Genomic DNA, 276,763 nt, shown 5'->3' with positions numbered 1-276,763 from the left:
GTTTAAGTCAGAAATTAGGTACAGTAAGAGACTAACAACAATAATGAAATGTTACAATGATACCGATAGGCTGTAATAAAAGGTATGTGAGAGCCATTATGGCTGTTATTAAGTAAAATAAGTGGGACTTGAACACAATTCGACTGAGTCCCTCTGACAACCAAGATGGCTGCTAAGTGACTGGGGTGGAGGGTGTGCAGAACAATGTGATGATTCACCTGGAGGGGATGGTGGGGATGGGACAGGCGGCGAGAAAATTCACCCTGCTACTTAAACGGCGCACAATTTAAAACTTATGTATTGTTTATTTCTGGAATTTTCTATGTAATATTTTCAGACTGTAGTTGTCCTTGGGTAACAAACTACTCACAAGGGGGGGACTCTTGTACATTCGTGTCAGGTGTACAATGTAATGATTTAATACATGTATGTATTTTCTGTCACTTCTTGACATATTTTAATCTTGTGCTAACAAAGGGCCCAGCGTGGAAGTGTTACGTCAGGTGGAAAACGAAAATTGGTGAGTGGGGGTTCAGGGTTTAGGGACTTTCAGCTCCTAATGTGGCCCCAGGGCTGCACTGTGGGGGTGAGTGGGAAGGGAAGGAGCTGTATCCCAGAGCCTGAACCCTGAGGCCTTTGTCTGCCCACCCATCTGACTCCTGGGGTGTCAAACCCACCTCTTGTTTTCTGAATTTCTTGTGTTAAACCTGGATGCTGTAAAGGGGACTGTCATCCTCACCTAAAGCTCCCGTAGGGCTTTGGCTGCTGATTGGATTATAGTCGGTGTTAACAAGGTCGAGGCTTGGTCAAGGTTTCCAGTGTGGTCCCCTTATGAGGTACTGGAATGGATTGAAGTTAGGTATTTGAATGGACTGAAACACGGGGAGAGTCTCAGTTCAGAGGCTATTTTGATGTTACATTTCAATCATTTTAGAAAATACAGATTCAGTTCTGGTTCAGGCTGGCTCACTAGGTGTGCATGAATGAGTAGGTTTTAATCTTTGATTCAGTTCATGGTTCAATAACAGATTTATACATTTTTCACCCACCATCAAATTAACAAAGAGGAGAGGAATAATCACACCTGGCCCTAGCACAGGGTTAGGCGGGCCTTTGTAACACAGGGCAGCTTGGAAATGTGACTTGGTAACTTTCTGAAAAGCAACTTATCTGTCAAATGCCTTGAAAATGTTTCAGACCCTCCAGCCTTGCCATTTCTACTTCCAGTGATTTATCATAAGGACACAGACAAACGTGCCCCAAAATGTGTGGGCAGCAGGTTTTCTGCACATGATTTGTGTAAAAAATCAGAAGTCACCTGAACATCCAACAATAGAGGTGTGGTTAGGGCTCACTCTTCTTCCCTTGGGTGTGGGTAGAACCTGTGATGTGATGGGGGTTGCACCCCTGATTATATGATACTAGAGGCCTGGTGCACGAATTTGTGCACCTGTGGGGTCTCTCAGCCTGGCCTGAGGGGATTGGGCCGAAACTGGCTCTCCAACATTACCTAAGGGGTCCCAGATTGTGAGTGGGCGCAGGCCAGGCCAAGGGACCCTACGGGTGCATGATTGGTGCCAGGGAGGGACCAGGGGAGGGCTCCAGGGCGTGTCTGGCCCATCTTGCCCAGTCCCGATCGGTTGGAACCAGCAGCAAGCTAACCTACTGGTTGGAGCGTCTGCCCCCTGGTGGTCAGTGCGCATCATAGCAACTAGTTGAATGGTTGGACATTTAGCATATTAAGCTTTTATTATATAGGATTATATGGCAAAGGCAAAGGGACTTTCCGGATGAAATTAAAGTCCCTAATGAATTGACCTTTAGTTAATCAAAAGTAGGCCTGGCCTAGTCAGGGAAACCTTCAGAAGAGAGACGGGGGTCCTCCTAAGGTCACAGAAGCTCTCCTGTGGGCCACAGAGAAGCAGGATTCCATGGGTCATGCAGCTGCCAGGAAGGGAATTCCGCCAACAACCTGTGAGCTTGGGAGAGGCCCTAGCCTACTCTCAGAGGAGACACAGCCACGCCTACACATGGATTGCCACCCTGGAGACCACGAACAGAGGCCCCAGCCCCACAGTAGGAAACAAATATTAGGGAGAGCCTTCGTCCACCCTGGTGAGATTACCAGTTCCCTCTCCTGCTTTCCTGAGTTTTCATTTTGTGCTCCATGGCCACGCTCAAGTTTTCACTCTTCCATGCACCCCTCCTTCTGAGCCCATGGCCAGACTGTACCTAAATTATGGTGGCCACTGGAGCTGTTCCTGTCTGTTTGGTTCTCTCTCCTGGGAGGTGGGAGTATATGGTGAATTTACTTCCACTTGCCTGGGCCAAAATGCTGTGGCCAGCATGCATATTCTTTTGTTATGATCCTGATGGGTAGGGTGTTTAATCACTGCAGCTTTGCCTCAGAAAGTAGGGTTAATTTCATTGTAATGTAATTGTGTGTTTATACACTTGTCTTTCCCCAAATGCTGACCTCACACTGATGAGAGATGGTGTATCATTCACGATCCTATATAATAAAAGGCTGATATGCAAATAGACCGAACAGCGAAACAACTGAACAACCGGTCGCTATGACATGCATGATCACCATGGGGCATGTGCAGAACATGGTGGGCGTTGGATGCGGCAGGATGGTGGAGTAGGTGAGCGGGAGTGCCGGACCAAGGCGAGGCGCCGGTTGCTGTCATCGGGGCAAGCCTCTGGTGGTTACTGAAAATTCTTTGCTCCCACACGCTGCGGTCCCACCCAGTACTCGCACCGGCTGCTGGTGCCGGCCCCACTCGCACCCACAGCCGGTGCCAGAGCCGCCACTCACACCTGCTGCTGGTGCCTGGCGCCAGTTCCAATCACTCGGTGCCATCAGCGGGTGCAAGTGGCAGCTGCCAGCCCCGATTGCCCCTGAGGGCTTCTCCACCTCCCCCTGCTACTGAGGGGTGATCGGGGCAGCAGCTGCCGCTCGCACCCACTGCTGGCGCCTGCCCCAATCGCCTTGTGCCATCAACAGGTGTGAGCGGGGCTGACACCATCAGCATGTGGGAGTGGCAGTGGCAGGAGTGGGGCTGCTGGCAGACGGGACCAGGGGCCGCAGCCGGAGGGGCTGGGCAGGGGGTGCAGAGGATGGGCCGAGACCTGCCGCTGTGCCTACTGCAGCCTCTCGGCCCACAGTTCCTTTCAAGATGCACGAATTCATGCACTGGGCCCCTAGTTGTATAATAAAAAGCTGGGAAACATTACTTTGACCAGCTGTCACCACAACTCATTTTAGAGACTCATTATAAAACTTGTTTGGGAAAATACCTTAATTACTATGAGGGAACAGTAAGGGAGGCCCTGATGACAGGTAACTGCTGTTCGGGAAGAGAGGGAGAGACACTGTGAGACATGGGAGCCATGGAGATCAAGAGACAGACAGACAACCCAGGGGGTAAAGTGGGCGTCCGGGGTGAACGACATCCCATTCAGGACCTCTGCACCATGAAGCAGACTCGGCCACATCCTCTCTGATCTGGACACACTCAGCCAAAGCAGAGAACAAGCCTCCACAGCCCGGAGCCTGCCAGCCAGGGGGAGCCAGGCACCCAGGGGCCCAGCCAGCACCCAATGTATGGGCAGTGTCAGCCAAAAGGGATGAAAACTAATATGATTATCAGAAAATGCCTGCAATTCACAAGAAACCCAAGGAGAACCAAGCTGCTAATTAAAACAAAACCCCATGCCGTAACCGGTTTGGCTCAGTGGATAGAGCGTCGGCCTGCGGACTGAAAGGTCCCAGGTTCGATTCCGGTTGAGGGCATGTACCTGGGTTGCAGGCACATCCCCAGTGGGGCCTATGCAGGAGGCGGCTGGTCGATGTTTCTGACTCTCTATCCCTCTCCCTTGCTCTCTGTAAAAAATCAATAAAATATATATTAAAAATAAAACAAAACCCCAACATGCTCAGGTCACCAAGAAACCAAGGCTGTAGACCTGGCCCAGTCACTCCAACTTTGTGCTGACATTGGCGGACAGTGGGTGTGGGGCTGTCCTGGAGGAGGGGTTAGGCAGGATTCTGTCGTGTTCCTTAGTTTCCTTTGGTTATCTGGGATCTGTATGACTTCTGTGTGTTTTTTCAAGACCAAAAACGTTAAATTTAAAACCATCTACAGAATGTTAACCCTTCTCTGATCTGGGACTGCCTCCCTCTGGTCTCGAGGGATCATCTAGTGCCACCAAACTAACTACACTTCGCCACACAGTATGACCCCTACCCACACAGCTGCCTGACCACCAGCTGTCTCAGGAGCCTGTGGGAAGCTGCCCATTGTCTTCAATAGCAGAGAGGTGTGGACAAGGAGCCTGGAATGCTGGTGAACCTTGAGCCCTGGCAAAGGTCAAAGCTATGTGCTGACTGTTTAGTCCAGACAATGGTACTGAAGCAATTTCCCCACCAGATAGTCATGTAAATCCTTACTGATAAGATAGTCTGTCTGTTACTGGGAATTGCCTGCCTAAGGGCTACAGGTGTATCCCAAACTGAATAAAAGGATGGCAAGGCCTGAGCACAAGTGGAGTCTTTCTTCTTGCGTTGGGCAAGAAATAATAATTTGGCTCCCCAATTTCCAAATTATTATTTCTTGTCTTGTGTCAGTCATTTGCGCACAGCCCTTCTCCAGAGCTGAACCCTGAACCACGCGGTACATGGGTCATCACAGGAGCCCAGGCTCCTAGTGTGGCCTTCAGGGCTCACCGATGGCTCTGATGATGGCTGTGAAGGCACCTCCTTCTCTGCACTGACCCTCTCATGTCACTGACCTGCTTTAACGCCTCAGAGCAGGGTCTGTCCCCCTCAGCACTGGGGCCATAGAGAACTTGTATGGAGAGGTACAAGTGGAACTTGGAAGCATAATGTTGATTTTTCTGTTCTGCAAGAACCTTTGACAGGCACTAAAGTTGGAGTCTTGTCAAAAACAGAGAAGTTTTCAACAATATGTGTGAATGTGTGTGTGTGTGTGTGTGTGTGTGTGTGTGTGTGTGTCCCAGAAACTGAGGAAAAGAGTAAAAGAGTAAAACCGGTAAAGAGATACATTTCTTAAAAACAGATGTTGGGGGGATAAGGACACATTTGTAATACCTTAACTAATAAAGAATTAAAAAGAACAACAACAGCAACAAAAAAACACAGATGTTGGCTGCTCTTTTTTTCTACCAGACACTTAAAACTAAGTTTATTGAAATTTGTTAAATAGGCTTATCCTATATAATAAAAGCCTAATATACAAATTGTCCCCTCAGGCAGTCATTCGACCAGGAGTTCCACCAGGAGACCGGGAGTTCCACTGCCCGTTATGACGTGTGCTGGCCATCAGGGGGCGGCGCAGAACATGGCAGGTGTCAGCGACACAGTGCTGGCAGTGCCTCCACTGCCACCCTGATGGGTCCCGATGAGAGCAGGACCGTGGCGGGGTGGTGGAGCAGGTGAGTGGGTGGCACCAGGCCAAGGCGGGTGCGAGCAGGGGCCCGGCTCTGACTGATCGCCCCACAGGCGGGATGGTGGAGCAGGTGAGGAGGCAGTGGCAGGCCAAGGCTGGGTGCCAAGCAGGGATGTGGGGCTTCGAGGCTGGGGGCATAAGCTGGGACCTGATCTCTGCAGGTCACCCTGAGGGACCCCACCCATGCACGAATTCATGCACCGGTCCTCTAGTGTTGTTATAATTTACATACCATACAATTCACCCATTTAAAGTGTGCGATTCACTGGCTTCCAGTATGTTCACAAAGTTACAACTATCATTATAACCTTCTCTAGGACATTACCATCATCCAAAATAAAACCCCGTCTCCATCAGCTGTCACCCTCCTCAGACCCTGACAACCACTAATCCACTTCCTGTTTCTGTGGGTTTGCCTGGTCTGAACATTTCACATAAATGGACTTACACACTGTGTGGCCTTTTGTGTCTGGCTTCTCTCACTGAGTGTCATGTGTTCAAGGTCCATCCATGTTGTACCACAGTGGTTCTCAACCTTCTGGCCCTTTAAATACAGTTCCCCATGTTGTGACCCAACCATAAAATTATTTTCATTGCTACTTCATAACTGTAATGTTGCTACTGTTACGAATCGTCATGTAAATATCTGATATGCAGGAGGGTCTTAGGCGACCCCTGTGAAAGGGTCGTTTGACTGCCGAAGGGGTTGGACCCACAGGTTGAGAACCACTGTATAGGGAGTGTCAATGCTTCACCCCTTTCCATGGCTGAGTAATGTTTCACTGTGTGGTGTGGGAGGCTAAATACGGGCCCGAATATATATCCACATCCCAATCTCTGCACCTGTGAGTGTTTTCTTGTTTGGGGGGAAAAAAAGTAATTGCATATGTGATTAAGTTAAGGATCTTGAGATGAAAGATGACCCTGGATTGTCTGCCACAAGTGTCCTTATAAGAGGGAGGTGGGGAGATTAGACACTTAGAGAAGAGGAAAAGCCACGTGAAGACAGAGGCAGGGACTGGGGTAATGTGGCCACAAGCCCAAGAACGCTGGGAGAACCTGAAGCGGAAAGAGGCGGGAAGGACCCCTCCCGGAGCCTCCAGTGGGAGGGGGGCCCTGCAACACATTGATCTCAGTCATCTGGTCCCAGAAGTGAAAAAGAACAAATTAGGTTGTTTTAATCACCCAGTTTGTGGTAATTTGTTTCAGGAACTGCTACAGGCTGACTTGTGTCTCCTCAAAAATCCATATGGCCCAGCCAGCGTGGCTCAGTGGTTACGCATTGACCTATGAACCAGGAGGTCACGATTCAATTCCCGGTCAGGGCACAGGCCCAGGTTGTGGGCTTGAGCCCCGGTAGGGAGTGTGCAGGAGACAGTCGATCAATGCTTCTATCTCATCATTGATGTTTCTATTTCTTTCTCCTTCTCCCTTCCTCTCTGGAATCAATAAAAATATATTTTTCAAAAATCCATATGTTGGAGTCCTAACCCCCAGGACCTGGAAATGTCTGGTATTTGAAAGGTGTCTTTAAAGGGGTGATTAGGTTAAGATGAGGTCACTAGGGTGGGCTCTCATTCAAGGAGATTGGTATCCTTATAAGAAGAGAAGAACACGACACAAAAACACACAGGACCAGCAGGTGAGGACACAGGAGAAGGCGGCTGTCTACACGCCCAGGAGAGAGGCCTCAGGGGCAGCCAGCCCCACCAACACTTGTCTTATAATTCTCGCCTCCAGCTCTGGGAACCATAAATTGTAGTTTAAGTTGCCCTGTCAGTGGTGTTTCCTATGGCAGCCAGAGCAGACCAACACAGGAACCCTAGGTAACGAATACCAGGATGTTTCTGTTGCCCCTGCTGCCACCAGACCTCTCTGTGCCCAGAGTCCTCATTGCCAGGCTGTTCCCAGTGAGCTCTCCAGACAACATGCCCCTGATCTTTAGAGGACGCTATATGCACGTGCCAGTGCTGGAGTCCACCCTCTGTTGGACTCGGCTGGGGGCTGACCGGCAGGCGCAGAGGTAAAATAGGACAACGGCTGTGAAAAACAGTGTGGTGGTTCTCCAAAAAGGAACCACAGAATTACCATATTGTAGGGAGCGGCTATAGGGTCAAGCCTTGGACTGACCTTTGGCAGAGCTACATGCAAGTCCCAGCTTGGAGGGCAGAGCCCTCCTAGCACAATTAAGCTTGACCTTATAGTCCTCCCTTGTTCCTAGGTAGCTAATGGGCTGTGGGAGGTGCAGCAAGTGCTGACAAAACAAGGCTTGAGTAGCAAAACAGATTTGAAACTCTCAAGAACATTGTAAACATCTTGCCCTTGTTTTGCTTTGTGTGCTCTGACTATACAATAAGGCTTCCGCTTACAGGCTGTGTCACTGTTTCCTCATCCAGGCACAGTGATCCACCTGGTCCCAACTGTATTCTCTTGTCTGTCTTCTTTAATCCTTCACCACCCCTCCTTCACTGCTGGACACGGTTCACCATATGACCCAGAAATTCCACTGCTGGGTCCATACCCAGAGCATAAAAGCAAGACACCCATACATGCACACCCATGTTCACAGCAGCACAATTTATAACCTCCCAAAGGTGGAAACAACCCAAGTGTCCATCAACAAATGAACAAATTAAACATGGTCCCATCGACATAAAGGAAAATCATTCAGCCGTGAAAAGGAAGGTCATTCTGACACCTGCTACAACATGGACGAACCTGGAGGACATTATGCTCAGTGAAATAAGCTAGACACAGAAGGACATATACTGTGTGATCCCACTCACAGGAGGTCCCTAGAGGAGTCAGATTCATAGAGATAGAAAGTAGCTGATGGGAACCAGGGACTGAGGGAGGGAAAGGGGGGGATTCATGTTTAATGAGGATGGAGTTTTAGTTTGGGAAGATGAGAAAGTTCTGGAGATGGGTGGTGGTGACAGCTGCATAACAACGTGAATGTGCTTAATTCCACTGAACTGTACGCTTCAAAATGGTAACAAATGGTTAAAATTTTATGTTGTACTGATTTTGACACATTAAAAAATTGTTTTACACCCCATTCATACAAGCAAACATTTCCCACACCATGTGGGATGTTTCCCAAGGTGTTCACTGTTCAGATCAGAGAGTAACAGGCAGCCTGCCAGGAATGTGACCCCACCAGGAACACCCCCTCATGGACCCCCCCTTCCTAAATTGCTTTCCTATCTCTGTGTCCTCCCCAACCAGAAAAGGGCAAGCGCTGCAGTGTCTCTTCAACAGAGTCAAGGATTAGGCCCACTGAGTTTCCATCCTGTCTGCCTTTGATTTTTTAAAGCAAGCCTTTCATTGTAACTATTAGGCATTTCAGGGCAAGCTACACACAACGTCATCTGCATTTCAAAAAAGCGCCTCACAAGGATTTATTTTCTTCCTTTTTTCCTTTCCTTTCTTCTCCCAGACTGAGGGTAATCTACAACCATCTTTTATTTGTTTTCTTCAAGGTCCTCTCTCATATTACCTCACATTGTTCCCAGGCGTACATTTCCTCTTTGTCTGAAACTTTTACACATGGACACAGCTGACAACCCCCACACAACCACCCCTCCCAGTCCCCCACCAGCATTCAAACCAGCACCCCCCTCACCCCACCTGCCATCAAGAACTCGAATTTCTCAGGGTCACTGTAACCCTGTTCCGGTTCCACCTAAAACGCCCTGAATGGAAGTAAGGATTCTGCGTTGTTAAGCCCCCCAGAACCTGGGCACCCACGCCAGAGCACTGAGGGTGTACGCACACAGTCCAGCTTTTCCCTGCAGGCTGCACCCCAGCCAGGACAAATCACCTGGACCTTCATCATATTGACTGTCACCTTCATCCCACCCGGGAAAGACGTGCCTCAGCTCAGCAGTTTCGATTTGAAATGGATTCCAAAGAACCTTGTTTATTCCTATCTCATTCTTACAGAGGGGCAGTTTTAAAAATTGTGGTAAAAGACACATATTATAAAACTAACCATTTTAACTATTTCTTTTGATCATCACCAGAGGATATGTTTTTATTTATTTTTATTTGTTTTTGGGGTTTTCTTCTGTTTTTATTTATTTTTAGACAGAGAAAGGGAAAGAGAGAGAAACATTGATATGAGAGGGAAGCATTGGTTGCCTCCTAGACACCTGTATACCCACTGGGAATCGAATCAACCATTTGGTGTACGGGACTCCAATCAACTGAGCCAGCTGGCCAGGGCCCATCTTAACCATTTTTAATATATATACATATATATATAATTTTTTTTTTTTTTTTTTTTACTGATTTCAGAAAGGAAGGGAGAGAGAGATAAAAACATCAGTGATGAAAGAGAATCATTGATCAGCTGCCTCCTGCACGTCTCCCCACTGGGGATCGAGCCCAAAACTTGGGCATATGCTCCAACCCAGAATCAAACTGGTGACTGCTTGGTTCATGGGTCAACGCTCAATCACTGAACCACACCAGCAGGGCCATGTTAACCATTTTTAAAGACACAGTTCAGTGTTCTTAAGTATATTCACGTTGTTGTGCAACCATCATCTCTAGGACTTCCTCATCATCCCAAACTGAAACTCTGACCACATGAAACACTAACTCCCCTTCCCTCCCCCAGACACGGGACAGTTTTGAAAGCTGAGTTATACTTTCTGTGTTCTCCCATATCTGTCATATGGACAGAGCAGTCCCATCACAGACTAAGAAATTTCTCTTATTTGTTTATCTATCTATCTATCTATCTATCTATCTATCTATCTATCTATTTATTTAATTGACTTGAGAGAGAAGGAAATATTGATTTGTTATTCCACTTATTTATGCATTCATTGGTTGCTTCTTGTATGTGCCCCCAACTGAGAATCGAAACCGCAACCCTAGCGTCTTGGGATGATACTCTAACCCACTAAGCTACCTGGCCAGGGCCCCACAGGCATTTCTTTGAGTTGACTCGTATTTTATATTTGCTGCAGTTCCAGGACCAGCTCATGATATGAACCATGGTGTCTTGGGGTTTTTTTTCATTCTTTTCATGAGGGCCAGATGAATTCACTTTACCATCTCACTAAAACGAAGTGCAACATGACACCAGGAGGTGTCGGTGCCATGAACATCTTTCTCTGCATGTGAAACTGATGGATAAAAAAATGTCTAAAACCCACAAGCCTGTGTCAGCGAGATAAAAGCTGGAGACACAGAAGGTTTCCAAGATGATGATGAGGATGTCAAGACGAGAAACCCGCTGTTTCCCACTGTGCGTCTCCCCGTGTGCAATGGGGCTCACTCAGTGGTGCTGGGGGTCTGTTTGTAGAACACCGCTCCCATCATGAGGGCCCCTCCCCCTCCTTAGGGAGTTCAGCACATCAAACACCTGTTAGGCTCTGCCTGGCTGCTGGAGCCCCAAGTGTCACCGCTTGCCATCATCCTTTCTTGGGTGCAACATAGCTGTAAACACACGTGTTAACACCGGTTAGGGCCCCTTCAGTAACTTGACTGCACGAGCAGTGACTGGTATCTGAGTATGTGATCGGATAGCATGGAAACAGATAAATGCACACGTGTAAGATTGGCATGATATCAATAGGCTCGGTGCTGTGGCTTTGGAACTCTAATACCTAAATACTCCAATTCCTAGGTGCTCTGGTATCCAGATACTCTAGTGTCTAGGAACTCTGGTATCTGGTATCTAGGCAGTCTAGAATCCCGGCACTCTGGTAGCTTGATACTCAGGTTTCTAGGCTCTTTAGAATGCAGGCATTCTAGAATCCAGGCACTCAAGTGTTCAGGCACTCCGGTGCCTAGACACGCTAGAATCCAGGCACCCTGGTATCCAGGCACCCTGGTATCCAGGTACTCTAGTATCCAGGCACTGTAGCTGGTACCCAGGTACTCTGGCATCGTGGTACTCTAGTTAAGATGTTACCACTGGAGGAGGCTGGGTGAAAGGTACACTGGACCTCCCTTTATTTTTTTGCACTTTTCAGCGACTCTAATTGAAAAATAAAGTGTGTAAAAGTACATTTAAAAACACAAAAAAGGAAGTGCTCTAGAAACATGTTCTCTCCCCAAGCTGGTGGGGCTGCACGGTGGATAGAGACAAGTGGTGCCTATCTGACCTCACACCATGTAGAAGACCAAGCCCTGAGCCCCCTCAGGGGACAGGGAGTGGAGTGAGGCTATGGGGATGCAGGCAGGTCCTTCCCACTTGGAGAGCTGCCCTGTTTCCGGATTCTGTGTCCTGCCACACACACCCCATTCGATGAGGACGAATTCCCATCTGTCCAGCAGACTCGCTGACCTCACCATTCCCAGGCACAGGAGTGACGAGCTCAGGGGGATGAGGACTGTGTGTGTTCACTGATGGCCCCAGCTCAGCAGGGACAGAAGCCTTGCAATGTATTTAAAAACCCCACAGTACACTGTGTTTCTGCAAACTCGTCACCTGCGTGAGAGACAGACAGCCTGTGTCTTTGTTAGAATGAAGGAGGGTGTTAATATTCCACGGCATAAGCAAAAGTTTCAGAAGGATTGGGAAAACATGGACAGAATAGAACACACAGGATCCCCAGGCTAGAGTGAGGCTACTGCTGTGCTCTGGGGGGCAGGGAGGCGGGGGCGGGGGAGAAAAGGGGGTGGTACAGTGGCTTAAAATAAAGTTCCCAATAACTTGCAGCAACCCAGGAGCCCTAGGGCCCCATGGCTGTCACATACCCCTGCTCATTTGGGGTGGGGTGGGGGGGCCTGGGAACTGCAGAGCAGTGGGGCTATGGTGGCTCCCTAAAAGAGACTGTTGCATCCGATGACACTGTCTCCCTAAACCAGGAAACAGGCAGCCACTCCAGGCTGCTCCCCCAAGGATGAAAGGCCCACTGGTCCCCAGGCCAGGGCAGGACGGTACTCGTAACTCAAAAATCCTTCCCAGCTTGGAAAACAGTGCCAGTCCCCAGGATGGAGAGGATGAGTTGAAAGGACGCTTTTAAGCAATGTGCCTGCCTCCTGAAGCAAATGGTCCCAACACAAAGACTCACGGGAGGATAGGACTAGAATTCAAATGACCTTGACAAGTTATCAGTTAAAACTCCTTTGCATAAAGAGAAGGCGGGCCCAGGGCTTGAATTGTGACCTCCAATTCACATGTTGGAGTCCTAGCCCCCAGGACCTTAGAATGTGACCTGATTTGGAAACAGTGTTATTTACTCAGATAAGGTCATATTGGAGCAGGGTGGCCCCTAATCCAATGAGACAGTGTCCTTATTTAAATTTTTAAAAAAAGCCCTAGCTGGTTCGGCTCAGTGGATAGAGTGTCAGCCTTTGACTGAAGGGTCCCAGGTTCAATTCCGGTCAAGGGCATATGGGTTGCAGCTTGATCCCCAGTGGGGGGTGTGCAGGAGACAGCCAATCAATGATTCTCCCTTATCATTGATTTTTCTATCTTTCTCTCCCTCTCACTTTCTCTCTGAAATCAATAAAATTGTTGTTGTTTTTTTTAAAAAAAAAATGGGAGCAATCATACTTCCTACCTTATTTTTAAAAAGAAAGAAAGAAATTTGAACACAGACACACATACAAGGGAATGCTCAGTGTAGGGCAGGATGCCCCTCGGATGCTGGGGTCACGGGGTGGAGTATCTCTGTGGGGCCATCCTGGGAACCAGGGGGTGTTAAGCAGCATCCCTGGCCCCCACCCACTTGATGCCAGCAGTCCTGACAACCACAAGTAACAACCACAGAAGTCCCCAGACATGGCCCAGTGTCCCCTGGGGACAGAATAACCCCAGTAGAGAGTCCCTGCTGTGTGTAAATCTCTATGCCTTTTTGGGGTAAAAGAACACAGAATTTTTTAAAATTGATTTTTAGAGAGAAACATCAGTCAATCGGCTGGCTCCTACACGCCCCGCATTGGGGATCAAGCCCGAAACCCAGGCTTGTGCCCTGAACGGGAATTGAACTTGCAACCTTTTGGTTTACTGGATGATGCTCAACCAACTGAGCCACACTGGCCAGGGCAAGAACAATTTTAAAAAATGGTCCTAGAAAGAAGCCATCCGCTATTAAAAGAATTACTTCCTGCCCAGCCAGAGCATTGACATGTGAATCAGGAGGAGGCCGTGGGTTGATTCCTGGTCAAGTTGCGGGCTCGATCCCCAGTGTGGGACATGCAGGAGGCAGCTGATCGATGATTCTCTCTCATCATTGATGTTTCTATCTCTCTCTCTCCCTCTCCCTTCCTCTCTGAAATCAATAAAAAATCTTATTTTTTAACAAAGAATTATTTCCTTCTGAAATCCAGAAAAGGGCATACATTTTTTTTAATGCAAACAGCCAAAACAGTTGAGTATTTAAAAAAACACACACACAAAACTGTTACTTTTGGTTTTAGATTCTGGGAGCTGAGTTTGTTCTTTTTCCAGAGTAGGATTCCTTTACTTAAAGTTTAAAAGCAAGATGAAGTAGACATTACAGAACATGTAGTATTAATTTAATTTTTAAAGGTCATAAAACGAGCAAAACACACAAAACTCCAAAACGAAATAATTTTAGAAAATGGAACAGCCCAGTTTTCTGTGATGGGGAATATGGAGGAGGTGCTGGGGGTCCTGAGATCGCCCCCCAGGACCTGAGTCCAAAAGAGCAGGATGAGTGACCCCACATGTTCACGAAAGAACCCCCAGAAATGGCGTGGACTGGGGCTCCTCCCCGAAATCCCCACCCCCGTCCGACCATGACAGCACATGTGGCTCTGCGGGGGTGGTCCTGAGCCCCTCTCCCACCTGGGCACCTAGCAGGCCAAGTGGCTGCTCGCCTCCCACCCCTCCGCCCCTCTCTCGCTGGGTTATGCCTGCACTGTCCTCAGTCACCTGGCATTGAGGGGCACCCCGTGTCCCCCAAGGAGTCAGACACCAGCCACAGTGAGAATGCCCCTGGTCAGGAGGAGGCTGGTCGCGGGGAGCCTGCCATGGGAGGAGCGGGTGTGAGCAGGGGACGCGGGCCCTGTTCCTCAGGTGCCCAGATGGATTAGGGTCTGACCGTGATGCCGTCAGCCGAAAGCCATCGCCCGCCTTGTCCAGAGGGTAGAGAGGAAAGTACCCCCTATTGTCTCCCCAAAGGGACCACAAAATAGCGACAAAGACAGCCTTTCTGGAAGGGCTCCCAGCCCCCAGTTTCCACAGTGGCCCTGGGACGGCAGAAAACGCAGATGACAGGAGCATTGTGTGCTCGAAGCCTTGCCCCACAAGAGGCCTCAGCTCTCTGCAGCCGTGACCACGGGCTCCCAGGAGAGCGTTCAGCTGGCCTGTGCAGCCCCTGCCTCCCCCACCAGGACCCCTGGGCACAGCTGGGACAGGGCCAGAGATGGGAAGGCATGTTGGGGTGCAGAGAGTGACCCCACAGTGAGTGCCCGGGATCCAGTGTGAAGGCCGCGGCCTTCCCCATGTGTCACACCACCGGCTTCCGTGGGTCCCCCCAGCAGGTCATTCCGCCCCACCCTCCAGGCCTCAGCCCCCTGTCTCCCCTCCAGGGACTCCCTCCGAGCAGCACCCGGTTGGGAAAGGCTCTGTCTGCTTCCTGTGGGTTAATGTGTGGACACCAGCAGGCCCTCCTAGAGGGGCAATTAGGCCACATCTGTCCAGGGCCTGCCCCAGAGGGGTCTGCCCCCTGGGAGAAGCCACAGCGAATGACAACCACGGCCCCGCCTGGAAGCACAGTGCAAGCACCACAGACTCTGTCCCGGAAGAAGAATCTGCACAGGAAGAGGGCCATGTAGTGATACACTGTCCAGTGATAACAGGTCACAAACCAACAAGCAAAGCAACAACAGATCGGCGCACACATGTGCCAGAACACACACATGTGCCTGAGGCTTGGAGAGGCACCTCTCGGCGCCAGAGTGGATTCAGGGTGAGGATTTGGGGGTTTGGTTTGGGTGTTTTTCTGTGTTTTGCACATTTTCTGTGATGCCATGTCCTGTTTCATAGCCAGCAAGAAGGTATTCGTCTCCAAGACCAGAAAAAAGGCATTTGCTCTCAGGTGAATTCTCTGCTTTTTGGTGCTGATTGTCACTTCCACGTGTCGGTTACATTTCTTCCCCGACAACTGCATTTTTACCGACTTTGCCCATTTTTCTCCTGGGTTGTTGGTCTTTGTTGGTTAATGGCAAATGTTTTTATATTAAGGATATTAATTATCCCAACTTTTACACAATGTAATTTTCAAAAACTTTTCAGAGCTCCCATCTGTGCAGGTTTTCTCCCTTAGTTTCTGGATTTGATAGTGTGTTTAGAAAGGGTTTCCTCACCTCAAGACTTAAAAAAATTTTACCTAGAATTTCTTCTAGGACTTTATGGTTCTATGAATGACCCTAAAACATATGTATGTCTGTTTGTGGGGTTTTTTTGTTTTGTTTTTAATATATTTTATTGATTTTTTTTTACAGAGAGGAAGGGAGAGGGATAGAGAGTTAGAAACATCGACGAGAGAGAAACATCGACCAGCTGCCTCCTGCACATCTCCTACTGGGGATGTGCCCGCAACCCAGGTACATGCCCTTGACCCAAATCGAACCTGAGACCCTTCAGTCCGTAGGCCGATGCTCTATCCACTGAGCCAAACCGGTCAGGGCAACATATGCATGTTTTTTAATCCTCACCCGAGGATATGTTTACTGATTTTATCCGGGGTAAATTTCATTTCAATGACAAAGTTACCTTCCTAACGTCCTTCTTTATATTGCAAAAGTCAGGCATGGTCACTGTTAACTAAAGCAATAAAAGACAGTAGCCTGCAGTGAGGAATGCACTGTTCAAAGTCTCCTTCAGGGAGCGAGGCCGTGGGGACAGCGCTGTTTTTATGCGACTACTGAGGGAAGCAGTGACAGCCAACAAGGATGGTCACCGAAGCTGAGGCCAGCTCATGTCCAACCCCTGGCCAGCTGTGAAGGTCCTCAGATGCTGCAGAATAGGAAGTGGCCACCCAGTCCCGTCCCTCCCAGGCCTTCTCCTTGGGGATCAAGGCTCTTTGGTTTGCAAATCTGAGCTTCAGGTTCAGGTCCAGAGGGGCTTCTGGTCCCTGCGTGGGCTCAGGGGAGGGGCATGGAACCCCGCATCCCCCAGGCCCCAGCTCTTCCTCCTGGGCTCTGCCCACAGATGCCATGGTTGGCAGAATGCTGGGACACTGACCCAAGAATTTTAATCCTGTGCCTCAACCTCTCTTAAACTTGAGGAGGTAACAGTGTCAGGAGAGGGTGTCAGACAGCCATATTGGGGGGAAGGGCCTGGGAATCAGCAAACGTGACTCAGTCGGCTAACATCAGCGCCCCAACCTCAGTTTCCCCATTTGGAAGGTGGGATGCTGCAAAGACCTAATGGGAAGAAGTGGCCAGCTGACCAGGCTGGGGCCATGACAGGCAGTTCCCCAGACCAGAGTTATAGGCATACTATGGCATGGGACCTGCTTGTCCCACTGTAGAAACCACACTATACTGTCCCACCCAGGGACAGGAAGGAGTAATTGGGGGGCCCTAAAGGACATGCCTCCCATGGCTGGACACCTGTCCAGGTCAGAGGTCATCACTGGGCCTGAGTGGTCTCTCGGGGTCAGATAAGGAATGCCAGGCAGGATGACGGTGCTGGCTCAGTTGGGCACAGCTCCATTGAGAGGTAGATTTGGGGCACCTGGACCCTGGACATCTGGGCACGGAATCCACTGTCCAAGTCCTTCCTGCCAATTCCTCAACCAGAGGCAGAAACAAAGGAAAAGAGGACAAGAGAAGGAATTTCCCTTCAAGTTCTCTTTGGCGGGGTTTCCACCCTGAGCCCCTTCCTTAACTCCAGGCAGGCCTGGTCCTCCTGATAGGTACATGCCTCCATCACATCCCTCCCCTGCTATAAACCTTGCTGTGGCTCCCCAGTACCTTTGGGCTGAACCACACTTCTCCCCCGACTCACCCCTGCTCCAGCCATGCCAGCCGCCCAGAGGCTGCGTCCCACTCCAGGGCCTTTGCACTTGCTGTTTCTTCTGCCTGGATGCTCGACTTCACCAAGAGTGTGGCTTCTTCTCTCCCTGGGGTCTCAGCTCAAATGACCTCTCTCCCTCTCTGTCTCCCACCTGCTGCATGACCTTTGGCCTCCCTGTGTCCTCTCTGGACCCATGTCCTTTCCGTCCAATGCTGCCTCTGCTCCGTCTCATAGAACTTCTTCAGGAAAGAAGGGGATGGAACCATTTCGGGGTGAGCAAAGGCCAGGACCTACACATCCCCCTACTCACTGAGGAATGGAGGGGACATGGGTCATTAGGGCCCTGGGAGGGTCAGGCCTCCCCAGACCTCCCCGGGCAGAGCAGGGCAGCTTCCAAGGAGCAACCCTGTACCTGCCACCTCCCTCCACCCACCCTGGTGCCCCAGATGGATTGGAGGGGGACCTGCCCTTTGCTTTGGGCTTCAGTGGGCGTTCAACTTGTGTGAGGGTTTAATGCCCAACAGGAGGTCCAATGAAAGGGTTTCTTCTAGAATCATTCCCTTCGTAAACACCAAAAGAGGGGAAACAACCAATTGCCCATCCCTGGAGGAATGGACACACACAATGTCCACCCACACAGTAGAATATGACTCAGCCAGGAAAAGGCGTGAAGCTCTGACACTTGCTCCATCATGGATGGTACTTGAACACATGACAGTCAGTGAGAGAAGCCGGGCACAGAAGGCCACACAGGGCGGGGTTCCATTTATGTGAAATGCCCAGAACAGGCACATCCACACACTCAGTAAGTGGGTTCATGGTCGCCGGGGCTGGGAAAGGCGAGGTATGACATTTGTTGGGGACAGAGTTTCTTTTGAGGAGGCTGAAAAATATTCTAGAATCGAGTGTATTGATGGACACATAACTCTGTGAATATACTAAAGCAAATGAATTGTACGCTTTAAATGAATAAACTGTAAGGTATGTGAACAGCTCAATCAAGCTGTTTAAAAACATGACAGTCCCTCCCACCTAGGTCAGCTTTCCTCCTTGACTTTTGAAGTCCACTCCCAGGTAAGCTATAATTTCCCATTCATCTGGGGCCACACACAAGGAAGCCTGGTCTGGAAGCCTTGCAAGATAGTGAGCTTCCTGCCCTAACTGGTTTGGCTCACTGGATAGAGCGTCGGCCTGCGGACTGAAAGATCCCAGGTTCGATTCCAGTCAAGGGCATGTACCTTGGTTGTGGGCACATCCCCAGTAGGAGATGTGTAGGAGGCAGCTGATGGATGTTTCTCTCTCATCGATGTTTCTAACTCTATCTCTTTCCCTTCCTCTCTGTAAAAAATCAATAAAATATATTAAAAAAAAAAAAAAAGATAGTGAGCTTCCCATCTCCGGAGACATGTAAGCAGAGAGCTCCAAGCCATGTCTGGGGCTCCCTGACATGTGTGAGAACCGGCTTCTGATTCTCAGACCCAGTGCTGAAAATCCAGAAACTTTTTAAAAATTGAAACACTGGTTTGTTGTTCCACTTGTGTGTGCATTCATTGGCTGATTCTTGTGTGTGCCCTGACAGAGGGCCGGACCCGCTTGGTGTATTGGGATGACACTCTAACCGGCTGAGCTACCCAGCCAGGGCCAGAAACTTTTTTTGCTGATAAAACATTCTGGCATCTCAGACTCTCCTGCCTGAGATGGCACCTTGTGGCTGGAGCCTCAGGGACCCGTGGGGCCTCAGCCTCAGCCAGAGCCCTGCATACACACGCATGTTCACACGCAACGATATCCCTGTTTGGGGATCCCCCGCCCCTCCGCCTCCTTTTCTTCAAGTAAAGGGGCCTGTCATGGTCTTGGGGCACTGGTGACACTGCTGATTTCATGGTACTTTCATCACCGCCAGCTAGGCCCACAAAGGCCCCTCTGAGCCCTTTGCACTGTACTCTCTGTTGGAAGCCTCTTCATTTCCTATTAACTTCAAAAGTCCCAATCCTATTACAGCAGAGACAGAAGCAGTGGCGAGGAAGAGGTGGCCTTTAGTCCCAACCCAGGCTGGGCAGGGGCCCTGGGGACCCTCATTGGGCTGGTGTGGTTCCCGCAGGTCTCAGGGTCTCTGGCAACGACCCTCCCCAACTCACGGCCAGCCCAGAAGCAACAGTCGAGTCCCTGAGCCACCAGAAAGGGCCTCTGGGCAGGAATGCCAGGCAGCTGTGGCATCACTTCACGTGGCTGAGAACAGGACTCACTGCAGCCCCAACCTACATCTCATCTCCAGAGCCGCAGTTTCCTTACCCAGAAAATGGGGACAATCCCACTGCCCACTTCCCCAGCCCTCGTGGCTCCTACCCCTGGGAGAAGGAGCACCCCCTTTCTTCAACCTTCTGAGAATCTTCCAGCCTCACCATGTAGCCCACAGAGAGGTCTGGCCATGCCCAGGAATTCACACTAACCTTCAGGGTGACGGGGAGCCATAGCGGGTTTAGGCAGGGGCGGGCCCTGGTCTGGTTTTGGTTTTGAAATTTTCCACTGCTTGCTCCAGGAAGGAGGGAGCATGGAGCAGTGAGCAAGGCCTGGCCCGGAGCAGAGGCTGGGGTGAGGGGAGCGGCAGATGCCATGTGTGTTGTGCAGGGTGGGGACAGATGGGGAATCAGGGAGAAGGTGGATCCCATATGGGAAAAGTGGCCAGAGGCATGGTTCAAGGGCAGAGCTGGCCCAGAGGGAAGAAGAGGCAAATCCAGCTGTCTACAGACAATGTTCACACATGTCTCCTCAGGACCCTGATGTTGGCCCTGACCAATATGGAGAAAAGAACAGGAAAGAAACAAACAGTGGAAATATCCACATAGCAGAATATTTCTCGGCCACACAAAGGAGCGAAGCACCGACACCCACTAGAGCATGAATGAACCCTGAACACAGGACGCTCAGTGAGAGAAGCCAGACACACGGTGTGTGATTCCATGTAGGTGAAATGTCCAGAGCAGGCACATCCACAGACAGACAGTAGATTCGTGGCTGACATGGGGTTAGGGCGGAGGATAGGGAGTGGCTGCTGGTGGAGATGGGATTTCTTTTGGGGTAATGGAATGTTCTAGAGTTAGATAGTAGTTGCATGACTCTGTGAAGGTACTAAAAACCACGGAACTATACACTTTAAATGGGTGAACTTCATGGTACTTGAATTATATCTGAAAAATAAAATAAAAAACCCACTGCTCTCTGGGTAAGAACTGACTTATTCTATTAGTGTAGACTCCACCTTTTTAGAGCATTTGCCTCCTGTGCTCAGTTGTGACTTTCCGGAGGGAAGGGACGGTGCCTCCTTCACCCAAGGTGCACAATACCTGACCCGTTTGTGATAAACATTGTTGAACTGAAAATAAAAGCCTGTATCAGCAGGCGGGGGTGGTGTGCGTGATCACAGGTGGGCAGCGGGTAGGCGGTGCTGCTCTTTGCCTGGCCGATCAAGGGAGAAGAAAATGGTCTGCGCACAGGCCCTGTGGCAAGAACAGGATTGGTTTGTTTCCAAGAACAAGGTGACTGGGTTGTAGGGAGCAAGGGGGAGATGCAGGGCCAGATTCACGACTCTTGGTGCCTTGAACCCGAATGGGGAAAGACTTCCAAACTCTTTTGATAAGCCTCGCATTATCCTAATTCCAAAACCAGACAAAGACACTACGAAGAAAGAAACTTACAGGCCAATATCCCTGATGAACACAGGTGCTAAAATCCTCAACAAAATATTAGCAGATCAGATCCAGCAATACATTAAAAAGATCATACACCATGACCAAGTGGAATTTATTTTGGGGCTGCAAGGCTGGTACAATATTCACAAATCAATAAACATGATACAACACATAAGTAAGATGAAGAATAAAAAAATCACATAATCATGTCAATAGACTCAGAAAAAGCATTCAACAAAATCTAGCCCCCATTTATGATAAAAACTCTCAGCAAAGTGGGAATAGAGGAATCATATCTCAATATAATAAAGACCATATGTGACAAACCTATAGCCAACATCATACTCAATGGGCAAAAACTAAAAGCTTTTCCTTTAAGATCAGAAACAAGACAAGGATGTCCACTTTCACCATTCTTATTCAACACAGTACTGGAAGTCCTAGCCACAGTGATCAGAGAAGAAGAAAAAATCAAAGGCATCCATTGAAAAGGAGGAAATAAAACTGTTATTATTCACAGATCATATGATATTGTACATAGAAAACCCTAAAGACAGAAAACTGCTAGATTTAATAAATGAATTTGGCAAAGTAGTAGGATACAAAATTAACATCCAGAAATCAATGACATTTTTTAAAATTATACTTTATAGGTGATAGGAATTTTTTTTAAAAAAATCCTCTCCTGAGGATATTTTTCCATTGATTTTCAGAGAGAGTGGAAAAAAGAGGGAAAGACAGATGTGATGTGAGAGAAACACATCAATTGGTTGCCTCCTGCATGAGCCCTGACCAGAGGCCAGGCTGGGGAGGAGCCTGCAACCAAGGTACATGGCCTTGACCAGAATCAAACCTGGGACCCTTCGGTCCACAGGCTGATGCTCTATACACTGAGACAAACTGGCCAGGGCTCAATGGCATTTTTATACACCAATAATGAACTCTTAGCCGAAACCGGTTTGGCTCAGTGGATAGAGCGTCGGCTTGAGGACTGAAAGGTCCTGGGTTCGATTCCGGTCAAGGGCATGTACCTGGGTTGCGGGCACATCCCCAGTGGGGGATGTGCAGAAGGCAGCTGATCGATGTTTCTCTCTCATCGATGTTTCTAACTCTCTATCTCTCTCCCTTCCTCTCTGTAAAAAATCAATAAAATATATTTAAAAAAAAAAATAATGAACTCTTAGAAAGAGAAACTTTAAAAAAAAAATCCCATTTACCATTGCAACAACAACAACAAAGCTACCTAGGAATAAACTTATCCAAGGAGGTAAAAAAAACACAAAACACCTGTACTCGGAAAACTATAGGACATAGAAAAAAGAAATAGAGGAAGACACAAAACAAGTGCAAGCATATACCATGTTCATGGATTGGAGGAATTAACATCATTAAAACGTCCATACTACTTAAAACAATATACAGATTCAAAGCAATCCCTGTTAAAATACCAACGGTATATTTCAAGATCTAGAACAAATATTCCAAAATTTATATGGAACCAAAAAAAGACAAATATCCTCAACAATCTTGAGAAAGAAGAACAAAGTTGGAGGCATCACAATACCAGATATCAAACTATTTGTAATATACCGGATATTACAAAGCCATTGTAATCAAAATAGCCTGGTATTGACACAAGAACTGGCATATAGACCAATAGAACAGAACAAAGACCCCAGAAATCAACCCATGTCATTCTGGTCAATTAATATTTGACAAAGGAGACAAGAGCATACAATGGAGTAAAGACAGTCTCTTCAAAAAATGGTATTGGAGAGTTTGTTCTAGGTCTGTGAAATATTCTGTTGGTATCTTAATGGGGATTGCATTGAATCTATAGATTGCTTTGGGTAGTTTGGACATTTTAATGATGTTGATTCTACCAATCCATGAACATGGTATATTCTTCCATTTGTTTATGTCTTCCTCTATCACTTTTTTCAAAGTCCTGTAATTTTCTGAATACATTTTACCTCCTTAGTTAAGTTTATTCCTAGGTATCTTAATTTTTTTGGTGCAATAGTAAATGGGATTGTTTTTTTTAGTTTCTCTTTGAGTTCATTATTGGTGTATAATAAAGCCATAGATTTCTGGGTGTTAATTTTGTATCCTGCTACATTACTGAATTCATTTATTAAGTCTAGTAGTTTGTTTTTATGGAGATTTAAATGGTGTTGGGAAAATTGGACAGGTACATGCAAAAAAAAAAAAAAAAAAGAAAAGAAACTAGACCAATAACTTACACCATTTACAAGAATAAACTCAAAATTGGTAAAACCATAAAAATTCTAGAAGCAAACGTAAGCAGTAAAATCTCAGACATCTCACATAGTGGTATTTTTGCCAATACATCTCCTATGGCAAAAGAAACAAAGGAAAATATAAATAAATGGGACTACATCAAACTAAAGAGCTTCTGCACAGCAACACACACACACACACACACACACAAAACCATCAACAAAATGAAAAGAGAACCCACTCTATGGGACAACATATTCACCAATGATACATGTGATAAGGGGTTAATTTCCAAAAAATATAAGGAATGCATACAATTCAACACCGGGAAGACAAATGATCCAATAAAAAAAAAAATGGGCAAAGGACTTGAGTAGACACTTGTCCAAAGAGGACATACAAGTGGCCAATAGACATATGACAAAATGTTCAAGGTCACCAATCGTCAGAGAGATGTAAATTAAAACTACAATGAGATATCGTCTCACATCTATCAGAATGGCTGTCATCAATAAATCAACAAACAACAGCTTTGGCTGGTGTGGCTCAGTTGGTTGGTCACTGTGCCTTGCACCCGAAGGTGGACATTTTGTTTTGTTTTGTTTTTTTAAAATACATTTTTATTGATTTCAGAGAGGAAAAGAGAGGGAGAGAGAGACAGAAACATCAATGATGAGAGAGAATCACCAATTGGCTGCCTCCTGCACGCTCCCAACTGGGGATCGAGCCCACAACCCAGGTATGTGCCCTTGACCAGAATCGAACCTGGGACCCTTCAATCCACAGGCCGACGCTCTATCCACTGAGCCAAACCAGCCAGTAGGGTGGCCATTTTGATTCCCAGTCAGAGCACGTGCCCAGGTTGCAGTTTCAGTCCCTGGTTGGGATGTGTATGGGAGGCAACTGATCGATGTTTCTCTCTCACATCAATGCTTCTCTCTCTCTCTCCCTCTTCATTCCTCTTTCTCTAAAAAATCAATAAAAAACAACAAGTGCTGGCGAGGATGTGGAGAAAAAGGAACCCTCGTGCACTGCTGGTGGGAATGCAGACTGGTGCAGCCACTGTGGAGAACAGTATGGAGTTTCCTCAAAAAACTAAAAATGGAATTCAGTGATCCCACTTCTGGGAATATATCCTAAAAATTCTGAAACACAAATCAGAAAAAATAGATGCATCCCTATGCTCATAGCAGCATTATTTACTGTAGCTAAGATCTGGAAACAGCCCAGGTGCCCATCAGTAGATGAGTGGATAGAAAAGCTGTGGTACATTCACACAATGGAATACTATGCAGCTATAAAAAGAAGGATCTCTTACCCTTTGTGACAGCACAGATGGACCTAGAGATTATTATGCTAAGCAAAATAAGCCAGTCAGAGAAAGACAAATATCACATGACCTCACTTACATGTGGAACCTAATGAACAAAATAAACTGTGGAACAAAATAGGTCCAGAGGCATGGAAGCATGGAACAGACGGACAGATCTCTTGGGGGAGGAGGTGGGTGGGGCTCGAGGAGATTACCCAAAGAACATGTTTGCATAGCACAAGGACACAGACAATACTGCGGGGAAGGCCTGGGTGGGGGTGGCTGGGTGGAGGGGGGCAAGTGGGGGATTGTGGAAAATGGGGGACATCTGTAATACTATCAACAAGAGATTTTTTTAAAAAAACAAAAAAACAAGAATGGTTTGCAAGGCATGTGGTCTTTCTGTGGCCCAGGGCACATTGTTAATTATACAGAAACAGAGGTAGAAATGCTAACTACACAGAAGTAGCCCCCAGATGTGCTAATTACATAGACATAGAAGATGTGCTAATTACACGGGGGGGGGGGAGGGGGGGCGCTGATGTGCTAATTACTCAGAAGGGGCCCCAGATGTACTAGACCAGGGGTCCTCAAACTTTTTAAACGGGGCCAGTTCACTGTCCCTCAGACTGTTGGAGGGCCAAACTATAGTTTTAAAAAAAACTATGAACAGCCAAAACCGGTTTGGCTCAGTGGATAGAGCGTCGGCCTGTGGACTGAAGGGTCCCGGGTTCGATTCCCGTCAGGTGCATGTACCTGGGTTGCGGGCACATCCCAAGTGGGAGATGTGCAGGAGGCAGCTGATCGATGTTTCTCTCTCATCGATGTTTCTGACTCTCTGTCTCTCTCCCTTCCTCTCTGTAAAAAATCAATAAAATACAAAAAAAAATAAAAATAAAAATAAAAAAAACTATGAACAAATTCCTATGCACACTGCACATATCTTATTTTGAAGTAAAAAAACAAAACGGGAACAAATACAATATTTGTATTTGCATGTGGCCCGTGGGCCGTAGTTTGAGGACCCCTGTGCTAGACTGACCTTCATTTTCTTTTCTGGAAATGGAGTAACCCAAGAAAATTAAGCCAGAATCCATTCATCAGGCAGCTGATGAGAAGCTGGCAGACACAGGAGGAGACTCTGGGGGGCTGGGGGACAGCCTGGGACTGATGGGCCCAGCCTGAGGGCTTGCCTGGCGCCTGAGCCCACTCAGGTCACCCCCATCTCTGAGCTTCCTGCTCTCCTCCTGAACCAGGGCCCCAGCCACTTCCTACACAGACCTCACCTGGACCCCCACCCAGCCTACTCTCTGGTCCTCCCCAGCCTCCATGACTGCCCCGGAGCCCGTCCCAGGCAGCTTCAGGGAGCTGTGGAACAAAGTAATTTAGGTTATGTCACTCTCCTGCTCTCACTCACCTTGGCTCCCCAGCACCCTCTGCAAAAAGCTCAAGTTTCCCCAATTGGCCTGTAAAGGCCTGGGAGTGGGAGCTGGCCCGGACCCACCTTTACCTGGTCGCCATTTCCCAAAACATGCTGGACCCTACCTTGGGGCCACAGCAAACCGTCCCCTAGTGCTCACCCCTGCCCGATACTTCTCATACTTCAGATTTAAGCTGGACCATCACCCCCTCAGAGAAGCCTTCCTCAGACTCAGAACTCTCGCTTAGCCTCAACCGCGCCCTGACTCAAGGGGTGCTCAGAGCTCACACCCCCTGGCCAGGCATCCAGCCTCAGTTTCCCCAGCTGCCCATATGCCCGGCTGCCAGACTAAGGATAGGCATCAGGAGGTGGAGATTCTGAACTCCACATGGGCATCTCGGGTGCAGCAGCAGGGTCAGAGGTTGGGGGTCAAGGTCACAGTTGTGCTCAGTTCAGGTGCTTTGGACACCAGCCCTTGGGCATCTGGTTCACATCTGTCTGGCCACAACTGGTGCTTCCCTGCAAGGGCCACTGTCCGTCAGGCAGGAGGCTTGAGCTTGCCGGCGTCTGAGGCATCCACCCAGCAGCGGCCAGGAGACTCAGAGCGGGACTCTGCTTGTGCTGGGTCTCCACTGGCCTCCGCACTCCACCTAGTGGCGGCTGGAGCTGAGTGTGTGGGGGTGGGGGGGGGGAGAGCATGGGACCCACTAAACGCACAGTGGGATTGAGGCCCAGAGAGGGCTTGGGGTGTAGGGGCACACAGAGGGGATGGGGCACAGAGCGGGTGCAGGGCACAGGGAGTACACAGTGGGGATCAGGACCCAGAAAGGTCACGGGAACGCACTGCTGGGTTGGGCCCAAGGAGGAGGCAAAGGGCCACAGGGAGCACAGCAGATCCCCCCCGCTTCCCCGCCCCCCCCCCCTGCCAGCATAGTGAGAGTTGGGGCCTGAATAGGGCTATGGGGGTACACAGCAGGGTTGGGCCCAGAGAGGGTGTGAGGCACAGGGAGCTCCCAGCCATTACAGGTGAGGCCTCATCCCTGCCCCTGCTCACCTTGTCTGAGAGAGAAGTGTCGCCCACAGGCCCCTGTTACAGGCTAGGAGTCTGAGGCCAGAGGGACAGGCCTGCCCCCAAGGTCACAGAGAAGGGCAGGTGGGTTCAAACCAAACTCCAGGCATCAGAACCCATAGATGTCCTTCCTCTTCCCCCCACGAAAGTGGAGCAGGGCCTGAGTCCTGGAGTGAAGTTGGGGGATGACGGGGGGGATGGGTGGTAAGGGCAGTGGCTGAGGGTCTACTGCTGAGGAAGGGACCATCCATACCACTGTCACGCTGGAACCCCGGACCAAACCCCAGCTCTGCTGCCCACCTGCTCAGTAACCTTGACCAGCGACCTCCCCTCCATGTTTCCTTGTCTGTCAGGTGACTATACTTCTAGGGCAGTCGTAAGGTTCCAGGAAGGTGAGGCAGGTAAAACCCATAGGTCGCGGTTCGGTACAGAGTGGGCACTAATAGGCATTGAGAGTTAACACTGAGCAATATTGTTACCAAGGCTCAGCCACCCTCCACCCTGGTCCTGTCTCCGTTTCTGCTCCCACCACGCAGGGCTCCTGCGTTCCTCCACAGCATGACGCTCCCTGCTGCCTCAGGGCCTTTGCATTGCTCTCCCCCTGCCAGGAACGCCCTGCCCTTCCCCTGCCCCTGAGTAACTTGAGCTCAGGTTTGTCTGCTTTGGTTCCCACTGCGTCCCGGGCATCCAACATAGGACTAGGCATCCAGCTGGCTCAAGAAAAGTTAAGAGGTTGGATGAAAACAGGGTTGGCCCCAGACTTCCCTTCCTTCCCTCCTCACCCCGTCCCTGAGGAAACTGAGGACCAGAAAGGGGGAGCAACATCAGGCCCCTCTTGTTACCAGAGGCAGGTCTCAGGACATGGTGGGGTCAGCTGTGAAAGCCACTGCCTCCCCCTCCCAAACCCGGCCTCCAGGGAGGGTCACACTGCAGAGGCAAAGAGCAGGCCAAATTGAAACGGATCATGGGGAACGGCTCAGCAGGGTGGAACAGACACAGGGCCTCCAGGGAACCCAGGGGTACCCAAGCATGAGAACACATCCCAGCCATTGAGGGAGTACACTTTAATCTTCAGTGGAAGCTTCTAGCAGCAGCCTCCAAGGAGCTGGAAGGCAAGAGGCTGTCACCACAGCTCGCAGAAGTGAGAACACCTCCTCCCTCCCTTCATTCATTCATTCATTCATTCATTCACTCACCGCTTTCTTCCTGGAGCATTTCTCGGGCAATATCACCATGTGCGAACCCTGATATTAACTGTCTTAGCAGCTCCTCAGCTAGCCCTGCTGGGTCGGTGGCAGCAGGTCTTGTTCCTGGCGGCCCAAGGTTAGGGCCAGAACCAGGCTGAAGTCCAGCACCACCCTGAGTTGCATGTGTTGAGAGCCTGCTATAGGCCCGGCCCTGGGCTCAACCTGATGAATGGGGTCCCTCATTTTATATTTGAAACAGCCCTGGTGTTAATATCCTCCTTGTCCACTGGGAAAGGCCCCAGAGGAAAGACGGCTCCCCCAAGGGAGGGGGCGCTGAGATTTGAATTCAGGTCATGAAGCTCCGTGGTCAGAACTGCTACCACCAGCGCTGTGGCCCTTGTCCAGGTCAGAAACACTGCCTCAAAGACCTGGGAGCTATGGAGGAGTCTATAGCAGGGGAGGCGGTCAGGTCAGAAAGCTGTCCCCACAGTGCAGGCGAGGGGACCCCTGGGCCATGTATCCCCTTAGACATCCCCCAACCCAGAGGAGTGCACTGAGGCCCAAGGCCAGTTAGAAGCAGAGACCCCGCATGGCTGTGGGCTGACTTCCACGTCAGGCCAGACCTCCTGTGAACTTCCTGTTCTGAGGCTCAGAGAGGGTGGCGGCTGGCCCTAGTCACCCAGCCTAGAGCTGGCAGGGCCTAATTCTACCCTAGGCTTGGGGGCTTCTGAGGGCGCTGCCTGTGGGCCTCTTCAGGGCGGTGATAGACACGTGGCCGGTGGGGCAGCTGTGCTCCCCCAAGCCCCTGCAACCCCGACCTGGAAGCCCCCCCTCAGAGCCTGGGGCAGGGGCCACACAACAGCCATCTCGCAGGGCCCCTTCCCAGTGAGGGTCTTAACTGGGATTAGGGGGCCGAGGTCAGGGGTCAACAGCATTTGCCTCTGCTCGTTTCATGCCATGAGCAGATCCGTTCTCCCTGCCACATCGAATTTCCTGGACAAAGGCTCAGCAGAGGGAACGGGCAGAGGACCAGCCAAGCACCCCTGGGAAAGTCCTGGGAGTTTCTCTGCCCACCCTCCCACCTCTGCTCACACAGCTCCCATTCAATCCTCAAAGGACCAGCAGGCAGCCACTACAGGCATGCCCATGCTACAGATGGGGAAAGTGAGGCAGGGCACGGGGGCATCTCTGCTGAGGGTCCAATGGCTTTTTGTGCCGGTCTCGGCCAGGCAGGGTCCATAGCTGCATGGCCAGGATGGAGGCTGTACAATATAGCACTGGAGGTGGTGTCCATGAGGGCAAGTGGGTGGGGGCCCCAGCGGTGGCCCAAGGTGAGCAGGCTGGGCCGGTGGGGGCATCCCACTGGTCAGCGTCAGTTCCACTTGAGTCCATCCTGGACAGGCCAGAATGATGCCCCCTGCTACAGCTGCTGGGCTGTGACGACTTGAAGGGGCCCGGCAGGCCTGACTGGTAGACAGGCGGGGGGGGGGGGGTCACCTGGAGCCCCCATCCCTCCCCTCCATGCTGGGAACAGCACCGACCCATCGTTGAGAATGATGATGAGCGAGTTCAGTCGCTTGAAGGTACACACACCCTGAAGGTACCTACACAGCGAGGCCTGGCAGCCTACAAAGGCCCCGATCCCCGCCCCGGCCGCACAACCCCACCTGTGACCAGAAGGAATTTGGAGGCTGGGCCTGGCCGAGTCATGGGAATCACCCGCCTGATCATTTCTCAGCATCCGGGTGTGCTCAGCAGGTACACGTAGGTGCTGGACCAAGACCGTGCCAGGGGCCCAGGAAAGGCCCCACCAGCTATGCCTGAGTCCGTAGAAGCGGCTAGCTGCCCGGTGCCTCAGTCTTTCTGCTGTCAGGGCCACCGCAGGGCAGCCCTGAGCTCCGCTAGTGGGGGGTGCAGGGCATGTCTTCTCCCTCCTCCCCAGGCACCTAACTGGAGCCAATGGAAGGATTTCCACAGGGGATGGGGGTGGGGGCATGACCTCCCAGAAGGAGGGAACAGCTTAAGCAGGACCCGGTGGCAGGGTGTGAAGCAGGGTGGGGGCCGAGCTGGGGAACTAAGCTCCAGAGGAAGGTGATCTTAGGGTCACCGTTCCCTCCATGCGTCCTGGGAGGGAAGCCAGGGCCACTCCGGCTAAAAGCTCACCCGGAGCCCCTGCTGCTCTCAGAAGAAAATAAAATCCCCTCTGCTAGCCCCTCCCACCCCAGCCTCAGCCTTCTCCCTCTGACCACCAAGCCTTGGCTCAGGCGGTGCCTCTGCCTGGCATGTCTGCTGGGTGAAGGGTGCGGGCCTCTCCATGGTGACTTCGACTGGGACCCTGAAATCATAGCCCTGGGCCCTACGCCTCCCCAGAGGGACTCCTCCTCACTGCTGGGACCTGGGCTCACTAGCGCCTTTGTCAGGACAAAGACCCCCGGTCTTTGACCTCCAATCTTTCAGACCCACTGAAGCCATGGGAAAATCCACCACCATATGTGAGGGAAGGAGTGGCAGTGAACAGCACCCCTGTCCACCTTTGGATGGGGGTCTGAGGGTACCCTGGAAGGGACCCCTTTATTCTGGGTCTAGCCCCAGTTTTCCCAACTATAAAAGGGGTGCTGGTTGCCCTAGCCGGTTTGGCTCAGTGGATAAAGTGTCGGCCTGCGGACGGAAGGGTCCCAGGTTCGATGCTGGTCAAGGGCACGTGCCTGGGTTGCGGGCTTGGTCCCACGTGCAGGAGGCAGCCAATCAGTGATTTCCTCTCATCATTGGTGTTTCTATCTCTCCCTTCCTCTCTGAAATCAATAAAAGTATTTTTAAAATAAAAATGACAAATAAAATAAAATGGGTGCTGGCCTCTACTGAGGAAGGCCTCTCTTCTTCTGCCCCAAGCCCTGTGGGCCACTTCCCCGACCCTCCAGGGGCCCCAGTTCTACAGATCTACCAGCCAGCCCGCATCGCGGTTTCCCCTCCCCAAGGCCTAATCCCCAGATTGTCTGAGGCCGGTTTTACATACATTTAGCGGCTTTTCATAATAGATTTACTGGACCCCAGAAAGGTCCTCGCCAGGCGATTAGCTGCTCCTTAGTTGAAAGCTCCCTTCCCAATCCCTTCCCCCCTCTCCACTGGGGCTCTGGTGGAGGGAAGGGGCCAGGGAGGACTCCACAGCTGTGCATGCGCCATGGGGGCCTTCCCATGTGCTGGAATGGGGTCTCCCTGGCGTCCAACAAGACAGGGACTGCCAGAGCCTCACCAGAAAGATCCACTGCTAACCCCAGCCAGCGAGGAGCCGGGGTGGGCCAGGACTCCAGCCTGCTCTGCGCCATGCCCAGTGCCCAGTGCTACCACTGCCCTGAGGAGCAGCATGGTCTCCTCGTTCAGGTGGGGGGCACTTGACTCTCAGGGGCACCTCGCTAAAAAGCTGCACTTGCTCTTTTCTTATTGTTGTTAATCTTCACCCAAGGATATTTATCCATTGGTTTTTAGAGAGAGTGGAAGGGAGGGGGACAGACAGAGAGAGAAACACTAATGTTAGGGAGACACATCACTTGGTTGCCTCCTATACACCCCTGGGCCAGGGATTGAGCCTGCAACCAAGGTCTGTGCCCTTGACTGGAATCAAACCTGGGACCCTTCAGTTCTCGGGCCGATGTTCTATCCACTGAGTCAGACTGGCCAGGGCTGGATTTGCTCTTAAACTCAGGGCCTTGGGACCCTGGGCCTCACAATTCAGGCCTGGGATCCCAGACCTCACTCTCTGACCGCCTATACTCCTTCCCACACCCTCACCAGGCTGCAGGGGTGCTGAACAGTCATGGATAGAATGAGGGGGGCTATGGGGAGCTGAGAGCCAATGATACATCTCCACCCCATACCCCTCATTGCCAGTCCCCATCCAAGGGACTTAATTCTACCTGTCGCCAGGATGTGCGTCGCATTTATTTATCTGGAATATATATGTATTTTAATTTAAAGACCTGCCAGCCAGCACACTGACTCGTGGGGTGCCCCACCAACCCCCACAGCCCAGCCTTGCTTGAGGAGGGAGCGCTGGAGAATGAGGCCAGTGTCTCCAGCCTTACCTAGCTGGTGACAGAGAGCACTTGATATGGAGTCCATGTCCAAAACGTACTTCAGTCATTCGTCACCCACTGAAGGCGGGTGCTGAAACTCAGCCAAGAGCTTAAGGAACCTCCCTGTGCCTCATTTTCCCACCCAGGCCACAGGGCGTCCAGAGCTGAAGCCTGGGCTGTGCACTATGAATGATGCTAATAATGGCCCCGGGAGGTGCTGGGTCATTAACAGACGGCTGGGATATTGCAAACCGTAACAATGGAGCGCCTGGCCGCCTGGCTGGGCGAGGCAAGGGACGGAGGGGCTGGCTGGGCATTGCTGAGTGGGTTTGTGGAGGGCCCATGCAGGGGCGCCCGCCAATGTCAGGGTAATAACAAGCTCTAATTTTCACCTTTTAAGAAGGACCCACAAGCTTGGTCCAGCAGCCCCACCTGCCTGCTCAGGTGCCCCTGCCATTCCTTCCAACTCCTCCCAGCCCACTTCAGATGGTTGTGGCCAAGAATAAATATACTGAACCTGAGTGGCTTACTGCACGGCTGAGGAGGGAGGGCCAACTTGTCCCCACCCACCCCCAGCGTAGGGGCAGCTCAGACGCCCACCTCAGGGTGCCAGCTGTGGGGCCTGCGGCTGACCTGCCCATCTTCCAGCCTCAGCTTTCTCATCTGTACAGTGGGTTTCAAGTACTGCTGAAGGGTAGACTGAGGCCCAGAAAGGAAAACGCTTGCCCTGCCTGTGGGACCCACTGGAGAAAGAGGCTGAGCTGGGAACGGAACTTTGCACAGTTGAGGAAATGGGGTCCTGGAGGGGGGAGGTAGCTGGGCCAAAGCCCGCGCCCTCAGTTTGTAAATGGGGAGACTGAGGCTCCGTGCACAGAGCTGGGACCTGAAGGGTGAGATGTTCTTTTAAGGAACAGAGAGCAGAGAACAGTCTCTGGTGGGAGGAACAGCCCAGGGAAAGGCGCGGGGGTAGGCCCAGCCTGGAGGCTGCTGAGGGAGGAACCAACCCAGCGAGTTGTGGGGAGGGCGGGACCTCGCAGCAGAAGCGGGCCTTTGCTTTGAGGGCTCAGAGGCGTTACCACAGGGCTTTGAGCAGGGGGAAAGGCTGGGGGACAGAGACATCCTCAGGGGTCCCTGCCCATCTCAAATCCTTGGTTGGGGTGCCCCTACCCTCAGCCCAGGCTGCCCTGCGCCCCCTCTCGCCCCTGCCAGCCTCAGTAGCCACAAGAGGATTTTGAGCACTTGGAGCCCACAGATGGGTGCCAGGTGAGCAGCCAGTTCCCCAGCCTGCCCCACCCTGAGGCCAGAACAACTGCCTCTCACCTTCTCTTACTCCCCCAGGACCCCTCTGTGCTGGGACCACCTGTCTGCCTCCTGCCTCAGTCTCCCTCTTGTTCAATGGGGAGCTCCTCGGTACAGTCAGAAATGAATCATGAAAATACGCATGGAAGCAGGCACTGGGTGAGGCTTGGAGGTTGAGGGGGCTCACATAGGCGCCATCGATGACACCCCCTTACCTTCCTCCACCTCTCTGCCCCCCATCAGTGCGCCCCTGGGAGCTGAGCTCCAGAGGGAGCTGGCAGGAGGGCGGGGAAATGACTTTCCTGGAAGCTTCTTCCACTCCAGGAGTCAGACGCTGTGGCCCCAGGCCCAGAGAGGTAGTCATGCAGCCAGCAGTGGGAGTCCTGGGCTTGAACCTGCGGCAGCTTCTACACCCCCAAACCCATCCATGAGTTGAGCCAGAGCTCCCAAGAGAGGGCAGCCCGGGGTCCCCACACAGCCTGGCGGGCTGAACAAACGAATGTTTCCTAAAAGAGGCGGCATACAGGCTGGCTCCCTCCACCCAGACCTGCTAGTGGTTGTGGGGAGGCCTGGTCTCATGCCCCGGGGCTGTCTGGGGCCCCGCTCAGCCTCAACTCCTAACCCCATGAGGCCTAGACTCACCCTGGACTCACCCCTTGACCCGTGTGCGGATGGGGCCTTAGATTTCTCACCTGCACAGGAGAAAGGGTCTCCTGACCACTCTGCCCCCCCATTAGGGCCCAGTGATAACCTCCGGACATCTCAGCCCCCATTTCTGGATCAATAGGTGGGGGTGTCAGGGGCTGTAGGGTAGGTGGCCCTTAGGGGTCTCTCCCTCTCTCTGGCCTCAACCATAGAGCAGGGGAAAGGCAAAGCCAACCGATTCTGCTCCATCATCTCCCCACAGTGCAGAGGCACAGAGGGTCCAGTGCCCGCCTGGGTGACAACTCCTGCTGGGGGCAGCCCCAGTCCTCAGGCTCGGCCAGCCTCCACCTGCAATCCACTCCTCCTCCTTGGCCTCCAGTCCTGCCCCAAAGCCTCTTGTGCCCCGCAGCACGTCCCCCCCTCCCCCCCTACCCCCCCACACCCGCCTCCTTTGCTTGGCTTTCCAGGCCTCCCCTCCCTCCCAGCCTCCGAAAAGGTGGAGGGAAGACAAACCTGAATTGCCCTTCAGTCTGTTCTCTGTGCCTCTGCCGATCCTACCACTTGGATTGCCCAGCATTCCTCGCCCGTGGTCCACGCCCAGCCCTAATGATCATCACCTGTATGGTTCTAATAATGGCATGGCCAGTCCAGCAGCTGTGAGGAGAGATGGTGTGTGTGTGTGTGTGTGTGTGTGTGTGTGTGTGTGTGTGTGTGTGTGTAGGAGGGGCTCCTGCCCCCCCACCATGGCCTCTGCCCCATCAGCCACACCAGCCCAGCTGGGGCCACTTAATTTCTGGCTTGTGAGTCATTTCATGGTGATTTATGGCTCCTCAGGGGCCCCAGGCCAAAAACTCACATTTTATTTGTTCATTAATGGCCATCCAACCACCTGCAACCTGGACAAGGGTCACCAACACTGTGGTCTCTTCCCATGGCCCATAAGCCACCCAAATATGGTGCTCAGAGGCCACTGGAGCAGGCCTCACCATCCTCCCCCTGATGCCACAGACTGAGGGAGGGCCCAGCACTGACTGCACACAGTAGGCACTCAGTAGATGCTTGCTGAGGTTGCTGACATTGACATAGGAAATGCAATTCTCTTTTCTGATCATGCAGCTTCCACATAAATATATACAACATTCATGCATTTAAGCATTTAGTGAGCGACTACTGTGTACCAGACATGCTCTAGGAACTGGGGACATAGCAGTGACAAAGACAGACAAAATCCTTGCCCTCAGGGACTGCCTGGCTAAAGGAGGCGACCATAAGAAACTGAGATAAAGAAAGAAAATATGGGGCATGCCTGAGGGCTGATGAATAAATGCCAGAGAAGAAAACCATGGAGGAGGCAAGAGGGTCTTAGGGGCATGTGAGGAAAGCCGAAAGGAGGTGAGGGGTCCAGGCAGGGGCACCGCTGGAGCAAAGGCCGGGAGTTGGGAGGTGGGAGCCTCCCAGAGAGTAGGAAGATGTTGGGAGGAACAGGTGGGAGGCCTGGAGCTGCTGGGACTGTGGCCTTTCCTCCGAGTTGGGGGAGGGGGGAGGAGGGCCTCCAGTTCTGTGGCTATGGTCAAGGGGCCTGTTCCCAGCCCTAAAAGCCAGTCCTGGGAATGAGGGGTGAACCCCTTCCTTCCTGGTCACAGTGGGGGGATCCAAGCACAGGGCCCAGGGGTATAGACAGGACACTGGGGGCCCAGAGACGGAGCTGGAGAAGGGGCTGTGGGGCGCCTGTCCTGTGATGGAGGGGCTGTCCCGCCCCCCCACTAACACGGCCATGAACTGAGGGGGCCCAGGAGAGAGGCATGGCTCCACAAGCACAGCCAGAAGGGCAGGACGAGCTCAGACTCCCCGCCCCGCCTCCTGGATTTCCTGCCCAAGATGGGGCACCGGGAGAGGGAAGTAACTTTCCTCTGGAACCTCCAGGGTGGACGAGCTCCGCACAGAGACCACATACCGACAGCCCCAAACCGATGGTCACCCGGGCCTTCAACTGCCTCGTGTGGCTGGGGCCCCAGCTCTGCACAATGCAGCCTGGGAGTGAGTACCACTCTGCACACTGATGGTGCCCCTGAGGCCATGATCAGCGGCCACTGAGGGACGGGAGTGGTTTTAGAGAAACCTGGGCTCCAAATGTGTCTGGCGTCTGGGGTTGTGCAACACAAGTATATGTATGCATGTCTGCACGTGTGGCAAATGACAAGTCTGAGCGGAGACTGTGGCCAGGCACTGGGTCCCAGTGATGCCCCAACAGACCAGGTCTCTACCCTCAGGGAGCTCCCAGCCGGTGGGGGAGATGAACAAGAATCAGAGATTTGACAGCCAGGGGTGTGGGGTGAGTGGCCACTCGGCCAGGGAGGTCAAGAGGTGACCTCTGACCTGATCTGAAGGAGCTGAGAGGCGGCAGTGATGTGCCAGGCAGGGAGCACAGCAAGTGCCAAGGCCCTGAGCCAGGACCACAGCTATTTCTGTATGTAGCCTCCAAGGAAATTTTTTGTGCTAAAACTGTCTCAAAAATAATAAGTGGTTGTCTTATTGCAATTTATAAATGTGTAATATTGCCCTGGCCAGTGTGTACAGTGGTTAGAGTGTCGGCCCACACACCATAGGGTTGCAGGTTCGAACCTCAGGGTGTATTTTGGAGACAACCAATTGATGTGTCTCTCTCACATCGATGTTTCTCTCTCTCTCTCTTTCTTCTCTCTCTCTCTCTACTCCCTCACTCCCACCTTCCCTCCCACTCTCTCTAAAAAAAAAAAAAAAAAAAAATCAATGGAAAAAAGATCCTCAGGTGAGGATTAACACACACAATAAAAAACGAATAATTTAAAAATCCATGGGCCCTAACCGGTTTGGCTCAGTGGATAGAGCATCGCCCTGCGAACTGAAGGGTCACAGGTTCGATTCCGGTCAAGGGCATGTACCTGGGTTGCAGGCACATACCCAGTGGGGGGTGTGCAGGAGGCAGCTGATCGATGTTTCTCTCTCATCGATGTTTCTAACTCTCTATCCCTCTCGCTTCCTCTCTGTAAAAAATCAATAAAATATATTTAAAAAAAAAAATCCTTGGAACCACTAAAAGGTGGAAGCAACCTAAAAGCCTTCAGCAAATGAGCAGATAAACAAAAGCGGCCCATCGGCACACTGGAATACTCCTCAGCCATGAAAAGGAGCCAAGCGCTGACACTCACTACAGCGTAAATGGACCTTGAACACATGACGCTCAGTGAGGGAAGTCAGACACAAAAGGCCACACGGTGTGGGATTCCAGTCACGTGACATGTTCGGGACAGGCAAATCCAGAGACAGAAAGTGGCTTCATGGTTGTCAGTGGCTGAGAGTGACTGCTGATGGGGACAGGTTTCTTTTAGGGGTGATGGAAGGTTCTGGAATTACATAGGGGTACTCTTTTCACAACCCTGTGAATATATTAAAAGTTATGAAGTTGTACTTTAAATGAATGGATGGTGTGATATGTAAATTATATCTAACTAGGGGCCCAGTGCACGAATTCGTGCACCTTGAAAGGAACTGTGGGCTGTGAGGCTGCGGTGGGCACAGGGGTGGGTCTTGGCCCATCCTCCGCGCCCCTGCCCGGCCCCTCCCACCACGGCCCCCTGGTCCCCTCTTTGCCAGCAGCCCTGCTCCCACCGCCACCGCTCCCACACACTGACATCGCTGGCCCCACTCGCACCCGCTGACAGCAGAGCGATTGGGGCCCGCACCATCGGCAGGTGAGAGCGGCGGCCGCTGCCCTGATTGCCCCTCAGAGGCAGGGGGAGGTGGAGAAGCCCTCAGGGGTGATTGGGGCTGGCAGCCACTGCTCACATCTCCTGATGGCACCAAGTGATTGGGGCCAGCGCTGGGGGTGCCTGGGGCGGGACCGCGGCACACAGGAGCAAAGAACTATCATTAACCAACAGAGGCTCACCCCGATGATAGCGACCAGCACCCCGCCTTGGTCTGGCACCCCCACTTACCTGCTCCACCATCCCACCACAGCCAATGCTCACCATGTTCTGCACGCAACACCTGGTGGTCAGCGCACGTCATAGCGACTGATTGTTCTGCAGTTCAGTCTATTTGCATATTAGGGTTTCATATATATATATATATATTTTTTAATAACAAAATCAAAATCAACTGCTAAGATTCAGCCCCATGATTCCTGCATTTAATTCTCTCCCTCGAGGTCCCTCTGACTCTGTGGCTGGGTTGGAGCCTCGAGGTCCTCACTGTGTGGTGGGGGACCCTGGGTTCCCCCTCATGGTACTCGCACACTCCATCCGCTGCCACTGTGCGGGGGGCAGGCAGGGAACACACAGGGGTCTTTGTGCTGTTTGTTGGCCTCATTAAGAGGCAGCCCCTGTCACCGAGCTCAGCACGGCCAAATTCATTAGCTGAGAGCCTTCCCTCTCGGCAAACTAAACCCAAGACACTGCAGTCCCAGGAACAGCACCAGGGCATGAGCAGCCTCAAAGACCACAGACTCTCAGCCCTGCTGGGTAGCCCCCCGCCATGTGCCTCCGTCCAGGCCTAAACTGGGGAGAAGGCCCCTGGGATTCCACAACCCACTGACCATGCCTTTTGCAAAACCAGAAAGAGATTTAGAGAAGCCAAACTCCCCTGCCCTGGCCTGGGGCAGTTAGTGAAACTAAGTCACACACCAACAGAGCTTGGTAATGGAGATGTCACAGAATCTGGTTTCTTTTTGTGTGTGTTTTTTGTTAATCCTCAACTGAGGATATTTTTCCGTTGATTTTTAGAGAGTGGAAGGGAGAGGGAGAGGCAGAGAGAGAAGAGAAACATCAATGTGAGAGAGACACATCAATTGGTTGCCTCCCGCATGCGGCCTGACCGGGAATGGAGCCTGCAACCGAGGTACGAGCCCTTGACTGGAATCAAACCTGGGAACCTTTAATCCTCGGGCTGATGCTCTATCCACTGAGCCAAAATGGCCAGGGGTAGAATTTGGTTTCTAAGAAACCCATCATGTGCTCCAAGGGACACTTAATAAGCCCCTGCTGCATACTCAGACCCCGCCTGTCCTCCCTCCATCCTCCCAGGGATCCCTGGGGGATTAGGGGGCTTGTTCCCATTTCTCAAAAGGAGGAAGCCAAGGCCCATGGGTGGCAAGGAAGGATATAATGCCCCACAAAATGCTTGTTCTAGGGCCAGCCTAGAAGATGCACAGAACAAAAGAACCAATCACGATCCTCCCCAGATGTCCTTTCAGGACACCCCTCCCTAGCAAGGACCTGACTCCCAAATTACTCGCTCAAAGCACTCCTCTGAGGGTCACCGGCCTAACATAGATGCACACGCTAGAGGTTTACGCTTATTTTATTATTAAAAAATACAGAATCCAAAGTTGATTGTGACGGGAGGGGGGAGGCCCTGTCGCCAGCTCCAGGCGAGGCAACACCACCACCCACGCCAACCCTTACAAAAGGCCCCCCCAGCTGGCACGCCTGGTGGTCTCCCAGCAGCTGTGCACCATATATATTTATATATAATATATATAAAACACAGATCAGGAAAGGTGGGTAGAAATATGAAATCTGTATAAATGTGCTGTTTGCTTCATTAAAGTGTCTTTGGGAGGGGGTTTCTTTTTGGCAGGTCCACCCCCATCTTGTAGTGTCCTGTTTTCTTTTTTCTTATAAACATTATTAGTCACGGAGTAGAGGAAGAGGGCTCTGACAGACGAACAAGCTTATTGCAAAGTGTGGCTTCTACTCTAAAAAGTCCACCCACCCTCCCACCAAAATAAAAGATCCCCCTGAAGATGTGAGAAAAAAAGGAACTGTCCAGTTCGTCCTCAGGAATACAGTAAAAATAAACCACAGTATATACTTCCTGGCTCTATTTACAGAAATGTAAGGTCTTCTTGGGCTCAGGGGTGATGGTGAGAGGCTGTGGAACACAGTGGGGAGCTGTGGTTCGGAGTGGCCGGAACTCCGGGGGCCTCTGGTGAAACAGCATGGGTTTCCACTCTGGGCGACAATCACCAGGCATGAGGAGAGTGGGGCTGAGGGGACGAGAATCTGAGGTGGGTTCAGAGTCCTGGGCCAGAATCTAGGGGTCTCACCCTTACCCTTCTGCCTCATACTGGCCTGTCCTGGGGCATCTGGGGGGTCTGCAGTGGCCTCCAGCCAGGACCCAACAAATGGAGCAACCAGACTAGGGGTTACCCATCCCCATCCCCCAAGGGGCCAAGGACCACCACCCCCACCCCCACAAACTAATGTGTTTCCTTTCAAAGTCACTGGCGACAGCAAGGAATAAATTAAATTAAAAATTCAAGCCTTTCTGATCCAACCATGAAAAATAAACAAACAAAAAAAACCAACATCGCTGATAGTTTCTCAGGTTCTCCAGTGCCCCTGAGGAGATGGTCTGGCCAGGGGCTGAACTGACACCCTGCCCCTCAGCCATCAGGGGCTGTTGGCTGTCCCCCGTCATTGGGGCTGGTTCTGGAGCAGGCAGAAACCCCCTGGAGGTGGGGGCAGCACCAGTTGAGGGAGAGCCAGGCGTCTCTATTTGGTCTTGGATTCGGTCGTCCAGGTGGGGCCGGCATCGTGTGGGCCAGAACTAGGAGCCCAGAAGGGTCCAGAGTACTGGGACAGTGCTGAGGAAGAGCTGACAGCTGCCCAGGCTGCTGCACGAATTATTGCTGGTGAAGATGGGCTCAGGGGCCTCATACAGGGTCTCGTCTGGGGGAGAAGGAGACAGAACAGTCAGCAGCAGCCCAGTCCCCTCCCTAAGTGGCCACCCCTCCATCTGCTCCCTAGGGCTTATCCAGACCTGATCATTGAATGTCTCAACCCTGGCACTCGGGTGAGAGCTGCAGGAGTCCCCTTGTCTCTGGGTGTGGCTATGGTGTTTCAAGAGCTCAGAACACAGGCCCTTTGGTCCATCTCAGGAAACTTCCCTGACGCCCACACCCGGGGGTGATGGCCTCAGTGAGGTGCTTAGCAATGGGCTTCAACCTTCACTCCTGAAGGTCTGAAATGTCCTGATTTGCAGATGGGGAAACTGAGGCTCAAGGGCGAGCCTGCCCTTGCTGAGGTTGTGGGACTTCGTAGGCTGTGCTGTGATCATCCCCTGACTCTACTGGCCACTCGGTGGATTCTCAATGAGGACACAAGGGTGTCCTGGGCCCTGCCCGACTCCCTGAGTACTTACTGGTTGGCCGCACATAAACCTTTAGCCGAAGGCAGGGCCGGTCAACAGCATTGGGTGGTGTGGCAGCTAGAAGAAATGGGTTGTGAGTTAGTGGGGCAGAGGGGTCTGGGTGGCCAAGACCTCCTAGCACTGTAACCCCTTTCCCCAGGCTGGTACCCTTTCCTTGACCCCAGGTGGGGATCCACCCATAAAACTCCTAATCATACATCAAAGCCCCAGACACAGTGCCCCCCTTATTTCCCAGAAGTCCTCCTGCACATGTCCCCTGACCTTCTCTGCTAAACTCTAGCCTCAAAACTGGAGGTGTCTGTGTTTAGCTCCATCATGTACAGAGCAAGGTTCAAAGGTGATAGATAAAAATGTTTGTTTTCAATTGACCACCCAAAACTCAGTATAACCAAATGATTAACATGGGAGCAAATCCCTGCTCTCTGGGTTACTGTTGACAAATCACCCCCTATCTGGGCTTCAGCTGGCACACAGGAGATACTGTGAAAATGATTATTTCCATCTGGGAGACAACAGAAGCCAGTTACCCTGGAAGGGGAGCTGATTCCACTTCTCCTGGAGCCCCCACTACAGAGGTCATATGCACGTGGAAATACATGGGGTCTCACACGTAAAAAGTCACCATTATTGATCCCTGCTTCCTGGCCAACATGACATGGGCCCTGGAGGGGGGAAGGGATGGTGCCACAGCTCAGCCACGAATCAGAAGGGAGGGGGCTGGCAGGGAGCACACATGTAAACAGCTGTGGGCACCCAGAGCGAGAGCCAGGCTTGTCCCCACCTGTCCTCTCAGACTGTCCTCTTGTCTTCGGCTGCCACCTTTGCCCCAACCCCCAGAAGCCCCTTACTCTGGGAGATGAAGATAAAGAGCAGATAATAAAAATAACATCTGTCACAGAGACAGGACAAATAATTACAATGATCGTCTTTATGAAACTCCTATCTCAGAAAGAAAATGTAATTTTTCTTATATTACAGGACTGAATATAAACACTTTCTTCCCCCTGCCTCCATCCCTTTCTCCCCTGAATTAAAAAGAAGTCCAAACAGAGCAGAAAAGGAGGAGGGGGGCCTTGTGAGGTTTAATTTGACACAACAGGGGCCGGAATATTGAGGAGCTGGGTCCCTTCCCCGCAGCAGGGGTTGGATGGTGTGGCAGGGGTAGGGCCAGGGGGATCCCTGCCCAAAGCAGGATGTACGGGGCAGAACAAGGGCTCTGCTCTCTCCCCTGGCTTTGACCAAGCTCCACTCTCCCACTAGACTCAGTATGCCTCAGTTTACCCCCTCAGTGCTTTGGGGGGTGGGCAGCGTTGGTCTCAGTGTGGGACAGACTGATGGTTGGGTCATCGGCTCCCCCAGAACAGAGGTCCAGTGCTGATCTTGAGGCTGAGGTTATGTATCTATGTTCCCCGCCGCACTCTGAGCCTCAGTTTCCCAATCTGCAAAATGGGGACTCTGACAGTGGGCCTCCAGGGCTTGCTGGGAGGATAACGAGCCCACCCAAGAGGCTGACCCCCACCCCAGGACAGAGGTCAGTGCGGGACAAGGAGCGGGGCCGAAACCACGCCCTGGCCCCCCACCCCAGGCCCTCGCCCCCTCCTGGCTTTCGCCCCCCCCCAACCCCCCCCCCCCCCGCCTCTCCGGTTTCCCGGCCCCGCCCGCCCACTCACAGATGTAGTAATACTCGTGGCCCGGGCGGAACTCGAAGCCCAGCGAGAAGGGCGTGAAGAGCTGGAACTTCTCGGAGAACTTGAGCGGCCCCCCGGGCGCTGCGGGCCGGTTGCACTCCCAGCGCTTGAAGCCGCGCTGCCGGTGGTCGCAGGAGGCGTGGCCCTCGCCGTTGACCATGTACAGCACGTAGTGCTCCATGCGCTCCGCCGGAGGCAGCGGCGCCCCGTAGTGCGGGCAGTAGATGTCCAGGTAGTCGTTGATGCTCACCTCCACCGTGTAGCCCCCGCGGTCGTCCGCCGCACCCGCGTGGAACCTGGATGGGGGGCCGGCGGTGAGCTTGGGCGGGGCCGGATAGCAGACCGTGGTCCGGGATGAGTTGAGGGGACTGCCAAAGCGGGGGGCGGGGGCGGAGGGATGGAAACGCGAGGGGCGTGGTCTGCGCGGGGGTGTGACCAGCACGGGGCTGGGGCGATCTTAGGAGACCGCTAGGCGGAAGCTGAGAAAGGTTCGAGGGTGCGAGCCCACGGTCCCCGGTCTGGCACCCACGCCCCACCCTGCAAGTCCCTGGCCCAGCAGACCGGTCAGTTGGCAGGCGCCTGAGCCCGTGGCCTCAACGTGGTTGGAGCTGAGGGAGAGGGACCGCATTCAGGGCAACATGCAAACGAGCAAGTACCAAGTGATTCGGAATCGTCTATACACACACACACACACACACACACCACCCCCAACCCCACCCCGCAGGCCCAACATCTGGGCCCCTCTTGGCAAACAGGCTCCACACAAGCTGCTCCCCCACCAGGAAGTCCTTCTCCAGAAACGTTATTACGGCTTGACTTCGACACCCCCTCCTCCAGATAACCCCCCATCCTGCCCATCAGTTGCAGCTTCCTTGGCTCTCCTCCTGCAGATCCGCCGGCCAGGAAGGCCCAAGGTGGCGTGGGGACACAGGCCCGGAGTTCTGGCCTCCTCTGGGCAAGCTCTGCCTCAGTGTCCCCGCAGGTGGTGGGGCGGAGTGAAGCCCAGCCCTACCCCTTCCGTCCCGTGTGACCCCAGATCAGAGCCTCAGGGTCAGGCAGCTGCCCCCCAAGCTCCTGGTCACTACGCCCGGTTCCCCGACCCATGACACCTCCGCCTCCCAGCCCGGACTCCCGGCCTTGCCAGGGAGGTCCCTTTAGACTGGCCGCTGAAGGCCCTCTTGACCCAGCCTTGTCTTGGGAGGATGGAGGTCAGCTGAACCAGAGACGGGCAGCTCCCCTTCCATCACCACCTCGGGTTACAGCACCAGAAGCTCTTAGATCTTCCAGACATGGTCCCCAGGGTCCCTGTCATGTAAATGCAGAAGGAGACAACAGGGGGGCCTCCCAAGAGGGGCTTATTGCCGGGAGCCGGTCCATCCTTGCTGTTTCAAGGGACCTGGCATATATAGCATACTGTTCTTAATATGTTTGCTCCCCTTAGCGCTGTGTGTTTTAACCAAGGTCACCTCTCCGAGAAAGGTTGTTTCCCCAGGTAGGAATTTTTCCCTGAAGTCAGGGAGGGGATGCCTCTCCTAGAAAGGTTGTTTCCCCAGGTAGGAATTTTTCCCTGAAGTTAGGGAGGGAATAAAACCCCTCAACTAAGTGCCAGGCGGGTAATTAATCACTTTAACTATGAACAATCATGCTTAAGCCACATAATCTTTACTCCCTGGAATGGAGATAAGAAACGCCCTAACCTTTGTAATAGAGATTGATAGGATTGAATCAACTGGTATAAATACAGATGTAATAAGACAGCAGAAGACAGAACTTAGGAGACAGAGAGGAGAGACAGAAATTGGCACAGAACCTACACAGAACATTCTCTAGAGACAGAAGAACTTCGCTGGAGAGAACATGCCAAAAGATCCTGGACTGAACCTGACTACAGAAATTGGCAAGAGAACCTGACTAGAACCTGGTGACTGAACCTGGCTGGAGAACCTGGACAGAACCTGGCTGGAGAACCTAGCGAGGGAACATGGCTACAGAACCTGGCTGGAGAACCTGGAGAACCTGGCTGGAGAACCTTGCAAGAGACCATGGACACAGAACCTGGCTGGAGATCCTAAGCAGAACCTCTCTGGAGATCGAGACCAGAACTTGGCTGGAGATCCTGGCTAGGCTGCTGATCAACTGAACACTGTCTCCTTGTCATTCCTTCTTCGCCGACTCCGTCCACACCTTTGGGGACCCCTGGACCCGCTGGGGCTGAACCCCGGCAGCTTATTAGCACATTAAAAGCCTAAGCACCGTGCTTAGAGTGTAGGCTCCCCCAGGCAGCCATCTTCTTCCTCCCTGTATAGGCAAGGAAAAAGGGTGGGCAGCAGGGAGGGTGCAAGCTGCTGGGATTCCAGCCCGCCACTCTCTGGGCTCACCCTGCTAGCAGCCCCAGCCCGTGGGAGGGAGCTCTATGTGACCCCCATGCCAGTAGCACTAATTGGCACAGCTGGCACCTGAGGGGGCAACAGAATTATCAGATGGTAGGGGCTGGCCCCCTGAGATGTTGCACCAGGCAGGGCAGGACCCCCCCCCGCCCCAGAAGTGGGAATGAGGCAGGCAGAAGACCCTGCTCACTTGTGCCTCAGCTTCCCCATCCATCACTACAGCAGTGATTTCAAGTCTGTCACTAAGATCCAGGCTCCCAGAATTTCAGTTCTGGGAACAGGAAGGAGCAGATTCTCCCCAGCCTCTTCCCCATTCTATTGGGTTTGTCCAGGGATTGGGAATTCATTCCACCTCCAGAGAGGTGGGAAGGCTTTTGTAGAATAAATGTGTCTGGCAGCTAGCCTCAGGAAGGGGGACCAGGTTGGGACCAGGGTCAGGCTGAGACAGGGTCAGCCTTGAACTCTGCCCATCCCGCAGGCTGCCCCAAGGCTATCCAGGCCTTGTCTGTCCTTCAGCCCTTTGGGCTTGATTGATGCAGAAGCTGCTCCAGGCTTTTTGAAGAGTCATTTTCACTCCTTCCTGGCCCCACTGAAAGCCCCATTGATCAGCCAATCGATGGCAGCGGCAGGCAGCCAAGCACCCACTTGGGGACTGGCTAGTACCTATGCAGGGCCCTGTAGGGGAGTAAGGAGGGGGTGCCAGGCTGGAAGGGCTGCCATCCTGGCCCCCAACACCTCTGGGCCTCAGTTCCCCTTCCTGTCCCTGGCACAATGCCCAGGGATGCACACATAGCCTGAGAGAGAGCCTGGCTTTCTGCTGCGCTTTCTTGAGACCAGAATGGACTTGGGAAAGTGGGGCCACAGCGTGACCCTTTCTTCCCCCTCCACCTCTGCCTGTGTCCCCCGTTACGTTTGACCCCCTCCCTCCCACTGCACCAGATGCTACCATCATTCTCTCTTCACCTTCTGAAAAGCATTAGAGACCAAGGCTGCTTTCTTTGCTGGCTCAGAAGCCAGACATCTGTACCCCACCAGGTCAGCCCGTCTCCTTGTTTCCCAAAACCCAGGGCTCTTTTCTGAATGTCAGTCGGACTCTGTGATCCAATGGCTCAAAACTCTCTCCACTGCTCAGAATCAAACTGCTCTCCCAGGCCCACCAGGCCCGTGTGGCCCTGACACACGCCCCCTTATCACCCTCTGCCTGCCTTCCAGCCACACCAGCCTCTTGGCTGTTCCTGTTCCCAACCCAGGCTGTTGCACACACTCGTCTCTCTGCCTGGAATGCTTTCCCCTGCCTCCCCAACCTTATCATGTATCTCATTACGATATCATCATAGTTTTACCTCTACATAGTCCACTGTCTGCCCTCCTGGACAATGAGGGTTGGCCTCCTTTTCCGCTCCTTCCTGGTGACCCACACAGGCCTTATACATATTTGGTGCTTAATACATATTTGTTGAGCAAACAAAGGCCAAGGATTCAAGGTGTTAGAGTCTTGGAGAGCAAAAAGTGGCCCCCACATGGGGAAAAGAGGCGAGTCCCAGGAGAAGCCCCACCCCCAGCCCCCTTAAATGGGCCATTTTTCCCTTTCCTGGATTTAAAATAGTGACAGCCCTAGCTGGTTTGGCTCTATAGAGCTATGGTCCTTGGACTAAAGGATGGTGGGTTTGATTCCGGTCAAGGGCACATACCTCAGTTGCAGGCTCCTTCTCTGGCACCGGTTGGGGCATGGGTGGGGCAAGTATAGGAGGCAACCAATCGATTTGAATCACATCAATGCTTCTCTCTAATTCTCCCCCTCCCGTCCACGCTCTCTAAAAATCAATGGGAAAAGATATCCTCAGGTAAGGATTCACACACACACACACACACACACACACACACACACACAATTCCCAGTTCCAAGTTGGGTAGCAAGCCAAGGGCAGGCGCCTCACCCCTGTTTAGGTGTTAGAGAGGCCCAGCCCCAAAATTGAGCCTGGGGCCCAGTTCCTGGTGCATGCAATACAAAGCCTTCATTTCCTCCACTGGGGCCTTGGCTTGATACGAAAACACTCTGTGGCTGCAGCAGACAGAGCAGAAATTCTCACCAAGGAGTTAGTGACTGAGTTGGGATCTTTCCTAGGTAGAGGGTTCCCCAGGCTTTCAGACCTCCTGCTCCCATCCCCACCCCCGCCCCCACCCCCACCAGCCACACCTTTGCCCCCATCTAGATCACCCTGCCAAAGTCTGCTCCTCTAGGCAGCCCTCCCAGCCCTGGGTGATCCCTCACTGACCAGGGCTCCCTGTCCTGCCCTTCATGGCCACCCCAACCTTGCCAACTGCTCCCTCTCTGCAACCACCTGGCAAGCTGCTAATTAGCTCCAATTGGGCAACTGTCAAGTCATTAGGAGCTAATAGCAAAGCAACTAATTAAGGATCTCACCCAAAATGGTGGGGGCACTTCCCAGACTGGAAGCTGAGGCTCTGGTGAGGTGGGTAGCACACCCAGGCCCTGGGTGCCCATCTGGCACCCTAGTGGGGCAGAGCCCACTTGTCCCTGCCTGCTGCTCCCAGTGAGGTCCCTAAGGCCTCAGTGCCCACCCCTAGGCTTCCCATGGGCCAAGAAGACATTTCTCCATCTGAGGCCTGGCCACCAGGGCTGGGCGGCTGGGTGGGACCTCAGGGGAAATCAGGGCCCCAAGTAATGCAGGGTTGGACACAACATGTATGGCCTTTTGGGTGCAGGGGATTCACTGAGTACAGGGTGGGCACAATAGGTGTGGAGGGGACACAGAATCAGCTCTAGCCCTGGGCCTCAGTCTCAGTAAGACATGGCCCAGATGCATAGGCCTGTCTTCCCCAGAATGCACGCAGTGTCTCTGACACTCCTTGGCCAGCCCCAGACCCGGATGCCTCTTGGAGAGGGGTGATGCCCAATTGAGCCCGGCTTCCCCCTGCCCTTGGATGACTCACTTAATCTGGGTCTGTGAAATGGAGGCACAGGGTGGGTGGGTTAGGGGGCTGCATGGCTGGGGTGTGGGCTGGGCGAGGGGGCAACTTGACCTGTGCAGTGAATTAAGCCCTTTGAAGCCAACATTCCTTGGGTTGACAGGGAGACTGAGGCATGGGAGACCAAGTGCCTACAATAGCCAGGTGGGTGCAGGGACAGGCGTGTGCACCTGTAGCGGGGTCTGGCTGGCCGCCAAGTTCAGTCTGATTTGTGCTCACACATCAATCTAGGATGGGAGCAGCATGGTGGGGACAGCAGTGCGAGAGGGCTGAATGGAGCAGTTTTGAGTCACTCCCACCTGGTGGGGGCCTGGGCTCCCTCCCAGGTGAGGCATGGCTGGCCATGTCACCTATTCCTGGAACATCACTACCATTGTGGATTTGGGGGCCTGCGGGCCCCTCCTCTTGCCCACAGGGACTGCCTCGGTTTCTCCTCTCTGTGCCCCTTAGGACTCCTACTACATGCCCTAGCTGGTTTGGCTCAGTTGACAGAGCGTCGGACTGCGGACTGAAGGGTCCCGGGTTCGATTCCGGTCAAGGGCACATGCCTGGGTTGTAGGCTCAATCCCCAGTAGGGGCCGTGCAGAAGGCAGCTGATCAATGATTCTCTCTCATCACTGATGTTTCTATCTCTCTCTCCCTCTCCCTTCCTCTCTGAATCAATACAAATATATTTTTTTAAAAAGACTCCTACTGCCATCTGCTGAGGGGCATAGCCTGCCAGCCCCGACTTCATGGAGGAGACACAGGTTCAGAGCAGCCAAGCTGCCCCTGAGATCACACCTAGGGTTCTAGGAGCCATAAATCCAAGTCCAGACCCTCCCACGCCTACTGGCCCCCACCTTCTGGCCCCAGGCCCCCAGACCCATCGACCTTGCTCTCCAAGCCCCGCAAGCCTCAGAGGGTGTTTCTTTCAAACAAAACAAAAGAGCCTCATGCGGCAAAATACAGCATTGCCCCTTCAGAGCCACCTCCCCCAGAGGCCCAGGCAAGGCCAGCAGGGATGGGATTGGGATAGAGGCCCCACACCTACACCACAGGAGCACCCTCCCCAAACCCACATTTCCCACCAGGCCATTTGAGAGGAAATGTGGGTAATCTGGAGGGTCAGGGGAGGGTGGCAAAAGCCCAAGATGCCTGGTAGGGGTAGGGACTAAGCCCAGAGCCCCCACCCAGGTTGGCAAGGCTGGGTCCAGTCTGGCTGAGGTGTTCCAGTCAAGTGGGGAGTATGAGGGTTGGCAGGTACCCTGCATGGTACCCGCTGTCAACCTCAATGGAACCCTCTACACCAGCGGCCGCCAACCTGTGGTCTGCAGACCACTGGTGGTCCGTGAGGTCCGAAAGGTTGGTGACCGCTGCTCTACACCACAGGCAGCATGGGACCCGAGGGATCAGCAGGGACCCACCTGGCCCAAAGAGGAGGTGAAGGGTGGGCAGGGAAGCATACTGTGCCACCATCAGTGAGGCCCTGGGACAGCCAGAGCCAGACTGTACATGCAGACACACATGTGCTCTCCACAAACAGACACACTAAAGACACACATGTGCACACCACACACAAACACATACATTCTCTCCATGCACAAATATGCACATGCAGATAGGCATATGTACCCCCAGACACCGCACACATTCCACACACAGACACACTCCTGCAAATGTGCGATACACCCTCCACACGTGTGTACTCTGGGCATAATCACATAGACACATGTGCAAACAAGCCAGGGCCGCCATACATAGGTAGGCACATGTATCACCCTGCCACACAGACATGCACCTCCCGGGGTCCCTAGGACCCCCTGTATGTCAGGAACAAGAACACACCTCAACACATACAAACACATCCTGCAGCCCCTGCACCCACCATGTGCACAAATGCGCACGTAGGCCCACATTCGGCCAATGGCCAGGCCAGGTGAGGGCAGCTGGCCCAGGACCCTGGCCCAGTGCAACCCAGCTGGGGACAGGCTCAGAGACACCAGCAATGGACAGCAGCTGGTGGGGGTGCCAGGGGAGGGTGGCTGGACTGGCGACAGGACCCCACCCTACGACAGCAGTAGAGGTAGGTGCGACGCTCCCTCTTCTGCGAAGTCCGCAGGCCAAAGGAAATATCTGCACAGCAGGAGAACGTAACTTGGGAAAAAGCTACACACTTACTACCTCAGTGCAGGTACCAGGCCCAGCCATGCGAGGGCAGCTGGCCTCACCGCAATGCCACCAGTGCCTGTCTATCTCCACCTGAGCACAGCCGCCGCTCATGCTCTGCTCTTCTGCCTGCCTGTCCCCGCCTCGAGCTGCCCAGCCCTAGCTCTGTCCCCTTCCTCACAGTGCCTTTTGTGTGTGCTTCTTTCAGGCTCAGTGACCCCACCCCCTCTTCTCGCTTCTGTCTCCTCAGCCTGCCACAGCCACCAATCTCTCTGATTTGACCCCATCCTTGGCTCTTCCAACCAGGCCTGTCTCTCACCTCTGTTCCTGGGACTACCTCACTCTTCAGGCCTGCTCTCCAACCCTGTGCCCCTCCCCAGGCTGTGGTCCCTGGACTGGGTGCCCTTGGGAAAGTTGCATTCCTGGGTGCCCTCAGACCCGGTGGCCCAGCACCACCCTTCCTTCTGAGATACCCCATTACTGGGCACAGGTTCCAGTCCAGCCACCCCTGGGCACTAAACCTCCCAAGGGGTTCCCAGGCACCAAGGTCCCCTTTGGAAGAGCTCCCAACTTCAGCAATGAATGGAGTCCCGATCTGGTCCCATCCAACCCCCACCCCCATCACAAGCTGTCAGGGGGGGTCACCTCCCACCTGGGACACCCCAGGCAGGAGGACGAGAGGGAGGTGAGAAAGGTATGCCGGCCAGGGTCTGCACCAGACAAGCAAGGCCAACCCCTTAGGCGGCTCCTCAGAGCGGGTCTGTTGGGTCAGCAACAGTGGCGACCAAGTTGCAGCAGAGCCAGGACTGGGCACCTCCTTTCCCTGGCAGGATCCTGCCAGCAGCACAGCCCTGTGGCAGAATGGGCAGAGGGCTGCCCCAATGACCCCCATCTGTCCCAGTTCACCCTGGTTCATCCTGGTTTGTTTGCAGCTCCTCATGTGTTTGGCATTTGCTAGAACAAAGGACAGGCCATGACAGGGACGGGGATTTTGGAGCCGTAACCAAAAACTTGGGCCGGGAAGCACTGCCTGCTGGGCTCCCTGCTCAGCCAGCTTCAGGGAATAACCATAATCAAACCCACATGTGACCAGCGGGGCCAGTGATAAGGGGAAGGGGTCCAAGGTGGCCTGGCCAGCCCTCCTTGGCATGGGGTCTCTATCCTGTGCTCCAGGGTCCGACCCTGCAGCTGGGCAACTGAGGGGAGTGTCTGGGCATACTCCCTGCCCCCACGGCGGACACTGGCCACCCTTGTCCCACAGCCTGCCTCAAAGACTGCCCTTTATGCAACTTTCGGCCCAAAGACTTGAGGACAGCAGGGAACAGTGGGGGGACGGCAGGCTTAGAAAGGCACACAGCAGGAATTGGAAATGAGAAAGTGATCAGTGGCAGAGGGGCAGGGAGCTGGGAGGCTGGCCACCTAAGACCCCCATGTACAGCCCTGCCGCCATGGGAAAGCGACCATGAGTGCTGAAGCTGGTAATAAAGCCATGGGACCTTGGAGCCCTATCTCCATGGGACCCCTAGACTACTCCAGCCTTCAAGACTCAGGGCCAGCCCAGAGAGAGGCTTCTGCTATGTCCAGGATGTGGTCAGTCACCAGCAAACTTTTCTCATGTTCTCACTTTGCTGCCCCCCAGATTCTACTCAGCACCCAGCACTGAGGAGGTTGTGCAGGCAGGCAGGCAGGCGTTGGCACCTCGGCAGGCGTTGGCACCTCGGCAGGCGTTGGCACCTTGGCAGGCTAGGAAAGAGCCCACCTGGGTCCCTGCCCCAGCTCTGCTCCCTTGCCTGACCTTGAGCCAGCTGCTCATCCCCTTTGCCCCTCAGTTTCTCCCATCAAACACTAGGATTGGCAAGGGTATTACCGGTCAAGACTCCTGGGACTGACCCCCAGCTCCCTAGGTACCTCAGTCTCCCCTGACCTACAAAGTTTGGACCTGAAACCCTAAAGTGCAGGTGGACCTGGGTCAGTAGGAAAGTACATTCCAACTTCCTCAAGTTATACTGGGGACCTGCTGGCAGGATGTACCTGTGGACCCAGGGGGCCAAGATCCCCCATCTCCAGGTGCAGCTCAGTGCCAAGGTCCCGAGGGAGCCCCACCAACTCTGAAAGGGGGTTACCTTCCCTGGAAAGCCTCAAGGGATGGAGTCCCCCAAGTCTGGAAAGGAACTTAGGAAGCTGCACAGCTTCTGAGGATGCCAGAGGGGATCCCCAAACTCCTGGGGATGGCGGCGCTCTGGGACATGCAGGCGCAAGTCCCCAAGACTGCATGGCAGTGGGGCACCCTGGAAGGGGAATGCATGAGTAGCACGAGTACCCCAAACTCCGGGGGTGCCGGGACTCCCTGGGGGCTCTCCGGGGACCGGGCACCCTCCACTCCAGAAACAGCGAGTTTGGGGGACGGGACACCCAAGCTCAGGGTGGGGAGGCCGGGCCCGGGGGGAGGGCATCTGGGGTCCCCCAGCGCCCCGTTCCCACCCGTGCTCACCTGGGGTTGCTGCGGTTCCAGTAGACTGCGTAGCGGTCCGAGTTGGCTCGGGAGGCGTCCTCAGCGCGCGCTAAGGGCAGCGGCGGCGGCGGCGGCAGGAGCAGCAGAAGTAGCACAGGCAGCAGCGGGCGCTGCGCGGGCGCCATGGCCCGGGTCCGGCCGCCGCTCTCGCCTGGCCGCCGCCTGCCAGCCGTCTCCGCCTCCTCTGCTGCCGCCGCCGCCGCGGAGCAGGCGGGCGGGAGGAGGGCGCGCCGGCGCTTCGAGATCCCCGGCCACCCCAGCCTGGGCGCGCACGACCTCGGGCGCCGAGAAGTCAGGCGGCGGCGGGCGGGGCGCCGGGGTCGCCCCGGGCGCCGGCCCGGCCGCGCGGACTCTCGGAGCACGGGCCGCCGTCGCCGCCACCGCACCCGCCGAGGAGGGGCCGGGGCTCCAGCCTTTGTCCCTCCCGAGCGCCGGGAGGGCCGCGGGCGCCCCCTCCTGCCGTGCCCAGGCCACGCGGGGGTGGGCGGGGGTTCCTGCCTCAACCGCGCCCCCAGCCCCGGCCAAAGCTTCCCAGACACCTCCCCCGTCCATGTCCTTGGTCTGGTTGCTTGGACCCCCAGGGTCCTGCTCCAGAGATCCCATCATCACCATGTAGCCATGATCGAGGTTTCCCGAGTTCCTCTCTGTCACCTCCATTCAGGCCACCAAGCCCATCTGCAGAGCCTGGCAGTTCAAAGAGCAGGAGGAACAGAGATGGCTCACCCCCATCTTTCAAACCCAAATCCTAAACCAGGCTGAGCCCACTCCACCTCTCCAGTCACCTGGTGGAGGCTTTTTAAAAATATTTTTTTTTATTGATTTCAGAGAGGAAGGGAGATATATTTTTTATTGATTTCAGAGAGAGAGAAACATCGATGAGAATCATTGATTGGCTACCTCCTGCACGCCCCGCTACTGGGGATTGAGCCTGCAACTCAGTACCCAGGCATGTGCCCTTGACCAGAATCGAACCTGGGACCCTTCAGTCCGCAGGCCAACGCTCTATCCACTGAGCCAAACCAGCCAGGGCACCTGGTGGAGACTTTTGCATTCGGGCTAACCAAAGTCCACTGCTGCCCCCCTGGGAGCCCACAGGACAGTCACACCTCTTTGGACCCCCGTTTTTTCATCCAGAAAATGGAACAGGAGTCCATACCTTGGCATCTTCAGCAGATAAGTCGACAAGCAGGAGACGTCTGACAAGGGAAGAATGGGAAAGGCTGGCGATGGAGCCTGCAACTGATATTTGTGCCCTTGACTAGAATCGAACCCGTGACCCATCAGTCCACAGGGCGACGCTCTATCTACTGAGCAAAACTGTAGGGAATAGTTCTGTCTTTATGCATGCCACGGCTTCACCAGACTGAGCTTGTGGAGTTATGCTGTCACCAAGTGCTGAATGTTAAATACCAGTGGTGCTCAGCCAGGTTTTGCTTCTCTGGTTTGTTTCCCTCACCCAGGCCTGCTGCAGGGTCCAGAGCCAAGAGCTCTTGAGCTGGAAGGTCCCCATCTAGATGGCTGAAGGTCCTCCCAGGGACCATAAGAGGCAAGAGGTGGGCAAACTAACCTTCGAATAAGACCCATCCCAGCCACACACCTCCACTGTGTTGTCCCCTAAGCTTTTCTCTGCCAGGCCACACTTCCCAGCCTTTGCTTGGCTGCACCTGGAGTATCTATCCTTCTCTCATTGAAATTCTGTTCTTCCTTCAAAGCTCGTCTGACCCTGGGCCTCCACCTCCCACAGGATAAGATTTTCAGCCCTCTGTCCTCTAGGGGAACTCAGCTCATTCTGTTCTGTCTTGTGGGTCCTGTCCTCTGACCTGACTGCAGATGTCCACCCCAGGGCTGGCCCAATGACTCTGAGGAGGAAAGAACCTGCCTATTAGTGGTGGTTGGGGCAAGCCCAGGAGGCCCAGAACCTGTCTACCAGTGGTGCCCTGGGCCTTCAGACAAACTCTCTGGACATCCCTGGAGCAAGGGCTCACCCCAACTGGCTGGCTGGCTGGTTCTTTGGGAAACAGAGGGGCAGCCACTTCCTAAGCAGAGACCTAGTATCCTAAGCAGAGACCTAGTAGCTGGCCCAAGCAGAAAGTGCTGCATGTACCCAGAGTGCCAGCATGCCTGGCCCAGCCCAGCGTCCTGTCTGGCAGAGGGGTCCTTTCCAGAAGTCTCCTCGGCCGTTGGAGAATCCTCCTACTTTATAGGACCTCACAGATGGGGTGGGGCTGTCAAACCCAGCAGCACTGGACCTGCACAGGGGATCGGGCAGGACACCACTGGCAGAGGGGACCTACTCCAAAAAGGCCAGCGTTGGGTCAGCTCATTTGCACGCAGGGGCCACTTCTGTGAAAGCCACCTCTGCGAGAGCCACCACTGCCTCCTCAGAGCAGATCTGAGTTGAAGCTTTGTTTTCCTTCTGTTCTTGTCTCTCTCAAGGTCAGAGCTGGAGCACAGATAGGAACAAAGACATGTGTCCCCCATTCAATCTCTCTGCACCTGGAGGGGCCCAGGGAGGGGAGGGCTGGGCAGCTCTGAGGCCTGGCCCCAGGCAAGGCAAGGGTGGAGGTACAGGAACAGCCCCCGGATCAGCTGGAACCAGCTATGGGCACCCAAGAGGCCCTGTCCCCTCCCAGGGTTGGGGGCTGTCCCAGTCTCCATCCTCAACAGCCAAGGAGATCAGCTGGGATCAGGGGTCATTCTGCTGTAAGCTTCCTCTGAAGTCAAGAGTTGGACTTCAGGCTCAGTGTAGGGACAAAGTTTAAGTTTTGGGTTTAATGCTCAGTCAGGGTCAAGGTCATCCAGGGTTCTCTGTCAGCCCCAGAACAGGGTCTTCGATGAGGGTCTATCCTCATCCAACTGAGTCTGCATTCTTGGGCTCCAGGGTATGGCTCAGACTCAGAAAGGATCTTGTCCCAGCCAGATCAGACCTGGCACCTAGCCTGCTCAGCACCCACTGCTCATTGACCCCTTACCCATCACTCACCACCCACTTACCCCAGTCCAGCACCCACTGAGCCTTCACCCACCACCCAGTACCTATTACCCATCATCTGCCATCTGGTCCACTGGACAAGTCCCCAGGGTGGGGATCAGTGTCCAGCATCCCTCAGCCTTCAAAGGCCACAGCACTATGAAGAAGGCTAAAAATACACAGAAAAATTCTCATTATAGAATAAATTAGACCAAATCTGCAGCCTGCTCTGGCTCCAGTGGTTTTCAGATGCCCCAGCTCAATCAGGTAGATTTCTGGCAGAGAAGAATGGTGGCTTCAGAAGGCAGGAAGCTCCACTGACCCTGGTGAGAGCAGGGCAAGGGCTTCTGCACCAGCCTAGCCCACCCTTGGGATGAAGAATTCCCCCAGGCTGTGGGGGTGTGGCTTCTGTCATTGAAAATAAAAATGTATCCAATTCTTTTGCTGATAAATTAGACTTCCCACCCTCGTGTCCAGCCAGGCCCTTGAAATCTCAGCCAGGACCTAAGATTCGGGCAACTGCCAAGGCCAGCGACTGAACAGGCCCCACACCCCTGCTAGTTCCCTCCTTCCTTCCCACCCTCCCAGCCCTAGGCCTGAACAGAGACACATCCTCCATGGTGATAACCCGCCAGTCTGGGGCTAGACTTTTCTTGAGGGTAGAAACGTTCCAGATCTTCACTGTCCCCCAGCTCCCCATGGCTACTGGGCACATGGAATGTGGCCAGTATGGCGAGGAACGGGGCTTTTAATTTCTTTGACTGTAAACAGCCACATATGGCTACTGTGCTAAGTAGCACAGGTCTGGGTGCACCTGCACAGCCACACCTGCCCAGAACTAGGACATCATGGGGTGGAGGGAAGCTCATACTCCTCCAGGGAGTGTGAGGGGCACTGAGCCACCAGAGAGGATGGGGAATCAGAACTGGGATGCTGGGAACCCCAGGAGGGCACAGCTACCTCACCTGATGACCCTAGGTGAGAGCAATGCGGCCCTGATGGATGCTGGGGCCATGTCCCAGGGAACCCACATTAGAGCCAGCAGAAGAACCACCATCTCCTGCGCTGGCCGATGTGGCTCAGTTGGTTGGGTGTCGTCCCATGTACGATTGCTGGTTTAATTCCCAGCCAGGGCTCAGGTTTTACGTTCTGACCTGGCATACTGAAGGCAACTGATAGTTGTTTCTCTCTCTCCCCCTTCCTCTCTAAAAACCAATAAAAACATATATATACACACACATAAAGAACCCCCAGTTCCTGGAAGACAACATGACTACCACCCACCACTGGTCTGAGGCAGCCAGCCACAAGCTGCTGCTTTAATGAGCCAGAGGCTTCCAGCGTCCAGCTCCCACCTGTCCCCATTCCCAAGATAGAGAAGCCACACAGTGGTCACCTAAGAGTAGGAAACCCTAACCTGCCCACAGCAGAGGGGACAGATTTTCTGCATGTCCAGTGGGCATGTGGAGGGGGATAGAAGTGGTGGGAGGGCCACAAGGGTGCTGGGCTATGGGTTGTGCACACTGATCTGGCACAGGCCCTGGCTCTGTTGCAGGCAGTATGTGTGCATGTGTGTCCTGTGTCTATCCCTTATGTGTGATAGTCTGTGTCATGTGCTGTATGTGTCCTGTGTCTGTGAGAGGTGTGTGCTGGAAGCCCCTCCCGTCCTCATGTGCATACACAGGGGCCCTCAAAGTGCCAGGATCCAGGCCTTTCATCTTGTGCTGACAGGCCCCTCTCCCGGCTTTTAGCCACTGAGAACTTCCTGCTAATATTGCATTAACCTTGGAGGGGGCTGCCAATTACTCCACACTAATGCAGGGGGATGCAGTGAGGCTGACAGGCGCTGACAGGCACAGGGGCCTGGAAGCAAGGGGCACCCTTCCCCGCCTCACTGGGTGGGCAGGAGGCAGCCGGGCTGGAGGGTGTGCAGTGTGTTCTTGGCTCCAGATGGCAGATGCAGGGTCTCTCCTGACCTCATTAGAGTAATTAATGTGCCTTTTGAAGCTCAAGAATCGCTCAGAGCTGTGGGAGAGGGACACAGATCAGAGGGTGGGGGGACCCGCACAGTGTCTGTGCACCTGTTAAAAGCATGTCCCAGTGGGTCAGACAGGGAGAGAGATAGAGAGCAGAGAGATAGAAGGAAACAGAGGGAGACCAAGTGAAAGGCTGTGTAGATGAAGAGACACAAATAAGGAGGCAGGCAGGGGTTCAGAGGTGGAGAAGGCAGAGATGCAGAGACCACTGACAGACATGTGTGGAGAGGGGTGGAGGCAGATAGGGAGGGAACAGCCAGAGCCCGAGAGGCAGAGGGTGTGATGTCTGGGTCCTCCAGGGGACTCTGGCCTCACTTCCTCAAACTTCCCTGGAGGATCTGCTGGTGCCTCAGTGCAGGACCCTCCCAAAGAATGGTGGGGAAGTAGGGCAGGGAGCAGTCCAGGAGGGAAGACTTCCTGGAGGTGGCAACTGACACTGGAGGGGGAAGTGGAAGTGTGAGCAGAGTAAGGGACAGACCCAGGGGGCAGGCTTGGCCCATCCCACAGTGAACTCAGGAAGAGGCGTGAGAAACAGGGCCCCCAACTGGACCTATTTCCCAATCTGTACAACTGGCTGAGCCCAGGCCACACCTGGGCCAAGCAGGCAGCAGGGCAGAGGCTGGGCAGCACAAGGCTACCACCTAGTGGCTGCTCCTCCTAATGACGTGGCCATGGTAGCTCTGGCCAGGGGTCTGGGGTGAGACCTCAGGTAGTGGGGCTGCCACAGGCCAGCCCCTCCCCTCGGAATCTCCAAAATCAAATTTACAGGGGAAAAGGGTGACAGAACTGGACCCTACCCAGACATAGTGCCTTGAAGAGAAAAAAAAGCCCAAAAAAGAACCCATCAAACCCCTCACAGGGAATGAGGTCAGGTGCTAGGGTAGGTTCATCAATGATTCCACAGGAGGCTGACAGGGGAGGGGCATGATGGGCACAGGAAACTCCAGCCCCAACGGTTCTAGTGGTGTGAATGGGGTGAGGTGAGGGTCCCAGAAAATATGGCCTTAAGGGGTCCCAGGCTGAAGGCAGCACAGAAGAGGAAGGCCCTATACAAGGCCTTTGATGGATGATTAAGAGCTCTAGGCCCCGAGGCAATGACTGGCAGGTCCTCCCATTTTTCTTGTCTACCTCATGGAATACCTCCCTGGGCCCTCTGGACAGCTGGGGACAGGTCATAGAAGCTCAGCATAATCACAGATAAGAAAAACCAGGCCTGGATGAAGCCCTGTTCTGCCATCCACCCTGCCTGTGAGCCAGGATGCCAGGTCTGGCCCAATGTGGAGTTGGGTGCCAGCTACAGAACCACTGCTGCCTTTATTGTCCCCAGCCCAGTGGGGAAGGCACTCCCACACAGGACCCTCAGCCCACCTGCCTGCCAGGCCTCAGCTGTGTTCCCACAGGGAGGGTCAGCAGCACAAGTCACAGTCCAACCAGAGGGTCTCAGAATCCTAGATGGGGATGCCGGGGGCCCCTCTGGTTTGCACCTGGCATCCTGGGTGGTCCTGTGGCAGTTGAGGGCTGAGGTGGCTTCAGGCAGGCTAGGCAGGTCCCACTCGAGCTCTCAGGCCAGCAGGAGAATCGGAGGGTATGTAGGCACTGGGAGTGGACCAAGTCTCTTGTCCTTCCCCCAGGGCTGTTGGGAACACCGCCTTCCTGACCTGAACATCTGAAAGATGAGGGGGAGGAGTGAGAGGTGTGAAGCGATGGGCCTATCCTGATCCACTTCCCCCAACTGTGCCTGAAGCTCACCCTCCAAGTGACTGGGAGCCCTCTCACCTGTCCAGCCCCTGCCCCCAGGACCATTGGGGTCCATCTGCCCAGCTTGCCAGGCCCTGCTCAACTTCGCACCTTGGGGGAAGGAGGAAGGGAGAAGAGATCCCCTAGCTAGGGGAGGTGGAGGAGACCAGAGGGGCTACCACATCATAGCAATGCGTTACCTGGCAGGCTTAGAAAGCTACAACCGCCCCTTAGACTCTTGGACTCTGTACCTATGCCCCCAACAAGCGAGGCTGAACAGCCATCACTCCCTGCTGAGGCCCAATCCCAGTTCTGCGCCCAGAAGCGCGGTTCGGTTTGATCCGGCCCTGGGTCCTTAGTCCTGCCCTCCTTCCTTCCTACCATTCCCTTTGCCTGCTATGATCTTCCTGGGGCTGGAGGCATGGAGAGACCACCCAACCCATCCCCTCTGCAGCACCCTGCAGTTAATTCTCTATCTCTGACATTGATCTTGATCTTCAGGGTTGGGCCCAGAGCACTGACCCAAGACTGCAGCCCCTTCCCATCAGCAAGAAATGGGAAACTGAGGCTGGGAGGGGCGCATGTCTTGCCCAAGGCTACACAGCCTGGTGGCATATGGATGACCTCAAGAATCAGTGGTCTTGCCAATTCTCCAGCCCTGCTCTACCCGCCCACCCAGAGCTTCTGGAGATGGGGGAAGGACTTCAATACCATCTCAGATTCCTGGTCTCAAAGACGGTTTCCTCATCACTGTCCAGCGAGGCCATGTCAGCGGGGTCCTCAGTGTTAGCCAGGAGGCCATAGCTCCTCCGCTGTGGTTTCTTCAACCTGCAAGCAGTTCCAGGCAGATCAGTGGTTGTCTCAGGTCACCTCCAGTGGCAGCTGATACCCCATCCTGCTTCCTGTCTTCCCCATTATCCTTTGTTGTCTCTGCTCTCCGCCTCCTCTGCCCGACCCTCAAAGCTTTGCTGTGAAGCTTCCTGGTCTAATTGTGTTTCTTTGGCCTCATAACAGTCATGGTGGTTAGTTGCTCTTATGTCAATAATGGCAAGTGGATATCTCCTTTGGCAGACTCCCTCCCCGGCTGTGCTGTTATCCTCCTCTACTGATGAGAAAACCGAGTCTCGCCGAAACCGGTTTGGCTCAGTGGATAGAGCGTCGGCCTGCGGACTGAAAGGTCCCAGGTTCGATTCCGGTCAAGGGCATGTACCTGGGTTGCGGGCACATCCCCAGTAGGGGATGTGCAGGAGGCAGCTGATCGATGTTTCTCTCTCATCGATGTTTCTAACTCTCTATCCCTCTCCCTTCTTCTCTGTAAAAAATCAATAAAATATATTAAAAAAAAAAAAAGAAAGAAAACCGAGTCTCAGAGGGGTGAGGGAGTACCAGAGACACTGAACTGAGGGCTATCTGTCTCAGGCCAAAGACCCGGCTCACGACCACTACCAGGGCACCAGGGAAATGAAGGGAGTCTTCTGAAGCGGATGCAAGATCAAGTACGTAGAGAGAACAAGAGCACTGTGCACCCACAGGAGTGCCGGTAGGGGACAAAAAGGGCCCCTTTAAAGCGTCTGAACATGTTCAGCTCTGTGTGACAAAAGCCCTCTGGAGGTCAACCACAGACAGGAAGTAAACAGGGAAGCCAGGGGATTGAACCAGAACTTCGCAGGGCATGTGAACCATGGGAAGGAAGAGGAGTCCTCAACTCTCTAGGAAGAACATCAGTGGAACCAAAAAACTGATCGCAGCCAGCCCCAAATGCTGAAAGAGTCGGAGAAGGAAGGCGCGGTTCGGTTCGGTTCAGTCAGGCCCTGCCTGGCAGGTCCTCCTCTCCATTTCTAGGGTGGGGCACGTCGTGGATCACAGACCCAAGTTGGGCTGGGGAGTGTCGCCTGGCACGGGCTACAGAGCAGAAGCATAAACCGGGAGCATGCCCTCCCCGACCCGCACTGTCCAGCCTGGGTTGCTGTGTTCGAGAAACCCGCTCCTGCGCCCCTGCATTACCAAGCACCACGGTATCACTTGACTGCCTATCACCCTCGATCCGGAAGATGCGCTGTTCACGCCCACTCCGGAGGGGCGGGGCGCTCGCCCTTGACACGTGAGGCACAAGGCGCGAGCTCATTGGCACGCCAGGGGCCGGCATGCGCCTGACATACCTACAGGCCCGGATGAGGAAGTAGAGCACTGCCAGGCTGAGGAAGCCAGAAAGCACGTAGAAGGAGCGCAGCAGCACCGGGCCTGACGAGTCCAGTGGCCGGTGACGCGTGCTGTTGTGATGTGCGCCTGGCTGGCTCCCGTTCGTCACGGCCTGCGGTGGCGAGAGCGTAGTCTGTGTGAGGCGTGGCGACGAGGAAGCGGCCCCCTGGGTTCCGAAGAACAGCACTGACAGCAGCAACGTAGGCAGGAGCGACCGCGGCGGCAGCACGTACAGCCCCATGGTCCTGCGGAAGTGGTGGCTGCACCCCGCCCCTGCAAGCCCTCGTCACTCACCGGGCAAGGGGCGGTGCCAACCAATGGCCCGCAGGGGCGGAGCTCGGCGCTGGCGGAGCGCCCCGCCCCTTAGGCGCTAACCCCGCCTCCTCTAGCTGTCCCAGTGCTCTCCACCGGCCGGCTGTTCACTCACCTAGAGCTTGGCTGGCACCCTTTGCCTGAGACTCAGTTCCTTCTGGCCCAGAGCACAATGGCTACAACCAACCGGAATGCCCAGTTCAGGGGACAAGTCAGAAAAGCTGGGTGACCAGAGTGGGCTACAGGCCACAAGGGAGCCAACACCCTCACAAGAAGGTTCCCAATTGCATAGCGGAGTCAGACTAGGGCAAGGCCATGCCAACTTCAGCACAGTACCCTTGGGGCTCTGGGGGCTCTTGCTGTTCTGGTCCCCAGCCCGGCTCTCCAACTTCAGGATAGGCCCTCCTGAAGGGTAGGACTGCCTGCTCTAGTCTGGGCATCCTGTCCTCAATGAAGGGCATCTCAGCCATCCTGACCACACTGAATTGACCCCCAATGCTGCCACCACCCTCCCCACCCTGTTATGAGTTCAGCGCACAAACCCAAGGCCTCAGAATCAGGGCCCAACCCCAACTCTCTGCACCCCAAGACCAGAGCAGGAAGCAAGCCTGGCCCGACGGGCAAGCACAGATGAAGATGTTTAAGTTCATTCTGTGCCACTACCTTTGCCAGGACCCTGGCTAAGTAGCTCAGTTGGTTAGAGCATTGTCCCTATACACCAAGGTTTTGGGTTCAATCCCGGGTCAGGGCACATACAATGAATGCCTAAGTAAGTGGAACAACAAATCAATGTGTCACCTCCCACCCACCCCCAGTATCAATAAAAAGCTGTACTTTTAAAAAACAAAAAACCTTTGCCAGGGTCCTGAAACAGGTGCATATCTCAGATGAGGGAGCACAGGGACCACCACCTCCTCCACTTAGGCTGAGTGTGCCTCCAGACCAACCAAGACGACAATGAAGTGACTGGTTGGTCTGTTTGGTTTGAGTACAGCTAGTGCCCTGAACCAAAGCCAGAAGAGGCTTTCTCTGGAGGAGCCCCACTTCCCACCCAGCCTCCACCTGAGGCTCAGGGACCCACCCTCCTCGGTCGCACCCCAAACCAGACTCAGATTTCTAGGTAGACACACCAGTCCTTTATTAAAATCTGACTTCCACATTCTGTCACACTGCTGCAGGTGAGGACTGGCCACGTGCAGGCTGCCAAACACCGTCCTCCTGAGTGACTTGAAACCCTGCACTCCAACCTTGCCAATACAACACCTGCTGGAAAAATGAAGAAGGAGTGAAGGGAGAACTAAAGCTGGCTCTAGCAGCAGGCACACACAGAAAACTGCCCCCACCCATGCTGTAGGTGGGACAGGAAACCAGAGAGAACCCACAAGGACCAGGCATTGTCAAGGCCAAAGAACCACGTGTCACCCCCCAGAAAAGCACTTACAGATGACAAGCTGAGAGAGCAGGGGGCTGGGCATCTGGTTCCTGCTCCGAGGTGAAGTCCCTCATGGGACAGGACCCCAGGTCATCACTGTTCTTGGGCCACCTTTCCAAGTTGCACTGGCTTCCCTTCAACCTGCCAAAGCAAAGGAGTGTTACCCCTAGGGTTTTGGACATGCTCATAGCTGCTTCCCACCTCCCCCTAAACCATCCACAGCTCCTAGGAGGGTCTCAAGCTAGTCATTGGGCCATCCTGGCAGAGGCCCTGTCACGGGCTGGTGTGACCAGGGCAAGCCTAAGCCTTGGCCAGGCAGCATTCCATCCCTAAGCAGAGCCAGCTACCCACTTGGGATGGAGCTGCTTAGAGAATGGTGTGGGCTCTAGGAAAAAAAAAAACTCATGGAGGCAACAGACATCAGAGAGCTATAGTTAGGAATATGAGTTAAGGAGGTCTGGAAAAGACTGTCAACTGATGAACAAAAAATCCAAAGGCAGGATGTTCAGTGCTCTCTAATCCTGCTTACAAATTGAACCTACTCGTGAGGTGAAACTTCCTGGGATGCTCGCCTGGCTGCAGGCAGGGAAGGGCTAAACAGCCGGGGTCTGACTTTAATTCTAGCTTGACTTTTTTTAAAAAAAGAAAGAAAATGGGAAAATAACAACAAAAAAACAGTCATAAAAACATTCCCAGGCACATAATTTTACTTTCAAATGAGCTCTTGACAAGAGGAGGGATGTGGACACGAGCAAAAGGAGTTACCTCGAATTACAGGGCTATTTCCACATATGAGCTAGCCAAGGGAGCAGCTTGCGTCTCAGAGGTTTCTGTTGGGCGCACAACACTTCTGTCCTCCGAGGGGCTGCAGCTTCCATAGGCTAGCGGAGAACTCTCAGAACTTGTGAAGCAACAGCAGAGCTAGCTAATGAGCAGTCAGTCTGCGGTCGCCCAGGGACACTGCCTGCCGTCTGCTCTCTGGCCTGCTTCTAGGCTAAGGCAGTCGGGTCAACGTCAGGTGCCCGCGTGGGTCCAGTCATTGCTGCACTGCCCGCCCCATTGAGCCCTCCGGCTGCCACTGCCAGAAGCCTCCCAGGGGCTGCCTCGACGTCCAACCTACCCATTCCCGTCAGCCACCTGCTCACCTAACCAGGACTGGTGGCAGTCGGCTGTCACCAGGGGCCCGCCAGTGTCAGTTTACTCTGCCTTCCTGGTCTAGCTCTCCATGGGCCTCAGGCAGGACTGGCAGACCTGCTTCTCAAATTGCCCTCTCTGCTGAGTTCTGAGTGCCAAGAGCTCGCAGCAGGAGTGTGTTGAGCAATGAAAGGGAAATTGTCAGAGCGAGGTTCATTTCAGATGGTTTTTTAATCTGCTTCGTAAAGCCAAAAAAAAAACTGTGTACAAGAATTCCTTAACCACTTCAAATACAACATCAATGGGATATGCATACGTCTTCCAGTAAAAAAGGACAATATAAATAAACATTTTCAAGAACCTCTTGGGGACATCTCCAAGTCTACTGTAAGTCATACAGAGCAGATGGGCCGTACAGGCCAGGCCCAAGTGGCAAGGCACCTCTGCTGCCACCTGGGACTTGGGACAGGTCCTACCATGCTACACTCAGAAACTGTACATTAAGTTGGAAAAAAGCCACAGCTCCCTCAGCTTCCAACAGAGAGCAGACTCAGAGTCCGTCCAATCTCAAAGAGGTTTGAATCGGAGGACCCAACTTCACCAGGCCAACCCCACTATAAAGGGAAGTAAAAAAGACAACACAACCAAAAACAAAAAAAACCCACACAACCCCCGATGATTTTCTAAAAAACTCATGGCTCATGGTAAAAAGAAAAAAGTAAAATCTGAAGTGCTTTTCAAAACGTTTTTAAAACCCTTAAAAACGGACAGTGTTTCCTTGAAAAGTAAAGTCTAGTATTGAAGCCATCTCGGGGGTCAGAAGCAGTCAGGCTGTGTTTGACAAGATCAGAACTGATTAGACTACAAAAGTGGGTACAAGGAGGTGTGTTCACTACACATTAACGATTCAGCGAAGCTCCCAAAATCTTTAAATATACAGCCATTGGAAGGACGATCTTGAGCAGGAAGGATTTTTACTCGTTGTGTGTAGCTGAGAACAAGAAGCAGGTACAGTGTAAAAGCACTGAAGCACGCAACAAGAGGCAGCATTCCACTCCCGGGTCCAGATCTGGAGGGCTCGGCCCTGCAGCCTCGGGAGCAACCAACCCCCCCCACAGCCAAGGGCGGCGGGGCCGGGTGGCCGCACATGCAGTTATGCTGCCTGCTTGGCAGGCCCCTCGTCTCCCTTTCCTTCTTGGTCAGTCTGATCTAGCTTTTATGTTTTTTTGTAGAAATGGCTGCTGGCATGGAGACCTGAGAGGGCAATCTCATCCCTTATGGGCAAGCACAGTGACAAGGTCTGAGTGTCGCTCATAGAGGGTGCTGAGGCTTGCTGAGCTCCCACCACTGGCCCTCAGAGCGTGACTTACCATAACTGTCGTAGCTGTCTCTATAGGACCCTCCAGAGCTCCGGTCACCATAGCCACCACCCTGACTCCGGCTGAAGGAAGGACACACGTGGGTGCTGGAAGGCAGCTTAGTGTACTCACCCCAACCCTGTGCCAGCGTCCCAACACAAGCCTCCCACACGCCCAGGCAGAACTAAGCCCTCACCTGCTGTAATAGTCTCTGGAGCCTCCATAGCCCCCACTTCTGGACTCGAACCGGCTCCCCCCATAGCCTCGGTCCCCTCCTCCTACAGAGACAGGAAAGACAAGTGAGTGCCAGCTCCTTCCAGCAGTGCTCCCATCATGTCCTCAAGGGCCTCAGGCCCCAAGAGTGGCACTCACCTCTGGAGAAACCACGGCCCCGGCCTCGGCCCCCACGGAAGAAGCCCCGGCCCCCAGCAGAGCCACCTCGGTACCCACGGGATCGGTTATCAGATGACTTGCCAGCCTGATCAACTCGAATCTGTCGCCCGTCCACAGACTGTGAAGACCAAGAGGTTGGCTCAGGTCAACCTCTGAGCCTCCCTGTCCCGCAAGCCTGAACCCTTTCACCCCCAGACAGCTGCCCCTCACCTTCCCATTCATGGCCATCATTGCATCTTTGGCATCGTCGATGTTCTCAAAGGTGACAAACCCAAAGCCCCGTGACCGCTGGGTCTCCCTGTCTTTCACGACCACCACTGTGGAGGGAGAAGTCTGCAGTCAGCACTTAACCTCCCCAAAAGCAGCCCTGATCAGCCGCTGCCAGTCCAGCACCGCCTCACCTTCAGAAATCTGTCCATATTTTGAGAAGACCTGCTCCAGCGACTGCTCATTGGTGTCAAAACTCAACCCTCCAACGAAAAGCTTGCCTTCATCTGATGCCATGGTGGCCTGTGGCAAATCGTTGAAATCCTCACTGAGATCCTCCAGGGCTTCATCGCTCACCCCCCCTCCGATTTTACTTTATACAAATGACATATGCTTGTTGGGGACACATTGAAAAATTGTCTTTCTGCCATTTATCACCCCAAGCCCACACCCAGAACTTAATTTTAAAAAGTTGTTAATTCCTTTATCACCCAGGGCCCCGTCCCTACTCAGGTCTCCCTGAGAGCGGGCCGGTTTTGCGTACTCCTCAGTGAAGCACTGTGGACCCCAGGTGATGCCCTCAGGAGATATTTAGGGCTGGGCACTAAAGGCATGCAGGTATCTGCCTCCCTCGTCACCCATCGAGTGCACCGTGGTTCTCCCCTTTACAAACAGACGCCTAACTCCTAACAGGACCACTGGGGTGCGGGATGGCAAAGTGCTTGGTCCACCACAGGGCGCCTGTGGGGTGGCCGGGTACTGGACCTCTGTAGGGAGCTGGGCAGAGTCCCGACGCGGGGGGCGCCAACGTGAAGGGGGCAAGTGGGCCGGTGTTGACTTGGACCGACCCTTGGACCGACCCTTCCCAGACTGGGGAAACCTCTGCCACATGTCTCTAGAACCACACGACTCGAAGCCCAACTTGGGGTGCCGAAAGGAGAGTGGGACACGGGGACGAAGGCTGTACTCCCCTAGTGCAAATCCAATGGGAAACCGGGGAAGCGGGAGCCTGGACCGCCCCCAGGTCCGCCCCGGCCGCACGCATGCGCCCTGCGCGCGCCCTGCGCCACTCCATCCGGGCACTTGGCGCTCCCGCCATTTCGCGGGGCTCAGCCTCGCGCTCGCAGCCGCCATTTTGCGGTGGCGCCCCGCTTTGGGCGAGCCTAGGCCTCTAAGGGGACGCCCTCAAGCTGCGGCTCGGCCCGGTCTACGGCTGCCCCTCGCCGCCGGCGGGGCGGACTCCACCCTGGGCCCGCCCAGGCACCACCCCTGCCCAGGGGCGTGCCACCGCCGCCCTGCCTCATCCGGCCGGCCCCAGGCCGCCCGCCGCCCGGGGCCCTCGGAGCCGGTGCCGCCAGGACCCTCACCACTGAGTAGGGCAGGTCCCTGACGCAGGCAGGAAGACGACGGTGCGAAACGACCAGAGCCTCCTAACGTGCGAGTGAGGGGGGTGACCGGGCGCCTGGCCTTATGTACGCCGCCTCCTGGCTCCGCCCCCGGGTGCCACCCCCTGCTCCGCGTTGGCCAATCCCAAGCCCCATAGGCAGAGACCGTGCCTCATATTCATGAGCTGTGGGCCGGGCTCGTCTAGGCCACGCCCCCTTCCGCGCGCTAGCGACAGGCAACGTGATTGGTGGGGACGCATGCATCCGCGTCCCCCGCCACCTGCGAACGGGGGGCGGGGCCAGCGGGCAGCGGGGCGGGGTCGACCCACTTCCGGGAGCCGGCTCCGGGTCTAGAACAAAGGGCCCTCGCCAGAGGCTGGAGCCCCAGAGAACGCTGATGGTTGCGTGAATCGCGGACATACCGACCTCACTCAGGTTCCTATAGACACCGAAGCCCAGTTCTTTTTTTTAAAAAATATATTTTATTGATTTTTTTACAGAGAGGAAGGGAAAGAGATAGAGTTAGAAACATCAATGGGAGAGAAACATCGATCAGCTGCCTCCTGCACACCTCCTACTGGGGATGTGCCCGCAACCAAGGTACATGCCCTTGACTGGAATTGAACCTGGGACCTTTCAGTCCACAGGCGGATGCTCTATCCACTGAGCCAAACCAGTTAGGGCCCGAGGGCCAGTTCTGACACCCAATTTCATCTGAACCCCGACACCAGTCCACATAACCAACACCCACGCAGTTCCAGGGCTCAAAGCTCCTGAATACACCAGTTCAGGTGATATGCCGCAAACCCCACCAAAACCCCACTACTGAGACAAGCTCATTTATATGGGCCCCCATATTCACCACCATTCCAATTCTTCCTACTTCCCAACTTTGGGGCACCCCAACTTTACCCAACCAAGTTTGTCTACAAAGCCCGACCCCTACCCACACCTAACTCCCATCCAATCCTGGCTTCACCTCATCCACACCCCAATACTCACCTGGGCATATACTTTTGTGCATCCCAGCTCTCGACCACAGGCTGACCCCCACCTTGCCTCTCAAGCCCACAACTGGGCCATCCTGGAGTCTTCACTGTAGACCTATGTTCAGCTCAGCCCTGACTTCCCCTCCACCAGGTGCTCCAGCACCCCTGCCTCAGCAAACCCAGAACCCACTCACTACCCATGGGGGCGCCGGTGCCACTCTGCTCCTCCTCCTGTGTCGTTTTTCCTGTCTTTTAAAGGTGTCCCAAGATCTCTGCTATCAGGAGAACCATCTTTACAGAGATCCTTACACCTTGGAAAGCCCCTCAGGGCAGAGGAAGTTAGTGCAGAACCTTGCCTGCCAGACCAAAGACCCTAGCGAGAGTCTCCAGAGAAGACACCCCAGAGAAATTCCAGTCTCGCTCCAGAACTCTCAGGTGGGTCTCGCTGATGCAGCAGGGACCTGCCTGGGAACAGACACTGTCTCCTGTGATACACAGTCTTGGGAACCTCTCTCCCAGGTACCAATTCATGACTCATCGTGGTCCCCTCTACAGCTTGTCCCCCCACGCCACAGCCCCTCTACATTACTCCCAGTCAGCAGCAGCCTACTGCTGTGTCAGCCACTTATGCAAGGTGGTTATTAAAAGGAGCAAAGACGCCGAAGCCGGTTTGGCTCAGTGGATAGAGCGTCGGCCTGCGGACTGAAAGGTCCCGGGTTCGATTCCGGTCAAGGGCATGTGCCTGGGTTGCGGGCATATCCCCAGTGGGAGATGTGCGGGAGGCAGCTGATCGATGTTTCTCTCTCATCGATGTTTCTAACTCTCTGTCTCTCTCCCTTCCTCTCTGTAAAAAGTCAATAAAATATATTAAAAAAAATAAAATAAAATAAAAAAATAAAAGGAGCAAAGAAAGATAACAGCACTCAGCTCCCTTTCCTGCTGGCCGCCTGTGGGGAATCTGAGGCCAGGGTTCCCTAGCCCGGGAGCAATTCCTGCTCACCCTTTCTGATCTGCTTCCCCAGAAAAGTCAGGTTGGGCGTTTCCTTGTCCCGGCTCAGACCAGGGGTTCCCAGGACCACTGCGCCCTGATCACTCTCTGCTCCTCCCACTTCCGCTTTGCACCACTTTCTGTGGTTCAGAGTTGCCCTGGTTTCTTGACGTGTCCTGTTCATTCATTCATTCCACCAGCACACAATTATTAAGCGTTTACTACAATCCCGTTGCTGGGTACGGGCTGCACACCTGCGGATACCGGTCACTAGATGCACCGGGCATTGTGTGGGAATTGTGTACTTGCGTCACAGGTGTGTAACCTGTCTCCGTACCTGTTTCTGTGGTAACCTGTGTCTGCTTGTTCCTGTGACTCGGTGCGTAATCAGAACAGTGTGTCTTTCGTGGGGTGCTCTCAGGGGGCTGCAGCCGCTGCGTCACGCTCACGCCGCGGACACTAGGGGGCGCTGCGGCCTAGCTGTCACCTTGACCCGGGTCCCGCCATGCAGTCTGGCTGCCCGCCTCGTGTTTCAGCGTGGGAGAGGGTCCCGTCTCGCCCCACGCCTCAGCCCGAGCCAGGAAGGGTGTGTGGCCGGGGAGGAGGTGGCTCAAAATAGCCGCGGGCGGGGGCGAGGCTGCTATTTGTGGCCGGGAACGCGCGGTGCTCGCCGCCTGCCTGGCGGGGATGGAGGATTAGGCCGGGAGGACCCGGTCGGCTCATTCACAAATAGCCCCTCCCCAGAGGGCCGCCGTGGAGGGGGCGCCGGCCTCCTGAATCACCCAACTTTGGTCCCGGGGCTGGGTTCTCCACTCTCCGCCCCGGCGTCGCCAAGGAGACGGGGGTGTGGCCGCCGAGCTCTCGCACCGCCCCCTCCGCCCTCTCCACAGTGCCCCACCCGCGGGTTGCCGGATCCTACCCCCACCCAAGCTAATGAACAGGCGGAAGGCTCTATTGAGGGTCTGGGGCCAGGACCGGAGTGGCTGGGATGAAAGCGGGTACCGCGTAATAACCGCCCCCTCCCAGCCTGCCAGGCGGGGGCCGGTCGGTGCACCTGGCGGCTGCCGAGCGGGGGCGCAGAAGCGGGATGGTCCTGGCCCAAATCCGTGGGGTCCAGAGCCAGGGTGGCGGAAGCGAGGACTGAATGTGTGCGGGAGTTGCCAGGTGTGGTGCACATGTGTGCCCGTGGGCAGTGGACTCGTGGGTACAGAAACAGAGAAACAAGTATTCCTGGGGACGCTTGCGTGGACACGAAAATGGGGCTTTGTGCGTGTGCACACGGGATGGCTGTGTGTGCATGGAACTCGTGTGCAAACACGTGGAGGTGTGTGTGATCACATATAAAAACATGCTTGCATGGCACACCACATGTGAAAGATCACGGGGGAGGGGGGTTGTGTGCAATACGGATGTGAATGTGGGAAAGTCAGAGACAGGGCTGACTATACATGACTCTCATGGGCTGGGGCTCACAAAGCATATGTGTCCATAGCTGGTAGCATGAGTTATGTCCCTGGGATGGGCACACAAGCTGTGCATCAGCAGTGGCCAGGGTCTCTTTGGGCAGAGGAGAGACACAGGAGGCCAGAGCCAGGAGGAGGAAGGGTTAAACTGCTCTCCACCCAGTTCAGACCTGCAGGAGGAGGTGGGGGCTTCTGATCCTAGCAGGCTCTAGGTGGCTGCCAACTGTGAACACAAGAGATTTAGCTGTCTCCGGCTGGGCTCAGTTTCTCTCCTGTTTTCTAGGAGGGGGTGTTCCACGTGGAGGGAGATGCACAGGGCAGGGGGACACCTGGTAGAGCTGCCTGTGACTCACCGCCCAGGACTGCGGAGGCTGGTTCTTCTGCACCTGCGCAGGCCCCCATCCCAGAGTGTAAATGCCAGGCCGTGACCCCAGTCCCCATTAACTGCATGCACCATGTGATGGGCTGCAGAATGGGACCCTAAGGGATTCAAGGAGACACAGATCTTGTATATTTGCCCCCACCTGCTCCTGGGTAGAAGGCCTGTGGGAGCCACAAGCCTGACTCTTCTGTCACACACACGTTTGCTCTTTCCCCATTTCATGATGCTCCAGAGACCTGGATGGCGGTCCCTTCTGCTGAGGGAAACTGAGGCACAAGCAGGATGGTAAAGGCAGTGATGAGCAAGCACACACCAAAAACATGCATTCAGGCATAGGACCTGTATCAGAAGGAGCTAATCCCGAGGGATGCCCTGTCCACTTGACCTTGGCCCCACACACAAGATGTCATTACCCACACACAGGCTCCATGCAGGCACAAGGGGCTTATGGCATCTCCATGGCAGCACTGGAGTGACACAAAGGTAGAGTGCCCCCTCCCCTGACAGCTGCAGGGATTCAGGGAAGAGCTGTGCGGCAACCAGCCCACACATGTGCCCACACCCCCCTGCACCTGTCCCCACCAGAATCACCTGGCGAGGCTCCAGTTGGGCCTGTGTGGGTGCGTCTGTAGCTGAGTGCTGGGTGTGTCTGGGGAGGACACTGCCTTGGGTGAGCAACTCTTCCAGGACCTGGGTGCCAGCTGCCAGTGTAACTTCCAATTTTGTACTTTTCTTAAGGGAGATCTTGTCTAAGCTAAGAGTTGAGGTGCAGTTTGATTTGAGGGTCACTCAGTTGACTGAGGTTGTGGTGGGACCAAAGTGTGGGTTGGAGCTGGTTTGGGGGGGTGTGTGGGGGGTGTTGTGTATTAGGGTTGCTACGTTGCAGAGCAGGGTGCTGATGAACTGTGAAGAAGGGTGCTACATGTGAGTGTCCAGCAAGAAGGTGGATTAGTCTATCTGGGGCTGTGAGGGGCCCTGTGTGGGAGTCTGAGGTGGTGTTGTTTCTCCAGGAGGCCTGTGGGGAGCATCTGGGGAGTGTGTGTGTGGGAATGCAGTTGGGGCCAGCCTGTGGGGGCTGCCTTTCCCTGCCACTTCCTGGGACTGGCCCTGCCCACATTCCAGAAGGGTTAGGGGATACCCTCCCCACCCCTATCTGCTCCCAGACCTGTAACCTTGGTCCAAACCCCACTCCCTTGGTCCTGGGCACCTAAGGCAGCAGTAGCTGGCTCCAGGGAGGGGCACTGAGGTGGGGGTGGAGGCCAGAATGTGCCAAGCATGAGGAGGGGGCTTCCAGAGATGGGGCGGAAGTAGTGGAGGGGCTGGTGGGACAGAGACGAGACGAAAATAGAAGGAGACCCATACAAGAACAAAGACAGGCTGAGAGGCTGAGCAGGGCAAAAAGAAAGGGGCTGAAGACAGAGAAAGAGAACTGGGCAGAAGGAGGAGAGGCAGGCAGAGAAGGATAGAGACCAGGGGCAGACATGAGGCAGTTGGCCAAGGACACAGGATCAGGGTAGGGCAGTTGGGAAGCAGGGCCCCAGGTGACAGGGGCCCTGCCCCCACCCACAGGCGGGCTGCTCACCTGGTTAGAATTACACCAGAGGCCACTGGTCCTCTGCCTTCCCAGGGTTGGGCAGCCGTGGGTGGGACTGGAGTCAAGACTCCTGGGTTGGGCCGCAGCACCCTTGGCTTGGTAACTGCCATTCCCAATGAGCCTGCAGAGAAGGGCAGATTCCACGAGGTCTGCTGGGGGTGGCTGTGTCCCGGGGCGCTTGCCCAGTGCTTGGGGTGCAGCTGTCCCTGGTGGCATACCACTCACTCCCATCTCACCAGAAGGCTCCTGGCCAGGGGCCTGGCTCCCTAATGTCTTCCCCAAGCGACCCAGGACTGACTCTGGCCTTTGGCATTTCAACACCACCATGCAGCTAGCCACCGTGACCCATCTGGCCACCCACAGAGGACTCTGGCCTCAAGTAGAAAGCCATGACCCCAGTGACCTTCTCCTGACCACCCACAGTGGCCTCATCACCCCAGGAGCACGGCCAACCTGTGAGCCACCACCTGCATTCAGGTCCACACCTTGGTGTCCACACCAGCCAGTCAACACCACCATCCTTGACCCTCATCCCAGCCTTAAGCCCTTTGCCTTGGACCAATGGTTTGGCTCACGTCCTCCCCAGCTGGCAAAGCCTACCCTGTTCACACTGACTGTTGACTTCTCTGAGTGACTTCTGGTCACAGAACTAATCTGAGCCACACCCAGGCAGCGACATGAACTTCCTGCCACCCTAACCTCTCCCTCTCGGGTCCTCAGCAATCTCTGCCTGGAGGCTGGCCAGGTGCCAGGAGCTCATAGGGGCACCTTCCTCCAGTCTCCCAGCTCCCTGCAGCCCTTTTGCCAGTCATCTCTCTGAACAAGAGGCCCCTTCAGAGGAGGCTCCAGCCCCATTTGTCCCTTCTCAGGCCTCTCCCCTAAGTCCAGGCCCAGCGTCCAGCCACTGTCCATCCTGGATGTTCTGGCTTCTGCTCCCTTCACCTGATTCCTGCTTTTATGTCTCCTGGTCTTTGCACACGCCTGGGGCCCCCGTTGCCTCTTCCTCTATTTGTCAAACTCCTATTCCACGGGCAAAGCCTCATTCCAAGTGTCCTCTTCCCATTGGGTCTCCTGGGCTTCCCAGCTTGGGGACTGCAGCACTCCTCCAGCCTGGGGTCACGCACACGGGGACGTTGGGGAGGGGCCAGCAGTCAATACCTGGGCGTAGAAGAAGGGGCGCACTCGAGCGCGCCGATGCAGGAGGGGGCGGGGGGCGGGGGGCGGGGGGCGGGCGGCGCCCCCGGACCCGCCTCCTCTTCCGTCAGAAGCTATCCGCCGGCGTCAAAACTGCGGCCAGAGGGGCCTAACGCCTCCGCGCCACACGGGCGCCCTCGGCCCGGCCGGGGCTCGGTCCCGCCTCGGGAAGGCAGCCCCGCCCCCTGTTGGCGTGTGCGAGGCCCAGCGCGCACCCACCGAGGAGGCGTCACCGGCGGCAGGCGGGGCCTGGGCCGCCGACGCGCGGTAGGGGGCGGGCGGGGCGCCCGCTGTACGGTGACGTAAGAGCCGTGCCAAGGCGCGTTGCCCTGGAAACCACGTTTCCATCCCTGTGGTTTCCGGGGCCGCCTCTTCCCATTCATCTTTTTCGTTAATGGGGGAGGGGGCGGTTCAGGGCCAACCCCAACACTTGCGGCCCCAGTAGTCCCTGCTCTCCCTGGGCCTCAGTTTACCTTTCCGTGCCTCCTACTCCTGCATGGTCTGACCTCCCGCCGCTGCAACACCTCGGGTGGGCACCCCACCCGCACTTCCTGTAGGTGTCTGCACTGCGGCCCTCAGCCCCAGGCGGGGTGGAGTCTTCTTAGGACCCCCGGGCAGGGCCGTGACTCTTGATTCCGGGGCTGCGCCCAGAGGGAGTAAGTTCCGGGGCATCAGGGCAAGTGTTCCCCGCCCTGCATTGTGCATACTCAGCCCCGTGATTCAGCGTGTTCCTGAGTGGACACCCTCCCTCTGCACCCCCCACCCAGCTATGCGGTGGTCACAGCGCTAGGCCCTGACCCTCCCCCTCCCTCCAGCCGGATTGCGTAGGCGGGGGTTCCACCTGAACTGCCCCACCCACGCTTCCACCACCGGCGGGGGCGTTTGCTCCGTTGACACAGGTCTGAAGTGATCAGCCTGACCTGGGCACCCTGATTCCTTTTTGCTGTGAGCGGGCAAAGATGATTTGGGGGTGAACGGATGGTGGGAGGGGCCCCAGTGCCTCCACAAGATGCCCCCAGGGTATTTCTGGGAGGGAACCTTTCCCTTCCTTCTGGGGTCCCAGGGAGCTGGGCCTTGGGAGGGCAGGAGCTTGGGCCATCAGAAACCAGCCAGGGAGGCCTGGCCAGATACCTGTGAGAACATCTTTTCATATACCAAGATTTCGGGTTAGATTCCTGGTTAGGGCACAAACAAGAATCAGTGAATGCATAAAATAATTTGAGCAAATTGATGTTTCTTTCTCCCTTCCTCTCTCTAAAATCAATAAATAGAAATTAAAAGAATCAACCAATGAGTGCATAAATAACTGGAACAACAAATCAATCTCCAATTTAAAAAATCGGCCAGGGGTGGTAGTCACCCTCTGGACCAGTGTTTTCTCCTCTATGAAATGGGAGGTGTAATTATCTTAGGAAGCAGTACTTGCGAAATGAGGGAATCCATGTAAAGTAAGTGATTGTCCTGTGACTGTCCAACCCCAAGTAGATGAAGGTGAGATCCCAGAGAAGTGGGAGACAAACTGAGAAACTTCCCAGGCGAGAGGGTTGTTCCTGGAGGCTGGATGCATGAAGGTCAGGGTCCGGGAGTGCTGGAATGCAAGGCCAGGGAGAGTTCACACTGGGCCTGGTGGCCTTGCACAACAGCCCCAGGCCCTGGGAATGATGGATTCCTTACTAGAGAGGGGGTGGGGGCTCAAGTCTGGGCCAACCAGAGCAGGGAACTGAGAGGGTAAGGCCCCACACATCCCCTACCCATACCCTGGACTTCGGGCCTTGGGCACTGGTGGCGGCCTACCTGCCACTCCTCTGCAGGGGCAGCTTCCTGCTCACTCTCACCCTCAATCAGGGAGGGGGCCTGGGATGTTATGGGATCCACTCACACCCAAGATGGTGGGAGACCCAGCATGCCACCTCATAAAGGCACCCCTCCCAGGCATGTAAGACCACTAGTTATCAAGCTCTGGAACAGCCCTCCCTCGCCCCAGCGGAGCAGGAGGGACTTTCACTTGCGTCTTTTTATTACTTGAAATCATGGTGTTGGTGTTTGTGTAGGCCTTTTTTCATACAGGAAACTCACGAAAAGTGCAGGCACACCCCACAGCCCGACCCCAACCCCCAGGACTGGTAATGCTTTCTTCAGGGGCTGGGCATGGTGAGGGAGGGGGGCCGGGCAAGGGTGGTTCCTGCCTGGGCGTATAGACATTACTTAAAAATTGTTCAAAATAAAAGAGAACACACATTTAAATAGGTATCCAAGACAGTTTTTCAAAAACAAATCTGCCCCTCTTCTCTCCTTTTAGAAAAACAAATCTCTGACCCCTAACTTTCTGACCCCTCCTCCCCGCCCACCCCGCCCACAAAAAAAATTTACAGAGCTACAGTTAACACATGATGTTCACATCTGAAACCATTAACTTGAAACACATATGGGGAAGGAGTGAGGACCTGGGGGAGTTCAACTACAAGTAGGACAAAAGGAGGGAGACAGGCAGGGGGTGGGGTATCCTGCAGGACAGACAGGTGTGTGTGTGGGGGGAAAGGCCCAGACATCTCCATTTATCAGTAAAAAAAAGTGAATGAAAAATAAACTCCACCCACATTGAAATGGCCCCAATTAAGGGGAGGTTCCTGTCCCTCTGCTCTGGGGCTGAAGACCCCTGGGGCATGGGCATGAGTGGGGAGGTTCCAAATTAGACCAGCAGCAACCCTCCCAAGGGGTTAATGCTACAGTGTAGCCCCTAACCATGAGATTCACAGCTCAGCACCCCCTCCCCTCCAGGTTGCAGGAGAGTCACCCCGACACAGTCCACAGGCCCAGATCACTCAGGTTGGGCTGAGAAGTAGGGCTGGGGGCATCTCCCCGACCCCACAGCAATTTCTCTCCTGATTTTTCAAGAGATTCCCAACTACTATTGGCTCAGTCAGAAAATTAACAGTCTATAAATACCCAGAGCTCAGGAAAAAAAAAAAGATGTGGGGTTGGAGAGTGGCATCAGAAGAGCGTCACACAGTGCGTGGCCAGCAAAGGCAGGCAGCAAGTCTGTTCCCCTCCGTCCCTTCTCTGCCAGGAAAGGGTACTGACTACACCCAGACCCGCACTCCAAGGCAGGTTCTGGCCAGCCTCCCCTGAAACAGCTTTTCTTTTCCAGGAAAAAGAAACTAAGAAGAGAAAGTAGTACAGACGTGGAAGAGACAGCCCCTGGTTGGTGCAGCTGTGGGTCCTGTGAGGTGTTTGGAGCCCCGCGGGGCCCTGCTGGGTAGGCGGAGACCAGAATTGGCAGTGGGGGTTCTCTTCTCTGTGGCCCCCTCCTGTCTGTAAAGTGCAAATGAGGCATCTACATTTTAGACTTAAACCTGAAGGGGGGGTGGGGTGGAGCATCAGAGCTGGCGGAAGGGGGGGGGGGGGCTTCTTCCTCATTTCTGCTCTGAACCATCTGGACAGACTGCTACATATTTGGAGCTTGGGAAGGTGGGCAGGGAAGGACCCTGCGTGGCTGAGGGAGGGTGGGGGTACAGAGGAAGAGGTGGGGAGATGTGAGGCTGAACCGAGGAGGCAGGAACCCAAGGCCACGGAGGGTTTGGAAAACCATGGTAAGAATTGAAAATTTTAAAAAACCAGGACGCTGGCTGAAGAGGGAGGGGCCTCCTGCAGTGCCCACTGCCTGCCCTCCTGAGCTGGGCGATGCTCCCAGCCACCCTGGGCAGGGGTGAGGGACAAGGTTTCTAGGCCACCACGAACTCTGACTTGATGTCGGGGTTAACTTCTGGCTTCCAGACAGATTCCTCGAAGTCAAGGCCCAAGCCCGAAGCCTCACTGGGGCTGCCACCGCTGCCTCCGGGGCTGCTGTCGCTGCGGCCGGCCTTGCGGCTGGGTGGCCAGTGGTAGGGGCCTCGGGCATCCCTCCGAGCCTTTCTGCGGAGCCGTTTCTGCTGGAGCAGCAGCTGCAGGCGCTCCACCTTGCAGCGGGTGGCTCGGTTCTCCGTCTGCCGCAGCCGGTCCCCTGTAAAGGAAGCAATGACCATGACCCCCGGGGAGAGGCTGGACCCCCAGCAAATGCCCCCCAGCATTAGGCACAGTCCAGGGCCTCCTGGACACTAGTTCCATTGAGGGAGTTGATCAAGAGTATCCAGGGAATGAATCTCCAGCAGACTCCTGGGAGCTGTGGGTTTATTAAAACTTGTCTGAAAGTCCAGCACACCAGCTGTGAGCCCTGTGAGGGCAGGGCCGTGTCCAAGACAAGCACTCAAGACACAGTCACCGCATGAATTAACTGCAGCTCGAGCCCTTCCAGCTGCTTCTGTGACAGAGGAACTCGAGCTCTGGCCATGGTTTCCCCTTCGTGGCTTGGGCTGGGGGCCCACTGGACAGAGTGGCATCACCAGTCTGCGAGACTCCGGATTCATAGGGAAAAAACAAGTGGGGGAACACGGGGCCATCGAGGAGGGGAAGCCAGCCCCCCTCCCTTCGCATGGCTGGGCCATTCAGAGGCTCCACCTGCCATCTGGAGAAAGTGCCCGAGGAGGAGGTGAGGGGGAGCCCCGCTCCCCTCGGGAGGCACAAGGACACTTTGTGTGCCCAACACACACTCCCTTCTCTCCGGGCTCTTTCGGGGCAGGCCGACCGGCAGCTGGTGCCTCCCCAGCCTGAGGGGGGTCAGCTGCTCCGAGCTCTACACAGAGGGGCCTTGAGCGGTGAGAATGGGTGGGGCGCCTTGGACACTCACCCGTGGGCTTGCCCAGGCGGGCCTGGCTCAGGGCGGCCGGGGCCGAGGCCACCAGCTTCTCACAGGAGGTAGTTTTTGGGGTGAGGTCTGAGGCGGGAGAGGCAGGTGCACACTGGGCGTGGCAACGCAGTTGGGTCAGTGATGGGGGCATGCCCTGGTAGTGCCGCGTGGCACTCAGGAGGTCGTTGAGGATCTGCAGGATGGTGCCGATGTCCCGCCGCGGCCGCCCACTGCTGTCCTGGCAATTGGGGTGCAGCGTGCCTACAGGGGGCAGAGCGTCTTGGTGAATGCCCAAGGGATGGGACCCTGGGGCAAGAGTGACACAAAGACTCCCACCCACACATGGGTACACACAAAGCCTGCTGTGGGGTCACGATCTGAGGGTGGGATGGCGAGTGTCCCACCCCTGAGGTGTGTGCATGTGACCACTGCTGGGACAACACAGAAGCCATGATACCTACCAGAGAAGGTCCCTGAGAAGACCCCTGGGGCGTGGTTCACGAAGCTCTCGATAATGGCACCAGGTTTTCGGGAACGGGAGGTGGGGCTGCCCCCAGGGGTGGATGTGGGGCTGGCCCGGGCACTGGCAGCAGGGGAACAGTCCATCTGCTGATGGAATAGGGGGACATAGCTTAGGGTATAAGAAAAGGCCTTGGGGTTCAGGGTCCGGGACCACCCACCGGCCCAGGATCCAGCGATGGCCTTTGAAACATGCAGTAGGGGCTCTGAGTCCCTTCTCCACCCCCTCCAAACAGCCCACCCTTGGGTTTGAAGGATAAGCCCTTCCCAGACTCACCTCGGGGCAGGTGGTGGGGGCTGAGTGGGAACGGAAGGAGCCGGCTGTTACAGGTGAGGGGGATGCAGGTGCAGGGCTGGTGGGCACTGGGGGGACACGGACAGTACTGGACACTGGCCGGCAGGGAGAGGACACAGGAGTGGTCATGCTGGGGTCCCCACGGGTGGCAGCGGTTGCAGCTGCCAGCACATGGCGGTGTTGTAGTGGGGCGTGCTGGGCTGCAAGTTGAAGCTGGACGAACATCATGTGGTCACCCACTCGAAGAGCCAAGGTCAGCGGTGAGCGGCCTGACAAGAAGTCACTGACCTGCAGAGAGTGGCCCGTCAACCCCAGGGTCCCAGCCCTAGGCGCCCAGCCCGTCCCGGCCCAGCCCCCCCACGCTGTGTGACCTGGGGCCTCTCGCCGCCCCTCTCTGGGCTCTGGGGTCCCTGTCGGTGCCACGGATGCTTAAATAAAATGAATCGGTATTTCCGGAAGCCGCCTCCGCCAGCCCGGCCCGGCCCGGGCGCCGCTGGGGGCTGTGGGGGACAGAGGCAGGTCAGACAGGGGGGCCTGGCCCTCCTTGGCCAGCTTGGTTCTTTTAAGGGGAAACTGAGGCCAGAGGGGGCGGGGCCTAGCCAGAGGTCACTGCCCTCAAATAACCCTCACCTTGTGCCTTCCCCCACCCTCTCAAACCCCCAGATCCTCTCTGCCTATGATTATGAGAGACCTATCTCAGGCCCCCTCCCAGTTAAGCCACAGGGGTGGGCAGCAAGTGGGTGGAATTGCCGGACAAATTCTTCATCCTAACCTTTGCTTTCTCAAGATAAATATTTATCTGTCCTGGGCGGGGCGGAGGCTGAGAGAGAGGCGTCACTGTGGGAAGGGGCCCTGACTGGTTCCCTGGAGCCAGGGTCCCGCAGGGCCTGAACACAGCCCATGCAAACATGAACCTTCCAATTGGGGTCCCCCTTCACCGAGGGTGTGAGGTGCCTCTGACCCGTCTGCAGTGGGGCCTGGCTAGCACAGAACTGTCCCCAGGGGCCGGGCTGGGGTGGGTGCGGGGGGGAGGTTTCTGAGAAGTGACAGAGGCTGGATGACTCAGAACAACCGCCTCCCAGCTCTCCCCTGGCAGCGGCTGGCGTAACCTTCTCTGCTTGGGGGCCTTGGGGAGGAGGCGAGGGAGGCAGGCAGTGAGAAGCCCCCATCTCCCAGCCCAGTCTGCATGACCCTCCCCCACTCCCAGAAATGCCCCTTGCAGAAAGGGCCTGGGGTAGCTCCCAAGAGCAGCTGGGTCACCCCCCCCCACACCCACTCCCTCCCGCAACTTCCTCCCTGGGGAGGGCAACCGGGCAGGCATGATGTGGTGCCAGGCAGGGAGCAGCCCTGGGAGCCCAGTCAATCCACCCAGCCCCCCTCCCTATCTCCCTCGCAGGCACCCCGGGGCGGATGTGAACCAAACACAGAGGGCCCCCCTGGCAACCACATCACCCCCCCAAGAGTAGGGAGCTCAGTTCACATCTGCCCCAGGAAATTAGGAGACACCCTGGGGCTCCCAGGACTCCTGTTCTTCCCCACCTGGCTACCCCTCCTGATGGCAGACCACCCAGCTACTGCTCTCCCCCCTCTTCCACACTAGCCGGCTGGTGAGGGCAGGATGCTACATGTCGGGGAGGGGGCGAGGGCCTCAGGCAGGAGGAAGGGAAGCGGCTGAGCAGGTTTCCTGCGGCTGGCCAGCCCAGACAGGGAGGCCTAGAACCTGCCCACCCCCTCTAGGGGAGGGCAGCAGCCTGCTTCCCCCACCCTGGCAGCAGGCGGATAGCTGAGGCCTGTGTCACCCTCCTGGGAGGAGGCCCTGCCGCCAGAAAAATGAGAAAAGGAGGGGGGAAAGGCTGCAACAAAACCGGGAACCTGGGTGTGGGCCAGCCCAGGCCTCCCTCCTCATCTTCCTCCAGGCTGCTTACTAAATATTTTCCTAACATCCTGTGTTGGCCTCGCTGGGTGCCTGGTTGCCCCCACCCCGCCCCTCCCCTCCCCTCCCCTCCCCTTTTGGGGCAGAGAACAAAGGCCAGAAAGAGGAGGGGGAGGGGTGACTACCCACCCCTCACAATGGGGTCACGAAAGGCGGAAGGAGTGTCACCCAGGCCAGCCCCTCCCTCTCCCCACTAGCAGAAATTTTATAAAGGTCGCTCTGGGGAAACTTCAGTGGCCCTGGAGGGGGGGCACTCAGGGACACAGGCCCCGGGGGTGGGAGCCTGGGCTAAGGTCACCCGCAGGCAGGCTTGTGAAAGCTGGGCCCCCATCCCCCATGGCAGCCACCGTGGGAGAGAAGGCCCTCAAGGTCAGGTGGTGAGTGCTTGGGGGGAGGAGGAAGAGGAAGCTGGGTGACCAGGCCAAGCTGGCAAGAAGGCGGAGCAGCTCCAGTCCCCTCCCCACAGGCCTCCTCCGAACAGAAACAACCCCAGGCTCTCCAGAGGGGTTGGGCTCGGGGCCTGCTAGCCCCTGGGCAAGGAGGGGCGGGCGGTACTTAGTCTCACCTGGGTCTCTGTTAAGCTCTCCAGAGCCTGCATCACAGACTGTTCTGGCCTTGAGGCCTGAGACTACAAAGAGAAGGAGGGGAAGAGACCCTGAGTATGCATTCTAGGTCGGGCACCTGGGCACAGGGGCTGGGAGGGCCCTGCTAGGTGGGGGGGAACCCAGACAGGTGTGAGGGGGACCATGCTGGCATGAAAGGGCGCTGCCCTCCCATGTTGGGGCCTCCTCAGCCATTTACCATGAGGCCCGCCTCCACGGTGGGCACGAGAGTCAGCTTGCTGCCATCCCCCACGCCGAACTCCTGCAGCTTCCCCGAACTGAGCCGGCTGGTGGGGTGGGGTGGGGAGGGGGAGGAAGGAAGAGGGTGAGGCTACAGCAGAGACCAGGCAGGGACGCGGAAGCAGACGCCGAGGGAGTGCTTGCTAGGGAGACAGAAGTCCTCCCACCCCCATCTCTGCCTGGCCGCTAGACCCTGGGCCCTGAAAGTGGGGGCGAGGCTCACTATCTGGTCCTGGGACCCCATGCTAGTGGTTCAGACCCCTTCTCTCAAGGAACCCCAACTCTGGAGTGGGGCACCCCCTTTGCACCTCAGCAAGACACTTTTTTTCCTTACCCGGGCCCCACTTTGCCCTGTGACACCCTCCCAGCCACCCCAGGGCCAGCCCTGCCGGTAATTCACGAACTCCAGCCCTGGGCTCCTCTTTGTGGGGCCACAGGACGTAGCCTTCAGGGGCTTTGCCCGGCAGGGCTCCCCCTCCTCCCTCCTTCACTGGCGTAGGCAGCCGCCGTTCAGACAAAGGAGACCCTCCCCCTCTTGCCCCTCCCCCACCGAGGCCCCTCCGCTGGGGATGGACACAGCGAGTCCCCGGAGGCCAGCGGGAGGAGGGCTTCCCAGCCTGGAGGCGATTTAAATACCATGGGGGAGGGGGAGGGGAAGGCTGAGGGGAGCGCTCGTGGCGAGAACAAAGGGGGGCAGAGAGACGCAAGTGGAAGGAGACAGCCAGACGCACAGAGGCCTGCCGAGCAGATGCGGAAGCCGGCGGAGAAGCAGGCAGGGGAAGCGACAGCAGCGGCCCCCCTACCCCCGCAGATGGGAGCACCGCGCCGTCCCAGGGCTCCCATCGTCCCTCGAGGGGTGTCGCCTGAGCCCAGCGGGAGGCACCGTCGCAGCAGCCTTTGTGCAGCGACCCCAGGCGGGGGAGGGGGCCGAAGCAAGCAAGGCCGAGCAGAGGGCGCCCGAGAGCGCGCCAGTCCCCCCACCCCCGGTCTGGCCGCCCCCTTCCTTTCCCGAGCTGCGAGCTCTTTGTTCCCGTCCGGGGGCCGGGGCCACAGGGATCAGCAGGCCAGGGGTGCGCTGCGGCAAGGGCGGCGCTCGGTACCTACGTGTCTTTGTGGAGCAGCGCCAGGCGCTCCTTGGGCACTTTGAGGCGCTGGGACAGCCGCTTGCGCAGCCCCTCCACCGTCTCGTCGGGGGACACCGACAACTCGTAGCGAGTGCCCGTTGTGCTGTGGATGGCCAGGCTCATGGACGCTGCATCCGCCGCGGAGCCCAGCTCGCAGGCGCCGCCAGGGGCCCCGCGCCGGCAGCTCCGGGCGCCGCCAGGCTGCGGCTCCATCCCCGGCCCGCGCTGGGGAACTGGGGTCCGCGGGGCAACGCCAATCCTCGCCGCGCCTCCGGACAGGGCCGGGGCTCCCCGAACCAGGGTTCTCGGGGTCACCGGGTATGAGGGGCAGCGCGTGTCCCCTTCGAGAAGGTCCCAGGAACAAATGGCGAATCAAGAATCTCAGTGGCGCTCCGGGGTCGAGTCGGCTCGTTGGGGCGCCTTCCGGGGGTGGGGACTGTACTTGCGGCTTCTTTCAAGGGCGGCGGGAGTCGACCGAGACTAGGCGGGCGCGGGGGGAGGGTCCCGGAGGAGTGGGCGCCGCTGGCTGACCGCGCTTACTGCCGTCTGCCGGTCGGGCCGCGTTTCTCGGCGCGTCACCTCCCTTAGCAACAGTCGCCGCCGCCGCTCCGAAGATCTGGGGGTGAAAGTAACAAGAAAAAAAAGTTATAATGTAGCAACGTTCCAAGGGGCGGGGCCTCCGCCCCCTCCCATTCACTACTTACTCTGCCGGCCCGCGCCGGCCAATCGACGCGCGCCGAAGGCCTAGTGGGCTGCGCTTACCGGCCAATGGCTGTAGCCGCGGCGCTGCCCCACGTGGCCGCAGGGCCCGCCCCTGGCCCCGCCCCTGCCCCGGTGGCCAAGGGGAGCGCGGCGGGGGCGGAGCTGGAGCCGCAGAAGCCGGCCCCCACGCCCCCGCCCGCGCCGGGGGCCATTCATAAGGCCTGGTGCCCACAACAAAGGGCGAGCGGCCCGGGAGGACTCGGGACCTCTTCCCGGAGCTGTGTGGCGTGAGGGCCGGCTTTGTCCCCGCGCCAGGATGGGCAGGATGTCGCGTGACCTCTCCCGCGTCCGTCCGGGAAGCTACCGCGAGCGGAAGCGAGGGGCAATACCCGCGCCTCGTGGCTGGGCCATGTTCGGCGGCTCGCGGGAAGGTTCGACTTTGGGGCGTGAGGTCTCCACGAGCTGATGGCGAGTCCTGCATCCCGTGACGTGGCCGGTGTCGGGGGGACCCTGGTGCTACCTCGCGTCCCACCCCAGTCTCGCGGGCTGGACCTGCTTCTTGAGTCGCACCCGCCGGAGCTATGACGTGACGCGGCGTCCCTGGTGGGGCCCGCGCGCACGGCTCTGCTCGGGGCTGCGGTGAGTCAGCAGCGCTGGCGCGCCCTCTGCCGGCCCCCGTCCGGGAGCGCTGCTGAGAGTCCTGGGGAGGGGGCGCGAGAATGTCCCGGGCAGGGCAAAGCCGACCGACTTCGGGCGTGGGGAGAGACTCGCTAGTGTGAATCCTCTAAATCACTGAGGCCGTACACACCGGAAAGCAGGCTGGAACAGCAACTAGCTCAAGGTCACTCCGGGAAGGGGGAGTGACGGGGGGGGGGGCAGGGGCCCAGGTCCTGTGAAGGGGGTGCTGGCTGCGCCTCGCTCCACCCATTCCACGTCCCGTGGGGGAAGGGGTGCTTCCCAGGACTGGAGGTATCCCAAACCCTGCCTGTCCCAAGAACAAAGAAAAGTGGGGCACCTTAAAAGCCTAGAGCGGGGAACCCCTCCTTGGCCCGCGAGATCCCGCCCACAACTCACCGGGCGCGGCCAGTCGGAGGTCACCACAGTCCTTTAATGTACCTGGGTCGAGAACCAGTGCGCCGTGGTGGGGTAGGTATGGGGCCGCACCGGCGGCCCTGAACCTTTATCCGCGCCGCCTTCCCTGGGTGGAGTTTGGGCGGGCAGGGGTGGTGGGAGGGAGCCGGGCGGGCAGTGACGCAGGCCATCGCCGCCCCTCCCAGTGGGCCAGAGCCCAGGAGTGCCGCCCGGCCCGGGCCACTTGGCCGTCAATGACTGCGCTCATGGAATGCCACCGAACCCGAGGTCACGGTTGTCCTAGTCGACGACTCGGTCGCACCCCTACTTGGGCCACGGGTATTGGGTTTCTGGGTGCACAGCCGGACTCCCTGACATTTTTCTGCCGCTCCAAGCCCTGTGCTTCCGCCTGGGGGTGCCTGCAAGGCGGAAGGCGGGGCGTGGGAAGGGGAGCCTGAGTCAGCAGCACAGTCCAGGAAAACAGGCCCAAGTCACCTGCCTGGAGTGGGGGTGCCGGGGCCGCGCATCCCTTAACAGTGACCTCAGAGGGCATTTATGGAGCGATTAACCAGCACCAGGACTGCCTTGTGCAGCCAGTCATCACACGTCCTGTGACCTCGGGAGGGTTTTGGCCCCTGGAGCCTATTTCCTAGGTGGCCATGGGGTGGAATGAATATCCTGCAGGACTCGCCCTGGGGCCCGAGGTATGGGTCCCTCACTCAGACCCAGTGATGTTGTCATCATTCAATAATGCAAGTTCACAGGCTGCTGCCCATCCTTTGGGCTGGGCATAACCCCCCTACCCATTTCACATACTAGGAAATAGACCACACAGGCAGGAGCATGGCATGTCATTTTGGTGGCTTTCTGAGGATGACCCTGATTGGTGGTGGGGCCCTATTGGTCCTCCTGACCCTTCTGCCTAGAAAGGGACCCCAAGTTCTACTCCCCCAACCCCTATCCACTTTTCTGGCTTCTTCATCTGGGATGACCATCCCCACCTCTACCCTCAGCATCCCTACCAGGGCTGTTCCTTCCGACTCTCACCCAATGCTCCTATGGCCTCTGCCCCACTCCCACTCCCAGGCACTCCTAACCCCACAAGGTCAGTCAGGACTTGGCTGGAAGGAAGGAGTTACTGGGGCTGGTGTGGAGGGATGGATAGCGGTTTGCCACAAACACAGCATGGTTCTCCAGGAAATGGAAACAGCTACTGCAAAGGTCTGGAGACTTAAGTGGCTACAGGTTGTGGACACAGGCAGAGGGGCCCAGTGTAGGGGCTCTGCTTCCAGCTTGGAGTTGGCAGAAGAAACAGAACAGCCTAGCTGGGACCTCCAAGGGGTGGGGATGTTGCTACTGGGGTAGGCAGAACTTTTCGATCTCGAAACCACACTGGAGGATGAAGGTTTGCTCCTGATGGGGGGCGGTGTGTGTGTGTGGAGGCCCTGACCTTGCTCTGCAGGTCTAACTTAATAAACATGCTAATCAACTGGCTTCTGATTCCTTCCCATTTACAGCATCCCTATACTTCAGCAATTGTCCCAGGATATAAGCACAGTTGTACCAGGAGACCCCTTTCCTGCCCCCCTCAGGTCCCAAGCCTGCCCTGTGGATGAGGTCTGGACCCCTGGTTCCTGTCCCTGTGACCTGCCCCACCCTGAAACCCTTCTGCCCCAGGTCTTGACCCTGCCAGCACCAGCTGTTCCCTCGGGGCCCATGTCAGGCAGGGTGTGTCCCCAAGTCTCATGTCTCCCATGGGGAATGTACTATAGTGTCCCAGTTGCATTCTGCTGTCCCCCAGCTGGAGGCTGAAGTCTCTCAGGACATAAGCAGAGAGGGGGTGCTGGCAGCATCTTGGTGGTGGTCTCCCTCGTTAACCTCCCTCCTTTGGTTTTATTTATGGTGCCCAACCTGGCCATGAACTCTGTAGACCTTGCCTCTGAGCTGGAGACAAGGAAGAGTGGTGCTGCACCCGCTATCACAGCCTTCTCTACGCTGGGAGTTCCCGGGAAGTAGGGGACTGCTGCTTGGGCCTCACTGGCCTGAGAGAAAGGAGACCCAAGCGTGTGGGGGCGCGCACGCACATACGCACACACACACAGCACAGATCACCTGGAGGCCCCCACACATGGGTCTCTCACCATGTCAAGCCTTGAACACAGCCATGTGACAGTCACTTGCACAGGACTGTGACACATTAGTGCACAGCCCATCCGTACTGATGACATGCCCCAGGGTGGCCTCCCTGTGACACAGAGGGAGGCCCAGGCTCTTCCGAACACTCACCATCCTGGAATACCCTGCAAGCCCAGCTTGGGCTCAGGGCTGACGGGGGTGGGGCGAGAAGACCCCCCTGCCTTGAAGTCCTCTGCCTACCACCTGGAACCCAAGTCTGGGTCATCCCCAGGGTTACAAAACGGAGGAGATGGAACAGCTCTGTGAAGCTGTGTGCTGCCAGGGCTGCTCCTGTCGAGACACCCCACCCCATCTGGGGCTGTCCCAGGGCCTGGGGTGCCACAGAGATGCCAACACCAACAGAAGTCAGGCAGTCATCCAGCCAGGGCCACCCACAGGCTGGTCCAGTACAAGGCGGGGCCTCCCTGGGAGTAGGGCCAGGAAGCCCAGAGTGGAAATCACAACCTGGAACCTGACTGGACCCTAGGTGTCTCGACGAGCAGCCCAGTCCTGACCAAAGAACCACAGCCACCCCTCCACCCATGCTGTCCCCAGGACCCTGCCCGTCACCTAGCCTGGTGTCACTAGCTGTGTTCTCCCCCACTCCTCAGAGGCTCCCAAGGACCTTTTAGGCCACAATCCCCAAATCCTTGAAGCTGAGGCCCTCCCTAACAGAGGTATGGTATCCCAAGCCCATTGCCCTAGGCAGGAGACAAAATCAGCACACACAACTGGGGTCCCTGGTCTTTAATGGGGCACACACTGGGGACAAGCGGTCCAGAGAAGGCAGTAGGAAGAAGAGGTCTCTACAGCATGAGGGTGGAGGGCAGCAGGTCAGGTTGGTGGGGTCTTTGGAGGTGGGAGGCAAATCCCCTAGGTGACAGTCCCCCCAAGAGCAGAGCAGGGTCTCTGAGCTCACCCCTGCCACCAGGCCTGGGCCCAGGGGGTATGCACTGGGAGAAGCTAGCAATTTGCTGCCCCCTGGTGGCCTCACTGGCAAGGATGGCTACCTCCCAGAGGGGTTGCCCCCACCCTCATACTGGAACCATGAGAGCTGGTTCCAACCCCTGTCCCACTCTGGGCCTTGGTTTCCCCGCTGACACTGGCGAGGAGCACGCACCGCCTACTCCAGAGCCTTCACCAGGGCTTCGTTGGCCTCGATTCGGATTTGGATCTCAGCCCTCATGGCCTCGTCGGATGCCCCTGACAGCTCCGATTGTGCCTTCTCCAAGTTTGCCTTGGCCGCCTACAGTAGGTGGTGGTTAGTGAGGTCCAAACAGGGTCCCTTCCACCCCCAAAGCCAGAAACCCTTAGCTCGTGCCTCAGTTTCTGCTGGGACACTTACCCCCAAATCCAGCATGTCCAGCGACACAGCCTCTTCAGCCAGTAACTGAACTGATGAGTCAGCGTTCACTGTGACCGAGCCGCTGCTAACTGCAGGAGGAGAGGAGGTGAGACCGCCACATCCAGGCTTAGGGGAAACCACCAGCCCCAGGACAGTGGCCCCACAAGAACCCTGGGATCCAGAGCAGGGAATGGGCACCTGGAGAGAACACATGAGACCAGGGGGCCAACAGGGGCATCTGCTGGTGGCTGGTCATGGGGACAGACCCTTCCCTTCACCCACGAGCTCATTAGCGGAGCGGGGTCAGGTGAACAGAGGGCTGTGTTTGAATCCTGGATGGCTGTAGCTTTGGAGACTAATGCTGGTGAAGGTCTTAGAGCTGGTTTCTTTCTGCACAAATTTCGTACTCTTAAGTCAGGCCCCCTTGCCAGCACGTTTTTTTATTTTTAGAGAACATTCATTAAAGCTGGGAACAATGAAACAAGGAAGGGCCTAGGATAGAAGAAACCAACAGGAGAGGGACTAGGAGGGGAAATGAGGCTAGGCTGGGCTGCTTCGGCTCACAGCGAAAAAAGGGGCCTTGGGGACAGGGACAGAGGGTTAGCCCAGGACAAGCTGCCACTGCCCATTGCTCCCTGGTGGCAAGTCTCTGTGGGGTCTCTTAGCATTTAGGAGAGGCCTGTGGAGGAAGAAGAGAGGGAAGGGCAAGATGGGGGCTGCTTCGGGAAAGGAGAGCACACCTAGCCAGCACCATTTTACTTCTCTTCCCAGATCTGTCACCCTCCTCCAACCCACTACAAGCTTCTTAACCACAGCCAGTAAGAAGCTGGAAGCTGCAAAAAAGCTTCTGGCTTTCTTCCTATTGTGTCCTCCGAGTGCCCACAGCACTTTTTCTTACCATACCAACTGAAATGGGGACTGGCTTGCTGCAACGTGCAGCTCTGCTCAGCCCAGTCCTCTGTCCTCCTGCTGGACTCACCGAAGTATTTGGAGGTGGTGCCATCCTCAGCATGGACAACAACCAATCCTGGCCGCAGGACCTGCAGGGTGGGCACGTGGGCTGCCAGGATACCGAAGGCCCCTGTCTGCGTGGGCACATCCACCTGCCGGACGTTGGCGCCATTGAAGAAGACCTGGAGAAGACAGATGAGGAATACTAGGTCCCTGCAGGCCAGGCCCACTCCACCGGGATTCAGTCTCCCAAGTAGTGAAATGGGCTGGGCAGAGCTGAGTGCCAATGGGAGGCACAGAAGCAGCCGGCGCTGGGGTCGACTTGGGCTCTGTTCTTTGGGCAGGACCTCAGTGCCATCATCTGTGAGAACGAAATCTAGCACCCAAGCCCTTCGGCAGAGATGCTGTAAGGATATGAGGAGGTGCCTGCCAGGGAAAGGCACATAGGAGGTGCTGCTCTCGGGAGGGGTGCTTGCAGCAAGGGGCAATCCCGGCTTAAAGGGCATGTCCGGCCCTTGGGTGTCGAATTCCAGGTGGAAGGTCCGGGAGTTTGGGAGGTTGGAGGTGGCAGGACCCCAGACCACACAGTTAAGGGGCACGAGTCCGAGGTACGGAATAGGGGTCGGCGACCTGGGGGTTGGGGGTCTCGGACTGTGGGTACCGAATGGGGATCGGCGACCTGGGGATTGGAGAAATCGGGTTCGGAATGGAGGTTAGGAAGTTCCTGCCCGGGCCCGGGGTCCGGAATGGCGTCCGCACCTGTGTGGGAGAGGCGAAGGTGAAAGACATTTGTCCCGGGCCCGCGGCGGGGGCTGGGGCGGCCGCAGCCTCGGCGTAGGCGCGAGCCTGGCGCACGAGGCGACCCAGGCCGGGGCGGCGGAGCAGCGCGGCTGGCAGCATAGCAGCGGCAGTAGGTAGAGGACGGTGGTCAGACTCCGGCGGAACGCGGGCAGCCTGGAGGGCGAGGAGGACGACGCGGTGACGTCTGGGAGGATTAGTAGCCAGGGCGCACGCGCGAATTACGATTTCCGGCCGCCGCGCGCGACGTTAACGACGACGCGCCGCTGGGTGCGCAGCATGCTGGGGGTTGTAGTTTCGTTTCGGTCCCAGCTCTCAGACTGCTTGAGAGGGTGTGTGTGTGTGGCGGGGGGCGGGGGGGGGTGCATGTGCTGTGTGCGTGTGTGTCGCGGGGGTGGAGACGACGGTTACAAGGTTCTGCATGCGGAGGATCAAAAGCCTACGCGGAGGAGACACTTAAGTTGAATTCAAGATTTAGGGAGCACTAATTGAATGCCAGGAGCTGAGACATTAGAGAAATACCACGATTCTACCTCTGGTGTGGGGGTCGGGGGCGTTTTACAGACGTTCAACGTTAGAAGAAAACAAATAATTTTTTTAAAGGAGCAAAAGACTGTGTGGGGCGGTGATGAGTCAGGCTGAAATTGAGGCAGAAATCCCGGAAACAGCATCCTCAGGCTGAGAGTCCAGTGCAAGCCAGCGCCAGGGATGCGAGCACGGCTTGGCTGCAATCCCTGCGAGCGCCACGAGACGGCGCCCCCGTGTCCGGAGATGCTGTCGTCGCGGCCCCGCCCGACTGTCGCCCCCGCAAGCCGCTGACGCACTGGCGCGTGTGCGGTAGGCCGGGGGCTCCGCTGACGTCACCGCGGCCTGCGCAGCCTCGCTTGCGGCGCTGACGTCACCGCTCCGCCCCCGCGATCATGCAGGCAGGTCGGGGAACAGGGCCGAGCCTCCCACCCCCCACCTTGGGCTCTGGGAAAACGTGGAGTCAGGGCTGAGCTCTAAGGGTCTTTGCTGTGGAGCTGAGGGATGCAAGACACAGGGGTGTCACACCTGGGCCAGAGGCACCTGCTGCAGAGGCTCCCCGGTCTCAGGGGTTGCATGAGTCCTAGCGTCCAGCAGTGTTCGGGCTGGCGCTGTGGCTGCGCCCCTGCCTCCCAGCATCCAGGCCGAAAACCCCCTCCGGGTTTTGGGGGGGGGGGACGGGGTACGTGTGCTTTGGGAAGCCCTACTCACATGTCTAGGGGTGCGGTGCGTCATGTGTGTAGCCCTACCTCTCCTGGACACCCAGGCCCCATAGGGAGGCTTCGTCTACCTAATGCGCTGCTCCTACCCATGCACTGGAAGACTTTTCAATCCCTATTCCAGCGTGGCCCATGGGGAAAGGCACCCCTGTAACTCAGGTCCCACACCTGGGGTTATCCTGGAATACCCTAATAGACCCATTGACAAGGCCCGTCCGCTCAGCTTGGCTCCCGTGGCCACCGTCATTCGTTTGGATGGTCCCAGCCTCCTTCCCTAGCCTCACCACTGAGCCCTTCTCCACACACACAGCCAGAGGGACCATGTTATTCCCCTACTAGGAACCACGAGATGGTTTCCCCTGCTTCCTCAAACATACGGATCTTCTGCAAACACACTTTTCCACCTCAGGGCCTTTGCACATGCCATCCCTCCTCACCTGGAGCCAGCTTTCCTTGGTATTGATCTACGTGGCTGCCCCTTGCTCTCCTGTAGTGGTATCACCCTTTCATCCAGTTAGTAAGCTGTTCCCTCCTGGGTACCAGCCCTGGGGACTCAGCCCTGAGTGAGCTCCTGCTCTTGGAGCTCATCTGTAGTGGGGGCAGGGTTGAGCAGGGACACAACACACCGGCGCTAGTAAGGTAGAGGTCCACAGCGAGAACAACCAGCAGCAAGCAGGGCACAGGAGTGTAAAGTGGTGGTTGCTATGTTAGCAGACAGCCAAGAGGAGAGGCATGGAGGCTTTGCTGTTGGGAAGTGTTGAAGGGGTGAGGAAGGCTTCTTGCGGCTGAGCTGGGGAGGGGGGTCTTGCCTCGCACCTGTGAGTGCAAATGCCTGGAGCCTGAACTTGGGCATCACCGAGCAGTGTGGGCTTTCTATGGAGACGGGGTGTCGTGATGGGGTGTGGCTGGGATGGAGCCAGGACAGGGAGGATGACAGAATGGTGGCCTGAGCATCTAGAAGGCATGATTGTTCGGAAAGAGAAAAGGGGGAGCAGCTTTCGGGTTTGCCAGGTGTGGGGGTTCTGCAGGGTAGTTCTGATGTCACCGGCGCTGGGCAGGCCCTGGTGGCACTCAGGACAGGCTGTGTTCTATGATCTTTGTTGGTCCCGACAAGGCAGGGCGCACGGAGACCCCTGACAGTGCTGCCCTCACACGGAAACAAAGGGAGGACAGCGAAACCTCCGGGCTGTGTCCCTTGGGGGACCCCCGACTCGGGGAAGGTAAGGAGGGGGAGTCTAGGCACCCCAGTATCCCGGGTTGTGGGGAGTCGTGCATCTCAGCACGCCCCCACCCCGCCTTTCAGGACTCAGGGAGGGGTCGAGAAGTCGTGCTGCAGGGCGTGGGGGCGGAGATCAGCGGCCGCGGGAGAGGGCGGCTCCGCCTGGGGAGGGGGCAACCGGGAGCGCAAGCTCCGCCCCCCGCCCGCGCCGGAAGGGAAGGGGAGGCGGTGGCCAGTGCGGACCGAGCTAAACGCAGCGGCGAGCGCGGTGGGGGCTGCCGGCCACGACCCGGCGGCACCCAGCGGGTGGGAGCGGGCTCCTGGCCAACGCGGTCACGTGAGCGGTCCCTCCTCTCTCGCCTGCCTCCCCCGCGCACCGGGCTCTCCATTCATAAATTCTCCTCCTTCTCCGCGGCCACCGGGCGCCGGAGCCCGCCGGGAGCGCCGGGAAGCCGCCCGCCCGCCGCCCATGGGCCGTGCGCCCCGAGACTGAGGTAGGCGCGGCGGGCCCGGGGCTGCACCGGGCGGGCGGGAGGCGGGCCGTGACCGCGGAGCCCAGGATCGCGCCGGCTCCTGGGCCCGCCCTGGCTCAGGACCACTGTCTATTCCCCGCGAGGCCCGAGGGAGGGAGCGGAGGATCGGGGCGGGCGTGGGAGCCGACCCGCGGAGCTCGGCACCGCGCCTTGGGCGGCCTGAAGAGGGACCCTCTCCCGCGCCCTCCCCCGGCCTCAGTTTCCCCCTGGGAGATCCGGCGAGGGCGAGGGCGCTTCCGCCTCCTGGCTCAGCCCGAGGTTGATGTACCTGGAGCCTCGCTCTGCCTGTCCTCCCTCGACATCCCCGCCGCCGGGGCCGGATGTGAGCGCGGGGTTAGGCGCAGAGGCCAGCGAATTGGGGGAGCCGAGGCCCGCCTGGACCTCACGGTCTGGCCTGTGGGGAACCTCCACCCGCCGCGCCTGTTCCCGCCTACCCCCGAGAATCCACCGCTCTTCTTCCTCCGCCTCCTGCCATCTTCCCTCGTCTTGTCATGTCCATGCGTCTCTGTCCCCTCCCCCTCCCGCCTGAACTCATTTCTCAACCTACATTTATGCGCGCCTTACCCCCAAGTCGCCCGGGGAGCCGCGGCCAGACTCTGACCCGAGCGCCGAGGACACCTGGCTTTCGTCAGCACCCTCCCCTTCCCTGGGCCTCAGTTTCTCGCGCTGTCTCGTGGGATCAAACCCCGAAAGTGTTGGGGACGCTGGAGCCTGTGCACAGGCATTCCCATTCCCCTGGGGAGGGACCGCGCGGGCGCCTAGCCGACTGCTGCTGGCCCTCCGGCCCCGAACTCTGTTCCCTGGGATTCCAGAGCGCGTCCCCGTCCTCCCGCAAGGAGGAGGACCAGGTGCAGTGTCTGGACAGCCCCGTTCCCGAGGGCCGGGCCCCGCCCCGGCCTCAGTTTCCCCAAGCGTAAAGCTGGCGTGGAGACTCGCCAGCCTGCGCTGGGAGAGGCTGCCGGCGGAAGAGCCTGACCTCGGGCTGGGCACCGGCGCGCGAGGAGGCGCACAGCAGCCATTTTGCTGCCCAGGGCCCGCAGGAGTCGCCCCTGCAGGAGGCCTCCCTCTCACGCCCCGCCTCTCCCCTCCCCAGTGCTCCCTGGCAAACCCGGCCCCCCCACTCTCCCCCCCCAGCTCAGCCTGCTCGCTCAGTCGCCATGGGAACCAAATTCTTCAGGGCTGGGAACAGATGCGCCTTTGGCCTTTTCACTCCCACTAGTGCTCCGTGGAAGGGGGCCTTTACCTCCCGAGTCAGGACCCTGGAGACCCGTGCTCAGCTCCTCCTTCCCGCTCCCCATGGTGGACTCCTTGTCCCTCCAGCCCGGGGCCAGCCTTCGGAAGCTGCAGTCTCCTGACGGGGCAGGCAGGGCCCTATAGTCTCTATGGGCGGCGGACAAGGAGGTGGAGCTGACAGTCTCGGCGTCTCCATTCTCCCAGGATGCTTGCCCTTTCCTGGACAGGACTCCTAGGCAGTGCTACCTTGCCAGTCCGGCCCCACCAGCTGGGAAGGCGTTTGACCTCATCTTAAAGATTGGGAGATGGAGGTCCCTGCTGGGCACTGATCTGAGGGGGCGGGAGTTGTGTGGGGTTCCCCCACCTCCCTGTGAGTCACTGCCCTATGTGGGCTGCTGCTTTGACTCCCTGGGATGAGTGAGGGGGCAGGTACTGGGAGCTGGAGCTGAGCAGCGCCCCTCCCCTAGGGTCCTTCTCACCTCAAAATGCAGCCCACTGCCACCATGGCCATGACTGCCACCACCGCCACCACGGCCACCCTGACCACGACGTGGGACAATACCACAGGCCGCCCCACTGTGAGTGAGGGGGTGGGGAAGGAGAGATGGACAGGCCTGGCCCACCAGAGTCCAGGTAGGACCTGACCCCTGCTCCCCCACAGGCGGAGCCTGACCCCGTCTTGGACAACTATATGCTGGTGGTGGTGGTGATGTCGCTCTTTGTCGGGGGAACCCTCGTGGTGCTGTCTGGTGTGTTGCTCCTGTGCAGGCGCTGCTGGGAAGTCCACCAGCGCTTCAACAGGTTTGTGCCAATCAACCTGCTCCTTTCTGGGAGGCCTGGGGGTCCTGGGGCCAGGCAAGTGCCTCTGACAGCTGGCTAGTGGGGAGCAGGTGCACCATACCTGTGCAGGGACCCTGGCCACCTTGCTCTCCTGTTGTCTTGCCCCAGAGCCACGGAGGAGGCAGAGAAGACAACCACCACCTACCTGGACACCAGCTCCCACCCAGTCCAAGGTGAGGTGCTGCCCAGGCCCCACCCATGCCCAGGCCCCGCCCCTTGTCCACTCCTCGGCCTTCCCTCTCAGGCCTCCTGACCTTCTGTGTCTGTCTGTCTCCCCCACCAGACTGGGCGAAGCTCGATTCCGACTCATCTCTGTTTCCTTAAAGCCCACGCGTAGGTGCTCACAGGCGCGTGCTGAGTGAGTGAGTGTGTGAGCGGATGAGCGAGTGCCCGCCCACCTCCCTGTCCATCCCTGGTGGTCAGTTGGGCCCCCTCGCTCCCTCCCCCTCCGCCTACAGTCTGCCGGCACGAGGTGCGGCCCACCCGGGGCCCACCCTCTCTTGGCTCTCCTCGCAGACCCTGAATTGAGGGGGGAGGACCTCGAGGGCCAGGATGCAGAGACCGAGCGCTTCCTGTCCACCAGCTCTACCGGCCGCCGCGTGTCCTTCAATGAGGCAGCCCTGTTTGAGCAGAGCCGGAAGGCGCAGGACAAGGGCCGAAGGTGAGGGGATCAGCACCCTCAGGGCTGGAGCATAGCCTCAGTACTGAGCTGGGTGGTCATTCATGCTGTGCTCTCCGCAGACCCAGCAGGGTGGACGATGGGGCTGGGGAACAGCAGATTGTGGGCTGGGGATACCTGGCCTGCGTGGGGTGGGGCTGAGCACGGGGATGGGCTGCTCTGTGATGGGTGGATATGCTTGGCACAGGTATACCCTGACAGAAGGGGACTTCCACCACCTGAAGAACGCTCGCCTCACCCACCTGCACCTGCCGCCCCTCAAGATTGTCACCATCCATGAGTGTGACTCCAGCGAAGCCAGTGCAACCGCCATGCCTCACCCCTCAGTGCCTCCCAAGGCCAGCCTTGCCATATTCCAGGTGAGTACGGAGGGGTTGGTAACCGGACTTGGACTTGGTGGGAGGGATCCCTACCCTCACCTGGCAGGTGGCACCCTTCCCACTCTCTGGGCCGACCCCCTTATCTCAGGATGGGGAGTGGGGCTGGCTGGATGCATAGAGGGTGGCTGGGCCCAGCACACCCCCTCACCCACCAGTGCTCTTTGACCTGTCACTGCTTCCTCCTCCACCCGGCTCTGTCCCACAGCCCCCGGGGAAGGCCCTCACTGGCCGCTCCGTGGGCCCCAGCTCCGCCTTGCCAGGTGACCCCTACAACCCTTCCACGGGCCCTGCTGACTTCGAGATCAGCTCCTCCTCATCCAGTGACTCCGGGGAAGGCACCTCGGTGAGGGCTCCCATGTGTCCCTTGTCTCTCCCTGTCCTGTTTCAAGACAGGCCTGCCTGTGGCCTCCCACCTCCACAGCTCTCCTTGCCCCAGCCTGGTCCCTGAATGGGCCACAGCACACAAGTGGGCTCCTGTGAACTGGGGGAGCTGCCCATGGGCATGAGCCCTGCGGGGTGGGTCGTACCCAGGACATGCACAGCCATTTCGAACCTGAGTATGCTCACACATGCACCAGGCACTCAGGCAGCTGGGCAGGGTGTGGTCAGGACCCAGTTCAAGCCCCAGGGTAAGCACTCCCAGGCATTTACTCGGACCCCTCTGTCCAGGGCTGGGAAGGACAGAGCTGACCAACACCTGGCTGAGCCCCTGGGAAACCTTTGGGCAGCATCAGGTGGGAGGAGAGAGCTCCCTGCCCCCTCCCTCCCCCTTGGTACTTAGCCTGGGCTGAGTAGCAGGTGGGGAACAGTGGGGAAGGGGCCGCCTGAGAGCATCCCTCTTCCCTTCCAGCTGGATGCTGCTGCCAGGAGCACCAAGCCTGGTGGGCTGGGGGCCTCCGCGGGGCCCCGGGAGGCAGGCCCAGGCTCTGGGGCAGGCCCAGTCCTGCAGTTCTTCACCCGCCTGAGGCGCCATGCCAGTTTGGATGGGGCCAGCCCCTACTTCAAGGTCAAGAAATGGAAGCTGGAGCCCAGCCAGCGGGCATCAAGTCTGGACACAAGAGGTGAGCTGTGGCCCCTGGTGGGGAGTAAGGGCCACGGGCCCTGCCCCAGGCAGCCATAGAGTGGGAGGCTCAGAACCCAGGGTGGGATCTCTGCTCCTGAGAGGGGTCTCCATTTCCTGCCCCATGCTGGCCAATAGATGCTCTGTCCAAGGTCTCAGAGTTGGTCAGGAGGGGCCATGCACTGAGCTTCTCTGGGGCCCCAGGTGGTAGCGTTTTTGGTTTTGCAGTCAGTCTGTCTACAGTGGTGGTGGGCAAGCAGCAGTAAATGGCATGGAAACAAGTGTGGCTGTGTGCCAATAAAACTTATGTACAGCCCTGGCTGGTGTTTCTCAGTGGTTAGAGCGTCAGCCTGAGACCGAAGGGTTGTGGGTTCGATTCCCTGTCAAGGGCATGCACCTGGGTTGAAGGTTTGTTCCCTGGCCCTGGTTGGGGCGCTTGCAGGAGGCAACCAAATCGATGTGTCTTTCTCACATTGATGTGTGTGTGTGTGTCTACCCCTCCCTCCCTCCCTTTCTCTAAAATATCAATGGAAAATATATCCTCAGGTGAGGATTAACAAAAAAACCCCAAAACTTATTTACAACAGGTGGGGGCCCAATTGGCCACCCCTTTAATCCTGCAGACCCAGAGGCATGTGGGGTCCTAGATATAGGGCTTCTTTACCTTCAGTCCAAGGCAGGGCTGTACGGGCATGGGAAGGTGGGCACTGACAGCGGTAACCAGCCCTGCACAGAGGAACTTAGTGGGCCGGGCCAGGCCATGCATGTGCTTGCCGCCCGGGGGAGGAGGTGGGAGAGGGGACAAACAGTGTCAGAGAGAGAGAGAGAAGGTACGAGGCTAGTGACAGTGCCAGCCTCCTTGTTGGGGCCTGGCTCCAGCCAACATCAGAGAGGGGAGGGTGAGTCGTGGCCTAGGTGCTCCTGGCCAGGGCGGGAGGGCCTATCTTGCACCCTGTTGGGAGCCCAGAGGCATTCTGTGATTCCTGAGGGTGACTATAGTCAAATTCAGGTGCAGAACCATCCAGAACCTACCTGTTTGCTAGGTGACTGTCCTCCCCACCCCTGTGACTTTACCGCTGAAGCTTCTCCCAGGCCTCTACGGGAGGGTGGCCCATGGGCAGGGGTGAGGCTGGCAGGAGAGGGCTTCACCTCTTCCCTCATCCCCCCAACCTGTGCTTTACAATCCGCTCCTTCCCACATCTGTGTCTTAGCCCAGCTGTGCCTGCCACTAGGAGACCAGTTAAAATCCCCGCTGTGGCCACACCTGTCTTCCCTGGATGCTCAGGGAACTGCTGCTGCCTTGACAAAACTCACACCTGCACAGCACGGTGCATGCTTACCTGGTCCAGGCTCCTGCCTTCAGGCCTGGGGATGGGGGTGGGGTGCCATGCTGGGAGGGGCCCAGGCAGGCTGATGTGCCTCCCTCTGCACAGGCTCCCCCAAGCGGCATCACTTCCAGCGACAGCGAGCAGCCAGCGAGAGCATGGAGCAGGAGGAGGGGGACACCCCTCACACGGACTTCATCCAGTACATTGCCAGCACAGGCGCTGCTATGACCTTCCCGCCCCCCTGCCCCTTTCTGGCCAGCCCCACCAGCCCGTCCCCCGCTCTCGGCAGGTATTTTTCAGTAGATAAAGGTGCTAGGGGTGCGCCTGTGGGCCCCTGCCCTACCCAGTCACCCATAGGTAGCCAAGGGAGTGCATTCCCCACCCTGTCTGCAGGGCAGACGGGCAGTCAGTTCCCTGTGGTGCCACTGCTCCTCCTGGAGGCTGCCCCACTAGGGCCCCCTCTCCAGCAGGGACTGTGGGCTGGAGGAGGGGAGCAGGGGGAGACTGGGTAAGGGCCCAGGGGAGGGTCCCCAGGACTAAATGCCTACTCAGGCAGGGCTTCTGGGAGTCCCCGGTGGAGTTCTCGGTCTGAGGGGCCCCCTCCCACCTGCTCAGGTTCCTTCTCAAAAACTGTCCTGACCACATCTTCCAGCAGGACCCCACCTCCACACACAGCCCACGGGCAGCTATTCCGGAGCTCTGGGCCCATGTCAGTGACATGTGGAGATCCAGGGACGGTAGGGTTCCTATACTTCCTAGCGATCCCTTCTGATTGTGTATCGTCCTCCATTTCTTATCAATCCAAGATTGTGGGAGGGTGCTAAGTGGCATATTCAGTCACCTGGAGGTAGGGGACCTCCACCTGCTTAGTCCCGCCCCACTACCCCAGAATTACGATGTTAGGAAGAAGGTGGCTTGTAGGAAAGCATCACTCTGGGTGAGGAGCCAACCACCTGCAGTGCCCACAGATGTTTAGGTCACATTGTATAAGACACCCTGCTTGAAAAGCAGGCTCCAGGAGAGCTCAGGGTTTATCAAAAAGGCATCCCCGTGCAAAGGAGACAGCATTTTAAAAAACTCACCTTCTACAGAGCCTGGCCAAGGTGGAGAGGCCCCATCCGTGCCCACCCTCCCTGACCGAACAGGGTGGCCGGGGAGGGCATGGGGGAGCCCTCTGACTGTTGCGCCTGGCTTGCAGGCTAGAGGTGGAGGAGGAGGCAGGCGCCGCGGGAGGAGTGAACCCCGAGCCCCCCTGGGAGCGCAGCATAGGTGGTGCGGGGCCTGACCAGCAGCAGGAGTCAGACAGTGAGCGGGATGCGGGGCTGGAGCACACCCAGACCATCTACCGCGACATCTGGAGCCTCCGTGCCTCGCTTGAGCTGCACGCGGCCACCGCCTCAGACCACAGCAGCAATGACCGCGACTCGGTGCGCAGCGGCGACAGCTCTGGCTCAGGGGGCACAGCGCCCTCCTTCCCACCGCCCTCACCGCCACCCACGCTGCGGCCTTCGGACAGTGAGGTGGGAGGGCCGCGCAAGCTGCTGCAGATGGACAGTGGCTATGCCAGCATCGAGGGGCGCAGCACGGGCGACGATGGGCCTCCCAGTGGGCCCGAGAAGCACTCCTCCTTCTCTAGCGTGGGCCATCCAACTACCGTGGGGGGCAGCTTTGATGGGACACCAGCAGAGGAGTTCCCCTGGCCTCGCAGCCCGCGCGCCTGGCCCCGCCGCACACCACGACGGGACTACAGTGTGGATGAGAAGACTGACGCGCTCTTCCATGAGTTCCTGCGCCACGACCCACACTTTGACGACGCCCCGCCCAGCACTGCACGCCATCGAGCTCGTGCGCACCCACACACCCACATGCGCAAGCAGTGGCAGCAGCGCGGCCGGCAGCACAGTGACCCGGGCGAGCGCACTGCGCTGTCTGCACCGCCTGGGCCGGAACCCCGCCCCGCGCGCGCGCCTCTGCGCCGTGGGGACAGTGTCGACTGCCCAACCGACAGCCGTACAGGCGAAGACCCAGCCGGCCCTCCAGCGCCCACCATCCCTGCCATCGAAGAGGAGCCTGGCGGTGGGTGCCCAGGATCAGGCCTGTGTGCCCGACCCTCAGGGGCACTGCTGGACAAGCTGGCAACTGGCCTCGAGGACAGACTCTTATTGCCACACCTCACCCAGCCCATTGCCGCAGCCCCCACGCTGGCCACTGCCACCGCAGCACCCACGTCCCCGGACCACAGTCCAGCCTAAGCCCCTTGACCCATTCTCCATTTCCTATTGCGTGCACAAGGCCTCTACAGCCGTTCCTACCAGTGGCGTGAGGACCTGATGCGTGTGCGCTGAGACCACGGGTTCTAAGGCACAAGCGCACTGCCCCTGGCTCCACGCTGCCGCAGTGCGCCTGTGCACAGCTCCCTCCAGTCACTAAGCTGGTTCCCGCGTCATTCCAAGGCACAAGCACCCTGGCTTATCTGGAGGGAGCCAGGCGTATTCTAATCTGTGCTCCTGAGGAACAGTCACACGTCCTTACCCCAGTATAGCCTCTGGATGGCGGTAGGGCTTTCGTTGGAAGGATAGGTCTTAACTGCATCCAAGAGGGACAGTGCAGCTGGACTGTGTTAGGCGCATGTGCAGAGCGCCCCTCCCAGGGCCAACTGAGCTTCTAGGCATATTTGGTGTGCAGTTGCAGAGTCCATGCCTGGGCGCATGCGTCAAGCCCGCTGGAACATGGACTTCAGGTTGCTGAGGACGGGTGAAGAGTGCACTGGCATGGCTGCCAATTCCCCAAAGCCGTTACCTCACTGGGGCGTGTGTTCCCTGAGTTCACTGCAGTCCAAGCCTCCTCCAAGCAATAACCACGCCCACCGCTGCTGCTGCCCCAGCCCTGGAAGACTCCTCCCCCTGCCCTCCGGGGGTCTGCAACTGCCCTCCCCATGTGAGTGGCCTGCCAGCCCCACAGCCACACATCCAAAGAGCCCCAAGACTCATTAGTGTTTTGAGACTTACACAAAACCCAATCGGCCAAGGTTTCAAGTTTCCCAAGCTTTATTTATTGCCAAAAGATGGGGCAGCTGAGCCACCCCGCCCCATCCCTCAAAGCTTCCTGCAGTCTGTGTACCATACAGTGATGGAGTTTCTTGTTGTTTTCATGGTTGATTATAAATATTTACTGCATACTCTTGCTTGCTCTGGGTTTTCTCTGGGAATCTAGGTTCAGAGGTGTTGGGGGTCACACTTGGCCCCGGCACTGTGCAGGCCCAGGAGCTAAGCCAAAGGGTATGCTGGGCTTTGGAGAGCATATAGGGCCAGTGTGGCCAAAGGCAGGCCCCCAGTCTGTCAGCAAGACCTGAAGACAGAGCCAGCCCATGCACTCTAGGGTCCATAGGGCCCCAGGTACAGACTCAGATAACCCACCTGATGGCACGTCCTGCCGCCCGCCAATTCCCAAACACCCCTCACAACCACAGCTCAAATTGACCTGTTTTATTTTTTCTTAAAAAAAAAAAAAAGGAACCAACCAAACAACCAAAAGGCAGCCACCTGGCTCCCACGGGCACTGGGCATGCGTCTCGGTGGGCAGGCCCGTTCACCCCTGATGGGCTGCAGTTTGTTTGAACACATTACTATATATGGGAGGTGCTAACATGTAGCAAAGTAAAGAAAAGTCGGTGAGAACCAGTAGTCTAAACGTAAAGTGCACGGCGAGGTCTGTGCAGGGCCCATGGCCTGGCCTCACCCTCCCTTGGCCAGGAAAGGGGCCTAGCACAGGATTGCAAAGTTAACAGGAGGTTGTATCCACTGCCCAAGATGGGGGAGGGGGAACAGACCCCAGTCTCTGCTGTCCCCAGCAACAGCCCTTCAGAACTCCCCCCCACCAGCTTCCTGAGGGGCAGTCAGTACGAAGGGTGTGGCGGTGGCCTTCCTGTGTGGTCAGCGGTGAGCCAGCAGTCGTTGGGAAGACTGAAGAGGACCTGGGCCATGGCACTTGGCCAGGGCTCTCCGAGACGGGCTGCAGATGGATGGAAGGTGTATCAATCCCAGGTCAGCAAATGTGCTCTGCATCCCCAGGGGCATCCCCACCCCGAGGCACACTGGTAGGGCAGGAAAACTGAAGCCCAGTCCCACAGGGCTGTCAGACATCTGGAGGCTAGGAAAAGCTTTGCTGACTCGAGGGGTCACCCTCTGAGTCACTCATTGCTCACTGGGGTTCAGCAGGGCCCTTAGAGGCCCTGTGGCTGGGCAGGGGCAGCTGCTGCCTCAGGCCCATACACCACTGCCCACATCCTGAGCAGGTGACAGGGTCTCTACCACCTCCGGGGCCTAATTCCCACTTCCTGGACTAGGGCAGCCAGAGATACGAGGAGGGAGCAGAGACTAGGATTATAGTCTCAGCTAGACCCCAGCCACTCCCAGCACCACTATCCTAGGAACAGCCTGGGCCACGGGGCAGGGCAAGCTCCCCACCCGACCCCCAGCTTCCCTCCTACACAGGGGCTCCACCTCTTGAGTGACCTCTGCCCCCGACCCTGGTGGCAGTGATCACAGACTGACAGGATTTTGAAGGGCAGAACTGGCCGTGGTCAGCAATGTCCATGAGGATGATTTGGCTAAGTTTGGGCAATGCTCACTTCCGCCCACTCCCGCCATCCCTGCTGTGGCCCACCTATGGCCGACCGCCCTCACTGCTGCTTGCAGGCTGACAGCCGACGGATCTTGCCGCTAGCAGAACAGGCCTTGCGGGCAGGGTTGGAGGCAGCACTGGCCCGGCGCTCTGCCCTCGATCTGGTGCTCAGCTGCACTGAATCGGTGCCATTCATGCACATGTTCTTGGGCAGGCCCCGACTCTGTCCGTTCTGACTGGCCTCCTCTTCTGGGACTTGTCCTAGGAGGGAGAGGGCAAGTGTGGGCTGATGGGGACCCAAGACACACACCCCTCCCCATCCCGTCCACAACTGGGGACGCCCTGTATCCTGTCCCCCTACCCCACTGTCCTGCCTGCAGGGGCTTCTCACCCAGGTAGAGGGAAAGCTGGCTAGCCGGCCACGGCAAGACTCAGTGAAGGACCTCAGTGAAGGACCAAGGTGCTGGTACCTGTACAGATGAGGGCCTCAGCCCTCTCACCTGTTTGTAGGCCACACCTTGCTGGGCTGCCCTGTGGGACTTGGAAGGGGCAGGGCTCAGGCTGGGTATGTCTCTCCCAGAACAGGCCACTGGGATGAAGGGATCAGTGCCAGGGACCTACCCCACCCTCACCCTCAGAGCATCCTGGCGGCCATCACTGGCCTAGGGCTTCATGCCCACTTGCACTCCTGTGCTCATTGAGGCAGAGGAGAGCATGCACAGGGGGGCCCAGGAAGCTCAGTCAGTGCACACCAAAACCTGGCTTGCTGCCTGAGGCCTGCCCTCCTGCGACATCGGTGGGAAACTGCCCTCAGCTGCCTGGAGCCCCCATCTCCTCTCCAACACAGAGCCCCCTCTCTGCCCAGGGTGTCCAGGGCCCGACTCACGGCTTCAGGAACTTGCCACACCCACTCGTGTGTGCCCAGGTCAGAGCTCATCCCTGCTCACAGGATCCTACTAGACAGAGTACGTAGGGGGTCTCAGCCATCAGCACAGCATCTGAGACCTGCCCCACTCACCCTCGAGGCACTGTGCCGGCAGCAACTGACCAGACCCAAGGCCCAGCTCTCAGGGTGGACAGCAGGACCCCCATGGTGGGGACAGATGAGAGCCTCTGAGGTTGACCAACCGATTAGGACCAGAGTGGGAGGGGTCTCCACAAGCAAGTCAGGGAGAAGTGGATGCTCAACTTCGGAAATGGACTGTTCCACTTCTGGCATGGAGGACATTCCCAGGCTGGGGATCCCCACCGGGAAAGGCCACTCTGGCCTCTCACACTGGCCCAAAGGGTACCTGGGAGCCGGCTCTGGGGACCTGTCCGGATCCTCACTCAACCTTGCTAGGACAATAGGCTGCCTGTTGGTGAGGGTGACACCTGGGTACTTGTCACCTGTCATGGGCCCCAGTGTCCCTGAGATGCAGGACAGCTTGCTCCTGTTTTGTGAAGGGGACAGAGGCTCCAGGAGGCCTCAGATCCAGGACTGGGATGTAGCCAGGTCTCCCAGGACAAGGTCCCTACAGGGAAATGGCTAAGCCAAAGCCACAGTGACTCGGGGCCCCATGGGTACCAGCCCCAAGCTGACCCTGTAGCCACAGACCCCAGGACAGCAGGACTCCTGGACCCTGCCCAGCTCTGCCAAGGACACAGCTCCTGAGGCCCCGTCCACCTCACAGGCTACTGCTGCATAATGGTTCTCTCTCCAATAAAAACCTACCACACAGCTGACGAGGCAGGGAGGGAGACAAGCATCACCCACACATAAGCGCTGGGCAAACCTTTATGATGGGGCCTACAAAACCAGCCCCGAAACAGAACAGAACTATGAATGCTGTGAGGGGACACATCTGGCAATAGGGACAGCTGCCCAGGCTTCCTGACACCCGGACAGGGTCAGTGAGGGCTCGTGGAGGGCGCACAGCCTGGCCCCTACAGCCCAGGTAGGCAGGGTGGCTATGCTAAAGCATGGAGCTCCTCCTCGAGCTCCTGTGTGCCCCCGGCCTCAGCTTCCTCTGCAGAAAGGTCTGTGTACTGGCTCTGCTGGGTGCCTCGCTCCTCTCTAAGCCCTGCCTCAGACGCCTCCTCGCCACCTGGGGAAGCAAGGCCACTGGTCAGGTTGGTGTCACGGCCAGGAGGGCCGCTAGACCCTCAGGGCTGTCAGAGGCCGCCCCCATTGCTCGGCAGGGCACGGGGTGCAGTCTGTGGAACTGATGCAGAGAGAGCCCGGACAGCCTCTTCCCTCTGGATCCCCACCTGCCTCCATGGCTGTCTGTGAGCCCCAGCAGGCCCTTGGGGTCTGCACTGGTGTAGATGGACCTGCCCTGAGGGTTTGGGGACATTGGGGGACATCCAGGTTGGGCTGAGAGCCACTGCAACTGCCAGACTCACCAGGCACCGTGAAGTCCTGAGTATAGATGATGTCGTCCTCGATGTCAAAGAGGTCCTCCTCCCCCTCATCATCAGCGCAGCCGTGAAGGTCCTCCAGGTAGGGCACCACAGTCATGCCACGCCACCGGTCCTTGCAATCCGAGCTTGGTGGGATGGGCACCAGCTCCTCAGCCAGCGGGTGCTTCTTCCGGAACCAGCTATGGAAGCAAGCACATCAGGACAGCCTGGAGCACCCAGATCCCCATGAGGGCCCCGCCCAGCCAGACACCTGAGGACACTCACCTGTGCTGCCTGATCTGTTGTATGGAAAACCTCTTGGCTGGCTCATATTCCAGCATCCCTGAGGAGGGGACCACGGGGGAGTCAGCATGGGCCCCTGCCCAGCTCTACCCCGCCCACCTGGTGCTCTCTAGTAGTGCTGAGCCTGTAACTGCGGGGACATGGCACTCGAAAGTCCAGGGCCCTGTCCTATGAGGACACAAAGAGCAATCCCGGCACCAAGGCCCCATGTAGCCGCCTGTGGAAAACCGCAATACATAAGCAGCGTGGCTGGAAAGACAAGGATGGGAAACTGCTTTCCAAAACAAGACCAGAGCAGGCCGGATAGGCTGTGGTCCCAGTCCACAGGTGTTGGACCTGTTGTCCACACACTTGGGAATGAGGAAGCAATGGAAGCCCCCCGTCAGCAGCCAGCCATCAAAAGCCATCAAATCCGGTGACCCACAATTCCAGCCAGGAGCCCATGAGCCCTGAGAGGGCAGCAAGGACAACACGTCGTGGGTGCTCATGCTCCGGGGCAGGTCCCACACCAGGACAATTACTGGGAAAGGGCAACACTGGCCCCAGGCCCACCACCAGAGCGGCAGCATCATCCTCAAGCCGCAGGAGACACCAGAGCCTTGGGTTTCTGCTGCTCCCACCCCTCACTCCCTGCGTCTGGCTCCCTTCCCAGTGGGAGGACCGTCATGCCTCCTGAACAAGATGCAGAGGAGGTGATGGGGTGCAGCGTTAAGCTGTGAACACCACCTAAGGGAGGGCAACTTTGTACTCAGGAAACAGCAATTTTGGAAGCTGAGGCTCAGAACTGAAAGTCTGAGTGGTGTGGGGAGGAAGAGGAGAAGTCATGGTGGTAGCCAGCTGCGAGGCTCCCGCCAGTGTCTGCTTCCCCTGTTCCTGCCCCAGCTCTCCACACCTGGGCACAACTGCCAGCAATGTCCCTTCCCATCATGCCTGGGGATTCTGAGACACTTGAACTCAGGGCCAGGGTGGCTCTAGAACTCACAGGGACACCTCCTACCTACCCCAGCTGATGGGCAGCACAGGGGGAGGCACAGCCGACGTGCCCCGGCCAACAGAGAAGATAAGGGATGGAGCTACCTTGCCGGCATCTGGGGACAGGGATGTCCTCTGCCATGTCATCACCCCACACGGTGCCATTTCAGGTATCAACAAGGGTACAACAGGCACACGGAACACGAGTACATGTAGAGAGAACACCAAACTGACTGACGCCTATCCAGGGAAGGTGAGTCCACAACACCTGACCCTTAGCAGAGCTGAAACCACCAGGGACAGAAAAGCCTTGTGTTGTGGGGGGAGGTCGAGGGCCAAGCTCTGGGTCCACCTGAGGGTGGGGTGCTAACTCCATAATCATCCCACAAAGGGCTACAGGAGCCTATGGGTACTTGGGAGTGTTCAGAGGGCAAGGGAGAGGGAAAAGGCCAGGCCAAACTCGACCCAGGGGCCCTTTTAAGCCGGCAATGGAAACAGGAGGGCTGCTTCCTAACGACTTGCTCCTTCCCTGTTCCAAGAATAATCCACGCTGCATCCCCAGAGCCAGCCATCTCCCTCAAAGTCCTGGGGTGGCAGGCCAGACCTCTGCTCAGCACCGGAAGCCCAATTCCACCTTCGATGTACTAACTGGACTTATATGTAAGAACCAGCTTGACTCAGTTACTAGGAAACTGAAGTATATTTGAGGCAGCTTGGGAACATGACTTGATCTTTCCAGCTGTGCCTTATGCAAAGTCTAGATATTGACTGAACATCCAGTGAGGACAGGGTATGAGGTCAGTCCCACGCCAGAGCATAAAGACTAAAGGCAGAAAGAACCTGAGATGGCACAGCACTGATGAATCTTACACACTAGCCACGTGCTGGGTGTGCAACATCTTCATAAACCGTCTCATCCAAACTCACTAACCGCCAGCCTCAGGCTGCCAACTGGGGCTCCCACCTACCTGTCCTCAACCTGCCAGCACTGTGTGGACTCACAGCGCCACCTGCTGCGCTGACTGGGAAATGCAGGACAGTGTGACCCAGCAGGCACTATTTCCTTGGGGGCTGGGGGCTGGGGGTTGGTGTCAGAGCAGGCAGTGGAGCACAAGGCTCAGCTTCCAGGGGGTCAACCTTCCTAGACACAGCCATTCTCCATGCCTCACGCCCTCCATGCTTCACGGAGAAGTGTGCTCCTACCCACCCTCGACAGACCTGCCCCACCCAGGGCCCATGGTTGGTCTCCATCCTGAGGGCCTCACCTTTCAGCAGGTCCGAGAGTGGAGGGCCGCAGTCGCCTGGGATCGTGTAGTCCCCCTTCCCGATGTTCTCAAACAACTTGTAGATGTTGTCCCCCTCGAAGGGGTACAGGCCTGTTGTGATGTTGTATCTTCGCCCCCGAGCGGAAGGACAGAGGCCCAGTCAGTTGGGGCTTGCCCTGCAGCTCTGGCCCGAAACCTGCCTGGCACAGGAACCTCAAACCACCCCCACATATAGAGCCCAACATTGGGGGGCAGGAATGATCTGGAATAAAGGGTGGTGGCTGCACCACTGAAAATACTGGAAACGGCTGGATTGTACACTTTACAGTGTGGGTCACATGAATGCTCTCTCAATGAAATACAAACGCCCAGCTGGCGGCTGCCCTATGGCAGAGACGGATGGGAGGTTCTTGATGAGTGCCACTTCAAGAGTGAACAGGGTCCCAGAGAACTCTGATAGGCCAATCAGCACTGTTATTCCAAAGTGCTCAGGGACATGCCCCATCAGGTCAGCAGACCAAAGGGCAGAATGGGGGTGGGAGTGGGGGAGAGCACATAGCGGTTGGCCAAGCAACACTTGCAACTCGCTATGTCTGAAAACTCGCAGTATAAGGCCTCAGGACATAAGGCACCCACAAGATGAGCGTGGTCAGCTGTCAACCGTGGGAATAAAGACAAACGGGGCCCTTGATAACTGAAGGGAACGCGCCCTCATTCCCACCCACAGGGGCTGGTTCCAGAAGCCCATAGCCAAGGCAAGGGTGGGCGAAAAAGGGGGCCCATAGCCCACAGGCACTTACAGTGTAACCCCAGCCGACCAGATGTCCACCTTAAAGCCGGAGAAGGTGTCCAAGCCATTGGCAATCTCAGGAGGCTGGAATGCTGGGGAACCCTGGCTCGTCCTGCATGTGTCATCCTCAGCGAAAGGGTGCAGGGCCTGTGACAGAGCCAGGCGGCCTCAGGAAGTGGTCCCGGGGAGCACCCGGCCCTCACCCTGGTCCTGGGGTCCTACCTCGGCCACACCCAGGTCAGAGATCTTGAGTGTGCCACTGGTGGTGAGCAGCAGGTTGCCCGGCTTGATGTCCTTATGCACAATGCCCTGGCTGTGCAGGTACTCCAGGCCATCCACCAACTGGCAGAAATACCTACAGGACACAATGGCCTCCTGGGGTCACCCAGCAAAACCAAAAACAGGAGGCAAAAGCTCGGGAGCCACCAGGGTGAGCAAACAGAGAAATGACAGTTCAGGAGGCCCCTCAGGGAAACATGGCCCTCAGTTAGGGCTGAGCCACTGCTAGGCCCCCAAGGGCTACAGTCACTCCTACCCAAGGCATCTGGGGAGGGCACAGAAGGGCTCCTCCCTCAATCAGCCAACCCTTCCTTTTATATATAGACTAGAGGCCCAGTGCACGAATTTGTGCATGGGGTGGGGGGGGGACAACACCGCGCGAGGTTGGCCACCAGCTCCCTTGGAGCCAGCTCTCAGCCCCCCTGGGAAAGGGGCCACATCTGCCGCCATCCACCCCTGGTTCCCAGTCCCAGCCCAGGGCCCAAAGGCCCCGGTGGGGTCGGGAGAGGGGGAGATGGTCGCTGGGCCAGCTGTGGAAGGAACAGATGCCGAAGCCACTGTTGGCACCATGCCAGAGCGAGGTTCCCCGCCTCCCCCTTCTCTCGCTGCCACCGTGGCAGGCAGGTGGCCCCCGGGGAAGGGAGAGGCTATAGGAGCAGGACAAACCCTTGTGTCAAGGGCTGACTTTCAATAGATCACAGTGAGGGAGCTGCTCTATTATGTAGTAAACCCTGACCCAAAAGCAGGTAGTCTATGAATGGTTTAGCATGAGGGGCCGAAGGGGGCAGCCTGGCCAGGGGGAGGGACTGCGAGCAGTTGGCCGGCCACGGGAGGTTGGCTGTGGAAGCGCACTGACCACCAGGGGGCAGCTCCAGCATTGAGCATCCGCCCCCTGGTGGTCAGTGCATGTCATAGTGACTGGTCAACCAGTCATTCCAGTCGTTTGGTCGTAATGGTTGCTTAAGCTTATATATATATATATATATATATATATATATATATATATTTTTTTTTTTTTTTAATTGACTTCAGAGAGGAAGGGAAAAGGAGATAGAAACATCAAAGATGAGAATCATTGATTCTCATCAATGAGAATCATTGATTAGTTGCCTCCCACACGTCCCCTACTGGGGATTGAGCCACAACCCAGGCATGTGCCCCGACCCGCAATCAAACTGTGACTTCCTGGTCCATTGGTTGACATGCAATCTCTGAGCCCCTCCAGCCAGGCCAGGTAGCCCTTCTCTACTGTCCCCATAGCTCAAGGGATGTGTAACACCCCCTCCCTTCAATTGCTCTGGCATAGACATAGCCATGTAGCACCCCCCTGAAGTCCTCCATGGAGCCAGAGACCTGGGCTTTCCCCACTGTTCTTCCACTCACGCCACAGGCCAGCTGGTCCTGCAGCAAGGGGGATGCTACTTCAGGGGGGCTAGCCAGCCAGTGGCAGTACAGATCGCTGTCAGGGGCTTCCTAAGGATCAGGAGGTCTCAAAGCCTCGGGAGCAGGCACACTGGAGCAGAGCATGCACAGAGAGGGGCTGCTGGCCCAGGGTACTGCAAACTACCCAAACTCTGAGTTTTAAAGCACACTTGAGCCTTCAATTCACTGGTAATCAGAAAAAGTTGTTGGAACACAGGACTGAATCCTTGAAGTCCTAGGGCAGCGGTTCTCAACCCTTTCACAGGGGTCGCCTAAGACCATCAGAAAACATATATATAATTACATATTGTTTTTGTGATTAATCACTATGCTTTAATTATGTTCAATTTGTAACAATGAAATTGGGGGTCACCACAACATGAGGAACTATATTAAAGGTTGCGGCATTAGGAAGGTTGAGAACCACTGGTCTAGGGCCTATGGATGATATGGCAGGATAGAGAGGCAGCCATAGGCCTGGCCATGCACACTCACCCATGAGCCTGGCACACAGGGAACCGCTTCTCAGGCACGCTGTCCAGCATCTCTTGCATGCCACACACACAGTACTCCATGACCATATACGTGCAGTGCTAAGGAAACCACGGCCCAGCCCAGACGCCACCCAGGCAGAACCTGTCCCCAGGGATAGCTGGGAAGAAGGCCCTAGAAGGTGGTGGTGGGAGACCAGGGACAGTTGGGACAGGAGACTAGAAGTGTCCTCTAGACTCAGGTCAGGAGTGGGGTATAGGGGGGAGGCTGCAGGGCCAGACAGCCCAGGGTCAGGCAGAAATTCCCCACCCCTAAGCTGGGTCTCTACCGAGGGAAGTCTTGAGACATGGACAGAGAGAAGCCACATGCTGGGAACCCTGTCACTGCACCTGTGAGTCTGTGATGGGCACTTGTGGAAGGACACTGACCCCTCAGAGGGAGCCTGGGCCCTCATGAGCCTGCTTCTGGGAGCTGGAGTCAGCCAGGGCCGCACATTTTGGAGAGAGCCTGTGCCCCTCAACGAAAGGCAAAGGCCAAGGACACTGTGTATTCCAGAAGGACACTCTGGCCCCAGAAGGCAAGGCCCAAATGCCAGAGGTAGGGGCTGTGCCAGCCACGGGGCTGCTAAATGAGGGGTCACCCAGACTGGGCCAGGAAGTGTCTTCTCTCCAGACCCAGTACTCCCATTTGGGCCATGGAGCGACAGGAGGACACCAGATAGTTCCGGAATAACTGGGAAGACAGACACACAGGTGTCATGGCCCAGGTCCCCCACCACAATCCCGAAGGATATATCTTCTGCTTCTCCTCATTGTAAAGCACGTCCACTAGCTGGATGACGTTTTTGTGCCGCAACCTCCGCAGTAGCTGAATTTCCCTGGAGAGAGGACAGAGCATCAGCCAAACCCTCTGTGTGGTGGGATGCAGAACTTGCCCTTGGGTGCCATGCAGAGGACACACCAGCTCTGAGGTGCCAGGAAAACGGGGAGGCTCTGCCACTGCCCCTTCCACTGAGCCAGTCTGCACAGGGACAGCGGGTGGGGCCTGAACAGGGACAGCACAATCAGGACACTTGTTACCCATTTTAACTGAAGATGAACAATTTGTTTTACAAGAGACCACACACAAGGGAGAGCAGAGCAAGGGTGGCATGAGCACCTAGTATGCAGAGCTGTGCTTATGGAGCATCTCCAGAGATGGGGTTGTCGTACAGAAAGGCTAGGCCAGCCATGGGCAAACTACGGCCCGAGGGCCGGATCCGGCCCATTTGAAATGAATAAAACTAAAAAAAAAAAAAAGACCGTACCCTTTTATGTAATGATGTTTACTTTGAATTTATATTAGTTCACACAAACACTCCATCCATGCTTTTGTTCCGGCCTCCGGTCCAGTTTAAGAACCCATTGTGGCCCTCGAGTCGAAAAGTTTGCCCACCCCTGGGCTAGGCTGTGCCCACCCCTTGCTGTCTCCTAAGGAGTCCCTTCTTCTCCCAGCACTCTAAAGTCCTGCAAGAAGGACAACCCCACCAGCCCTCCTAGAATGGACATCAACGCGCCACTGCCAACCTGGCACCAACCCCACCCGTTGGCTTGTGACAAGGGCTGGGCACAGACCCTGTGCACAGTACTGCCTACTCTGCAAGTGACCTTCCATGCGTCTTGTCTCCAACAGCCTGAGCAGGAGAGGCCTGCACAGCTGGGGCACTGGGGGTCAGGAAGTGGTAAGTAGCCCCTCAGAAGGTTGAAGTTACTGGGTGACATAGCAATTCTGCTCCAGGTATGTACCCAGAACTGCAGACATGCACACAGAAGCCTGCATGGGCACACTCATGGCAGCACCACACAGAGGCCCCAAAGTAAAAACCACCATTGTCCATCCAGAGGACATGGGCCCTTGGGCACATGTAGGGGAGCTGACAGTGGAGCTCCACGTGCCTGACTGCCCAAAAACACTTTTCCTTTTTTCAAATATATTTTTATTGATTTCAGAGAGAGGAAGGGATAAAGAGGGATAGAAACATCAATGATGAGAGAGAATCATGATCAACTGCTTCCTGCACGCCCCCTCCTGCAGGCTCAATCCTCCAGCTTCCACTGGGGATTGAGCCCCAAACCCAGGCATGTACCCTGACTGAGAATCGAACCGTGACCTCCTGGTTCATGGGTCAATGCTCAATCACTGAGCCACGCCGACTGGGCCAGAAACACCTTTCCAAATGAGGCACAGATAGCCCACAACAGTATGTGACTGCATTGGGAGTGGGAACCCTGGCTGCTAATTGGGGGCTCTGGAGTGCATACCCCAAGTCCTCACTGATGAGGATCAGCTCCACAGATCTGCAGCCCTGCATCTGGAGACCACTTGGGGCCCATCTCCTGCACTGTGCCCCCCTCTGCTCACGAGTAGGACAAATTCTGACAGAAATTGGCTGATGGCACCCTGTCCTCTGCAGTGAGACAGCTCAGTGCTCTTGTTGATGTCAATGAAGTGTGTTCTTAAAAAAAAGAGGCCCACTTGCTTAACTTAATGAGGCTGACCCACTGGGGTGAGGTGGGATGAGTGTGGGAGAGTATTTGTTCATTTGTTTGTCCAGTAACTGGATCAAAGCACTCCATATAAACATGTAAGTCCCATGACTCACATCAGGAAAGAACTGACACAGTCAGTTTCACAGAGATGGGAAAGTGGGAACCTTGTGCCCCCAGCAGCAGGAGCACTTGTGTGGATGGTGCCTCAGGTGAGGTAACTGGAGACACGCCATTAGCATGACTTGAGCTGCCTACAAAAGAAATAGCATGTAGGTGGCAGCCACCGAAACCATCACTCAGTGACCGCGAGGGCACAGAGGAGCTTCTATCACTGTCTCTATATTGTCAACTTCTACACGCTGCCTCTCTGGCCAGAAAATGAGAATAATATTTAAAGAAAAAGGAAAGTCCAAGTGCCCAGCCAGGATGTAGGAAGTGATGGAGAGGAAGCAGTGCCTTCCAGGTCAGGAAGGATTGCCTCTGCTCCTTGGAAACCTGCCCGTGGGCAATGCCCAAGCGAAGTAGATGGTTCAGTGACTGATGAACACAGGAGAAACTGAAGAGCCACCTCCACACTCAACCAGAAACACACGGAATGGGCAAGGGAGACAAGGCTAGGACACACAGCCACTGCTCAGAACCACCTCATCTCGCTCCCCTCCAAATGGATGCAGGGCAGGCAGAGGGCTAATGGCGGCTTTGACAGAGGGACACTGAGCAAGATCCCCTCACCTCCTGGTCCTTTTGCTGACACTTTTTTTTTTTTAAATATATTTTATTGATTTTTTACAGAGAGGAAGGGAGAGAGATAGAGAGTTAGAAACATCGATTAGCTGCCTCCTGCACATCTCCTACTGGGGATATGCCCGCAACCCAGGTACATGCCCTTGACCGGAATCGAACCTGGGACCTTTCAGTCCGCAAGCCGACGCTCTATCCACTGAGCCAAACCGGTTTCGGCATGCTGACACTTCTAAACACAGGGCAAAGGGCCCTCAAAAGTGGGAGAAGGAATAAAATAAGGGGAAATTCACTAAAAGTGCAGTTCAACACAAACACCTGCACATAGACGTTCACAGCAACAGGATTTATAATAGACACTAGATGGAAACAACTCAAATGCCCATCAAAATAAATAAACAGAATGTGACACATCCACAAACTGGGATATTAATTACTCAGTCATAAAAAGGAGTGAAGTGCTGACACTCCCTAAAACATGGATGGACCTTGAAAAGACGAAACTCAGTAAGAGAAGCCAGACACAAAAGGCCACACAGTATATAATTCCATTTATGTGAACTGCCCAGAAAAGGCAAAACCAGAGACAAAAAGGGGGTTAGTAGTTGCCAGAGGCTGGGGGAGGGTAGGGGTGGGGGTGGGGGGTGGGTAACTGCTGATGGGGAAGGGTTTCTTTTGGGATGATGAAATAGGTAGTGGTAAATGTTTCACAATCTGTGAAAGTACTAAATGACACTGAATTACACATTAGCTAGGTGAGTTTTATGCTACAAAAATTGTCTCTCAATAAAGCTGTTAAAAAAAAATAAATGACAGCCTCTTGTCAGTGTTCTCAGTGGTTAGAGAGTCAACCCACGCACCAAAGGGTCTCGGGTTCAATTCCCAGTCAAGGGCACATTCCTGGGTTGCAGGTTTGATCCCTCCTCCTGGACAGTCAGTCAGGGCATGTGCGGGAAGGCAACCAATTGATGTGTCTCTCTCACGTTGTTTCTCTCCCACACCCCACTCTTGCTAAAAAAATCAATGCAAAAAATATCCTTGGGTAAGGATTAACCAAAAATAAAAGTAAAATAAAATAAATGATAGTTCAGCCACAGGTGGATGTGAGTTAAAGGGAAAGTCGACTATGATTCCCCACATACTCACAGGCGAAGAGCCAGAATTCTATATGGACGTTGGCCCATGCCTCATGCTCCCACTGCATTTCAGAATCAGGGAAAGACCAGGCAAACAGGGAGGCCCCCAGGACGTTGGGTGCAGGTGAGCCTCGGCAGGTGGCTGTGCCCTCTTGCTGTTGCTCTGGCAGCCGGCTAGTGTGGCCTCACAGCGGAATCCTTCCCAATACCGAGGAGGATAGGCATCCCAGCAGGTGCTGGGACCTTGTAGAGGCCACTCGGGACAGGAATGAAAGCCAACAAAGTCCAAGGCTCTGGTCCTCAATGCGCTAAATCACAACCATTTACCATCCAGACCCAAGTACCTGCCAATCACTGCAAGGAAGTCCCAGCCTTGTCAGGCCCAGCAAGGACACCAGCTTCTGCTCCCAGAGCCATCACTACTCTGCTGAGGATCTGGCCACACAGGGGCCGGCCAGCCAAGGGAAAAGAAACAGCCTGGGTGGCCAAGCACATCTTACTGTCACTTCCCTAATACACACAGCAGACACGTGTCAGAAACCATACTCAATAGAGCAGGGGTCCTCAAACTACGGCCCGCGGGCCACATGCGGCCGCCGAAAACATTCATCCGGCCCGCCGGGTGTTTTTGCCGCTGCTGTGTGCATAGGAATTTGTTCATAATTTTTTTTTTAAACTACAGTCCGGCCCTCCAACGGTCTGAGGGACAGTGAACTGGCCCCCTGTTTAAAAAGTTTGAGGACCCTGCAGTAGAGGATAAGTTGTAATGCGACACTGAGCTGTGGCGGCCAAGTAGTCGCACACCGCTTATCAAACTCACCCACCCTTCTTCTGATCCAGAAACTCCATTTCTGGTGATGTGCCCTTCATACCCTTGAGCTTGTCACGCAACATGGCACAAAGTAACTCATCAACACAGCAGAAACGTCCACAGCACAGGGAGGACCAGACTCAGCCAGTATGAACAGAGACCCACCGTGGGACAGAAAGGTGGACTGGCTGGGGCTGCAGGGCAGACCACGCCAAGACTTTGGTACTAAGCAGGAGTGAAACTGTTTCATGTTTCTAAACATGAAAACAAAACAAAAAACACACATAAAGACCACACTCTGATGACATGTGAGTATTCTCTCAAGTCATCTGTGCAGTTGTAGTGGGGGTTTCCCGCAGCCCTGATAAGGGCCTGCCTAGCTGGACCTCCTCATCACCTGCACCCCAGAGTGTGCCCACCTGGTAGGGGACTATCTATACCCAAGAAGAGGGAGCAGTGGTGACCCCCCCTGCCCCGACACCTTCTTTTGGGCTTGATCTGTGCAGTTCTACTGCCTATTGGAAACACAAGTACATTCAACTTATTGTTTAAAAGTGATCCTTAGGGGAATTTTATTTTTTATTAAAATTTGCTTGGCTAAGAAAACAAATAAAAAAGGAAGTGAAGCAAGATACATCAATATTAAGATTACAAGACAAAAAGAACAACAAAAAAGAAAAAGAAAAAAAGATTACAAGAAATTTTTCATTTTTACTTGATGCTTTTTTGAACTTTGCTTTTTGTAGGAACAAGCAAGGGGACACGTACAGACCCACGGCAGCCTTCCTAGAGAAAGCCCATGAAGGAGAGAAGGGCATTCTGATCTGTCCCACCACTTGGGCAAACATTGTTCTTTCAGAAAAAAGCTTTGATCCAACTGAGGCTTGTCTGGAAGGTTCTGGACACTCCTCTAAGAGCAGTGACTGCAGTCGAGTTTATTAAACCTCTCACAGACAAAGGAGCCTTTTTCCCTTGCAGTGGGCTAGCTGGCAGCAAGGGAGCCCAGCTCTCCAGGCCAGGGAGCTGACAACTGTCCCCTCAGGACCAGGGACCTGCATGGGGTAGGCCCACCCAATCTCCTCTTGTGGAATTGGAACAGCAGAGCAGAGGCTTAAGAAAGGAGGTGCAGCCCTAGCCGGTTTAGCTCAGTGGATAGAGCGTCGGCCTGTGGACTGAAGGGTCCCAGGTTCGATGCTGGTCAAGGGCATGTACCTTGGTTACGGGCACATCCCCAGTAGGGGGTGTGCAGGAGGCAGCTGATTGATGTTTCTAACTCTCTATCCCTCTCCCTTCCTCTCTGTAAAAAAATCAATAAAATATATTTAAAAAAAAGAAAAAAGAAAGGAAGGAGGTGCAGCTGCAAAACCAGTTTCTAATCCCAGCTGCAAAACCAGGTGGATAGGACAGCTCTGAGCCAGCCCAGCACTCCAAGGCAAAACTCATAAAGGGGAGCCTCTGCACGCAGGTCCAGGCCTGAGTTGATGAAACTGAGCGCTGGCTCAGTGCCTCCTACTGACATCTTATGCTAATTGCCAGGCTGGCTGAGGACCACCAACCACTGGCCACTCTGGCCTGCTTCCCCTCCAGTTCTTCCCACAGACACTTCAGAAACCAGCTCCATGCAACCCCTACACTACATGCCCACATATCTCCATACGCTCTTGGGACTTCAGCTGATCCTTCAGGAAACCAGGAGCAGGATGCCAGCGCCCTGCGGTCCTCCAGCTGGGTTCTGGTCATTTGTGTCTCTAGTGGAGCATGAGGGAGCTCTCGAGTGCCCTCTAACTTAACCTTGGCGTGTGGAAACTGCATCTCCTGAAAGGGTGCCTTATCACAGGTACATTACACCTTAGCAAAAGAAGGGCCCCTGTCTACCCTGACATGCCCTCCATCATGGTGGGGGAGTGCAGACCTTCTGGGACCTGCTAACCCTGCTACCACCAGTCAGTGCCCTAATCTACAGACACCAAGGCCCCCTATGGCTAGCAGGGTGGGCTTGGTGGATGACTAGCCAGACAGATCAATTGGTGCTGGAACCCAGCCACTGGGAAGGGACTCTGGGAACCCCTCCTACCTCGGGCTGCTGCTCCCGAGAGGCTGGGGCCTGGGGTGCACAGCAGCAGAACATCAAGTGGCCAGCACCAGAACACGTCGATGGACCAATGCCGATTCCATCCGGAGGGCTCAGCCAGGCGGGAAGAGACCAGAGCCCGTTCCAGGACAGATGGGATTTGATGCCTAAGAGGAGCCAGGAGGACAAGGACAACACTGGAGAGCAGGAGGGAGATCCATTTCCAGGGCAGCATTCCAAATGCAGGAACTCACTGCCCTCAACCTGCAGTAGTAGCAATCCGGCTGCCTGAGGGCCACACTGTCCCCACAAGCTTCTAATGAGAAAACATGACTTAGGGCCAGCAGTCCAGTGGGAGTTTCTAACTTGAGAGTAAGGCTTCACTTGACCCTCAGGAGGGCGTCTGCTTTTGGGGCCTGAGTCTCCCCAAGGACACACCATGGCTCCTGCACAACCCCCACCTCACAGATGAGAGACTGGTACAGAGAACTGACCAACTGGCCCTAAGGTGCCCAGCCACACCTTCTCCCAGTGTCTTCAAGGATGGGCTGTAAAAAGGCCTCACCAAAACACAACCTACCTTGCCCACTGCCCCACTCACCTCGCAAGTGGCTCAAAGAATACCAGGCACTAACAAGGAGCCCTGTCAGTCCAACCCCAGTTCTCTACTCCACCCCCCTTTCCACTCCCCCAGGTGTTCCAGAGCAAGTGAAAACAGCCCAGCTCTCCTGCCAGTGGGAAGGAGGGAGGTGAAAGCCCACCCAGTGAGTGGCACTTCCAGGACAGGACTGGCCTGGCCAGCCTGCTTGCGGACCAGACAGGCCAAGGTCACAGTAAGTCCTAATGCCTGGCATGTTAGATAAACCTCTTCTGGGAATCTGGAGGCTGGGAGGGGCGTGGGTGTGGGTAGGGCAGGGTTCCACCCCCGGCAGCAATAAGGAGGGACACCCCCCATCCTGAAACTAGAAGAGGAAGGAGACAGAGCCCCCACCGCCCTTGGGGGACTTTTGACAGCAGACCTGAGCACATCCAGGATTCCTAGGGGGCAGATTGCGCAGAAGAAATTTATGTAAAAAGTTCACCGGGACACAAGCAATTCCCTCTGGGGGTCACTGGGCCTGCAGTCAGGGATATCTAGTGACATCCAGGCCAGCAGGAAGGGACAAGTACCCCCTGCTGCCTGATAAGCCGGTGCAAACAATTATTTTTGGCAACTACAGGGTTCCCCTCCAACAGGATAAACAAATCGCATTTCGCCTGGCGCTGGTACCATACTGGCTGCTCACTAAGCAGAAAAACTGATGGCCTCCCAGGCGTTTCCGGGCAGAAACTCTCAGGGCCAAACAAACACTGGCTGGCTCCACTGGGCACCTAAGTTCTTTGGACAGCTGGCAGAGCCAGGAAAAGAGGGACGTGCCCCTACGGAGGACAACTCTGACACTGGCACCTAAGAGCCAAAGGCACCAGAACCCAGCTACAACAAGTTAGCCCGACTTCCTGAAAGTACTTAAGCACCTTTCCAACGACACTTTCTCTGGCAAGGGGATGCAGGAACAGCTGGTCACCTCAGGTTAGGAAGGAAGGAAGGAAGGGAGGGAGGGAGGGAGGGAGGGGAGAAAGAATGAAAAGGAAGGAGGGAGTAAGGGAAGGAAGGAAGGAGGACGGCACTGGCGGGCCTGGGGACATCCAAAGCTGCACAGGTCAGAAAGCCCACACTTACTTCTTCACGTTGGCTTCCCCATTGGGGATCCTCCGCAACTTCTTCTTCTTGAGGATTTTGACGGCTCTCCTGCACAACGTCTCCGAGTCGAGCACCTCCTTCACTTTGCCGTAGGACCCCTCCCCCAGCAGGTCCCCCATCAGGTACTTGCCAATGAGCTTGGCGCGCTTGCGGCGGGGCTGGTAGATGACCTCGGTGGAATCGATGCGGTGGATGAACGTGTCCATTCCCACCGACATCAGCTCGCCCTCTGTAAACATGCCCAGTTGCTGCGGGTCTGCCACATCCATCCTGGACCCAAGGTCTCCGACTCGCGCCGCCGGCAGTACCTTATCCCCTTTATGGATGCCCCGGTGAGCGGTCCTTCTTCTTGTCCCCCCCGCCCCCGCCCCAAATTCCCTTCTCAAAGAAAAAAAAAGTCAACAAAACCCCAAAAGAAAAAACCCTTCTTCGAAAAGAAACGATTGTACTAAACGTGAGTTCAAGAGGCGCGATGGTCCGAGGCCCGGACACCCAACGGTGCGCAGCGCCGCAAGTTTCAGTGCGACCCGGCCTGGCAGCTCCGGGTCGGGCCGGCGTGTCCTCGGGGGCCCAGGGGAGGCCGGTGGGGTTGCGAAGTGCTAGGTCATCCTCCAGGGACTTTAGACCCTCCGGCAAACATGGACGCGGCCGAGCCAAGTCTTCTCCGGGCCGTCCATTACCAGCGGGCCGTGGCGCGCGCCCGTAGCCCCAGCAGGCCCCGGAGCCCCCAAAGCTGGGCAGATGAGCTTCGCTGGGGGCCGGGCGTCTCCGGCGGGCTCGTGGTCCTAGGGTCCCGAGAAGTGGCAGGTGCCTATCCGGCTCGGTCCGCTGCCGCCGGCCCCGGGCGCGTATCGGGGGTCGGGAAGCCACCTGGGGCACTCCCGCCGCAAGAAGCAACTTCCGTGGGAACCGGCCTCCAGGGCGCCCCCAAACCGGCCTGGGACCCACAAGCGGCCTCGCGGGCGCCCCCCACCCCAAACGGCAGCCCGCGCTCGCTCTCCGACCCGAACGCTGTCCGCCGCGGCCCTCGAAGCGCAGGGGGACGGTAGAACTCCGAGCAGGCGAAGCGGCGCAGGCCACAGGCCCCGGGGCCGGGGGTTCCCGATGCAGCCGGGGACCGGGCAGCGCGTCCCCCGCCGCGGCCGCCCCAAGCGTGGAGCAGGAGGGGCGGCGCGGGGACCCAGCCCATGCAAGGCGGCCGCGGTGCCACCCGGCCCCGCCGCCGCCTGCACTCCCGCCTCACTCGCGAGCGCCCCGGGCCGCCTCCCGCTTCCGCACCCGACACGCCGCCGCCATCTTGTTTACCTCCCGCCCCCGCCCTGAGCTGCCGCGCCGCCGCGGACCCGCCCCTCGCGACGCCGACGTGCCCGCCCGTTGGCCCAGACGGCACTCCCCGCCCCGCCCCGCCCCAGCCGTCTATTGGGCCGTTTGGACCCGGGCGGGCGGCCGAGCAGGGATAGGTTCGCGCTCGGCTCCGCCCCAAGGGTGGATACTGCTTGATCATTGGTCCGCAGAGGCACCCCTTGGGGCGGGGCGGAAAGTGGACGTGGGGAAGTGAGGCTGCAGCGACGACCTCGTAGGGGTATGGACCTGTGGTTGGAGGTTCGGGGTGCTAACCGGCTCCCCAAAACATCCGTGAGGCGGGTGTAATCTTCGCGGGCTAGGACACGGCTCAGGGACTCAGCTGGGTGCCTCCCAGCCCCCCCCCACCCCGGGACTTTTCTCCAGACGAGGTCAAGGGTCAAAAAAAGCCCACCTTTTCAGGTCTCCAGCTGCCGCAGTGAGAGATGCTGCCGCTGTGTCTGCCCACCTGCAATGGATGGTGTGAGGAACTGCTCCAGCTTCCTGATCAAGAGGAACAAGCAGACGTACATCATCGAACCCAATAATCTGTAGGCCCGCAACTCCGTTCGCTACAACGGGTTGATTTACTGCAAGAGGGTGGGCGTGGAGCCGGCAGCCAACGGCAAAGGTGTGTTGGTCGTCATGAAGCGGAGATCCGGCCAACGAAAGCCGGCTACCTCCTACTTGTAAGAACGCCCGGGCAGTATCCAGCTCTTGATCCGCAAGAACAAGTACCTCCCGGAACTGCGCATGGCCGCCATCCGCAGGGCCAGCGCCAGCCTGAGCAGTCAGAAGCCCGAGAAGGTGAAGAGGATGCGGGCCCGCCCCACCAAGAGCTCCTGAGCACCCTCCTCCCCCCAAAGCAATAAAGGTATTAGCCAACTTTCCTAATTGGGGGTGGGGGGTGGGGGTCGCCTAAAGTGGTCAATTCAAGGCAGACCTTGATTCTGGGCCTGTTTCCTCCTCTACAGGGTGGAGACTTCATTCAGATTGATATTTCATGACCAGGCTTATCTCAAGGGTAGAAAGAATGAAGCATAGCTGGGGTCCTGTTTCCATAAAATAAAATGGGGGCTATATATTCATATCTGCAAATGCACAGAAAAAATTTCTGGAAGGATACTATCCTCCAATTCCCTACCAGAGGGTGAGAGAGGTGAGCAGGTTGGTCTCCACCCTAAAGGAATTCAGGAATGAAAAACAAGACAGCTGCTGCAGCGAAGTGCTTTGGTTGAAAAAGGTTGACCAAATACAGTTGTTGAAGCTACAAATAACTCCCTTGTACCAGGCCCCTTATTTCTACTTTTCAGCATTAGATTATTTGGCCAGAACAAACTGTCTGTGTGAAGCTCCTGATTCACAAGTCAAAAAGTAAAGATGTTGGAAGCTGACACATCAGATTTGGGGTCCAGGCTGGGCCTTCTGAGTTCATGACACTTGAATTTCGTTAAAACTGCAAAATTGACTGTGCCCATGTACATATTGTTGGGGACAATCCTTGACTTTCATCAGAATCTTTTTAAATTAATTTATTTTAAAATTAAATTTACGTCAGATTCCCCAAGGACCCATATAAAGGAAAATATTGGTGGCCTGGCCCAAGTGGCTTAGTGATTGGAGTGTCGGCCTATACAAGGAAGGATCAAGGGTTTGATACCCGGTCAAGGGCACTCCCCTGGATTGCAGGTTCCATCTCTGCCCCCGTGGGTCAGGGCTCCTGCTTTCTCTCTCACATTGATGTTTTTCTCCCTCCCTCCCTCCCTCTAAAAAAATCAATGGAAAAACTGTCGTTGGGTGAGGATTAGCAAGAAACACACACAAAATATATGAGGGGGCTTAGTTTGGCTTTGGGGAGAGGAGGGGGCACAAGGGGCACCAGTATACCAGCAAGGGGCACCAGTATACCAGCAGATGCTGATAGGCCCAAACTCCTTTTTAAAAAAAATATACTTTTTTAATTGATTTCAGAGATGAGAGAGAATCATTGATTGGCTGCCTCCTGTGTACCACCTGACCAGGAATAGAACCATAGAACTGTGAGCTCCTGATTCATAGGTTAATGCTCAACCACTGTGCAACACCAGCCGGGCCCCAAACTCCTTTTGAGAAGGAAATAAAAAAGATCAGAGCACAAACCAAGGAAACAGGGAAATCAATGAAGCAAAAAATTATTCTTTGAAAAGATCCAAAAACATTTACAAAACTAGATTAGCTCGATTAGCCTCCCCCCAGAAAGACCAATATCAGGAATGAAAGAAAGCATATCAGTCACCACAGACCCTACCGATATTAAACAGATTAAATACTAGGGACAATTCTATGTCCATAAATTTAACATCCTACTTGAAATGCACCAACCCTTTAAAAGACACTAAAATGAAAGCTCCCTCAAGAAGAAATACATCATTTGCATAGTCATATCAAAGAAATCTGTAGTAAAAAACCTTTCAACAAAGACTTGTCCACAAAAGTACTCCCTCACCAACTACAGAAACAAAATACTTCTATGGAAATAAAGACTTCACATCTTTAGTTTGATTGGTCAGAATAGAGCCAGCCACTCTTAATTTGTCAGTGAATATGCAAATAAGAATAAACCTAGGCAGCTCTGATTGGAAAGGGAAAGTTTAAGTCCTATTGGTCAAATTTGGGTCCTAGGAGCTCTCTTATAAAGGTGACTTACCTTGGAAGTCTAGTCTGCAGCTTTTTCCTTATAGGGCGCTTGAGAAATAGGCCCCTATAAACAATGGATGGTAGACTCTGGTTATGAATTTGGGCCCAGTTAACCACAAGGAGTCCTTGGCAGTGGGTCAACACAAAAGGCTCAGATGGTTTCATTAGTGAATTTCAACCAAACATTCAGGAAGAAATAACATCAGTTCTAAAAAAATATTTCCCAGAAAATAGAAGAGGAGAGAACACTACCCAACTCAATTTCTTTATGTAACTTCTATATTTTTTAAAGACAAATACCATATGGTTTCACTTTTTTAAAAAATAATTTTTTTAAATGTATTTTATTGATTTTTCACAGAGAGGAAGGGAGAGGGATAGAGAGTTAGAAACATGGATGAGAGAGAAACATCAATCAGCTGCCTCCTGCACACTCCCTACTGGGGATGTGCCTGCAACCAAGGTACATGCCCTTCACCGGAATCGAACCTGGGACCCTTCAGTCCGCAGGCCAACACTCTATCCACTGAGCCAAACCAGTTAGGGCTAAAAAATAATTTTTTATTGATTTTTTACAGAGAGGAAGGGAGAGGGATAGTTAGAAACATTGATGAGAGAGAAACATCAATCAGCTGCCTCCTGCACACTCCCTACTGGGGATGTGCCCGCAACCAAAGTACATGCCCTTGACCAGAATCGAACCTGGGACCCTTCAGTCCGCAGGCCAACACTCTATCCACTGAGCCAAACTGGCCAGGACTTCTTTTTTTTTGATGGCATATGACCAAACTTTTTGGAATCTAGGGGTGTCTTTGAAATCTTGGCATCTATAGGTCCTGCTCTCCTTCACAGAGCCCAGACTCCTCTCTTGATATGCAGAACATATGAAGGGACTTAGGAAATATTAGGTGACCATTGCAGAAGGTCCTTGAAGGTGAAATCTCTGCTCATTTCTTTACCCATTTTTCTTGTCTCTGGCATTAGACTGGGATCTCTGGGGCTGAGTCTTGGTCACTGCTGTGCCCTCAGCAATGAGAGCTGTGAAGTCCAGTACAGCGGCCACTGGCCACACATGACTAGTAAGCTCTTGTAATGTGACTGCCCAAATTGAGATATGCTGTGAATGTAACTGTACACTAGATTTTAAAGGAAATATGTTATTGAAATTAACTATAGCTGCCCTGGCCAGTGTGGTTCAGTTGGTTGGAGCATTGTCCCATACACCAAAAGGTGGTGGGTTCAATTCCTGGTCAGGGTACATAACCAGGTTGCAGGTTTAACCCTTTGCGGTCGTTTGTCTACTCTCAGCCACCAAAGCTTTTTTACCGTTCCGGTTGTATGTCTGCTCTCAGCCACCACAGCAAGGAACCGTACGAATCTTAACTCTATTCATTCATGTATCAGTTCACAATTTCTCTGAAAGCTCTTAAGTGTCTAAGCGACCTTGTCACGAACCAAAACATTGCCCCGACAAATCGGAGATATCGAAACTCAATATAAACAAACGCGGTCGTTCCACACTCGCCATGCAAAACACCGTGGCGAGTCAGTCGCCTTTTGAGAGTGAAGAAATCGACAAGCTTCGGAGATACTTCGCAGAATTTCAAATAAAGCTTTACAAATTACGTTTAACTGTAATTAGGCATTCTCGCTTGTTAAGATATTTCAAAATAATACTCCAAAATAGCAAAAAGAAAGTTACCGAAAGAAGTGTACTGCGAATCTGAAAGTAACGATGAAGAGTTTTATTTTGGCACCTTGAATACTGACTCTGACGTAGAAAGTGATAACGTTTGTAGTGATTCTACTAGTAGTGACGTAGTTCCAAAAAAGAATTAATAAATCTTGTTTATCCTTCATAATCTTGCATGTTATGTATCCCTGCTCTTTCAATGGAAATTAATTCCGACCAGTACGACACCCATGTCCAAATTTAATACAACCGCAAAGGGTTAACACCCAGTCAGTGGCATGTGGGAGGCAACTAATTTGTGTCTCTTTCTCTCAGTAGAGCTACTCTCAGCCTCTCCTGGGACCCTCTTGCTGGCCTCAGCCCTTTTCCCAGCAGAAATCCTCAGCTGAGGCTTCTTGGCCTCTCGCTTCCCACTTCTATTTCTCTTAAAGGGGGATTAACAGTACTGACATCAAATTTTAGGCCATTTGTAATGAGATGTACTATTATTTTATGAATTGCCACAAAAAGCAAAGATTAAAGAGTGAGCAATAATGCTTTGGGTTGAGCCTGGGCAGTGTGGCTCAGTGGTTGAATATTGACCTATAAACCAGGAGGTCACAGTTCAATTCCTGGTCAGATGCCTGGGTTACTGGCTCTATCCTCAATAGGGTGCATGCAGGAGGCAGTCGGTCAATGATTCTCTCTCATTGATGTTTGTGTCTCTCTCTTTCCCTCTCCCTTCCTCTCTGAAATCAATAAAAAAATATTTTAAAAAATACTTTGGGTTAAAAGAAGCAGCCTGACCTTTGGGAAGGTAAACTGACAAATGGGAATAATCATAGGGCAAGGCAGGAGTATAAATACTTGGGATAGCCTTGAGAAAAATCTTGTCCTGCATTCTCCTCACCAACCTGCAGGTTTTGCTAAGGATCCTGGGTTACAGGTGTGGGCCCCAGGTTATGAGTGGGAGTCTTCAGATTATAAGTGGAGGGATCCACACATTCACTCATGTCCAGCCAGCCCCCAGACCCACTAACCCCTGCAAAGCCCTTTTGCTTTCCCAGCATTGGTCACAGATGTCCCCAAAGACTCCCTTCACCACTGAAGACAGAGGAAGCCAACTATCCTGGTCACTCTCCCAGGCCGGCTGCCCCCATCCTGGATCTGCTCCCACTCAGTGGATCTCATGAATGTCGAGTTCCTGACAACAGGTCCAGCTCAGACCCTGCCCTGACAAGTGGGCCCCCTCAGGAGCCGGAGGGGTCTTTCCAAAGAGATCAGCGCCCTCAGGGAATCAGCTACGGCTGCACCTTAGGATGTGCTCCAGGTCTGTGTGGACATCTGTGGCCACCAAGGGACAGGTGGCGGGACCATGGCCAAGGCTTCCTGGTTTCAGATCCACACATGGTCACTCAGAGCAGTGACATGTGGATTGTTACCAGTAGGGTGGGGATGTCCAGACACACCGTGACAGTCACCTGTTCTTCACTCTAGACCAGTGTCGCCAACCGGTGATCCGCGGACCACTGGTAGTCCGTGAGGTCCGAAAGGTTGGCGTCCGCTGCCCTAGACCATGCTGTACCCCCTCCTTCCTGCACTGTGGACATCTGGGCTGGGTCATCCACTGTGGGAGGCCTAGGCACTGGGATACGGAGCAGCCTCCCTGCCTTCCACTCCATGTAAAGAGCACCCCAGTCGTGACAATCACAGATGTCCCCACACAGCCCAGGATCACCCATGTCTGGCAATCATTGGTTTAGGGACACACTTGTATTTATGGATGTTTAGCATTTTGCTTTAAAATATTTCTGGAGTAATGTATTTGGGAGAAAGTGGCCTGAGAGCCCCTAAGGTTTTTTTCCACTTACTGATTTTAGAGAGGGAAAAACATTGCTTTGTTTCACGTATTTATGCACTCACTGGTTTACTCTTGTATGTGCCCTGACCACGGATCAAACCTGCAACCTTGGCATATCAGGATGACACTTTTTTTTTTAAAAAATATATTTTATTGATTTTTTACAGAGAGGAAGGGAGAGAGATAGAGAGTTAGAAACATCGATGAGAGAGAAACATCGATCAGCTGCCTCCTGCACATCTCCTACTGGGGATATGCCCGCAACCCAGGTACATGCCCTTGACCGGAATCGAACCTGGGACCTTTCAGTCCACAGGCCGACGCTCTATCCACTGAGCCAAACCGGTTTCGGTGAGGATGACACTCTTAACCAAGTGAGCTTCAGGGCCAGGGGCACGTCATTTTTATTTTTAAAAAATTATTTTTATTGACTTTAGAGAGGAGAGGGAGAAACATCAATGTGAGAGAAGCACTGATTGGTTGCCCCCCCCCCCCCCACCCCTTACACACCCCAACTGGAACTGAACATGCAACCTGCGCATGTGCCCTGACCAGGAATCGAACCAGACCTTTCCGTTCACGGGATAAGACTCAACCGAGCCACAGTGGGCTAGGGCCACATTATATTTTATTTCTAAATATATTTTTTATTGTTGATAGTATTATAGGTATCTCCCCCCCCCCCCCCGCTTTCTCCCAGCCTCTACGCAACCCCCCCCCCACCCCCGTTCTTCCCTACCCTATTGTCTGTGTCCATGGGCTATGCATATGTTCTTTGGTTTATCTCATCTCCCAAACCTTACATTTTACATTATTTTTAAATGCAGCCACACAGATTGATGGCTACATAGAGGAAAGAATGGATTTCCAAATATGTAATACAGTAAAAAATATTGCTCAAGCCGAAACCGGTTTGGCTCAGCGGATAGAGCGTCGGCCTGCGGACTGAAAGGTCCCAGGTTCGATTCCGGTCGGGGGCATGTACCTGGGTTGCGGGCACATCCCCAGTGGGAGATGTGCAGGAGGCAGCTGATCGATGTTTCTCTCTCATCGATGTTTCTAACTCTCTATCTCTCTCCTTTCCTCTCTGTAAAAAATCAATAAAATATATTTTAAAAAAAATATTGCTCAAAGAAACTAAATATTGAGTTTTTACCACAAAATCCTTCAACTCTTCTCCACATTTGAAAATGTTTAAATAATTCAAGGGAGGAATAGAGATGCAGCAAGATAGGCCAGGAGTCGATCATGGTTGAAGCAGGTACAGGGTTCTGCTTTTCTCTGTGACAAAATGTTAGGACCCCGACTGGGTGGCCCACTTGGTTGGAGTGGTAAGATTGTGGATTAGATATTTGGTCAGGGAACACACAAGAATCAACCAATGAATTCATAAATGGGTGGAAGAGCAAAATCTTTTTTAAAATCTTTACTGTTGAAAGTATGACATAGGCCCTCCTTCCTTTTCACTTCTCCCTTCCTCTAAAATCAATAAATAAAAAGTTCAGCCACTTCACACCTGAGGCTACTACCCCGAAAACAAAGACAGCAACCCCCCCACAGACAGTAACAAATTCTGATGAAGATGTGGAGAAATTGGAAGCATATGAACAACTGGTAGGGAAGGTGCTATGGAAAAAAGGATGGCTGTTCCTCAAAGAATTAAACATGGAATCACCACTTAACCCAACAATCCCACTTCTAGGTAGAGTGCAAAAAACTGAAAGATCTGGAAGAGAGAAATGTACGTACACATACATAGCAGCACAGTTCCTAACAGTGTCCCCTATGGGTGACTCCAACCTTCCACTTGCTCAAGCCAAAACCCAGGTGTCATCTGGACTTTCCCATTCCATCACCACTGTCTGGACAGTCACCAACTGCTGAGGCATGCCACCTTTCCTACTTCATCTCTAGGTCTCCCCCTCATAAAAGAAATGAATCCACCAGGTTGCTTTAGCGAGTGCGTTTAGGACCCTTCTGCATCATACCCTATGGAGGTGGTGACACCCTGGTCTATGGGAAGGTTTAACCCAAGACCATGGCTCAAGCCTTTGGGTCCTGGGGTCATTGTGCAAGGCTTTCAGATGCCAGTCAGAAACATCATGTCCACCTGGTTTGGTTCAGTGAATAAAGCGTCTCCCCCCGTCTGTGCATTGAAAGGTCCCAGGTTCAGTTCCCGTCAACGACACATGTCTGATTTGCGGGCTCAATCCCTAGAAGGGGGCATGCAGGAGGCAGCCAATCAATGATTCTATTTCATCATTGATGTTTTTCTCTCTCCCCCTCTCTAAAATCAATAAAAAACTTTTTTAAAAAAGAATCATGTCCCAAAAGAAGGACAGATACAGGCAGCATGGTGAGGGTGAGAAGCACTGAGAAAAACTGGGCAGGTGTATAAACTGGAGGGGCGGGAAGGCTCAAGTCATTAGAAGGCTCTTGCTGTTCATGTGCTTGAAATAGGAACCTAGCCCAACTGGTGTGGCTCAGTGGTTGATGGTCAACCTATGAACCAGATCACTGTTGATCCCCAGTGTGGGCTCTGCAGGGGCAGCCGATCAATGGCTCTCGCCCCTTCTCTGAAATCAAGAGATATTTTTTAAAAAAGTAGGCACCCACCCCTTGACTGGAGGACATGGGAGGGGCCTATGAAGGGGATGGGGACCTGAGGGGAGATGCTACATTCAGTCCAGCACTGGCCATCTCTGTGGGTACTTAAGAGATGCCAGGTAGCCAAAACTGCAGATCTGGGTTGGGAGGATCAAGGGGGAGGGGCACAGGGAAGATAGCATAGGACCCTGAACATTCCCAGACATGTCACAGGAGCCCCCGACCCACTCACTATCCATGTGGCTGTCACTGTGTTTACAGCAGGAAACCCAGGAAGCCTCACTATCCAACATTCTGGCAAACACTACACAAGTCTTGCTGGACCTGAGCTTCCAAGTACTGTGCCCAGGCCCAACCCCCTCTGCTGGATGATTGACAAACTGCCCAGAGCCCCAGACACTTGGAAGAATGGGTTGCACTCTGATGAGGTAAGTCTGCTTTTTATTAACTACTTGAGAGGGATGAAGCGGGAGGAGTGGGTGGCTCCAATGCCAGGCCTGCCGTGCTTCACTGGCTTGTAGGTGATGGAGAACTCACCCAGGTAGTGGCCAATCATCTCAGGCTGCGGAAGGCAAAGAATGGACCTGTTAGGTGACCATGGGAGGACAGGCCCACACCCCCCCAGGCAACGCAGTCCCACCACACACCTTGATTTCCACCTGATTGAAGGTCTTGCCATTGTATACGCCCACCATGCTGCCCACCATCTCCGGCAGGATGATCATGTCCCGCAGGTGTGTCTTCACCACCTCTGGCTTCTCCATGGGCGGCGCCTCCTTTTTGGCCTTGCGCAGGCGCTTCAGGAGCGAGTGCTGCTTCCTTCGCAGGCCCCGGTTTAGCCGCCGCCGCTGCCGGGCACTATACAGCTGCATCAACTGCTCACTGGGGGCAGGCAGGACAGGATGTGTGGCCTAAGCCCTGGTGGATACCCCACCCTTCACCCACCAACACTCATCTTCCCTACAGTGCCCCAAAGCAATGTTCACAGCCCAAACAGTCAAGAGGAATCCTGCAAAATGGACAACCTTCACAGCACTGTCTAGAAATGAAGAAACCGAAGGACAGGCTGCTCAGGTGAGGTGGTGCAGCCAGAACTTTGTGGACTAGAGGCTGTGCTCCTAGAGGCCTCAGGAACCCAGGAGAGGAGCCGAGCCTGAGAAATTCTCAGCCTGCTCTGTGTCCCCGGAAACTGGATCCTCCACGCCCAGACCCAGGCACACCTTCAGGAGACGAAGCGTCCCTGGCTGTCAGCAAGCCTCCCTCGCTCCGGTCTGGAGACTCAGACCCAAACCCGCCCTGTCCCTGGGGGCAAGAGTTTTAAGAAGCACAAGTCAGACCACTCAGAATCTTCCAGCTTTAACCAAATCTTAGACCTGGGGTTGCAAACTCCCACCCATGAACCAAACCCGGGCCTGATGCCTGACCTTACAAGGCTTGTGAGCTACAGATATCTGCCTTATCATGTGAATGAAAAGATGTCAAACAGGGCACGTTAACATTCTATTAATGTCAAACCTCAGAGCCGCAGCCCATCCGTCTATATACTATACCGACCTAAGGCCGCGTCAGCAAGTCAGGCTGCAGCTCCTAGCCCCCTGGGACCCCCTCCCGCCGCCATCCCTCCCGATGTGGCCGACACTTACTAAGACATGTCAAGCAGCTGATCGAGATCCACGCCGCGGTAGGTGAACTTGCGGAAGGTCCGCTTCTTCTTCTGCTCCACTTCCGCCTGCGCGGGCCCGAGACAAGGGTGAGCGCGAGCCCGAGACCCATCTCCCACCCTCACGGCTACAGCGGGTCACCAGGCGCAAAGGTCGTGCCGAAAAACGCGCGGCAGCCCCGGCAGAAAAGTCCGTGGGGACACACCACCTCGGGCCCGTCCGAGGGCGCGGGGTCTACAGGGATTTGGCTGAGACAGGAGGGCATATACAGGCCTCTCCCGCCCCGGGTGGTCACGACACCCACAAGGACTGCGCCCCCACATCCGGCGGCTCCGGAGGACTGGAGGAACGTGTCTCAGCTGCACGGCCTGACCCCGGCCTCCAAAGAGCAGCCAGAGCCAGGATGGCGCCGGATAGGCCCGCACAAACGCACAAAGTCCCAACACTTACCATCTTGGTTCCTCGGAAAGGCCAACCCACTCGGCGTCTGCGCAATTATTTCCAGTTCGCCCATGGCCCCGCCCCTTGACGCTGCGTGCGCAAGCGCTTCAGCTCCTGGAGGAGGATGTGCGCCCTCTGCTGTCCGGAGGGTAGAGCGCAGGCTATGAGGGCAAAAGGTTTTTTGTTTTTTTTAAGAAAATGCTTTTAGCCGAGACCGGTTTGGCTCAGTGGATAGAGCGTCGGCCTGCGGACTGAAGGGTCCCAGGTTCGATTCCGGTCAAGGGCATGTACCTGGGTTGTGGGCATATCCCCAGTAGGAGATGTGCAGGAGGCAGCTGATCGATGTTTCTCTCTCATTGATGTTTCTGACTCTCTATCTCTCTCCCTTCCTCTCTGTAAAAAATCAATAAAATGTATTTAAAAAAAGAAAATGCTTTTAAAAAAATATATTTCTTTGCCAAAACCGGTTTGGCTCAGTGGATAGAGCGTCGGCCTGCGGACTGAAGGGTCCCGGGTTCGATTCCGGTCAGGGGCATGTACCTGGGTTGCGGGCACATCCCCAGTAGAAGATGTGCAGGAGGCAGCTGATCGATGTTTCTCTCTCATCGATGTTTCTGACTCTCTATCTCTCTCCCTTCCTCTCTGTAAAAAATCAATAAAATGTATTTTTAAAAAATGCTAAAAAAATATATTTTTTTATTGATTTCAGAGAGGAAAGGAGAGATAGAGAAACAACAATAATGAGAATCACTGATCGGTTGCCTCCTGCACGCCCACTACTGGGGATCGAGCCCAAAACCGGGGCATGTGCCCTTGACCGGAATGGAACCCAGAACCCTTCAGTTCCCAGGTCGATGCTCTATCCAAGTGATTCCCAAAGTGGGCGCTACCGCCCCCTGTGGGCGCTGCAGGGATCCAGGGGGGCGGTGATGGCCACAGGTGCATTTGTTTTAACTTTTTTTGTATTACCTTTCTATTCTGAGTTCAATAAATAGTTTCATAATTTCAAACTTCAATGTTTCTAATTTACACCTTTCTTTACTATATTTTATGAAAAAGGTAAAAACATTAATACATATATCTTTCTGTTTAATTGCTATTACATTTTTTTTATACATTTTATTGATTTTTTACAGAGAGGAAGGGAGAGAGATAGAGAGTTAGAAACATCGATGAGAGAGAAACATCGATCAGCTGCCTCCTGCACATCTCCTACTGGGGATATGCCTGCAACCCAGGTACATGCTCTTGACCGGAATCGAACCTGGGACCTTTCAGTCCACAGGCCGATGCTCTATCCACTGAGCCAAACCGGTTTCAGCTATTAAAATTTTAAAAAAAATTAATTTCCAGGGGGCGCTGAGTAATATTTTTTCTGGAAAGGGGGCGGTAGGCCAAATAAGTTTGGGAACCACTGCTCTATCCACAGAGCCAAACCAGCTAGGGGAGCAAAAGCTTTTGTTAAGGACTCGGAATCCACACCCAGGTTGGGGCCAGCCGCCTAGAGTTTGGGCAACTTCCTGAAAGTCACTGCTCCTTTCAAGCCTCATATTTGTGCTCTATAATCTCCATTAATGGAACCCAACTAACAAGTGTTAATGGAGCACCTGCTGTTTGCGGTCGGTGCTGTCTGGTTTCAGTCCAGAGTTCCATGATGGAGCTGATACTGTTGTAATTAGCTAGTTATTAATAACAGGAAAGGAGTAAAGGGAAGGCCAAGTATTATAGGCATGTCATTTAGGCAGCTTCACCAGGAAACTAAAGCTTTATACTCCCCAAGGAGCCACTCGTCTATTCCCTGCAGATCTCTGGGAAGGGACTGGACATTGAGAATAGATGCATGCCCAGTAAAGTTGGGGTGACATCGGGAAGGTACCTGTCAGTTACACCTGGGAACAGGTCATTGGTCAGAATGGGCGTGGCCAATGCAAGGGCATGAAATTTGGGATACTTAATTTCCTAAACAAAGGGTTCACTCTTGTGCTCTGTGCTCTTGGTTCCTCCTATGCTCTTGGGACTCTTATTGCTCCCGATGTGCTCTCCTGGAGCATGTCACCAACATGTGGACCCCAACAATGATTCATCAACTGCAACTAGCCTCATGCTGAATTGGATCTGACTGCAACATGAAGCAACAATTCTGGATGCTGGCTTTGCTTCTAGCTCTACTGAAACCCCAGCTACACTTCTTCAATGACTGGAATGGGACTTTGGAAACCCATGGATGTAATTCCACACAAATAAAAATCACTCATCCTCCTGTTGAAGTTTCAGAAAATTATTTTTCTTGAGATATCATAAGGACCCCACCTCCAGCATCCAGAAGGGAAGAGGACACCCCAATTTCTCTGATAACCGAGTTGTTGTTGCAGAATGGGAGGTAGTCCCCATAAGGGACACGTTAATACAGACCAGAGCCAGGAGGAAAATCCAGGAGGGGTGGGACAACGGCTTCTAACATGGTCAGAAAAAGGCATCCCTGATAAGAACCAGTCAGCCTTTAATTGACAAAATTATATAAGTAACAACTATATAACAATGCACTGCTAGATTTGTAACATAAATTGATATAATAAGTATAACAGTAATAGCAAAAAACGGAACAAGGGACTAGGCTAAATAGGAATACTGTTGTTTTTTCATAGATTAGAGAGAGAAAAAGGAAGAAACACTGATTTGTTGTTCCACTCACTTATGCATTCATTGGTTGATTCCTGTGTATGCCCTGACTGGGGATTAAACCCACAACCTTGGCATATTGGCACTCTTACCAACTGAGCTACTAGGCCAGGTAATTAGTGTCCATCTGAAGGTGATTCTTGTATAGTAAGATGTATATGGTACCATAGGACCCAGCAATCTCACTTCAGGGTGTATACTCCGAAGAACTGAAAGCAGTGATTTAACCAGATTTGCACACCCATGTTTAGAACAGCATGATTCACAGTGGTCAAGAGGTGAAAACAACCCAAGTGTCCATGGAAAAATGAGTGGATAAGCAAAATGTGGTGCATCTACACACTGGAATACTATTCAGCCTTTATTTATTTATATTTTTTATATTCAGCCTTTAAAATGAAGGAAATTTACAGCTGCTACAATGTGGATGAACATTATGCTCAGTGAGATAAGCCAGACACAAAAGGACAAATATGTGTGATTCTACTCATAAGAGGTCATTAAAGGAGTCAGATTTATAGAAAAAGAAAGCAACCCTGAAAAAAAATTGTGGCAGAGTAGGAGGATGCTGCATGGACATGCTCCCAGGAACAAGCTGGAATTATAACTGAAATATGGAAATGCTTCCCGAATAATCAATGGAAAACTCACAGGAGAGAACCCTGTTACCCAAGGACTGAAGGTGGAGACCGCATAGAGACTGGTAGGAGGGGCGGAGGCGCTAAAGGACTGGTGGGGCACCCACAGATGGCAACTGAAGTCCTGGAAAGATATCTCAGCTGGGGGGGTGGGGGGAGGGTGCCACTGAGAACTCTGAGATCTAATCCCGAAGCTGGGCTCCCCAGCAGAGAGCACCAAACTGAAGAGGGTACCCACATAACATCTAACTGTGAAAAGCAGTGGGGTGCTATCTACCAGGGAGTGGCAGATGAAAGTTTGGGCACCCTCTTGAAGGGCCAACACAAAAAATTCCCTGTGGAGCCACCCACCTTGTTCTCTGGCAGAGGGAGGGTGAAGTGGACTGGAGCTGTGAGAGCAGAACCCAGGACTGGGGACTTGGGAGATAGAGCTCAGAAGGCAGACACCCCAAGTTTTCTGGGCTGAGTAATTCCCTCACACAGTGGTGGACATCTTTCCCACATAGACCTCTGCCTTGCCTGGGGGGAAGACAGTCTGACACACCCTATTGGAAACACCTTGCCCTGAGGCCACTTAAGAGATTAAAAGTAACAATTAGCCTCCAGGCAGAAGCAACTGCCCCACCCTGTTGAAAAAACTCTCCTCACACCTGAGGGCCATTGCCTAGCTGGGGGCAATTCAAGTTGGAATCCTGTTAGTCCAGTGGTTCTCAACTTGTGGGTCGCGACCCCTTTGGGGGTCGAAGGACCCTTTCACAGGGGTAGCCTAAGACCATTGGAAAACACATATATAATTACATATTGTTTTTGTGATTAATCACTATGCTTTAATTATGTTCAATTTATAACAATGAAAATACATCCTGCATATCAGATATTTACATTACGATTCATAACAGTAGCAAAATTACAGTTATGAAGTAGCAACGAAAATAATTTTATGGTTGGGGGTCACCACAACATGAGGAACTGTATTAAAGGGTTGCGGCATTAGGAAGGTTGAGAACCACTGTGTTAGTCTGTGGACAGAGGCAGTCTCTGGAGGCTTTGAGTCTTTGCCTGATCCAATTAGTCAGAAACAGCCTTTAATACTGTCCTGCACTGGAGATTGAGAGGTATAGAGCAGTGGTTGCTAACTGGTGTTCTGGGACCACTGCTGGTCTGTGAGGTACGAAAGGTTGGCGACTGCCGGTATAGAGGATCTACGTAAAACACAGTCACCAACCCAAACAGACAACCAAAATGAGGAAAAAAAGAAACAACCCCCCAATGAAAGAACTAGTGAATTCTCCAGAAGAGATAAATTAAGCAAAGATAAGAAATTTATCTGAAACAGAGTTCAGAGTAATGATGTTAAAAATGCTCAACAGTATGAAAAATGATATAGTAACTATGAAAAAAGAGCAGTCTGAGATAAAGAATGACATAACACAAATAAAGAACACATTGGAAGGAATACACAGCAGATTAGGGGAAGCTGAGGATTGAATCTGTAACTTAGAAGACAGAGTTGAAAATATCACTCAATTAGAGCACCAAAAAGAAAATACAATTAAAAAACAGGAGGACAGCTTAAGGGAGCTCTGGGACAATGTGAAACATAACAATATTAGAATAGTAGGTGTGCTAGATGAGGCAGAAAGGGAGAAAGGAATAGAGAAGGTGTTTGAAGAAATAATGGTAGAAAACTTCCCTAACCTGGAAAAGGAAAAAAGTCACACAAGTTCAGAAGGCACAGAGAACCCCAAATAAGAAGAACCCAACAGACCCATGCCCAGACACATCATAATTAAAATGTCAAAAATTAAAGACAGCCGTAACTGGTTTGGCTCAGTGGATAGAACGTTGGCCTGCGGATTGAGGGATCCCGGGTTCGATTCCAGTCAAGGGCATGTACCTTGGTTGTGGGCACATCCCCAGTAGAGGGTGTGCAGGAGGCAGCTGATCGATGTTTCTCTCTCATTGATGTTTCTAACTCTCTATCCCTCTCCCTTCCTCTCTGTAAAAAGTCAATAAAATATATATTTTTTTAAAAATTAAAGACAAAGAGAGAATCTTTTTTTTTTAAAAATATATACTTTATTGATTTTTTACAGAGAGGAAGGGAGAGGGATAGAGAGCTAGAAACATTGATGAGAGAGAAACATCAATCAGCTTCCTCCTGCACACCTCCTACTGGGGATATGCCCACAACCAAGGTACATGCTCTTGACAGGAATCGAACCTGGGACCTTTCAGTCTGCAGGCTGATGCTCTAGCCACTGAGCCAAACCGGTTAGGGCAAAGAGAGATTCTTAAAGGCAGCAAGAGAAAAGAAAACTGTTATGTACGAAGGAGTTCCCATAAGGCTGACACCTGATTTCTCATCAGAAACTCTACAGGCCAGAAGGGAATGGCATGAAGTACTCAAGGTAATGGAAAGCAAGGATCTGAGACCAAGATTACTATATCCAGCAAGGCTATCATTCAAAATAGATGGTCAAATAAAGAACTTCCCAGACAAAAAAAAGGCTAGAGGAATTAATCACCATTAGCCAGCATTACAAGAAATGCTAAAGGGATTGCTGTAAGGGATTGCTGGGAAGAAGAAACAGAGAGAGAAACCTACCCATACAGAATGAAAATGGCTATAAGTAACTCTCAATAATAACCCTAAATGTAAATGGATTAAATGCTCCAATCAAAAGGTATAGGGTAGCTGAATGGATATAAAAACATGACCCAACTACATGCTGTCTACAAGAGACCCACCTCAAAACAAAAGACACACACAGGATGAAAGTGAGGGGATGAAAAAAATTTTCCAAGCAAATGGAAAAGGAAAAGAAAGCTGGAGTAGCAATACTACTCATATCCAACAAAATAGACTTTAAAAGCATCATGCTAAGCGAAATAAGCCAGCTGGAGAAAGAAAATATCATATGATCTCACTCATTTGTGGAATATAATGAACAACATAAACTGATGAACAAAAATAGAGCCAGAGGGGGGAAAATAATATATACTAGAATATAATAGAAGTAATCCTGTTATTTGCAGATTTTTAATATTTCCTACAACTTTTGTGATATTATACTATGTTAGTACAGTTTTGGTAATATTATACTTAAAATCCTTTTATTTATTTTTTAAAATGTTTTATTGATTTTTTACAGAGAGGATGGGAGAGGGATAGAGAGTTAGAAATATTAATGAGAGAGAAACATCAATCAGCTGCCTCCTGAACACCCCCTACTGGGGATATGCCGGAAACCAAGGTACATGCCCTTGACCGGAATCAAACCTGGGACCCTTCAGTCCGCAGGCTGACACCCTATCCACTGAGCCAAACCAGTTAGGGCTATTCTTGAAATATTAATGTTTATTGTAGGTAAAATTATTATATGTAAGATCATTTTTCTTGAATTGATGTTTATTGCATGTAACATTATATTTAAGATTGTTTTTCTTGAAATTAAAAAAAAAAAAACGGAAGGGGAAAAAAAAAGAAAGCAACCCTGGCTGGCTTTGCTCAGTGGATAGAGTCGGCCTGCGGACTGAAGGGTCTCTGGTTTGATTCTGGTCAAGCGCATAAACCTTGGTTGCAGGTCCCTGGGCTCTGGTCCGGTGTATGCAGGAGGCAACCAATCAATGTTTCTCTCTCACATCAATGTTCCTCTCAGTCTTTCCCTCTCCTTTCCACTCTCTCTAAAATCAATGGAAAAATATCCTTGGGTTAAGATTAACAAACAAAAACAAAAAGAAGAAGAAGAAAGAAAAAGAAAAAGCAGAATGGTGGGAGCCAGGGCTGGGGGAAGGTGGGGAAGAATTAGTGTTTTGTTTTGTTTTTTAATCCTCATCCGAGGATATGTTTTTCATTGGTTTTAGAGAGGGAGAGACAGAAAAAAGTATTGATGTGTGAAACATTTATCAGTGGCCTCCCGTATGCTCCCCGATCTTGAACCCACAATGCCCTGACCGGGAATCAAACCCTTGACCCTTTGGTGCACAGGACAATGATCCAACTAACTAAGCCACACCAGCCAGGACAAGGAGTTCGTGCTTCAGGTGGACAGAGTTTCAGTTTTGGAAAAATGAGAAAGTCCTGGAGATGGTGGGAATGGATGCACAACAATGTGAAGGTACTTAATGCCACTGAGCTGTGCACTGAAAAATGATTAAAAATGGCGAGTTTTATGTGCATTTTGCTACAATTCAAAAGCAACCAGCCCAGCCAGCGTGGTTCAGTGGTTGGGCATTGACCTCTGAACCAGGTCCCGGTTTGATTCCTGAGCAGGCTTAATCCCCAGTGTGGGGCCCGCAGGAGGCAGCCATCAATGATTCTCATCGTTGATGTTTCTCTTTCCCCCACCTTCCTCTCAGAAATCAATAAAAATATATTTTAAAAACAAAAACACGGCGAACTCCGCGCCTGCCTTGGCCGACAAAATGGACATGTCTCTGGACATCATTAAGCTGAACCGGAGCCAGGGGCGGCGGGGCCGGCTCCCAGGGAGGCCGCGGTGGCGAGGTGCAGGCGCTGCACAGTGAGCTGGGTCGCAGGCCCATCCGGAACCGGGCGAACTGGCGGAGGCAGGAACCAGCCGGCGCCAGCTGAAACAACTTCCGGACAAGTGGCAACAGGACCTTTTCGACAGCGGCTTTGGCGGTGGCGCCGGCGCGGAGACGGTGGGAAACTGCGGGTGTCCAACCTGGATTTCGGGGTGTCGGACGCTGACACCCAGGAGCTCTTTGCTGGATTTGGGACTCTGAAGAAGGCCGGCGACGCCCTGAAAGCTATGAAACAGTACCACGGCCCTTTGGATGGCCGCCCCGTGAATGTCCAGCTCGTCACATCCCAGCACGCAGCGCAGTGTCAACGCAGCGGGGCGACTGGGAACCGAGGACCTGGAGGCCAGGGCGGCGGCGCTCGGGGAGGAGCCCGGGGAGGCAGCCGGGCGGAGGCAGGGGCGCCGCGGGAGCCGGGAGCAGCAGATCTCCGCGGAGGAGTCGGACGCCCGCTGGACGCTTACCGCGCGCGGATGGACACGAGGTACAGCATCTGCGGTTCGGTGCGTGGAGCTAGGAGGCCTAGGCGTTGCCTCGGTCTGGCCCTGTGGCCAATGATGGAGTTGTTTCTTCTGTTTTGAAATAGGATTCAAAACTCATATAAAGATTTTTCTTTTCCTTTTTTTTTCTGAAACAGACCTGTTTTGTACCCAGTTATTTTTGGGATAAATTTTACTGGTTGCCGTTGTGGAGGTGGCGTTTTCACCTTTGCCATAATAAACAGAAACGTGTGTAGAAAAACACACACATATACAACAATGGACTACATAAATATGGTGTTAACATACTGCACAGTATTTCTTAAATTACTCTGCTGTGGTAAGAGTATTTACTTTCACATCAGATTATTCTGTGATGTCTTTTAAACTTTTTGGAAAAATACATCATTTGTAAAGAAACCTTGATTTGGGTTCAATATAATATTAGTTTTTAAAACTGAATGTTGTCTTTCATATATATATATATATATATATATATATATATATATATATATATATGATTTTTTTTTTTTTACCTTGTCACACCACCGATTGAAGCAAAGCAACACAACACGTTGCCCGCTTCACCCAAAAGGTGTTTTTCCTTTGCCCTTTCTTGACAGCTCAGTGGTCTTTCTTATATTTTTATGAGAAAGTGGGAGAAAATTACTTTGGAAGAAAATGGGCTTCTGTTTAAATGTTGAAATATATATATGTTGTGAGTTTGTTGTGAGTTTAAGGAGTCTACAATTACCTGTAAGTTTTACAGAACCACCTGCTTTCAGTGATTGTAAATAAACTCTCAAAACATCCTTGAAAGGCTCCATACAGAATGTGTCAATTGACAGGAAAATTTAATAAATTAGTAATTAAACGCATTTTACAATGTGGTCTCTTTAAGGGCAATTTCAGCAGTTAACTTGAAAGGGGAAAAAAAATGTGTACATAGGTAACATCACTTGCAATGAAATAAAGCTGTTTGTGCTCACACACACACACAAAATAACATTTGTATATGGTAAGCTCTTAGAGAACCCTCTAAGAAAATCACCAAAAATATATATAATGAAAAAAGTCATTAAAATGCTACACTAGAAAATACTCTAGTATTTTGGCTGCAAAAAGAAAAAACAAAACACCAGGAGGCATAAAAGATAAAAAAGACACATAACAGAAAACACAGTGAAATGGCTGAGGACAGCCCAAGCATATCAGTAACATAAATGCAAATTGGCTCCCAGCCCTGCTGAGAGGGTGCCTTCCTGGAAGAGGGAGCAGGTGTGCAAAGGTCCTGGGGTTTGGGATGACCTGGGTGCTACTAACCCAGGAGAAGCAGAGCCGCCACTCTAGCTTTTTGGTTGGGCTTGGCTGATACCAGTGGCTCTGTGGGGAGCTGGGCTGGCCTGGAGGAAAGGAAAGTCTCCAAGGAAGCTGAGAATCTCCTCAGCCATTCCCACAATCCTGGGAGAAGAGCCAATGAAACTCCACCTCAAGGAGGGGTGTCCCTTCCTGTCCCCAAGGGAATACATCATTTTGGGACTCAGGATGTGTTCTTTAGGGTGTGGCTCCTGAGAGCACCCTACTGGCTGGAAATCCCTGTTTGCACAATGCCCTTAGCCAGAGACCTAAAATTAAAAAATTTATTTTGCCAATTAATTTCACTAATAAAAGGAGCGAAAGCTTATTAGCTGTGATGACCATGGTGTGATCCTGCTCCTTCCTGCTGCTTCTGTAAACCTTGGTGACAGCAGCTCCAGAGGGAACAGGGAAGGCTACCACCCAGAGGGGTTTTGGAGATCACAGTGAAGGTTCCTGGGCTGAGCCACTCAACTGTGTGGGGGAGGGTTATGGCTGTTCTGTTAATTAGTTTATCTCAAGCCTGGCACATTGGAGGCATCAAACCATTTTGGATGACTCTGTTTTTTATATTTTAAAATCTTGACTGTGATCTTTAGAATGACAAAATAATGGCCCCCAATGACATACCTCGAGACCATGTCAGACTCCTGATCTCTAGAACTGTGAAAGAATAAACATTTTTGTTTTAAGCCAGTTTGTGGTGATGGGTCAGTGGCTACAGGAGAGCCACACACCCAGAACAAATGGTCACAGCTCTTTCCCAGGGGCCAGACTCCTGCGACCCAGGACCTGTCCCCACCTCTCCAAGAGGCCAGACCAGCCTCAGAAAAGGGAGTCCAGCTTGCAAGCTCTGACTCACCTCCCTTCTCAGGGTTGCAAATAGGAGCTTCATTGAATGTCAAAGTCCTGGGCATCTGGGATGAGGGACAGTCAAGAAAATGTAGTCCAAAATATCGGAGGCTGGAAGGACTTTGCAGGCCAGGCCTATATGTGTCCAATAGGAGGGGTAGCCCTTGTGGGATGTCAGATCCCATCCCAACTTCCTGGCCCCAGGGCTCTCAGCTCCCCTTAGCCTCCTACCCACTCTCCACTCATCTCTAGGATCCATGTGGACTTGGCCCAAGGGCTGGGAGCAAGCTGCCCTACTCCCTGGCCCAGCCCTGCCTCTTGGGCCCTAATAAGTGTCCCAGCCAGCATGCTTCATCCCAGGGCCCTGACTGAATGCCCCAATGCCCACATCACCCATGTCAACAGCCCAATTTGTGCAAAGGCTGAGTGTCCTTCCCAAGGGCACAGTCCAGGTATCACTCTCAGAGGGACTGGGGAGGTCTGGCCAATCCCCAGCCAGATCTGTCTGTATGCCTTTTCCTTGGCACCCAGCGAGTGGCTATGAATTCCAGAACCTCATACTGGCACTGCAGCTCTCACCAGGCCCCTGCCTAAACATCCTAAAACCCACATCTGCCAGAACCCAAGGACTCCTAGACCCACCAAGGTTGGGGCCAGGCCCCGCCCTGACGCAGGCCTCAAGTCATTGCAAGACCACGGGAGGAGCCAGGGTAGATGTGGGTTCTCCTGTGGGCGGGGTTCTTCCCCAGCAGGGAGGGAACAAATGACACAACATGGGTTCTAATCCAAACGCACTTCTCTTTATTCAAACCAGGGTCAAACTGGTCAGTGGGGACGCCCTGAAGCCACATGCGCGGGAAGTAGGCTGACAAGACCTCCTGGTCCTTGATGCAGTTGGACGCGGGGTGGTTGCCAGCCGAGCCAGGCGGGTGCAGCCCCCACGGTGCACTTGCAGACACCGCCAGGCAGATCAATCGACAAAAGCAAGGAATAAACAAAAACGAAACACACTCAGTAGACTGCTTTTTTAAGCTCCAGAGTTTCTGGACCAACGAGTCCCAACCCTCAAAGCCAGGAGTACGGGGACCAAAAATGCCCCTCACTTCCACCAGTGCCGACAGAAACCCTGTTTTAAATTAAAAAATAAGCCAGTATACATTGTAGAAAATTTCTCTTAAAAATCTCACAATTTGTAAATGTATATTTTTTTCTTTAACATAAAAGTTTACAATCTACGGTAAAACAAAAGGCTCAGGAAAATAATTTCAAAAAAAAAAAAAAAGGAAGAAAAAGAAACCTGAAGTTTTGAATTAAAGCTGAAGACTTTTTAAAACCCTGTTGTTGAACCAGTGACTTTTTTTTTATTGTGCTGATGGGTTAGAGAAAGAAATATATTTAAAAACTTCAGTTCAGACACCCACAGCCGCCTCCAAAAGCCTCACGTCTGCCCCTCCCCCCAAGGTTGAATCGCGATTTTTCTGCCAAGTTTGTGATTGTCACGAGTTCACAAGTTTCGAATCCTGGGTCTCAGCCATCTAGCCGCCTGCGTGGCACCAGCTAGCTAGCGTCGGTAGGGGTGGAATCCTTGAACATTGTGGTTCTGACCTCGTCCGAAGCCACTTCCACCAGCAGGGGGGCCCCCGGAGCCTGGCACTGAGGGGCCCCCATAGGAGGGGGGCTGCTGGCTGGGGTCTGAGAAACCCTGCCCAAAGCCGGCCAAGTCCTGTCCATAACCTGCGGGGAAAGAGTGCAATGAGTGGCCGGGGGAGCTGGTCCCACCAACAGGACCCAGGGTCCCGCTCCCACCTGACATCACTGGGCCCCCAGAAGCACGTGTCTCCAGAAAAAGCCCACCCTCAAACCCTAGCAGGACCCTGTCTCCGCACAGAAATAAAAGAGTCTATGAGACCTTGTGGACCCATGGTCTGTCCTGTCTGATTCTGACCAACCCTCACTTGTCCCCAAAGACTTAGGGCAGGAGCCCTGGTGGCAGAGCTGAGGGTCAGGAGAGATCCTTGGGCTTGGAGACACATATCAATCACCTGGCCCAGCTCGGCGGACCTTGGGTTCCTAGAAAGTCTGTTTTCGAGTACAATGCAGGGTGAGCTCAGGCATGACTTTCAGGATTTAAGGAAACATCTAATCTGCCCTAGCCTCCCTCCAGATGCACCTCAGGCCCCAGACGGTCCTCCCTCCAGAGTTGACCCAACCTGGAGGCTTCCATACATGGGAGTGGGCAGGGACTACATGCGGACCATTAGGCTTCAATGACTCTAGTTGGCTGCACCTGCAGAGCCCATCTGAGTGGGGCAGGTCCCTCTCTAAAAAGGACCCTGACCCTGCACTACTGGCCTGGGTGGGTATGAAGACACTTCTGGAATGAGGGGCAGCACTGTCCTCGCTCCCTGCCCACCCGGACCACACACTTTGGATGAAGGCCATCCCAGGGCCCCCGGATTCCCAATTGGGGGCACACTCGGAGGCAGAGCTCCTGGGCCGTGTCCCAGAGGGCAGTGTGGTTCCACCCCGCCCGGGACAGCAGAGGAGGCAACGTCCGGTGCCCGGGTGCAGGCAGGTGAGGACCGTGCATGAGGAGGCGCCACCTACCTAGGCCATATCACTGCTCAGCCTGACCATAAGAGTGTAAACAAAGTATGGGCCCGAAGCCCGCCGGGTCTTGAGAATAGGTACCCAGGCCTGGCGAGAGACGAGACCAGGGTGACTACCCCAGGGTGGTAGGGAGGGGACACACTCGAGATCATGTACACCCCCACCCAGGGCCGCTCACATGTCTGTCGCCAACACGTCCTGTTCCAGGCAGGGTCGAGAACCCATGTACTCAGTGACCACAGCCCTGCAAGGCCCCGAAGGGAACAAGAGTGTACAATGCAGGGGTGCTGGGGGGGCATCTGGTCAGCTGGCGGGACTGCATTAGAGGGTAAGAGTGGACCGACTTGCAGATATTGTGGTCTTGGGTGACACACAGTTCACACCATAACATGGAAAACCAGGGGCTGAAACTCTCACAGGAGACCTGAAGGCCCTGGCCCCTCACGGCAGGCAGGGCTGACCCTGGTGTGGGGAGAGACCCAAGGCCACACCCTGTCCTCACAGGAGTTCCCCCACTCAGCTGTCACCTTGAAGACCCGATTCAGAAGCACCTACTCCACGACTAGCCCCTCAAGTGAAGCACAAAGCCAACGCCAAAGCCAGTACCTGCCCCAGACCAGAGCAAGACCACCCAGCTGACACGCTTGCCTGCGCTCTGCACTCGGATAACCGAGGTACCGAAGGGACAGGCCTGCAGGGGATGTCCTCAGCCAAACAGCAATTGCAGCCCTCGCACCATCCTCCTAGGGGCCCAGTTATAGCCTGTTTTCCAAACCCATAGGCCTGGGATCACCTGCTGTGCAATCCATGCTTTTCTACGATTAGTGCCCTGGCAAAAACCCAAGCAACCAAAATCCCACTTGACGCTTGCTTGATCCTAGGTCACGTGAACTCTCCAACAACTCCCACACCTCAGACCACCCAACCCAGAAAACACTGGTGGGAAATCCGCCTGTGAGGGAGGAAGTCAGGGGGAGGCATGGCCACTCACCATACTGACTGTAGGGGAAGTCTGGCTGTGCCGTTGGGGGCTTGCTCATATCCGGGGCAGCCTGAGAGGGAGGCGGCGGGAAGGCCAGAGGTGCTGCCCCAGGAGTGGCAGGTGGAGGGGGGACCCCTGGTGGCGCAAACTGATCTGGCGGTGGAGGTGGAGGCCCATAGCCAAAACCTGCAAACAGGACAGAAAAACAGACACCATGCTTGCCCACGGCCCAGACACCAGGAGCCTTCAGAGGATTTCGATCTGAAACACATGTGCAGCCAGGCCCTGAGGATGAAGGGGAAGAGACCAGCATGAAAACTGTGGGCAGTTGGGACAGCGGGAGCTGAAGCAGGCCCAGGAACTAGGTGCCTGTGGTAGGTGCTGGCTGGTAATTCACTGCTCAGGAATGCTCATTAGAAGGACAGAAGTCAACCGTCCAACACAGTCCAATCCGTGTGCTTTGAGAAGACAAAAGACACACCCAATCCATGTTTCATCCTCAGGCTGCAGATAATGTTTCTATCCACCGCTTGTCTTGTTAAAGCAGACACACCTTTTCTCTGAAGAGCCACAAGGCAAAGTCATCCATCATGAGGCCCTGCTCCAGGCCACAGAACTGAATTGCCCAGTCCTCGGCCACTGGCCACTTGTAGTCACTGAGACTACCAATGTGGCTGGTCCACACTGCCCCAAGAATGACACACCTGGACCCAAAGGACTTATTAGTAAAAAGACTGTAGGACCCTTTATGTTGGTGAAATGGTATGTGGCCATCTGAGTTATGTGAGGGGTTCCTTCTTACTATGGAACCCAGCTCCTAGAGAGGGGGAGAGAGTATTGATGTGAGAAACATCAATCAGTTTTCTTCTGAATGCAACCCAACCAGGCATCAAATCCCTAACCCAGGTATGTGCTCTAACCGGGAATCGAACCAGCTGCCTTTCGGTGCACAGGATGACAATCAACCAAGCCGCTCGAGCCAGGTTAGGCTGTGCCCTTTTGTTCTGAGGGTACTGAGGTCAGAGGAGAACCCTAACCTTTCCAGTGAGTTGGATGCTCGACACTCAGATCTTCAACCACAAAGTAAAGCACAGAGGAAAGTGAATCAAGACCTGAAGCCCCTCAATTATGAATCACAGAGATTAGGTCTAGAGGCCCATTCGAGGCATGACCATGAGGAAGGACAAGGTCTTCGTGCTGTTACAACTCGTGCGGCTGGCCCATAAGGAGGCCGAAGTCAACAAATATGGAGTCCACAAGGCCAGCCCATCCTTTTCCTCCAGGCAGAGGAACCATGACAGGCTTCCGACTACACCCCCAGTGCGAGCTCTAGGCAGTCTATAAAAGGTGTGCTGAAAAGACCACCCATGGCCCCAGGACTTACTGAATTGTGGGGGGGCGCCGTAGCCCTGTGGGAAGCCCTGTGGAGGAGGGAATCCTCCAGGAGGAGTAGACACAATGTAAGAGGTGAATGGCGGGGGTGGTGGGGGAGCTCCTCTTCCCGCAGGGGGCGGTCCGTAGCCACCTGGAACACAGGATACAGGGTGAGGGAGAGCATGGCACACACTACCCCCACCTGCCCAGACCCAGGCCTGCCAGGGGCCCACTGCACTTCAGATTTCGTCATCTCCCCGTTTCCCGAACAAAGACTTACCAATTGCCTGTCCTGCTGGCACCCACATTCCTAAACCAGAAAACAAAGATGGGGATTGGTGCTGTGTTAGGCCAATGTCACCGACTGGATGCCAAGCACCGCCCTGCCCTCCTACTCTCATAGCACGATTGCCATCACTGGTGGAACTCTCCTGGAGCCCCTCTCGACATGCCCTGTGATCCCAAGAACACCAGGTGTTGCTGTCCATGTCCTCTTCCACAGGGGAGGATTCAGAGAAAAGCCACTGGGTCAATGGCCTTGGCTCTTAAACAGAGCCGGCAAAAGGGATGGAGGGAACGCTCACAGATCAGAGACTCAGGTGCACGTGTGGCATCTCAGGCCTGACTACCGGCCAAGCATGGGTCCTTCACCTGCTGGTGGATGAGTGTCTGGAATTAATTTACTGGAGGTGTTTCATTTTGCAATAAATGCAGGTTTTAAAAACGACAGCTCTGGAGAGCAGGGATAAAGCCTTGAACTGTGTGGACAGCTCTGCAAAATCAGGGGTGTTGGAGGCCTGTACAGACAGGCCCACTTGGCCTCCATCTGCTCCTCTCTGGACACTGCTGCTTATTTGGGTTTCCAACAAGGATGGTGGTTCCCAGATCCCATCCCAGGGCCCCCCTCTCCAACCATCCTGCCAGGCTGTCCTTAACCGCTCTCTGGACCCCACACAGAGGACCCAACAGCCCAGCTGATGTCAGCCTAAAACCTGGAGAACAGAAAAGACCCAAAGAACCAAAGAAGCAGGACTCTCCTTCTAGCCAGGCGAAAACCTCACTTGCTCACCATCAGAGTCTCAAAACCCACCAGGTTATCCTGACCTGTCGGTGAAAGAACCTAAGTAAACCACCCCAGACCGCAAGGGCAAGGATGCTCACTGCAGCCCTACTGGCCCAAACTCCAAACATGGACTTGGCCAGGGCCCAAACATACCACCGAGGACCACACTACTCTTGAGAGGGACCTGGTGACAAGGCGGAACCCAGGGCCCAGTTGAGTAGGGAGCCCCACCTCTGCGCTAAGTATGGAGAAGTGGGTGCAGTAGCTTGTCCTGGGAAGAATCTTACCTTGTGGGCCATATCCTTGCTGCCACGTAGGAGGGGGCTGGCCTGCCCAGCCATTGGCGGCACTGGGCATGACGCGGCTCCCCCACTGGCTGGCCCCTGGCTGTCCAGGCACTTGACTTTTACTGTCGCGAGGCTCAGCCCGTTTAACCTCCACCTAGACAAACCGAGGTCTGGTTCAGGGGGACGCACGGGTCCCAGGCCCCTTCCCTTCAGACACACCCTCAGGTAACTTATGACTACACTTAGCATCTTATTATAACTTAAAACTAAATACTTAACTATATACCTTATTTAGGCCAGTAGCTTTTTCTTTAAAAAGATTTTTTTTTCTGTTTTAATTATTATATTTAAAAAATGTTTCTCAGGTACAACAGATGTGACTGTGACATGCTAAGCCCTATGTGCTGCAGAGCAGGGACCCTTGAGCATTTTATGGACGACAAGGGTCTCTCAGTCAAGGTAAAAGAGCAGTGTCCTCTTTCAACAGCCTCATAAACCCGGGACAGAGACCAGGGCCATTCCAATAATCACAGCCCTGGGAGCACTGAGTGGCCGGAGCCCGCCCCTGGCCGCATCACGGTGGTGGTGGATCTCTTCGGAGCCCACCCACCCTGCCTGCACCTTCAGCTCATACCTGAGAAACACAGTTGGTTTACTTAGGTTTTTAATTTAAAATGTCTAAAGGAAGATAAAGACTTACCTTCCCCAGGCTAACGCTTAAAAAATCTCAATTAACTCAAAATAATGTCAGAGGGAATGGATATGATAAAGAGCCTTACATTACATCTAACAAAAAGTAAACAAACATGCAATAAAATGGACATTTGGATCAGTAAGCAATCTTCATACTGTGTTGGGTCAGCAGCCCAGGACTCTTCCTCTTTGGACATGTCAGGAGCCACAGCCAGGGGAGACATCAGCATAGCAGGAAGTGGTGATTACCCCACTTAGGCTGCTCAATGGCAAAAAGATGCCCCACTTCCAGAGTTGTCTCAGCATTTGAGAATCCTGGATTTTTTCTTTTTGGATAAACTTTAATAAGCGGGACAACAGATCCACATAGAGTCATCCTTGGGGTCTTAGTCTGGTGAGCTAAATAACCATTAGGTACCAGAATTCTGTCAGTGCTCCCTTAAAACAGAGGCACAAAAGACCCCTCCTCCCTTCCTGATGCCTCAAGGCCATTCCTCTGATGGGAATGAAGTTCCCTTAGCTAAAGGCAACTGGGCAGCAGAACCAAGGGAGAGTCAAAGAGCTGAAGCTAAAGGGTCTTCACACACTCTCCTTAAGGAAATTCGGCTCTTGCTTACAAAGAAAAGCAGCCCCTGTAACTAAAAAAGGTCCTTTACTCTCTTCCTATGGGAGCGCAAAAGTCACTCTATTCTGGTTTTAATTAAAGTGGGACGGGAGTCTGTTAGTCAGAAATCCCCACTGAAGAACTGGTGGGGATTAGTGAAGGTGCTGAGACAGAAGCCAGACTCCCGCCGGCACGAGAAACCCTCTTAGTGTGAGCTCTGAGCAGTCCAGACTCATACCCTGCATCCCACAGCAGGTGGCTGGCAGCCTGGAGCAGGGACAGATCGTGCACTTAGCACCTTTCTGCTCCTGAAGCAGCACCTCATTTCTTCCAAGTTTTAAACGTCACAGGACCTTCAACTATTGAATGTGGACTCCTCTGATCTTGTGTTCTTAACTGGTGTGTATCCCTGAAGTCCTCATGATGGCTTAAACTAAAAGCTTCATTGAGTTTCGGAGTGAGGTATGTGTCTCCCACTTAGTTGGGTTCAAATGGGATTAAGCCTGCAGGGAAACCTGGGCCCCTGGCAAGTATGAACGGCTGCCCTGTTGAACATCAGGGAGCAGACTACCTGGGCAGACCCCAGTGCCATGCTTCCTCCAGGATCTCAATCGGAAGGGCTGGGCATGCTGAACCGAGTGAGGAGAAACTGGGCACACACCCCAACGGGACTGCTGCCGGGGTGCGCTGAGCAGGCTTTACGAGGACCCAAACGGGGATCCAACAAAATGTGGGCCCAGACTTTGCTGACTATAAGTAACCCCACACGACAGCATTTCTGCCAGTTACTCATTTTACTGTTAAGTTCTCCAAAAGCTCGAAGGGCCCAGGCAAATGGGTAGTTATGGGCCACTTTCTGACAGTACCTCCATGGTGGCAACACAGTATGAAGATGAAACAACCAGAGGTCACTTGACTGCATGGAGTTAAGTACTATCGAGAGCATGTGGTTGGTACCGGAGTTTCACAGTAAGTGACCCAATTAAAACAACCAATCCTTCAGGATGTTTACATTTCTTTCAGTTTTACATGAAACCTGTTCTCAAAGGTTGGCTGCCCATCGCGGGGTGGATGAACAATTGAAATACAGTTCAGACATCTGAAGGAGTGGTCACTGGAACCAAGCCTGAGGCAACCCGCAATGTCACTGGAGGCCCACCGCCCACCACCCAAGTCTCCCGAGGCCCAGGTCCCACCCCGCAGTCAAGGGTCCCAGCACCTCTCACCCGGACCTCTTCTATGAAGGAATTTTTGTTTCCAGTGACATCCCTCAGTTGCCTGAGACTTGGTTTGGTCTTAAGGTAAAATAAAACTACAACTACACACTTTTTTGCCCATGATGTCGTGAAAATGCATGTTGACAGCCTGGTCCACTGATTGTTCGTCCTCGAAAGTAATAAATCCAAAACCTAGCCAACGACGAAGAGTGAATCAAGGTAGCAGGGTGTTGTGACACAAAACAGGATGATGAACAGTATTAGGGACGGGCCGAAGGATCAACCCAGGGCTTCAGCGAAGCAAGTGAGGGAGGGGGCTGCAGGCCTATCCAGCAAGTGAGTGAGGCAGGGGGACCCGCTGGACGCCTGGGCCCAGCTCAAGCTGGGGTTCCAATTGGACACTTTGGAACAGCCAGGGCACCTCTTAGGGAGCAGCAGCCTGAACAGCCCAACAGCGAGGGCCATGAAACATGGCAGGGTATGCCCTGTTGTTGCTAGAACATTCTGTGGAAGACAAGTACAAGGCAGGGAGCAGTTGAGCACTCCGCCTCAGCCGCAGGTGTCCTGTGGATGCACTGTTGCTTCGCTGAAACCCAGGGTTCTCCCCCTCGGCTTGCAATGTGCTTTGCAGCTAGTGCTGACAGCAGCCATATATTGTCCTAGGCGTTAACAGTACGGTCTATACCACAGTTAGTGCCTCGCTAGGCTTATCCAACACCGTTGGGTAAGCCCAAGGAGTCCTGTCAAGGTCACATACGTATGTATACAGGTATCTATCTGCACACATCTATGTAATAAAATACACAAAGATACAGGCCACAGCGGGTTCCAGCAGGTCAACTCTGCTGTCAGCAGCAAGAGCAAGAGGCACCATGTCATCAAATAAAAATTTAAACAGAAAATAATTTAGCATTTTCCAAATGCAAGGAAGTGGCAGTATAAACGAAGTTTGGTTGGTCTGGGTGAGCGCGACCACCCGGCTAACGTGGCGTGTCTGTCTGGTCCTCAGTCTGTTGCCCTTGCTCCCGGGGCCCATCAGCTGTGAGCACAAAAGGACACGTGGCAGACAGCTGCCAGGAGATCCCAAAGGACAAAAGATGGGTGAGGGGAAGTGCCAAAGCCAAGAAGGGGCTGAAGATGGGCGTGGGGAAGGGACACAGGGACAGTGTTCTGTGGCAGAGGCGTGGAGCTAGGGGCAGGCCTGTGCTGGAGACCACCTGGGAAGATCACAGGCAAAATGGCGGTGCAAGGATGGAAACAGAGAGAAGGCAGCTCAGGAAGTCAGGTGACAGACTAGCAGGGAGGGACAGCTGGGAAGCAGGAGCCTTTGGTCTTGTTCTCTCTGCACATGCATGCACACAGAATCTACATGTGGCGTGAGAGAAGAAACGGAACCATGACAGCAAAATTGGAGAGGAGACAAAGCTGGTGGGAGGGTGGGGAGCAGGAGAAAGGGAAGAGGAGCAAAGATAGAAGCAGGACTGAGTGGGCCAGAGGGCAGGGGTTGCCATCTGGCAGATACACGCAGAACCCCCGAGACAGGGACCCTGTCTTAAACCAACAGGAGAGGGTGGGGGGATGACTTTGTGGGAGCTTCTGGAGAGTAAGGTCGGAAAGAGCTGTTTCTGGGACACCTGCTGACCAGCTGCTTCTCTGGGTGGTGCTCCTACCCTCTGCTTGCCTAGCGCTCGCGGAAGCTCACGGGGACTCGCAGAGACCTACAAAGCCAGGTGGCTGAGGACGGTGTGCACCACAGGGGAACGCAGGACCAAGCCCAAAGTTCTCTCCCCACCATCCTGTCCTGCTTGCACCTCCCGCCCTGGGCCCAGGGTGAGGACCGCAGGTGGCCTGGGAGGGGGTGAGTGACCTGGGGAATCTAAAAGCAGCCTCGGGATCCCCATGTCCTGAGGCTTCACAAGATCAGAGGCAATGGTGAAACACAGCACGGGTGATAAACGCATATTACAAGGTAACATTTTCTCAGAGTGCAGGAGTATCTGAAACCACAGGGCTCGCGAGGTCCATTAGGGCACAAGAGGCGGTGACTCGTGGGTAAGGAGCCTGGGGCGGGACGTCTAGGGACGCGTCTGTGTCAAGAGGCGACATCACCACTGAGGAAGCGGCACAGAAACACACTGAAACTTCGTTTACACCCCACTGGAGCAAAGCCCGCTCCCTCCTCTGACTGCAGGATGGCCTGTACCTGTGTGATATAATTTAGCACCTGGAGAAGAGAAATCTAAAGAGAGATCGTTAATCACAAAAATTCACAGAGAGAAAGGAAAACAACTTACTTAATATTATTACTATATTTACTATGAAACACTTAATATGTCACTAAGCATGTACGTCTATGTTAAAATTAAGACTATGACTTAACAGCTTAATCAACATGAAGGGAGGAGACATTACTTAATCATGGAGTAAGAGGATGGAAGTTCAAATGGCAAACTATTCTCCAGCATGGCGGGCGCATGCTGCGGACGGCAGCCCAGCGCTCTAGGGGTCTCCGCAGGGCAGGGGCTGTAGGGCCTGGACCGGCAGATCAGCTCCTGGCCAGGGCCCAAAGCAGCTGATGAAACAAAACAAATGGGCAGGGACAAAGAGCAGCAGCCACACAAAAAACAAACAAAAAAAAAAGTAAAACCACCAAACCCAAAAGGGCATGGATGTCAGGTGCCGGCTGGCCCAGGCCAGACGTGCAAGGGTGGGCTGCCCTGGAGGGGATGTGCCCTTCCTCCCGCCAGCCCCACTGACTGAGGAGAAAAATAAGAAAAACAGGAAAAAAGCATGAGGTGAATAAGGGAAACTCCACATTCAAGCTGAGCTGTAGCAGATCTGGCCTGACAACGTGAAATGAGACTTCTGACTACACTGGCATGAGCTGAAGGCAGGAGACAAACTACACTGGCATGAACTGAAGGCAAGAGACAGTCTTAACTGAAGAAGGTCACAATGGAGAAGGACACAAGTCTTTCAGTGCACATTAAAGAACGGAAACCATGTTCAAATTCATGTCAAATTGTAAAAACTTTAAAAGAATGAGCCAAAAAAAAAAAAAAAGACAGTAATGTCTGACCTTGGGGAGCACAGACAAGCTGGGGGCTGCACAGGAAGAGCCTACGTTTTAATCATTTGTCTCCAAACCACCCTTTACTGAGGCAATGCTTGCTACAACCACCACCTAATTGTGAGATAGTTTGCCATCTGAGGGGGAAGGTCAAGGACAAACTCCATCTCTTTTACCTCGAGGCCTCTGCTTTTCTGCATCGTAGATCATGACCACTTCTGTGACCTGCAAGAGAAAATGGCTGTTTGAGGACCTGGACGCCACATGCCTATGAGCACCTCTGGCTAGAACAGAAGTCCCAAGCCAAATGCCTGCTGGGAAGTCTCCAGTCTTGGGAGTCTTGAGGCAAAAGGCTGCCTTCCAGAGGATGATGTCCAAGACTTATGAGACCAGAGGCCCAGGCCACCACTCCATAGGGGAGTTGACAGCCAGGAGACTCATAGGGCATCCTCCCCATTCAAAACGCTAGGATGGAATGACCCAGAGCACTGTGCTTCAGGACCTCCCTTGGTCAGTAGCCTGGTTGTCCTGCTGATCCAGCCCTCACTGCCCTCCCCCCACCTCCACTCCACTCAATAAGTGTGTCCCTCATCATGTGCTCTGGCATTCCTAAACCCTGGCCACTCAGCCCTCGCACACTCAACACCTGACAAACACAATACAGCGGCAGGCGGGGCCACACCACTGACAGGGCATTTGAGCAACAGAGGCCTGTGCAATGGCCCCATGCACACTTGCACCCTAGCCCAGTTTTTTTCCTCTGCTGGCCCCATTAGACCTAAGTTCCCTATATGACCCTGATTAACTCTAACCCCCATGAGATTCTAAAGGATTTTAACCTCTTCCAGAAAATAGGATCATCCCTGGGGGAAGGTCTGTATCATAGAGGAAACAATGAGCAGGACACAGAGCCAAACATATCCTGTGAAGCCTGGCAGCCTGGAGGACAGTGAGAACTGCCAGAGGAAGCAATACGGTTGGGCCACGGTCCCCCATATAGTGAGGTCCACGCTGCTGGTACAAGAACCTGGGAATGGTCTCCACTCTGGAACTCCTCCACCAGGCCAGGCCTGCCCTTGGCTGCAGCTATCAGGGGTGGGCACCATGTTTCGATCCTGGGCAGGAGCTAGCTGGAGGTCCCAGGTGAACCTGATCTGGAACACACCTTCCTGCCACTGAGGGACAGAAGGCTGGCTTCTCCCCAACACTCCCTAGCGCAGTAGTTCTCAACCTGTGGTCTTGACCATTGGAAAACACATATAGCACATCAGATATTTACATTACGATTCATAACAGTAGCAAAATTACAGTTATGAAGTAGCAACAAAATAATTTTATGGTTGGGGGTCACCACAACATGAGGAGCTGTATTAAAGGGTCGCGGCATTAGGAAGGTTGAAAACCACTGCGCCTTACAACCAACCGGAAAGCCTCCTGGATGCCGGCCTGGCCAGTTTACACCTGCCTGGAAAAGACGTGACTACTCTCCTGGATGGTAAATGGCCATGAAGGGAAAGGATGGGCTCTGGTTGCTCTGTTCTGGGGGCGTACGGGGCAAGAGGACAGAGCCACCACACCCACTCCAACTAGGCCAAGTTGAGCAGCTGCTGCCTGGGTGCTGCTGGTGCGGGAACAACTCACCACTCCAAATTTCTTGAAGTATTCCCTGAGCTCTGTCTCACCACAATTGTGAGGAATTCCACCAACAAATATCTTATTTGATTTACTGTTATCGTTCCTGGGTCCTTTCTGCTGTGTCAAGAAAGAAAAGTTGGTTAGACCATGTAGGGAGCCCTCAGCACGAACCCCAGGGTTGTAAGTAAGTGTCTGCATGGGTTTGAGAGCCGCGAAAGCCACCGAATACTCTGAAAGTTCCAGGGGGTCCAAAGAGAACCAAGAACAGCATTTTCCCAGAGACCCAAGGAGACCAAGTCCAGCACTGTGGTGGCGCTATTTCAAATGCATTTTAAAGTAGACTGTAGTACTCTGTTCAAATATTCTGAACTACAACAGTTACCGAACTTAAAGGTCTACACTGTGAAACAAAGGATTTCAGGACAGTAAGGAAACTAACTACCTCGGGCCTCCATAATTAATTTCAGATGGTGATTTTCAATTTGTTGACCAAAACTTCAGCTCCTGCCCTGAAATGCTGCCCTTCCCAACACCCTCCACGTCTAACACCCCCCCAAGGAGCTTATGGGTTAAGTCATTCCAACTGCTCTTGATTAGCAATTTTGGGGGTGAGTGAGGGTTCCCCAGGTATTATGGCCTGTGCCTATTCTGTCTTAATAAAGTTGCCAAGAGACTAAAGGACCGTTAATAAGCAAATACAATCTGAACCCTGATTGGAGTTCAGTCTGAAAAGCTGTGAAGGTCATTGTGAGACAGTCATAGAAATATGAGCTGGCAGTGTGGACATGGGTGACATCTTAGGCATCTTAGTTGTGGGGATGGGGATTCTGTGGGAGGCTGGACTTCTAGGAGATTCATGCTCCAGAATTTAGGAGTGGTTTATGCAGACAGAGATGAATATTAATATAGATAACTGGAAAATTATAAAAACTGATTAATCTAGTTTTCTGTAACTTGAAAACTTTTCTAATAGAAATTTCGAAAAATAAAAATGGTTTCAAGGGTCTGAGGCCCCTACCAGCAGCAGCTGGAATCCTGCTAGAAATGCAGATCTCAAGCCTCCACTTAGATCAGACACGTGTGTGTGGGGCCTGTGTGCAGCTTCTCAACAGCCTCTAGCCCAGTTCTGTTCAGTAGGGCTTTCTATGGGGATGGAAGCATTCTGAGTGACAGTCTTCTCTGAGAACTGCTGGGTGGTGGAAGGGAAGATGTGGGCGGTAAGCGACAAAAGACAGGTCTGTTCCAGCTGACCCAGCACCAGGGGCCACAGACAGCTCAGAAAATCTCCAGGAGTCATTACACTGGCTGTTCAAGTGACCAGCCACCAGCTTTGTGTCTGGAGGGGAGCGGCTGCAGAGCTGGGAGGTGAAAATCTCAGAGTTAAGGATGACCAGGCCACCAAGTAAGAGAGGAGTGAGGGAGTGGGGACAGAAATTTCTCTCGGCCCTTTTGGGCAGGCTGAGAGTACTTGGGGCAGATAAAAGCAGACGGCTCCAATGATAAACAGGTGTGAGCTGTCATTTTTTTTTTAAGGTAGACTAATAAAAATTATCTTCTTGGCTACAAGATTAAAAAAATTTAAAGTGTTGAATAAATCTGAGCAATTCTCAGCTGGTCAAGTGTCAAAGATGACCTTCAGTCACTCCTAATCTTAATGAGCAAAAATTCCGATCAAAGACATGTTTGTCTAACCATGATGCTGTACATCTGAAACTAATATGGAATAATACTGAATGTAAACTGTAATTGGAAACAAAGAAACAAAAATAAAAAGAACAACAGCAAAGGCACATGTGTCCTTTAAACTGGCTGTTGAACATGCAAGGTTGCGCACCCAGCCCCTTACCCAGCCTTCTTTTGGCCGCGTCCTCTCTGGCTGCATTCCCCGAGGTGTACATGGCTTTGGGTCGATCTGTAGGAAGTTTCAAATGAGCCAGTTGTAAATATGAGGATCTTTTCTCTAGAAAAGAAGGTGTCAACAACAGCAGCCAATAGCACAGCACACTAGCACTTGCAATCAATTCACACCATGTCCATATCCATAGCCTACTCCAACCTCCAGTCTGAATACAAGCCTTAATCTTTTTTTAAAATATATTTTTATTGATTGGGGGGGGGGGGGAGATAGAAACATCAACGATGAAAGAGAATTATTGATCGGCTGCCTCCTGATGCCCCACACTGGGGATCGAGACCACAACCCGGGCAGGTGCCCTTGCCTGGAATCGAATCTGGGACCCTTTAGTCCGCAGGCCGACACCCTGTCCACTGAGCAAAACCAGCTAGGCCCAGAGCCTTAGTCCTTTTATTTTTTTTTATTTTAAAATATTTTTAAAATATATTTTTATTATTTCAGAGAGGAAGGGAGAGGGAGAGAGAAACATCAATGATGAGAGAAAATCATTGATCGGCTGCCTCCCGCACCCCCCCCAACTGGGGACTGAGCCCACAACCCGGGCATGTGCCCTTGACTGGAATCGAACGTTGGACCCTTCAGTCCGCAGTCTGGCGCTCTATCCGCTGAGCCAAACCGGCCAGGGTGAGCCTTAGTCCTTTTAGATCAACCCCACAGGAAAGAGTCTTTAACATAAACACTCACAAAAGCTCAGGTAACCCAGTGAGCTGAAGGATAAGTGACAGAGAAAGGGGCGAGGATCTCAGCTGCAGCAGGACTTACATTTCGACCATCCAGTGTGTGTGGTCTGCTGGCCAGCACTGTGCCCACACAGTTCGGGTCCTTAAACTTGACAAACCCGAAGCCTCGAGACTGGTTGGTTGTCTTATCTTTCATGATCACACAGTCCACAACTTCTCCATACTGGGAGAAGTAGCTGCGAAGAGTCTCTGCTCAGAGATCAGGACAGAAACAGACACACACACCAGAGCGTTAAGCACAGCATGACAGCTGGCATGCAAATATACACACGCACACACACGTGCAAGTGCTGCTCTTTTGATTCACCAGCCTAACCTGGAAAGTAATTAGCCACTTTTTTTTTTCAAATCTCATTTTTATTTTATTATTTTTAAAATCTTTATTGTTGAAAGTATTACACATGTTCCCTTTTCCCCCCATTGACCCCTTCTAGCCTGCCCCCTACAACTAGCAACTTTTAAAATACATATATATTTTTATCGATTTCAGAGAGGGAGGGGGAGAGAGAAACATCAATGATGACAGAGAATCATTGATCAGCTGACTCCTGCACACCCCCATAGGTTGAACCTGCAACCGGGATATGTGCCCTGACCAGGAATTACACTGTGACCTCACGGTTCATAGACCAATGCTCAACCACTGAGCCACACTGGCTGGGCCAACTAGCCACTTTTAAACTGACTCATCAACTAGTTTGGGGGCAGAGGAGGAGGATAAAGGATAGAAAACACATGAGGAAGAATGGGGACTCCATATGGTGGAGTACATCATGTCTTCTTATAAACTAGAAATGCTGCAACTGAGCATGGTTTTGGCAAAGGCATTCAGTAAAGTGAAGTTTAAGAGAATGCAGAACAACTTCGAAGGCCACTTGACAACCAGCTTCTTCCTGCTACATCTGAACTCAGTGACCACTGGGCAAAGGCCTAGCCACCGCACTCTGCACACTAACAGTCCTCCTACCTCCAGAACCTACCTCGGCCTTGAGCTAGGAAGCTGCAGTTTAATTTCTCCCTCAATTCTGCTGTGAAACATCAGGACGATATTAACCTTTTCAAAGCCAATATTGCATTCCCTCTGCCCACTGCTAATGCCCAATCTAATGCCCTTTTACCCCAGAAATCAAAACAATAAATCAATGAAGAATTAAAGAAACCTGAGGTAGTAGTAAGAGACAAATTCACAACACAACCAAGGTCAGCCTGCCTGCAACGCCTGGCATTCAGCCATGGCACCTACCTTGGGTGGTGCTCCAGTCAAGACCGCCCACGAAGAGCTTCCTGCAATTCAACAAGAAAACATTTAGGGTCAAATGGTTCTTGCCTTAAAGATGCTGCCCATCTGACCCATCCCAAGACAGTAATCCACACCACAGAAGGAGTTCACACAAACATGCTGAGTTGTCACGGTCATGGCCACGGTCAACAGCCACGGCCATCACCTGGCCTCACTGATTACAGATATGGAAAATGATTCTAAGACTTGCCAACATGGCAGGGTGAGTGTTATAATGTAGTAAAGACAATACATCCAGAATTGTACATGCACATGGACCACAACCACAGCAAGTCCCTCCTCTAACACTCTTGAAATTATTTATTTGCAATCAAGATCTGAGATCACAGAGGACAAACCAGAATGACAGCAAGGGTAGGGCAAAGCCTCAGACACCCACCATGTGATCATGAGCCAGGACCCACAAATCATTAGAAAGATCCCCAGAGCTCCAGACCCAGCACTGGAGCCCTAGCCCGCATTCCCCCACTCCAGGGTGGCCTGGGTTGTACTTTCAAACAGTCACACTAGAACTTTCAGGAGGAACCCCACACTGTCTCTGCAGCCTTATGCCTGCACAGCCCTCAGGAAGTTCAGAAATCAGAGCCCCCCTACTACCCTCAGGGAGGGCCCCACACCGCTAGGACTCAACAAGGGAGGGCTGTGGTAGTGCCTGCCTTTTCCACCTCTCACACAGCCCTCCAACTGGCTGGACCCGGAGTGAACCAAGCTGCTGCAGCTGTTCCAGCTTTCACAAGGGACTATGCTCACCTTCCGCACCCTCAGCATCCCTCTGTATCATTCTAGCCCCCCAAAGCCCTGGAGACAGGTATGACAGAGGAGGCAGGGAGAGAGGGCTCCAGCAGCAGTGGTGGCAGCTCTCCACCCTTCTTGTTTCACCCAGGAAAAGGGGACACTACCACTTTCATCCTCGGAGCTGGACCTAAACACTAACTGGCGGGTCTTCAGATGCTGGCAGGTGGCCCAGGCTCAGTTCCTGCCTGAGACACAGGACCCTGCAAGGCTGATAACACTACTGCCTCCTGAGCAACTAAGAGAACCATCAGACAGGGAGCTTTGCCCTCCACCTAATAGAACCCTCAAGGTAACAGGCACACCTGCCACCTCTGCTCCATCTGGTGACTCAAGTCTCAGTGTGCCAGCCATGACAAAATGCCTGTGACAGCAGGACTATCAGGGGCTTCTTCCAATCTGCCTTTCCTCTAAGGAAGAACAATTTATGTTTAGTGTGTGAAAAACAATTTCCCACAACCAGACAGGTGCCCACTACCATCCTCAAAATGCCAACAAATAGGCCACCACCGGTCCCTAGTTGGGGAAGGCTGGAAGGGAACTCAGGATGCATCTGGCCGTAGCTATACTTCCAGCACCTTAGAAAGGGAGCTTGGTAAAAACAGGTTTCAGGGAACATGCTGACCAAGCCGTAGCGAGGCTCACATTTAGACCTCATTAACTTAAAACCATGTCGCAGGCCACCTGCCTTCCAACCATTAGGGGGGCGGGGGGAGCGCCTCCATCTGTGCCCCACTCCCCAAGGGCTGTCCAGGCGCTGCCCAAAGCAAGCTGTGACTCAGGCCCAGCCTCACTCAGTATGCCCAACCCCTTGAGGCCTGGAACCCAGTAGTGGCATAGGGCCTTGAATGACAAGGGCCAGAGGTTGGCTAGCACTGCTAAGTAACTGCCTGTTTGCCCAGTCCTTTGGAACAAGAACAACGAAAGGTTTGCTGTGGAAAAGCAGCTTCATGCAGGAAAGAGATCTCAAGAATTAAAAAAATAAAATAAAAATAAAACAAAACCCAATTCACTTAGAGAACACCAGCTTCTATTTACCATTGCATCCACCAAAACAGTAAAGTAATAAACTGTTGCCCATCCAAGAACCCCAACCTCCACCGCCCACCCGTAGAGGAGGAACCCGCCAGACCAGTCCAGGTTCCAGCCTTCACTTAAATTTCAAAATTAGGCATTAAGGGGAAAAACTAGAAATGCCATCACCCACACAACTGACAGAACTTGCATCTGCTCTGTGGATGGATAACATGACATCAATACTGTGCTTTCCAATTTTGTCACCGCGCTGTGTGCATTTAAGAGAATATCTCTGTTCTTAAAAATGAAACACATGGACAGGTCTACACAAAGGGGCATCAGGGTCCCACTTCCTTTTGAATACTGCATGGAAGATGAACAGAGGAACCAATGGGGCAGAATGTTAGCCCCTGGAGAGTCTGGCTGGAAAAAGAATATTGGGAACTTTTGTTACTAATCTGTAACCATTCTGTAAATCTGAAGTTATAAGATTACAAATTAGGAAATTCTCATTATTGAGTCAATGCCAGGATTTAGAAACAACCATCCCGTCACGTCACGTCACGTAGGGTATCTGAGACACTCAGCCAGAGGTGCCTCTTATATGACCATCAGCTTACGCAGAGGGAAGAACACGCCAAGCCTCCAGGTGGGGCAGTGCTGTGCTGCACACTTTGAGTGTTTCCACTTCCTTTCCTCCTGCTCTGAGGGCACACTCTCGTGGTCTGCACACGGAAACTTCAGAAGGTCCTGGGAGGCCAGCTGACGGTGTGACAGGGACCTTTCCAGAGCCCCAGCACAAAGCCCCAACCTCTGAGCCTCAGGTTTTGTAATCAATAAAATAAAAAGGGCCCTGGGTGCCCACCTCACAGGGCAAGTGAGAAACAGGTGCCCCAGCACCCCAGAGACTAAGTTCCCCCCAGGATGAGCCCAGACACAGCTCCCCCCTGCCCAGGCAGCATGACCATCCCTCGTCAACACTGAAATGAAGCCCTGGCACCAGTGGGAACCCTGTTCAACCCACCGGCGGTCCAAGGGCAGCCCACACAGACTCATTTGGCACCATGTGAATCTCAGGAGTAGATGGGCATGTACACATGGGACTCTGCAGATTAAGGGATTAGCCAACCATGCCGGCTCCCTTCTCCAGCCCTTCCCTGCTCTGAAGAGTATTATTACTCAGCTGAAACTGGATGTCAGGGCCCCATAGACTACCTGCACTCCCCAAACCCAAGTGCAAACTTCCTGGCTCTATCAGGCCCTCCCAGGAGAACAAAAGTCTGGTTCCCAAGAAGGAAACAGACACCACCACCAGCTGGGGGATCTGAGAGAGGTTGTCTATGATCAGCACATTGGCTCAGAGGGCCTATACCTCAAGAGGGGGCTGGTGACTTCCTCCTGGAAGGGGCTCTGCACAAGTGACTGAGGACCAGGCTCTGGTTGATATTCCCCTTGAATGTTTTTGGATGACTACCCTGCTCTTGCTCTGTGGACTTCAGGGCAACTTTGTAGTTTTTACACCAGGAAGTCAGTCTTCTGGCTCCCCCTGGCTGGGACCGACCACTGTGGGCTCTGCCCTGGAAGCATATTGGTAGGCTTCGGAAAGTTCCACCCTGCTTAGTAAGAAAGCCACCCACAGGCAGCAGGGAGCAGAGGCAGAGGGCCTGGACTAGTCAGTTGTTGGGCAAATGGCCACTTCTTCTTAGAGAGCATCCAACCCAGAGCCTATGTTTGCACCTTTCTGGTCTCTAGTGGGGACACATTAGGACTTGTTAAGTCTGTCCTAGTTTCCTTGCAGGAGGCAGGCAGCCCTGGCCCATAGGCCTCACTCCAAAGCCCACCCTATGCCAGCCCCTGCCCTCTACACTCAGGCTTCCTTCCTGCCAGCAGGGAAGAGCACCCCCTCCCAGATGACTATGGGGGCTGTGTGACACAAGAAAACCCCAGGACTAACTGTGCCGGACAGGAGGAGCCCCTCCACTGCCCTATTCCATACAGGACCAATGTCCTCCCCAAATCATGACCTCTCTGAAGAAAACCAAACAATGACTCTCCCACATCACTGGGCCATCAGCACAAACAGGCATTTACAAGTATAATCCACAGCTCCTGGTACCCACCCTCCCAGGCCTCAACCCAGGGGTATCCTGCTTCCAGAGTTTCTCCAACAAAATATTCCAGAAAGACCAGGAAGGACTCAAGCACTCCGTCTTGGGACCACTCCATATGCCATCACTCAGCCAGTGCCAGGCTGCAGGCCGCTGAGGTCACCCATTTGCAGCCTCTCTGGGTAAGCAACCATGGGCTCACCCCACATCCCCAGTCTTTCCTTGAAGTGACCCCAATGCAGTGTCCTTCCTTTCCTTGCAACTCTGCCCTCAATGACATGTAGGTGTCCCCGTCTTACCAGTCCCCAGTTACGCAAATAGGACCACGTGTGCCAGATAAAATCTTCCTCACTTTTCTCTAGTTCCTGACAGTTTGGCTACCCCAGAGGTGGATGGAACAAAGTGCCTCTGAATGCCTCTATCTGTAAAGGGAGAGAGCCCACCCCAGCACCCAGGAACATCAAGATGGCAGGCACCCTCAGATGTCCACCCACAGACCCCAACGGATAATCTGGATCAAAGGGCCTTTCTTTAAGTTGACTTTCCAAGCTTGTGGCAGGGGAAGGAGGACCTCAGCCCTGTCTGCTCAGCAGGATCCCCAGCAGTATGAATGCCTGTCACTGCAAAGAATTCCTCAGAAGGGAGGACATCTGGCCATCCACACATCAGCTACAGAGGGCCATACGTGACTACAGGTGACACCCACTGTTCCTGTCAAACTTCTATCCTCAAGACCTAGCCTTTGCCCTGCTCTAGCTGACGGTGACAATCAGGACTCTAAAAACATTAAGTAAAGCCCGTGGTCTCACCCAACTTCCATTCTCCCATCAGATTTCATGCTGACCTCTGAGCCAGCTCAGGTAGTAAAGAACTAGAGCAGCTCTTCCTTCAAAGACAAATTCAGTACAGACCAGGAAGGAACGGTACCCCAGGCATCCACACATTTCCTGAGGCCTCCACAGTGTACCCACACATGTGGGTCTGTCAAGGAAAGGGGAGTGGCCCCTCCCACCTGTCAAGTACTCCCTAGGGAGCTACTGGAGTGGTGACCAGACACCAAAGCAAAGGAGGTCGGAGGTGAGGGTAGCTGTTACCAGATATCATTCAGACCTGCCATATCCTGATAATGTCTGCCCTCACTTGGATCTGAGCACAACCTCCCACATGGTAACCACTCCAAAGTCGAAAACATGGTCCCCTCACAGGAAATTGCAAGAGGGCCCATTGCCAAGAAGCCTGGTTAGTCCAGTTACATAGCAAGGAGGTCAAAATGGACCTGGGATGCCACATCCAACGAAAACAAGATTCCTATATAAAACAGAAACTTGTTAGTACTTTTTGGCAATAGATTTTTACTTGCAAAGCAATAAAACGTTTCTGGGACACCTGTGATTTACAGCTTTAAAACTCAGGCTGTTGGGTAGATTCATCAGAGTGGGAGGCAAACATGGCCAAGCAGGCCCTAGTCTAAATCCTGGTTCTGTAGCCATCCCAAGCTACCCAAAGGTCTGGAGAGTCCAGAACCAGGCTGGGACTGAAGAGTTGGGACAAGTTGTAGGGGTGAAATGCCTGGCATCCCTGTCTCCTCATGATCTCCAGGCTCCTCCCTCCCTAACCTTCATCTCTGCTCTCCAGGTGAGAAAGAAAGGCAGCCCAGGCTTGAAGACCCCTGTACCCTGGGAAGACATGTGCGTGTGGGTGTGGATGTGGATACGGTAAGCCTGCTAACTCTCTCCCCGCCTCCGAGTTTCCTGTTAGAAGTGCTGCAACTTTTCATTTACAGAACACAGTCTTCTAGTGCCGGACAGGGTTCAAACACACACACACAGACACAGACAGCTGTGAGCTAAGTGCTTTCCTCCAGGGTCCACTAAATGGCATGAGGTTTTGGGGAGTGGGGAACCCACAAAATGAATTTTACATCCAAGGTGTTCCCAGTGGCTGGAGCCAGATGAGGGCCTGGTGATGCCAGCCTCCCACCAGCAAACAATCACTGACTCACCAAATCAATCATTTTGTAAACACATCTATTCAAAGCTCAGGGCACCAAGAAATATACGCAAGGCCAGGGAAAAGCAGCACACACTATTTTGCCATCTTCTTCAAAGAATCTAACTGTAAAATTACGCTGGTGCAGTGGGAGCTGGTATCTGCATAGAAAACTGGAGCAATCCCCTCCACTAGGGCAGAACCGCATTTTCTAGCTCCTTTGGGATGGCTTCTCGGATCTCATCTTGTGCAGCATTAGGCAAGGTTATAATTAAGGGGAAACTTAGCTGTAATAAACCTGCTCTGATAGCGCCAAAAGGAAGACCTCAGAATCAAGGCTTTTCTGCCCACCCGCCCGAGTTTTCCTTTTCCTTTATTTTAAATACACCTCGGTGGATTTCGGTGGGGGGCTGGACGAAAAGGGGTTCCATCTACATAAAAACAAGTTACAGACGCGATGGCTGCACTGACCGGTCCCCGTGACCTTGGCCCGGGGGTCCTCTGTGTGTGACCCTTCCTTGTTCTTAGCATTTGGGGGAGATAGAGTGGAAAGGGTGCGATGCCGCCCAGAGTCTCTGATGGGAGAAGTTGGGCGGCTGCAGAACTGGAACCCCCAGTCGGGCCCGCCACGTGCGCTGACCCACCAAGTTTGTGCGCGGACTGGGGGCGCCGCGAAACCCTCCAGGTCCTCGTTCCGGTACTCCAGGGCAAACACCGGCACGGGGGCGCCCGGGGCACCCAGGACCGTACAGATTCCCATTTGGAGTCTCCTAGCGGGAAATCCAGGCACGGAGGTAGACGGGGAGCCCCAGACCCTCCAGGTTCACGCTCGGGGTACCCCATGGTAAACTCGGGCACGGCGGTAGCAGGCCCCGCCGGTGGCCCATAGGCTCCCATTCGGGAGTCCCCCAGCGGGAAAACCGGGCGCGGCGGCGGCGGCGGGCACCCCGCTCCCCCTCCCCCCGCCCCGGCCCTCTAGTCTCCCGTTCGGGGTCTTCCCGGGCCAAGAAACAGCGGGGACCCTCAGAACCCCCGGGTTCCCACTCGGGGTCCCCCTCCCCCGGCTAGGAAGCGGCAGGATCCCGGGCTGCGGCCCCGCAGCGTGACCTTGACGAGCCAGGCGGCGTCTGGGAGGGGGCCGGCCGACGCTGCTGAGCGGCCCGGCGAGTCCTCACCCTATCTCGTCGGCGCCCGAGTTGTTCATGGCGGCGGCGGCGGCGGCGCTCGGCGTCCCGGGCCCCCTGGCTCGCTCCCGCCTCCGGAAGGTCACTGGCCCCGGCGCCCTCCCCACAGCAGCGGCCCGGATCTGCGCAACGGCGGCGGCCGCGCTGCCTCCTCCCCTCAGCGCCAACCCAACAGTCACCGCGCGCCCCCGCGCCCGCGCCGCCGCCCTGCACACGACCGGGCGCGCTCCCGCATAGGGCGTCAGGGGGCGGGGCCAGGGGTGAGCCCGCGTGCGTGCCGTGTGCGTGCAGGCGTTCGTGCGTGCGGCAAGGCTGACGCAGCTCGACCGCCGCGCGTAGAGCTTCCTTCTTGGTGGCGGCCAACGTCGCCGCGAAGCATGCTGGGAAGTGGAGTCCTGAACTTAGTCGTCGGCCTCACCCCCTGTGGGGAACGCGCGCGGACCGAGCCACGTGCGTGCGCGCATGTGCGTGCTTGCGCTACTGCGCTCAGAGACAGCAGCACGGGGCGCAGGCGCATCTGCGGCTTCCTTGTTCAGTTTCCTTTGGGAAGCGGCGGAGGCGCTGTGGGTCAGCTGTGGGCACAGGCCACGCCCGCCCCCGCCGGGCCACCCGTGGGCTTCATGTCCCACTCCTGCGCCTTGGCTGCGCCTACTGCCCTGCTGTCCCCATCTCGCAGAAGATACCAAGGGTCAGAAAAGCCCAGTCACCTGCCCAAAGTCACTCGGGAAGAACTGCAATTAAATCCAGCAATTGGCTAGAAATTCATGATTATGAAAACACTAGAGGCCCTGTGCACTGGTGTGGTCGGCCTGGCCTGGCCTGTGCCTGTCCCAATCCGGGACCTCTCAGGGGATGTCGGAGAGCTGGTTTCGGCCCCATCCCCGCAGGCCAGGCTGAGGGACCCCACTGGTGCATGAATCCGTGCACCAGGCATCTAGTATGCATATAAGATCTTTGGTTAATCTCTTCCCGCCCTCCCCTCCCCCCCTTCCCCCTGAGATTCATCAGTCTGTTCCATGTTTCCATGCCTGTGCATTGAGTGTCTGACCCCTGGTAATCAGTGTGCTCCCACAGTGGGATCGCTCTTAGCCAGAAGCCAGGCTCACGGCTGGCTAGCCCCGTAGTGGTGGCCGGACCAGCTACCCTCCAACCCTCCAAGGTTCCTGGACTGCGAGAGGGTGCAGGCGGGGCTAAGGGACACCCCCAGTGCATGATTTTCATGCACTCAGGCCTCTAGTATATAGATAATGAGCCTCTACCACATGACTAGTATTGTTTCTGCCCTCAATTGTCCACACAAGATCATCCCCTATGATCTTGTCCACCACCCCCCCAACACACACACACACCCCAGTCACAGGGCTAGCAGCCCATTAAGCATATAGAACGCTTTAAAATTCTCTTGTGGAGGGCCGCCTAAGACTGGATAGGCTTCAGGCTAGAAACTAGAGGCAGGAAAGTTAAAATAAGGAGCCAAAGCCTCAAGCTCTACCCCTCCCCCTTCTCTATCTTGTCTGCAACATCACAGATATGACCTTCACTGAACACCTGTTCCCCACTTCCCCCTTCTCAATTTCCTGTAATTGAGAGGACAAAAAATATCGCTATCTGGAAAGGAGGAACATGAACGAGTGGGACAACCAGTGTATATAATCAGCCCACCAGCATCAAAAGCAGAGGACCACCCTATACCCCTTGACCCAGTTTAATAAAAACCTTTCACTCAGCCCTAGCTGTTTTGGCTCAGTGGATAGAGCTCAGCCTGTGGACTGAAGAGCCCTGGGTTCGATCCTTGGTCAAGGCACATGCCTGGGTTGCAGACTCCATCCCCAGTAGGGGGCGTGCAGGAGGCAGTTGATCAATGTTTCTCTCTCATTGATGTTTCTAACTCTCTATCCCTTTCCCTTCCTCTCTGTAAAAAATCAATAAAATCTATTTCAAAACAAAACAAAAAAACAAAAACCTTTCCCCTAGACCCCATCGATGTGTCTCATTCTCCAAGGTCACCCACTCTCACTTTTGAGTGCATACTATCACTTTAGTAAACTTTTGCTAAATCTTTCTGTCATGCTCTTGAAGTCCTTTTTTAAAAAAAATATTTTATTGATTTTTTACAGAGAGGAAGGGAGAGGGATAGAGAGAATCAGAAACATGGATGAGAGAGAAACATCAATCAGCTGCCTCCTGCACACTCCCCACTGGGGATGTGCCCGCAACCAAGGTACATGTCCTTGATCAGAATCAAACCCGGGACCCTTGAGTCCACAGGCCGACTCTCTAACCCAGCCGTGGGCAAACTACTGCCCGCGGGCCGGATCCAACCCGTTTGAAATGAATAAAACTAAAAAAAAAAGACCGTACCCTTTTATGTAATGATGTTTACTTTGAATTTATATTAGTTCACACAAACACTCCATCCATGCTTTTGTTCCAGCCCTCTGGTCCAGTTTAAGAACCCATTGTGGCCCTCGAATCAAAAAGTTTGACCACCCCTGCTCTATCCACTGAGCCAAAACGGTCAGGGCTTGAAGTCCTTCTTGTTCCATGCCAAAGACCTGGATCCGTTTGAGGCCTCCCTTGACACCATTACAAGGGAAGCGAATAGGGTGTCCTACTCAGACTGGGGTGCATGCCCCAGCTGCCAGGTGGCACTCTAGTCCAGGAGCATTACTAGGGAGTCTAGGGGGCTGGAAAGAGCCTTTATAACCCTGGTTGTCTCACCACAGGAACTCTCTCCTGCCCTATGGCCCAGGCTCTGCTTTCAAACCTTCTGGCCACATTCCCACCTTGGTGTCCAGTCCCTCCCCAATCTGCCCCTCTGCTCTCACTACCCTGGGCTGTAGCCCACTTTCCCCAAACCTGCCCCACCCCACCCCCACCATCTTAGGAAGCTCCTCCCTTTCTGTTGTTACCTGTCCTGGATCCAGCCACTTCCCAAGGCCCCCACTGCTACCACCCTGGCCAGGCCTCCACCATCTCCCACCTAGACAGATGTCAATTTGAAAAAATACAGAAGTCATTCTCCCTTGACTTCCCCAGGCCCCAGAATAAAGCCCAGAGTCCACTGTGGCCCATGAAGCCCTGCCTGCCCACCTGCCTGCAGCTCTCCAGACTCTCCCAACTTGTTCCACTGTCCAGCCTTTGCATGGGCTGTGCCTCAGGCCCTGCCCAGATGTCTTTTCCACAGATGCATGGCACCTGCTCACAGAAGCCTGTCCTCACTATCCCTGCCAAAGAAGCACCCCCTTTTTAGTTATGTGTTTTTATTGATTTCAGAGAGAGAGAGGAAGGGAAGGAGGTGGAGAGATGGAAACTTCAGTGAGAGAAAAACATCCATCAGCTGCCTCCTGCACACTGCCCTACTGGGGATTCAGCCTGTAACCCTGGCATGTGCCCTAACCAGGAATCCAACCAATGACCTCTTGGTTTATGTGTCGATGCTCAACCACTGAGCAACACTGGCTGTACCCCATTCTCTTCTTGATGCTTGTTCTTTGCCTTCCCAGGACTTAGCACAGTTCAGAATAACACCCGCTCTGGGACCCCCACCATCCCTCCTGGACCTGCGCAGCCCCCTCTGCCCTGGTCTACTCACACCTCCCGTGGTCTGTTCTTTCCGCAGCCACTAGAGGGCTGCCTGTGAACACCTGAGTCAGGTGTTCTGTACCTGGTTCTGTACCCTACAGACTGTCCTCCCAGTTGCCACCGTAAAGCTCCAGAGATCACCTCATCCACAAGTCCCGGCTCTGCCAACCGCCCTCCATGGCTCCTATGTCCCTCAGGATAAAAACCCAAATCCTTACGTGCCCACGGGACCCTGCACGACCAGCTCCTTCCCTTGGCATTGGGTGTTCTTTCCGTCTGGATGCTCTTCCCACTTGAGTCACCACTCTCGTCTCTATTCAAGTGCCCTTCCCAGCAGCCCCACGCCCCCCACCCCCTGCTGTCTCCTCCTCAGACCTCACGGCTAGTGCATACGTTGTCTTCTCCGTGACTTTCGACCCTTCCCCTCAATGTCAGTTTCCCATGCCCAGGATTTTAGTTAGTTTGTTTTTAATCCTCACCCGAAGATATTTTTCCATTAATTTTTAGGAAGAGTGGAAGAAAGAGGGAAAGACAGAGAGAAACATCGATGTGAGAGAAACACATTGGTTGCCCCCTGCATGAACTCCCACCAGGGCCCCAGCCTGGGAGGAACTTGCAACCGAGGTACTCGCCCCTGATTTGAATCAAACCCAGGACCCTTCAGTCCACAGGCCCACACTCTATCCACTGAGCCAAACTGGCTAAGGCCCACCCTCAGGGGTTTTGACTGTTTTGTTCATTGCACAGGTGCTTAATATATGTTTGTTAAATGATTTTTGGAATGTTTATGGGTGTTGCAGCCTCATCAGGCGCTTTCATGCCCAGCGCCCAGCTCAGAGCCTGGCAAAAGCAGGCACACAGCCAACCTTTGCTGAATGACTATTGAAAGGAACGCACAGCCCTCTCTTGGGCAAACTAGAGGAGGTGCCTGGGCTTCTGCAGGCCACTGTCCAAGGGCAACGCCCCTCTGCTTCCCTCCGTTCCAGGCGGGACCCCTCCTCCCTGAGTTCCCACTTCCCCACACCGCACCCCTTCCCAGCTCCCATGGGAGCCCCTCCCCGCTCTTCCTTCAACACCACGGAGCCCTTCTTCACGTTTCTTTCTTTTTTAAAAAAATACATTTTATTGATTTTTTTACAGAGAGGAAGGGAGAGGGATAAAGAGTTAGAAACATCGATTCAGCTGCCTCCTGCACACCTCCTACTGGGGATGTGCCCCCAACCAAGGTACATGCTCTTGACCGGAATCGAACCTGGGACCCTTCAGTCCGCAGACCGACGCTCTATCCACTGAGCCAAACCGGTTAGGGCTTCTTCACCTTTCTAGGGTTCCCCAATCCTGACCCCCTTCTCTGCTCACACGCCCTCCATCTCCCTTGGGATCTCCTTGACCCGCCCCTCCCGGGTCATCAGTCCGGCGGCGGGACTCCTTTTCCTCGCTCCTGCAGGTCCCCAAGACCCCTTCATTCGACCCTTTCTAGGAGCCCTGGCTCTAGCCTGCTGAGTGACCCTCCCCGTCCCCTCCACGCAGGCGCAGGGCGTCCCTGCCGCCATCCCCCATCCTCACCCCACCCCCATCTCCACACCCGCCTTCCCCACTCCTCCTGCCGAGGGCGGGGCACCGGCCGGTCCGAGGCGGCCACTGCTCCATGGGGCTCCTGGGGCTCCTGAGCTTGCTGCACTCGGCCTTCTTCCGGGACCAGGTAGGGCGCGGGGGCCCGGCTGCGGGGATACGGGTCCGGCCCTGGGCGCAGCTAAGGGGTGCGGACCGCGGGGACAGTGGTCCCGACGGCGGCAGAGGGCGCACAGGCTTGCGCACCTCGGCTTGATGAGTCTGGGGTCTCGCGCAGGGGCAACGGGACCGTTGCCAGGGAAACCGCCTCAGGCTGTTGGCAAGGCTGGGAGACCCTCCCCTACACTGCAGTGACCCCCTCCTCTTGATCTGCGCAAGCGCAGCCTCGCTGGGCCCAGCACTCGGCCTCGGAGGGAGACCCCCCCCCCCCCAGTCCCCGACCCAAAGTGTGGACTCCGAGACCGGCTGCGGCAGTGGGGGCTACGGCAGGAGCGCGCTGTGCCGAGGCTCCTTCCCGAACAGGCTTTGGGTTGGGGTTCTGGCCACGCCCTGCGCCTCTCCGGTCCTCAGTTTCCTCTGCTGAACCCCAAGCATAGGGCCTACCACCACGTTTGCGGATGTTGATGTTCTTCCAAATAATATCCATGTCACTGGGCCCTAGCTGTTTGCCGGTCTCCAGAGTCGTTCTGAATCTTGCAACCATAACATCCCTATTTAAGATGAAACTGAGTCTAGGGGTGCAGCGGGGAGCCCAAGGTCACATCCGGAGCTGCGCCAGGCACCTAATTGCGGGGCGGAAGCGCCCTCCGAGGATACTACCTAGAGGCCGGGAGGAGCTGTCCGCGGTGCTGACGGGGCCACGCACCAGCCCCCTCCTCACCCATGAAAGTGAGGCTCAGGACCCTGGTCAGGCCACCCAACCAGAGTCGGATTTGGGGGGCGCGGCTTAGACTGTCCGTCCTCGTCCCCCCTACACCCCCCAGGGGCATTCCCTCCTCACTTGTCAGGGCCCTGCCTGGTCATCCAACCCGAGACTTGTCCAAGGTCTAATGATGACCTGGTGCCTTCCTGCTTCCCTCTAGCGGCGCTAGCCCCTTACCCAGCTCCGAGTAGGGGATGCCTCTGGTTCTTCCCCCCAGTCCCTGGCACATCGAAGAGGCTCACTGGGGAAGCACGGAGATCAAAGGGGCAGAGATGCCTGAGGTCAGACTCAGAAAGCCCAAAGACACTCCATGAGTGACACTACAATGTGTTGGGATGGGGGGGTTGTCTCTGGGGATGGGAAGAAACCAGCCCCATGATTCAGATTTCTTCTTGAGAGCCCAGCAGTGATGATGTGGGTGTCTGGGAAGGGCCTTTCCTTGCTAGGCCTGGGCACTGTGCAATGAGTGTCTCTCAGCCCCTTGAGATTGGGCCTGGGATCTTGGGGAGGGGGTGTAGGGATTCCTGAAGTTCTCATGGTTATAGAATTTCCAGTGATGCCTGAGTGTGGCTGTCGCTCAAAGATTTACAGGGTCAAGGATTTGGGGGATGTCAGAGACATAATGTTCAAGAGAACATTATGGACCAGGGCATCCTGCCTTGGGGTCTCGGCCCCCATATCCCCTCCGTCTCCCACCATGCCCAGATAGGGGAGGAAGGGAGGCTTAGGGCCTCGTGGGACTCTTGCATGAACTCAAGCAATGTATTCCCTGCCCTGAGCTTCAGTTTCTCCATATGTATGAGGGCAGGACTGGCCATTGGACCCTCCAAGCGCCTACCAGCTCTAAGGTTCTGGCTGTGAGGAGTCTGGGGAGCAGTGACATCTTAGACTGGGTGGGGAAGGTGAGACTTAGTTCACTGAGATGTGGGGATAGGGATTCTCCAACCCACCTTCCAGTGAACAAATGAGAAACTGAAGCCAGAGAGTGGCATGCCCCAGGTTACAAAAGGATATCAAGGCAGAGCTGAAGCCAGAGCCCTGAGCTCTGTCCCCTCCCCTTTCCCATTTCAGCTTTGCCTAGTTTGCCCTGTTTTAAAATATGTTTTAATTGACTTTTCAGAGGGAGAGGGAGCTAGAAATAGAAATATTGATGAGAGAGAAACATCAGCTTCCTCCTGCATGTCCCCTGTTAGGATGGAGCCCACAACCTGGGCATGTACCTGACCAGGAATCGAACTGGTGACCTCTTGGTGCATGAGTTGACACTCAACCACTGTGCTGCACCAGCTGAAATTTGCCCTGCTTCAAACACCTCATATCTCCCCCAGTCCAGCCCTACCACCTGCCGTGCTCCTTGGCCCCACCAGAAGAGCATATCCCCTGGATGAACTCTAGTTTCTCACTCCAGGTATTGCACATGCTGTTCCCTCAGCTTGGAATGCCTTTTCCCTCCTTGATCCCAGGGCCAATTCTTATGCATCTTGAGGAGGCCCAGAGCTGGTGTTGCCCTCTCGTTAGAGCTGGTGTTGCCCTCTCATTTCGGCCTTCCCAGCCTCCAGAAAGAGCCTGATACTCTCTGCACCAACTTCCCAACCCCACAGTATGGTGACAACTGTGTCTGGCTCTGGAGGCTCTGGGACCGTCAGACTTGAGTCCACTGGGGCCTCCAGCATTGCTGGCCCGGGATGGACACATAGGGCCTCCTGCAGCAGACCCAGCAGGAAACTGCGTGATCCTGTGCTCCTCCTGTGGTCCCTAGCACCAGCCATTGCAAAGGCTGCAACTGCCTCCCCATTTGACAGATGGGAAACTGAGGGTCTCGAAGTGAGCAATTTTCCCTGGCCCCTGAAGCCAGGAAAAGACAGAGGTAGGCCCCAAATCTGCATTCCATCCTTTAGGGTGTGCACGTGTCAGCAGTAGGAATGACTGGGCTGCAGCTGCAGGTTCTGGCCTCGGGTGTTAAATCCTCTAGTGGTCTCCGTAGACCCATCAAGGATCTGAGCAGCTGGGGACATGTATTCCTGAGACGCCAGACTCCTCCCTCCTCTGGCTTCCCTTCTGTGAGGGTGAATTAGGGGTGGGGTGAGGTACAGAGACATAGGAAGAAAGAGATGAGATAGATGGAGAGAAACGGAGAAATGTGGGGGAAGACACGGAGTCAAGGCAGATGCCCGTGGCGGAGCTGTCGCTCTGCCAGGAGACAAGGAAAAATGAGGAGAAACGCAGGGTCCCAGGCGCTCCCCAGGATGCCTGCCCACCCTCTTGCTCCCCCTCCCCCACCAGTGGCAGGGTTTCATCCACTCTGGATCCTAAGCGCTGTCTCACCCTGACCCATCCACACACTGCTGGGCCGAATGCGAGGGGCAGGGCTGACCGGCCCCTGCTTCTGCCCCTGCCCCTGGAGCTCCCCCGCAGCAAGATGCTGATGTAACACTCAAGCCTGGATGTTTTACTCTCAAATTATGCTGATCCTGCCGTGGGACCTTCTAAGAGTCCGAGTCCTTTTACCGCGGAATGCGGTGGGGGACACGGGGTCCTGGTTCTCCGGGCGCCCCTTTCCCCTGGGGGCTTCATCTCCCCCGACCCCCGCCCCCCGCCACCACCACCACGCCCGCACACGCAGCCCCTGAACGCGCGAGGAGGCCAGAAGCCCCGCGGCCGCCGCCGGTCCCCGCCCCGGGCCGCCATTGGCTGTTGCCATGGCACCAGCCCGTCTTCCCGCGCCTCCATTGGCCGCCTCGCGTGCATCCCGCATCCCGCATCCTCCCCCGCTCGCGGTGGTCTCGCCCAGCGCCCTGAGTGGCGGCGCCGCCTGCCAGGCCCGCACCGGCCTTTGTCCTCCCCAGAGCCACTTGCTCACGCCGCCAAGACCCCGGAATCCCGGAGCCAGCGCCCCGCGGCCGCCCTGGCCCAGGAGCGCCAGGATCTCCAGCGGGGTCTCGGAATTGCGCCGAGGGAGGGGCACCCATGGGTGTCCGCCAGCCCAGCCCAGCCCAGCTTGAGTGAGATAAGTAAGCGGCGCGCTTTCTGGGTTGAGGGTAGGGGGCGCGGCCTCCGCCTCTGCGGGGATATCTCCGTGCTCCCCCCTCCCCCCACTTCTCTCTGCTGCGCAGGTCCGCGCTCGCTCTGGAGCCTCTGAGTCTCCAGGGTGGAGCCGGAGGGGAAACTGAGTCCCAAAGAGGTGGGCACCCGTGTCGCTGCAGTCGGTCCCACGTACACATCCGTGTACAAGCTTCAATACCTGGATCTCCCAGTCTGCGGGCAGGCCTGTGGGGTGGGGTGGGGAGGTGCTGCACCTCTCCGGGAGTCAGTCCTTCTCAGTAAGTGGGAGTTTGGATGGAAGTAACGAGAAGGGCCCCTTTGGGCTACACCTGTGCTATACCCTCCGCTGACATTTGGCCATTGATCCCTGAATTAGAGGAACCGCCAGCTATTAGTGCTTTTCCTTTGGTGATAGACATATCTCAGGGAGGTCCCAGGAGGCTCCTGATGGGTGAAGGGCAGGCAGGAGGGCTTCCTTGAGGAAGCTGTGCTGTGAAGGATGGCAAGTCAGGAAAGGTGCTCCAGGCAGGAGAACTGCATGTGCCGAGACCTGGGGGGATGAGAGTGGAGGGTAAATGGAGGAGACAGGTCTTATGATGCGGTTACTGGGGAGCCATGGCAGCTATTGAAGCAGGGGAGGAATGGCGTCTGACCAGTACTTTCAAAGTTTCCTTGTGTTTGTGAATGAGAAGTGGACTATGGGAGGCCAGCGAGGCTTCTCTGATGGGAGAGATGTGGGGAGCTGGGAGAAGGAGGGTCCAGTTGGGCAAAGCCTGAGGGGCTGGTAAGAGAGTGGATGGAGCCCTAACCGGTTTGGCTCAGTGGCTGGAGCATTGGCCCGTGAACTGGAAGGTCCCAGGTTCGATTCCGGTCAAGGGCATGTACCTTGACTGCGGGCACATCCCCAGTAGGAGGTGTGCAGGAGGCAGCTGATCAATATTTCTATCTCATCGATGTTTCTAACTCTCTATCCCTCTCCCTTCCTCTCTGTAAAAAATCAATAAAATATATTTAAAGAGAGAGAGAGAGAGAGAGAGAGAGAGAGAATGAATGGAGGTGAGGACCCAGGACTGAATGTGGGGGGAACCCAGAGGGTGGGCTTGTTGCCATGTTGCCAAGCTCCATCTAATGAGGGTGCAGGAGTGGCAGGGGGAGTGAGGGTATCCCAAGCTGGCCCTGCAAGGGTGGTGTGTGTGTGTGTGTGTGTGTGTGTGTGTGTGTGTGTGTGTTGGGGGGCTGCTTGAGAAGGAAGTTTGGGTTTAGGGAATGGGAGGGATATGCTGGGCTTTGTGCTTAACCTAGTGCTTCCCCTGGCTAGGTACAGCATGATGGCCTCAGTCAGGAAACAGGGCTCCAGCCAGACCCCAGGGACCTTACCACAACCCCAGGCCTGATTCTCAGCTGGGACCCCTGACTGAGCCTTGGGCAGGATCGATATTCGGGTGGTAGGCAAAGGCTGTAGTCCACAAGCATCTGGCCTCCCCCACCTGACACACTATCTCCCAGTCTGACCTGTGACTTGTGTTTGCTGAGTGACTACTGTTCCTCCTCCTAACCCTCACATCAGCTCACTCGATGGGCCTGGCAGACTGAGTTCCTTCCATTCCTCAGACGGGGGAACTGAGTTCAGCAGAGGGGGTGGGGCCTATGTGCCTCCAGCATGTCCTGTCTGAGCATGTCCAATGTCTAGGTTCCAGCTATGCCTTGTCTGTCCTTCTAGACCCAGGCCTATGCTAAGGAAGCCAAATGACAGAGCCAGGCATGCAGTAGGTCTTTGGAGCCAATTTGTAATGCCTGAGCTATCACCCCACCTGGGGCAGAGCCCCCACCCCTACTCCAGGCCCATCTATGTCCTTGGTGACTTCAGGGTGAGCAGGGACCTTCTAGGGGTAGAAAGAGAGAGAGGAAAATGAATGAGCAAGTGAATGAGAGTGTGGCCAGGTCGGGGAGGGAGAGAAGGGTATCCCCTGTGGGCAGAGGAGAGCTGGCTGATTTGGGGACGGGACACAGGTGGGCAGGGGGAGGGGGCTCCCAGGGAGGAGGTGGCAGAGGGGATGGGCTGCTATTGGTGAGCCTCAGACAAAGGCAGAGGGAGGGGGAGCGCTAATGTTGAGGGAACAAAGAGGGAAGGTGGTGGGGCAGGAAGGCTCTGGCAGGAGTGCCAAGCTGAGGGAGGAGATACTGGCCTGCTGGACAGAGGGAGAAGGCTGGGCCTGAGCAAGAAACGGCAGCCAGACACACAAAGAAGCAGGCGGCAGTGGTGGAGCCCAGGGATGAGGCCTGGGGTGCTGGGGGGGCCACAGGAGCTGGCAGAGGGCTGACTGCAGGGTCCTGGGCCACACAGGTAGCTACCCAGATCCAGCTGCTGATGGAGTTGTGGGGGCTGCAGAGCATTTGGGTTCGCAATCCCCAGGGTGACCACAGTAGGCTTGTGTCGGTCTGGAGCTCCACTGTCACCTGTCCATTGGTTTCTTAGAGCCTTCGTGACATTTTTATTGTCTGTCAATTGGATCAGTGGGTAGTCTGTCCACCCAACCTCTGTGCAGCTACATTGCTGCAGGGAAAGTGTCTTGGCTATCCATTTGTCTGTCTGTCTCTCTCTCTCTGCCTGTAAGCCTGGTGGCACTGAGCTGGCCAGTCCATCTGCTGGGTTAGACTGTCAGAGTCTTGGCTGTCCATCTGCTGGCTGGCTGTTTATAAGCACATGTGTCCAGGAACCCAGCTGTGAGAATGCAGGTCTTTCTGTATCTGTCTGTTGGTCACTTGGGTGTTTGGGTTGTCTGAATACCTGTCTGATGGCTCTGTCTCTCTCTCCTGTTGTTCCTGCCTTTGTCTGTCACTCCAACTGCCACACCATCTGTCCCTAGGATTCCCTGGGCCAGCTCTATCCTGCCTGCAGCTTCTCCTACTTGGGACCCAGCTCCAGGGTTGGGTGGGAGGGGGCTAGGGCTTAGGTCCAGCGTAAGTCCCTCCTCAGAGCCTCATGTTACCTTGTGGCTACAGGTGCTGCAGGAGCTAAAAATGACGAGTTCCGTGGCACCCTACGAACAGCTGGTTCGGCAAGTGGAGGCCTTGAAGGCTGAGAACAGTCACCTGAGGCAGGAGCTTCGAGACAACTCAAGCCACCTGTCCAAGCTGGAGACAGAGACATCTGGCATGAAGGTGGGGGTAGAGCTGGGTAGAGGACATGGACCTGGGTCACAGGGACAAACACTAGGGCACTGGACCCCAGAAATGGGCAGGCAGGGCTCAGGGCATCTCACAGGGGGGTGGATCTGGGGCAGCTCAGAGCAGTGGCCATGACAACCAGCACTCTTTCCTGCCCCCACCTCCAGGAGGTACTGAAGCACTTACAGGGTAAACTGGAGCAGGAGGCCGGAGTGCTGGTGTCCTCAGGGCAGACTGAGGTGCTGGATCAGCTGAAAGGTGAGCCTTGGGGCCCCCTCTACATAGTGGGTGAGCTGGGAGGAGGAGGGACAAGGAGGCGTGCTGACCTCGCCCTCTCCCTCCATTCCCATCCAGCCCTGCAGATGGACATCACCAGCTTGTACAACCTCAAGTTCCAGCCCCCAGCCCTGGGCCCTGAGCCTGCTGGCCGAACCCCTGAGGGAAGCCCAGTACATGGCTCCGGGACTTCCAAGGACGGCTTTGGGGAATTGAGCCGGGCCACCATCCGGCTGCTGGAGGAACTGGACAGAGAACGGTGAGAAACTGACCACTGGCCCGCCCCGCAGCCAGACTCCGTCCCTGTAGTCTCTGCCTTTTGATTGGCCCATCAGCATGTGCACCACCCACTAAGCCAGTCCTACCCACCTTCTGAGCCTCCACTTCAGGCACCAGCTTTCTGTGGCTCCTCCACCCACTTTCCTGTCACAGCTGACCTCAGCTGGGAGACAAAGAGGAGGGGACTTTCCTGCCAAAGGGGAGGGCTCCTAGGAGACGTCCCCAGGGGTCCCCAACACCCAGTCATCACCAGGGACAGTGCCAGGGCTCAGAGTTAGGCTTGGAGCCAGAGGGACTCAAAGCAGTCTTTGTGAAGAAAGGGCTGCAGCCCAAGAAACCTGGAGGGGAGGGGGCAGCAGAGGGAGGCAGGGTCCAGGCGCTCTGCTCAGCTTGGCTAGGTTGTGTGGGGTCAGAGAGACCTGGTGGTCCACGCTCTGGTGCTGTGTGATGTCAAGCAAGTCCCCTAGCCCCTCCAAGCCTCAGACTTCTGCTCTGTAAAATGGATGGGAATAGCAGTGTCTCACCACAGGGTGTAAAGGTGAGAGTTCCAACTTAATACACAGAATCAGAGTTGTTGGGGAGGGGGAGACCTTGTGAAGTTTTAGGTTTGGGAGCATTATAATATCATTTAAAGTAATCAAATGTTTAGGATGACTCACCCAGAGCATGGGTGCAGCCAGATGGGGTTAAGGGTAGAGCCAAATCTGTTACAACTGGAGCAATCTGAGCTGGAAGCCTCCTCTATGTAGCCTAGAGGGAGATTATCGAGTTTGGGAGAGGTGTTAGTGCCCCCCTGAGAGTCTTTCTCTGAGAATCAGAATTTACAAAGAAACTACTTTCTCTTTTTCTTTTAAAAATATATGTATTTTATTGATTTCAGAAAGAAAGGGAGAGGGAGAGAGAAACATCAATGATAAGAGAGAATCGTTGATAGGCTGCCTCCTGTATGCCCCCTACTGGGGATCGAGCCTGCAACCCCGGCATGTGCCCTTGCCTGGAATTGAACCAATGACCCTTCAGTCTGTAGGCCAATGCTCTATCCACTGAGCCAAACCAGACAGGGCTACCTTCTCTTTTTAATTAACTTTCTATGCCCCACCCACCCATCCCTAGTTTGGGGGAGCACCAAGGGCAAGGCTTTGCCATGCTGACTGTTAAACTTGGCCATACATCAAGCATGACAAACTTGTGGCCCACAATGAATATTTTTATGGCCCAGGCAATATAACGGTATGTAAGAAACGTTTTATTTTATTTTTTAAAATATTTTATTGATTTTTTTACAGAAAGGAAGGGAGAAGGAGAGGAATAGAGAGTTAGAAACATCGATGAGAGAGAAACATCAATTCAGCTGCTTCCTGCACACCCCCTACTGGGGATGTGCCCGCAACCAAGGTACATGCCCTTGACCGGAATGGAACCTGGTACCCTTCAGTCTGCAGGCCGATGCTCTATCCACTGAGCCAAACCAGTCAGGGCTAAGAAACGTTTTAATAAAAATTTTGTAACAATTTTTATAATATCATGTTATACATAACTAGAGGCCCAGTGCACAGATTCGTGTGGTGGGCGGGGGTCCCTCAGCCTGGCCTGTGCCCTCTTGAAATCCAGGACCCCTCAGGGGATGTCCAAATGTTGGTTTAGACCTGATCAGCCATCTGGGGATCAGGCCTAAACCAGCAGTTGGACATCCCCCAAGGGATGTAGCAGTGTGCCAAGCGGCAGGCGGCCAGGAAAGGGTCCCAGCCACTTGCACTCATCCCGGCCTGTTGCCCCTGCCGCCGCTGCTTGGTAGCGCGGCAGGGAGAGGCTCCCACCGCACATCTGTGCTCACCAGCCATGAGCCCAGCTTCTGGCTGAGCAGCACCACAGGGGGACTTGTGGGAGTGCACTGACCACCAGGGGCAGCTCCTGCATTGAGCATCTGCTCCCTGGTGGTCAGTGCACATCATAGTGACTGGTTGTAATGGTCACTTAGGCATATATATATATATATATATATATATATATATATATATATATACACACACACGCACACACACATACACACACTAGAGACCCGGTGCACAAAATTCATGCACAGGTAGGGTCCCTAGGCTTGACTGGAGATCAGGCCTGATTGGGGTCTTCTGGCTGTGGGCCGAGGCCTCCCTTCCGCAGCTGGTGGCTGCTGGCTGGGGCCTTCCTTCATTCTGCATCACCCCCTGGTAGTCAGCACACATCACAGCCAGCGATTGAACTCCCAGTCTCCCGGTGGATTTGTTACTATGACATGCACTGACCACCAGAGGGCAGACGCTCAATGCAGGAGCTGGTCCCTGGTGGTCAGTGCGCTCCCACAGCCAACCTCCTGCAGTCCCTCCCCCCTGACCGGCCAGCCCCCCCAATTGGTCCCAATCAGGAGGTTGGCCGGCCCCAATTGCCCTGTTAGGGACTGGGAGAGATGGCCTCTATTGGCCCCGATCACTGGACAGGCCGAGGGACCCCACCCATGTACGAATTTGTGCACCGGGCCTCTAGTTATTAATAACGAACTACAACATTTGCTAATGACTAATTACTATGATCACATTGCATTCATTTCCCTTACGTGCCTTACGTGCAGGTGTACCATTTCTCTCCACTAATACTAACAGCAAATATTTTAGCAGCTGATTGCCACATCATTAGTCCTGTACTGACTTGTTTGGTGTGCACAACAAAAAATATTTCACTTTTGGAGAACAAGAAAAATAGGTTTATTTGTGTTACGCTTATTAATTTGTGCAGTTATTGTCTGGTAAGTTAATGATCAAGAAAAAATATTAATTTTTATTAAAATGTCCTATTATTTTATGTTAACGATTACTCATTTATTTCAGCCCTTTGTATTCAGCATGTCTCTATCTAAATAAACCTACGTTTCTATGAAAATTGAAGCTTTTAGCCCTAGCTGGTTTGGCTCAGTGGATAGAGCATTGGCCTGCGGACTGAAAGGTCCTGGGTTCTATTCTGGTCAAGGGCACATGCCCGGGTTATGGGCTCAATCCCCAGTAGGGGGCGTGCAGGAGGCAGCTAATCAATGATTCTCTCTCATCATTGATGTTTCTCTCTCTCTCTCCCTCTCCCTTCCTCTCTAAAATCAATAAAAGTTAAAAAAAAAAATGTTAGCCAAAGCCGGTTTGGCTCAGTGGATAGAGCGTCGGCCTGCAGACTGAAAGGTCCCAGGTTCGATTCCGGTCAAGGGCATGTACCTGGGTTGCGGGCACATCCCCAGTGGGAGATGTGCTGGAGGCAGCTGATCGATGTTTCTCTCTCATCGATGTTTCTAACTCTGTATCTCTCTCCCTTCCTCTCTGTAAAAAATCAATAAAATATATTTAAAAAAAAAAATGTTAAAAGGCCTTAAAAAAAGAAAGACAATTGAAGCTTTTGTGTTTTTGTGTGTGGCCCACATAAACTTAAACCTTGTTTATTTGGCCCATGTTAGCCTTTGAGTTTGACAAGCTTACCATACACTAAGCACTCAACAAGCGATTATTAAAATCAAAATAAACCACACATAATGATGCCTCCCCCTCTGCGGGCGGGCCCACGCAGGTGTTTCCTGTTGAATGAGATTGAGAAGGAGGAAAAGGAGAAGCTCTGGTACTACTCCCAGCTGCAGGGCCTGTCCAAGCGCCTGGAGGAGCTCCCGCACGTGGAGACGGTGAGCACGTGGGGAGGAGGGAGGGGAAAGGGTGCTGTGGGCGCCCCGCCCCTGGCCAGGGCTGTGGCGGGCAGGTCCCAGGCCCTTGCCCGGACAGACCCTCACTGCGGCCTGCCCACTCTCCCCAGCAGTTCTCCATGCAGATGGACCTGATTCGGCAGCAGCTGGAGTTTGAGTCCCAGCACATCCGGACGCTGATGGAAGAGCGCTTTGGCACCTCTGACGAGATGGTGCAGCGGGCGCAGGTGCGGCGGCGGGCGGGGCCGAGGCGAGGCTATTCCCAGTGGGTGAACGGAGAGGTCGTTGTGGGAAAAGTCTGGATTAATGGGGATAGAGGGCACTGACTGCTGTGGGCAGGGTCTGGCTCAGGCGGTGGAGCCAAAGGCTAGAGCTGTTTGTGGGTGCAGCCTGATGGGGTTAAGGGCAGAGCCAGGCTCAGAGGTGGAGAACACTCAGGCCAGGACGGACCCGTGGGTGACTTGATCAGTGGGCGGGGACATCAGGGAGTGGGTAGGTCTAAGGACGGGTGGGATCTAAATAGGGATGAGACCAAATAAGGGAGTGGGCAGGTCTAGCATGGGGCCTAAGTAGGGGGCGGGGCTAGAAGGATGAGGAAGGGTCAGTGAGTAGGACCAAATCATGGAGTATGGAGTCAGAGCCTGGACTAGGGAGCGTGGACCATGGGTGCGGTCAAGATGTGAGTGGAGTCAGACATCAGGCTAGGGTTGAGAGTGGGGGTGGGGGGGGCATATCAAGGAGTAGGTGGAGTTAGGGCCAAGGGTGGGGTTTGAACAGTGGGAATGGCCATACCTTAAAGTAGGTAGGGTCAGATCTGGGGGTGGGATTAGAAGAGTGAGCAGGGCCAAATCAGCGAGTGGGCAAAGTCAGAGGTGGGTGGGTTAGGACAGTGGGCGGAGCTATATCAGAGCGGACAGGGTCAGAGCAGGGACCCGGTCAGCCACAGCAAGCTATGTGTGCCTTTCTGCCACTAGATCCGTGCTTCTCGCCTGGAGCAAATCGACAAGGAGCTGCTGTCTGCACAGGACCGGGTGCAGCAGACGGAGCCCCAGGTACTGGCAGGAGCAGTCGGGGGGGGGGGGGTGCCCGGGGGGGAGGTGATGACCCCAGGGAAGGCGGGTACCCTGAGGACCCTGCCCAAAGTATAGGTATAGGTGGAGCCTCCACCACATCATCATGGGAGTGTGGCCAGCATCAGCAGTCAGGGTGCTTTCTAAGGTGCTCCCATAACCCCCGGGCTGGTGTTCTCTTCCCAGGCCCTGCTGGCAGTAAAGTCGGTGCCAGTGGATGAGGACGCCGAGACTAAGGTCCCTGTGCACCCTGAGGATGGTGCCCCTCAGCCAGGCAACAGCAAGGTAAGGGGGAGTCCAGTTGGGGTGCACTGAGAGGCAGGGTGGGGAGTGGAAAGCCAGCTGGATTAGGGTGTGGTGAGGTTGGTAGGGTCAGCATGTGGTCTGGGGCCTGGTGAGGTGGGCAGGGATACCTGTCCTATGTGTTTGGGTGAGCGCTCTAGACTTAGATGTAGGGCTACCCCTAGAAGTACCCAGTGAGGGCAGTGGAATGGACAATTGGTCCTCATAGGCTGGGGGCATCTCCACAGGGACTGAGGCCTCTCATCCATCTCCTCACGGGTGTGTGGTGGCCCATGGGGGATGCAAGGTGAGGGTGGTGGGGGTGAGGAAGTGATTCTCCTGGGCTGGGGTCACAGGATTCCTACCATGTTTAGGGTGAATTACCCAGAGCATTGGGGTCACCCCTGGCTGGGGAGGATGGACAGACAGACTGGGGCCAGGTGGAATCCATCGCTGTCCCCCTTCCCCCGCCACAGGTGGAGGTGGTCTTCTGGCTGCTGTCAATGCTGGCGACACGGGACCAGGAGGACACAGCACGCACGCTACTTGCCATGTCCAGTTCTCCTGAGAGCTGTGTGGCCATGCGCCGCTCAGGCTGCCTGCCACTGCTGCTGCAGATCTTGCATGGCACAGAAGATGGGGCTGGGGGTCGCAATGGGACCCCTGGGGTGCCCGGAGCCAAGGATGCACGCATGCGTGCCAATGCAGCACTGCACAACATCGTCTTCTCCCAGCCAGACCAGGGCCTGGCGCGCAAGGAAATGCGTGTCCTGCACGTGCTAGAGCAGATCCGAGCCTACTGTGAGACCTGCTGGGACTGGCTGCAGGCCCAGGACAGCGCTACCAAGGCAGGCGGGGTGGGCAGCGGTGAGTGTAAGCCTCCCTGGCCACCTTTGTGCAATGAGCACAGAACTTGGGCTTTCTGGGTGGCAGGGCAATTTCAGATTTCATGTGTGGGCTGAAGCCTATGGCGACTTTATCATGATAGACTGGCAAAAAGACAGCAACCTATGCCCTGGTCGTCGGGTAGCTCAAGAAACAGTCACTGAATGCATGGATGGATTGTGTGTAACCAGAAATACGGATGCTGACTTTGAGATTCCTAGTTTGGGCAGCTGATCACAAAGTTAATCTATGACAAAAGCACCACCCAAAGGTCCTGAGCACCCAGCACAACTTCATCTCCTGTCTCAGCTCTGGGTGAGGCACCTTATTATTCATTTTAAGAAGCATTCGAAAAGGAGGCCACTGTTCTGGGAGTGACCCCTCAGGTGCCAAACATGCAGTGGTTTGCAGAGCTTGGGTCTTTGTGGGGGTGAAGGCAGGGAGGGTAGGACTCAATAGGGGTAATTTCCTGGACTGGAACGGCTCTGATCTGGTCCCTTGGCCCACAGCCCCAGTCCCCATTGAGCCACAGATCTGCCAAGCCACCTGTGCGGTGATGAAGCTGTCCTTCGATGAGGAATATCGTCGTGCCATGAATGAGCTGGGTGAGTGCACCCTTACCTCCTCCGTGTCCCCTCCATTTGGCCTGGGGCTTCTGGGCCTCATTCAGCCCAGGGCAGGCTTCCAGCCTTAATGGTCCTGAGCTCAGAGGATAGGGAAGTGGCCAGGAAGCCAAGAGCAAAAGTGAGAGGTTCCAACTTAATACACAGAATCAGAGTTGTTGGGGAAGGGGAGACCTTGTGAAGTTTTAGGAGCATTATAATATCATTTAAAGTAATTGAAACATGGACAAAAATCTCATCAATGTGCTTAATTTTACTCCAGTTACTACAAAATTAGATACTGCTTCTCACTCAGCAGATGATCACACACTCAAAGGCTTACTCACAAAATAAATAATGAACAAACAAACAAAGGCTTACTCAGATCTCTTGTGGTCTGGCTGCACAGAAATGGGCATTTGCAATCAGGACAAGACAGCAGACACTGATGAGAGTGTATACCTTTCAAGTCATTCCTTTCCCAGCTGGGGAGTTTATTCTCTGGCTGGATTTATTTAGAAAGATGCAGAAAGATGAGGAAGGTAGCAACCAAACAAAATAAAATCCCAGATCTGGAAACCACAGAAGTGTCCAACAGCCCCAGCCCCTAAATGCACAAATTGCCTCTGTTGTCTTTGCTCAGTGAGCAGGAAGGGCATCTTGTATTTGAATTGCAAGTTAATTCTTTTCTTTTAAAAATATATATATGTAATATTTTTTAAATCTATTTTTATTGATTTCAGAGAGGAAGAGAGAGGGAGAGAGAGATAGAAATATCAATGATGACGGAGAATCATTGATCGGCTGTCCCCCGCATGTCCCCTGCTGGGGATTGAGCCCGCAACCCAGGCATGTGCCCTGACCGGAAATCAAACCATGACTTCCTTGTTCATAGGTCAATGCTCAACCACTGAGCCATGCTGGCTGGGCACAAGTTTTTTCTCGTCTACTCACCCTGACCATTTCCCCCCACGTTTGCTTACTCTTTATAAAGTGAGAGTCTAGTTTTCATAGTGACTAAAGAACTGTGTGTGTGGCAGTCGTCAGAGGCTGGAGGTCTAATGGTCTTGGGATGGTTTTCATTTACGGTGTTGAGGGCCTTCATGACCTGAGAGCAGAAGGGAGCTAGGAACCTGAGCAAATAGCAGGGAAAAGCATTCCAGGGAGAGGGAACAGCACATGCAAAGGCCTAGAAGCTGAAGACGTGTGAATGGAAATGTGAAAGGAGGTGGGTTTGGAGGTCACAGAGTATCCAGGGGATCATGCCAGCCTGGCGGCAGGCTGCCTGGAGGAGTTGGGCTTCAAAGGTGGGCTTGAGGAGAGCAGACCTGGGGGTAGGATGAGGGAGGGCACTTAAGCAGGGGAATGGAATGGGCAGAGGTTGGGAGGAAGGCTGGGGTTCATTTGGGGTGCCCCCCTGCACCTCCCTGTGCACCCTCCCATGTCCCCATAGGTGGGCTGCAGGCTGTGGCTGATCTACTGCAGGTGGATTATGAGATGCACAAGATGACCCAGGACCCACTCAACCTTGCCCTACGCAGATATGCTGGCATGACCCTCACCAATCTCACCTTTGGGGACGTCGCCAACAAGGTGCCTGGGGCGGGCAAGTGGCGTCAATGTTCCCCCCACCCTCCTCTGAGCCTCAAAACAGCCCTGAGAGGCGGGGGGAAAGTTGTCCTTGATTTATAGGTGGGTAGAGTGAGGCCCAGAGAGGGCCGTGGAAGGAGGGACTGTGGCTGGATTCAGTTGGCCACCATCTTCTTGGTTGCTCTACTGCAGAGCGGGGCCTCTGGGCTGGAGGAGGCTGTGTATTTGCACCTTTCTCAGCCTCAGTTTCCTCATCAAAGCAACAGGATGATTGCCATCCCTTTGCCATAGTGGTGGGGATGGGAGGCTGAGGCTTTAGCTCTAGCTCATAGTAGGTGCTCAGGGAGAAAGCCTGAAGGTGGGGCGTGGAGCCCCTCCTGGCTCCTGCCCCACTGGCCATGGCATGAATTTCCTGTGGCACCCCACAGGCCACACTGTGTGCCCGGCGTGGCAGCATGGAGGCCATCGTGGCCCAACTGGCTTCTGAGAGCGAGGATCTTCACCAGGTACCTGGATTGAGTGGGGTGGGGCATGGGGAGAGCCTTGCTGAGTGTCCCACTGTCCGAGGCCCCTGCCGACAGAGTCCCCTCTCCTTTGGGTGTGATGGGCATCCCCTTCAGTCTCTCTGTAGCCCCACCACATGTGGGGTTGAGGGCAGGGGGCCCTGGGCCCATCTTGCCCACCCTGTGCCATGACCCAGGTGGTGTCCAGCATCTTGCGCAACCTGTCCTGGCGGGCTGACATCAACAGCAAGAAGGTCCTGAGGGAGGTCGGCAGCATGACCGCCCTGATGCAGTGTGTCCTACGAGCCTCCAAGGTAGGCACTGGATGGGCACGACGGAGTAGGGGGGTAGGAATGCACCTGAGACCCAGGGGAGAGGGCACTGCCATGGCTGCTTAATGCCAGCCACAGGACAGATGGTGAGTTCTCTGTCTTGGGGGTGGGGGTCAAAACAAACACCTTACCACTTAGCTTACCAGGTGGTCCTCAGACAGGCCTGGGGTTTCCATCCCTTCAACTGAGAGATCCTGTGAGGACCAGTTTTATTGCTTTTTGCTTTTATTTGAAAATGTATTTGGGTGCTTTCCTCCGGCCTTTTGTCTGCGCCTTGATGGAGAGGGCCAAGTGGGTGGGGCCGGTGCCTGCCCCCCACCCCTGACCTTCACCTGTCCCACCCATGCCTAGGAGTCCACCCTGAAGAGTGTGCTCAGTGCCCTGTGGAACCTCTCGGCACACAGCACGGAGAACAAGGCAGCCATCTGCCAAGTGGACGGTGCCCTGGGCTTCCTAGTGAGCACGTTGACCTACAAGTGCCAGAGCAACTCGCTGGCCATCATTGAGAGCGGTGGAGGCATCCTGCGCAATGTGTCCAGCCTCATCGCCACCCGAGAGGACTACAGGTGGGTCCATCCCACCCCACACATTGGAGGGCAGAGGGCACCACAGAGGGTGCTGAGGGAAGGTGGGCCCCCCAGGTGTGGTCTGGGGCTGGGGTGGCAGATCCTGTCTGTAGTGAACTGTCACTGAGGCTGCAGCCTTGGTTTGTCCTCTGGCAAATGGGTGTCCCTATTTGTCCCCAGGGACTAAGTTCTGTAATATAAGTATCCCCAAATATTACAGGAGATATACTTTGCTAAATATTTTATCTATTAATAAAATATTTATTAATTTAACAACTTACAAGTGATACTTAGTATCTTTAAAAATAGAATTTATAGTATGTTTATCCCAAATACCACACGAGATATTGCGCTAAAATAAGATACACTAAATTTTATTTTAAAAGGTAAGTATTTTTTAACTTATTATTACAATTATTTAATAAATATATTATTTCTTTTAAGTAATAAAATTAACACAAGTTAATTTGATACTATCCCATTTGATACTCGGGATAGACTTATACTACATATTTATTCTTTTCTCTGAGATTCTAACTCAGCCAGATGCCTTATATTTTTATTTGCCTGATCTGGCCACCCTGCTCCTGGTAAGACGAGGGGTGGCCCCGCCTGACGTACTCCTCTGTGCTGCAGGCAGGTGTTGCGGGACCACAACTGCCTGCAGACTCTGCTGCAGCACCTGACGTCACACAGCCTGACCATCGTGAGCAACGCCTGCGGCACTCTCTGGAACTTGTCCGCCCGCAGCCCGCGAGACCAGGAGCTGCTGTGGGACCTGGGCGCCGTGGCCATGCTGCGCAACCTGGTGCACTCCAAACACAAAATGATTGCCATGGGCAGTGCCGCCGCCCTGCGCAACCTGCTGGCTCACCGACCTGCCAAGTACCAGGCAGCGGCCACGGCCATCTCCCCCAGTGCCTGTGCGCCCAGCCTGTATGTGCGCAAGCAGCGGGCCCTGGAGGCCGAGCTGGACGCACGGCACCTGGCCCAGACGCTTGACCACCTGGAGAAGCAGGACCTGCCTGAGGCCGAGGCCGAGGCTGCCGCTAAGAAGCCGCTGCCACCTTTGCGGCACCTGGATGGGCTGGCCCAGGATTATGCCTCAGACTCGGGCTGCTTCGACGATGATGATGTGCCCTCCCTGGCTGCTGTGGCCGCCACCGCCGAGCCTGCCAGTCCTACTGTGCTGTCCCTCTTTGTGGGCAGCAACTTACTGCAAGGCCAGGCACTGGCCCGTGCCCCACCTGCCCATCGCTGTGGCCCAGAGAAGGAGGCCGGTGGGGAGGCAGCCTTGGCAGCCAGGGCCAAGGCCAAGCTGGCACTGGCAGTGGCTCGGATCGACCGGCTGGTGGAGGACATCTCAGCCCTGCACACATCATCCGATGACAGCTTCAGCCTCAGCTCTGGGGACCCCGGGCAGGAGGCACTGCGGGAGGGCCGAGCCCAGTCCTGCTCTCCTTGCCGGGGGTCTAAGGGTAGGCCGCGGGAGGCCAGTGGCCGAGCTCACCCATTGCTGCGGCTCAAGGTAGCCCATGCCAGCCTCTCCAATGACAGCCTTAACAGTGGCAGCACCAGTGATGGGCACTGTCCCCGTGACCACATAAGGCCCTGCCCACTGACCTCATTGGCCAAGCACCGAGAGGGGCCCTCTGGTGGCCAGACACGGCCCAGCCAACTTGATCTCAACCTGCTGGGTGGCCAGGCTAAGCCAGCAGCCCGGGAAGCTGCAGCCACCGATGCCTGTGTGCGCACCATCAAGCTGTCACCTACCTATCAGCATGTGCCACTGCTCAAGGACACTGCCAGGGCTCGTGTGGGGCTCCCGGTCCCTGGGACCCGGAAACAGGCCTGGCTACCTGCGGAGGGTCTGAACAAGGTTCCTGAGAAGCTGGCGGCAGAGGCGGCCCCGCTCTGCCTGTCCCATTGTAGCTCCCTGTCCTCACTGTCCTCGGCTGGCCACCCGGGACCCAGCGAGGCAGGGGACCTGGATGACAGTGACTCGTCCCTGGAGGGGCTGGAGGAGGCTGACCCCAGCGAGGCGGAGCTGGATGGGGCCTGGCATGGGCCAGGGGCTGCCTCCCTGCCCATGGCCATCCCTGTGCCCCCTCGGGGCCGGAGCCTGGGGGTGGAGGACACCACACCGTCTAGCTCCTCCGAGAACTGTGTGCAAGAGACACCACTGGTGCTGAGCCGCTGCAGCTCAGTGAGCTCACTGGGCAGCTTTGAGAGCCCATCCATTGCCAGCTCCATCCCCAGTGATCCCTGCAGCGGGCTGGGCAGTGGCACAGTCAGCCCCAGCGAGCTGCCTGACAGCCCCGGGCAGACCATGCCACCGAGCCGCAGCAAGACACCACCCCTGGCCCCCCCACCCCCTGGTGAGCATGAAACCACCCATTTCAGCCTGCAGTGGGAAAGCTATGTAAAGCGCTTCTTGGACATCGCCGACTGCCGAGAGCGCCGCTGGCTGCCCTCTGAGCTAGACGCTGGCAGTGTGCGCTTCACTGTGGAGAAGCCAGATGAAAACTTCTCGTGTGCCTCCAGCCTCAGTGCATTGGCCCTGCATGAGCACTACGTGCAGAAGGATGTTGAATTGCGGCTGCTGCCCCCAGCCTGCCCCGAACTTGGTGGGGGTGGTGGCCCTAACCAGCACTTTGCTGGGCACTGCTGTCGAGATGAGGCCAGTGGTTGCCTTGAAGGACCACCTGCCACCAACCAGGAGCTGGAGCTTCTGCGGGATTGCCTGGGTACAGCTGTGCCCACCCGACTCCGCAAGGTGGCCTCAGCACTAGTGCCTGGCCGCTGTGCACTTCCCATGCCCGTCTACATGCTGGTGCCCGCCCCGGCCCGGGAGGACAACTCATGCACTGACTTGACAGAGGGCACACAGGTCAATTTCAGTGTGGCCTCACTCAGCGATGAGACACTGCAGGGACCTCCCAGGGACCCACCTGGTGGGTGTGGGGACAGGCAGAAGCCAGCAGGCCTAGAGGCTCCTGCCAAGCAGACCACTGGGCACCGGCACAAGGTTGGGGGTGCAGGCCGCAGAACGGAGCCAGCCCGAGGGCTGGTCAAGAGCCGGGCTGGGCTGGAGCTGCCCCTCCGAAAGCCCCCAAGAGCTTGTGCAGACAGGAACAGCCCCCCATTGGGCCGAGCTCATGGGGAGGGGGCATTGCAGTCCCTATGCCTCACAACGCCTACTGAGGAGGCTGTGTACTGCTTTTACAGCAACGACTCGGATGAGGAGCTGTCCACAGCGGCGGGGGCGACACCCTCCCGGTGGGCATCTGCTACTTCCCAGACAGTGAAGAGGGAGGGCCTGGCTGGCAGGAAGAAGGCACAGGCTGTGCCCAAGGCCACCATGTCCACCCGGGCCCAGCCCAGCCTCATTGCTGATGAGACACCACCATGCTACTCCCTAAGCTCCTCCACCAGCTCCCTCAGCGAGCCGGAGCCTGAGGCTGGCAAGATCCGAGCCCATGAGCCAGTGGTCACCAAGGACCGGGGCCCTGGCAGTGGGCATGATGGCTATCCCAGTTCTCGGGCCAAGGCGGAGATGCTAAGGCGCTGCATTGGCTCAGCCGTGCCCAGGCGCTGCTCACAGGTGTCAGATCCAAGACGTCGCAAGCCCCGAGATTCCCGGCGGGACAAGCAATCAGAGGGGCCGTCGGAGCATGGCGAGGAGGCAGCAGGGTCAGACCATGCCTCAGATCTGGACAGCGTCGAGTGGCGTGCCATCCAGGAGGGCGCCAACTCCATTGTTACCTGGCTGCACCAGGCCGCGGCAGCAGCCACTCAGGAGGCCTCATCTGAGTCTGACTCTATCTTGTCCTTTGGTTCAGGGTTGTCAGTGGGCTCCACCCTACAGCCCTCTCTGCACAGAAAAGGGCGGCCGACACGAGCAAAGGGGCAGGCGAGCAGTGCCACCCGGCCAGAGAAACGGGATGTGACCCTGGCCCAGCGCAATAGCAGCCCCTGCTTGCCCACTGGCTCAGAGAAGCTGCGTGGTGCTCAGAAGACCACACCTGGGATGCCAGCCATGCTTCGAGGAAGAACAGTGATCTACATGCCCAGCCCAGCCACCCGATCTCAGCCCAAAGGCACCCCTGGCCCCCGCACCACACCAAGGAAGATGGGACCCCTGAGCCCCACACAGCCAGCAGCTCCCACCAAAGCCCTGGGCCCTGGACAGCAGCGGTCTCGAAGCCTGCACAGGCCTGGCAAGATCTCAGAGCTTGCAGCCCTGAGCCCCCTCCAGAGGAGTGCCACGCCACCGGCCCGCCTCACTAAGACCCCCTCATCCAGCTCCTCCCAGACCTCCCCTGCCTCTCAGCCCCTGCCCAGGAGGTCACTCCCAGCTGCCCATGTTTCGGGGCCCCTGCCCAACCCCGGGGCCTCACTGGTGTCCAAGACACCCATGCGGGCCCTGCTAGCCAAGCAGCACAAGACACAGAAGTCACCTGTGCGGATCCCCTTCATGCAGAAGCCCACCAAGCGGGTGCCACCATCCCTGGCCAGGGCAGCCCCAGAGCCAGGCTCCAGGGGTCGGGTGGGATCCAAGGGGTGCCCAAGTGCCCGAGGAGGCCGCCTGGGCCTGGTGCGCATGGCCTCAGCCCAGTCCAGTGGCAGCGAGTCCTCCAACCGCTTGGGTTTCCAGCGGCAGCTGACCTTTATCAAGGAATCACCAGGCCTGCTGCACCGACGTCGTCTGGAACTGTCCACGGCCAAAGCAACCCCCTCCACCTCCCAGGGCGGCTCACCCCGCCGCAGCGGGCCTACGCTGCCCACCGTCTTCCTCTGCTCCTCCCGCTGCAAGGAACTGCGGGCATCCTCCCCGCAGGCCCCGATTCCCCAGCAGCCCCCCACAGCTCGGCCAGGCCCTGGTGAGCGGCCACCAAGGCGCACTAGCTCAGAGAGCCCATCCCGTCTGCCCATCCGCAAGCAGGCCACCCAGCCTGAGGCAGTCAAGCGCTATGCCTCTCTGCCCCATATCAGCGTGGCCCAAAAGCCAGAGGGTGCTGCCCCTAGTCCCGCATCTGACCCTGCCCGCCGCAGCAGCGATGGAGAGGCCCGGCCCCTGCCCAGGGTTGCCTCACTGTGCACCACTTGGCGTCGCATCCGGGATGAGGACGTGCCACATATCCTGCGGAGCACATTGCCCTCTACCGCCCTGCCGCTCATGGACACCTCATCAGAGTGCCCAGGCAGTCCCCTGCAGCGCAAGACCAGCGATGCAGTGGTCCAGACAGAGGATTTCGCGGCCACCAAGACCAACTCCAGCACATCCCCAAGCTTGGAGAGCAGGGGGCCTCCCCAGGCCCTGGACAGCGGACCTACATCCCTTCTCGGCAGCGACGTGGATAAGCCTGGTCCTGCCAAGGCACCCACCTCAGCCCCCTTCATCCATGAGGGCCTAGGAGTGGCTGTGGGAGGCTTTGCTGCCAGCCGGCATGGCTCCCCCAGTCGCTCAGCCCGAGTGCCCCCCTTCAACTATGTGCCCAGCCCCATGGTAGTGGCCACTACCACTGACTCAGCTGTGGAGAAAGCCCCCGCGCCCGCTGAACTCCTAGAATAGTTGCCTGGACTGGTTTTCTGGAACATCCTCTCTGGCCAAGAGCGATCTGGTTGTCCTGAGGGTGGTCCCGGGAACTGCCTACTCACCCGAGTCCCTGCCCTCAGAGCCCCACCCCGGCCCATGTCGGCCTCACATCTCATGCTTGCTTCTGTGCTGTGGGGACTAGAGAAGGAATTGGGTTGCACGCTGGACCTCAAGTCCCAGCCTTGCCCACATGCAGAGACCACCCTCCTGACCCCCAGCCCAACTGCGCTTAAGCCTCAGCAGGACTCTCATCTCTGTGGAACCAAGGGAGATTACAGCATCCCCCTGAGGTGAGGGACAGGCTTCAGAGGGTGGTGCCATCCAGCACAGGCCCGAGGCATCCATCAGAGGACAAAGCTCATTATTACCGGGGCAGCTGGGTAATTTTTAATGATGACTGCTTAACTGAGGGAGGGGTATAGCTGAGCCTGACAGAGACAGGCCCCTCCATTTTAGGTGCCAAGCCAGGGGCTAATGGACAGGGGGGACACTGTCAGAGCAGCCTGGAAGGAGCAAGGAGAGAAGGGCAAAGGCAGATAGCTGGGTGATGCGGGGCCACCCCATGTCCCCCCTCCTGGCTGGGGTGGGTGCTGGTTTTGACCAAAGGAGGAAAAGGGGGACTAGGGAGGTAGGTGGAGGGAGTCAGGAACAACTGGCAGATGAGGTGCAGTGAAAAGGAGGATGAGAGTCAGCCAAATATGGTTCACCTTGGTGACACAAAGCCCAGGATCTACAGGACGGCACAGCTGCAGGAACTGGGGTGGGGCTGACGCCTAGCCTAGGAGGAGGTGCAGGGCCTAGAGCCCCAGTAGTGGCCAGACCAGCTAGATATATAGAGCCGTGGCTGCTGGGGTGCTCAGTGTTGGTGTCAGTGAGGCAGAGATCAAGGAGCACAAGGAGCCTGGTGGGCCTCTGTGGCCCCTGCCGGTGTATACATATGCGGGGGAGCTGCTGAGGTCCCTGCTCGGCTTCCTGCAGATACAGCCAATGACCTCTTTACTGGGGAAGCTTGGCTTTGAGAAGTAGCTGCTCTCGGGCTCATAGATCTGCCACAGTGCAGATGAGAGCCGCCCCAGAGGGGCTGGGGAGCGGATGCTGTTTGCGGAGACTGGCAACATGATGACTAGATTTTAGGTCCCTTCTCTGGGAGGTTGGGTGGAGGTGCAGGAGCTCCTGTCCCTGCTCATGGCACCACTGTCCCTCCCTATCCCCTGTCCATGGAAAGAGCTGACCCAAGAGCAGAAGTGTTTACTGGACCGTCCTCAGTTCCCCCAGTGGGGCTCTTGGGGGCTGCACTGATCCAACTTCCACAGACACCGTGTTACTTCTGCTAACACATCAGTGTCATGTTGCATTATAAGCCCTGGAACACCCTGTCCACTAGGACAATTGCCAGGGCTCTGCCTCAGAAGGCCACAGGCACGATGCAGGAACAGCTGGATGCACCAAGTACTCCTTTTATGACCAAACTTCTAGGACGAGCTGGCACACAGAGGACCATGGCAATGAGGGCTGGGCAGTATGTGGCATGAGCCCATAGCTGACCCCTTAGGACACACTGGGGGAAGGGAGGATATTTCAGATGCATCTCAGAAACCAGGACTCCTTGTCCCCATCCTTGACCTGAAGTGGCAGAACTTGGTAATCTCAACTCCTTTTTAAGCAGGGGCTGTGAGATGTCTGCTCTCACACTCACCATGGGCCAGCTACCTCCCAAAATGGCCTGGTGGGAGGAGAGGCCATGCAGACTCACACACAGCTTGCCCAGCCATAGGGAATCTGAAGTGATGGGTACTGGGGGTGGAAGCACCCATGCACTGTGAGACCCTGGGTGGTGCTCTCAACATTCTGTCTGTTTTCCCACATGGGCCATGAGGAGAACTCCCAGAGCTACCTCTAGAGCCAGAGTGGCTGCTGTGACTTGATGAGAGGCCCAGACCTCCCTGGCTGCCCCCTCCACCTGCCCCTTGTCTTCAGAAGGGGGCAGCTTTCACCTCAGCCAGCACACCAGGAGTCATGCCCCATCTATGTCCAGCAGCCACATTTGCCTTCTCTGTTCCCGTGATAGAGGCATAGCCACACCTCACAACTGCGCAGGGCAGGACAGTGGCAGCCCTGGGCCCTGAGAAGAGTGGTGGTCACTGGACAATTGATTCTAGGCCTGAGCTGGAGGATATCTCCCATGAAGCCTTGATCCCCTCAGGGCTGCTCAGCCACCTGACAATGCTGAGGGGACCCTGTTTGCCTCCAGAGCACCCTCAGCCCAAGACCGTGAGCAACCACCACCAGCTGGATGTTGAATTGGGGACAACATGCCTGCAGGTGCAGCATTACCTCACTCCCTCTGCCCCAGTCTGTCACCTGGCCAGTGGCCATAGCGTCCCAGCCAGAGCCTAGTTGTTTTGGCCCATCTATCTCTGTGCCCCTCCAGTCTGTGCCCCGGGTCCCTGCAGTGTTACAAGATGTGTAAATACATATAGCCCAGTTTCCCCTCTCCCACCCCAGTCAGCCTAAAGCCATCGTCTGATGGAAGGAAGGCACAGAACCAGGCATCTTATGTGCACCTTTAATAAATGGAGCTGTTGAATCTTGCTCTCCACAGCTATTTTTCAAGTGGGTGAGGACTGGGTGGGTGGGGCTGGAGTACTTTGTGGGTTTTCCATCCAGACTGCCCGCCCTGGGTCCATGTGCTAGAGGCAGATCAGGCTGTGGGATTTGTGCAAGAAGAGCACTCAGGACAGGTGGACGCATAGAAGGTAGCTGGAATGTCTCATTGTGATCCTGGCATGAGGGAGGGCTCTGGAGCCCCTAGACTCAGACTCAGGTGACCCAACCTGAAGGCCAGGGATATGCAGGAAGGGGTGACCTCCCAGCCCAGGGCAGCCGGACACTTTGAGACATTAGCAGGTAGGCCAGGGGGTGCTGGACAGTGTAGCCTCAGTGTCCACTGCCCTAGCTTGAGCCATGCTAGCATGTTCTGAATGCCTGTGCCCCCAAGGGTTTCATGGATCTTTCAGGTTTAAGCAGGCACCCCTTCTTCCAGAAGAAAGAGATGCTGGGTCACCCGTGTCAAGAACTTGCCTTGTTTGTCCATGCTTCCCTAAGCTCATGGGGAAACCTGGAAAAGAGTGGCCCACAGAGGTACTGTCCAGAAGGCTGGTGGCAGTGGGGATTTCATCTGAGGGACTTATTGGTGACAGCCATGACAGCTTGGTCTGCCAGGACGGAGGTGGCTGGATGAGGGCTCCAGGCAAGTAATAACTGACCAGCCTGTCCTATCTTGGGAGCCCAGGCCAGCATCCCATCTGATGGATTCCACAGCCATCAGGTTGGTCCTGCACCCCAACCATGAACCGGTCGCACAAGTGCCAGCGTAGGGCCCATGCCTTAGATTGAGGTGCTCAGCGCCACTGGAGGCCCCATCTCAGAGCTGGGCCCTACTGGGCACTCTCTCCGCACATGGCCACAGCCACCAAAGTGAGAAAGGACAGAACTCCCATTGTCTTCTGGAATCTCTGGGGGCCCCGCAGTTCATATAGAGACAGGCTCAGTTTAATGGGTGATCAGTGAAGCAGGGTTACCAAAGGAAGGGAAAGGAGGATGGGTCCTGAAGCCCCAAACCAAGGCCAGGCTGACAGCAATCAGGCCCCAGAAGAGAAGCCTGGGGGTGAGTGGCATCCACAAAGCCTGTCCTGACCCTCGGTAACGGGCCTGTGCCCGGCTGAGGCAGGTGTGCCCCTCACTCTCCACTGTTCCTGCTGCAACCACACACCGGGCAGGCTCTGTCCCCCGGGGTCTCCGGATACCAAGGCAGGCTTAGCCATGAAACAGAGAGACCAGAATCTGCTTCTGGGACCCAGGGGCCCATGTCGATGTGACAGGAGGCCATGGGGTGCACTATCCAGGGACTGCATGCTCAGGCGAGCCCAAGGGTCAGTTCAGCCTGAGAAGGTGGTTGAGGCCCCTGACAGTGCCACCTGCTTCACCTGGACGACGTCCCGCTCCAGCTCCTGGCCAGCTTGCCAGAGGTCCTCACACCTTCGTCTTAGCTCACCACCTGCTTGTCTCAGCCGCTGGTTGGTGGCCACATAGGCCCGGCTCTGCTGGTAGAGCTGCTCCCGGTGGGCCTCAGGATTCTCAGCCCTCCGGGCGGAGCCTGGGGAGTCTGGGGACAGAACACAGACCGCTGCTCAGAGAGGGGGCTGAGAGAAGCTTCAGTTTACCACCCCTTCTGGTCACGGAAGAGGCCCTGCCTGGGGGTGGGTACCATTCCTGTAAAAGGCACTGACCCCACAATGGAACCGCTGAGCAGGCTAGCCCTCACTCCTGTTCTTAAAGCCTCAGATGCAACCTCCTGCTCCCCGAAAAACTATCCCACGGCCCTGTAATCTTGCAAAATCTGACACTTATAGTCAGGAGGCCATAACAACAGGAGGGTGTGGACACAAGTCTCCAGGTGACCCCACTTCCTAACAGTGTGCCCAGCTGAAGGAGGTGGGGTGGAGGGGGGTTGAGGGAGCAGGGCAGAAAAAGCACAGCCTCAGCGTCACCCAGAGACATATCCGGGTCCTCTCCGCTCTGCCTGGGCCCGTTTGAATGGAACAATGCCACCTGCCATGCTTGGTGGCTGTCTGCTGCCACACCCCTGCAGGCCAAATGTCTAGCACAGGCCCTACAAACTCTGGTATTAATCACTTTTCCCCACCTGCTTTAGAAATAAGGTGGAAATGCCAGACAGTGCACGTAAAGATTAAGTGTGGTCCTAATAAAAACACGGTCCTGCAGGGGAAGCACCTCTCCCTTGAGCGACCCCAGCACTGCTTGTGCCTCAGTTTCCCCACCCTCCAAATGCTGGAGGACCTGTCCACGATTCTTTTTTTTTAATCTTTATTGTTGAAAATATTACAGATGTCCCCTTTTATGCCAGTAATTCTTAAGTTGGGGCTCAAGAAACCTCAGATGATCCAGGCTGGAGATAAATCTGGCTTGTTTTCCTAGGACTGCCCATTCAACAGAACATTCCTGGTGATGGAAAAGTCCTCCATCTGAGCTGTCCAATATAGCAGCAGCCACAAATGCCTCTTGGGCACTTGAAATGTGGCTACATGGAACAAAGAACTGAAATTTTTTTACTATTATTTAATTTTTTGAAATGGTTCCCATAGCGTTTCTCACTTCATATTGCCCACAAGACCCGTGTGTACTATCTTGGTCCTAATGGCCTGAGGGAAGGCACTGTCATCTCTTTTGTTCACCTGTTCAGCCCAATGCTTAGAACAGAACTTGGCACGTGAGTTCTTATTTTTGTTTGTTTTATTTTTGCCTTTTTTTTTTTTAAAATATATTTTATTGATTTTTCACAGAGAGGAAGGGAGAGGGATAGAGAGTTAGAAACATCGATGAGAGAGAAACATCGATCAGCTGCCTCCTGCACATCTACTGGCGATGTGCCCGCAACCCAAGTACACGCCCCTGACCGGAATCGAACCCGGGACCCTTCAGTCCGCAGGCCGGCGCTCTATCCACTGAGCCAAACCGGTTTCGGCAATTTTTGCTTTTTTGTTGTTTTTTTGTTAATCCTCATCTGAGGATATTTGTTTAAAATAAATTTAGCTCCTTTCTTTTTAAAAAAATATATATTTTATTGATTTTTTACAGAGAGGAAGGGAGAGAGATAGATAGAAACATCGATGAGAGAGAAACATCGATCAGCTGCCTCCTGCACATCTCCTACTGGGGATATGCCCGCAACCCAGGTACATGCTCTTGACCGGAATCGAACCTGGGACCTTTCAGTCCGCAGGCCGACGCTCTATCCACTGAGCCAAACCGGTTACGGCTCCTTTCTTTTTTAAAAAAAAATATTTTATTGATTTGAAAGAGAGGAAGGGAGAGGAAAAGAGAGACAGAAACATCAATGATGAAAGACAATCATTGATTGGCTCCCTCCTGCAGGCCTCACCCTGGGGATCGAGCCCGCAACCTGGGCATGTGCCCTGACTGGGAATCAAACTGGTGACCTCTTGGTTCCTGGGTCAGCGCTCAACCCCTGAGCCACACCCGGCTGGTTCGAGGATTTTTTAGAGAGAGTGGAAGGGAGGTGAGGGGGAGACAGGGGAGAGAGAGAGAAACATTGATGCGAGAGAGACACATCGATTGGTTTCCTCCTGCACGCGTCCGACTGGGGCTGGGGATTGAACCTGAAACCAAGGTACGTGGCCTTGACTGGGAATCGAACCCAAGACCCTTTGGTGCACGGGCCGAAGCTCTAACCACTGAAATACACTGGCCAGGGCCATAATAGGTTTTTAATGAAGGTTTGTTGAATGAATAGGCAAACTTCATGGACCTGTACACAATTCACCCAACAACTGTAGGCCAAAGCCATTAGTCACTGACCTGCTATAATCTCCACAAGGGACTGAGGACTTTTCCCACAAATACATAGTTTTGTCTTTGCAGAGCCAGTCCGTCTGTCCTGATAACTCTGCCATTATGTCCTGAAAGCAGCCAGGTTCATTCATCCACAAACAGGCATGGCTGCGCACCAAAAGAACTTTACCGACACAAATCTGAACTTCGTACCATTTACACTTATCACAAAACAGTCTCTTCAAAAGCGTAAGCGCCAATCAGCTTCCTGGCCTTACCAGAACAGGCGGTGGGCAGGATTTGGCTGCGGACCCAGGCCTGGGACGCCCTTCTGAAGACGCGCCCCACTTTACAATCAGAAGAGAGGGCTCCAGAGGGTAAGGATCATGCCACAGTCTCTGCTCTAAAACCCACGGTTTCGCCCTAGCCGGTGTCGCTCAGTGGATAGAGCGTCGGCCTGCGGACTGAAGAGTCTTGGGTTCGATTCGGTCAAGGGCACATGCCCGGGTTGCTGGTTCGATCCCCAGTTGGGGGTGTGCAGGAGGCAGCCGATCGGTGGTTCTCTCTCATCATTGATATTTCTTTCTCTCTCCCTCTCCCTTCCTCTCTGAAATCAATAGAAATATATTTTTAAAAAAATAAAAATAAATTCCACGGTTTCAACGGACCTCCTACACCCACCATCCCACCCGCCGCGCATCTGGGCTCCCCCTACCTTCCGGGGCCAGGGCAGTGAAGACTGGGTCCTCGGCGGGCGCCCCCCGCACGTCCTCCAGGATCTGCTCCGTCGTGGGGGGCGCCGGGCGAGTGGGCAGCACCACGCGCTTCTTGGCCTTCGAGCCCATCCCTGCAGGCGAGAGAACAGAGCGTCACGAGGGCGTCCACCTCGCCGCCTTTGCCCCTAGTCTGTTCCGACTGTCCGGCGAGTACCTACCTACACACTCGTCCGGCCCCGCCCCTCCTGGATCGCCCCGCCCCTTCGGTGTCTAGCTCCACCTCTGCCTCAGTTTCCCTACTGAAACAGTGCCTACCTCTCCTCACCTGGGCACGCACCGGAGCTGAGAGCGGCTCAGGACAGACAGTTCTGCTTCCGGTCGGAGTGTGGCCCCGCCCTCCAAGTCCTGAGGCGAACTTCCGGTCTCCTCCTCCTCCGGCCCCTCCCCCCCGCTCGTCATGAGGTCACGCCCCCTCTTAAAGAGGCCGCGCCCGCGAGCGACTTGGTGTGATCCGAAAGGAGCTGTAGCTGGACCAAAATCAGAGAACACGCGACCTCAACCTCTCCGGACTGGAAACTCAAGGGGTGGGTGTGGGGTCCAATCCAGGCTTCTCTCCTTGCATAACAAAGCGTCCGAGGCCCAGTTTTCTGCAAAAGGGGGACACAACCCCCTACCCACGTGGCTGTCCTGAGAACAAAGTTCCTATCCACACAAGGAGGCCCTGTACACAGGGGCCTTCAGTGAATGCTAGCTATGCCAATTACCAGCGAGGTGGCCAGGGACGCAGGACATGCGCCAGCAACTCTCCTGCTGGATCTGGGTCCAGGTCTCCACTCTGATCTCTAAAACCCCCTCCTCTCGGGGTGGTGCTGGATCCGCTAGAATAGACAGGCTCAGAGCATAGGGCGATTTTTGTATTTTTTAAACAGCTTTATTGAATGTAAATTACATGCCATAAAGTCCACTTGTTTAAAGTATACAATTCTGTGGTTTGTGAATATATATATTTGTGCAACCATTACCAGTCTAATTCTAGAACGTTTGCATCACCCCTAAACGAAGCCTATTAGCAGTCACTCCCCTCTACCCTCCACTAACCCATTTCCTGTCTCTGTGGATTTGCCTGTTCTGGATATTTCACATAAATGGAATCACAGACTATGTGGCCTTGGGTGTCTGGCTTCTCTTACTGTTGAGCATCATGGTTCCAAAGTCCACCCGTGTTGTAGTGAGTGTCTCTGCTTCACGCATTTTCAGGGTTGAGTAATGTTCCAGGGTGTGAAGAGACCATGTGTTTATCTGTTCATCTGCTGATGGACACTTGGGTTGTTTCCATCTTTTGGCCGTTGTGAACACGCTTACACAGGTCTGTGTGTGGACTTCCGTTTTCCTGGCTATGTACCTGCAAGCGGAATTGCTGGTTCATTTGGTAACTGTGTTTAATGTCTGTGGAACTGCCCAACGGCTGCCCCAAGTTGGTGCATTTTGGGTGCTTACTGTGTGCCAGGCAGGAAAACTGCCTCTTGTGATCCTTGCATTTGATGAGAGAGGTACTCTTGGTGCTGTGGCACAGGCGAGGCTACAGAGGCTCTGAGAGAGAAGCCAGGTGCCCCTGGGCACACAGACTAGCCCTGCCAGGGCTGGGCTTACCTTCAGCCCTCAATCCAGAGAGAGGGACTGAGTGCAGTAAGATTCTGGGTGTGTGGGCACGACTAGGACGGCAGCTAGAGAGGATGAGGGAGGGAGGTGAGGCTCTCTCCTCCCTTGCTGGCCACCCACTTCTGGTGGGCCCATCTGGGCACCCATGCCTCCTCCTCCAGACGAATTTAGCTCAGGGGTCTATGACAGTGTCTGGTCCCAAGTGCTGAAGCATCAGCCTCTCACTGCCCAGCTGCAAAGCCCTCAACAGAGCCTTCTTCCCTTCAAGGCCTACAGCTGGGCATCTGAGCCGAGTAGCAGAGCAAATTCCCAGGTTCCCAGTGCCACAAAAGGGGGTGGTTTCTGGGGCCAATGGGCTCCTACAACAGGCGAGACCTGCCCCTTAGAGCCTGAGTGAAGCCCCATAGTCGAGGGCATAGGCCCCCTTTTCACTTCCTCATGGAAGCCCCTCCCCGCTCTGAAAATTGGGACAAATGTGTCCCCACCCCATTGGTGTGTGTGAGGATAGAGGAGGGGCATTTAATAGCTCACTCGGTACCCCTTTTCTCACCCCACACCTCAAGATCCTCTTTCTGTTCCAGAGAGGTGGGAGACCCACTTTACAAATGGGGAAGTTGAGGCCGTAGGGGGATGAGAGCAATGTACCTCCAGCCCATAATTCCCTCAGCTTCCCGATGACCTTCAGGAAATGGAGTGTAATTATTGGAAGCTCGTAGACCCTCTTCTGCTAGTTGTGTCAACCAGAGGGAAGGGGGAATGTGGGCTGGTTCCTAGAAGCTTGGCACTCAAAGCATGTGGGTATCACTAGAAACCCCACCCATTCCCACCCCCACAGCTGGGGTCTCTGGGCCCCAGACTGACTCTCTATTCTCTGTGGTTGCTGGGTCCCCCAGGGGCTGATGGCCAGGGAAGGTGATCTTCAAAGAGGGCACAGGGGACACCCAACCATGGCTGGGGGCTGGGGGGCCTGGGTGTGCCCCAAAGGATACCAGAGACTTAGCACCTCCTATTAAGACTTTATTGCAAACTCTGAGGTCAGACATGGTCCCTGAGACTCTGGATAGTGTCACTGGCTCTCCCTCCCTCTCCCCCCAGATTCTGGGGGCAGAGAAGGGATGTTGGTCACCATTGTGGCCTGGCCTCTGCCTAATCCCACCCCACCGTCATCCCAAACATACACACACACACTGATCTGGAACGAGGGAGCAGGGCAGTAGTCCCCACCAGAGACGTAAGCCAAGGTGGGATGTCTCCGGGGTCCAGCCAGCAGTTGGTGATGGGAGTGGCTTCCAGCACTGGGTTGGGGGCTACACAGGGCAGCAGGCAGCCCACAGAGAGGATGCTACAGAGGAGGGGGTTCCCAAAGGCCACGATCAGCAGGGCTGTGGCCTCTGTGGCAGTGATGGGTTGTTCCAGTGGGCTGGGGGGTGGCCTTTGTGGGCGACAGGCCCTGAGCAGGAGCCCCCGTGCTCATCCAGTATGTATGGTGGGCAGCAGGCGATGCAGTTGAGCAAGGAGCTGCCATAGCTGGTGTAGCAGAAGTGGCAGCTGAGGCACACATGCAGGGTGGGTATGACTGTGACTGGGCACCCAGACCCAGCAGTCATTGCCTTCTGGGTGTAATTGAAGTATTGCGATGGGCAGTGGGAGAGGCAGAGGTGGCCCAGGATGTAGGCAGGATTGTGGCATTCTGCATGGGGCATATGGACATGGAGGTGAGGCTGAGGTATACAGCCCTGGTCCACCTACCCTTCCTGGGCCGCACACGCACACTGCCAGCAGGGCCATGCCTCACTGGGCACTCACCCTGGCACAGCCCCTCTGTGTCCCGCTGCACACACGCGCTGCTGGTCACCTGGGGGCCTGGAGGCCGCACTGTCATATCCTCAGCTGTCCCATAGAGCAGCAGTGTGTAGCGGTACAGCGTCCCTGGGCAGGGGTCATGGTGAGCACAGGGATAAGGGGAAGAAACTATTGGTGGTCTAATCCTGCCATTTTGGACCCCACTCCCCAGTTATCCCCACCCCACCCTGAAGCTGCAGACTCAGATGGTGCCCCGGCCCCCAGCAGCCATTGTGGGATGATAACTGATTGCCTATTTCTACTATGCAAGATCACTGGGAGCCCCACTGCAGTGGGGTAATTCAGGCAGGCCTCAGAGTGTCCAGCCTGTGCCTGCCTCTCACCCGTGTTGAAATAGTAGCCCTTGTTCTCCAGGCCCAGGGTCCACAAGCCCTGCGGGTCCTCATCCCAGAAGTGGGTGGACATAAAGATCCACTTGTTATAGCCTTGGCCGCTGACGTCGAATGGTCTGGGACAGACAGGTGGGGGTGGGGTAAAAGGGTGGATGACTATAGTCATGAAGGGGCCACTGAGCCACAGCAAGTGTCTGACTGCAATGCCAAGTGCTGCCTGCGGAAGTGGCCCTCACAGGACTGGTCACCCCTGCGCAGGCCACGCCTGACTCCAAAGTGCACTTGTCCCTCCCTGTGTGGACCCATAGGGTAGGTCCCCCGACCCTGACCTGATGGCCACAAGTGTGGAGCGGGTGCCCATGGGGCTGGTGAGCGAGATCTCCAGGTCCCCCCGGCGGCTGTAGGACAGTGACAGCTGCACCTGCACATGCTCCAGTGAGCGGATGTAGTTGGCACGGCCAGCACAGGCCGACACTTTCTTTCTCATGTGCATCAGCGCCAGGATGGGGCTATGGGTGGCATGGGGCATCAGGGCCCCTCCTGCTGGCCTGCTGGGGGGGATGGGCGGCCGGCCAGCAGGCAGGGTCTGGGCTCAGATCATGGGGCCCACCTCCAGGATTTACTGAGGCCTCAGGGCCTGCCTCCCAAGTGTCTGTCTGGGTGTTAATGACAGGTGTGGGAGAGGGCTGGGGATGTGACGTGTTGTCGTGTTGTCGGAGGAATGGGGAGGTGGCAGGTAATGCACAGTGGCTGGGACTGAGGAGAGTGCTCACGTGGATTTGTGGAGGACTCGAATGGCACATTTCTTCTGGGGCTGTGTGGGCAGCCATGTGCGAGCCAAGTCTACCAGCAGCCCAGCATCCAGCAACCCATAGCCATAGTGGTGGCTCACTGTGCGGAGGGGGGCCGTCACTCACTCTGTGGGCATGGTGTCCCCAACCCCACCAGGCCATGCAGTACCTTGACGCCCCACGCCATTGGTCCTCCAGTCCTCAGCCTGAAGGTGTGCCTGCCTGGATGCACGAACCACCAAGTGCTGCATGTCCCTCCATGTCAAGAACGGGCTGGGGGAGGTGAGGGAGTAAGCTGGGGCCACAACTGGGGGGTCAGGGTGGTAGTAGGGTCCCCACTGTCACCTACTTGGCCTCCAGAGCCAGAGCGATTATGCCTGCAGCCAGTGGGGCAGAGGCCGAGGTGCCTGTATGCTTGTCGGTGCACTGGTGGTACAGGTCCGTGGTGACCTGGGGGCAGAGATGGGAGTTCGGGGGCCCGGTGCATATGAAAACCCAGCCCTTGTTCACATGGAACCAGGGACTCAAGAAGGCACTGCAGAGCATTACACCAGACAAGGGGCCTGAGCACGGCCCAGGTCCACACCCCAGGTCCACACCCCAGAAGCACAGGCCAGGGTGTGTGAAGGGGCAACAGTGGGATGGGGCCTGGGACCCATGTCTATGTTCCAGCACTGCAGGAGCAATCCCTGAGAGGAAGGAAGAGAAGGGAACAGAAGGGAAAGGAAAGAATGCGAGGGGACAGGAGGGAGGATGGGGACCCAGGAGGGAAGGTTGGGGAATAGGAGAGAAGGTGAGGGATGGAGGGGGATAGGAGGGAAGGCAGGGACTGGGGTAGAGGGGGCTGGAGGGAAGTTGGGGGGATAGGAGGGAAGACATAGGGACTGGAGGGAAGGTGAGGAGACAAGAGGGAAGGTGGGGGGACCTGGCTGGGCCAGACAGAGTGAGCATGGTGAAGGGGTCCACTCACAATTTGGGGGTCGGTGACAAGGCCACTGCTGTAGGTGGTGGTGAGAGTGGAGGCGCAGGCTTCGCTGTACCAAGGCACATGGCCCTGCTGGGTGGTGCTGCCCACAGAGAGAGTGTGGATGCTGTTGGTGTAGCCGTCACAGTTGCAGTTGTCATAGTGCAGGCCGCCATTGCCAGACGCCCAGATGAAGAGCGTGCCTAGCCCACCTCGGCCCTGCGGATGGGGACAGGACAGGGGATGGGGGTGTCAGCCTTTCACGCAGGCACAGGCCCTCCAAAACCCTAGATCCTGCTCACTTTGGTGACGCCACGCCTGAAAGCTTCTCGGGTGAGGATGCCTGGACCGTCCACCGTTCGGCCATCGTCCTCGGGGCCCCAGCTGGCACTGTAGATGTGGATGTGCTGCGGCTGCAGGCTCAGTGACTGGGCCTCAATGACATCAGTAATGGTGCCATCCAGCATGCGCACGCCTGCACAGGCAGCTGTCGGTCCTCTGCAGACAGCCCTGCCGGCACCCTCACCCATCCAGGCCAGCTCCAAACACCCTAGCCAGCCCCTCTCTCTGCTCCTGGGGGTGGAGGCATCTGTGCAGGCTCAGCTCTCCACACCCTGAGTCTAAGCAACAAAGGCGAGGGCACCAAGAAGTTTCCTCCCCTGGTTGATCTGCCAAATCTCCCTGGCGTAATCAGCCACCCAGTGCCACCTCATCCAGCCCCTATCCTTGGCGCATCGGAGTACCTCCAATTCGGGCATTGTAGGCGACGCCTGTACCACAGAACCTGTTGTTAGCTATGGCTGCTACTTCCCCAGCACAGCGGGTCCCGTGCCTGGTGTCAGGGCAGAGAGGAGTGCCTGTCGCAGCTCACCTGGCCCTCACAGGGCACAAGGGCCACCCCCAGATCCCCAGGCTCACCGGTTCTCATCACTGGGAGTGTATCGTGGTTGGGGGTCTGGGTCATAGTCGTTGAAGTCATAGCTGGCCAGGGGATCCTAAGGGTGAGGTGGGGATGTGAGGGGGTTGGAGCAGGCCATGGGACCGGGGGAGGAGGGGCAGCCCCCGCCCCAGTTCAACTCAGGCTCACATAGTTGGCCCAGAGGTCTGGGTGGTCCTTCTCAATGCCATCGTCCAGGACTGAGACCACGACGCCCTGGCCTGACAGCCCCTGGTTCCAGACTTTCAGGATGTTTAGATCCGGCTGCATCTTGTTGTTCTATGCCAGGTGGGGGCTAGAGTTAGTAGGGCTCTGGCCTGGCCTGGCCCGACCACCTGGCCCAGCCCGCTCACCATGTACCACTGCTTGGAGAACCAGGGGTCTGTGGGTGCCACTAAGGAGCGCTTCACACGCCACTGCAGAGTCTGCTGCTCAAACCACTGCACCTGAGGGGGACATGCAGCAGGGAGGGGGCTGGGCCAACAAGCCTAGCCTGCCTTCCTCCCAGCTATCCTGCACTTTATTATTTTAAAAATATCTTTTTGCCGAAACTGGTTTGGCTCAGTGGATAGAGCATCGGCCTGCGGACTGAAGGGTCCCAGGTTCGATTCCGGTCGGGGGCGTGTGCCTGGGTTGCGGGCGCATCCCCGGTGGGGAGTGTGCAGGGGGCAGCTGGTTGATGTTTCTCTCTCATCGATGTTTCTAATTCTCTATCTCTCTCCCTTCCTCTCTGTAAAAAATCAATAAAATATATTTTAAAAATATCTTTTTATTGATCTCAGAAAGGAAAGGGAGGTAGAGAAAGATAGAAACATCCATGATGAGAGAGAATCATTGATCAACTACTTCCTGCATGCACCCCCGCTAGGGACCGATGACCGGGAATTGAACTGTGACCTCCTGGTTCACAGGTTGATGCTCACCCCTAAGCCACACCGGCTGGGCTATCCTGCACTTTAGAGAGCCATGTTCCACAAACGAAGGCCTGCCCCTCTGAGCCCTTTCCGCCAGCTCTTGGTCCAAGGGCCCAAGCCTGTGTCCAGGGTCTGCATAGGCCCCTTCCCAGGGTCCAACAAGGGGCAACTGTCCTTGAGGCTGTGCTTGTAGTGGAATGTGTGTCTGGGTTGTCTACTGCTTGTGGTGTGGGACGAGGCCTGGGACCTTGTGCTTTCTGGGGCTGCTCTTCTGGGTCCCCATGTGTCTGGGGCTCTGCCCTCAGAAGGTGCCTAGACGCTTGGAGCACCCATCCCCAGGGCCACAGGTAATTGGTTACTGCCTGAGGTGGCATGGAGTCCTAGGGTCCCAACTCTGCCCCTTCCCCCATCTCTGTTCTAGATCCCTCTGCCCAAGACCTGCCCATCTCCTCCCTGCAATGGCCACTGCTCTCTACCACCTCCTGGTCCTCAAGCTGACCCCTCCACTCTTCTTCTATAATTCATTCTCAACACATAGCAGCCTTACTCTTTGTTGAAACTCTCCCAGGGCTTCCTACCACACACTCCAGGGCCCACAAGGCCCTGCCTTCCTGGCCCTCACAAGCCTTCCTTTGCTGCTGTCGCAATGGCTGCCTCAGGGCCTTGGCACTTGCTGTTCTGCCTGACCAAGCTGCTCATTCTCAGATCTTTGCTCTTCTTCCTTCCTTGTTGATCTCCCCACCCCTTTCCCCCCAAACCAACTCATGTCCCTCTACTCCCATTTCAGCATTCAGGGCCATCATCTCCTCATTTGCTCTGCTGCAGTCTTGGGAACTGTCCCATGCATCTGATCCACCGGCAAGCCCTGGCTTCTCTCTCGCAAACCACATCTCCAACTGGCCAGTTCTCTCTGTCGCCAATGCTCCAGGCAGGTTTTGAACAGTTGGGCCTCTTGTCTCCTTATGGATCAGCTCCCAGCCCAGTTCATACCCCTTTGTGGCTCCCAAGTACTTGCCAGACTCAGCCTCAAATCCTCAGCTTGTAGAGTACCTGGGAATCTTAATCATTCAAGTCAAAATAGAGGAGGTAAGGGGGTGGTTGATAAGAAATGTTGATAGTGTGCCAGGCCCTGGAATGTGCATCACGCACACACATGATCTGTTGCTCTCCACAGACCTTCCCTGTCTGGGTCCCCACTGTATGGACTGGAGGGCCAGGTGAAAACCAAGACTCAGAGAGAGCAGGTGAGTTGCCAAAGATCACAGCCATTCATAACCATCACAAGGATAACAGGACGTGTCTAAGACACTGAGGGGGCAGCCTCAAGGCCAGGCTCACCTTGGGGTCTTTCTTCAGGCGCAGGCGGTGGCCCCAGTGCGGGGTCAGGGACTGCTGGACCACACCCCTGTGCCGCAGGTGGAAGTACTGTCCATCAGGGAAGATCTGGGAATGTGCGGGAGCAGCTGATCGCTAGGACCCGGCTTCCCTGATGCCCTGCAGGATGCCCCGTTTGCATCCTCCCCCAACCAGATGCCCTGGTGCGAGCTTCATGTGCCCTCTGGGGGTCCTCGAATCTGAAGCAGGGGTTGGTTGGGAGTTCTTGATATCTTAGGGGACCCGAGAGACACCTTCCCATCTGTCGGGGCCTAGTGTCTTGGGTTGTCCAGTCCCGCCCCCTCCAGTCCATCCGGGTCCCACCCACCAGCCCCAGGTTGACGAAACCGAATCTGCGTGCCAGGCGCTCGGCCTCCCGGGAACCCTCAGACACCCGCACGGCCCAGCTGCTGACATAGATGGGGGCCCGGGCCGAGACCAACCCCACAGATGCGGGGCAAACGAGGGCCAAGGCCAGGGGCAAGGCCAGGCGCAGCCAGAGATCAGTCCGGGTGGGCCGCATGGCGGCGGGGGCGGGGGCGGGGCCGGGCCTCCAAAAGCCCCTCCCCCTGGCCAAACCGCCGCGTTGGCCCAAGCGCCCGCCCCGCCCCCGGCACCATAGCAACCCTTGAAAGGCTTCAACTCCCAGGGGTCCTTGCGTCTCCCCTTTGGAGGCGCGAAGTCCCGACAGAAATGGGAGGGTGGACACACGCAGACCCAAACCCTCTGGAGCCTCAGTCTCCCTATTTGTATATTGACCCCATTCTTCTGACCCAGAGGAGTTCACTATTGTTATGACTGACCCCGCCCTTTTATTTAGCCGCACCCCTTCCTACACACCCCTCCCTAGAATCAGCCCCTCCTCTCCCGTCCAACCAGGATTGCTCTTTAGAGCGAGCGCCACTTCTCAATTTAGCTCCGCCCCATACCCGCCCCTCAGATTCCTTCCCACAGTCTTTATAATATGCCCCGCCCCTTCTCTGTTCTTGCTAATGAAGCTCTTACCCTTTCTCCAATCAACTCTGGTCTTTTTCAGGCCCCTCCCACCAATTCTGTCTACTACAGCACGCTTCTCTCCTCCCCCAGCTCCACTTACACCACCGCTCAGCCAATAATCCCCGGCCAAGACCCCGCCCCCCCAATCAGCTACGTCCCACTTCCCCTCGACCAATCGGCGCCCTCAGCCTCTGCGCCCCGCCCTCTTCCTTCAGGTCGCGCCTGCGGCGGCCACTGCCCGCCAGAGGGCAATGAGGCGGGGGAGACGGGGCAGGCCCCACCTCCTTTGCCCGCCCTGCCCTCCCATTGGCCGGTGCGTCGGGCGGGAGGCGGGGACCAAACAGGAGGCAAAGACCAGCCCGGGAGCAGAGCGGTGCGACTCTCTTCTGAAGAAGGCGGCTCGTGCCCGGCGGGACCGGTGCGTAGCTCCGAGATCGAGCTCCGGCTGCCAACCCCGGTCCCGCCGTTGCCATGGACGGCTTGCGCCAGCGCTTCGAGCGTCTTCTGGAACAGAGGAACTTGGCCACCGAGGCACTAAGGGCGCTCGAAGCCAAGACCGGTGTCGACAAGCGGTACTTGGCAGCGGGTGAGCCGTCTGATGGCGCTCGGGGCTGTCGCCCCATTTCACCGGCCTGCATACTGAGGCTCTGGGGCACCTGGGCCTTGGCCTGCCCCCATCCGGCCTGCCTCAGCTGCCTTATGGAGGGGAGAGCCCACTGTCCAGTGGGGAGGCTGAGATCCTGGCTGGGGAGGGGTCCTCGGGTGAACCCGCAGCCCCTCCCGTGCCCTCGCCGTGCCACCTTGGGCCAGGGCCACCCCTTTTCTGGGCCCCTGCAGCACCCCCACTCTGGTCCGCGTGTCTGGAGGCTGTCCTTTGCCCCCTCCCTTGGGGCTCTGGGTGCCCGCCAGGCCAAAGTCCGGTTCTTCCAGTTGCCCTGCAGGCCCCAGGGGTAGGAGAGGGGAGGAGGGGGCAGATAGGCCCCAGTGCCCTGAGTGTCTCTTCACCTCCTTCCCAGATGACCCCCAGCCTGAAAGCAAGTGTAGAGATCTTGTTCTTTCAGAGGGGCTACTCCCTGCCAAGAGGAAGGGTCATTCCCACCTACTCTCCCATTGTTTCCCCTCTTGGCGTGCCCTCTCCTCTCATTGGCCTACTGTGCATGAATAGTTGAGTTGGAGTTGGATTGTTTGACAGTTGTGGTGGGGTTGGAGACAGATTGGATAGGAAACCAGGGAGAAGGGGCCCCAGCCACCCCTGACTGTAACTACCATTCTAGTTCTTCCACTTTCTTTCCTCCTCAATAACCTGGGATGACCCCTGCCACTCTCAGAGACTGCCTCCTTAGTAAATGGTTAAATGCCTTCCTTCCCTCTTTCGCAGTGTTCAGGCGCGCCCACTCTGCCACTTCTTCTAGGAAGACCCCCTGGAATGAATGAATCACAAAGATGCTGGTGGGGGCGGGAGCATGTTCTGGGTGCAGACAGTGCCAGGTGTTTTGAGCACCTTCTATGTGCAGATGCTGGGAGTCCACTTAACTCCCATGTCCCCACCAGCCGGAGATCCCCATGCCAGGCAGCCAATGAGGGTCTGAAATTTGTCCCCCAGGTTCCCAGTGCCCAACTATGTCTGCTTAGCCAGGGACCTGCCCATGTGAGCAAGCCTGGCTTTCCACATCTCGGTACCAGTGGTTGGGCAATTTAGGTCATAGAGAACTGGGGAGGGGCCCACTGGGAAGAGGCCATTAGGGAGGCTGATAGTTAAAGGAAACTAAGGCCCCGAAAGGCAAGGGCTAGGTGGGAGGATGCCCCTGCCACCTGCCCTGTGTGGAGTATTCACCTCTCCTCACCCCCTGGGCCCCATCTGTTGTTGATCTCAGGCCATGCCCTCCCCCTCCAACCCATGTACAAGATCATCCTCCTATTGCTGAGGCTGCAGGAATAGGGATTGAGGGCAGGGGTGCCCTGGGAGAGCCACTGACTATCGGTTTCTGAGGAAGAGGTGACGTTCCCCCACCCCCTTGCCCAGATGTGGGAACCCTTGGGCTCCACATGTCGCAGATGGTCAAGTACCCTACCCCAGGCAACAGGAGGAAACCTAGAGGAGCCAGCTGGGGAGGACTTCCTCCACTTCTGACACCAGGCTCTGGGATAAAAACGAATGCAGGTGGAGGGAAGTGTATGGGTGACTCTGCCCTTTGGTCCGGAAGGTAGCCTCTGTGAAGGAAGCGGGAAGCTGTAAATGCTCTTCAGTGACCCTGGGCAAGCCCCTTTCCCTGACAGCTTTTGTTTAGGTCTTGTCATTGCATGAGACAGAACAGAGAAGCACACAAGTAGCACTTAGATGTGGCAGTTACAATAATTGTTTTCAGAGTGGCTGATGCTCCTGGCTCCCCATATTCCCACACTGTTCTCCTCTGAGCCTCTTTGCTGCGAGTGTTTTTGTGACCAGAGTCCCTCAGTAATGTAGGGAAAGGATGAGTCCTCTCTGTTGAGTGTATTTAGCTAATCCACAACAACCCTAGGAGCCAGGGTCACTGTAACCCCATTGACAGATGGTGAAACTGAGTCTGGGGAAGCAGAGAGAGAGACTTTCTCAGTGTCGCATGGGAAGTGAGTAGAAGAACAGAGGGCTCTCCAAGATCTGAGAGGCTCTGTACTGCCCTTTGCTGCCTAAGACAAGGGGGTCTCAAATGGGCCATACTGCCCCTGTTAGGACACTAGGCAGTGTCTGGGGACATCTGTGGTGTCATGGCGGCATGCTCCTGGCATTGAGTGGGTGGATCCAGCCCCCCAAAGAGGATGACCTGGCCCAGATGTCAGCCCAGACTGAGAAACCCCACACTAAGATGACATTTTGAAAATATATTTTTATTGATTTTAAAGAGAGCAGGAGAGGGAGATATAGGATCATTGATCAGCTACCTCCTGCATGCCCCCCACCAGGGATTGAGCCTGCAACCCAGGCCTCCAACTGGCAACCTCTTGGTGCATGGGTCGATGCTCAACCGCTGAGCCACACTGACCAGGCCTAAGATGAAATTTTAAATTGCTTCTGCCTTTGTCCGCTCACCAGTAATCATGTCTTAATGATAGAATGGCCTCAGTTTTAGTTTTTTCTCCTATTACTTAGGGCTCACGTACCCAACCCCTCTTACAGGGCCCAAGGTGAGGTGGTTATAATTGCAGATGATTCCTTATTCAGCAAGTGTTTATTGGGCAGCTACTCTGTACCCACCAGGGCCGAGGACCCTGCCTGCCTTTGGAGAGCTCACCGTACAATAGGGGAGATGGATATGTTAACTAATTACAGACACAAGGCTCGGTGTTCAGAGCCATGGTGGGGGTCGTCCAGGTGCTGTGTGGAGACTAGCACACCCTGGAGAGGTCACTAAGGCTTGTGGGAGGAATGTCAACTCTGCGGGGTGCATCCGCCAGGCCAAGAGGAGACTGGGAGCCTGCGGACTGGGCGTGGAGTGAGCCAGGCCCTCACCCATGCCCTCTTTTCTGCAGGAGCCACCACTCTGCTAAGCCTGTATCTTCTGTTCGGTTACGGGGCACCTCTACTTTGCAATCTCATCGGGTTTGTGTACCCCGCATATGCTTCGTGAGTGTCCATGGGCTGTCCAGGTGGGGAGCATGAGGGACTCCAGGCAGCCCCTGATCCCGTCATACCTCCCCCCGCCCCCAGGATAAAAGCTATCGAGAGTCCAAGCAAAGACGACGACACTGTGTGGCTCACCTACTGGGTGGTGTACAGCCTATTCGGGCTTGCCGAGTTCTTCAGCGATCTACTCCTGTCCTGGTTCCCTTTCTACTACGTGGGAAAGGTACGCACCACTGGAACACACACAGGATAGGATCTCCTGGGAGCAGGCAGGCAACCAGAGACTGGGGGTTTGAGGGGCCCGCCCTGCTGCCTCCTCGGGTGTCGGGGGAGACTCAGTCCCTTCCCTGTGGAAACAGGCCCAGCCAGGGGAGTATCTGATGGGGGCAGCCCAAGTCCATCCAAGAAGGTGTCTGATGGGGGTGGCCAGACACATCCTAAGGAGTGTCTGTGTGGGCCTAGGTCCACATAGCCCAGTGTCTGCCGGGAGAGGTCCCACCCCTCCTCCCGGGGCAGATCCGGGCCGAGTGTAACTGCCATCCATGCCTGCAGTGCGCCTTCCTGTTGTTCTGCATGATTCCCGGGCCATGGAATGGGGCTCACATGCTGTACCATCGAGTCATACGCCCGCTCTTTCTAAAGCATCACGAAGCCGTGGACAACATCATGAGAGACCTCAGCGGGCGAGCACTGGACGTGGCAGCAGGAGTAACCCGGGACGGTGTGTGCTTGTAGGGCATGGGGGAGTTAGTTTGTCCCAGTTTGGGTCTGTCTGTCTCCCAGCCTATCCACCCCTGCTTACCTTCACTCCTGGCTCCCCTCCTCCTGACTCTGACTGGTCTCCATCTGGCATCTTGGCCATTGGCATCAGGCCCTCTGGCTTCTCCTCTCACTGTCCGCCTTTCTCTCCTCTGCTTTCGGAAACCAGTCCTTCAGACCCTGGCCCGAAGCCGGGCTCTCGTCACCCCAACGGCTATGGTGGTGGGCCCCCCGCTGCTACTGGAGCCAACCATAGGTAACCCCCACCCCTAGGAAGTAAGTTTTATATGTGTATGCATGCATATGTGCACGTGTGAGTGCAAGCATGCGTGTGTGTGTGTGTGTGTGTGTGTATGACCGTGGGTTGGTTTGTGCATTGTGTGAGTTCATTTATGTGTGTGATTGTGTACAAGTGTACCTACATATGTGTGAATATGTGCAGATGACTATCCTTGCCAAGGATGGCCATTGACCCTACCCTGGTCCCCAGCAGCCTCCATCCCACTCTCTAGCAGCTGAGCATAGCCCAGGACCTGAGAGCTCGGCCAGACCTACCTTACCCCCATGGCCCTCTCTCTGCAGCCAAAGTAACCGTGACTCAGCTCCAGAAGGACAAGTGAAGTCCCTACCAAGTCCCCGCGCGGATAAGCTGGCCGGCCAGCTAAAAGGCACCATGTCCTCCACGGATTCCTCAACTGATTCCTCAGAACAGACCCACTCTGTTCCCTCAGCCCCAATCAAGCCAGCCTCTGGGAACGCCTCATGTACCACCTTTGGCCCGTCCCATTCTCAATCCTTGGTCACAGGCTCTGCCAGTGGCTCCAAGCTGCCTGGCAAATCCCAGGTCCAGTCTTCCTCAAAAGCATCTAGTGCGAGAGCCAATTCTTCCAACCAGCCCCAGGCCTATGGTCAGCAGCACCCCCAGCCATCTGTCACCTCCTTGGGCCCCTCCCAGCCAGCCCAGCAGTCCCCCGGCCCTGGTTCAGGCTCTGTGCATCATCCCAGCACCTTCTCCAGCCAGCCCCCCGCTACTGTGCCATCCCCCAGTGGTACCACCATCCCCATGCAGCCCCACAGCAGTCCCAGTAGACCAGGGGAGTCGGCCCTCAAGGGCTCTAAGTCCAACAAACATCAGAAGACGTCCCCGACACTGATATCTCCCAGTGGTACCGGCATCCCCATGCAGCCCCACAGCAGCCCTAATAAACCAACGGAGTCAGCCCCCAAGGCCTCTAAGCCCAACAAACATCAGAAGACGTCCCCAACATTGACATCTCCCAGTGGTACCGGCATCCCCATGCAGCCCCACAGCAGTCCCAATAGACCAGGGGAGTCGGCCCTCAAGGGCTCTAAGTCCAACAAACATCAGAAGACGTCCATAGCGCAGCCATCTCCCAGTGGTACCACCATCCCCGTGCAGCCCCACGACAGCCCTAATAGACCAACGGAGTCAGCCCCCAAGGCCTCTAAGTCCGGCAAACATCAGAAGACGTCCCCAGCGCAGCCCCCAACCGGTACCTCAGTGCAGGAGCAGCAGCCCCAAACCAGTACCTCAGAGCCTGAGCTGCCTGTCTCCTACCTTTCTGGGTTCCCTCTGGAGTACACCTCAGAGTCCACCACTGAAATCACCTGCCACTGGCCCCACCACCACTCCTGGCTCCAATACCTACAGCACTGCTGGCGCCTGAAACACCTATCCTGCTAGGACAGGGCTCAATAAAATACATCTCGCAGAGCCTTCTTTTGCCGCCTGTCCTGGGTGTGTGTGTGTGGGGGGGGAACCAGGTGTTCATTGCAGGGATCCTCCCATCTAATCAGGAGAGGTTGCTGTGGAGCCCCACTTTAAAGATAAGAAACTGAGGCCCAGAATTATGGTCTTGCCAAGTGGCTGAGATGAATCAGAGATGAGAATTGGAGTACAAGTCCCTTTTCTGGAAGGGGACCTCAGGAAGCTTCAGTAGGGAGTGGGTAGGGGAAGGAGCCAAAGAAGTAGGTGTGGCCAAGCCTGGAACCTGTGTCCAGTGCACACCTGAGACCCTCTGTTCAGGTGCTGAGGGATCCAGGGACTATGCACTGGGGGAGCAGTGGCCATTTGGGTTCAGCCAGCATCCCTCTGCAGGCAGCAGAGAGGCCTTGGGGCTGGCAGTTGACAGACTGGCATTCATGGAAATGGAGAGAGGGGAGTTGGGTGAACACTAATGGGGCTTCCTTCAGCTTTCACTTGGGTTTCCTTTGTGAGGCTGGCATGACCCTGTTCATGAAATCAGGAATGGATGCAGATGCAAAAAGCCCAAAGAAAGAATAGCAAATCCAATCCAACAGTATATAAAATACAGAATGCTCCCCTGTACAGCTATAGATCCCTGGAGGCGGATCCTGAGCTGGAAGCTGGGGGACGGGGTGGGGGTGGGAGTGGAACTGGACCAGGAGGCGGTCTCAGTGGAAGCGGGTGCCTGAAGCCTGAACTGCACTTGCAACGAGCTCCGCCTGGAGCCTGGGGGCCAGGTTTTGTCCCCTGAGGAAGGGGCTGTAACACAAAGGCATCTGCTTTCACAGCTGGGGAGGACCTGGGCCCTACAGAATCCATCAGGCCACCCATCTCACCACTCAGCTCCTGCCACCCAAGCTCTGCTTCCCCGTGGTCCTAGGGGGCCACAGCTTCTGATGCAAACACAAGAGAAGGGTTAGCAGGATGAACCGCAAACCCTGGCACTGCAGGTGCTTCTGAGGCTGTAACTCAGTGGTTCTCAACCACTCAGTTTTTTCTCAAAGGTGCTGGGCACCTGTCTGTAGACACCCAGTTTCTTTTCTTTTTTGGGCAGTTAGTCTCTATTCTTTCAATTAAGAAAAAAAGTAGTATTTAGTATGTGGCAGAGGAGGGCACCACACTACATGCCGGGTATTCACTAGGGCAGTGATGGCGAACCTTTTGAGCTCGGCGTGTCAGCATTTTGAAAAACCCTAACTTAACTCTGGTGCCGTGTCACATATAGAAATTTTTTGATCTTTGCAACCATAGTAAAAGATTTATATTTTTGATATTTATTTTATATACTTAAATGCCATTTAACAAAGAAAAATCAACCAAAAAAATGCGTTCGATTGTCACCTCTGACACGCGTGTCATAGGTTCGCCATCACTGCACTAGTGAGAAAAAGGAACTCTTTGCCATTTAAATTGAGGACAGGCAAGGAGACAGGAAATGGAAAGAGGGTACCCAAGAAATATGGAGAGGAAAGGAAGCAGTGACAAAAAAGGAGAGATGCCTGAGGTGGTGAGTGAGCTGACACCTGAGAAATGAGGAAGGGCAGGCCTGAAGGGCAAAGGCAGGGACAATCAGGCTGTGGAGCCTGACCTTGGGGCACCTGGCTCAGCTGAGGGACTAAAGGAGGGCCCCGGAGATCCTTCCAGAACAGAGGTGCCTAGGGGGTCTGCGCCTTCACACTCTCCCTCACTGTTTTCACGTTTTGACTCAAATGCCTTCTTCGCAGGGAGGTCTTCCCTGATCCCTCTATATAAAATCTGCATGACCCGCCATGTCTCCATCTCAACTTGACGTGTTTTACCTATTTCTCTTGCCTCTCGCCTGCCTGCCCCGTTAGACTGTGAGCGCCACAGCGGCTGAGTGTCTGTCCCGTGCTGTGTTCCGCCTGGAACATAATAGCAGGTCAATAAACATCAGCTAAACTAATTAATAGCTCTAGGAAGGCTTAACAGAAAAGGCAGCCATGGTCGAGTTCCCCTCGGACCCGCCCAACAGGCCCCACCACCCTCTGACCAGGGATGAAAGCGACTCCCAGGCCTACGCTTGGCCGCTTGGCCGACTCTGCTCAACTTGCCCCTGGCCAACCATCTCCCACAGATCCCACCACCTCCGCCCCACCCCGCAGCCCCCTGCCGCAGCGGCCTGCCGGTGTCTGCTCTGCTCTGGGGTGGGTGCGCGAGGCATCGGAAGGCGAAGACCCTACCGTCCCTGATCGAGACACCCAGTTTTTGCCCAAACACATCAGCCAAGTCTTGCAATCCTGTGACATGCCATGCCCCTCGCTCCTTAGCCAGCCTTGCAGTTCCCAGCTGGTGGTGACTCTAAGACAGCCTTCCCCAAAAAGGAGGCAGCCCTCTGCAGCCACCAACACCACTGCCCGTGTCCTCATCCTTGAGAATTCTAACAAAGGAGGAGGAATTGCTGAGTGTTACGCGGATATTGAGCATTTGTTGTATTCCAACCCCTCCTCTAGGAGCCGGGGTTACAGTATTGACCCAGAGAGTTAAAAATTTCCTACTCCTGGTAGTTTGGGAAGGCAACAATTGGCATGATACATGTATAACATGTCAGAGAGAGCCCTGGGGCTCAGTTGGTTGGAGCATCATCCTGTGCATCTAAGGGTCGTGGGTTCAACTCCTGATCAGGGCACTTACCCATATTTCGGGTTCAATCCCCAGTTCAGGGCGCATATGGGAGACAACTGATCCATATTTCTCTCTCACAATGATGATGTTTCTCTCTCTCTCCCTCACCCTTAAATCAATAAAATAAAAAAAATTTTAATTAAAAAAAAACACATGTCAGAGCGAGGTGAATGATGTGGGGAAAATGCAGCCAAAGTTGAGGGGGCCAGGGCTGCAATGTCAGGGTCAGAGAAAGGCCTGTCTATGAAAATGACATTCAAGTAAAGACATGAAGAAGGTGAGGGCATGAATCTGGTGAGAATCGGACAGGGGTGGTCCAGCAGAGAGAAGAGTCTCTTCAAAGGCAGAGCCTGGCAGAGTGTAGGAAGAACAGGGAGACCTGTGTGGCTGGAGCTGAGTGAATGAGGGGGAGAGAGGAGGTGAGCCAGGGGGTGGACCGTGCAGATATCTGGAAGGCGTGGTAAGGACTTTGGCTTTTCCTGGGGATGTAAGATTTGTCAAGAGGGAGGAAGGGACTGATCAAAGGTCTGCTAAGAGGCCTACGTGGGTGTTGGGGACAGGGATCTCAGAATCTGCTTATCACTGGCCCAGCTGTTTGAAGAATGTGCTGTGGCTGTGGTCTGGGGGTGGGGCAGTGCTGGGCTCGCTCTGCACCTGGCATCCCCCCTACCCTGCTGTCCCTAGGCCAGTGATGGCGAACCCATGACATGCGTGTCAGAGGTGACACGCGAACTCATTTTTTTGGTTGATTTTTCTTTGTTAAATGGCATTTAAATATATAAAATAAATATCAAAAATATGTCTTTGTTTTACTATGGTTGCAAATATCAAACAATTTCTATATGTGACTTGACACCAGAGTTAAGTTAGGCTTTTTCAAAATGCTGACACGCCGAGCTCAAAAGGTTCGACATCACTGCCCGAGGTGGTGAAACAGGTGCTCAGAGGCTGTCCCTGTCCCCCTGCCCTGGTCAGCTCACCAGGCAGTACAGATAGGGAGGATACACACCTGTCTCCCCAGGTGGAAACAGTGACCTTTAGCCCCTCAGACTTGTTTTATTTTATATTTTTTATTGTTTTTTTTAAAATATATTTTTATTGATTTCAGAGAAGAAGAGAGAGAGAGAGAGAGAGAGAGGAATATCCATGATAGGAGAGAACCATGGATTGGCTGCCTCCTGCTCGCCCCCTATTGGGGATCGAGCCTGTAACCCGGGCATGTGCCCTGACCGGGAATCCAACCTGTGACCTCCTGGTTCATAGGTCGATGCTCAACCACTGAGCCACGCCGGCTGAGCACATAGTTTGTTTTATTCTTAAACCTACAGAAAAGTGTAACCAGTGACTCAGAGCTACTAAGGCAACAGGGCCAGCCCCTCCCAGTCACTCCCCACCCCCAGTGGTATCTCGGTCCTTTCCTATCTGACTCAGCTGTGTCTGTGAGACTCACACCACGGTGTGTATTATCAGTACTTTGCTCTTTTTCATTGGTGGAGAGCATTTCATCCTGTGGGTAGGCCAGAATTATTTGCCCCATTCCACTGTTGATGGGCATTTGAGTAGTTTCCCAATTTGGGTTATTATGACTAAAGCTGCTAGGAACATTCTAGAACTGACCTTTGGTGAGTGCGGCTCTCCTTTCTGAGAGATTGGAGAGTATAGGGTGAGCCTCTGAGTCTTCTGGGGCGACCATAACAAATTACCACACACTGGGGGCGGGGGGCCTTGAAACAACAAAGATTCAGTCTCTCACATTATGGGGGCCAGAAGTCAGTGTTACGGGGCCACGCTCCCTCCTGCGATTCCAGGGAGGGTCCTTCCGGCCTGTTCCAGCTTCGGGCTTGTGGCCTCATCGCCCCAGTCTCTGCCTCCATTGTCACATGGCCTCTTCTCTGTCTCTCCTTTGCATGCCTCTTATGAGGATACCTGTCATTGGATTTAGTGCCCACTCAGGTAATCCGGAACGATCTTATCTTGAGACCCTTAATTATATCTGCCAAGATCCTTTTTCCAAATAAGATCCCATTCACAGATTCTGGGGGTTGGGACTTGGACATATCTAACTTGCTACTGAGATTTTTGTTCATCTATAGCAGACATGGCCAAACTGTTTTCCAAAGTGGTTCTGCCAACCTCACCTGTATGCCCACATCTAAACCTGTGAGCTCTCAGACAGTCCAGGGCTTTCTGTGGCTCTTTAAGTGGACATGTGTCCTCCTATGTGTCAGTCGTCTGGTACAGGGTCAGTGAGAGAAGGGCAGATGACAGAGTGGTGCCCTCTGCAGAGAATTAGAAAGGAAAAACATGACAGGCCCCCCAGAGCTGGCGTTCAGAAATATCGAAAACAACCTTTTGTGGGGCTAATGAAATAATTACAATTACTGTCATTTTTACTAATATGGAAGCAAGTTTCAAACATGCCTGTTTTAATTCATCTTTTAATAAACATCACCATCTGTGGGAAGTCAGTTTGGAGAATTCCCAGTTCTGGACAAGCAAGGATGTGCCACCTGTGCTTCCTTCAAGAGGAGGTTCCTACCCATTTGCAGTCACTCCGGGCAATGTGTGTGCCTCTAACCCAGATGGGCTAGCGTATCCCTGCAGGGACACGGTAACTAATGAAAAAGGGCTGAGGACTGACTGTAAAAAGGAAAAAAACAGAATGCTTCACTTTGTTTCTGTCATTCTATGTAACCACCTGGAGTTATTAGTGTTTCAATGCAAAACAGCATAATACGTTGCTTGGCAAGTACAAATGGTAGTTCCTTCCTGAACCACCACGCTGTTGAATTTGAGCAACTTTAGAATTGCAAGGTTTTCTTCTCTCTTTTTTTTTTTAAGTTTTTTTTAAAATATATTTTATTGATTTTTTACAGAGAGGAAGGGAGAGAGATAGAGATAGAGAGTTAGAAACATTGATGAGAGAGAAACATCGATCAGCTGCCTCCTGCACATCTCCTACTGGGGATGTGCCCGCAACCCAGGTACATGCCCTTGACCGGAATCAAACCTGGGACCTTTCAGTCCGCAGGCTGACGCTCTATCCACTGAGCCAAACCGGTTTTGGCTCTTCTCTCTTTAAACAGTTAGACTGCTTTAAAATGAAAGAGCAGATCAAAACAATGGCATGTTTACTGGGAGTGTTACAAGACCATTACAGGAGGAGCTGTGAAGGGCTGGGGAAGTCACTGCTCTCGGCCACAGGCCACCCTGCCTGCCAGAGGAGACCCTGTGCTGGCCCTTCCCAGGAGCAGGCGCCTCTCGTCAGCCAGTCCAGATGCTTTGGGATTAGGAGCTCTGGGGCTGAGAAGGCCTGAGACCCTTATTCCCAGACATATCCCCATACTGCATGGAGGCAGAGGGGACAACCTCAGGCCAGTGGTGGGAAGAATGGAGCCGTAAGTGGGTGCTGGTGTAAGGCTGGTGGGTGAGGAGAGGCATTCCTGAGGAAGGCAAGTGCAGATGAGAGAAGTGGGTGTGGAGGAGCAGGTACATAAGCATAGGGCCCTTCAGGGCTGCAGGTAACCAGTGCCTTGACTACCTTTCCCCCATCCTGCCACCAGTGGGCGCCCAGGCCCCACACCTCCCTCCAGAACTGCATCCTACTTTGCTCACGAAATTTGGGGCTCTGAGGTTTCTCCAGCTTCAGCACTCGTTGCAGATGACAGAGCCAGGCCTGGGATGGTCTAAGCACTGCTGGGCCCCTGGCATACAGTAGGCACTCAATAAATACCCTTTGGAGGAATACATGAGTGAACTGAGGGGCTAGGGAAGGAATCCAGAAGAATGTGATTCCCATGATCAGAGCCAGGAAGCGCTGAAAGGGTACTCACAGACCGGGAAACTAAGGCCAGGAGAGGGGAGTGGTCTGGCCTCAGGTCATCTGCAAAGTCAGGGGCTGAGCCCATCCAGCTCTGAGACCTGCATATTGTGTGCCCCTTGCCCACTGCCAGTATCCATGCTAGCGGGGAAAACACAGCCATGATGGGACAGAAGAGCAGATTGTCCCAAAATGACAGTGTGGGGCACCCATCCGGAACAGGGAGGCAGAAGACGGCGCCCTCACCCAGAGTGGGGGAGGGCTTGCTGAGCCACCCCCCACACACCCTCACTTCTCACATGACTGATGTCTGCCCTCTTGCTCCAGAAGAATAAATGAAGAGAATTTATGACAACACAAGAAGAAGCAGGCCTGGAGAAGAGGCTTGGGACCTATAAAAGCCATCTTTACCCCGTACTCACCCCATCCTCATATAGTCCCTGTCCTCCCCTCCCACAAAGTGTCAGACATTCTGAAGGGAGGTGGGGAATGGACCAGGTAGATGGGATGGGGTTTGTGAGATCACATGTGTACACGCTGTGAGAGCACAGTTGTGGATCCCACTACCACCAGTGCATCCACACATTTCTGTGGCCAAGTGTGCCCTTGTTTTAAAAAATTGCTTGTAAAAACTAAGTAGAAATATAAAAGGGGTGAACAGCAGTGTGGACTGGAGGAACCCCTTCTAGAATTGCTGAGGTTGTCAAAATTATCTTTGAATAGTCATGGGGATGTAAAGTAAACCATAAGGAATATAGCCAATAATATTATGATAACTATATATGATGCTAATTGGGCACTGGAAATACCAAAGGGAGCACTAGGTAAGTATATGATTTTCTAACCACTAAGCTGTACACCTGAAATCAATACAAAATTGAAAGAGAAAAGATGATCTCGGAGCCTTCTGGTAGTCAGCACAAAAGGGGAAATGAGTATGTTACAGTGCCTAGTTAGGTATGTGTTCTAGTGGGTATGTCTGTCTGTGACAATGTCTCTGAATACATTGTGGTGAATGGGTAAATGGCAGCAAGAAGAGAGGGCACAGAGTTTCAGGGAGTTACATAGTGAGGAGCTTCCTGGTAGCCAAGGCAAGAGGGGAAACGGATACATTACAATGTCTCCTTAGGCATGTCTTCCTATGGGCCCTGCTTGCGTGTGAGAGCGTCTCTAAGCAAGTGAGTGTGAGGCAAGGGGAATAAAAGTAGACACAAAGTTTTTGAGTAAAAGAAAGCTATGAGTTTCCTGGCAGTCAGGGTGAGAGAAGAAATCAGAGTTAAAGGAGCAATTCAGTGTTTTCTCATCAGCGCCTGCCTACTGTGAGAGTGGATCTGACTGATGGTACGCAAAGGTGTGTAAGTGTGTATGAGGGAGAGGTACATAGCTGTGGTGGGAGATAGTTCTGAGCTCCTTGGAAGCCAGGCAAGAGAGGAAATAGGCTGAGTTTGGGCCTGGTCAGGCACATCTTTCTTGTCTGGGGGCTCAGACAGGGCAGTGTCTGGCAGCCAGGCGTACTCGGCTGTCCTCGGCGGGGCTCCAGGGCCGGGCGTAGCCAGCATGGGGCAGCAGCAGCCGGTCCTGAGTGCCATCGGGGTTGACAAGGCGCTGGGCAGCCAGCAGGTACTCTCGATGGAGGGCCATTGGTGGGCAGGGGCAGCGGCCAGGTGCCCACACATACTCGAGGGACTGCAGTGGCGAGCGGTTCTTGTAGACAAGCTGCACACGCACCTCATAGCGGGTCTCCTGGGCCTGGCGGAGGTGGCCCAGCACTCGAGCCCGGAACACTGTGGGCAGGGTGGTGCTGAGGCCAATTGGATGGTCCAACCTGGACACCCATTCATGCACCCCGTTGCCATATGAGGAAACTTGGGGTCAGGTGGGACATGGGGGGCCCCTAGGGACTGTGGAGAGGGTCCTGGGGTCAAGATCAGGTCAAGATCAATGAGGGCTTAGAGGTCAAATTAGAGCAAAGGGCCAAATCAAGAAGTCAAATAAGGGCCAGAAGGGGTCAAGTTGGAGTCAAATCAAAGACTCAAGAGTAAAGTCAAAACAGGGTCAGATGTCAGCAGGAAAGTAGCCAAGTTTAGGTCAATTAGGGGCCAGGTGAGGGTTGGGGAAAAGGGTCTCTCACCAAAGTCACTGCCGCAATAGTGGAGCAACCGGTGGGCACGACCGCGGGTGTCGGGACAGGGTGGGCAGGGATCTGTGAGATAGTGCAGTTAGGGCACACGCCCCACCTCCCTGCTCGCCCCCATAGTGGCTATTCCCTGCTCACCTGGGGTGGGCTTTGGGGTCTGTGTGGGGAAAGCAGCCAGGGCTTCCTGGGGCTCAAGGGACTGGGGCTCCACCTCCAGAGGCTGCGGCTGCCTCAGGGACCAGCCCAGGGCCTGGGCCTGCTCCTGGAAGGGGCCATAGCGCTCCCTAGGGAGCCAGAACTCGAACTCAATGCCGGGATTGGGCTCCTGCAGGAGGACCTAGGGAGAAGGTCACACACTAGGGAACCGAAATCAGAACTGGTGGCCCAGCCTCCATCCTCTGGCCTTCTCCTGATTCTCTACCCTAGCCTCCCTCCTCTGACTCTCTACCTCACCCTGGCCCCTCTGACACTCTCTCTAATCCGATCTCACCCCTCTGACTCTCTGTTCCTAGCTTCCCCACTCTCACTTTCTATCCCGACACCCCCTCTGTCCCCAGCCTCCCCGGGGTCCTTTAATCCCTACCACCACCACGTGCCCAGCCGCCCCCTGGAGGCCCGGCACGCACCTGCAGGAGCAGGTCTTGGGACGTGGGTCCGGCCGCGCGCAGCGTCTCCTCCGGCCCGGCAGCGCGGGTGTAGACCACGCGGGTGCCCGCCGCCTCATACGTCCCGGACGGGCTCACCTCCCCGTTGCCGTTGAGCACGTAGCGCCCGTCGCCCCCCATCAGCGCTGCAAGGGAAGGGTCAGCCCAGGCTCCCCGGAACCCGCCCCAACACCTTCCGACCCTGCGTCCCCCTCCTCCGGCCTCAGTCTCCCGGCTTCATCGAGGCGGCCAGGAGGGCGCCTCCCCCTCGGAACCTCTGCGGTACCCAGGTGGTTTCGGCTCCGATGGGCGGCGTAGATGTGCCTGGCGCCCTCGGGGATCAGAGTCACGTTCCAGTATCCTGCGAAGGCTCCTGGGCGGGAAGGAAGGAGGATGCTGCGGTGCGGGTGGCGGGTTGTCTGAGGGATGCTTTGAGGTTTAAATGAGATACTGAGGCTAAGGAGATTGGCCTTGGTACTAGTACCCCAACAACGGCCGTAAACGTTTGGGGTTAAGATTAGTATCGCCGGGGGGAGGGGGGGAGGGGGGAGATTAGTATCGCCTAGCCCCGGCCGGTTTGGCTCAGCGGATAGAGCGTCGGCCTGCGGACTCAAGGGTCCCAGGTTCGATTCTGGTCCGGGGCGTGTGCCTTGGTTGCGGGCACATCCCCAGTGGGGAGTGCGCAGGAGGCAGCTGATCGATGTTTCTCTCTCATCGATGTTTCTAACTCTCTATCCCTCTCCCTTCCTCTCTGTAAAAACCAATAAAATATATATTAAAAAAAAAAAGATTAGTATTGCCTAAATGAGGCAGCGAAAGAGTTAGAACCACATCTGTTCGGAGAAGGGCGGGACAATCTGGCAGTGACCAATCAGAATGATGAACGAGGGGGGCTGCTGCCCAATCAGCACGGAATTCACTTCCGTGCCTGGGGCTTCGTAAAGGGTCGGCTCTGGGAGAGTGGAGAGGGCGGGGCGAGAGGTCACCGGTGTCACGGAACACGCGCTGCACGAAGAGGCACGAGTCGTTGGTGCCGCCGCAGCGACCACAGTGGTCCTCGCGGGCGTCCGAGCCCATCAAACCGTCACAGCCGGCGTTCTAAGCGGATGGGAGGACACATGTCAGAGAGAGTCCCCTGCCCCAGCCCGGGCCTCGGCCCGAGAGAGGGGGGCGGGGTCTGAGAACGAGGAGGCGGGGCCTAGAGACGAGGGTGGGGCCTGAGATAAAAGAGATGGGCCCTGGGAATAAAAGGATGGGCCCAGAAGGCGGGGTCTGGGTGGGGCCTAAGGCGATATGGGGGCGGGGCCTGTGGAAGAGGGAGGGGTCATGGAACAAAAGGAAGGGGGCTTGGCGGGACTTGAGAGTGAAAGGGCAGACTCTGGAGAGAAGCTAGGAGTGAAGTCTATGGAGGGGCGTGGCCCGGTGGGAGGGGAGGATCTAGGAGGGGGCGGGACCTAAAACTAAATGAATTCGGTCTGGGGTGCGGTGGGAGGTGGGCTGGGCTGGGCGGGTCCTGGCAGTCCTTACAAGGCAGCGGCCAGCCACGCAGAGTCCCCGGCTACCCCAGCTGCAGGGAGTACCATCCAGGACGCGGCCAAAGCTGTGGTAGAAGGCATGTCCCACGGCCAGGCAGTTGAGGTCGCACTGGTTGGGCGCTGGGGGTGGAAGGACAGAGTGGACCAGGGGTCTTCTATCCCAGTTACAGCCCCCTTCCCGCTAGCCTCCCAGAGAGAGCCACCCCCTTGGGCAGATGAGGCCCAGAGACTCAGCCAAAACTGCACATGCAGGTTGAAGCAGGGCCAGGACTGGGCTTCGGCATTTGGCCTCCAGCTTTCTGACTCTCCCCAGGCAGATATCCTGGGCCTGCATGCATGCATTCATTCCACAAACACTCAAATAACCATTTCCAGACGTGATTCTAGGCTCAGCGTTGAGCAGAGCTGCACCCAGCAGGTGCCCAATAAAAAGTGTTTGTCCAGTGCTGACTGGGTCCCACATAGCATGTGTCTTTAGCCCCAGGACTCAGCTTCCCCCTCTGCTTGGCAGCAGGGCGCAATGAGCAGTTCACTCACTCCAGCCCATAGCTCTGACTCCTGCTCCTCCCATCTCCCTCAGCTTGGCTGGATGACCCAGCCTGGAACAGCGCCCCAGCCGGCCCTGGTGGGCTAGTGCTTAGGGCAAAGGGAAAAAAACACGATGAGGTTTACAAATGGAACTTCCTTTATTCTAGGCTTTTCTTACCTGTGTCTGCCCTCTCCATAGCATCTGAAGCTGCCTGTCTCCCTTAAACCTGGAGGCATGCTGCCCCCAGCACACAGTTATATAACTCACTATTTTCAGCTAAATACTGGCAACATTTCCTGCTACCAAGATAAGTTTGAGAACTGTTGGCCTCTGGATTCAGCCCTGAGTAAATCCTCAGTCTGGTGTTCAGCCCTGTGTGGAATAGACCCAGCCTCCCCCTGCCTCTGCTTTACATCTCACACATGCTTTCCCCCTTCCCTTCACCAACTCCTACATATCCTTCAAAGCCCAAGTGCTAATGCCTACTTCTTCTTACAACCCTCCAAGGCCCATTCTTTCTTAGCAGCCCCTTCTCCCTGCCAGCTCTGAGTTGTTTCCTCTGGACCAACAGGAGGGCAGGCTACTCACCACCATAGAAGGGCACCCATTGGTAAGTCTTCTGGGGGCCCAGGACAGGGTGGCCATTGTAGAGGGCACACTGGAGGTCTCGGAAGGGCATGGCTCCTGGAGGACAGTCCTGGGGACAGAGATGGGTGGGTTAGAGGCTGGGACAGACTCAGGGGAGTCCAGAAAATCTGGCAGGGTGGCAAACATATTTGGGGGCATGAGTGGGGAAGCAGCAGGGCTTCAGGGCAGACTCGAGGGGTCTTGGAGGTGGACAGAACTTACTGGCAGCTGGCAGAGGCGGTACTCATGGGTGTCCCCCCAGCACAGCTCTTCCCTGGGGAACCTGTGAGGAGCAGGGTGGCCAGAGTGTGGTCAGGTTTCCCAGTAACCTCCTTCCCAGAGCCCGCCTGCTCACCCCTCACCCTCCCACAGAAACCCTACCCACATTCCAGGTGCATTTGTAGGATTAAAAGGCACAGCATGTGTGGGCAGGTCAAGGGTGTGTTCAGGGGTTGGGCCTGGCTGGCAGGAGGGAAGGGTGCTCACTGCTCACCGGACACAGCGCCGGCTTCGCACAGAGAGTCCCTGCCCACAGGAGCTGGAACAGCGGCTCCAGGAACCCCATGGTGTCCACTCCCCTGGACCCTACTTGGAGAAAGAGAGGCATGGTCAGCATGGAGGGGAGGTTGGCAACCCCCACATGGCTATGGGGTCTCCATGCCCAATGCTCCCTGGGCTCATGTCCCCCCCTTACCTGAGCACTGCCTCCCAAACCACAGTTCAGGAGGGTCCATAGCAGGAGCAGGAGGTTCCGGAGGGGGTGGGGTCTGGGGAAGCAGAGGGAGTCTTTGCAGTGGAGGTGTGAGCAGGCCAGGGGTTGGACCCCAGCTCTGCCCTGACTATGTGATTTGGGGCAGTAACTGAACCTCTCTGAGCCTCCCCTTCTTATATCTGAAAAATGTATTCATAATACAGCCCCCCCTCACAGGAAATTTTTGAGAAGTCCTTCGGATCAGGTAAGAAAAATGGGAGGCACAGAGTCTGGAATATAGATGATTTCAAATTATTATTATTATTACTATTATTGGTTGTTTATTGTCCTATGATGCACACAGTAGGTGCTTAATCAGTGTCTAATGACAGAACAAATCATTCCAGGATAAGTGCACAAGTGTCTCCAGGGTCAGGGCGCCTCACTGCTCTCTCCACCATCATTGCTTCTACCTTCCTGTAGGGCCAGGGGCCAGCGACTCCCCTTCCCCAGGTGTCAGTTTCCCCATCTATGCACCGGGGACCAGCTGGGGTCAGTCCAGGACTCTGAGACCTTGCAGGGGGAGCAGCCCGTAGGGGCTGGGTCCCTTCAGGGCTCCATCCGATCCCAAACCCTCGGCAGCGGGTGTCCCCATATTGGGGAGGGGCAGAAAGGGGCCAGCCAGCACCTCATGGCTGCAGGAGCAGCGGGTGTGGGATGGAGGGCCAGGGTGGTCTGGAAAGGGAAAAGGGCCCCTGGTGAGGATGATGCAGAAAACAGGGAGACCGCTGGGGGGGGGGGGGGGGGCCCGGGCTGGTAACTTTGCCTCGGTTTTCCCGTCTGTCAGGAGAAACATAAAGCCACTTGCCACGCACGCCCTCCGCGTGACCATGACATTGGCAGAGGAAGGAGGAGGGAAGTGGCCACCTGGTGAGTCCTTCCTTGGAGCAGAGCCAGGGAGCCCAGCAGTCAGCAGTACCCAAAGCACACGCAGGACAAACGGGAACCCTCCAGCCCCCGAGCTCCTGGGCACTGGGTGGGGGAAGGCCGGACCTCATTGGACCTATGGCCCCTCTCGAGCCTCAGTTTCCCTGTATCTCAGGCCCTCCTGGCTCTGGCATTTGGGGCAGGAAGGGTCTGGTGCTGAGTGGCTCCAGCTGCCGAAAGCCTGGGAGACCACCAGGTGGGCCCCCTCTCCCACCAGAGCTCTGCCTGCCGGTTGCATCTCAGCCCGTTTCTGAACCCAGGGCCCGGGCTGGCCCAGGAAGCAGGAAGTTGGGAGGGGAGAGCAAAGATAGGGGAGGGGGCTGGTCTTCTGAACCCCTTCCTGACTCAGCACTGAGGTGGGGATCTAGACGATGGAAAATAAGGAGCTACAAGGACCACCCTCCCGCTCCCCAGAGCCCGCGCCCCGAGGAGCAGGACGCTTACACCGGGTTTGGGCTGAACTCCTGACGGAGGGTGTGGCCTCAGGGCAAGCCACGCCTCTGGGGCTCAGTTTCCCCAGGAAGAAGTGGGGATGAGCTTTCTCTCACCCGGCGGATTGCTGCCTCACCGTACCCCCCACCCCCTCTCCACGAGGCCCAGGAGGCACGGACCCGGGGCGGGGGGCGGGGGGGTATAGGAAGAGGGGCTTACCGGCGACGTAGAGCGCTGGCGGTGCGTCCCGGCTCTCCCGACCGCTCCAGGATGAGGGGAAGCGGCGGGGCCCTCGGAGGGGGGCGGGGGGACCCCAGGGCGGCCACTTCCACCCGGCCCCCCAGGGCGCGCCCAGCCCGGGGTCCAGAGGGGCGGCGGCCCGGTGCGCCCTCACGAGGCCGTGGAGCGCTTCCGCGCGGATCGGCGGCGGCGGCGGACTGCCCCGCGCGGGCCCGGGCTCCCCTGAACTCTGGTCTGGTGTCTGAGAGTCCATGTCCCGGTGACCTTGTGAAGCCCAGGGCGGGAGAGCCGCGAGGACACTGGCCGCCCTTACCCCCACCCCGGGACTGCTATTCCGGGCGCCGCGCTCAGGGCCGGGGAATGTGCGCGGACCGAGGTCGCCCTGCCCCGGTTCCGAGAGTCCGGGTCCCTGCCTCCTCTCCACCGACGCGCAGATGGCGTCCCCGCGACGGTTCCCTAGCCCGTTCTCCAGCCCTTCCCTCAAGGTCAGCCTCCCCAGGACCCCGCCCGCTGCAGGTCCGATCCGGGGGTTCCCGCTCCACGCCCTGGCCACCCCAAGTGCAGGGCCCCCAGCGCACGGAGGAGAAGCTCAGCCCCAGGGGTTGGGCGCGAGGGGCGGGGAGCCCACTCCCTGCAGGCGCATTTCCGGGCGCTGCTGTCACCGCGGGACGAACCCCACCCCGCCTCCCGCCCTCCCTGCCAGGCCCCCGGACTGTGAGCGACGGCTTTGGGGCCAGACCCGGGTCCAGAGGTCCCCATTCTGCATGGCCCTGCCCTCACCCTCTCCGACCTCAACTTTCCCAGTCCGGCAAGGGGGGCACCGCGACCCTTTCAGCTGGACGGCAGCTCTTGGCGCGGACTGGCTCCCACCACCGCACCCTTTCCAGCGTGCCGCCTTCCCCCGCCCACAGGCACGCAGCAGGCGTCCTCTGCCCGACCCTCCCCCAGCTCCTCACTGTCACCCACAGTGCTCCGTGGTAGGTAGGTTGAGGAAATGGGGCACCAAGGGGGTCCTCTGCCCCCAGGCTCCGGCCCAGGGGTGGGCAAACTTTTTGACTCGAGGGCCACAATGGGCTCTTAAACTGGACGGGGGGGGGGGGGGGGGGCGGGGGGGGGGCTGGAACAAAAGCATGGATGGAGTGTTTGTGTGAACTAATATAAATTCAAAGTAAACATCATTACATAAAAGGGTACGGTTTTTTTTTTTTCAATTATTTTATTCATTTCAAACGGCTGGGCCAGACTCAGCTTGAGGGCCTCCTCTTCCTGGAAGCCCACCATGGGTCTCCCAGCCCTGATCACAGGGAGAGAGGGGTTGCGTGTCTACACTCCAGCCTGGAGCAGCTCAAAACAGAGCCACCCAATGCCTTTTGTTTCTTCAACATTTATTGAGAACCTACTACGTGCCAACACACTGGTGAACCACCCAGCCAGCCAGGCTAGTGAGGGAGGCAGGCGCCGGGTCGGTATCATCTTACCTTGTGATCAGGTGCTCAGAGGAAACAGCCCGGGCCCACTGCAGATGTGAGGGACATCAGGAAGGCCCTCATTGAGGAGGTGATTGCCACAGGAGGTGGGGGGAAGGGCAGCCCAGGCAGAGGGCACATCCAGTGCAAAGGCCTCGAGGCTGGACTAAGAGAATAAAGTTAGGCGGTGGAGTGGGTGGAGCAAGTGGCCTGAGTGGGGGAAGGGATGAGGTCAGAGGCAGGAAGGGAGCGTAGGGAGGTGGAAGAGTGCTCAAGCTTTGGAAAATCTACCCCTGGCTGCCATGGGGGAAAGAGGGGGGCCAGGAAAGTGGTGAGAGGCAGCAGTGGTGGTTCTGGGCAGGGGCTGAGCCAGGGTGTCCCTGGGGGTGAGAGCAGTGGGTGGCTCCCAGCTGTTTGGGAGTGGAGTCTGCAGGAGTTGCTGATGGATCCCATGGGGGGAGTGCTGGGAAGGTTTGAGTCAGAAGCTTGGCCTGAGTAGCTGGTGAAGGGAGGTGCCCATGTACTGAGGGCGGCAGGCTGAGGGGGTAGCGTGAATCCAGTGGTCACTTCTGAATGGCTCTACAGTGAGATGTCTGTGGGTCACCAAGAAGAGGCTGGGAATCCAGGGGTCATGTCTGGGTGGAGGTGAACAAGTGGGTGTCCTCAGCACATGTGGGTGTCCTCAGCACATGTGGGTGTTTAGTGTCATGAGTGAGGTCACAGGGACAGAAAGGGGCAGGGGGTGGAGAACAGGTGGGTGTGGGGTCCCAGAGGCCACACAGGCTTCTGGGAGAAATAAGATACAGCCAGTGTGGGCAAGATGAAGATGTGGACCACTGGACCAATGGACCAATGACTTGGCATCGATGGAGGCAGTTGTGACCTTGATGAAGTTAAGTGTGGTTGGAGAGAAGAGGCTGAAGAGAAGATGGTGGGAGAGGGAGGAGACAGCAAAAGCAGGCACTCTCTTCTGAGCACTGATTATGTATCACACTATGGACTGGGGCCTGAGAGTCATCAGAAATAAATCAGGCCTGGCTTGTGGGGCTCAATGGTTGAGCATCAACCTATGAACCAGGAGATCATGGTTTGATTCCTAATCAGGGCGCATGCGCAGGTTTCGGGCTCCATACCCAATGGGAGGCATGCGGGAGGCAGCTGATCACTGATTCCCTCTCATCATTGGTGTTTCTGTCTCTTCCTCTCTGAAATCAATAAAAATATATTCATCAACAATAAAGATAAATTTTTTAAAAAGAAAAGAAAGAGCTGGTTTGGCTCAGTGGATAGAACGTCAGCCTGTGGGCTGAAGGGTCCCAGGTTCGATTCCAGTCAAGGGCACATGCCTGGGTTGTGGGTTTGATCCCCAGTAGGGGACGTGTAGGAGGTGGCCAATCAATGATTCTCTCTCATCACTGATGTTTTTATCTCTCTTTCCCTCTCCCTTCCTCTTTGAAATCAATAAAGATATTTAAAAAAGAAAGAAAGAAAAAAGAGAGAAAGGAAGGAAGAAAGAAGGAAAGCAAGCAAGCTTGGCCCAGGGACTCCACAAAGTGGACAATTGTATCCCCCTCAGAGATGCCTCATTACCCAAGCCTCAGCCACAGTGCTATGGTGCTGTGCAGGGTGTATACAGCAGGCACTGCACCCTGCAAAAAGTGCATACAACAGGCACTGTGTCCTGCATGGAGCAATACAGCAGGCATTATGCTCTGTATGGAATGTATGCAGCATGTACTGTATCATACAACAGACACACTTTGCTGTTCAGAGAGTGTATACAGTAGGTACTGCACCTTGTAGGGCGTGCATATAGTAGACATTGAATCTTCCAAGGAGTGCCTACAAGAGTCATTGTATCCTGAAGAGAGTGCATGCAGAAATCACTGCACCATGCATGGAGGGTTTACAGAAGGTACTTTTTAAAAATATGTTTTTATTTATTTCAGAGAGGAAAAGAGAGAGAGAGAGATAGAAACATCAATGATGAGAGAGAATCATTGATCGGCTGCCTCCTGCACACCCCACACTGGGGATGGAGCCCACAACCTGGGCATATGCCCTGACCAGGAATCGAACCGTGACCTCTTGGTTCATAAGTCAATGCTCAACCACTGAGCCACGCTGGCTGGGCTACAGGAGATACTTCCCACAGGGCACATCTACAGCAGGCATTGTACTCTATCCACAAGTGTATGTAGCAGGCACTGAGTCCTGTAGAAAGTGCATACAGCAGGCACTGCACCCTGCATGGGAACCCTGGCGCTTGTGGAATGACCAGATGGAGATGGGATGAAGTTGTGGAGTCCTGGGCCCGTCCTCCAGTCTTTGCCTTCCCCTCATCTCTTTACCACCTCTGTCCTCTGACTATAACTCAGCTGGATTCAGCAGATCCCAGAGGATGAGGCCCAGAGCTTAGCTCAAAATACCTGGTGCAGGTGGCGGGGGTGGTTGTGAAGTTCAGAGGCTCCAGGTCCGGTGGTGTCTCAGTTCCCCAACCTGGACCCTGGCCCAGGTTCAGCCGGATTCCCCCTATCCTGAGCTTCAGCCCAGACACCCTGCCTCTGGGCATGTGGGTCATGACAGATGTGGATCAGCTGGACTTGGGCTCCCTCTGTGGTCTGTTGTCTTATGGCCTTGGGGCTTAGGAAATGCCTATGGGCAGATCCGATAGTCTCCTCCTGCCCCTTTCTCCAACTCCCTGTGCCACCTGTGATCCCCGAGGCCTGGCCATGTGGTCCCAGGACCCTCCAGCCCCCTGAGTTGACTAGGTGGAATGGTTCCTGCCATCCCTGCCCTAGAACCCACGGTCTCTGGAGCTGCTCAGATGTCCTTGGGCATTAATATGGGTAGAGCAGGACCCAGGACCCATCACGACTGAGGTCAACCATGTGAGCTGGGAATGCCACCCAGAAAGAGTCATCCTAGCTAGGGACATGAGAGGCAGGAAACAGAAAGAGCCAGATTCCTGAGATGGACCGAGCCATACCTGAAGCTATCAACCCAGGGTTTTTTTTTTCACTTTAGCAACTTTGGGTGTCTGTGACTCCTGATTAAGAGGTCTAATGAGAAGCAGCATCCTTTCCTTCACCCTCATTCCAGACAGGTCCTACTGCTCATGCACTGACCCCCTGACTGAGCCCTTCACCTACGGAGAGGCACCATTGCCTTGGGGGCACTCAGATGTGATGTGACACTCCTCACCCCTACTTTATGGGTCAGGACACTGAGGTACAGAGGGGTAAAGTCACACCCAGTGGGACTCGGAGGTCCTGGGACGACTTCACACCCACACCTGAATGGGTGCCCTCAGCTCCTTTTGGGTTGGGAGTGTGGGGGAGCTTGCCTGAAGTGGGGATGCTCCAGGCAGGACCTGGAGGATGAAGGGGAACTGGATGGAAGAGGGTGTGAGGGAGAGGGTGTTCTCAGCAGAGGAACAGCCTATGCAAAGGCCAGGTGGCCAAGGAGCAGGGTGAGGCCCAGGCCCAGGGGAGGCCTGTGTGGCTGGAGCACATGAAGCAAGGGGGTCTGCTTCAACGCCGGAGAGGGGCAGGGGCCTCACATGGCTTGGGGGCTGGGGAGCATGGAACAGTGATTCAGAAATGGCAAGTCACTTAAGGTATGCTGTTAGGTGGAAAAAATTAGCAAAATCATACACAATGTGATGACATTTTTATAAAAGAAGAAGTATGCATGTTAATATAAACTCAGACAGGAAATTGAAGGATAAACCTCTAGGGTTGGCTACAACGATCTTGAGGCAGGGGTTATAGTTGATTTTGAGTCACTGCCTTATAGGTTTTGCTTGAGTTTCTTATAATGATCTCCTAATTCTTGTGGGTTTTTAAAATAAAATTTTAGCCGAAACCGGTTTGGCTCAGTGGATAGAGCGTCGGCCTGCGGACTGAAGGGTCCCAGGTTTGATTCCGGTCAAGGGCATGTACTTGGGTTGCAGGCACATCCCCAGTGGGAGATGTGCGGGAGGCAGCTGATCGATGTTTCTCTCTCATCGATGTTTCTAACTCTCTATCTCTCTCCCTTCCTCTCTGTAAAAATTCAATAAAATATATTTTTTAAAAAAATAAAATAAAATAAAATAAAATTTTAATTTTTGAATCATTTTAGATTTACAGAAAGTTTCAGAGACACTACAAAGTCTATGCTCTGCCATCAGTAGTATAATATTCCTTCCCCAAAGGGTGCTGATCACAGGATCACAGTTTTGCAACGGGGGCTGCCTGGCCTCCCATGCTGACCCCTGCCCAGGGTTCCTAAAGCCGGGGGGTCATGAGCTAAAGCCCTGGCCTGGCCATCCACACCCTGAATCCCTACACCCCAGGCCATAGTTTCACTCCCCCTCCATTCTGCTTTCTTGCCAACCTGAGATAACTCCCCAGACTCAGCAGATTTCCCTGGAGAACTGCAGGAAGCTTTGCTCAAAATACCTGCCGCAGGTGAGGGGGCAGCTGCTGAGACAGCAGCCAGACTGCCAGAGGTCTACCTTGGGACGTTCGAGGGGCTGGGCATGGGGTAACCCTGGGCACAGTCTTCTTCTCCTAGAAGGTGCCAAGGTGGGCACACCCGGGCAGACATGACTCACCTGGCTCCAGGGACTTCTCTGGTCTCCTGGCCTTTGAACTGCACTGGACTTCCTCATGTCTGCACTCGTGAGCTTAGCCTCTGGGGACAGGCCCTCGTGAGCAGAGTCAGCAGGAGGGAACCCTGCCTCTGTGCTTCAGAAACCCCATGACTGCAGCAGGGCACTGCCTTGAGGCTGGCCCAGCGCTGTGAGTGGGGGAACTTGGCTTCTACTGGTCCAGGATTAGACCTTATCCTTGCCTCTCCCACCCTCCAAGCACCCACTGTTGTCAGCTCTTTCTAGAAACACCACCCTCTCTGGTGTTTCTCCAGAGTCATCCCCATCTCAGGGTCATCCCCACCTCGGGGTACTTAATCCAACTGCAAAGTCCCCTCTGCCACCTTGGCACCATCTGGAAGAAGGGGACTGTGCCCAGGCTGACCCCCATGCCCAGCCCCTCAAGCCTCCCAAGGTAGACCTCTGGGAGTCTGGCTGCTGTCTCAGCAGCTGCCCCCTCACCTGCGGCAGGTATTTTGAGCAAAGCTTCCTGCAGTTCTCCAGGGAAATCTGCTGAGTCTGGGGAGTTATCTCAGGTTGGCAAGAAAGCAGAATGGAGGGGGGGTGAAGCTGTGACCTGGGGTGTAGGGATTCAGGGTGTGGGCGGCCAGGCCGAGGCTCCAGCTGGTGACCCCCCGGCTTTAGGAACCCTGGGCAGGGGTCAGCATGGGAGGCCAGGCAGCCCCCTTTGCAAAACTGTGATCCAGTGATCAGCACCCAAACTGCGCCTCAGTCTGCCCATCTCCAAAATGGGAGTTTTAGTAAGTCCCCAAGGTTGTGTTTTTTTAAGGGTAGGGTGGAAAATCTGATATATTTTTCCTCTTTTTATTGTGGCAAAATACACATAACATGTACTTTACCATTTTAACTATTTTTAAGTGCAACTATAACCACCACCCATCTCCAGAACTTCCTTATCTTCTCAAACTGACACTTGTCCCTATTAAACACTAACTTCATCACCTCCCTCTCCCCTAGCCTGTCACCCACCATCTACCTTCTGCCTCTGTGAGTTTGACTCCTCCAGGAACCTCATATGAGTGCAATCAACAGTATTTATCCTTCTGTGTCTGGTTTATTTTATTGAGCATAATGTCCTCAAAGTTCATCTATGTTGTAGCAGGTGTCAGAGTTTCCTTCCTTTATAAGTTTGAATAATATTCCAGTGTGTGGATGAATCACAATTTATCCATTTATCCACCACTGGCCATTGGAGTTGCTTCCTCCGTTTAGCTGTTGTGAATCATGCTGCTGTGAACAAGTATGTTTCATTTTATTCTAGACGAGAGGTCTGGTGCACGGATTCATGCACCAGTGGGGTTCCTCGGCCTGGCCTGTGGCTCTCCGACATCCTGCGAGGGGTCCCGGATTGAGAGAGGGCACAGGCCAGGTAGGGGGATGCCACAGGTGCACAATCGGGGCAGGGGCGGGACGGCAGGAGGGCTTCAGGGCATGTCCGGCCCATCTTGCCCGGTCCCCATCTGCCAGACCCCAGCAGCAAGGTAACCTACCGGTCGAAGCATCTGCCCCCCTAGTGGTCAGTGTGTGTCAGCGCTACTGGTCAAATGGTTGCTTAGGCTTTTATATATATAGCTTTTTTTCATTCTAGAATCCTAGGGGCAGTAGGTGCCTGCTCATGGGGGTGCAGGCTGGGAAGGGGAGATCTCACCAGCCCCATGGTGGAGGTTCAGCCAGGAAGACCTGGCGAGCAGCCAAGAGGTGGGGGAGACTGGTGTCTGTGCAGAGGAGCCCGCTGACAGGCAGGCTGTGTGGCACCGCGCCAGGAAATTTAGATTCTTTTCACCACCAGGGAGCTTCTGGGAGTTCAGTGGTCTTAGCCACCTGATTTAGCATGTGGGCTCTGCCTTCCCTCCCAGGATGGTTTAGGGGGGCGGGGGCTCTGGGCCCACTGACCTACACTTCTGGCAGGGTTTGGCCACAACCCAGTCCTCTGGCTTGCATGTGCCTTCCATGCAAGCCTCCGTTTCCTCCTCTGTAACATGAAGCTAAGAAGAGCATCTACCTCCAGGACAAGCCACTGCCAGGAAGGGGTTCTGGCTTACTCACATTCACCTACAGAACCCTCCCCTAGGTTAAGTCCTGGCAGTTTTTCCATGAGGCCTGGGTGGGTCTGTCTTGAGCACAGGTTCCCTACACTATTTAACATACTGAATTAGCACATGGATGGAGGTGTGCTATTGAAAAGGAACCAGCTGCCTGCCCTCATGGATTCCAGGGCGACAGTGACATGACTGCTCAGACCCAAGGCCCTCCCCCCGCTGCCCATCTTCTGTCACACTGCACCTGGCTCTCCTTAGCAGGGCCCTCGGCTCCCCGGTCACAGACAGCTGACCCCAAACCCTTTGGCCCTGGCGCTGAAGCCGCCCCCACAAAGGTCCCCTAGTCTTGCTCCCTCAAATGCTCTGGGGCCCCCATTTGAAGTGCCATGTGACCATGTGACAACTCAGAAGGTGTTTCCTGTCGCTGGTGGCATGGCTGGGCCAGATTCCAAAACCTGGTCTCTGGAAAATTCCTAGTCTGATTCCAGCCGCATGAGGCCCTGCTAACCCCTCCCCAGTCATTGTGTTATGTAACATTCGGGGATTAATACTGAGGCAGCCGGAGGCAGCAGCCCAAATTCAAACCCAGCACTGTCCCTTCCTGGCTGGGTAAGCGCCCCAGCCTCCCTGGGCCTCACTGTGCTTACCTGTAAAATGGACACAGGCCAGTTCCCATGTCCCAGGATCAGGGTAACAGTGAAATGGGAGAAGGCAAGGAAAGTGCCTAGAACTGAAGTTGGGCCACAGCTCAGAGATGCCCCCACAGTATTGGGGTGGGGGGGAGGACGCGATCCTGCCTACTTGTCCTCCCATCTGACTTCCTCTCTTTGGCAGCCCATGCCACGAATCATAAACCCCAGTCCACCCATCGGTCCCTAAATCCTGTCTCTGTCACTGTCAAGTGTCCTTTATATATGACACCTCCCACCCCGGAGCCATTCCCCCTTCTGGGTCCCTGCCCCAGGCCTCACTCCCCTCCCCACCAGCCTCAGCCCCAGAGAGACTGGGCTTCTTTCTCAGCCCCTGGATCCTGCTGCGCCCCCCAGTGCCCAGGTAATCAAGCCCCACAGTGTCACCGCAGAAAAGACGTAGTCACAGGCATTCGGAAGGACCAGACTCACTTCTCCAGCGCACTTTGGGGAGAGCCCGCCAAGCCCCAACCCACCCACCTTTCCCTGGGCGGCCTCGGGGAGACCGACACAATCCCTGGGACTCCGTTTCCTGTTCAGCGAAACTGCGTGCTGACAGCTCGCAGCTTGGCGGGAGGCGCAGGATTGCAAGGGCCAGGCTGAGCGCACCGGGGCAGCAGGCGGGACGCGAGCGCCGCTCTGTCACTGGAACTCCCGCCAGCCGGCATCCCCGCGCGCCCGCGCGCCCCCACGCACCTGCCCTCTCCCGCACCGGACCAGCCCTCTTCAGCCAACAAGACGCGCTCCCCCGCGCCCCGCAGAGCGGTTCCCAGAGCAGCTGCGCGGCGCTGCACTGCCAGGTGGTCCGGCTGGGAGGCTGCACAGTGCCCACACCCTGCTCCCTCCTCCCTGCTCCCTGCTCCCTCCTCCCTGCTCCCTGCTCCCTCCTCCCTGCTCCCTCTCCTGGCTCCCCCCTCCCTGCTCCCTGCAGGCCCCCGCGCGGGATGGAGCCCCGGACGCGGCGACGGCGCAGTTGCCGCCAGCTGGTCTCTGCTTTCCTGCGCGACCCGGGCTCGGGGCGCGTCTACAAGCGCGGGAAGCTGATCGGCAAGGTGGGGACCCAGAACCCCGACTTCGCAGCCAGGCCGGGCCAGGCGAGGGTCCGGGCGGGGCGGGGCGGGCTGTGCACGCGGATCCTGAGCGTAGAGGGGATGGCGTGCGTCCAGCTTGTTTGCGGGGTGCGCGCCAGGCTGCGTCTCTGTCTGTACGTGTTGTGCCCGCGCGAGTTTGGGGTCTGGCGTTGGTCTGGGCGCCCGGTCTGCGGTGCCCCGTCTGTAGGGCGTGCGTTGTGTGGCGGGAACCAGTATTTGGCGGGTTGTGCTGTGTCCCTGAGTTGTGTGTCCAGCGGTGTGGGTATGCCACCACCGAGGGTGTGACAGATCTCCACGCCTTTCTCTAACCCTGTCCTGCTGTTTCCAGGCGTGTGTGTGTGTCTGAATGGGTTGCACATCTCTGCTTTCTGTGCCTGAGTGGATGTGTCCCTGTGTTTGTGTGTTCCCAGGTGTTGCATGGAGTGTCCGGGATGAGGGTGTGAGTTGTGTGCCTGCGCCTCAGGTGTGCGTGTGTGTGTGCGTGTGTGTGTGTGTGTGTGTGTGTGTGTGTAGCGGCCTGGCCACCTATTCACTGAGCGTGTGAATCCCTCCCTGAAGGGTGCCTTCAGCCGCTGCTATAAGCTGACCGACATGTCCACCAGCACTGTGTTTGCTCTCAAGGTGGTGCCGCGTGGGGGGCCCGGGGTCCGGAGTCTGCGCCCCTTTGGGAAGGTATGGCCTCCCATCAGTGCCCAGGGTCCCCAGGCCCCCAGTGGGTTCCCAGAGAGGTCCCTGCCCTGAGGCCCGGGAGGATGCCTGTGGGTACGGATACTGCGTGCAGGGTGTGGACACAGGACTGTGCCTGCAGGTGGAGCGGGAGATCGCCCTGCACAGCCGCCTACGACACCGCAACATCGTGGCCTTCCACGGACACTTTGCTGACCGTGACCACGTGTACATGGTGCTGGAGTACTGCAGCCGCAAGGTGTGCGGGGGGGGGGGGGGGGCGGCGAGGGCGCCTGCACACCTCCATGCCTGCTGTGCTTACCTCATCCACCCCTGCATTCCATCCGCACTTCCCTGGGCCCACACCAGGCCTACCTGCTCATCCCATCCTAGGCTCGCTTGACTCTCTTAGGCTCACCTGTGTTCACTTGTGCCCAGTTTATTCTGTGATCACCAGGCTCATCTCATACTCATCGTGGTACCTGGGCCCACCTGAGCATACCTGTGCCCACCTGTGTCCCTCCTGCCCTTAGCCATGCCCCCAGCTGAACTTAGTGGTGCCTTCACAGACTTCTTGCACTCACTTTGCCCACTTAAGTACACCTGAGCTCATCCCTGTCTCCTTGGTGCGGGCAGTCCTTGGCCCATGTGCTGGAGGTGCGGCAGACGCTGACGGAGCCTGAGGTACGCTACTACCTGCGGGGCCTGGTGAGCGGCCTCCGCTACCTGCACCAGCAACGTATTGTGCACCGAGACCTAAAGCTCAGTGAGTGTGGGGAGGGGAGCTGTGGGAACCGTGGGGGCCATGGGCGCTGGGACTTGACTCCCCCTCTTATGTCCATGCCTCTCCTTCCCACTGGCAGGTAACTTTTTTTTGAACAAGAATATGGAGGTGAAGATCGGGGACCTGGGGCTGGCTGCCAGGGTGGGGCCAGGGGGCCGATGCCACAGGTGAGGGTGGAGGCTTGGAGCAGTCTCTCAGGGTGGGCACAGGTGACCTTGGTCTGGCAGACTTCCTGAGGTCCCCCCTTATCCCCTCCTAGAGTGCTCTGTGGGACCCCAAACTTCCTGGCCCCAGAGGTTGTCTCCAGGAATGGGCATTCCTGCCAGTCAGACATCTGGGCTTTGGGCTGCATCATGTAAGTGGGGTCCTAGGAGCTTGGGCCTGGTGGGGGGTGGGGGGTGCAGGAGTATCCGGATAGTGCCAGGTGTGGGTGGGTGGGAACATGCAAGGAGGTAAGGGTAGGTATAAGGAAGTACACAGGAAGTTGAGTGGGGGGACAGCAGGTATGAGCATATACATGACAGATGTGAACAGATACGTGCAGATATGGGGCAGGTGGGAGCAGCACACATCAGCCATCATTGGAGCATGCAGGTATGAATAGGGATATGGGAGGATGTATGTGCAAGGGAGGTTTGACTATTCAGAGATGTGTTGAGCCCAGCCAGCGTGGCTCAGTGGTTGAACATTGATCTATGAACCAGGTTCAATTCCCGGTCAGGGCACATGGCCAGGTTGTGGGCTCAATCCCCAGTATGGGGCGTGCAGGAGCAGCTGATCACTGATTCTCTGTCATTGCTGATGTTTCTATCTCTCTCTCCCTCTCCCTTCCTCCCTGAAATCAATAAAAATATTTTTTTTAAAAATATGTGTTGACAAGTGTGTGCAGGTACTAGGTGCACAGGCAGATCAGGGCCTATATACGGGGAAGAAGTACATGCAGGGTGCAGCAGGTGTGAGCACGCAGAAAAGAAAATTGCACAGTTGCGTTCAGGTATGTACAGGTATAAGCTGGTGTCTACAGATGCCAGTGTCTGCCAAGCAGACAGGAACGGCCAAGTGGGAGGGATGTAGGGTGTGTATGGGAATGTGGACGGATGGGGAGCATGGATAGAGTAGGGAAAGGTGGGTAGGTATGGCCAGGTGTACGCAGGTAGGCGTGAGCCAACTCTGAGCCAACCCAGGACAGAGGCCAGCAGGCACTTAGGCTCCTGCCCCCCTCCCTCGCTCAGGTACATGGTGCTGACTGGCGACCCACCCTTCGTGGCGGCTTCCCTGGCAGAGATGTATGAAAACATCCGGGAAGGCCGTTACCACGAGCCTGCCCACGTGTCGCCCAATGCCTGTCGCCTCATTGCCCGCCTGCTGGCGCCCAACCCGGCCGAGCGGCCCAGTCTGGACCACCTACTGCAGGACAACTTCTTCACGCAGGTGTGTGACGTTCAGCAGGTGATGGCACCTGGATGCCTGGGTCCTACTCTGGGGCGTCTCAGCCAAGGTCCAGGGAGGGTCAGGACCCCAGGTGGCCCAGGTACTCAGGAGCCAGACAATCTGAGTGGGGTGCCCACCCCTATCACCCCGCTCTGAAGGGTTTCACTCCGGACCGGCTGCCACCCCACTCCTGCCACAGCCCGCCCATTTTTGCCATTCCTCAGCCTCTGGGCAGGCTTTTCCGGAAGGTGGGCCAGCTGCTAATGAGCCAGTGCCAGTTACCCTGTGAGTACCATGCCTGCCCACCCCTCACCTGCTCCTACCTGCCCCACAGCTGTTCTGCACTCACACGCCTGCCATGCTCCCAGCCTGCTCTGCAGCTCACCGTGCAGAGGAGGATATAAATGGCAAGTGCCTCCCTCCTCATGGGGCCAGGCTCTGCAACTCCCAAATTCTGTGCCTCCCTCAGGCCCCTACACCCCCAATGAGGCCTCTTGTCCAGAAGATGGTCCTGACGCTGACTTCATGGAGTGGGGCAGTGAGGTGAGGGCTCAGGGTGGGGGCACAAGGAGGTATCCTCACAGTGGGATTGAGCAGAGGGAGAAGTAGGGGATCTTTAAATTGGGGAGGGAAGCCGGAACCCTTTACTCACCCCAGGCCTCTCCTCAGGGGCTGGGGCATCCCTCACCCCTGCTCCCTCCCCAGGACTCCCTGTTGGAGAAAGGGGCTCTCGAACCTGAGGTCCCTGTCCACCTGTTCACCCAAGGGACCCTCCAGAGTGACCCAGCTGGTGAGCAGACTATCCTAGGTGGGGGCCGTGGGTGGGGAGTGAGGGTCTAGAGGCAGGAGACAAAGACAGTACCTTGCCAGGGCCAGGGCCCCTCTCCTGGCCTCAACTTTCCCGTCTATGAAATGGAAGTGATGTCTGGAATCCTTCTGGGTTTAAAGTAAGATTTTCCCAGATGCGAGAGTTCGGGGCCAGGCTAGTTGAAGGGGCCCCTCATGGTGGGGACCCAGGCCTGCCCATCCCCTCTCTCCTTCTCTCCCTGACCTCACATACACCTGTCTCCCCAGGGCCTGGGGGGAGCCCAAGACAGGAGGTGGAGGAGGCCATTAGAAACCTACAGCTCTGCCTGAACCCTGGACCTCCAGGTAGGAGCACAGCCTAGGCCACCGGGGTCACCCTGTCTCTTAATCTCCCTGTCCCCATCCAGGCCTCCCCCTGAGTGTGGCTCTTCCACAAAATACCACGTGCGGCGCACGCGTACAGTGCGATTGAAACTTCGTGGCCACACTCAAGGGGCCAAAGAGCCGCATGTGGCTCGTGAGCCGCAGTTGGCCGACCACTGTGGGCTATCCTTGTGTGAGAAGTCTAGAACTTTCTGAGACTCTTTATGAAGACTGTTTATTTTGAGTGATGTGGTGTGGAGGGCTCTGGGGGACACCGTCGTTTTCTCGGGGCCTGAGTCTCTAATGTGTCATTGAGTCCTGCTTGAGGACCAGAGAGGAGACGAGAGAAATGGAGGGAGGACATGAGACATCAGACCTTCACCAACCTGAACCCCTGTCCCAGCCACGCTCTGAGGTGGAACCCTGTCCCGTACCCGAGTCCCAGATCCCCAAGCCCTCCTTCTCCACAACCCCCTCCCCTGGCCCCCTGGAGCAGGACCCTGCTCTGCCTGGAGAGGGAGCCCCAAGCCTTTCCTTTTTCGTGGGATCCATTTCACTTCTTTGTTCAGCTTTCCCTGATTGTGTAACAAAGAAGAACCCCAAACTTTAAGCTTGTCTTTTATCAACTGGAGCCAACTGAAATATATATATACACACACACATACATATATATATTTCAAAGAGGAGGGGGGAGAGAGAGAGAGAGAGAATCATCAATTGGCTGCCTCCTTCACGCCCCCTGCTGGGGATCAAGCCCGCAACCCAGGCATGTGTCCTGACTGGGAATTGAACCGTGACCTCCTGGTTCACAGGTCGACGCTCAACCACTGAGCCACGCTGGCCAAGCTGGAGCCAACTTTAATTTCAGTTTTAAATGAACAGTAAAAGAGAATTCGAGGGAACTTTTCAGAGACGCTACCAAGACAGCACGGAATTTTGTCTGCCCTTGGCGACTGGATGTCCCATCTCCCCGCTAATGACTCTTTCCTCTCCCAGGATCCAATACAGGGCCCCACATGGCACTGAGCAATTTTTATTTTTAAGACAAATATTTTTAATCAAGTAAAGTAAAGCCTTGCGGTATTTGGGGCATTGCAGGCATTTCAGGATTACTCATCCCCAGAGGCAGTGGGTGTTCCCCACGTCCCAGTCCTCGCCCCACAAAGGCAAGAGTTGGTTTTTTATTTTTTGGACGTTTCTCAACATCTCCAGGGTGTCTGCGGTCCCCCCGCCCAGGCCCCACCAGAACCTCCCACTCAGTTCACCTCGCCTTTGTGCCCAGTCACGCAGGACCCCCCGAGAGAGCAGCGGCCCATCCTGTGGGCCCCCAAGTGGGTGGATTATTCCAGCAAGTACGGCTTCGGCTACCAGCTGTTGGACGGGAGCAGCGGTGTCTTGTTTCGGGATGGTACTCACATGGCCCTGCGTCCCCCCGGGGGGTAAGCCGTGGGGCTCCTGTCCCCTTGGGGGGCCAGGTTCTCCCCCTGCCTTTCTGCATCCATTTAAGTACATACTGTGTACACCTGCAGGGACTCACTGCCCACTAGGGGAGAACGACGGCAAACAAATGAATAAGTTGATTTCAGGTAGCACTTTTCTGAAGGAAATGACTGGGTGAGGTGACAGATTGGGGGGTGGCTCATGACAGCATGCTTGTGGAGGGGCTTTCTGAAGAAGTGACATCCGGGTAGGACAGGTGGTGCAATGGAGCCTTTGGGACCAGCATTTGAGGTACAGGGAACAGCATATGTGACCCAGCAGAGTGGGTGTCAGGAACAGTGGGGGCTCCACAGTGAGTGAGGGGGACACGGGGGATGCGAAGTCAGGGGCCTGGAAGGCCACTGCTGGGGTTGGGGCAGGAAGGAGGGACCCGCCTCACACTTTTGACAAGATCTCTGGCGGCAGGGACACAGGGGACCAGCAGGGAGGTGGTGGACTGGTCGGCTGGGCCGTGGCAGTGACTTGGCTGGGGAGGTGGCAGAGCCGAGATGCGAGGGAGCTGGGATCTCGACGGAGTTGGCAGACAGGGAGGATGGAGCAGCCCCTGGGCGAGACGGGAAGATGGCAGGAGGGTGCGTGTGGGGGCCAATCAGGATCTCAGTGGACAGGCGGCGTCCATGGTTCCAGAGTCTGGAGTTTAGAAGGGGCTGGGGCTGGACCCACAGAGAGGGCTGGTCCGTGTGGCACTGGGTTTCAAAGCCACCATCCAAGGGGGTGTGGCTGGGTGGGAATGTGTCCCAGGACAGAGGCCGTGACCGCTGACACCCCCCTGTGCCCCACCCTCAGCCAGGTCAGCTACATGCCTGACCGAGGGAAGCTGGAAGTGTTTGCCCTGAGGGATGTGCCCAGCCCGCTGGGTGCCAAGCTGGCCGTCCTGCGACTCTTTGCTGGCTACATGCAGCAGCGGCTTCGAGAGGTGAGGGCGGGGGGCCAGTGGGCTGGGGGGCCAGTGGGACTGGCAGGTGGAGAGGCCTAAGACCCTCGGCTGGGTCTGTCCTCAGGAAGCCGGCCTGCCTGCGCCCACCCAGTCTGCCAGCCCCGGCCTCTGCCTGCTGCGCTTCCTTGCATCCCAGCAGGCCCTGCTGCTGCTCTTCAGTGATGGCACAGTGCAGGTGAGCGTGGGCCCTTCTCTCCAGGAGCCCCGGGGGGCCAGCAGGTTGGGGGCGGCCTGTCCCCTGGACTGCGCTGGCTTTCCCAGTGCACACTGTCCGGGGGCTCCAGGAAACAGCTGGCTCCTTCAGGGGGAGCAAAGTATTGACTCCTGAGTGCAAAGACTGTAAGATGGAAAATCAAATGTGTTAAAAAAAAAGAAAAGGAAGAAAAGAAGATGTGTTTAAGTAACGGCAAAATGGACTTTGGGTCATCTCCATGAGTGGTTACACTGAGCAGCTGTCAAAGTCATTTCCGTCCTGGCCGCTGGCTCGGCGGGTTCGGGAGTCGTCCTGTGCACCAGTTTCCATCCCCCGTCACAGCCTGCACGGGAGGCAACCAGTTGATGTTTGTCTCACATCTATGTTTCTCTCACTCTCTCCCCCCCACCCCCTCTCTAAAGAAAAGGGGAAACCGTATCCTTGGGTGAGGATTTTTTAAAAAGTCATTTCCTTGGAAAAAACTTTTTAAAACTATTTTTTAAATTGATTTCAGAGAGGAAGGGAGGGAAGGAGAGAGAAACATCAGTGATGAGAGAGAATCATCAATCTGCTGCCTCCTGCGTGCCCCCCACTGGGCACTGAACCCACAACCTGGGCATCTGTCCTGACCAGAATCGAACCATGACCTTCCTGGTTCATAGGTTGACGCTACGCTCAACCGCTGAGCTGCACTGGCTGAGCGGAAAATCACTTTTAGGTTGATATTTCCCTGAGCAGTCCTGGTGATTTGCTGGCCCACTTGCTCATGCCTTCGTTGGTTGATCCTTGCATGACCAGGGATTGAGCCTGCAACCTCGGTGCATCAGGACAAGGATCTAACCAACTGAGCTCCTTGTTCAGGGCTCATTATTATTATTTTTAAGTATTTTTTTTTTATTTACAACAGTAAAAACAACTCTAGCTGTCCAGACTAGAGTGTGGGTAATGCCCTGAGCTGGGCTGGGCCTCAGGCAGCGAGAACGGCCTTCATGGCCCGCACAACACTCGGGGAAACTGGTCGTTGAAGGACTGGGCTCCCCAGGCCCCAGGATTAAGAACGGAGGTCTCCCTGGGTGACCGAGGGCAGGGAAGTCCTATCTGAACTCAGTTTCCTCTTCTGTACACAAAACTCTGGGCTCCCAACTCTGTGCGTTCCTAGGAGTGGGGCAGCCGCTGAGACCAGGTCAGGGGGCTTTCAGTCTCCGATCCACCGTTTCTTCTCTCCGGAGGGGGCGGGGCACACCTGGGGCAGCCCCAGGGGAACCCTTCTCTCCTCGACCTTGGCCTCTTACTTTGGCAGGTCAGCAGCAGCGGAGACCCGGCTCACCTGGTGCTGAATGGGGGCCCTGAGGAGTTGCTGCTCATGATCTGGGAGCGGGGCCAGGTTGGCGCCTCTTACACGCTGGGGACCCTGCAGAGCCACGGCTGCCCCCCGGCCGCTCGCCAGCTCCTGCATCACGCGCTCTGCGTGCTGCACAGCATCTAGCACCCCGGGGCAGGGTGGGCCTCTGCATGTTGATGCCAGGGTCCCAGGCTCCATTTTTGTTTCTGTTCCTCCGGAGGGGATGGCCTTGGGGGAGCTGGGGGAGCTGGCAGGTGCATGGGAGGTGGGGAGTCTTTGCCTCATGGTATGACTGTTCAACCCAGACCTTTGTTCAGCTTTGTTCTCCTTTCCGTTAAAAGAAAACTTGCTCTGGCTGGTGTGGCTCAGTGGTTGGGCATTGACCCATGAATCAGGAGGTCAGGGTTCAATTCCCCATCAGGGCACATGCTGGGGTTGCTGACTCGATCCCCAGTAGGGGGCAGCGCAGGAGGCGGCCAATCAATGATTCTCTCTCAGCATGTTTCTCTTCCTTCCTCTCTCTGAAATCAATAAAAATATATTAAAAAGAAAACGAAACTGGCCCCCGTAGCCTGCTGTCTGACTCTCTTTGGGGCAGTCTGAGGGGCCTCAGCGAGGCAGCACTCAGACCCAGCGTGATCTGAGCCCACTGTTCGTTGTGGCAGACAGATGGCCAGAATGTCACCCACACGGAAGTTAGGACCTGAGAGGCGTTCTAAAATGACCCAAAATCGCCCTAGCCACTTTGGCTCAGTGGATAGAGCAGTGGTCGGCAAACTGCAGCCCCTTGAGTGTGGCCCTTCCACAAAATACCACGTGTGGGCGTGCACGTACAGTGCGATTGAAACTTCGTGGCCACACTCAAGGGGCCTAAGAGCCGCATGTGGCTCGCGAGCCGCAGTTTGCCGACCACTGGGATAGAGCGTTGGCCTGCAGACAGAAGGGTCCCAGGTTCAATTCTGGTCAAGGGTACGTGCCTTGGCTGAGGGCTCGATCCCCAGTGTGGGGTGTGCAGGAGGCAACCGATCAATGATTCCCTCTCATCACTGATGTTCCTATCTCTCTCTCCCTCTCCATTCCTCTCTGAAATCAATAAAAATATATTTTTTTAAAAATAAAGCCGAATTCGGTTTGGCTCAGTGGATAGAGCGTCGGCCTGTGGACTGAAAGGTCCCAGGTTCGATTCCGGTCAAGGGCATGTACCTGGGTTGCGGGCACATCCCCAGTAGGAGATGTGCAGGAGGCAGCTGATAGATGTTTCTCTCTCATCGATGTTTCTAACTCTCTATCTCTCTCCCTTCCTCTCTGTAAAAAATCAATAAAATATATTTAAAAAAATAAAATAAAATAAAATAAAATGACCAAAAATCTAAAATATAGGACATTTGCTTCATGGACAGGCCGTGAGAAAATGGATGTTGGGGACTGGAAAGATGTGAGCAAAATGCTCGGCACAGCTGTCACCTGCGATAACTCAGCTTGGGGGCAAGGTGCTTCCTGGAGAGGGTCCTGTTCTTTGTTTTTTGTTTGTTTGTTTTTTTCTATCCATTGACATACATTTATGTTCCTGTAGAAAAGAATTAAACCATCAGTGCATCCTGGCTTTCCCCTCACCCATGTGCCTGGATGTATTTCTACATTTGCATGTAAAGATTCCCCTTATTTCTTTTAATGGCAGGAGGGGCTGAAGAATAGCTGACATTTAGGGACTGGGGAGGAAATGGAGGGAACTGGTGGGATCGGTCAGGGGAGGTCAAATGCCTTGGTGTGGCCAGCCGTGGGAAGAGGGGTTGTTCTGCTTAAAAGTGGGGGTAGAAACTGGAGGATTCCCTGGAGAGCCTGGGATGAACCGGGTGTGGGTGGGAGCGGAGCCGGCAGGAGGGAGAGGCAACGCCGGGCGGGGCAGCATGACCTTTCTCTCTTTTTAAATTACTGTTAATGTGCAAATCACATGGCACGCGGTTATTTAAATGTGTACAACGTGGTGGCAATGAGTGCATTCACGATGCGGTGAGACCACCACCTCTACCTAATTCCAAAACGTTTCTATCACCTCGGAACACCCCGCCCCCAGCCCGACAACCACTAATCCGCTCTCCGTCTCTGGGGGTTTCACATACATGGAATCCACACACTCTGTCGCCTGTTGTGTCTGGCTTCTCTCGGTGGGCATCGTGGGCTCGAGGCCCATCCACGTTGTAGCGAGCGTTGGTGCTTCACTCCTTGTCCGGCCGAGTAACATCCCAGCGTGTTTAATTTATTTGTTCATCTGGTGATGGCATCGTGTTAGGAATGACAGAAACCACCCTCCTCATTGTTTTTTTTAATATATCTTATTGATTTTTTTACAGAGGGGAGAGGGATAGAGAGTTAGAAACATCGATGAGAGAGAAACATCGATCAGCTGCCTCCTGCACACCCCCTACTGAGGATGTGCCCGCAAACCAGGTACATGCCCTTGACTGGAATAGAACCTGGGACCATTGAGTCCGAAGGCGGACGCTCTATCCACTGAGCCAAACCAGTTAGGGCCCTCCTAATTGTTTTGAGCAACATAAAGGATTGGCTTTTTAAAAAATATATATTTTATTGATTTTTTACAGAGAGGAAGGGAGAGGGATAGAGAGTCAGAAACATCGATCAGCTGCCTCCTGCACACCTCCTACTGGGGATGCACCCGCAACCAAGGTACATGCCCCTGACCGGAATCGAACCTGGGACCCTTCAGTCTGCAGGCTGACGCTCTATCCACTGAGCCAAACCAGTCAGGGCTAAAGGATTGGCTTTTGACACTGAAATGTTCAGAAGAAGGGATGGTTGCAGGCAAGGCTGGAAGGTGGGCTCAGATGAGTAAGGCCTTACCCCGCCCTCTCTCTTCCTGTCCCTCACTTTTCCTCCATCTCTTGTTCTACTATCCTTTGTTTGGCTCTTGTAGCATAGTGACAAAGACAACCCCTGGCACGGGCTGCCATGCTCTCCAGCAAACCCAGGGGACAAGCAACCACCCCCACACTTTCTCCATGTTGAAACTTATCGGCCAGACCTTGGTCACATATCCTCCCCCAAGACTCCTGGACCTAGAGTAGGGTGTGGCTGGGGGAGTGGATGCTGACATCCCATCATCATCTTGGTTTGCTGTGGTGAGTTTCTTCTTTTTTTTAAAGATTGTTTTGTGGTATTAAACACCATTTGTCCTTTCCTTCCTTCTTTTTTTAAAAAAAATATATTTTATTGATTTTTTTTTACAGAGAGGATGGGAGAGGGATAGAGAGTTAGAAATTTTGATGAGAGAGAAACATCGATCAGCTGCCTTCTGCACACCCCCTACGGGGGATGTACCCGCAACCAAGGTACATGCCCTTGACCGGAATCGAACCTGGGACCCTTCAGTCTGCAGGCCAACGCTCTATCCACTGAGCCAAACTGGTTAGGGCTGTGGTGTGTTTTGAATCAACAGATGGTCTTTTGTGTGAAAATGCCACCACGGTGGGCAGCCTCCAAGATGGCCCTGTCCGCTTCCTTGTGCAGTCCCCGCCACACTGAGTTGGGCTGCCTGTGGAACCAATAGGATTTCAGCAGTAAGTCTGTGACTTCTGCGACTAACTAGGTCCTACAAGACGGGAGGCTTCCACCCCACTCTCTCTTGGACCACTTACTCCGTGGGGAGCCAGTTGCCACGCTGTGCAGACACGCAAGGAGCTCCGTGGAGGGGCCACAGGGAGAGGCGCGGAGCCCGTCACCAGCAGCAACAGGAGGGAGCCGTCCTGGAAGCGCCCTCCAGGCCCAGCCAAGCCGCCAGGTGAGGCAGCCCTTTATGAAAGACCCTGAGCCAGAACCACTGAGCCAAATTACTTCTGAATTCCTGACCCACAAACGTGACGAAAATAAAATGTGTTTCTTGTTGTTTCAAGTCATTTTGTTGGGGGTGACGTGTTACCCAGCAATGGGGTACTAATTCGCTTGCCCAAACAGGCAGATGACCCAGCCCCATTTCTGCCCAAAACATTGGTTTCAGGGGAGAAAATGACAAAACATCGTCAGCAGTTTAGCTGCCTGTCTTGCAAAATGACCCACCTAGAGTGTTTGTTCCCATCTGTTCGTGGGCGTAGGAACAGCAACAATCTGTGAGAATCGCCCACGACGACGGCTTATAAACCAACCACAGAATATATTAATTTTGAAACCTCCCAGGCTGACTCTTATTTCTAGGTATGAGAACGTCAAGAGATGGCAAAATGCCCACGACGCCCTCTTCGGAGAGGGGAACTGTACCGCCACGTCCAGCGTTAGTCTTGGGGGCTCACAAAAGCTGGAGCCTCAAGAAATGGCAGTGAATCCAACTCCAGACCCTTTATTTTTGGGAGGAATCCAGGGAAGGCATTTTTAACTCTGGAGAATGAGGAACAACTCGCCTTAATTGAATTCTACCTTTACCCCCGCCCGCCCTCTGAAGCTTCGGCTGAACCGGCCCCTGGACCACCTCCTCATTGGCCGTGGAGCATGTGGCACAGATGCCTCCTCGAATCACCAACAAGCCAGCGAGGCCAAGGTGGCAGCATCCTGGGCGGCTTTTGGGCTGCTGCCATAGCAACCTGGTGTGATGTCACAAAGCCTCGCAGGGCCAGGTCCTGCCTGCGGGCATCTGCTTCCCCATCTGCTCTACGCCCCGGAACTCGCCTGGGAGCTGAGGGCTTTCCTCTCTCGGTTTCACAGATGAGGAACCTGAGGCACGCGGGTTGCCTCAAGATATAAATAAGCTGCTGGGAGAAAAGGCAGGTGGATGTAGGTATGTCAACCTGGCCCCCCAAGTTCTTAAAATCCTGATGACTCCAAGGAATTATGCCAAGAGAAACAAGTCCAAAGGTCACATAACATAAGATTCCGTTTATGTAGCTAGCATGTTTGAAATGACAACAGATGAGCGGTTGCCAGGGGATTAGAGATGGGAGGGGCTGAGGTTGTAACAGGGCAGCTGGAGGGGTCCTTGTGGTGGTGGATACAGGAACCTATTCAGTTGATACAACTGTAGACAATGAGAGAGAGAGAGAGAGAGAGAGAGAGAGAGAGAGAGAGAGAGCAAGTAAAACTGGGAAATCAGAAATCTGGATAAAGCAGGTGATGGGATCCAGGTCAACATCCTGGTGGAGATATTGATTTCATTTTGCAAAATGCAGCCCTATTGGGGGAGACTGAGCAAAGTGTACAATGGAATCTCTGCATTATTTCTTACAACTGCAGGGGAATCCACAATGAGCTCAATAAAAATTTCAATGAAAACATTCTGTTTAGCCTGGTAGTGTGGCTCAGTGGCTGAGCGTTGTCCATGCACCAAGAGATCGCCGGTTGGATCCTGGTCAGGAGGCGGCTGATCAATGTTTCTCATCTATGTTTCTCTCTCTCTCTCCCTCTCCCTTCCTCTCTCTGAAATCAATAAAAACATATTTTTTAAAAATTCTGTTTGCTGGTTCCTCAATAAAGCTAAATGTTAATTACCATATGACCCAGCAATTCCACTCCTAGGTATATATACCCAAGAGAATTTACAATAGGTGTTTAAAAACAATTGTGGCCCTGGCTGGTTTGGCTCAGTGGATAGGGCATCGGCCTGCAGAATGAAGAGTCCCAGGTTCGATTCCGTTCAAGGGCACATGCCTGGGTTGAGGTTCAGTCCCCAGTGGGAGGCACGCAGGAGGCAGCCAACTGATGATTCTCTCTCATCATTGATGTTTCTATCTTTTCTCCCTCTCCCTTCCTCTCTGAGATCAATAAAAATATGTATTTTTTTAAAAACACCAAAACACAATTGTGTGCTCCAGCATTCAGAGTAGCCCTGTTCAAAGAGCCCAAAGTGGAAACAACCTAAATCTCTAACAATGGATGACCGATAAGCAAAATGTGCTCCACCTGCCCAATAGACTGTTATTCAGCCATGCAAATGATGAAGCACTGACATTCCCCACAACTTGGATTGTCTTTGAAAAACATGACACTCAGTGAGAGAAGCCAGACTCAAAAGGCCACAGAGAGTGTGATTTCATATATATGACATGTCCGCGGGCTAGAGAAGGGAAATGGATGTGACTGCTAGTGGGGACAGGGTCTCTTTTTGGGGTGATGGAATGTTCTGGAATGAGATAGAAGTGATGGTTGCATAATGTGAACCTACGTAATGCCACTGAATTACACTTTAAGAAGATTAAAATGGTAGATTTTACCTTATTTGAATTTTACCACAATTACAAAAACCCTGCTGCCCACATCTCACCCCAGAACGATCAGGACAGATTCACGGGCTCCGGCCTCAGGTGTTTCTAAAGTCCCTCACCTGTCCTGAGGGACCACTGGGCTAGATCACACAGACAAGAACACAGGAACCAAATGCCAGGGGGTACATGTTTAGGTGGAATGTGAAACAAAGCAGCTGTAAATAATAGCACAATACAACCAAGGCCATATAAATGCCGACCAGATTCTTGCTATTAAGAAATTGATGTTGGGGGGTAGGGGAGGCCAGGGGATTGTCAAGCGCGGGGGGGAAAAAAAAGGAGACATATGTAATACTCTTTGTAATACTTTAAGCAATAAAAAAATAATAAAAAAAATTTAAAAAAATTAAAATAAATAAAATCAATAAAAATACATTAAAAAAAATTAAAAGAAATTGATGTTGCCCTGGCTGGTGTGGCTCAGTTGGTTGGAGCGTTGTCCCATACACCAAAAGGTGGCAGGTTCCATTCCAGGTCAGGGCACATACCCAGGTTGCAGACTCAATTCCCAGTTGGGGTGGGTATGGGATGCAACCAATCGATGTTCTCTCTCTCTCTCTCTCTCTCTCTCTCTCTCTCTCTCACTCATCAATAAAAAATATCCTCAGGTGATAATTTTTTTAAAAGAGAAAGTAATGTAAGTCAAATCATTATGCTACACCCCTACCAGTAAATTCCTAAAGTGCTGAATGTCGATTATAGTTCAATAAAACCGGGGAAAAGAAATTAGCGTTAAGCGTTTTAAGTCTCATCATGACACGGTGGCGATGGGATTTACTAAGCGTCTTTGTGGAGAAATGCAGTTGCCGCTGCGGAGCAGTGGAGGGTGGGTGGGGAGCAGACGGAGGTGAACAGCTGAGACTTGTTGACACAAACGGTGCGAATGCCCCAGCTGTCAGGGCTCCACGGCTGCTGTGAGCAGGTTGTCATGCGCAGCCCCAGCCACAAGGTGGCAGCAGAGCACCGGCTAGTCCGCTGGTCCATGCGGGCCGTCTGTGGCGCCCACTTAGAGAGAGTGTGGGGGAGGGGTGCGCAGGGACAGACGTGCTTGGGGGCTTTTGGCTTCTTTCCGGGCTGCTGCCCCAGATAAAACCCACTTCTGGCTGTGGTACCGATCCAGACGCTCAATCCATATCAATCAATGAACCAGAATGACGTCTAGTCCATGTTAGCAACCTCCCCTCGCCTGTGCCCCAGGTTCCATTAGCTTCGTCCTCCTCTACCTGCCAGGGCAGAATTCCGGAAGCACAGAGGGGAGCTCAAAGCTCATACTTCCCCCTGCAAAGCAGTGGATGACTCCCCTCCCTCCACTCCTCATAATAACCAGATTTAGCAAAAATACCGGACACCCTGTTCAATCTGAATTTCAGATAAATAACACATCTCTGTTAGGGAGAAGGGTGTCCCATGCAATATTTAAGATAAACTTATACTAAAAAAAAGAAAGATTCATTTATCTAAAACTCCCCCATTAATTGGGTGTCTTGTGTCCTCTAGGATGAACTGCTTCCGCTCTGCCACTGGGAGTTCTCTGTTAGTGGCTCCTGTGCCTTGGAATGGGCATGTGTTCATCCTTGGGACGGGGTAGGGGGGCCGGGGGGCGGGGTAGGCGGTGGAGCATGTCAGCTCTGGGCAGGCCATAGAACCAGCCCTTTCTCCGAGAGGTTGGACAACTTTTAACATAGCTGTGTGCCCTTTACGGTCACTGTGACAAATGACCACAAATGAGTAGTGGCTTGAATTAGAACAATGCAAATTTATTCTGTGACCGTGCTGGAGGCCAGAAATCCTAAACTCAGGTGTGGGCAGGGCTGGTCCTTCTGGAGGCTCCAGGGAAGAGTCATTTTCGGCCTCTTCCAGCTTCAAAAGGCACCGAATCGCTGGCTCCTGGCCCTTCCTCCACCCTCACAGCCAGCAGCACAGCCTCTGCCATCTCTGACTCTCACCCTCCTGCCTCCTGTTATGAGGACCCTGTGATGACCCTGGGCCTCCTGGGGAATCTGGGCTCATCTCCATCTCAGGGTCCTTGACTTAATCCGATCGCCAAAGTCCCTTCACCATGTGAGGCAACATGTCCACAGGTCCCATGGTCGGGGCTGGGGAAGTTTTGGGGCCAGCCCAGGAGCTGTCCCTCCTCTGTGGCGTTGGTTGCTTTGGGACCACTGTGGTCAGGGCCTCCACACACCCACACTCTTTTTTTTTTTTTAATATATTTTATTGATTTTTTACAGAGAGGAAGGGAGAGAGAGATAGAGGGTTAGAAACATCGATGGGAGAGAAACATCGATCAGCCGCCTCCTGCACATCTACTGGGGATGTGCCCGCAACCCAGGTACATGCCCTTGACTGGAATCGAACCTGGGACCTTTCAGTCCGCAGGCCGACGCTCTATGCACTGAGCCAAACCGGTTTCGGCAACACTCTTAACCATCTAAGGGCGTGGCAGCTGTCCTGCTGTCCTGCCTCTAAAACTATTGCACGATCTGCAGAGCAAACAGCATCCCTAGATGGGTCCCTTTTTGTTTGGGGCCATGTCAGTTTACATTCAGCCCCAATAACATACAACATTCAATGAGTCAGTGCCACAAACCACCTCTCATGCTCAGTCACCCCATGTGTTGGACAGTGTGGATCTAGAACCTTCTCATCATTGCACACAGTTCTAGAGGGATGCTGCCCAACACAGGAGCTACCAGCCACATGTGGCTATTTACATGTAAATTCCAGTGAGAGCCAGGGTGGCTTTCTTTTCTTAAAGGGGAGGGCCCAGGGGTGAGGCAGGCTGTGCCAAGTCCATGAACCAACAGGTACCAGTGGCGAGGGAGTGAGAGCTTGCACCAGGACACTAGCCTCGGGTGTCCCTACATGTGCTGAGGTATGGAGAAGCTATATGCACAGGGGACTTGTTTTTGCTGCACAAACGAATGCTTGCCAGCTCCCTGGCCAGGAACGTGGTCCCGTAGGTGGTTGAGTTTGGGTTATTCCAGCTCTCAGTGGCTTAAACAAAGAAGGAGGGTTTACTGGTGCTCATACTGAGGGCAGGATGGGCTGCCTTCAGACAGGACTGTACCCAGAGCCTCAGACAGCAAGCGCCAGAACCTACCTCTGGCCCCCTCTTGGCTCTCCCTGGGGGCCTCAGCAGCTCTGGCTTTCCTCTCATGAGCTTCCTAAGCCCCAGCAGGGAGTAAGCACAACCCTCAGAAGTTTCTGGAAAGTCCTGGGACAGCACAGGCCCAGGCCACCAGGCATGACAGCACCACCCCCTGGTTTGTGACTCCACTCCATTTACTGTTCCGTCTTTCAAAACCCCTGGAGAGAGCTCTAGCCAGACTAGATTTGGGCCTAAGTGCTGGGCTTGACCCACCTGTGGCCAGTCATCCAGCTACCTCATCATTCTCCACCCCCTGCCCAGCTCCTGCTCATCCTGAGCAGTTTTTTAAAAAAATATATTTTTTTATTGATTTCAGAGAGGAAGGGAGAGATAGCAACATCAATGATGAGAGGGAATCATTGATGGGCTGATTCTTGCACGCCCCCCACTGGGGATTGAGCCGGAAACCCGGGCATGTGCCCTTGACCGGATTTGAACTGGGGACCCTTCAGTCTGCAGGCCCACACTCTATCCACTGAGCCAAACTGGCCAGGGCTCCTGAGCAGTTTTGACGTGCCTCTTCTCTTTCCAAATTACAGCTGATTCACCCAGGGGGGCTGTCAAAAGGCAAACCTGCCAAAACCGGTTTGGCTCAGTGGATAGAGCATCGGCCTGCGGACTGAAGGGTCCCGGGTTCGATTCCGGTCAGGGGCATGTGCCTTGGTTGCGGGCATATCCCCAGTGGGAGGTGTGCGGGAGGCAGCTGATCGATGTTTCTGACTCTCTGTCTCTCTCCCTTCCTCTCTGTGAAAAATCAATAAAATATATTTAAAAAAAAAAAAAAAAGGCAAACCTTACCTAAATGCACACCTCAGCTCCTTGCAGACCCCAGGCCCTCTCCCGCCCCCGCCATTGTGCCCACTCCCTTTGGGACCCTGATTTGAGCTCCAGCCTCCACTTCCTTCCCAAGAACTCTCTACTACTCCCCCTCGCCCCCCCCCCCCCGCCGCCCCTAACCCTAACCCACAGGGGCTGCCCTTTCTCTTTGTGATCTCCACAGCCTCACCTCCCTGCCACCTCCACCTGCTCCTGCAGTCTGGCTGTGGCCTGACCTCACCCCAGATAACCTGGAGCCACTGCAGCCATGTCCAACTTCACCACTGAACTGTGGGCTGGGCCAGGTTAAGCAATGCTTGCCACCTGTATCAGTCTCCCGTGACTGCCAGAGCAAATTACCACGAAGTGGGCATCTTAAAACAATTGGCACTTTTTCTCTCAAGGTACCGGAGGCCAGAAGCCCCGAATCGAGACATGGCAGGGCCGTGCTCTCTCCCCAGGCTCCAGGGGAGGGTCCTTCCTGCCTCTTCTGGCTTTGGGGGGATCTGGGCCTCCCTTGACCTATGACCTTACCACCCCAGCTTCTGCCTTGTCCTCATCCCCACACAGTGTCCGAGTTAGAAATCTCCCGCCGCATGTCTGTCTCTCCTCTTCTGCCCCTTATAAGGATACTCGTCATTGGACTTAGGGCCACCCCAACCCAGAATGACCTCATCTCAAGAGCCTTAATTATATACCCACGAGGACCCTTTCTCCAAATAAGGTCCCGATCACAGGTTCTGGGGGATAAATCTTTACAGCCACGATTCAACCTGCTTGACCCCGCTGAGCCTCACCAAAGCTGGGAGTGTGGACGTGGGATCACCTGCTTTTACAGGTGGGGAATCCCAGACAGAGCTGGGCTGGCCCCCCGCCCGTGTGTGGCTTTTCCTGATTCCCACCCCATGCCCTGACGCCCCAGCAGGATTCAGCCCTCCAGGTGCTTCCCCGCAGCCAGAGGGTCTGATATGATGACACTCACGGGGTTCACTGTCCTTGGGGTTCCCTATCCACCTGTGGTTTTCTCAGCATCTCTTGGTGTTGCCCCTCTTGACCTGTGTCGCAAGCCCCTTGTCTTCTCTTGGAAGCCCTCCAGGCTGCTCTTGCTTGCCTAGTGGGCTGTCCCCCAGACCTTTCATTGCCCACTCCTCAGGCCAGCAGCCAGCGGAGACCTTGTCCTCAGAGCCCCTCCCTGTCACCGAGTTCCCCACCCACCCTTCCTTCACTCCAGAGCTTCCTTCCTTCCTTTGGAACTTGGGTGGTGCCCAACTACTGACGGTCCACCCCTGGCCACCCCAGTCCTCGCCTCCATGCCAAATGGCCCCAGAACTGTGCCTGGTGGCCGAATGGGCCAGGTCCCAACTAGACTTAAGGTGAGTGGGGGACACCTGTGGCTCATCACTCAGATATCCTTTTGGGATGGGAGGTATTAGGACCCAGGAGGCAGATTCCCAGATCTCAGCATCCCCATCTGCACAGTGACAGGTGGATCCTGTCTAGGGGGGGCTGGGGGCCCCACACACACCACAGAGCTGCCCCAAGAAGGCAGCCTGGCACTGCCACTTCCACAGCGGCCATAACTGACCCCACGGTTGGCCAGCCCCAGTCTCAGGGAAGGGGGCCTGGCAGGACCAACAGATCTCATGGTCTCGTCTGGAACAGGCAGAGCCTGGCTTGCAGTAGAACCTGGAATAGGGTTGCCCCAAATTCCTTTATCCAGAAGATGGAAGGTGAGGAGCTGTGTCTGAGGGTCCCTCCCACAACCCAACCTCTCCACGCCCACCGGCCCCACACCACGCCAAGGGCTCGCACATCATAAAAAGACTTTATTAAGAAGGCTTTGGAGTCAAAAAATAAAACTCTTGATACAATTTTCTGAACCCTTAAGTCAGCTCAGCAAATATATAATCAGTAATTTAGCTGCGTAAGATTAAAGGTCCGTTACTTTAAAATAAAATATATTTTAGTTCTTAAAATTTATTCCATAAAGTACATACATATTTCCCTATAAATTTGCTACATATACACAAGAGGTAAAAAGTAAAAGTAAAAAAAAAAAATTTAAAAAAATTTAAAAACGGACAACATAAACCACAGCAGAAGAGGATTAATAATTAAAAATAAAAAAGTTAGAAATTTCTGGTTGGGATGCCCCTGTGCCCCTCCCCCCGCCCCCCTCCGGCCTTCCTGGGGCTGACCTACAAAAGGGTGACCAGTTAGCCCCAAAAAGGGAGTGAAAAGGTAGTAAAAATGTCACCATCCTCCCGGTGGAACTTTCTGCAGAGGCTGCCACCCTGTAAAAACAACACTGTCGGATCAGAAATCCACTTCATAGAAAAGGAGGGCAACTGATGGCTGTAAAAACTTTTTCTTTAAAAAGATCACCCTGGGGTGTAGGTGTGTGTGTGTCTCAAATAAAAAGTGCAACAGACCTTTTCTCTCTGGTTTATTTTAACCTGTCAACTCAATACTGTTATTTGTTAAGAACTGAGGTGCCACTGGGCTGCCGGGTCACTGTCTCCATGCCTGGGACCGGAGTTAAAGCTCATCTGTAAACACTGGCCACACTGCCCCCTGCCCGCCCCCGGCCTGCCCCTCCACCCCCTGCCCTCCTCTCTCCTCCCCCAGCCCGGCCCAGAGCACGTGCCCACTCCAGGGGCCTCAGGGTGGCCCGTGGCCGCGGGAGCGACTCGTTAGGAAAAGATATGAATGGCCTGCGTGGCGGGCGTGCGGCAGGCGGGGCACTCGGGCTCGCTCTTGCCGCAGATGCGCACAGCGCAGTCCATGCAGAAGAGGTTGTGGCCGCAGGGCACCAGCGCGGCCATCACCTCGCCTTCCGCACACACCACGCACTCCCGCACCAGGGCCGGGCCGGGGGCGGCGGCGGCCACGGGCACCCCGGGCCCGGAGGTCGCGGCGGCTGAGGGCTTGCGGCTGATCTCGGAGGCGCTGGAGTCCAGGGGGGAACATGTGGAGGCTGAGGAGCTGCTGGGCAGCGAGGTGGCCGTGGAGAAGCTGCTGCTGCTCGAGAAAGATGACAGGGAGCCCTGCGGGGGCCGCCAGGGCAGGGCGCCCACCGGGTCGGGGGGGCCGCGGCGGGCCAGCGGGAGCTCCAGGCCCAGGCCCCCCGGTTCCGGCAGCGTCGGGGAGTGTCGCGGGGTACCAGCCCCGCTGCTGCGCCGGACACCGGGGGCCGGTGGTGCCGGGGCCCCGTTGACGAAGGCCGGCACGGGCGCAGCGCGCTCAAAGGGGGCCCAGATGGTGGCTGCTGCGGGCACGGTCAGGTCCAGCGCCAGGAAGTCGAAGCCGAAGTCGCAGTCCTCGGGGGCAGGTGGCCCCGTCGGGGCTCCAGGGCCGTCCCCGCCGAAGGTGAAGCCCCCGTTGCCTGAGCCGCCATAGGGGCTGGCGGGGCCCGTGTCCGGCACTGGCGGTCCTCCGCGGCTGCTGGGGTAGAAGGCCTCGGGGCCCCCTGGGGCGCCCAGGGTACTGTCCCCCCGGAGGCTGGCGCTGGGCAGGGTGGGCCGTCGCCCGGGGTTGGGGGCCTTGGCCCAGAGGCCGGCAGCGGCTCCGAGCAGGTCCAGGCAGACGTCGGTGCCGTTGGCGTGGAAGTCGCTGTCCGGGCCGGCGTCGGTGAAGGCGCCGGTGCGCAGCGTGATGTGCGCCTCGATCTCCTCCCGGGCCCGGTCCACGTTCTCGGGCATGCCCGTGACCGCGAACACCGGCTCCTTGTCCCGCCCGGGCGTCACGATGTATGTGTGCGTCCGCTGCTGGATGCGCTTGATGGTGGCGCCTTTGGGCCCCACGACCAGCCCCACCACGCGGTAGGGCACGCGCACCTGGATGGTGGTCTGTCCCGGCAGGTTGGGTGGGCCCTGCGCGGTGCCCGGCAGCCCACCGGCCTTGCTGCGGGTCGCACGGATCACCGAGAAGTGCTCCGCCGCAGACAGGATCTCGCGTTTGGCCATCTCCACGTCCTCCTGGCGGCCAGTTACGATGAAGACGGGCTCCTCCCCACGCACCGGCGTCTTGATGTATGTGTTCGTCTTGGCCCGCAGAGCCTTGATTTTGCACCCTGGGTTGGGGGGGAGGGGAACATGGTGAGGACCAGGACTCCTCCCCAGGTCAGCCTGTCTGGGGCACCAGCTGGAGGGGCCAGGCCAGCTGGGAGCCTCCATTTGGGGGCTGTACCCCCGTGGCATTTTGTCATCTCAGACATACCGCATCTTACCCTGGGACCTGGGACCTTAGTTTCTCCTCGGTCATGCGAGGGACCCCAGGGGCCCTGGGGTTGGCAAAAAAGCAAGAAGGCAAGGACTCTGTTGTGGGCTGAATAGTGTCCCCTAAAATTCATGTCCACCCAGAACATGAGAATGGCTCTTACTTGGAAATGGGGCATCTACAAGTGTAACTAGTTAAGACGAGGTCACCATAGGGTAGAGTGGCCCTGAATGCAAGTGGGACACACAGAATCAGCCATGTGACAAGGCAGCGTTGCAGTGACGTGGCTACAAGCCAAGGGACACCAAGCACTGCTGGCAGCCACCAGAGGCTGGGAGAGAGCGCATGGGACAGACTGTCCCCTAGGGCCTCTGGAGGGCGCACACCCCTGCCAACACCTTGATTTCAGATTTCCAGCCTCCAGAACAAACGAGAGAATTTCTATTGTTTCAAGCTATTCAGTTGATTATGTCAGCCCTAGGCTGTGAGTGCAGATCCTCTGGCATCACCCCTATCTGACAGGTGTGGAAACCCAGGCTCAAATTGTGTAAGCTGCCTACAATTTTCTTCTGACCAAGTGACCCTTCAGCCCCATGCAGGTGAGGTGAGGCCTCAGCCCAATGTAGACTCCTAGGCCTGAACTCAGGACACCTTCCGAGGTCCTGAGGGGCCTGGCCTCTGAGGGAAGCTCAGGGACTTGGGAACATGACACTGTGCTTCATCCTGCTGGGCTGGGCTCCCACCCTGTGGAGGGGCAGGGGCAGCTGATCAGGGTCCCTGATACCCACGCCTCCAAGGCCTTCTGAGACATCGTGAGTCCAGGCCAAGGAATCTGGAAGACCGCTCCCCGCCCCCCCACCCCCCACCCCCACCTCAGGGGAGGCTAGAGGGACACAGTGATATTGTGTCAATACAGAGGTGGCATTGAGAGGAGTAACAGTGTTGCTAGCTTCACAACATTGAAAGACACAAAATTAGCAGAATCATGCCCTGGCCCTGTTTCTAAATGGTTAGAGCTTGACCAACACACCAGAGGGTCACGGTCGCTTCCCATCAAGGGCACGTACCTGAGTTGTAGGTTTGATCCCACCAATGGGAAGCAACCAATGGATGTCTCTCTCTCACATTGATGTTTCTCTCTCTCCGCCCCTCTTCCACTCTCTCTGGAGTTAGATGGGAAAAGTATCCTTGGGTGAGGATTAACAAAAGAAAAAAAAAGAAAGAAAAAAAAATGTTAGCAGGATCAGCATGTCTGCCCAGAAAGAAAACAAGGAGATGGTGCCTAGGCCAGGAGACCGCTCACTGCAGAGGTGGCAGGGGGCATCCAGGGGCAGCCTGACCCTAATCTCAAGAAGACAGTAGCTCCCCAACCAGGGCCTTGAGCAAAAGCAGGGCAGGTGAATTGGGGTCAGAAATCTCCGAGGGAGGGGCTGCGTTCCTACCAACTCCATGCCCCACCTCCTGGGTCCTTAGTCACCCCCTCCCCCACCACCAAAGCTGTGTTGTCTCAAAGGCATTCTCTTTGGCCCCCCAAACCCACCCTGACCTGTGGCTGCTCCAAACCTGCCCTGATGGTCCGTCCCCTCCCTACCTGGCAAACTCCCTCTGCCTTGGCCATGCTGTCCCCCACACAAAACAGTGTCCTCACCATCCTCACCCCCAGTCCTGGCCCTTCTTGCATCACATTGCAGCCTGGTACTCCCTCCTCCCGGTAGCCCAACATGACTGGGCCAGGAAAAAGGGGGGACTGGGCCATGAACTTCCAGAGTTCCTCCTGCCACCATGTCTGACTTTCAGAACTTCCGGAAGCCAGGGGACTAGGCTCTAAGGCAGTGGTTCTCAACCTTCCTAATGCCGCGACCCTTTAATACAGGTCCTCATGGTGTGGTGACCCCCAACCATGAAATTATTTTCGTTGCTACTTAACTGTAATTTTGCTACTGTTATGAATCATAATGTAAATATCTGATATGCAGGATGTATTTTCATTGTTACAAATTGAACATAATTAAAGCATAGTAATTAATCACAAAAACAATATGTAATTATATAGTATGCGTTTTCCGATGGTCTTTGGCGACCCCTGTGAAAGGGTCGTTCGACCCCAAAGGGGTTGCGACCCACAGGTTGAGCACTGTTAAGGGCTAGTAAACTGGGGATTGCCCTGGGCCCTTGGAGGAACCTTCCTGTACCTCAATTCCCTAGCCCATAAAAGGAGGGCTGAAACACCTAGCCTCACAGATTTGGGGCTGGACCCAAAGGGCCATGGTCCCAGGCAGATGCCCTGCCCCTGAAATGTTTGTTTCTAGCAGAGCCACGTGAGGAGGGAATCTATTGAGGCCTGGAGAAAGGGGGGATTTGCCAAAGGAGACCCTCCCACCCCCAACCACTGATCTTCTGTACAGATGAATAAGTGGGCCTTGAACCCAAGTACAAGGCTGGAGCGATGAGTCCCTAAGGTGGGTGAGGGCAGGAGAGGGACCATGTAGCTTCCCCTTGGGTGGCCTGAGTGGAGCCCTTAGTGGCCAAGAGGCTCTACTTTACTGACTGCACTTCAGCTGTGACACCTGTTGGCCCCCAAACCCAACTCATGTGAAGACCGTGAGAGGGGGCAGAGCTTGGGAGGGTGGGATTGTCCAGTCGAGGAAATTGGGGATCCACAGTGATCCGGGACACACCCCCTACCCCAGTGGGGATGATAGAGTGCAGTAAGAGTGGATGGTGAGCCCTGGCTGGTGTTGCTCAATGGTTAGAGTGTCAGCCTGCACACTGAAGGGTCACAAGTTTGATCCCTGGCCCTGGCCTGCGGGAGGCAACGAATCTATGTATCTCTCTCAAAATGATGTTTCTCTCTCTCGCCCTCCCTCCAATTTTAAAAAAAAAGCAATGGAAGAAATATTCTCCTTGGGTGAGAATTAACAACGAAAAGAGTGGGTGGTGTCAGGGGGCTGAGTCCCATGCCTGGGGAACTCTGGGGGCCACCACTGATAGGTGGGCACAGACTGAAATGCAGGTTCCTCGGCACTGCCCTCAGGATGCCAACTCAAGAGAACGGGGTGGGCTTGGGAATTGGAGATAGCCCTCGGGGCTGACACTGTCCTGCCTCAGGCCCTAGCAACCCTCCCCTCAAAGTGGGAAGGCTAGTAGACGAGGGCAGCCCTTTGCCTCCCATCACTCACATAACCCCCTTATGGGGTCCTGGCCATACCCATGTGCTGGCACTCAGAGAACCAGGCCCCACAGGTGACCACAGGCTACACCTGTCCACAAAGCCTCAAGGTTATGAGGGGGGGGAGGACACGGGCGGAGGAGCACTCCCCCAGAGGAACAGCAGGGGCAGAGCTCCGGAAGCAGGACAGGGCTCGGACAAGTTCCCACAACCAGGCAAGGCCCAAGTGGCCTGCGGTCCTGGTGGGCCACGTCACAGCAGGGTGGTCTGGGGAGGAAGCTGGCTTGTCTGTGACACACGGACACGGGAAGCAGGGCTGGTCTATAATTGCCAACACAAGGAGCCCCCAACACCAGCATGGGCACCTCTTTACTTCTATGCCCCACAGTGGGTAGACAGGAACACCAAGGCATGGACCCCAACACCCTGCAGTGTCCTGGCTGCCAGAAAGGACACCTGATACCTGCAGGGCTGGGGCCAGAGGACACAATGGGAGACCATTCCGGGCCACCATCCACAGCCTGACCTCAGAGATGGAAGAGACCTGAGGCCCTGCCTTCATCATCCTGCACAGACCCAACACGACCACGCCCAGCCCTGGTCAAGGTATGGGCACAGACTCGTCCTGCGTACAGGACATGGATGGCAAGAAGGGGGGGGGGGGCATGGGCCCAAGGTCACCCCCATGGCCAGGGCACCAGCCTCCCAGGAAGCAGGGTAGGCAAAGCCAGTGAGATCAGGGTTCAAATCCCAGCCCGGCCTCGTCTCTCACAGCCTCTTCCTCCTGTGCCTTCTTGGGGAGGGGCAGCCCTGAATCTAGGAATTGAGAGAAAAGGATGAGTAATTGAGGGCAGGCTGTGCCCCCTGCACTGGGGAGAGCCTGAGCAGTAAGGAGGGGCAGGCTTGGCATCCAGGGACCCACAGGGTAGAGAGTGGGGTGGGTGATGGGAGGAGGGAAGGGGTGGGGCTGGGGCAGTCTTTCAGGGTGTGCTTGAGAACTGGGTGGGAGAGGATGGGAGCCGCAAATGGCTCTGGAGCTGGGGCAATGCAACCTGTCCTAGTATTCAGGCTCCCTCCCTGGTACCCTGTACCCCATTTGTGGGGTGGTTACTGAGTGCCAGACTGGGGTTACAACCGGTGCCTTAAGAATCCACACAAAAACCCTGAGGGAGGTGCTGCCCCCCATTACAGAGAAGGGCTCTCATTTGCTCAGGGTCACAGGGCCTCCTCAGTCTACAGGACTCACTGTATTGCCTAGTCTTCTTTGTTGTCCACAACCACCAAGAATACAGGCTGGCACCCAACAACCGGGTGCCAAAAGCACACCCGGGAGGTTGGGTGGAGCCTGAGGCCCCAGGCTCACTCTGCCACACCACTCGGCCTGCGGCTACAGTTCGAGTGCCCTCTGCCTGACTCCCGACACCACCTGTAAGGCATAAGATGAGGCCTCTCCCTCAGGTGTCAGGCCCGCATGTTCACACAAAACACACCCTCATGCTCCACTGCACAACAGATGAGCCTAGTGATTTTGGGCAAATGGCCCCCAGGCATCGGTATCCACACTTGCCCACCACACCTGCCCACCCGCAGGCTTCTGGACACTCAATGTGTAACTACCTGCTACATGTCCCAGTGCAGTTACGGCGGACAGGAGTGGGGACGTGGGGGCCTCTATAGGAAAGGTGGTGAAGCAGAACTGCGGCATGGTCGAGCCATGTCTGAGCCCGAAGGCGGCGGGCAGGGTTCAGAAAGGAACCCGTCTTCACTCCTGATGGTGGATCTCAGCACCACGCCGGGCACTCCTTGTGTCCACATGTGGAAAGGACAAATGAATGACCAGAGGGCTTGCTGGCCGAGCCACCCCACCCACTGGAACCAGCAGAGGACCTGTCTAGAGCATCACTGTGGTCCTCTGCTTGTGGTGGTGGTGAGGGTGACAGGCCACCTTATAATTCAGGTCACCACCCACCCTTCTCTGGCTGCTGTTCCTAAGGGCCCAGAGGCTGGGACACCCCCCCTCCCAGCCTGAGTGTCCTTTGGCCCTACCTAAAGCCCCGCCCAGGCCCCACCCCAAGTTCTAGAACCTGGCTGACCACAGGAGGCCAGCAGGGAGGGGGGAGGTGTGGGCAGGAAGGCAGGAGAAAGTTGAGGCTGGTGGGCAGGCTGCTAACAGGGTGGGTGGGTATGTGGGCACTGCCCACCACCCTCCGCCCACCCCGCAGCTCCAGGGCCAATGAGCGGCGGCCAGCCTGATGTCACCCTGCAAATCTGAGTCTGGCTCTCTAACAAAGAGAACAATGGGGCGGCCACAGGGAAGCTCGGCAATGCCACCGAGGGGACCCCTACATCCAGGGCCTGTCTCCCACCTGCCTGCTAGGCTACGGCCATGGGTTGGAGCCCCTTTTACAACAGGTCCTTCCACATACCCCCAAATTCCCGACGCACTGAGAGCAGGGTGGGACCCTGTCTCATCCTGTCCTGCCCCCACACCCCAGCAGGGTCCCCAGGCTGGCAAGCCCTGACGTACCCTTTGTGCGACCAAACTTCTCTCATCACCCTAACGGGGCACCCCCCAACCCGAGTCGGCCCGCCCCATGCATGTTTTGAGGGGACCACCGAGCCGGGGCCCTGGTCCCCAGGACGGCACAGCCCAGGGCTCCGCAGCAGCGCTGCACCTTCCGCGCTGGAGGCGCCCAGACAAAGGCATCGGTGGGGAGGAGCGCGGGCTGCGCCCAAGTTTCTCTCGCGGGCCGAAGGCAGGACAAAGGCACCGGCACAGGCGGCCACTGAGGCCAAAGCCCACGCGGGGCGTGGCCTGTGTCTGGCTGACGGCCGCAGGCTGGGCTGGGGCGGCCCCGGCCCCGGAGCAGCCGCGCGGAGACCCCCGGAACTGCGCCCCCGACGGCGGCCACTCACCCTGGCGACCCACGATCTCGGCGACGTGCTCGGAGCTGGGTACCGGCACGCACTCGGTCATGTTCACGCTCTTCTTGCGGCTGCCAATCACGCTCATCTGCTCGGCCAGCAGCGTCGGGGGGCCCAGCGCAGCGGGGTGGGCCGTGAAGCTCGCGAACACATCGGGCGGCGACGGCCGGGGCGGCGGGGGGCTGACGTCGGGCTCCAGGAGCGGCAGCGGGCCCGGGGCCACGGCCACCACGGGCGCGCCCGCCTCGGGCCCGTCGGGGGGCGTAGGCTCCACGGCGGCCCCACCGTCCGCGCCCCGCGCCGCCGCCGCCACGCCATCCCCGCTGCCCGCAGCTGCCCCCTCCTCGTCCTGGTCGCCCGCGCCCCCCAGCCCCAGCACCGAGAGCTGGTTCAGCGCGAGGCGCAGCGCGGCGGCCGCGTCGTCGGGCTCGGGTGGCGGCCGGGGCGCAGGAGCGGCCTCCTCGGCGGCCTCGGGTGCGGGCGGCGGCTGAGCACCTGGGCTGGGGTCCCCGCTGGCCGCCGCCCCAGGCCCGTTGCCGCCCGCGCCCCCGCTGCCGTCGGGCTGGCCGATGGAGCCGGACATGGCGCTAGCGCTCAGGCCCGCGCCCCTGCCTCTGGGCCGCCGGCCGCCCGCGCCGCCGCCGCCCGCGCCGCCGCCCTCCGCCTCTAAGAGCTCGGCCGCCGGCCGCCGGCATCCAGCGGCGGGGCGGGAGCGGCGGGGGCGCGGCGGCGCGGGGCTGCTCGGGGCCGCGGGAGGCGCGGCGGCGGCGCGACTCTGCTCGCTCTAGGCGGCGGCAGCGGCGGCGGGGATCTCGGCGGCGTCGGCGGCGGCGGCGGCGCGGACGCTCCTTCCCTCCCGCCCTCCCGCCGCCCTCCCCGCCCCGCCCCGGCCCCGCCCCCGTGACGCGCGTGCGGCCAACAATGGGGCTCCGGGCAGGGCGCACGCGCGGGGCGGGGCGGGGTGCGGTCACATGGGCGCCGGCCACCCTTGCCTGGGGCGCTCGGGCGGGTCCTGCGCGCCTGCAGGTGCGGGCGCTGCCGAAGGTAGGTGCCCGCGGCGCCCTGTTGCCGGAGAGCCCGCCTTCCTTTGCCAGAGGACTCTGTGCCCCAAGGCACTGCACCCCTGTGCCCGCCCCAGGGCCGGGTCTCTACCCCCGAGACTCCTCGAGACCCGGCCTGCCTTCGGACTCCGGTCCCCAGTTCCTGCACGTACACGGCTCCCGTGGGCCCCTGGGGAGGTCAAGGGCACCCACATCCCCCAGACAGAGCGTACTGGAGCCCGAGATTGCGCCACGTGGGCGGTGCTTCCTGGTTTGGGCTGGTTTCCACTGGCCAGAGCCCTCGGAGGTGAAGATCCTCCCTCTTCTGGGGTGCTGGGTGCCCTGTCCTGTGGGCTCCCAGAGGAGCCCAGCGTGCTCAGTTCCAAAGCTATCCTGTCCCCGCGGCCCTTCCTTCATTCTTTTTCCTTCGGAGATGAAGGAGCCCTCCGGTTTTCCCGTGCGGTTTCTCATGATAAATGGGCAGGGAGCTGAATGGACCCCGTGGAGTTGCCCGCCCAAGTCTAAACGGGGACCCTTCCTAAGTCCCTGGTTGGCTGTGGAACTTCAGGACAATTGCATGAGCTTTTCAGGTGGGAGAGGGGGCGAACTGATCCATTTTGCCATGCACTGGCCCCTACCCTAGTGTCCACCGCCATCCTCACCGATTTTAGGTCTGCCCTCCGCCATGTAGCTCCTCAGCCAAAGCTGTCCACTGCTGAATCGTCCACCTCCAGTCACCTCTCCACCTGCTTCCGTGGCAGGTACCCCTCCCCCAGTTAAAGCCCTCACTCCGCCCTGGCCCATGTGGCTCAGCTGGAGCACCATCCAGTGCACCAAGGGTCACAGGTTGTCAGGGCACATACCAGGATTTTGGGTTTGATCCTTGGTTGGGGTGTGAAGGGAGGCAACATTGGTTTCTCTCTCTCAAATCAATAAACATATCCTTGGGTGAGGATTGAAAAAAAAAAAACACCAAAAAACAACTCCTCACTCCCCTACCTTGGTCCCTGTGCCTGACCCTTCCCCACCCTCACCCCCAGGCCACATCCAGCCCAAGTTCCTCTGGCTGGTACCAGATCTGAGCTGGCCCTGCTATTAATGCATGTTGAATAAGTGATCCGAGGAAGCTGGAGATCTAATCCCAGGGCTCAAATTGTTCCCTTGGACTCAGAGGCTATGAATGGTGTCCAGGTTCCAAGGTGGGGTAGAGAGGAGGGAGGTTGCGTGGGGGTGTGTCTTCTGTGGTAGGCAAGTGGCCTCCAAAGACATTCATCTTCTTTGCAGGTGGGATTAGTGAAGGCCCCTGAGATAGGGGTGATCTTAGATTTCCCCGGAGAACCCAGTGCCATCACACCCTCAGAAGAGGGAGACAGGTGGGTCAGAGTCAAAGATGGAAGATGCTGAGTTACTGGCTGTTAAAATGAAGGGGCTACAGGCCAGAGATGTAACGCCTCTAGAAGCCGGAAAAGGCAGGAAACGATCCTCCATCAGTGCCTTTGGAAGGACCAGCCCTGCACACTTGGGTTTAGCCCCATGAAGCCCATGTCAGACTCGTGACCTCAGGATGAGTGTGTGTGAATTAAGCCACCAAGTTTACGGTGCTCTGTTCCAGCAGCCACAGGAGGCTCAAAGTGCGGAGGCATCCCAGGCAGGCTGAGCCGGGTGTGGGCGCAGGGTGGCTCAGAGAGCTCCTCTGCCTGCCTTGGGCTGGAAGAAGCCAGGCATATTATGATAGAGACAAGGGGTGGCTCAGGTCCCTGATGCAGATACCCCTAAACCAGGGGTCCTCAAACTATAGCCTGCGGGCCACATGCGGCCCGCCTAAAACATTTATCCGGCCCGCCGGGTGTTTTTGCCGCCTCTGTGTGCATAGGAATTTATTCATAGTTTTTAAACTATAGTCCGGCCCTCCAACCGTCTGAGGGGCAGTGAACTGGCCCCCCATTTAAAAAGTTTCAGGACCCCTGCCCTAAACCGTTGGCTCAGAAACCCTGGCGCCCTTGTCTCTGGGAGTCTTGCTGGGGAGAAAAAAGAATTCAGGTGAGACCCTCAAGCTTGGAAAGTGTCAGGAAAGCCTCTATGATGGGACTGGGGCATCACATTCTCACACAGAACCACTGAGTCCTTCCAGGGACCCAGGCTCTTGTCCTTTTTGAGGTCAGTGGCTGCTCAGGGCCTCTCAGTGGCCAGAGGCTGGACACAAACACCGTGTTGGAGTCATGAAGACCCAAGTTCTTCCAAACAGTGCCCCTAGGCAAGTTGCTAACTTGAGCCTCACGTTTTCCCTCTGGAAGCTGGAACCCATTCCGGTGGGTGGGCAGGGCTGTCTGCAGAGTAGACAATGCATGCGGAGGGGACACTCGGAGTGGGGAGGGGGCAGGGGAGACAAAAAGATGAACAGAGACTCCATGTGGGGGTGAGGAGGGGGTCCAGGCCACTAAGCCTGACCTGGGAGGCAGGCAGGTAGATCATGGTTCTCCCAGCTCTTGCACCAGCCTTGTGAGCTGACGGGCAGAAGGTCCAATTCAGGCCCCCAAGGCCAGACTCAGCCATGTCCCTGTGTGCCAGGCCCGGAAGATCCCCCCTCCCCCTCAACATACCCAAACTGGGAGTTCCAGGTGCTCCAAGGGAGTCTTGGGGACTTCGACCAGTAGGTGCGGGAGTCCCAAATCTTCTGGAAGCCTCCACGTCTGGCTTTATGCTAACAGTGCTGGGACTGTCAGGCTTCCACCTTGGAGTCTATGGGGAAATCTGCCATCCGCTGGGACAGGCCGGCCCCTCCTGATTCCGTTATCACCCAGCCCAGAATTGATGATCCACAGGATGCAGGCCTAGCAGGCCCAGACGAGGCCCGTTTTGCTCAGAAATAAACACCATTCTTCAGATTGAACCCAGGCTCCAACCAT

At 55.1% G+C, this 276,763-nt stretch overlaps 16 protein-coding genes across 36 annotated transcripts; 4 read left to right on the top strand and 12 right to left on the bottom strand.

Annotated features, from left to right (window-relative positions):
* Window positions 1-39,686: 39,686 nt before the first annotated feature.
* EFNA2 (ephrin A2) lies at window positions 39,687-53,407 on the bottom strand (the record flags this gene model as incomplete). Its single annotated transcript, XM_081091084.1, has 4 exons — window positions 39,687-41,075; window positions 41,548-41,613; window positions 43,227-43,540; window positions 53,262-53,407. The coding sequence occupies 4 exons, from the start codon at window positions 53,405-53,407 to the stop codon at window positions 40,954-40,956; spliced, it is 648 nt and encodes a 215-aa protein (XP_080947210.1). The 3' UTR covers window positions 39,687-40,953.
* Window positions 53,408-54,104: 697 nt separating this feature from the next.
* Window positions 54,105-62,481, bottom strand: FAM174C (family with sequence similarity 174 member C). 2 transcript variants are annotated; one of them, XR_013996040.1, is made up of 4 exons: window positions 62,186-62,468; window positions 60,738-60,854; window positions 59,774-59,955; window positions 54,105-54,478 (listed from the first exon to the last, which is right to left on the bottom strand). XR_013996040.1 is itself a non-coding variant. In XM_081091973.1 (3 exons), coding segments are annotated over exons 1-3 (399 nt in total). In that variant the 5' UTR covers window positions 62,467-62,481; the 3' UTR covers window positions 59,586-59,954. The 2 variants fall into 2 exon arrangements, 1 of the variants encoding a protein (XP_080948099.1); XM_081091973.1 differs by lacking the exon at window positions 54,105-54,478 and having other exon boundaries at window positions 59,586-59,955; window positions 62,186-62,481.
* Window positions 62,482-65,315: 2,834 nt separating this feature from the next.
* Window positions 65,316-68,553, bottom strand: CIRBP (cold inducible RNA binding protein). Of its 3 annotated transcripts, none has more exons than XM_081091971.1 (7): window positions 68,429-68,553; window positions 67,256-67,364; window positions 67,065-67,171; window positions 66,834-66,972; window positions 66,658-66,739; window positions 66,474-66,544; window positions 65,316-66,094 (listed from the first exon to the last, which is right to left on the bottom strand). In XM_081091971.1, the coding sequence occupies exons 2-7, from the start codon at window positions 67,356-67,358 to the stop codon at window positions 66,078-66,080; spliced, it is 519 nt and encodes a 172-aa protein (XP_080948097.1). In that variant the 5' UTR covers window positions 67,359-67,364; window positions 68,429-68,553; the 3' UTR covers window positions 65,316-66,077. The 3 variants fall into 3 exon arrangements, with proteins under 3 accessions (XP_080948097.1, XP_080948096.1, XP_080948098.1); XM_081091970.1 differs by having other exon boundaries at window positions 66,474-66,568; window positions 68,429-68,546; XM_081091972.1 differs by having other exon boundaries at window positions 67,256-67,434; window positions 68,429-68,501.
* An 8,744-nt stretch (window positions 68,554-77,297) lies between these two features.
* Window positions 77,298-85,108, bottom strand: MIDN (midnolin; the record flags this gene model as incomplete). 2 transcript variants are annotated; one of them, XM_081093207.1, is made up of 8 exons in its annotated part: window positions 77,304-79,056; window positions 79,780-80,040; window positions 80,241-80,388; window positions 80,576-80,881; window positions 80,965-81,093; window positions 83,092-83,154; window positions 83,328-83,415; window positions 84,473-84,705. In XM_081093207.1, the coding sequence occupies 8 exons, from the start codon at window positions 84,703-84,705 to the stop codon at window positions 78,779-78,781; spliced, it is 1,506 nt and encodes a 501-aa protein (XP_080949333.1). In that variant the 3' UTR covers window positions 77,304-78,778. The 2 variants fall into 2 exon arrangements, with proteins under 2 accessions (XP_080949332.1, XP_080949333.1); XM_081093206.1 differs by lacking the exon at window positions 80,965-81,093 and having other exon boundaries at window positions 77,298-79,056; window positions 84,473-85,108.
* A 4,064-nt stretch (window positions 85,109-89,172) lies between these two features.
* Window positions 89,173-95,031, bottom strand: ATP5F1D (ATP synthase F1 subunit delta). 2 transcript variants are annotated; one of them, XM_081093439.1, is made up of 5 exons: window positions 94,965-95,031; window positions 91,496-91,690; window positions 90,765-90,918; window positions 89,786-89,874; window positions 89,173-89,686 (listed from the first exon to the last, which is right to left on the bottom strand). In XM_081093439.1, exons 2-5 carry the CDS (start codon window positions 91,634-91,636, stop codon window positions 89,564-89,566), a joined length of 507 nt encoding a protein of 168 aa, XP_080949565.1. In that variant the 5' UTR covers window positions 91,637-91,690; window positions 94,965-95,031; the 3' UTR covers window positions 89,173-89,563. The 2 variants fall into 2 exon arrangements, with proteins under 2 accessions (XP_080949565.1, XP_080949564.1); XM_081093438.1 differs by having other exon boundaries at window positions 94,799-94,968.
* CBARP (CACN subunit beta associated regulatory protein) lies at window positions 94,455-103,228 on the top strand. 2 transcript variants are annotated; one of them, XM_081093433.1, is made up of 10 exons: window positions 94,455-94,491; window positions 96,231-96,341; window positions 96,425-96,564; window positions 96,712-96,776; window positions 97,120-97,264; window positions 97,470-97,641; window positions 97,868-98,005; window positions 98,513-98,723; window positions 100,156-100,339; window positions 101,249-103,228. In XM_081093433.1, the coding sequence occupies exons 2-10, from the start codon at window positions 96,249-96,251 to the stop codon at window positions 102,300-102,302; spliced, it is 2,202 nt and encodes a 733-aa protein (XP_080949559.1). In that variant the 5' UTR covers window positions 94,455-94,491; window positions 96,231-96,248; the 3' UTR covers window positions 102,303-103,228. The 2 variants fall into 2 exon arrangements, with proteins under 2 accessions (XP_080949559.1, XP_080949560.1); XM_081093434.1 differs by lacking the exons at window positions 94,455-94,491; window positions 96,231-96,341; window positions 96,425-96,564; window positions 96,712-96,776 and adding an exon at window positions 96,914-96,936 and having other exon boundaries at window positions 97,187-97,264.
* Window positions 103,229-103,520: 292 nt separating this feature from the next.
* On the bottom strand, window positions 103,521-122,927 carry STK11 (serine/threonine kinase 11). The gene is made up of 10 exons (XM_081093435.1): window positions 121,586-122,927; window positions 113,372-113,455; window positions 112,582-112,671; window positions 110,608-110,740; window positions 110,396-110,532; window positions 109,596-109,723; window positions 107,341-107,398; window positions 107,059-107,255; window positions 104,716-104,934; window positions 103,521-104,061 (listed from the first exon to the last, which is right to left on the bottom strand). The coding sequence occupies exons 1-9, from the start codon at window positions 121,873-121,875 to the stop codon at window positions 104,732-104,734; spliced, it is 1,320 nt and encodes a 439-aa protein (XP_080949561.1). The 5' UTR covers window positions 121,876-122,927; the 3' UTR covers window positions 103,521-104,061; window positions 104,716-104,731.
* Window positions 122,928-132,183: 9,256 nt separating this feature from the next.
* On the bottom strand, window positions 132,184-136,454 carry RPS15 (ribosomal protein S15). The gene is made up of 5 exons (XM_081093432.1): window positions 135,188-136,454; window positions 133,875-134,088; window positions 133,407-133,492; window positions 132,411-132,645; window positions 132,184-132,325 (listed from the first exon to the last, which is right to left on the bottom strand). Exons 2-5 carry the CDS (start codon window positions 133,875-133,877, stop codon window positions 132,212-132,214), a joined length of 438 nt encoding a protein of 145 aa, XP_080949558.1. The 5' UTR covers window positions 133,878-134,088; window positions 135,188-136,454; the 3' UTR covers window positions 132,184-132,211.
* Window positions 136,455-145,195: 8,741 nt separating this feature from the next.
* DAZAP1 (DAZ associated protein 1) lies at window positions 145,196-169,361 on the bottom strand. Of its 6 annotated transcripts, XM_081093428.1 has the most exons (13): window positions 168,989-169,198; window positions 161,851-161,891; window positions 160,630-160,796; window positions 159,799-159,864; window positions 157,959-158,069; window positions 156,494-156,542; window positions 153,357-153,439; window positions 150,734-150,887; window positions 149,664-149,693; window positions 149,394-149,534; window positions 148,019-148,195; window positions 147,025-147,114; window positions 145,196-146,151 (listed from the first exon to the last, which is right to left on the bottom strand). In XM_081093428.1, the coding sequence occupies exons 1-12, from the start codon at window positions 169,015-169,017 to the stop codon at window positions 147,035-147,037; spliced, it is 1,128 nt and encodes a 375-aa protein (XP_080949554.1). In that variant the 5' UTR covers window positions 169,018-169,198; the 3' UTR covers window positions 145,196-146,151; window positions 147,025-147,034. The 6 variants fall into 6 exon arrangements, with proteins under 6 accessions (XP_080949554.1, XP_080949552.1, XP_080949553.1 ...); XM_081093426.1 differs by lacking the exon at window positions 147,025-147,114 and having other exon boundaries at window positions 168,989-169,361; XM_081093427.1 differs by lacking the exon at window positions 147,025-147,114 and having other exon boundaries at window positions 157,959-158,066; window positions 168,989-169,171.
* Window positions 169,362-174,230: 4,869 nt separating this feature from the next.
* Window positions 174,231-199,563, top strand: APC2 (APC regulator of WNT signaling pathway 2; the record flags this gene model as incomplete). 3 transcript variants are annotated; one of them, XM_081090918.1, is made up of 15 exons in its annotated part: window positions 174,231-174,284; window positions 181,122-181,280; window positions 181,454-181,544; window positions 181,641-181,821; window positions 185,421-185,529; window positions 185,661-185,774; window positions 186,522-186,599; window positions 186,804-186,902; window positions 187,376-187,772; window positions 188,294-188,389; window positions 189,840-189,979; window positions 190,405-190,482; window positions 190,677-190,793; window positions 191,163-191,377; window positions 192,014-199,563. In XM_081090918.1, 15 exons carry the CDS (start codon window positions 174,231-174,233, stop codon window positions 196,950-196,952), a joined length of 6,867 nt encoding a protein of 2,288 aa, XP_080947044.1. In that variant the 3' UTR covers window positions 196,953-199,563. The 3 variants fall into 3 exon arrangements, with proteins under 3 accessions (XP_080947044.1, XP_080947042.1, XP_080947043.1); XM_081090916.1 differs by having other exon boundaries at window positions 185,658-185,774; window positions 187,376-187,766; XM_081090917.1 differs by having other exon boundaries at window positions 185,658-185,774.
* LOC308519019 (UPF0449 protein C19orf25) lies at window positions 199,533-204,470 on the bottom strand. 4 transcript variants are annotated; one of them, XM_081090920.1, is made up of 3 exons: window positions 204,390-204,470; window positions 204,064-204,195; window positions 199,533-201,141 (listed from the first exon to the last, which is right to left on the bottom strand). In XM_081090920.1, exons 2-3 carry the CDS (start codon window positions 204,191-204,193, stop codon window positions 200,915-200,917), a joined length of 357 nt encoding a protein of 118 aa, XP_080947046.1. In that variant the 5' UTR covers window positions 204,194-204,195; window positions 204,390-204,470; the 3' UTR covers window positions 199,533-200,914. The 4 variants fall into 4 exon arrangements, with proteins under 4 accessions (XP_080947046.1, XP_080947048.1, XP_080947045.1 ...); XM_081090922.1 differs by having other exon boundaries at window positions 204,402-204,470; XM_081090919.1 differs by having other exon boundaries at window positions 204,380-204,441.
* A 3,139-nt stretch (window positions 204,471-207,609) lies between these two features.
* Window positions 207,610-213,421, bottom strand: PCSK4 (proprotein convertase subtilisin/kexin type 4; the record flags this gene model as incomplete). The annotated part of the gene is made up of 13 exons (XM_081092674.1): window positions 207,610-207,652; window positions 208,248-208,427; window positions 208,692-208,809; window positions 208,879-208,982; window positions 209,059-209,159; window positions 209,680-209,892; window positions 209,976-210,148; window positions 210,417-210,505; window positions 210,592-210,668; window positions 210,761-210,889; window positions 210,964-211,056; window positions 212,863-212,967; window positions 213,227-213,421. 13 exons carry the CDS (start codon window positions 213,419-213,421, stop codon window positions 207,610-207,612), a joined length of 1,620 nt encoding a protein of 539 aa, XP_080948800.1.
* A 788-nt stretch (window positions 213,422-214,209) lies between these two features.
* On the top strand, window positions 214,210-219,996 carry REEP6 (receptor accessory protein 6). 3 transcript variants are annotated; one of them, XM_081092333.1, is made up of 6 exons: window positions 214,210-214,480; window positions 217,402-217,495; window positions 217,580-217,718; window positions 218,048-218,216; window positions 218,424-218,510; window positions 218,837-219,995. In XM_081092333.1, exons 1-6 carry the CDS (start codon window positions 214,366-214,368, stop codon window positions 218,872-218,874), a joined length of 642 nt encoding a protein of 213 aa, XP_080948459.1. In that variant the 5' UTR covers window positions 214,210-214,365; the 3' UTR covers window positions 218,875-219,995. The 3 variants fall into 3 exon arrangements, with proteins under 3 accessions (XP_080948459.1, XP_080948460.1, XP_080948461.1); XM_081092334.1 differs by having other exon boundaries at window positions 218,424-218,530; XM_081092335.1 differs by lacking the exon at window positions 218,424-218,510 and having other exon boundaries at window positions 218,837-219,996.
* Window positions 219,997-227,932: 7,936 nt separating this feature from the next.
* Window positions 227,933-232,021, bottom strand: ADAMTSL5 (ADAMTS like 5). Its single transcript, XM_081091083.1, is given in 8 exon segments — window positions 227,933-228,350; window positions 228,617-228,688; window positions 228,761-228,959; window positions 229,249-229,493; window positions 229,496-229,639; window positions 230,253-230,364; window positions 230,794-230,921; window positions 231,919-232,021. Coding segments are annotated over 8 exon segments (1,374 nt in total). The 5' UTR covers window positions 232,010-232,021; the 3' UTR covers window positions 227,933-227,967.
* Window positions 232,022-244,102: 12,081 nt separating this feature from the next.
* On the top strand, window positions 244,103-252,801 carry PLK5 (polo like kinase 5 (inactive); the record flags this gene model as incomplete). 3 transcript variants are annotated; one of them, XM_081093195.1, is made up of 15 exons in its annotated part: window positions 244,103-244,210; window positions 244,808-244,921; window positions 245,058-245,174; window positions 245,552-245,681; window positions 245,779-245,866; window positions 245,959-246,054; window positions 246,932-247,130; window positions 247,289-247,415; window positions 247,600-247,673; window positions 247,836-247,920; window positions 248,205-248,282; window positions 249,583-249,739; window positions 250,587-250,716; window positions 250,802-250,912; window positions 252,231-252,801. In XM_081093195.1, 15 exons carry the CDS (start codon window positions 244,103-244,105, stop codon window positions 252,414-252,416), a joined length of 1,800 nt encoding a protein of 599 aa, XP_080949321.1. In that variant the 3' UTR covers window positions 252,417-252,801. The 3 variants fall into 3 exon arrangements, with proteins under 3 accessions (XP_080949321.1, XP_080949320.1, XP_080949322.1); XM_081093194.1 differs by having other exon boundaries at window positions 247,800-247,920; XM_081093196.1 differs by having other exon boundaries at window positions 247,355-247,415; window positions 247,800-247,920; window positions 252,231-252,518.
* An 11,510-nt stretch (window positions 252,802-264,311) lies between these two features.
* Window positions 264,312-273,400, bottom strand: MEX3D (mex-3 RNA binding family member D; the record flags this gene model as incomplete). The annotated part of the gene is made up of 2 exons (XM_081093038.1): window positions 264,312-266,577; window positions 272,809-273,400. The coding sequence occupies 2 exons, from the start codon at window positions 273,398-273,400 to the stop codon at window positions 265,199-265,201; spliced, it is 1,971 nt and encodes a 656-aa protein (XP_080949164.1). The 3' UTR covers window positions 264,312-265,198.
* Between the last annotated feature and the right edge of the window lie 3,363 nt (window positions 273,401-276,763).

The sequence above is a fragment of the Myotis nattereri genome (assembly GCF_964212035.1).
Source record: "Myotis nattereri genome assembly, chromosome: 5".
Classification (NCBI taxonomy): domain Eukaryota; kingdom Metazoa; phylum Chordata; class Mammalia; order Chiroptera; family Vespertilionidae; genus Myotis; species Myotis nattereri.
This window is presented reverse-complemented; position numbering and strand designations above follow the sequence as displayed.

Excerpts from the sequence above, each read along its gene's own strand:
- FAM174C (XM_081091973.1), bottom strand. The coding sequence starts at position 62,466 with ATGGGGCTGTACGTGCTGCCGCCGCGGTCGCTCCTGCCTACGTTGCTG. Across the intron at positions 60,855-62,185 it reads TTCCTCATCCGGGCCTGTAG|GTTGAAGAAACCACAGCGGA; the intron begins GTATGTCAGGCG and ends AACTGCTTGCAG.
- CIRBP (XM_081091970.1), bottom strand. The coding sequence starts at position 67,358 with ATGGCATCAGATGAAGGCAAGCTTTTCGTTGGAGGGTTGAGTTTTGAC. Across the intron at positions 67,172-67,255 it reads ATATGGACAGATTTCTGAAG|TGGTGGTCGTGAAAGACAGG; the intron begins GTGAGGCGGTGC and ends CTCCCTCCACAG. Across the intron at positions 66,569-66,657 it reads TCCAGAGACTATTACAGCAG|CACCCACGTGTGTCCTTCCT; the intron begins GTGAGGGCTTAG and ends GCTGCCTTCCAG.
- ATP5F1D (XM_081093439.1), bottom strand. The coding sequence starts at position 91,636 with ATGCTGCCAGCCGCGCTGCTCCGCCGCCCCGGCCTGGGTCGCCTCGTG. Across the intron at positions 90,919-91,495 it reads CCTTCGCCTCTCCCACACAG|GTCTTCTTCAATGGCGCCAA; the intron begins GTGCGGACGCCA and ends TGTCTTCTCCAG. Across the intron at positions 89,875-90,764 it reads CACCACCTCCAAATACTTCG|TTAGCAGCGGCTCGGTCACA; the intron begins GTGAGTCCAGCA and ends CTCCTCCTGCAG.
- CBARP (XM_081093433.1), top strand. The coding sequence starts at position 96,249 with ATGCAGCCCACTGCCACCATGGCCATGACTGCCACCACCGCCACCACG. Across the intron at positions 96,565-96,711 it reads GTCCACCAGCGCTTCAACAG|AGCCACGGAGGAGGCAGAGA; the intron begins GTTTGTGCCAAT and ends GTCTTGCCCCAG. Across the intron at positions 98,724-100,155 it reads ATCAAGTCTGGACACAAGAG|GCTCCCCCAAGCGGCATCAC; the intron begins GTGAGCTGTGGC and ends CCCTCTGCACAG.
- STK11 (XM_081093435.1), bottom strand. The coding sequence starts at position 121,875 with ATGGATGTGGCAGACCCGCAGCAACTGGGCATGTTTACAGAGGGCGAG. Across the intron at positions 113,456-121,585 it reads GGGGAAGCCAACGTGAAGAA|GGAAATTCAGCTACTGCGGA; the intron begins GTAAGTGTGGGC and ends TCCTCTCTCCAG. Across the intron at positions 109,724-110,395 it reads TGGTCGGCTGGGGTTACACT|ATACAACATCACAACAGGCC; the intron begins GTAAGTGCCTGT and ends TCGGGGGCGAAG.
- RPS15 (XM_081093432.1), bottom strand. Across the intron at positions 132,646-133,406 it reads CAGCTGCTTGACATGTCTTA|TGAGCAGTTGATGCAGCTGT; the intron begins GTAAGTGTCGGC and ends GCCTGCCCCCAG. Across the intron at positions 132,326-132,410 it reads TCAATCAGGTGGAAATCAAG|CCTGAGATGATTGGCCACTA; the intron begins GTGTGTGGTGGG and ends TGCCTTCCGCAG.
- DAZAP1 (XM_081093426.1), bottom strand. The coding sequence starts at position 169,017 with ATGAACAACTCGGGCGCCGACGAGATAGG. Across the intron at positions 156,543-157,958 it reads ACTTCAAGAAATTTGGAGTG|GTCACAGAAGTGGTCATGAT; the intron begins GTGAGTTGTTCC and ends TTTCTCTTGCAG. Across the intron at positions 148,196-149,393 it reads CGGCGCCCCCCCACAATTCA|GTTTTGGCTATGGGCCTCCA; the intron begins GTAAGTCCTGGG and ends TCCTGTTTGCAG.
- LOC308519019 (XM_081090920.1), bottom strand. The coding sequence starts at position 204,193 with ATGGGCTCGAAGGCCAAGAAGCGCGTGGTGCTGCCCACTCGCCCGGCG. Across the intron at positions 201,142-204,063 it reads CACTGCCCTGGCCCCGGAAG|ACTCCCCAGGCTCCGCCCGG; the intron begins GTAGGGGGAGCC and ends TTCTGTCCCCAG.
- REEP6 (XM_081092333.1), top strand. The coding sequence starts at position 214,366 with ATGGACGGCTTGCGCCAGCGCTTCGAGCGTCTTCTGGAACAGAGGAAC. Across the intron at positions 214,481-217,401 it reads CAAGCGGTACTTGGCAGCGG|GAGCCACCACTCTGCTAAGC; the intron begins GTGAGCCGTCTG and ends TCTTTTCTGCAG. Across the intron at positions 218,217-218,423 it reads AGCAGGAGTAACCCGGGACG|TCCTTCAGACCCTGGCCCGA; the intron begins GTGTGTGCTTGT and ends TTCGGAAACCAG.